This window comes from Tachypleus tridentatus, chromosome 10 (assembly GCF_004210375.1).
Source record: "Tachypleus tridentatus isolate NWPU-2018 chromosome 10, ASM421037v1, whole genome shotgun sequence".
In the NCBI taxonomy this organism is placed as follows: Eukaryota; Metazoa; Arthropoda; class Merostomata; order Xiphosura; family Limulidae; genus Tachypleus; species Tachypleus tridentatus.
The window spans coordinates 76,691,311-76,979,668 of NC_134834.1; the positions used below are offsets into that span (position 1 = coordinate 76,691,311).

The 288,358-nt window shown below is 33.9% G+C and overlaps 2 protein-coding genes across 10 annotated transcripts; one reads left to right on the forward strand and one right to left on the reverse strand.

Annotated features, from left to right (window-relative positions):
- Window positions 1-31,865: 31,865 nt before the first annotated feature.
- Window positions 31,866-70,788, reverse strand: LOC143229630 (ras-related protein Rab-32B-like). 6 transcript variants are annotated; one of them, XR_013015966.1, is made up of 10 exons: window positions 70,548-70,781; window positions 67,005-67,153; window positions 58,614-58,646; window positions 52,702-52,798; window positions 50,244-50,300; window positions 48,138-48,170; window positions 45,837-45,864; window positions 39,727-39,801; window positions 37,514-37,636; window positions 31,866-35,598 (listed from the first exon to the last, which is right to left on the reverse strand). XR_013015966.1 is itself a non-coding variant. In XM_076462220.1 (10 exons), exons 2-10 carry the CDS (start codon window positions 67,084-67,086, stop codon window positions 35,468-35,470), a joined length of 669 nt encoding a protein of 222 aa, XP_076318335.1. In that variant the 5' UTR covers window positions 67,087-67,153; window positions 70,548-70,788; the 3' UTR covers window positions 31,866-35,467. The 6 variants fall into 6 exon arrangements, 4 of the variants coding, with proteins under 4 accessions (XP_076318335.1, XP_076318336.1, XP_076318337.1 ...); XM_076462220.1 differs by having other exon boundaries at window positions 31,866-35,622; window positions 37,514-37,622; window positions 70,548-70,788; XM_076462221.1 differs by having other exon boundaries at window positions 37,514-37,622; window positions 70,548-70,782.
- A 48,507-nt stretch (window positions 70,789-119,295) lies between these two features.
- On the forward strand, window positions 119,296-213,389 carry LOC143229631 (Kv channel-interacting protein 4-like). Of its 4 annotated transcripts, XM_076462225.1 has the most exons (9): window positions 161,109-161,648; window positions 162,128-162,233; window positions 169,467-169,710; window positions 195,253-195,377; window positions 197,106-197,175; window positions 198,796-198,866; window positions 204,056-204,268; window positions 207,009-207,071; window positions 212,887-213,389. In XM_076462225.1, exons 3-9 carry the CDS (start codon window positions 169,536-169,538, stop codon window positions 212,932-212,934), a joined length of 765 nt encoding a protein of 254 aa, XP_076318340.1. In that variant the 5' UTR covers window positions 161,109-161,648; window positions 162,128-162,233; window positions 169,467-169,535; the 3' UTR covers window positions 212,935-213,389. The 4 variants fall into 4 exon arrangements, with proteins under 4 accessions (XP_076318341.1, XP_076318342.1, XP_076318340.1 ...); XM_076462226.1 differs by lacking the exons at window positions 161,109-161,648; window positions 162,128-162,233 and adding an exon at window positions 119,296-119,659; XM_076462224.1 differs by lacking the exon at window positions 162,128-162,233 and having other exon boundaries at window positions 161,112-161,648.
- The last annotated feature ends 74,969 nt before the right edge of the window (window positions 213,390-288,358 follow it).

Below are 288,358 nucleotides of genomic sequence, written 5' to 3' on the forward strand. Positions count from 1 at the left end.
TTCTTTCCTTCTTTCGAAGTTCGCGCAAAGCTACGCGAGGGCTATCTGCGCTAGCCGTTCCTAATTTAGCAATGTAAGACTAGAGGGAAGACATCTAGTCATCACCACCCATCGTCAACTTTTGGGCTACTCTTTTACCAACGAATAGTGGGATTAACAGTCACGTTATAACGCCCTTACGGCTGAAAGGGCGAGCATATTTGGTGTGACAGAGATTCAACTTACGTGTCGAGTGCCTTATCCACGTGGTCATGCTGGGCCAATTCGTACAGAGTTGCGTAACAAAACATTGTTGCAACTAACACTTTTAAAACGATTAATCTTTAACACTGCTGTCATAAACTAAACAATCATAAATTATTAACTCAGAAAATAAAGTAAATAATAACAATTACACTAACAGTCTTCTCTATATACAGCACGTAGTAGTAAAGTAAATAATAACAATTACACTAACAGTCTTCTATATATACAGCACGTAGTAGTAAAGTAAATAATAACAATTACACTAACAGTCTTCTATATATACAGCACGTAGTAGTAAAGTAAATAATAACAATTACACTAACAGTCTTCTATATATACAGCACGTAGTAGTAAAGTAAATAATAACAATTACACTAACAGTTTTCTATATATACAGCACGTAGTAGACTTTTGTAAACAATGACATTTCTTAATTGATCCATTTTATACAAACTTGTCAGTTTTATTTTACAAATATATAAAACATTATTTTAGAGATAGCCAATGAAAGTTATATGCCGTAGGAAGTAAGAACACCGGCTATATAATATTGTATTTTCGTAAAATTATTAATTCATCGGTATATGCCGTGCAAAACCGTTGTGATTCCCCCACTTGCAATAGTTTTTAAAGCATAAGAATAGTCCAAAGGAGAAATATCGTCCATATGTATGTATATATGTAGGACTAAAGCATTACATGTATTGATTTGTTTTATTACTTATTGGTGAATCAATTTTAACAAAGCCTGTGTGATGTTTCAAACTGTGCATATTGTTAAGTTTCTGAAACGTAGAAGATTATATATTTTAATCCACAAAATATTATTCAGTTATTCAGAAAGCACATATTATGTACATATGATTTGCTATCAACTGTCCCTGATAATTACATGCAAGGAAAGTTCAACAGGAAGCTCGATTTGACGTTTGGTTTTCATACATCATAAAGTCAATAATACACGTGCCACTTTTTAAATATTTTTGGGTTGCACATTTGCAAAAAAATGTGCTTTGTATAGGCTGCTTTAAAGTAAACAGAAAACTGTGTTTGTTTGTTTGTTTTGTTTTTTGAGTTTCGCACAAAGCTATACAATGGGCTATTTGTGCTCTGCCCACCACGGGTATCAAAACCCAGTTTTTAGCATTGTCAGTCCGCAGACATACCGCTGAGCCACTTGGGGGCGAAAGGCTATTTGTGGTCTGCCCACCACGGCTATCAAAACCCAGTTTCTAGCATATAAGTCTGCAAACATATCTCTATGTCACTGTGGGGCTGGAAAATGAGTCAAACATAAACTAATCATAACGTTTATCCACGTTCGCGATTCACACATAGGCCTGTTCCTGAAGTTAGAGAATAAAGAAGAAGAATATAGATTTTTACCATTTTTTCTGTGAAGAAACAAATCTTTTAGGTCATAAAACTGTTAGTTTTAAATACAGTGAAACTACTTAGATTACGATCTTTAAATGGTGTAGCAGCAACTGAATACAAACTACTCATAACGAATCAATTTCTCCGAGAAACGTTTTAACTGAATAATCTTTATAGCCCGAAGTACGCTTCTCACAATAATTAATTGGTAATCGGAATTTTTAATATTATAGCTATGAAAAGGCAATACTTTTACGATAAATAAATCACCCCCTTAGTTAATTTTTATGCAAATCAGGAATCTGATTACGTATGTAATTACGTAATTCCAGATGATTGGTCGTTCAATCTACTCTCGTAATTGCCTTCTTACAGCTTGACTGGTTGCTTAGCCTACGCTCATAAATAAAGGATTGATAGATGTAGATTTGCTTTTTTACAGTTTGATTTTTACTTTCATATAAAGTATGATCATCATGAACAGTAAAGACGGCCCCACACTGATACTGAATGCTTGAAATCAGAGTTATCCTGTGATATGTTTGTTTTAAGGCACCTGTTGGAGTCTGTATTCATACAACATAATAAGATTATCTTCTAAGAACATTCCATACATGGAACTGAAGTCCGTGAAGTACAAATATCGCTACGTACTAACTCTTTAAGGAATATGTCAACTAGTTGAGAAGTGTGGAGGATAATGGATTTTAACTCACTAGGTCAAAACCAATATCAACAGCAGTATCACAAATAAGCATAGGATGTGATCGCTATAATGTAATGCTACCATTTTGTTAGGTGTAGAGGGGTTAGATATAGCTCGGTGATTAGGGCGCTCGACTCGTACATTGTAATCAAAGGATCACGAATTACAATTGCCGTCATCGAACATGCACGTTCTCCATAAATGCTAATTAGGCCAATCACCCGGGTGTAAAAATACCTGGCGTACAAAAATGCCGATCGATTACAAACTAATTGGAACTAAGTTCGTGAAATAAAATCCGTAAAATGTAGGAGGCCATTCCATGATTAAACATCACCACACGTCTCATGCTCTTTTGTAAAAAAATATGTCGAATAAAGGTTTCATATTTTCTACAAACGAGTCTTGCTGCTAGGTGATGCACTGTCTGTCCGAAAACAACAAGAACAAATAAATCTCCGCATTCTGATGACTCTGTTCATGACACTGATATGACATCCACATTTAGTATCAATGTATGTTTCATACGATTGTGGAGAACCAAAACTGACAGATAGTGAGCTTCTGTTTTTACTGTATTTTTTTATGGGTTTCAAGCTCTTTTCCGTCAAGATAGTTCTGGAAACTTCGGAATAGATGATAATCAGATGGAGCAAGGTTTGGTTAATAAGAACGCTGTATCGGGCCGTCCATTGTCCTGGTGTAACACAACACTTTTATAATTGATCAAAACAGGCCTCTTTTCTTTCACTGCAACATTCAAGCAATCTAACTGTTGACAATAGAAGTCTGATGTAATCGTTACATTGAGGGGCAGAAACTCAAAGTTGCCACCAAATGCTTAACAAGACTTTTCTAGGGTGGAGGTTTATTTTGGGCTGTGCTTTACCTGCACTGAGCCATTGTCTGTAGCGCTTAACATTTTTCATCTTCAGTCACTAACCTGTCCAAAAAAGGTGAGTTACATTCACGAGAGTGCAAATGTCCACTCTTGCTCTCAGGTTGGCTTTTGTCAAATCACGCAGAACCCATTTTCCAAGTTTTGACGCCTTTCCAAGTTGTTGCAAATGGCGGTGAACTGTTGAATGGGTTGAATTAAGCTTTTGTGCTAGCTCTTTAACTGTTACAGCACAATCTTCACCAAGTGCAGCCAGCAGCAAGTCATCATTAAACTCAGTAAGACGACCTGAACGTTGTCATCACTTAAGCTGTAGTCACCTGATCTGAACTTCTGAAACCACCTTCGACATTTTCTTTCATTGAGAGACTCCGCATCATCAACAACTTGAATATTTCGTGTAGTTTCTGCTGCACTATTGCCTTTTTCAAACTCGTAAAGCATTATAAGTTTAATGTGCTCCTCAAACACATCCATCTTCATAATGGTTTATTTGATTAATGATCAGAAAAAGTAGACTTGGATTAGTTTCTTTCATTTGTCTGAACATTTTTATACATGTCCTACGATATATTTTAGTCATTAAAGCCTTCTACAAAAACAGAAATGATGATGCATTTTCTGTATTAAATTTTCGGACATTACTTATGGGATAACCTGACACTATAGTAGAAATAAGCAACCCTAAAGTTTTGCAAAACTCTCAGCCTCCACAGTTTTACTTTGTCCACAGGTTTACCCCTGACGCTGAACGGTGTCATTGGCGATGGTGACATTGTCCACTTTACAAATGCTTTTAGTTTTTATAGGGCCATTGGCCTTTTTAACGCTATTTAAGTTTTTAATTCAAAAATTGGATTTTGTTTTGTGTTAACATGATTCCTTTTTACGAATTCTAATAATTCTATTTTGTTTTTAATTTTTTACCAGTTGTTTGGCGCAGAGAGCCAAGTTGCTTTGCTCCATAAAACGCCAAACAACCAAACCAACCACACTTTTATTTAATAATTACTGATGTTAAATGAACCAAAAACCCTTACCGTTGAAACATAGTCTGGGTGAGTTCAGACTTAAGGTTGACAACAAAGAATTACAAAGGAGGTATATGTGGTGTGCATCTATATATACATATATATATATATATGGATAATTTACCCTTCACACGTCATACACCCATTGTGAAATATTCCGCTTATGTCAAAGCACCAGAAAGACGCAGGGTTAGTGCTAGCCCACTGGGAGCTCTAAGCCCTCACCCGTTTCCTAAAATACTAATTGCAGTATTTACACAAACGAAAGATCTTGTAAACAAGTACGTTTTGTATGAGTGTAATTTATAATTGCAACTAACAACGCTGAGTCAATACCCATCTCCAGATCATGCACTCTATCTCTCTTTGTACTGCATTTAGCAATCAATCAACGCAGGCACACAGCACGTGTGCTTGACTGAAAAGTATGTGATGCTGCAATTTGTAAAACGTCAATCTCTTACTGAGTGATGAAATTTTGTTTTCCAATTGAGTACGTACTATATTAAAACAAGTAAGAATTAAGTTTTAATGGAGAAACTCTTGTGAAGCAGAAACCTTTGGCTCTAAACACCTGCTTATTGTGATTATTCTTAGCACCGCCATTTATCAGCCGCCTGATTTTCATGTCAATTAAATGAGGAAGGTATTGATATTAATTTATAAAAAATATTTTGCTTTTTCAAGGCTATAATGTCATAAGAGATAAGTATATAATTGTTTTTACCAATCTAAAGTGAAATATGTTAATTTCTGCACTTAACAATGTGATTGTATTTCTCTCCATATTACAATGGAATAATAAAATAATTTTATTCAGTTTCAGGACTTAAAACAATAATATTGGTAATAGTGTAGTGTTTTAAAACGTACTTGAGTTTCAAGTACATTATAAGAATGCGACAAACGGAGAATCTGAACTTGCTTGGTAGAATGTTCCTAAGTTTGAATAAACAAGGTAGACACGATCTAACCCAGGCATATATATGCAAAGAGACAAATCTTGAAGTATAGTTAGTGTAATTTAACGTTGTGTATGTTATATTTGTCTGGAACTTGTAAATAGATAATACAGAAACCCTTATGGAAGTCTCCAAGTTTTTTTATGTATAAATACAGATAGTTTCATATTGTGAGATGTGAAGAAGCTCAGTGCTCACATAATAAGGTGTATTTTTCTCCTTATTAAGGATTTATAACTTTCAGATGATATATCACTATCAGGACACTTAACTCGCAATCTTCAGGTCATGGGATAGAAACCCGTCTTTTAAGCAGTGAGGGGCGTTAAGATGTAATGGTCAATATTTCTTCTCTGATAAAGTTGGCGGTAGGAGCTGATGGCTGGTTGCCTTCCCTCTAGTAGGCAGTTGAGAATTAGGGATAGTGGCACACAGTCTCAATGGCTCAACCGTAATAAAAACAAAGAAAAAAAAACCTTGAAATATTAAAGCTTGTAATGTGTAATTTTTTTTGTCCGTTGATATTTAGATGGTATATTTGTTACAGTAAGGAACTGGCTATGCAAATTCAGGCTTTTATAACGGCTAGGTAGATCAGTTTTAGGCTGTCGTTTATCAAGCAGTAGAAAACCAACCTAACTTTCATTTGACTTGAAATGAGAGATTTGATAATAATGTGATACCGGTTTCGTTGGCCAACTTTTTTTATAAAACAGCTCTTGGTTTCACTACATAGCTGGAAGCTCATGAACATGAACTGTTGCTTTTTAAGTCTCTATCAGTTTCAAATCCTTATTTGTTATATTGTAAATGTTTCTGAAATATGCTCAACTTCATCAAAACTGCTTTTCGGGTCAGAGAGATTTTATTCGTAACTTTAACTTTTTCTTTTCTATTGGAGACGTTGCTTCAGGTTAGCTTGAAGTGGGAGAGGGTTGAAATCAGTTGTTATTTTAAAATTTTACTGTGAGATTATTTTCCACTTTTGTAAGGAACACTTAAATATCCCTCCTTGGATTGTTGTGACCTTGGGTTCTACACTATTTAATAATTGTACATACAAATGATCTTCCAGAGGAAAAAGCTGCATATGATACTCTAGTCACAAGACTATTTTGGCTGTATTGTATTGTTGGAACAGTTAGAAATTCGATGTATATCAAATACATAAGAAGTACAATTCAAGTATGGCGCCTGTGGTACTACAGCAAGATGCCACTATGTATTATCGAGTATAAATTGCCCCTCTAAAATGTGACTAACTTTTTATTTTAATACCAACCACTTGTTGTACCTTCAACAAAATAATACTAATATTTTACCTTTATATGTATCTTTTGAAATGTTTCTTATCACATTAAATAAAGTTAATGATTGTGGCTTTTTAAAACATAATTTTAAGCCAAGTAATTGAAATAAATTAACAAGTAATAATTTACTAATATACTTTATTTTAATTTTTGATATGTAATGTATTTGTAGGTTTTCTTCTAATTACGACTATAAACGGTTTTGACAATATGCACATAAACTGTGTCAACGAACGGTATCATTAAGGAACTGAGATGGCTCACTGCACTGCAAAACAGTACAATAGGATATACATGTAACCTAAACAGCTGCAACTGTAGACGATTTTAAACACACCATCAGTATAAACAATTCCCTCGAGGTGGATTTCTGTACGTTGTGAGAGGACCTCTCAGAGAAAATTCTGTTCTCTCAGTTTATCTCTTCTGGGATCTAAACATCCACCCACGTGTTTGCTGCGCGTTGCGACCCGTGAACTGGAGAAGAGGATCCAACTCTAACATACTATTTTGGCCCGAAATTTCTGTAGACGGGCAACCTACGGGTTGCCCCCAGGGTCAATCGCTGATCCACTTGGGCCAGGATCAACCAAACACCAGTGTTAGACGTTCTCCATGAGTGTTGTGAACATTGTGTTTAATGCTCCTGAAGTTGCTGCAATGTTCTTGATTGGCACTGAAGCGCGTCTCCTCGTCGGGCTCAATGATGGGTGAGGTCAGTGGACACTGAAATGTACTCCCCTCATTATGGATACCCCCATACTTGAAAAAATAAAAATGAAAAAATTGAGAAAAAAAAGATTATTGTAAAACGACCACAGGAAGACTGTCGCACAATCAACGTCACAGTCAGATTATGTATCTCGATTTCTAATTACCCATTCCTTATCAGCGAAATCCTTAAGGAAAATGTTTCCCTTTTTTTCTTTAAAAGGGATAAGAGGGGGTTGTTGGCTCCCCCAAGTCAGTAATAAAGTAACGACCTGGAGGCATTTTGACAGAAACATCCTCATCACAACATACTAAACTTCTCCTGAATTCAAAGAGCATCGGAGATATGCTCATGGAGGTTACTCCATGGAACATTGAATTCTCCCAGAGGAGTTATAGTTGAGAGGTATTTATAGTACATTCCCGAGTCGGAGATCCTCGCTGGTTTCTCCAGCCAAGGCGTTTCTGCGGCATACCGAATTTCCACTCGTAAAGGCAGAATAATGCTACTTACAAATGTAATTATTTTGACGTTCACATCGCGACATTCACCTGCCACTATCAAAGCAGGATACTTAAATTGTAAGATTAGACCAGATATACTAAACCCTCCTCTGATGATTTAAGTGCCAGAGATTCGGACATTTAAAGACCTTTAATGTGTGATCGATGTGATGGCAAAGATCACAACACCTACGAATTCAAACTAGAACCACACTATGTCAACTGTAATGGCTCAAACCCCTCCTATTTTCGTTTTTTTCTCTAAGTGAGTGGTAGAGAAAGAGGTACAAATTTAAAGAATATAAATAACATATCTTATCCAGAGGCTCGGAAGTTAATGCTCCTCACTCCATCTCAGACATATGCTGCTGTACTCCATTCTACTGCTAAAGAGGGAATGCAGGTATACTTCTTTGTGCCTCCAACAGAGTCATTTTCAAATCATCTTAAGCATCTTTTGCCCTCCGTGATTAAAAGAGTAGACGAGTCAACGTCTACTCCATTTCTGTCCCCATCACTTCTTCCAGTGTAATATTGTAATAGGTTTATTTTATTTATTTTAATTTGTTTAATTAACAAGTCGTATTCTTGTTCGTTAAATGTTGGAATGTCGTACACAATCTAAGATACTGTGTATATATCCTGTACTTTGTTCCTTATCAACTTTCTTTCAGACTCCTGAACTTGGAAAGTGGTCTGAAAAATTTGTTTAACTGGGAAGGATATACCTAAAAAGAACTTTGATTTCAACACAGCTTGCACTGTAGTGTACATTTTGAAGGCATTCATAATAAATGTTTAAAACATTTTGGAAAAATATCATGAAATTAAAGAATTACCTTTGCATAGTTGTTTGCTTTTGAATATCGCGCGAAGCTACTCTAGGGCTCTCTGCGTTAGCCGTCAATAATTTAGCAATGTAAACCAGAGTAAAGGCAGCTAGTCATCACCACCCACAACCAACTCTTGGGATACTCTTTTACTAACGAATAGTGGGATTGATTGTGACATTATAACGCCCCTACGGCTGAAAGGGCAAGCATGTTTGATGTCAAAGGGATTCGAATCCGCAGCTTGCGAGCCAAACCATCTGGCCATGCTGGGTCTCATACAGTTGTATCACAAGAATAATATATGTTACTATAGCTCTGTAACTGCTGTTTAAAGTGGTCCATCTTATGCTAGTTAACGCTAAGATCAATTGTTCACCATGCGGATGATTTGTATTTGATTTTCTGGGATGAAAGTTTGGTATGCTCTCTTTCTATCTTCAGACGCAAATACAAACTTACTGATATTTTAAGAAAACTCCAAAATGCGACGCCCAAAACTTTAAGTATTTTTGAGGAGCAATCCCCTTTTTCATCAGGAGTAAAAATATTTTCACTTTCATTTGACCTTTAATGATCATTTACGAAAGGTCTATGCGTACGAGAGTGGTTTTTGTAGGTTAATGTGTGTCGTCACTTTAACGATATTTGTCAGTATGATCTATCTATGTGCTTCTCAAGTAAGGTTTATCACCTAAGTTTCCTGAAGTCAAAGGCAACTATATAGTAAACTAGTTTCACATTCTCTTCTCCAGATCAGTAGAAATGGAGAGATATAAGACCTCACGATAAGAACATTCCATGTGCATATATAAATGTGTGTGTATATGGTCTAATTAGCAAGTGTAGCACAATCTTCCACTGAAAGGTGAGAGTAGAAACAAAACTTTCTCTGAATTCTAAAAATAAACATAAAACGTTTCAATCACGCTAGATCTTGTGTAATTTAGGTTGTTTCTAATAAAACCAGCGTCGTAGTTAAAGAAAGAATAGTGTAGCTTAGTTGATACCTGTATATGGCAAGGAATATCTTCTTGCAACGGACAGTTTTGCTAAGTTTATACAGAAAGAAGAAGAAAAAACGACAAGAAAGACGTTGTTTCTTAGATTCTAACTGATAAAAAATCTGTAAACGGTAAAACCTAGATACCCGAGACGGTAAATTTAGATTTAGTTTGTGTGTGTATTTTATTATGGCAAAGCCACATCGGGCTATCTGCTGAGCCCACCAAGAGGAATCAAACCCCTGATTTTAGCGTTGTAAATCCGGAGACATACCGCTCTACTAGTGGGGGGCAAATTCAATTTGAAAAGAACAATTAAAAGTTACTCGTACCAATTTTAAACCTTTTTTTCATGTTTAATTTTAAAAGGTAGACTATCCATTATCCGTGTTGAACACATATTTATATCTACAGGGTATTAATAAAATCACCTATATTTAAAATGATTAAATCTTTAAAAAATGTTCTAGACAAACGTAATTTTAGATGCTCATTGAAAATGCCTTTGGGGCAGGGAGTGACTTAGTAGTTTGCGTGCCCGTCTGTAGAATGGTCCAAGTCTAGAGTTATGATACCCTTGAACACTCCGTATTTTGAACTATAAAAAACATTAAAAAGTGAGTCAGCTTTTTTACTCGGTTCTGAAAGGCCGGAAATAATTCCAGTGACAGAATTTACTGCCGGCTGCCTTTTCTTCTGGTTAGAACTTCAGGTATGGACACAACTAAACTTGAATCCTGTGGTTCTACGACTTGAGGCCCACCATGGCCAAGCGTGTTAAGGCTTTCGACTCGTAATCCGAGGGTCGTGGCTTCGAATCCCGGTCGCACCAACATGCTCGCCCTCCCAGCCGTGGGGGCGTTATAATGTGACGGTCAATCCCACTATTCGTTGTTAAAGAGTAGCCCAAATGTTGGCATTGGGTGGTGATGATTAGCTGCCTTCCCTCTAGTCTTACACTGCTAAATTAGGGACAACTAGTGCAGATAGCCCTCGAGTAGCTTTGCGCGAAATTCAAAACCAAAACAAACAAATCTTCGACCTGAGTGTTTAGCCTATACATGCTTACTTGCTGTTTAGGTTGGAACTTCCTGTTCAAATACCGTTTTTGTTTATGTTGTGATGAAATGTAATACACGCCACTTGATTGATTCATTGATCGCTTATGTTTGTGTACAACAATCGTCACATAACAAAAGTACAGTAACATAATAGATAGATATTGTAAATATTGCAAGAACCAATACAAGGGCAAAACGTTTTTTTGGTGCGTGATATTTTCTTTAGAAAATTAAAAATATAATTAGCCCAAGGTCATTGATGAAAAGTTTAAAGAAATTTAGATCATCAGTCAAGGTCATCTTCAATAGGTTAATGTCGATTTAGACTCTTAATCTAATTATTAATGTAATTATTTTAATGATCAAACAATTAATTTAGTATGTTAATTATTAAATGCAATTCTTATTTATATTTATAGAATACGAAAGAAGTTACCTGAAACGGTACAAGATTATAAATCATAAGTCATCACTAGGTGGTTCAGGCACTCAGCTCATAATCCGAGGGTCGTGGATTCGAATCCCCGTCGCACCAAACATGCTCGCCTTTTAACCATGGGGGCGTTATAATGTGATGGTCAATCCCACTATTCGCTTGTAAAAGAGTAGCCCAAGGGTTGGCGGTGGGTAAGGTTGACTAGTTGCCTTCCCTCTAGTCTTACACTGCAAAATTAGGGACGGCTAGTGCAGATAGCCCTCGAATAGTTTTGCACGAAATTAAAAAAAAAATCATAATTTAAACTTATTCTGACTCCTCTCCCGTCAAAACACACACAGATCAACAAAAGCAGCCGATCACATTAAAAAAAATAATAATTTATAGATATATGAAGTTTTGTTCTAATAAAAACTTGGTTTCAAATATCTAATTAGCATAGTGTTCTTTATCTGCAAGTTTTTATCTCATTCTGTGCTGAGTAGATATTGATAAAGTTTTTATCGCAAATTGTCCTATTACACATGCCATTGAAGTGTAGGTAATTAAATAGTAGTGTATTTTCTTAGTTTGGGCTGAGATATTGATTTGAGCAGCTAGGTCGAGTGCCGTGAAACCAATATAAACCTGTTTACAAAGGCATATTTTAATTTCTAAACAACATTTGACCACCATTAAAGATATATGTAAGTATTCCAGGCTCAGCCGGGAAGGAAAACGTTGATAGTAGAGAAGATTCTAAACATTTGGAACCCAGCTTAAATTTTGCTTCACTATTTTGTCTGATAGGTTTAAAACTGTAGGTATTTTTTAAACTTCAGTCAAGTAAAAGATTCCAGTGGAACATTTTAGTGTGCGTGTGTGTATAAGAGTGACATAATATTTTTATATCTATGTGTCACATGTATGTTAAATATGATTAAATTGTAAGTTATTCTTGGGTATTAAAACTCACTAAAAATAGTGTTTCGGTCAAGAACTTGATCCCTGTTAAGTTTTAAATGCAAATATCCCTCTGTCTGAGAAGTAAACTATCTAAAGAAAGTCTTTTACGTTCAGAAAAAAAATAACATGTTTGAAATTGAGGAACTAACAAAGATTTGAACTTCGTGAAAATATTAAATTAGTAACATTTTCATTCCATTAAGTATTGGGTCCTTCCATGGCTCAGCGGTATACTTAAGGGCACATCATATTATAGTTCGCGACTTCGCTTTTCTGCGGTACACACAGCACAGATGTGTAGCTAAATATTAAAAAAAAAAAAACAAACAGAAACACATAAAACAAAACAATAAATATTTGCTTTTGGAGACCATTTTGAGGACAGAAACACGTAGCGTGAGTATGTAGAAACAAAAACAAGATGTATGATCTGTTAGGGTATTTTACAGAACACCAACGCTTGTCGAAAGAGCGGTGTGAAGAGTTAGTGGAACTTTAAGTGTCGTTTTACTATTATCTTGCTTTTATGAATTTCTTTATTGAAATTGATCTAACAAGCCTTAAATAGAATAATGCTTCAGTGGTTATCCCCTCGGTGTGGATTTCTGTACGTGGTGAGGGGACCTCCCAGAAAAGGTTCTGTTCTTTCAGTTGACCTACTCTGGGATATAAACATCCACTCACGTGTTTGCCGTGGTGACATGTGAAGAGGAGGAGAGAATCCTAGTGGTTGAGGAGCTCAACCCTAACACACCTCTTTGGCCTTGAATTCCTGTAGACGGGCAGGTTGGGTGATTCCCCAGGGTCAATCAGTTGTCCCACTTGGACTAGGACTAACCAACTACTGGTGTTGAACGTTCTTAACGGGTAGTGTGAACATTGTGTCTGATGTTGGTGTTTGGGTATAGTGCTCACGAAACACTGGCGTTGTTGCAATGTCCTTAGTTGATACTGTGGTGCGTCCTCTTGGAGGGTTCCATGGTGGATGGGGTCAGTAGGCACTGAAACACTCTTTTTTTAGAATGGATCACCCTAATCAAATTTGGAAAGAAAAGAAAAACAGACCATAGGTAAACGACCACATCTTGAAGATTCTGAACAGCAATCTTAAGCTTCTTCAACATCTGTACCTTGTTTTCTGGTATTACACTTTTTATCAGACAAATCGTTAGGACAAATGTCTTCCTTTTTTATTCAGAAGGGAAGAGAGGGAATTGTGAATCCCTCTTATATTAGAAGACCATTGGGGATATATCCATTGAGGTTACTCCCCATGCTACTTTGAATTCGTCACGAGGAGTTATTGTTGAGAGGGATTTGAAGAACATCCCCAAGTCGGCGATCTTCGCTGGTTTCTCCACCCAAGGAGTTTTGCAGTGAGGCGTATTCCCACTCTCAAAGATGGGATTATGAAACTGACCAATGTCCTAATTTTGACATTTCCATCATCACGTCCACCACCAAGACAGGTTGTCTTAGTTGCAAAGTACGGCTATATATTCCAAATTATCTCAGATGTTTCCAGTGTCAGCAGTTCGGTCACTCAAAAGACATCTTGTGGTTTCTTGACGTGTGTTCGCTGTGGCAGCAAGGACCGTGATGACTATGAATGTAAAATAGACCCTCATTGTGTTAATTGTAGTGGCTCTCACCCATCTTACTTTCCTTTATGCCCTGAATAGGTGGAAGAAAAAGAGATACAGCGTTTGAAAACGGTTCACAACATTTCTTATCCCGAGCCTCGAAAGTTACTGTCCACCACTCCCTTTCGGAGATGTGCTGCTGTACTTCATTCCACTGTTACAGTGGGAGTGCAGACAGATCTCTTCGTGCTTCTGAAAGAATCGTTTTCAAACTATGTGAAAAGTCTTTTGTCCTCCATGGTTATGAAAGTTGATGAATCAACATCAACACCCATCTTTGTCCAACCATTCTTTCCAGCAGATCTCCAGATCTAATTCCTTTGGTTCCAGGTATGGGCGTTTCTCGGGTCCATCTTCTTCTCCGGGCCCGAGATGCATAATGATCATTCGTTCATGTCCTCAGTCGCTGGAATCTTCTTCCAACGACAGAGACCTGTCCAATCGACTCAGGACAGAATCCCTGGAGGTCGATAGACCTTCTTCAAATGAAGAAAAAGGCGTGATTAAAAACAGCAGGGCTTTCTACCCAATTCGCCAACACATAAGTAAAAATGTTCGTATTGATGATACATTGGAACTGTTGTGGTTTAATTTTAATCTGGATGATATCAAAGCACTGATTGCTTCCTACCTTCGTGTGTGTCTTTTCTTACACGAAACATTTCTGAAACCTGCTGATACAGTTATCTTTCAGCAGTTTTCATTGTACAGAAATGACAGGTTGTATGTTGGACGAGTGCATGGAGGGGTAGCATTGCTGGTCGATCAGCATGTGCCCACTTTATCTTTACCACTCTACACACACTTGGAGGCCGTAGCCATCCGCGTTTCCTTGGGTCGTACCATTACTGTATGGTCTCTCTACCTGTCTCCTGGAAAGACCTATGATCAATCAGATCTTGATGCTCTCGTTGAACAGTTGCCGTCTCTATTTTTAATTCTGGGGGATTTTAATGGACATAGTTTCCATTGAGGAGGTGCTGATATTGATGGGAGAGATCGCTTAATAGAGCGTATGCTCTCTGATCACAAACTTTCTCTCTTCAGTTCTGGAGTTTATACTTATTTGTCATGCATCTAGTCGGTTTTGTGTTGCTTAGTCTGCTCCCCCTCACTATTATCCCGCCAATCCCACCGACCCGTGTGTCAAGGTGGAAGCTGGACCAAACTAACTGTTCCTCTTTCACTGCTTTCTCAGAACATGATCCTGCCGTTGTGTGTAAGCCATCAATAAACAACTCTGTTGGCAGCAGTAACTGACTGTATTATGCAGGCAGCTGCTGAAAGTATTCCTAAAACCTTGACACGTTTCCATGATATCCTCGCCCGTGGTGAAATCCTACATGCCACATAGAACAGAAGGCTCAAAAACGGGCCTGGGATACCTTTTTAGGTATTCCACACTTTCATATTGCATCGTTTCTCTGCGGGTCCGTTCACATGCTCTGCAGGTAAGATGTCAAAGACAAAAGGAATATTGGTTTACATTCACGGTAGTGAAACTCAAGCTGGGTCTTCATCAGGCCAGACCAATGTACTGCCAGACTGATGAAGAGTCAGCTTGAGTTTCACCATCTTCCTCTTGCTTCTTTTCTTTTTTCTGGTTGTTTTTAACCAGATCTTGCAGGAGAATGTTCCTCCTGATGCATGACATTAGGCTATTTTCCTATCTTTCTACAGTCCAATTGCTTTGACGAGTTGTCTCTGTAAGACTTTAGAGAGGGTAGTTAATGCTCGTCTTGTTTGGTTCCTCGAATCAAACAACCTCCTCTCGCCTACTTAGTGTGGGTTTTGACGACAGTGCATTATCGTGAACCACCCGATTTGACTTTAAACGTCGATCAAAGAAGCCTTTCTCACGTGACAACCTATTGTGTCACTAATCTTTGACTCTGAGAAGACTTAAGATACTATGTGGAGGTATGGTATTTTGCGAGAGCTCCACTTATATGGGTTGCATGACTATTTGCTCATTTTTATTAAAACATTTTAATGGGCAGACGATTCCAAGTTAGTGTGGGTTTACCCCTTTCCTGTTCATTCCTACAGGAACTTGGACTACCTCAGGGTTGTTTCTTGAGTGTCACAGTTTTCAGTATAAAGATTAATGCCATTACTGGACATTTCCCTCTTACTGTTGCAAATCGGCTCTATGTCGACGACTTCCACATTTCGCGTTGTTAATTGAACATGAGTTTTATTTAGCAGCAGCTACAGACTGCCTTCAATCGTTTACTGAAGTGTACCATAGCAAACAGTTTTAACTTTTCTCTCTCTAACATTTGCTGGGTATTGACCCAGACATAAACTCTGTGTCAGTGAAGTTGTGCTTCCTGTGATCCCTGAGGCAAAGTTTCTGGGCTTATCTTTGACCACAAGCTGACCTTTATACTGCACATCAAGCAGCTACAAGTCAAGTGTACAATGACACTGAATATACTCCATGTCCTCTCTTCCACCTCTTGGGGAGCCGATCAGTGTTCTATGCTAAAGATCTATTTCGCTCTCATTCGATCGAAACTAGACTATGGTCTGTGGTCTACGACTCTGCGAGGAACTCGGCCTTGAAGATGCTGGACCCTATACATCATCAGGTACTTTTCACACTTCTTCAATCTAGAATTTGTACACAGTGTGTTATGAACTTCTTCTACACATCCGTTGTTTGCAACTGCTTTTACTGTATGCTTCAAAACTTCGATCCTTACCACGGCATCTCACCCGGGCTTGCGTTTTCTTCGTCAGTGGGTTCTCTCAGTTTGGATTCCCGTATGTGGTGAAGATATTTCCAAAGGTAGGTTCTGTTCTTTCCGTTTACTTCCTCTGGGATCTAAACATCCACCCACGTGTATACTGTGTGTAGCAATACATGAAAGAGAGGAGAAGATTCTGGTGGTTGAGGGGTCCAACCCTAACATATCACTTTGGCCTTGAATTCCTGTAGACAGGCAGCCTTAAGGTGGCCTCCCACAGGATCAATCTGCTGATCCACTTGTGCTAGGGTCAAACAAGTACCAGTGTTGGATATCCTCAATGGGTGTTGTGGACATTGTGTCTGATGCTGGTGTTTAGGTATAGAGCTCACAAAACCCTGGCATTGCTGCAGTGTCCTTGTTTGGCACTGTAGTGCATTCCCTCGTAGGGCTCCATGATGGGTTGGGTCAGTGAGTACTGAAATGTAGCTTTTATTATGGATACCCCTCTTTCTAACAAAATAAATAAAAATAAAAAATGAAAAAGGAATAATGGAAAACGGTCACGCATGGACGACTCTGTTGTACAGTCAATATTACAGCCAGATTCTACACCTCAATTTCTGATTCTCCATTCTTTATTTGAGAAATACTTGTGGCAGATATCTCCATTTTTCATTCAGAAGGGATTAGAGAAACTTGCTGGCTCCCCAAAGTCAGTAAAAAAGTTGTGCTCTGGAGACATTTTGATGGAAACATCTTCACTACAGCATACCAAACTCCTCTTTAAATCAAAAGCCATTGGGAATATACCCATTGATGTTACTCTCCACCTCATGCAACTTTGAATTCTTCCAGAGGAGTTATAGTTGAAAGTGATTTAAAAAACATTCTCAAGTCGGAAATCCTCACTAGTTTCTCCAGCCAAGGCGTTACTACACTACCCCGAATCTTCACCTGTAAAGACGGAATTAGTTACTCTACCAATGTTCTAATATTAATGTTTACATCGCCTCGTCCTCCTGGTACAGTAAAAGCAAGTTATCTGAACTGTAAGATACAGCCTTACATTTCTAACACTCTCAGGTGTTTCCAGTGTCAGCAATTTGGTCACTCAAAAACATCATATCGCGGTTTTTTGATATATACTCATTGTGGTGGTAAAGGCCACGATGTTTGCAAGTGCAACCTGGAACCACATTGTATTAATTGTAGTAGCCCACACCCTTCCTACTCTATTTTTTGCCCTAAATGGGTAGAAGAGAAAGAGGTGCAATGCTTAGAGATTGTTAATAATATCACCTATTCAGACGCTCAGAAATATTGTCCTCAACTCTATCTCAGACATATGCTACTGCTCTCCATTCCACTACCACAGTTGGGATGCAGATAAATCTTTTCGTGTCTCCAACAGAGTCGTTTGCAAAACTTTCTTAAAAATCTTGTGCCCTCCATAATTAAAAAAAGTTAACGCATGTATGTCTACTTACATCTCTGTTCAACCACTCCTTCCAGTGACTACCCAGTTTCACTTCTTCCAGGTTCAAATATTTCCTCGGGTTCATCCTCTTCTGCAGCCCCAAAAAGTAAATCAACCATTCATTCAAGCCCTCAGTCATTGGAACCTTTTTTCACAGACAAAGACCTACCGACCCAACCCAGGGCAGGATCCATGGAGGTTGATAGATCTTTGTCCAGTAAAGAAGAAAAAGGTGGTCGGAAACAGATCTCCCCGCCACATTTTCCTCCACATAAATAACAATGACCACTCAGATCAATTGGAACTGTCGAGATTTTCAATCAAATTTAAATGACATTAAGAATTTGATTGATTCTTACCATCCTGTGTGCCTCTCCTAACAGAAAACGTTTCTGAAACTTGCTGATTCAGTCACTCTTTGGCAATTTTTTAGTATAGAAACGACAGGTTATGTGATGGACGAGTGCATGGTGGGGTAACATTGGTGGCTGATCAGCGTGTGCCCATCCTGTCTTTGTCACTGGATACGCCCTTGGAGATTGTAGCCATCCATGTTTCCTTGGGCCATACCATCACTATTTGTTCTCTCTACTTGCCTCCTGAAGAGATTTATAATCAGTCAGACCTTGATGCCCTCATTGAGCAGTTATCATCCACCTTTTTACTATTGGGGATTTTAATGGACACAGTCACCTCAGGATTGGTGCTAGTATTGATGGAAGGGGTCGTGCTATAGAGCATATGCTCTTGAACCACAATCTGTCTCTCCTCAATACTAGTTCTTATATCTATTTTCTGCACCTAGTATTTTACTGCTATAGATCTTTCTTTCTGATCCCCTTCACTTTTCTTCGAATCCCCGTCACACCAAACATGCTCCCCATTTTAGCCGTGAGGGCGTTATAATGTTATGGTCAATCCTACTATTCATTGGTAAAAGAGTAGCCCAAAAGTTGGCAGTAGGTGGTGATGACTAGCTGCCGTCCCTCTAATCTTACACTGCTAAATTAGGGACGGCTTGCGCAAATAGTCCTTGTATAATTTTGCGCGAAATTAAAAATAAACTAAACCAAACCCCTTCACTTTTCACTTACTTTTCTTGGAGGGTCTAGAGTAATCTATGGCACAGTGATAATTTTCCTATCATTTTGAGAGAGACTGGGCGTGGTCGATGCCTCGATGGAATTTGAACCACATCTAATTGGTCTTCTTTCACCACTCTCTCAGAACTTGATCCTGCTATCATGTGTAAGGCATGGATAGATGATTGTATGGCAGCAGTAACTGTCTGTATTGTCCAGGCGGATACTCATTGTATTTCTAAATCCTCGACACGTTTCCCACAATATTCTTGTCCTTGGTGGAATCCTGCCTGCCACATGACAAGAAAAGCTCAAAAACGGGCTTGGGATACATTTCGTATGTTACCACACTTTTAAATCACATTGCATTTCAGCAATCTCGTGCACAAGTCAGACGTCAAAGCCAGAAGGAATCTTGGATTAAATACACCTCTAGTATTTCTTCTACCACAAATTCCAAAGTCATATGGGACAAAATTCGAAAGGTTAGTGGGAAGTATACTTCTTCCTCTTTCAATCTTGTTCTCTGATGGCCAGGAAGCTGCTAATACCCATGGTATCGTCAGTACTCTCGGCTAAAACTTTTCTCATGCATTTAGCACTTCTTTATTCCCCATCTTCTTAACCATCAAAACACGGGAAGAACGATCTCCTTTTTCCTTTCAGGCTGATTGTCTCCATGACTGTAATCGCCCCCTTACACTAGTGGAACTTAAACTTGCTCTTCTTTGGTCTGGCAGTACATGTGTCGGACCTGATGATATTCATTACGAGATGGTGCGCCATCGCTCTCCTGCCCCTCTTTCAACTGTTCTGATTGTTTTAACCAGATCGGGCAGGATAATGTTTTCCCGATGCTTGGTGTCATGCTATTGTACTCCCTTTTCCTAAACCTGGGAAGGATTACACGATTCCTCTGAACTATCATCCAATTGCTTTGACGAGCTGTCTCTATAAGATCTTAGAGAGGATAGTTAATGCTCATCTTGTCTGGTTCATCGAATCAAACAACCTCCTCTCACCCACTCAGTATTGGTTCTGAACAAAGCAATCCAGTTGCAATAGTTCTCTTTCTCGACAACTTCCACATCTTATGTCAGTCATCAAATATGAGGTATATTTAGCAGTAGCTATAGACTGCCTTCAATCATTTACTGATGTGGACCACAGCAAACGGTTTCAACCTTTCTCTCTCCTAAACTGTTTGCATGCATTTTTGCCTTAAATGGGTAGTCACCCTAATCTTGAACTCCATATTGGTGAAGTTTTGCTTCCCGTGGACCCTGAGGCAAAGTTCTTGGGGCTTATGTTTGACTGTAAGCTGACCTTTATTCCACACATCAAAGAGCTATGTGTCAAGTGTACAGAATATCCTCTGTCCCCTCTCCCACCTCTTAGGGTCTAATAGATGTTCCATGCTAAAAATCTATCGTGCCCTTATTTGATCAAAACTAGACTATGGGTATCTGGTCTATGGGTCTGCCAGGACACCAGCCTTGAAAATGTTGAATGCTGTTCACCATCAGGAACTTCGGCTCTGCACTTCATTGTTTGCAACTGTCTTTAAAGTATGCTTCAAAACTTCGATATTTACAATAGCGTCCCACATGGGATTATGTTTTCCTTCCTCAGTGGGCCACACCTTTTCATAATAGACGGTTTGCCACTGTTCCTTTTAGCCTTTGTCTCCAGGTGCAGTTATATGAATTGGATATATCTTTGGATGACATAGCAGTATCCACAGATCAGCTTATCCCACCATTGCTAATTATCAACCCCAAATGTGACCTTTCTTTGAGTCATCTGAAGAAGGCAGACACTCCTGATTGGAAGTACTACCTTCTATTTGCCGAACATCTTTCGAACCATCCTTCCATTTCCATTTATACAGATGATTCGAAATCAGATGACTCTGTGAGCTCTGCTATTGTTTGCCGTGATTTGGTTGTTGCACACAGAACTCTATCTACAGTTTCTATATTCATTGGCGAATTGTACGCAATTTCTCTTACCCTGGATCACATAGAAGCTGTGCAGTACACGAACTGTACTATTTATACCGATTCACTTAGTTCTCTGTTAACCCTGTAATCGTTCACGTCAATTCTCATCCTGTTCTTGCTGATATGCAAAACCGACTGGCCCACTTTTGTTTAACATCTACTTCTATCCAGAAAGTCTGCTCTGGCAGTATCACTGCTGTGCCTGTTCTATACATGGACTATGGTCCTGTATTTAAGGCTCGACTACGCACCATTTGACAGTCGTCTTGGAGTGAACAACGTGATAACAAGTTTTCCAAACAAAACCATCTGTTGGACTTTAGCCGTTTTGTTTCCGTAAAGACCGGAAAAAAGTTGCTCTACTAGACTAAGCATTGGTCACAGTTTTTTAATTCATCGTTTTCTTTTATCTGGAACTGATGCACAAATGTGTTGTCTGTGTGACACTCAGGTCACAATAGTCCACATTTTACTGTTATGCCTTCGTTACGACTCTCAACGACGGTACCATTTTAAACATGTTTTGTCCCAAGGTTTATCTCTGATGCTGAATGGTGTCATTGGCGATGGTGACATTGGCCACTTTACATATTATTTCAGTTTTTAAAGGGCCATTGGCCTTTCTAACGCCATTTTAGTTTTGAATTAAAAAATATACTTTATTTTGTTTTAACATGATTCATTTTAAGAATTTTACTTTATGTTTAAGTTGCTTTTCGTCATGAAATGCCCAACCAACCAATAATCAACCTGTCCACCTCAGTTGAGTGTTTAAATTTTAATTTCTATTGGCCTTTAAAATTCTATTTAATATTTTATCCAAGATTTGGCCATTGTTTTGTTTTATACATTTTAAAGGAATTTTAATTTTAAGTTTTTTAGCGGCTATTTGGCGCAGATAGCACAGTTGCTTTGCCCTAGTGGATGCCAACCAACCAACAGCTTTTCAAGACAACAGTTCATCAAAATGGGTCGGTTATAAAGCAGAGTTTAAGTTGTTTTTTAGTCGTTTACAATCGACAGAGTTTAATTCGAAAGCTTTCGACCTAATGCTATTCTTCAGTTAAAGGAAATATATACAACTCATTTTATAACTTGTATGCTTCTTACTTTCTTACGAAGGCAACTAGTTTTCTATTCTATTGTCTCATGAGATCAGGTTCTTAATAATTTTCAATTGAACTGGTTTCTTGCTATCTTGCCTTAATCTAATTTCACCTTTTGTTTATTAAGCCTCTAATATAAATGAAAGAAGTTCGATTCTCATTCAAGGACTTTCCTCTCTTTGCTTTTAATGTGAGTCTCGTTTTTGGTTTCCTTTTGTTCGTTTCAGTCTTTATTCAGTTATTCGCACCTGATCAATATTTTGTCTTTTTCGTTCTAGTAAACAGGACACAACCTTTCTCTTTTTTTGAACTTTCACTCTCTGGAAAACAAATAAACGTACAATCAAACAAGTAAGTATCTTAAAGAAAAATCCTATCATCACAAACAGTTTCTGGATACAAATCTGGCATGATTTATTTAGTTATATATTAAATCTTTAAGAAGTTATGCTACTGATTATAAAACACTAAAGACATTTGGCATATATCGTCCAGTGAGCTACATAATAAATCTCAACACTGAAAATCTGCCAGTGAGGTATGTTTCTTCAGATATTATAATAAAGAGAAGAATGTGATGAAATCAATTAATTTGGAAGTTATTTTATTTTTTTATGACAAACATTTAATAAAAATACATCACATCAAAGTCCGCAGTAGTCAATCAAAATCTCCATGATGTTTTCCAAAGGTCATTTCATTTTGTACACAGTTTTAAAACATCTAGTCAACCAATTCGGTTTTCGAGTTACTCGAAAATGCTTTTAGAAATAACTCGTTATAAGTGGTTTACGAATCTGTAAAACTTTCAGAAAGGAGTAAAATACTTATCTAAAAATTTGAGCAATGATTTATCTTTATAGGATATCTCTTCATAAACAGTAATCTATCATGTAAGATATTAAAGAAAGAAATGTGGGTTTAAGGAATAACTTCAAAACAATTCATAAAAAGTGCAAACAAACTTCGACAATACAAGACTTTGTGATACGATACATGCGTGCAGTTGGTTTCACTTTTTTTAAAATCACAAACGACTGTTACGTATCACATTAAATAGCTTGCAGGTACATTGTATTTCCAGCCCCACATTATAGCGTGCTAAATCCACGTGTTACATATTCCCAATTAAACATGCGATGACGCAACAGAATACAGAATACTGACTAAACCATACACTCGTTTTTCTCTCCACATGTGCGTTTTATCGAATCTCTTTCAGATGAAACTTGTGATCAATTTCACTGTGAAACCGTGTTCCTGATACGATTGAATAAAACAAAGAACGAATTGCACGCACGTGTCATCATGTTGGAGCTCAAGTATGTTCATTGGATAAATCATATTCTATACATTTGTATTCTCGTGATAGGGCAGAATGACTGGGTGGAGAACAGGTACACATTAGATGCACATAAGAGAAAAAAAGAATGAATTTGAAATTTTGCAATATATCAACGTTCCTTTTATAAACGAACACACACACGCATATAGTAATAATAAATACAGTTGTAAATTTGCAGCTTTTAAAATAAACTTCTCGGAAACTGATAAAAACAGATGTATTCTTTTTTGCCAGTTAAGAACTTTTAACAACAGTTACTTTCTTTTTGGCCAGTTTAAAACTTACTGTAGAATAAGGGTCTGCTTCTTATTAGTTAACTACTTCTAACAGTAGATTTATTATCGATAATTAAAAACTTCTAGTACTTCACTTGCAACTATGGACTTTTAACAATAAGTGTATCTTGCCAGCGGAGAAGTTATTAGCAAAACGCTTACAATAAATTGGTTTGTTTTGAATTTCGCGCAGAGCTACACCAGGGCTATCTGCGCTAGCCGTCCCTAATTTTGCAGTGTAAGACCAGAGGGAAGGCACCACCCACTGCCAACTCTTAGGCTACTCTTTTGCAAACAAATACTGGGATTGACTGCACATTGTAACGCCCCCACGGTTGAAAGAGCGAGCATGTTTGGTGTGACGGGGATTCGAACCCGCGACACTAATATTACGAGTCGAGCTCCTTAACCACCTGGTCATGCCGGCCATTTTACAACAGAATGTTACTTCTTGGCAGCAAATAACATTTCTAACAGTTAGTGTCTTTGTTAACTAAAATACTCTCATATCCCTTAATAATTAATATACAAAATTACACGATGGTGTGTTGTTAAATCATATTTTTTTAATTATATACCCACTTCTTTCCGACACATTTATTAGAGCTGACATGAATGTCAAGCCAGTTGCACTTTTGGTCTTTGACTGATCTTCTCAGTGGGATTCAAAACTAACAGTAATGTATGGAGAAAACAAAGAAATAGAATAATCTTCAAACATATTTAATTCTGCTGCTTCGCCATGTTATTTAAACATAATGAGATACCGCAGGTGCATTTTTTAAAAATAAAAAAATAAAAGTAAAACGCCCGTTAGAGAGTTAAAGATAACCAGTAAGTAAAATAATGGACTACCAGCTTATACAAAGCAGCACGTTGTTGATTATCTTCATCATGAAAAAAATTATTTGCTTTTGATGAACCTTTGTTTGTAAATAGAAGTAAGTTAACCAACAAAACAAGATTCGATAATCTACAATGACCTGTATGCTTCTAAGTTTCCCGTGGTTATTTATCGAAGAATATCCAATTCTGAAGTTCTTGTAACTAGGTAGCATAGAGCAAACATCATAAATGACAATGATGTATTAAAGTATACTGATATCTAACAAGCAGTCAAAAGTAGCAGCAGGAATATATTTTCAAAACTGTTCCGAAAAGAATAAATTGAGCACAGACATCAAACGAAGACAAATATACAAATTAAAAAGATAAAACAATCTGTATTAATACAGTAATATATAAATGTTCATTTCACTTAAAGAGTAATTTTGATGATAGAGGAGGAAAATGATTTCTTAAGATGTTTGCATAAAATAAGAACATTAGGAAGAATCCTTTAATTACTGCAATTTTTAAGTAAGCCAAAAGGGGGTCCTGATGTGGAATCTTACATTTCTTTGATTACATACGCTAACGACTATTCCAAATAACATATTTAAGGGAGAAAACCTCTAATTTGTACAAACATTTATTTTTACCCATTGGGAGAATCAATTAAAATAGGAGTTTCGATTCCATTCGGTTGACACAGCAAATAAGCAGATGTAGCTTTACTATAAGAAAACACACACACATTGAGATGGTCGTAGAGTCAAATTGACAAAATATTTCATGAGATAGCTGTTGCCTTTTGTAAACACAACTTGATTGTTTGTTTGTTTTGAATTTCGCGCAAAGCTACTCTAGGGCTATCTGCGCTAGCCGTCCTTAATTTAGCAGTGTAATCCGAGGGTCGCGAGTTCGAATCCCCGTCACACCACACATGCTCGTTCTTTCAGCCGTAAGGGTGTTATAATGTGACGGTCAATCCCACTATTCGTTGGTAAAAGAGAAGCCCAAGAGTTGGTGGAGGGTGATGATGACTTGCTGCCTTTTCTCTAGTCTTATGCTGCTAAATTAGGGATGGCTAGCGCAGATAACCCTCGAGTAACTTTGCGTGAAATTGAAAACAAACGACATACGCTTTTTCAAGGGTGAAAATATTTTAAAGTGTCATTCAAAAGGAAATATACATTCAACTCTTCATTCTACATTAGTGTTCATTTCGTTGTAATAATAATTTTTTTACTAGGTCCATCTGAACTAGCCGTCCATAATTTAGCAGTGTAAGACTAAAGGGAAGGCAACTAGCAATCACCACCCATTGCCAGCTCTTGGTCTAATCTTTTACCAATGCATAGTGGGATTAACCGTCTCCTATAACGCCCCAACAATTGTAAGGGCGAGCATGTTTGGTGGGGTGGAATTCGAACCAGCTACCCTCAGAATGAGAGTCGAGCGCCGTAACTAACTGGTCATAACAAGTATTTGATAATAAACAACCGGTTACATTTAGAATCAGTCAATGAGACGACAGTTTCGTGATTATTCGCGAGGCTTAGCCAATGAAATTTCCAAATAGTAACAGAATGCCGTTTTTCTTTGTATAAATAGGGTCAAATGTAGAATAGAGCAACATGTAATTGTATTGATACCCATAGAATGATTTACGCAAAGGCTATTTGAATTTTAGATCAGATGTTTGATTTTTTTTATAAGTCAGTTTATGTGTAATTTTATATTTTTCTGGCAATTAGCTTTTGAAAGAACCTTATTATATCAGGGTTCCAGTGTGTATCAAACCCCGCCTTTCTAACTTGTAGAACTTCGACTGATGTTGTTTTTCCATATACTGACCTCATTTATGGTCTCGGCCTTTGACCAATGTTCAAACAAACTTACTGATATTCTACACTATATGTTGTAACTTAAAAGAACTAATCCCAAACGGAAACATTACGAAGTATTTTATTACTTTAATATGCCGTATGTAAACCTAGAAACACTCTTAAAAAGAAAACAAACTTCTAAAAGTAGTCGTTTTGTTTAACACTAATGCCTCCGTAAATAAATTAAAAACATAAATAATAAATATGGCCGGTATGACCAGGTGGTTAAGGTACTCGACTCGTAATTTGAGAGTCGCGGGTTCGAATCCCCGTTCCACCAAACATGCATGCTTGTTCACCCATGGGGGCGTTATAATGTGACGGACAGCCCCACTATTCGTTGGTAAACAGTGAGTACCCAAAGAGATGGCGGTGGGTGATATGACTAACTGCCTTCCTTCTACTCTTTCACTGCTAAATTATGACTTGCTAACACAAATAGTCTTTTGCGCGAAATTCACAAACAAAATAACCATTTCTAAACTTTTCAATACAAAATTTTCCTGAATTACAATGTTCTGAATTTTCTTTTACTTCGAATAATAAAACACGAATACTTCAAAGAGTTATGATTAATTCATAATTCTGACATTCGTTTTCGATAAATCAAGGCAATCAGTATAGATCGTAAACAAAGTTTTATTTTTGTTGTCTTGCCACCTCATTTATAAACGGTTCCTTAATGTTTGAACTTGTTTGTTTTTGAATTTCGCACAAAGCTACTCGAGGGCTATCTGTGCTAGCCGTCCCTAATTTAGCAGTGTAAGACTAGAGGGAGGGAAGCTAGTCATCACCACCCACCGTCAACTCTTGGTCTACTCTTTTACCAACGAATAGTGGGATTGACCGTCACATTATAATGCCCCCACGGCTGAAAGGGCGAGCATGTTTAGCGCGAAGGGGATGCGAACCCGCGACACTCAGATTACCAGTCGCACGCCTTAACACGCTTGGCCATGCCGGGCCTGATGTTTAACTACTTTATGGCTTTATAACTTGTGTATCAGTTTCACAAAACAAGTATGAATTTGAATGGAAAGTTCACCACAGTTTAATTCACACTTTCAATTATACTAATGTAATTAAATCAAAACCACTTTCCCCCATCTGTTTTAATGCCCTGACGGTATATCTGCAGACTTAGTGCTAGAAATCGGGTTTCGATAATCGCGGTGGGCAGAGCACAGATAGCCCAGTGTGTAACTTTGTACTTAATTACAAACGATTCTTATTCGTTTACTTAGTACACGTTTCTCTTTCAAAATTTACTTACCCGAGACCCGTACAGCATTTCCCCAACTCTTAACGCAACGAGTCGAATGTACGGTGAGCTAAATTTTTGTAGTGAACGCTAAACACGATGTTGATTATTGTGTTACTTTCAGTGTTTGTGTTGAGCAAATTTTTTCGCCTCCTGAGACAAACAATCTATTCCGTTGGGTCGAATCTAAAGAGTGGATTATCTATACTGCCAGATGCAGTGCACGTCGGTTGTTTCGTAGGTTCTGAACGTGATCAGTTTGTAGTTGGACATTGGGGGAATATTCATACCTCTCTTCTTTCGTTACACGACGAAACGTTGTTAGTCCAATGGAGGTGTCCTTGACGAGATCAGAATGATAAACATTCATTCTGCAGCAGTAAGAACGTCGTTATACGAGACGTACGTAACAATCATAACATCTAATGAACGTTGTACTTAAATAGCAGATACATTGATTATTAAACATTTTTATCTCGTAATCGGCGCATATATCTATCGAGATAAAATAATATAAATAAATATACAAAAACAACAACAACGTTTACGCAATACAAGATAATGATTTGTATATGTACAGGTAAAAACAAAACAAAATACAACAATTTTTACTTTAAATTTCGAACAAAGCTACTCGTGGGCTATCTGTGCTAGCCGTCCCTAATTTAGCAGTGTAAGACTAGAGGGAAGGCAGCTAGTCATCACCACCCACTCTTGGGCTACTCTTTTACCAACGAATAGTGGGACTGACCGTCACATTATAACGCCCCCACGGCTGAAAGGGCGAGCATGTTTGGCGCGAAGGGGATGCGTACCCGCGACCCTCAGATTACGAGTCGCACGCCTTAACACGCTTGGCCATGCCAGGCCCAAATGCAACAATCATCTGATTAATGTTGGGTACTTTTTTATCACGTCTGTAGAGGGAGCTGTGTTTTTTGTAGTTGCTGCTGTTGGTTTTGTTCACTGTTCTAACATTCTTGATTCTGCCGTGTGACAATTTTCGTCTTATTGTACTAAACTTCAGAGAAGTCACATTTCTAATGAAGTTAACACAATAGTTATATTAATCTCAACATTTAAACAAAGGAGAAGGGGGATAAACCAACAGCATTTTCATATCTAGGAAACAAACTACACTATGGGAATAGTAAAATTGATCCCAGTACCAGAAACAGCTGTTGAAATAGGATCTACACAAAAGCGAGGGTTCCCCTCCAATCGGGTTCAGACTATTAGCAAGTCTCACGAGAGAAATGAAATTAAAGCTACACACAAATGCGAACGCGCGCGCGCGCACGCACACACACACATATATATATATATATATTACAGGGGCATACGTAGAAGTTATAAATGGAATGCTATAGTTGGTTTGTTGTTAAGTGCAAAGTAACAAAATGGACTATATGTGCTCTGCTCACCACGGTTTTTAGCGTTATACGCCTTCGGACTTGCCAACAAGCCACTATGAAGGAGAGGGCACTAGGTAAAAAAAGTGGTTACAAGAAATAAAAAGAAAAACACGTTGGGTTACGAGTATTTTACTAGAATTTTTATGGCAAACGTAAATTATTCTTATAACTTTAGTATTTACTGATCCATATCTCTGTTTCATTATCTTAAATGTACAAATAATTAACTAGCTCATGGCGACAACTTTAGGAAACGAGATTTTCAACACGAGCAGAACATTAAAGAAACGTGGGTTAAATGGCCACATCAGAGAACTCTAGGATTCGGATATATCAGTCTAACTTTTGAACTACTTAACAGAGAGAAGATGACCAACCAGCAATAAGAATTTATATTAAGATTGGAAAGAAACGACAGCATTTACCAACATGCGCTCACAGATGAATGTGTGTGGAGAATTTTAATTGGAATAGGATCTCAAAACGAGAACTTGTTCATATATAGCTCGACTCTAGGTTCAGCCCAAGTAACAAGCTCGACACTAGGTTCTGCCCAAGTAACAAGCTCGACTCTAGGCTCAGCCCAAGTAATAAGCTCGACTCTAGGTTCTGCCCAAGTAACAAGCTCGACTCTAGGTTCTGCCCAAGTAACAAGCTCGACACTAGGTTCTGCCCAAGTAACAAGCTCGACTCTAGGTTCTGCCCAAGTAACAAGCTCGACACTATGTTCTGCCCAAGTAACAAGCTCGACACTAGGTTCTGCCCAAGTAACAAGCTCGACTCTAGGCTCAGCCCAAGTAATAAGCTCGACTCTAGGTTCTGCCCAAGTAACAAGCTCGACTCTAGGCTCAGCCCAAGTAATAAGCTCGACTCTAGGTTCTGCCCAAGTAACAAGCTCGACTCTAGGCTCAGCCCAAGTAACAAGCTCGACTCTAGGCTCAGCCCAAGTAACAAGCTCGACTCTAGGCTCAGCCCAAGTAATAAGCTCGACTCTAGGTTCTGCCCAAGTAACAAGCTCGACTCTAGGTTCTGCCCAAGTAATAAGCTCGACTCTAGGTTCTGCCCAAGTAACAAGCTCGACACTAGGTTCTGCCCAAGTAACAAGCTCGACACTAGGTTCTGCCCAAGTAACAAGCTCGACTCTAGGTTCTGCCCAAGTAACAAGCTCGACACTATGTTCTGCCCAAGTAACAAGCTCGACACTAGGTTCTGCCCAAGTAACAAGCTCGACTCTAGGCTCAGCCCAAGTAATAAGCTCGACTCTAGGTTCTGCCCAAGTAACAAGCTCGACTCTAGGTTCTGCCCAAGTAACAAGCTCGACTCTAGGTTCTGCCCAAGTAACAAGCTCGACTCTAGGTTCTGCCCAAGTAACAAGCTCGACTCTAGGTTCTGCCCAAGTAACAAGCTCGACTCTAGGTTCTGCCCAAGTAACAAGCTCGACACTAGGTTCTGCCCAAGTAACAAGCTCGACTGAAAGGTTTCCAGCGGTTCGTTTCGAATATTTTTTTTCTCTCTTCTTTTTTTGCTTACCGATTCTTCCGGTAATTTGGTGCAGATGAACGATATGCTTCGGTATAATACATGCTTTGCTTGTTCACCCACATCCACTCTTAACTTTAGTTTTATTTAACACTTTCGCTGCGTAGTTCGAATATCTCTGAATAAACATTTACCCCACAGCTACCAAAAAAAGCCCCCTTCTACTTCGACGTGCAGAAATATCCCCCTGTACTTGAAACAATCGTCAAACCTGCTTGCGTGCGTGCTGCTATCTGTGTTCTACGCTGCTAACCTGAATGTTCATATGCTTCTTTATAATATTGCCATCTTTGTAGGAACACACATAGAATCTACACAAGCTTCTTTATATTTTTAATGATTTTGGACTCTTATTGGCCTAGTTTTAACTATATTTATGCTATTTAATGGAGAACACTTCTAGCTTTTCTCATTTTTTTGTTTAAATTATTATTTTTCATTATCCAATACGGTTTTCAATGAGTATCTCTTTTAGATGTAGAAAGTACAGTTTCTTTTAATATTAAAAAAATACAAAAATTCATACTTTTATTTTTTGGTGTATAATTGACACTTATTGGGAATCACTATGAAAATTAATTGCAAAGTGAAAGGTTAAAATCTGACAGCAAGTGTATCCCTCCACCCAGGTACAAAAATGTTCCCATATTTTAATTTGTAGTACCGACTGTCTATTTTCTTTTTAGTTGTTCCTTTACGTGATAGGTTCTTAATGATTTGGTTCATGGCCTAAAAATTATACACTTATATTTTCTGGCTGCAAATATTTCGAGATTATGCAAATTCAGTTATGCCAACTAGATGTTATTTTATTAACACTTATCCATCAACAAGTTAGGAAAGTATCTGCATTGGAAATTCATGCAAAGCCACATACGAGCTATCTGCGCTAGGCATACCTAATTTCACCTTACAAACTAGAGGTCATAATCACCCATTGTCAACTACTGGATTACTGATATTTGACTGAATATTGAGGTTTTATTATCATCCTCATAAAGCAACTACGGGAGGCCCCGAAATGCAGAGCACGATTTTACAGCGACGGGACACAAGACATAGAAACCCAAAAGCATTTCATGATCAACTGTGGGAAATCTTAAAGTATTATATAAAAAAAATGAGCAGAAACATAGGTATCTTTAATTCGTTAATACTTAACAAAAATATAAAGGATTAAATTGTCTTGTACAACCAAAGAAATATAACTTTTTATTTAATTAAGGAATTTGCAACAGCAAAGTTCTTGAGCAAAATTAATGATGAATTTCCATAACTGGGTAAACATATATTTAATACATTCTAAGTAATATTTTTATTATCTAAAACATTCATAATACAACGGAAGTGCTAATGAAAAAATAGGAAGGCACATTATATGATTTCAAAATGTTAGGAAAAGATCTTAACTAAGTTATCTGAAAGACACTGATTTATAAAATCTAATCACATTTTTCTTGTCAGGCATGTTTACGTTCCAATGACAATATGCATAATGCAAAGACAAGAATATTCTTATACATAAATCTTTTACTTTTGTTTTTGAAATACAAGATTTATTTGTCAAAATACATCTAAATCTAGTGTATCTAAAGATGTATTACTGATTAACTTTAGAGCAGAAATTATTTAGCATATGTTGCTCAATGCACAATGAAACTTGTTTAAAATGGAACTGCTAAAATTAAAAATTACAAATAATCTGAACAGTTAGCTATACTTTCATTTTTGAAATTGTGATTTAAATGCTCAAAATTATTACAAAAGCAAACAATTAAATGGTGCTCTTTGCTAAACAGGATTGACAATGATCTGGAAAGTTGACAATAAAAATTACCAATACAATGGAATGGGAAAAGTATTTACATTTTGGTAAAGATAAAACTATGTTAGTTATATTTCACAAAATTACAGAAAATGGTTCCTTTTCTTCCTCAGAAGTTGTATAAATGAACTATTTACTTAATTTGGCAATCATTACAAGCAGTTTCTAATTTGAATGACAGACTACACTGAAAGCAGCTAGTCAACACAACCCACCACAAACTCTTTGGCTACTCTAACTAAATGATGGAATTTGACTGTCAAATAAATATAACCACTAACACTTTGATTCTCATGTTTGGACCATCAAAGTGTAAAGAAAAGTGCAAGTTACATTAAAATAGTTTATTAATAAAGCCACACAATAAAAAATAAAGAGTTGGTACATAAAAGCTAAACAATACTTAAGTTTAATAACAATGATAGTGTCCAGTAACACAAAAAGTAACCAGTTGAACTGAACTTGATTATCAAGTAAATTATTAAACCAGCATGGATACATTAATATTAATTATCAGTTTCTTAACTTAGTCTACTGCAGTCATTTAAATAATACAAGTTATATACAATGCAACTAAATTTTTCCATATATTTTAGTAGATTGAGCTCTTAGAAAGGCTTTTACAAGTTACTAATTTTAAGTTGTATTACTTTGAAAAAATATAGTAGTAATATCTCTGTATCAATTGTAAATTTATAAGCTAAAATACGATTAAGAACAGATCAATATATAAGAATATTATACACACACACAAGTGCATCATTACAGCTCTTCTTTTTATGCCTTTAGAAAGTAAACAAAATGCACATTTGAAACTGTAAAATATTTTAAAAGGACCTCAAATATTAATTACGGATCTTCCAATTTTAAAGATTAATTTACAAAGAGCTACAATATACAGAATACAATGTTCCATTAAAAACAAGCAACATTAACCAATTAACTAATAAAATAAGCTGCTTTATCTTGTAAAGATAGAAGCTAATTAAATAAATATTTCATATGAAAATCTGAATTTCAGTAATAATTTAAAATTCAGACTTATATTCAAGTTTAAATTTTTATTCTGCATATGGTATATACCTATCATTTGGTCTTTCTTTCAGTGAAGTTTTTAATTCAGATTCAAAATTTCATTTAAAAACTGTTTTTTCTGATTGGGTAAAATCATTAAACTTTAAAGATGAATTATTAATGATAACTTTGTTGGTGATTAGATAACTTAATTAGCTTTTTTCTTTTTCCAAAAGCTGCTACAAACTCAACTGTACTGTATAAAAAGGTACTTGGATCTTTACTGCATGTCAAATAAACATGTAAAGGCATTGAAGAACAAAGTTGTTTTTGAAAACAATTAATTAAAAATATTACGTTTATATGGAGCATCTTTGGAAGAAAAAACAAAAGGGTGGATATTTAAATTTTCTGTACATTTCATCTACCATATTTGGTAGAGTTGTTAGTTTAGTATTTACATATATATCTGAAATAATACTGCTACTAAAAGCTGTATGTTAGAATCAAAGAATGTAAAATTATATTAACTTGTTAATAAAGATTAAAATTAGATGTTCTGTCTAAAACAAACATAACAAAGAAAAAACCAACAATGAAAAGGAAGAATGTGTTCTTTTCATATAGAATGAAATATCAAGAACTAGTACATTCAATGTGTTTATAAATATTTAATGATGTTTTATACTATCTCAAATTTACATATTAGATTATTAGGGAACATTTCACATTAGTTCTGCCAACTGTGAGAAGAAATTCCATTATTTTGAACTTAATTTATATATGATAGAAAATTCATTTAAAGCTTAAAAATACAAGCAGAACAGTCTCTAACCTTTACAGCTCTTCATTAATAAAAATAAAATTCTAGGAACCTTATGATAAATATAGTAATATGACACTTAAGCATGCCAGCATGCTTTAGGCTTCTGTACATTCATAGAAGGCACAGTAATACTATATGATTTGTTTTAAAGTGTACACAACAAGAAATTAAGTACATACAAAATAAATTCAACATGTTTCTGTTGATACATACATTTGAACTTCATTTATATTAAAACTAGGTGCTATTAAAAAACAACAGATAATAATCTAAGTAAAAATAGCATAAAAATATTTCTATGAAAGTACCGTGAGCAATGAAAGTATTTTTGTAAAAGCACTTTGTGCATTAAAATATCTTACCAGTGCCTACAGTGTTACTGTAGAGGCTTTAAAATATAAAAGTACACTGTAACTTCCAGAGAAGTTAACTATATAAAGGTACATTGACATGAACTTGTATATAGTGTAGTCAGAAAATGTTTTAGTATAGTATCTTTCAAGACTAGACTGCAGTTTACAAAGAAATAAAAACTCAAAACTATATATTTTTAGTTTTACATTTATTACACATGCAAAACCTCAAGCCACCATGCTTAACTTCTTTGTAATTAGTATTTATTAACTAAAATAAATATATTATTAAAACCGACAAAAAGTTCTAAAACAAACTATACAGTTTTGGACCAGCTGTAAAGAAACAGGCTAACATTTTAAATTTTGGAATCACACTGAGTTTTTCATAATCTAAGAAAGGGAATTTACTGATCATAATAACTGTAATAATCAAGTAACTTGCATATTGAATTGATCCAAGTTTTATGAGGTCTATCAACATTCTCAATATAATAATAAAATCTTATTATATTTATAGCATGGAAACTTGCTTTAATTCACATTCAGTTTTAAAGTCTTGAGACAATATCTAACAGTAGTAGTTTAAAAAAAACACACACAAAAGTTATCTGTTTCACCAAAATTAATTCCAATCTTCATGAATACATATGAAAGATAATTATCAACCATTATATACACATTTGAAATCTTTAAGATAGATATGTATTTCAAGTTAGCAAACAGCTCTTGAACTTTACAACCAACAACCTATTAGGTATGAATCTAACAGAGAATCTTGTGAGCAGCTTTCAGTAAAGTCTACAAACTTGTTGACAATCATTATACAGCTTTCCATCTCTGAAGACAGTCAAATACACAAGAAATGATTTTTTTCAAGTCCCACAACATTTCAACTTTTTATAATTGGGTTTATAAGCAAGACTAATGAGATTATCTCTGTTTGGTTTGTTGTGATCAGATCTCTGAGAAACGATCTTTTCGACGAGATACTCAATAGCTTGATCTGCAATAGACAAAAGTTTCACTACTAATGAGTGAAAAAACAAATTAGTAAGAGATCACTTAAAACCATTTGCCAAAAAAGTGAAGTCAATAAGAAACATGTTACAGCAACTTTTAAAAGAAAAAAGTTCAGACAACAGTATGACTAGCCAACAAAAATATTTATTTTTTTAAAATGTAAATTATTTTTGTTAATAAAAATTGTCTGACAAGATGCTGAAAATTCTAAGAGAAATGAAATATTACATATTTTCAATATAATAAACATAAATGTTTATGCATAATAAATAGATGCAACAATTAACTTTCAAAGAATACACTTCAACAAATACAGTAAATAAAAACTAAGCATGAATTTCTTTTTCTCAAATGTGAAAACTCAGAATAATCCAGAAGAAACAGTTTGGTTGTTAACTTTAAATTGAAATTGGTAAAAAACCTGTTATTCAAGATAAAACAGTTTAGTTGAAAAGATTACAATGATACAATCATGCAATAATGGAAGATATAAACCTATAGACAAATTAGTTACAGTGCTATAAGAACTCTAACTCAAATGAGAGGATTGAGAAATGCACTATGTAAAGAACAGTACATAAAACATCACTAATCAAACTGGAATGCTGTTGGCAACATATGCAAATATAATATACAATAAACAGTGTGGTTGAAACACGTTTATTAATTTTTCCTTTCTTGAACAGTTATACTAAAAAAGTTATTAAATGAATGAGAAATGCAATCAGCTGATAATGTAGGTAAGCATGCACAAAAAGTGACAGTGACATCATTTTTATGTTTAGAATACAAAACTTCAAACGTTTTTCTGTTAATGCATTGAATCATCTTGGAAGTGAAAGCTTAAAAATCCATGAAAATGTGTTTTGTTTAAAAATATTCTCTCGTCAAAAAATAAAGACATTTTTATATTTTGTGCCTATGTAACTGACACTTTACATTTTTTTATTAAACAAAAAGCTAGCTACACAATTAGCTATCTTTGTTGTATCTGTTGCAAGTATCAAACCTATTTTCAGAATTCTAAGCCTTCAGACATAGAGCTGAGTCATTTGGAACACAATTTAAAACACAATCAACATACATAGTTTTTGTGCGACTCACATCTGATAACATATTCATTTTTTGTTAAAAGATAAACAATTCTTTTATGGCAGTACTGTTTGTCTTCTTTCTAACAGATATTTCCAAATATAAATTTAAAATTATGTTAAAGAGAAAAGTCCAAATATTAACATGGTTGACTTACTTACAACTTGAATTATTACTCACTCAAATATACTCATGGCAATGAAAACTATTACAACTGAACACAGACTATTTGAAAACTATTATAAAGCCATTTTATATCACAACACTAATTTATTGATTTTTATTCTTATGGTTTGAATCATTCCAATTTACTTTTTCTTTAATTTATATCAAATTTACGGTCAGTGTGTGTCAAATCACATAAGAGTTTAGTTTTTTTTCAATCACTGTTAGCATGTTAGGAAAATATAGTTTTATCAAATAAATCCAAATTGCCAAAGTTACTTATGAAATATTATATTATTGTAAGAAAAGCAGTTGAAGTTCAAATCTTGTGATAAGTTTGTGTTAAGAAAATATGAAGCCATCAGACAAGTATATGAGAGTTCAGGTCACAGTATTCTGAATACAAATATGTTTCATGTACCAATTCATAGGTTCTCAATGAGTTTGCAAAGAGCTTAGAAATAACTTACAGTACTGCAAAAAAAAAAGTTTTAAAAATTAAAAGAATATCATGAAAGTTAAATGTAACAATAATAATGGCACACCTGAATATCTAAAAAGCTATTACAATAATATTATAAGTTGTGAATTAATTAAGTTAAACAAGAAATAGTTACCACATTCAGTTTAATAACACTTACCAATATTAATATTTTCTTTGGCTGATGTAAAAAACCAGGCTAAAATGTTGTGTTGTTTACAAAATGTTTTCAGCACTTCAGAATTGATTGAAACACCTTCAATATCACACTAAAGCAAAGAAACTTAGCAAGTGCCAATTACATACAACTCTAAATGAATTAATAGCATTCCACTTATCAGGACACGATAATGATCATGAAAGTGGTTATATATAAATTTATAAACGTAATACTTCATAACAGTTAAAATAATGTTACCATCATAGTATTTTCATATGTTATACCTTAACCATATTTTCAACTTACAATGTATTATAAAATTGCAAAAAAATTAAAAACATATAAAACTAATTACAGTGAACTGACATCCATCATATAGTTGTCAATGGTTTAAAAGGCATTCACAATACAAGGAACTTACTGGCAAAGATAAAGTTCTACAAATAACATTATCATAACCTATGACAAGTACAGTTATGACAGAAAGTGTTTCTACCCCTGCATCTCGAGTAGTTTCTTGATCATAACTTAAAATGTATCACAAGCAAGCTAACAATTATAATATATTATAAATATTATACTAAAACACATCCACATAAATTTTTATGTAAATTAAACAACAAATAAACTGTTTATAAACAAATAACCAAAAATAGGAGGAGCAGAAAGTGTTCGTACAGTTCAGAACGTGTGAAAAACTGATATTCCTGTAAAAGTTTTGTGTAGTTTGGCAAATAAACTACAATATACCATTCCAGAACTAGATACTTGGTTCATTATTGTTGGAATTTAGCCAGCAAAAAATGTACTTCCGGCAATTTAGTGCCGTTTCTGTCATTATCTGCTTGGTCATCATGGTGAACATGAAACAACTGTCCAGTGATTTAAAAAACCTAATTATTGTAAAATACAAGTCTCGTGTGTCTCTTTCCAGTATTGCTACACAACTTAATGTGCAGAAATCTACTGTTCAAAGCATAATTGCCAAGTTTAAGCTTACAGTATCAACTGCTAACTTCCCTTGTTCTGGACGCCCCACCAAAATTCCAGAGAGGTACTAAGAGAAAGATTCTCAGAGAAGATAGTAGGAACCCTCGTTTAACATGTAATGACATACAGAAACTGGTAAGGGAAACTGGGGTTGAAGTAAGAACCTTTACAGTTACGAACATGTTACGCTCTTCTGGGTTCAGAGCATGCCGTCCTCGTAGAACTCCATATTTAAAGTCTGTTCATTTAGAAGCACGATTGAGGTATGCAAGAAAGCATGGAGATAAACCCTTTACCTATTGGAAGAGTATTCTTTGGTCAGACGAGACTAAAATTGAGCTTTTCGGCCACAATGATTTCGCTATATTTTCCGTAAGGGGGAACGAAATCTTCCAAAGAACACCGTCCCCACAATTAAACACGGAGGTGGCTCGATCATGCTATAGGGTTCCTTCAGCTCCTCTGGTGTATGCAGCCTTCACCGCGTCAACGGAATCATGAAAAAAGAAGAGAACGTTGACATATAAGGCACTTATTTCAAGAATGATGCTCAGAACTTGCGACTTGGGCATCGTTGAATCTTCCAGTATGACAATGACCCTAAGCACACATCGAAATATGTGCAATCCTGGTTGCAGAGGAATCATATAAGCCTTCTGGAGTGGCCATCGCTGTCACCCAATCTCAACCCAATTGAAAATGTTTGGCATGAGTTAAAGACCAGGGTACATCAGCCTGCAAAGAGTTGGAGGCCTGTAAATAAAAATGGAAGAAAATACCAGTCGAGTATAATCAAACAATCATGGAGGGCCATGAGGAGAGATTGTGCCAAGTAATTCACCTGATAGGCTATACAACTGACCATTAAAGTAAATGCACAAACACTTTCTGCCCCTCCTATGTTTGGTTATTTGCTTATAAACAGTTTATTTGTTGTTCAATTTACATAAAAATTTATGTAGATGTGTGTTAGTATAATATGTATAATATACTATACTTTCATTATCCTTATTGTGATACTTTTTAAGTTATAGTGAAAAAAACTACTCACAACGCAGGGGTACAAATACTTTCTGTCGTAACTAACACTATAAATGTTACTAACTGTCAATCAAAATGGTACATTATTGTTGGCTAAAGTTGCAGGTAATGGTCAGATTACAAGGACTTTGTCATTAAATTTATTCTAAAATTTCCCATTATAACATGCCTTACTTTCTTACCTTGTTTGCTAACAAAATTATTGGAATTGGCTGTCCATTCTGTAGAGTGACCTTGTTTTTAACATCATTCTGCCACTAAGAAAAAAAAAATCATTCTAAATGTACTCAAACAGCAAAATCAATCTACATAAACAAGATCTATTAAATGGCACATTAAGAGCCACTCATTATGAAATTCTTTAAAAAACACTCTACATAAACAGTTAATTACCTTCACAGTTATTACTCAGATGTTCATCTTTAACTATTTCAGTTGGGAACAAGAAAAGTCAAAGTAACCACCAAATTTCCTATTTAAAATTAGTAACTTAGTTTTACGGAATGATAAGAATAAAGAACTAAAATAAAAAGATTTTAAAAGAAAAATAAAACTATTGATTTCTGTTTCCTAACTCAAACAGCTGCAAGTACATGGTTTTGAAAGTTGTATTCAAATATCTTTATCTTTTTCTATAACAATTTTACTTGGATGCCTGAAACAGAGAATAATAGAAGTTCATGGCCAGTAAGTTGAATTTGTTTGTTTCTTAGTTGTAAGCACAAAGTCACCCAGTGAACTATCTGTATTGTGCTTACCACAAGAGTAAAAACCCAGTTTTTAGGATTACAAGCCTTGAGACTTACCACTGAGCTGCTGGGTGGAAGAAATTTTAAACTTATAGAAACAAAATGAGGTAATACCAATAGAAATATGATTCTGGCCTCATTAAAATCAACTGAATTAGACTTGGTGCTTTTTATCTTATCAGCTATGAGTTTTTGGATTTAACAATAAAAACACAGACAACTTTAGAGTATTATGAAATCAAGCAAAGGAATTTGTTGCATGAAGTACACACTCAAACAGATCATACAGATGAAGCAATAACATAAAAAGACCAAATCATTTAATTAAAAAAAATACAAAACTATACAAACACAAAATATACACACCACACACACACAAACAAACAAAAAAATTGAAAACTCTCTTTACATCATTACAGACTGCATTTTAATATTGAAACAAATAAAGTTTCTTAACCAAAAGCCTTTGACACTTTCTACATAAAGATTTATTAAAAGTTGAGATTTTTGTTATTGTTGTATATAAACAAATTTAACCTTTAATAATAAAGACCAACATTTTAATAAGGTTTCTTTTCTTACAGGTTCTAAACACATTTGTCTCACTCCCCTCCATGTGGATTCCTTTAAGTGGTGAGGGGGGCCCCCCAGAGAAGTTTCCGTTCTTTCAGTTTACCTCCTCTTGGATCTAAACATCCACCCATATCTTTGCTGTGCATGGCAACACGTGAAGAGGAGAAGAGGATCCTGGTGGTTGAGCCTCTCAAGTAGGCCAGTATTAACCAAGTACCAGTGTTGAATGTTCTTAACGGGTGTTGTGGACAGTGTGTCTGATGTTGGTGTTCGGGTATAGTGCTCACAAAACCCTGGTATTACTGCAGTGTTCTTGTTTGGCACTATGGTGCATCCACTTGTAGGGTTCCATAGAGGATTGAGTCAGTGGGCACCGAAACACACTTTCTTTATTATGGATCACCTAATTAAATTTGAAAAAAATAATAAAAAAACAGATCATAGATAAAGGAAAACAACTTGTAGATTCTGAACAGTAATCTTTAACTTCCTGAGCACCTGTACCTCATTTTCTGATATTACATTCTTTATCAGACAAATCTTTAGGGCAAATGTCTTTCTTTTTTTTTAATCAGAATGGACAAGAGTGACTTGCTGGCTCTCCTAGAGCTCCTAAAGTAAATTAAAAAGCTTCATTCTGGTTACCCACCTGATTCACCTTGAAACATCAATCAGAGAAGCCTTTCTCAAACAACAACATCTTGTGTCACTATTTTTTGATCTTGAGAAGACTTAAGATACTACTTGGAGGTGTGGCATTTTGTGAGAGTTCCACTTATATGTGTTGCATGGTAATTTGCCCATTTTCATTAAAACCTTTTTAATGGGCAAGCAATTTCAATTTCTTGTGGGTTTGACACTTTCCCTTTCTTTCTTACAGGAACTTGGAGTCCCTCAGTCTTGAGTGCCACACTTTTCAGCATAAAGATTAATGCCTTCACTGGACAACTCCCTTCTACTGTTGCAAACAGACTTTAAGTCAGCAACTTCCACTTTTCATAGTAATTTAACATGATGTTCAGACTGGCCTCAAACATTTACTGAAGTGGACCATAACAAACAGTTTTAACTTTTCTCTCTTCAAAACTATTTGCATGCACTTTTGCCTGTAATGGGGTATTTAGTGTGATCCTAAGCTCTGTGTTGTTGAAGTTGTGCTTTCTGTGGTTCCTAAGGCAAAGTTCTTGGGGCTTTTTTTTCACCACAAACTGAACTTTATACCACACATCAAACAGCTATGAGTCAAGTGTACAAGGGCACAGAACATCCTCAGTGTCCTCTCTTCCACCTCTTGGGGAGTGGATTGATGTTCTATGTTAAAGATTATTTGCAACTTCAGCCTTAAAGATGCTGGAGTCCATTCATCATCAGTGGCTTTGGCTCTGCACAGAGCGTTTTCTGCACTTCCCCAGTTTAGAGTTCATACACAGAGTCATATGAACCTCTGCCATTTGCAACTGTCTTTATCTTGTGCTTCAAAGTTTCAATCCTTACTACAGCATCTCACCATGGATTATTACCATCTCCAAGTGTGACCTTTCTTTGAGTCATTTGAGAAGGGCAGATAATCCCAGTTGGATGTACTGTCTTCTATTTACCAAACATCTTTCGAACCATCCTTCCATTCCCATTTATGTGGATGGTTCGAAATCAGATGGCTCTGTGGGCTCTACCATGATTTATTGTAATTTGATGGCTGCACACAGAATCCTCTCTGCAGTTTCTGTGTTCAATGCCAGATTGTATGCTATTTCTCTTCCCTGGATTATATAGAAGCTAAGCAGTACTTGAATTGCACTATTTATACCAACTTGCTTAGCTCTTTACTGGCCCTGGAATACCTTCACGTTAGTTCTCACCATGTTTTCACCGATATTTAAAACCGACTGACCCATTTATCTTTAACATATACTTTTATACAGTTCTTCTGGATACCAGGCCACTTTTATATTTGCAGGAGCGAGCTCTCTAACACTGTAGCTAAATCAGTGTGCTCTGGTGCTATTACTGCTGTGTCTGTTCCATACATTGATTATGATCCTGTATTCAAGGCTTGGTTCTGTACCAGATGGTAGTTGACATGGAGTGAGCAAAGTGTTAACAAGACTTTCCAGATAAAACTCTATTGTTCTTTGGCTATTTTGTTTCAATGAGGATCAAAAGAAGGAAGTTATTCTAACTATACTATGCACTAGTCACAGTTTTGTAAATCATCATTTTATTTCATCTGGGACTGATGCACCAACATGTTGTCTGTGTAACACTCAGATCACAATAAGCAACATTTTACTGTCTTGCCTTCATTAGAACTCTGAATGACAGTAATATTTTAGATAAGTTTTACCCACAGGTTTACTTCTAACAATGGACAGTGTCACTGGAGATGGGAACACCATCCACCTTAGAAATGTTTTTAATTTTTTGAGGGCCATTAGCCTTTTTAATGTTATTTAAGTTTTTAAATCAAAAATTGAACTTTGTTTTAATATGATTTATTTTTACAAACTTTAACAATTATACTATATTTTTAATTTTTTACTGGTTGATTGGTGCAAACAGCCTAGTTGCTTTGCACCATAAAATGCCAAAACAAGCAATCTTAAACTGTGACACTGATGTTTCAAACATTATGTCACCAGTATATATACTTTGATAATTAGCTGAGCATACCGAAATCCACCTAACACGATACAGACTTTTGATGTTTTTGTTTTACATATGTATGAAAATAAATAACTACATAAAACTTGATAGTCTAGAGCAATACCTGTAATTAGGTCAACAAGTTCTATCCTTTTATACCTTATGCAAGTTTTTGATTTTGTAAGATCCTAAGGATTAATACAAACAGGAAATGTTACATAAGTGCAAGCTTTAAGCATTTTTCTTGAAAAGTCACATAAATATAGTGTTTTTCCATAAACTACCTGTATATCATGAACTCATAACAGATTTATGCATGTTTCAAGATTTATAAAGAGAAATTCAAGTGACAGACCAGTTTATATTTTTCTTCAGAATTCCTAAAAACCTCACTCTTTCTTTCACCATTCAAACATTATGCATATCTTACACCCACAAGTTTTACAGCACCAGAAGATTTTTTGGTACTATAGCTTGTTGTATTTATTACATCAGCTTTACTGCAGATATTAACAATTATTAAAAAAATCTGTTAAAATCATTTTCTGTTTATACTTATGTTATATTAACCTTTTTCTTCTACTCCTTTGCCTTATCTTCAAAATATTATCAAACACTCACAACTATAATTCCTTTAAAAGCATTACAGTTTGCACTAGTCCTAGTCATTATGCTAATACATGTATTACATGTTTGTGAGCCAAGGCTTACTTTGACTTACTATTCTAATTACATTAAATAACTGCAGTATCGATACAGGATTTTGGAGCTGCTAAATGAAGAAAGGATAAATGTAATGATATAAACCCACCAAAACTAAGTTTTTAAAAAGTACAGGGGTTGCATGGAAAAATGGAAACAGATCACCTATTTTAATGTTAACATTAAAATATTATTCATTGTCATTGTCCAGGAGAAGAAAACTTAGCCATGAAGTAATCTAACTGTGTAATAAATTATTCTGCTCTACTTAACCTGTCTCTATATATGCAGTATATTGTAGTTTTTTTTTAAATAAAGAAAGATTCTAAAAATGATACGTTAGAAGTATTTATGTCAGGTTTGAAAGAGGCACAATTGTAAGTATAGGTATAGCTGGATCCTCAATGACAGGAACATCAAAAAACTATACTCTAAGGAACAGTGGCAACAGTAATGTTAGCATGAGTATCATACAATAAAATCATGTCAGAGAAACAGAACAGTGATCAAGAAAGATTGTGACAGAAGTATTAACACTAGTTGCAAAATGAAAACAAAAGACTACAGTATCAAAAGTGGGTAAAAAACTTAAAATTAGCCAATAATAAACAATCTCAGTTAAAAACCTTAATGGAAACTGCATAAGACAGTTTATTATGGCAGGCCTGCCAATAAGAAACTTCTGATAATACCAAAACTTTAAAGCCTCAGTAATATGATAAAACAAAAGTTGGACTGAAGATCAATGAAATGATGTGGTTTAATCAGATGAATCATCTTCTACACAATGGACAAATTTAAGTGAGGAAACAACCAAAAGAAACTTACAATCATGGTCATCTTATGCCATCAATTACGTATGGTGGATGTTCTGTAATGATAAGAGTAGATTTTCATTGGCATAGACCAGAGGTTATGACCTTACTGAAAGGATTTCTTAAATCTCATTACAGACCAACTTCACTCAGGGATGAACAATGTATTCCCAAATGAAGATGGTCTGTTTCACTAAGTCAATGTCCAATTAACACTGCTAAAATAATGAAGAACTGGTTCAAAAATATGAGTACATGAGTAATAAGATTTAAAACCATCAAAGGCATGTAAGGTCAGTTATTGAAACCAATTTACCAAAGAGATTACCACCAGGAACACCACTTCAAATATTACCAGCTGTTATTGATACAAGTCTGTATTGTCTGCACATGAAGAACCAATTCCATATTAATAAATACAAAGTAGAAACAGTTGTTTCATTTATTTTGTCTAGCCTTGTAGGTCTCACAAATTGATCCTGAAAGAAACATTTATATTCAACAAATACAAAACAGAAACAGGCATTTCATTTATTTTGTCCAGCCCTGTAGGTCTCACAGAAATGGTCCTGAAAGAAACAGTGCTTATACTCAACAGCCAATCCTCCTCGACTTGGATGTTTTCAATGCATATGAGCTAATAAAATTTTTGTTTTCAATGTCTTGTGGACATTGATATTCTATAGTTTTTTACATCAGTATAAGAGTTTTTGTGTTTATGCATTATCTATGCACAAACCTGCTTCTATTTTAATAAACATGTTTTATTTTATATACTTATCTTAAAATAGTTAAAGTAGAACTACTTACCTTTACAACTGATTCAAGAGTTGTTGGCCTGTAAAGAATAAAATTATAAATGTTCATACAGTCTGGTGGCATTTACAACAATGATGATGGTTAAAAGGTAAAACAATCATCTGATGTGGGAGTTCACAAACAGTTCTTCAATTACCTTCTTCATTTCAAACATTTCAAATTTAATTTCTGGTACAGGGTGTTATGTACATCTGAAAAACTACAAAATTAACTATCTGAGCTTCACTTTTCCTAACATAAAGATAAACAAAAAAAGTATTTAAATTCTTAAAAATTGTTTGATACAATTTTTGTATTTCCTTAGTTAAATGCTATGAATTCACCACTCATATAATTAAGTTACTTGTCATTAGAAAAGAAAAAACCTTAACTACAAAGATGATGAAACTAATAATAACAATTACAATTACTTTTTATAGAAAGCATTATTCAACTTGCATTTTTATGGAATTTACAAACATGAGATAGTTTTCATTTGTACTTGGTTGTAAAAAACAGTATAACTTCAAAATAGAACAAAATCTATGCTTAAAGCTATTCTCAATACAAATGTCATGATAAAAGTAAAAATATCAGTAACCAGTACACTTCATATTTTATGTCTAACCTTATAAATAGGTCATCTTATACATTATATCACTGCAGGCATCATATCCATGATCAATATTTTGTACCTCCTAGATTTTGGCTCAGATTCAGCTAAATATCTTGTATTTAAAAACATCAACCTAAGATTAAGCAATGAATTTTATGTTCATGAGAATGTTCTCAAAATACATCTTAACAGTATAAAATGAATGCTGTTTAATAACAAGATGAAAGTGAAGCAAAAAAAGAAAGAAAACTATTAAAATTATATTATTAAATTCTGTTTAATGACAAGATGAAAGCGAAGCAAAACGAAAAAGAGCTATATTCATATCTTTGAGTCCTCTAGATGTAGCTTTACTATAAGAAAATCAGGGTTCAATTCCCCTCACTCAGCACCAGATGTGGCTCATATATTTCAAATAAGTAAAGGAACTGATTGTCACTTTTATAATGCTCCCACATCTAAACCTGAAATGTGTTCAGTGGCATCACATTTTGAGCCCCACCCTTTTGATCCACAGCATGGAATATTAGCCATTAGACTATTCTCATCTCAAGTATATATAAAACAGTTTAATGTATGTGCATCTTATAAAGCAAAACTACAGAATTAATTATTTGCATATTATTTACTGTGAAGAATCAAAATCCAAATTTTGGAGTTGTAAATCTATAAAATTACTGCCGGTCATCCATAAGACAGCATAATGGTCTAATTAAGCATAAATTAACATTACATTATTTAAGAAATCTGGTTGCAAAAAGATGACTGATACTTATGGCAAAAAAAAAACAACCTATCAGAGTTGAAAATGGAATGGGGGTACCAGACTATATAACCATAATCCAATAACATAATATAAAAAAATGTTTTTCTTCTGATTCAAAAAATATATATATAATCATAAGTGAAATCTGTAAAATGCCTTGTGAAGAATATAAATACACAAAGAGAGGAGACTGCTTTATTTGTGGAATTTGTAGATGCTGCTTGCTTACAGATTTATGCTTGAATAAAGGAAATCATATTAACTGGAAGTGATTAAACAATGCCAAATGTGGAGAAAGAATATTAATTAGAAGGGCAAGTGATTTGAGAGGTTAAAACTGAATTACAAGATAGCATGATGTTGATACTGATTCTGGAGAAGATGGAAACTATGAAGCCTCTAAAACCATTACTAATACGTATAGCAGTATCTTTTTTAATACTTCATGAATTTTAAATCGAAAAAGAGATACTGAATACTAGAATCAAGTAGTTTATTTCTACCAATCATTGCCTTCTGGGATAAAATTTGGCACAATGCCAAGAGACGTCAGTTTTTTTGTGACTGGGGGTCTTAATCTAAATAGAAATACCCATTTTAGCATTTTAAGTGAAAAGTGAAATATAAATCTTTGGCCTCTAGGAATAATAGAATAATTATTTAACAACTTTTCAAAATTACAAAACAAATAAAACACTTACTAATGCAGTTTTCTTAAGTATTTTATGTTACAAGAAAACTAATTAGAACTAACAAGTGACTATTGGGGCAATAGCAAATAATTAGATGTTTTCTAATCATATTACTAAGTTAATGCTAAGACCAGGTATTTCCATGTAGATGAAGTATCTACATTAAAATAACATTTAATGTTGGTTTTCAACAAATTCAAAGCTTCAAATAATATATTAACTAAAATTCTTAATCTTACCTTGACAAGTCATAAACAATAATAGCAGCAGTTCTGAAAAAACAGAAACATGGTATTAAATTGAACAAAACTATGATAAAAGAAACAAATGTTTTAATTTTGGTAAAAGGAAAAAAGCCCTGTAAAATATTTTTCTGGCATTTATTTTACAGTTAATTAAATTTCATAGCAAAAAAAAAATGCTAAGAAACAAAAGGATTATTTAGATACTTGTTAGAATTACTGATCTGAAAAAAATTACATACAGAAATAGAAATATAATTGATTTCAAAATAAAATCATATAAAGATAAAAGTCGAACTACATCCAATGCTACAAAAAACTTGTAATTTTTGTTGATATTATAATGTGCCAGTAACTATTTTAAGCCACTTAAACAAGGTATTACTGTGATATTTATTTTAAAGCATACATACTAATGTATCATTCGTAACTGGTCAAATAGTTTTAACTTTATTTTGTTTTTTACTGCCTGTTCCCAGATAAGTAGAGTATTTTGGCTTCTGTACTTAAACCTTGTTCAGGTTGAATGCCAAAGTTGTTAATTATGTATTTCTATTGGTTAGCACAGCACTGTGACAGAGCTCCTTTCAGTGTGTATGTTTTTCTATGTGATTGTGTATATCAGGAAGTGTTATAATTGATGTCATTATTCAATATATATAGTTTAATTAGTAAGAAAACTGTTGTTCAGAGGTTGCTGAAGTAGCCATGGTCTCAACAAAGTGCAGAATGCTGCAATTTCAGTTAAAGGGATTTCTCCATTGTCCTGAAGTGCTGATGGTGAATAGTGAAGTATGTATAGATTTTGATGTTATACTTTGTCTGTGATATGATCTATTTTGTAATTATTTTCTGCCAATGGTGAATCTTTCCAATGAGTTAGTTAGTCTTTTCGTATTTTTAGTCTTTGTTTAATGATTTATCTTGTTTCTCCAACATGTGCATTTCTACAAAAATATGGTATTTTGTAGAGGAATTCCCACTTGTTCATGGGTTGTTCCAGTTTCATTAGGCTCTTTAACTTTTAATCTACTTTTAATTTTTTTACTCCTTGCTCCACTCTCATTAAAAACTTAACCTACAATCCACAACTATTCAAAATAATATATATTTTCATAATAACTTAAGAATATCTGTGAATTTACACTATAAAAATTCACAATCCACATAACCCAGACATTAACTATCATATGAAACTGAACAAAAATTATTTTAAATTCACCTAAAAGCTTTATATATCACTTTTATGTTGGTTTCGTATAAAGCTGCCAATATCCTAAAGAAGCTTATTTTTACAAAATTTTATTTTTATTTATCAAGATAATATTTGTAAAACCTTAATCACATTGTTATTTAATTTAGTTTTAATAATGTTTGTTTGTTTTTTGAATTTCGCACAAAGCTACACAAGGGCTATTTGAGATAGTCATCCCTAATTTAGTAGTGTAAGACTAAAGGGACAGCAGCTAGTTATCATTGCTAACTGCCAACTCTTGGGCTATGCTTCTACCAACAACCTCCATGGCTGAAAGGGCAAGCACATTTGGCAAGATGGGAATTTGAACCCGAAATCTTAGATTATGAGTTGAGTGCCGTAACCACCTGGCCATGCCAGGCCTTTAATAATGTTATAGTTTATGAACAATTATTATAATTTTATGACACATGACTACCTATTCCTGTATATAATAAAGTATGCATATTTTGCTTTACTTTTCTAGTAGTAAACCCACATTTATACATAACAAAACCAGAAAATGTTTAATATTATTCAAGTGAATGCATCAAACAATAGGTAAAACACATTATACAACAATTAGTTGCTTCTTTCAAAACAAGGTTTTAGTTTAAACGAACAGAAGTAACAACTGTAATTTCACAAGTACAGAATGGCTATAAGCCATTAATATAATATGCATGCTCCACTGCTGTAACCAAACAGTCAAAAAATCTATTGAAGCAACATCTGTTTTTATGGTGGTCTTTCTTCCAAACCAAAGCTAGCTGAGGAATTTAAAAAAATTTAAATATAAAATGTAATATTTACAAGTAAAAAAGAACTTAAAAATTAATAAGTATTTATAAAAGAACCATTCTACTTACGCATACTTATAATACACATGGGTCATGTACCCAAAACGTTCATGGCCTGCAATATCCCTGAAGAAGCACAGAAGAAGATATAGTTTATTAAGTTAAATTTAAAAAAAAAAATTGGAATGTAAAGAAGTTATAAAGCCTATGTACTGAAAATTTTCAAAAGATAGATCAAGAAACCCAATAACCCAAGAGTTTTCAGAAAATAATTTCTCTTTATCTTGGTTCAACATTACAAAAGAAATAAAATCTACTTTCCAGAAGTCAAAATAGGTCATCTGCATTTTGTTGGTTTTCTTTTATTTATTTTTTATTTTTTTTCTGAGTGTCTTAAATAAACAAAAAATACACTGACTTTTGTTCCCAAGTATTACCTATCATTATTTTGTGTGTTTACAGAGATCTATTTGTGCCACTTTTAAAATGAGGTGTGGAGCTTTCTGAATTGTGAATTTTATGGTATTTTGCTGGTAGTTGTAAACTCTGGCAGAAATAAAATTAAACCTTATAAAACACTGTACTGCATCATCAACACTGATTAATATCTCTTTTTGACTATGACAGACTTCCAACCTGAAAGTTTAGATTATTTGAAGAGTTCATACTTTCTGTCACTAAATCTTTATTGCTTAAAAGTCAAGAAAATTGTAGTTCTATTGAGCCCAAGATGCAGGCAAGCATGAAAGTATTATGCCAATACTGTCAACAATAATGCTACAAGTGCTGACCCTCACTCATTTTCTCAATCAGAAGGTGTGTAGTGCTTTTCTTCATCTTTATTTAGTATTTTCTTCAATTAATGGTTGCTGTTAGAGACATTTTATCATATGCTGTAAAATGGTATAATGCCACAAAAACAAAATCAAATACTATGAGAGATGTTTAATGTAAAACATATTTTTATAGTTAAATAAAGACTTTAGTAAAGTTAAATATATTTATTTTAGTGGCAGTGCACTTGAGAATGTTTCCTTATACATTTGGAAAAATGAAGGTTTGTTTTTTTTTCACTGGGAACAAAGCCAATATTCAGCCTTAAACTGACACTAGAAAAAAACCTGACTGTAAGCCAAATAACACCTACTTTTATTGCAAAATGTTTCTTAGAGAAAGTTTTTAAGAGTGCCCGTATAGTAGTGTCTTCTAACCAATGCATCACATTTATATAAATGTTAATTAATTTTATGGATAACACAGTTATCTTAATGCAATATATAAAGATGAAAAAAGGAAACAAAAGTAAGACCAAAATAATTAAATTTGGTGCAAGGTAAGGAAAAATTTGTCTGTGGAATAAATGTATAGATATTTAGAGGAAAGTAGATTGATCAGTTAGAGGCACATACACATAAAAAACTTACAGTCATGATAACAAAACCAATTATTCTTGACAGCTCAAAACATAAGTTGATGCCTGACTTATATTTAAAATTACTGCAAGAAGTAACATAAGCAGCATGCAGTCACTGTCAAAGGTGTTAGTATATGGTATCTAATGTTTAAAGATATTGTGATAAAAATTTGATGAAATGTTCTTGTATTATTAGTAGCACAAATTGTTATTAACAAAATGAATTGATTTCACAAAACACAGAAAATTTGTGCACATAAAACATTTTACATTCTTTTAGCAAATATAAACTATTGCACATATTCTAAGCATGCAGAATTCACAATAAATTGTTTTAAATTTTTAAAGGTTAATCTGAGTTTTTTTGATGCTTTATTATAAGAAAACAATAAAACTGCTCAAGTGACTAAATTTATTTATTTTTCTTGAGCTATTCATATCTATTTTTATATTAAATAGAGCTAAGAAGCATTTGTTCAAAATTTTTTCCAGATATAATAAGTATGGAAAACTCACTCAATTATGGTAACTATTTCTTTCAATAATTTCAAAAACTTAAGTGACACGGCCAATCGGGTAACCATTTTGAGAAATAGTTATTTTTTCGCTTGCATGGTCACAAGAGATGATACAAAAATGTGCTACTGGTGAATGAGGTTCTTCAAATTTTACATTCCATTGTACAATATTAAACAGCTAACATTTCTTAATAAGTTATCTAAATTTTAAGTAACTGGCAAGAAGACTACAATGAGCATTTTATTAATCAGTATGTTTACAATTACAACAGTTACTCTATAATACAGTCTTGTAAAAATTACAATTTTAAAAGATGATCTATTTTATAATCAAAATATTGATCAGAAGATCACAAAAACATTACACACTTTAGGAAAGAAAAACAGGTTTAAATAATGTCAATTTGATACCACTGAATGTTGACATAATATACGAGGAATTGAAACTGCATAAGTATGCAGTACTTATCAGCTAAGCTTAAACACAAAAATGACAACAAAATATTTAATATAAATCCTTCTTACATAGATTTTTGTATTTAGAAAAGCACTTCATTAAATTTATTTTGCATATATTGTACAACTGAGAACTTACCACAACTGTAATGTTACATGCATCTTGGGATTCCAAAATATGGACTTCAAAGCAAAATCTACACCAATGGTGATTTTATAATACTGATAAAATACTCCTACAAATGTATAAAAGAAAAATCTTCAGCATAAAACAATCTGACAGAATAAAATACTAAAAAATATTGTAGAGCTTACTTGTCATTTATGTAAAATTCAAATGCAACATTTTATTTTCCACTTAACCATATCATATACGAAGTACTTAAGTCTCACATATAGATAAACATAAATGTATTCATATTCTCTGGATAGTAAGTACATATTAGGCTTACTTAACCCTCACAGAATGTAGATCATTAGTGAAAAATGTTCTTGATTGTCACCCAATGTGGATAGTAAATACATACAAAAGATCTATCTAATTTTCATACATTGTGCATAATAAATAAGGTCTGCTTAAGTTTTCATATCTGTATGATAAATTAGGTTTATACGTTCCTTACCTGAACATGTATTTCTGACATGTTCTTACCTCTCCACACACAGTAGTCATTCTTCGTGCATTTGACTTTGCATGCCACTATCTTGAGTTATCACCCACCTAAGACATTATAACACAAATGGAGCTAGTTCATGATGTAATCAACATGCAACATTAACCATCCAAGAAAATGAAGACAAGATATCTTCCATCCAAAGTAGATCCCCATAATCACTTGTACATGCAATTAACTTAATTCTTTGGTGAGGCAAGAATAATGTGTATGTGCACCATTAGTGGAAAAGAATGGTAGGATAAAGTGTAGAGAGATATGCATCTATTAAGAACACATTTTGAGGTAAGGAAAATGCTATTGTTCTGCATATAGTAGATAGAATCCCAGATTGATGGGGTAGAGGGAGTTGGTGTAATTGTAAAAAACTTAAATGACCCTATATTGTGACACTCTATAGGGGGGACTTAATAGATGGGTAACATCTGTGGGAGACAGTATCCATCTCATGTAAGATGCAGGGTGTATTTTTTTTTATCAATATGAAAGTATCAAATGAAGGCAAAATTGGTTCATGTGTTGCACGAATAGATAAAGACATAACAAGCCAAGTATTTGTGTACAAATGTCAGTTAGACACAATGAGTAGTGTGACTGTGGAAATAACTAGATCTTACAGTTTGGTATACCTTCTGTTGCACAACACTCACCTTACATACAGGAAGAGGAACTAAGTCTATTCTCACCATACAAGAACACTTTGCCTCATCAGTCTGGCCAAATTACCTAGAAACTTACACATACAATAAGGGGTGACCTGCACAACATTGACATGAACACCTCTGCTCTACTTCTCACCATATTGTGCTGGCCACTCAGACTCTCTCCAAATGGACTGCACAACTGGAGAGAAACTCTCCATGTTCATTACCCCAATAGCTAAAAATTGGTAGTGATAAAGATCACCCATGCTCCACTTGATGAAAGGGGAAGGAAGGGGAGAGATTCATGTTGGTGAGATGCCTAGACCCAATACAACTTAATCACAACACACCTTTGACTGGAGAAAATTCATTGAGTTATCATGAAATCCAATTTGAAAATATGGCATTGAAATGGGTACACATTCTCCTTTGCTGGAATGGACAATGAATTATACACACACACGTTATGGAAAACCCCATTTTAAAAGTGGACACATCAGGAACCAGAGCAGATGTGTTTAACACTTTCTTCTACCCTTGAGTTGACATGAGTTTTGGGAAGTATATCATGTGAAACACACTGTCCACCAGGTGAATTCTCAGAAATGAATGGGAGTATGCTACAAATGGATAAAGAAATGAGGCACTCATTCAAGACAGTAAGTAGACTGGAGGGAAGAAGTATCATAAGGGAGAAGAAACTCCCAGGTAGTGAAGAGAAAGGAAGTATGTGTGTTCCAAGTAATACCTGTCTAAACTGTACATAAAAAGGCAATCACAGGCAGTACAATTATAAAGGGTCAAGACTGATAGAATAAACATAGGAGGAAAGGTACAATCTTCCTTGTGAATTGCTAAAGACATATAAAAAACAAACAGTTAGGAAATAGAACAACAAATCTGCAAAACAAAGACAGAGAAATACAGTATAAGAAGAATGTGGTTAAAGGTTCAAACAGAGTCTGGGAAACAGAATGCAGAACCACATGAAGGTCCCAGTCAGGCAAAGAAACCAGACAATTAATTAAAAAATACCACAACAAAGTGGAAAGAATAGGGGAGGAAAAGTCATAACCATTGTGAAAGAGGTGAACGTTTTTTGATATAGCCACCTGATAGTCTAACAATTCTTGATTAGAAACCAAGTAAAGTAAGCCAAAATGTTGGCAACAGTTGGATGGTTTTGTGGTAGTAGGTGGTTGAAGGATCAACTACCACATAACCATCCAACTGGACCCATAATGAAAATGCAACATATTCATTGATAGGTGGAGAGAGTAGCACAGCAACAACAGGATAACAGAAGTGCTGTATAATCAGAAAAACTTGAACATACAAATCCCACTCATGAAGATACTCCCAAGTTAAAGAGAGACATGAAGTTATGGCAAGAGTGAATGAGATCAAAGCAAAAGAAGTGTCTTGTATATCAACTGCTGACAAAGAGAAAACTCAGACTGAGCTGGCTAAAAAGATACTACCAACAGGACCAAAGAACACATGTCAAGAATCAATACCAAGATGCAGAGGAGTGTACCTATAAAGAAACAGATGAGACCAGTCCTGGCTGAGGGCATTCATTGAGTGAGGTACCAGGGACCAGAAGAGGGAGAGTTTGGTATTGAGAGGAATGGCAAAGATACCAACTAATGACATGCACAATTAGAAACAAATCCAATTAAATTCCAGAGGATTGAGTAACTGCTATGTGGGAAGAATCCAATCTGGTCAAGACTCAATCTGCCAAGTTCAAACCTCCTAGGACATTGTAGGCTGTACACAAACCCAAATAGAACTGAAAGTCACTGGAGCATGTCCCATCTTGCAAGTGATATGGGAAATGAATACAGAATTGTTGGAGTGGATCATAATCAAGTGATCCCCAAAGCAAGGTAGGAAATAGGAACAAGCCCAATGGATGACCAAGAAATCCAGAAGAGTGATGAGAAAGGTATGTTCCATAAGATACCAAACCCCTGAAGCAATAGAGTTATCCATAGATGTGCCTAATCACTAAGATAAACATCGGTGAAGAGATGGAAGTTCATAGGAGGAGGAGGAGAGAGGTGACAATAGGATGCTGATCATAATATAGGTATGATATAGTTATCAAAATAAGTCCTTGAGAGAGAAGGTGACAGTTTAATAAGAGAGCACAAAGAATCATAAAAGCTTTTCTAGTGGCCCCTCAAAGCCTATTGAAGAAACCATGAGTGAGCCTAGTATGGAGGGGCAAGAAATTCCAGGGATGCAAGAGTCTGCACAAAAGATAGAACTTGTTGCTCAAGAGTATAAGAGAGGCAAGAATCCAGATGACTAGATGCTTTATATCTTGTAAACAAACTGAGTTGAGAATTGAAAAAAAACTTTCTAAGGTGACCAAGTACTGAATTGGAATCAGAAAGGATTTAGGAAACTGATTGGCCAACCTAAATGAGGTGTCTCTTGGAGAAAAAGTGATGTGGCTGAGATGGAAGCTTCTTGAGATTAAGTGAGGAGAAGCCAGTCATCCATGTAATAATGAAAACAAAATCCAAGACTGTGTGGATAAGGTGAGTAAATGCTCTCATGACTCTGTTGAGAACATAAGGTACCAAAGCAATGCCAAAGTGAAAAGTTTAAAACTGGTACACCTGATCCCAGTAAATGAAATAAAGGTAGAGAGTTCATGGGGTTTGAGAACAGTAATGGATTATTAAGACTGTGAGAGATGAGAAATCAAGACAAAAATGGAGGGCTAGTAACAGGGAAGCCTTGAACTAAACCTTGAAGGCATTAGAAACACTCTTGAAAGACTTCAGGAAAAAATAAAGCCAGGGGTAAATATTAGGATAGAGAATGGTAGAGAGAAGACAGTCACAGGAGATTCCAACTACATATGAACTAAGTGTGAAAAAACAAAGATGATGAAGCCCTGGCCAGGGTACTGAAAAGGAATCATTAAAAACTCTCAAAGAAACTATTGGAATCATGATGTATGGCTTCAGATTAGGAGATGAAGAAATTACAGCTAAAGGAGATGGTTACAGCAAAAGTAAAGACAAGAAACTAACCACTAGACAGTGCTACTGGAGACAGGGGGTTAGTCTGTCAAGCAGGTATGACAGACTCCGAGAACTGAAAAAGGAAATTTTCATAATTTATGATGAAAAATCCCAAAGATAAAGCATTTGAAAATTGAAACAAAGCTGATCCACAAATGAGATAACTTGGATTTGTATGACTAGAAAATGAGAAAAACCAAATAACCCTTAGTGTGTCATATAGCAAGGAAAGAGAAGAACCAAAAGACGTAATTGAAAATTAAAGAGAAAAAAAATATTAACTAACCAAATCCACAGAGAAATTTGGAAGAAAAACACTGTCCCTAACAGGTAGATAAAAGCAAGAAGGCATCAAATAACCAATATGATGAACTATGGCAGGAAATACTTCCATAGTCAAAGAACCTTCACTGGCTACAGAGAAAGTAAGGGTAGTTTTAGAATCATTGTCAGAACCTTAAAAAAAGATTGTAGTCTCCATCAATTGAGAATTTGTGGTCATTGTAGCAATTCTCTACATACAAAAACAAAACATTTCAGAAGTTATTTAATGGGAATGTAGTTTGAAAATGAAGTTAAAACAAACTAAAAGGAAATAAAACAAAGTTAACACTGTAAAAAGGCAATACAAATGTCATACTTTATTAACTTTAAAGATAAATGTTTGTGAAAGACAATTACAAGGATAAAAAGAAAATTAATTTTAAGTCCAAGTGCTTATGGGGATTTACTGCTTACAGAGGGTATGGCACCCTATTATTGATGGAGGGCTATTGTCTCATGACTATACCATGCACAAGCATAGTTCACATGAAAATGTATGGCTTAGGTGGGAGATAGTTTAAGAGTAATGGCATGTGCAAAATCTCAAATGTATATATATACACAAGAAATAGCTACTGTAGAGGGCCAACCATTTTTGAGTTAGCTGATTTTAAAAGCCATAGTATTGGTAAGCATGAAATATATCTCATTCACTATGCCTTTACATGTATATGAGCATCATACATTATAATGCATATACTATTTTAAACACCACTAATCTTTTACACATCGTATACAACAGATCAAATATTGTGAATATTGAATTTAGTTTCCCCTCAAATGTGTACTTTAAAAATTTACTTATTTCAATAAAAATTAGTTCTGCAAGGAAATTACATCTAAATTTCAATTAGTTACAGCTACATGAAGAGAACTTACTTGACAACTTGTAATTTCATGTTAAACTCGTCAATTTATCTTAGTAATCAGTGATCATTATTATAGTTAAGTTTCTTTTTAGTTGTACCTAAAATATTAATATACAAGGAATGGAAGAAACTCTTGTAATAAACAGAAACAGTTAATAGGAAAACACATCCTGAAAAACCTTGAAAGTAAGACAACTAACCTATTCTTTTGATAAGTTGATTATACCAAGAAATATTTATACAATATTACAACAGAATGAAGAATATAAAACATGCAGATATGATCAATTAACCCTAACAATATGAACTGTATATACATATGTATTGCTCACAACCTTGTGAGAAATGTTTATTGCAATAAGTCATAGCATACTAATATGCTATAGAATGTACACCTCTAACTACTTTTCCTCTTCACTCAACTTTCAACGTATTATTCAAACACTTAAGTGTTCAACTATAATAAGAATCCACAAATTACTATTGTAACACATACCTTCTGTGTATCTTCTGATAATCGCTGTTTTTCCTGAAATAAAAGTAATACTGAAGTTTTTTTTTAGAAATGTAATTTTATTAGTATTATCATGAAGTGAGGACATTCTATGCAATTGTCCATACACTGTAAATATTTATTCACATTTTCAAATATTTGGGAGTTTCATATAGCATCTATGTGTAAAGTACTAATACTGTTTTACCAAATTACGGATACCAAGATAAATTCTCCAATACTTTAATTTTCAAACACAAGATTACTTTTGTGTTCCATACAATATTATAACTTATACAGACAGTAATAGTAATGTTACTTGGAAAATATTTGACTATGATGGCATGCGTGTAATTTTTAAATTATGATACATACTTCAATTGACCAATTTAATCCAGTAACATTAACAATATCAAAATAACATGATTCTTTCACAAGTTTTCTAGGATGAAAGAAATACTGGCCATAGTCTTATGTAGATATAGTGAGCAACAATCAAACTTAAAAACCTTGATATAAATTACAATTGCTTTTAATATCTACACAATCTACCTTAATAGGTACACAAATACTTTAAGGATTCACGGAAAGAAAATGCTCCTTCTATAAGCCATCACTTTCCCTAAATAGTAGAAACATTCCATGTTATAAAAGACACTTTTTTTCAGTACTGTAGCTGACCAACTCATGAACTATAAAAGAAAGCATGTACTGTTTGTTTGTTTTTGAATTTTGCACAAAGCTACACGAGGGCTATCTGTGCTAACCATCACTAATTTAACAGTGTAAAACTAAAGGGAAGGCAGCTAGGCATCATCACCTGCTGCCAACTCTTGGGCTACCCTTTTACCAACGAATAGTTGGATTGCCTGTAACATTATAACACCCCCATGTCTGAAAGGGCAAGCATGTTTGGTGTGACCAGGATTTGAACCTGTGACCCTCAGATTTCGATTCAAATGCCTTAACCCAGCTGGCCATGCTGGGCCTAAAGCACGTATAAACAATGGATATTCCACATTCCATCAACGTACTGTCCAACAGGAGAAATGTTTAAGATGAAACACTACTCAATGAAATGTCAAGGTAAGTGAGAGATTAACTCTAGAAATTAGCATTGTATATGTAGGCAATAATAAACAAATATAAATTCATTGTATCCATCAAAGGAAAGAAAAAACTTTTCTTTCTCAATAAAGTGTCAACATTTTGTTACACGCATTTTATGAAATCATATTTTTTATATATCAATAAGTTTACAGTACTTTAAGTTTCATTAACATACAAAAATGATTATGTAATTACATAAAACCATTTTTAGCAAGTGATAACCTTCATATACACATGTACCAAATGTTAAGGGAAACTGCCATATAATATCACAAGAATAATGTTAAACCATCAAAAATGTTACAACACTGCTCCTATTAACAATTTAATAGCCAAAATTGGTAATTTCAGTGACAACGTTTTGGGACAACATGGCATTTGTTGGTTCATCTCAACTGTTTTATTCTTTAAACTAACTTAACATAAATAAAAAGTAATCATCTTAAAGCCAATCCTTATCATTCACATACTTAAGTTTTTTTCTTAAACTCACTCAAAAGTTACTACCTCTACATCATCTGAAAGAAATCCATTCCAAAGGCCAACCATCCTTTTCAAAGAATAAAACTGTCTTAGCAGAAGATAATTTCCACCATGCCAAAATTTATATTTGTATCCCCTAGTCCTACTACTGTCACTGTTAAGTATGAAAAAAGATAATGCACTGACAATATTAATTCTCTTTACAATATTAAACACCTCAATTATATCCCCCCCCCAATTCTTCTTTTTTTAAGATAAAACAATACAAAATATTTCAGGGTTAACAATCTCTGGACTCATCTTTGATATTTCTGTAGATTCAATGTAAAATCTTATTTGTCCTCTAGTTAGCAACACAACACTGCTTGGATGACTTTACTGGGACAATTTTTATCTCCTTCCTTGAACAGAAAAGTTAAATAGCTATTTTTCAATCCTCTGGTACCTGCTCACTATTTAAAGACTGACAAAAAACAGTAGTAAGTAGCTCACATATACAATCTTTAACCACCTTCAAAATCCTTAAGGAAATATTATACAGCCAGGACCATTATTTTTTTAAACTTCCCTTTTTTTCTCAATCAGCTCAGAATCAATGCTGTCACCATGTTTGATCTTGTTTTCATTAATCAATTGTTCAAGATGAAGAATATTCCTTACACTTATTTGTAAAAACCAAAGAAAAAATGGAAAACTTGATAATCCAGGCATCTCACAATCATAAGATACTAGCCTTTCTTTATCATCCCTCAAGGGTCCTGCCCCCATACTAACATTTTGTTTACCCTTAATATATTTAAAAGAAATCCTTACTGCTAATTTTTACATTTTCAACCAATCTTTTCTCATACATCCTTTTGTATGTCCTAATTTCCTGTTCAACCAATTTTCCTGATCATGTGTAATTTTCTAAATCTCCTGTCATACTTGTCAATTTAAATTTCTTAAATTTATTATGCTTTTCTTTAATTCATTATGAGGTACCTTTTTCTTTCCATAAGGAATATATTAATCTTGAATATTTAAAAATTTATCTTTAAATATTTTCCACATATGATCAGTGTCTCCCAATAACTTAGTTGCTCAATTCACAACAGATAATTGTTGCATCCTTTAAAATTTATTTTTCTTGAAATTTATAACCAAAATATTATTTCTTTCATTTACATGCAGTAAAACATTTAATTTAGCAATGATCACTTGCACCCAGATGTTTCCAAATTGCCACTACTCAATCACATATGGTAAAGTGAAGTGTGTTCTTATTTTTAAAAAATAATCTTTAGACATAGAAATTGTTTAATATGTACATTAAAAATAATGTAGGTTTTGAATAAGTTGCACATTTTTCTATTATCTAACTCATCTCAAAAGTTCACTCAAACTATGCATTACATTTATAACAACAGTCATAATTATCTATTACTATATTTGCATGCTAATTATTTTTCAATAAATTGTTTTTTTCAGTTGTGTGTGATTAGCCAAGATTCTCCATATATCTCAGGTTCTTAAACAGAAAAAATGTAACTTTGAAAGTTGTATTTTTATTTCACTTTAAGAAACATTTACTGAATGAAATATACAGATTGTAAGCATAGCAACAATGTAAATACAATCTCTAAGATTTCAATCTTCAGAATGTTGTTAGTTATTATGAGCTACAATAAATTCTACTTTTCTTCCTAATAAATCACTTAAAAATAGTGAAAGAGAATGGATACAAATATACAATGGTGTTTACCCTTTCTTATGGTAATGTAACATATGTTAACATGTGTTAGTACATGTGTATGTAATCAAAGTTCCTGCACCATTTACTGAATTGCACCACAAACAAAAATTAGAAAAATAAATTAGGTATGTGCAATAACCAATTCTTTATAACAAAAGCTAATTTTAAATAAAAGTACTATTTTTGCAACAAGAACACAACTTGCACTAGGACTATATGTGAATGTTTGATTTGATCTTTACTGATGTAATTTCTAAATACAGTACCGAGAAACTGGAGTTCTTAAAATACAACAACTAATTTTTCGAATAAACTCTATCACCTTTAATATCTAAAAACACTGCAGTTTATACCAATTAAAATATATGGACATTTTGGGTTTCATACAATGAATCATTTTGATGTAATTTGTTGTGTATGACTAAAGAGCACAATCTAAACAGTTTCTCATGCAGTATTTCCAGAAAAAATACTTTTTTTTTAAAGAAAATATTCACTTTTTCTAATTTCTTTTTCAACAAGATATAAATACTACAATTACTAATCACTAATCTATAGGGTAGCATTTCTACTAGTTTATAAAATGTTACATGTCAGTTAACTGTGCATAATTTTAATCTGTTCACTGAACATTTTTGATAGATGGTTCAAGAGTACTTTTACTTCAGTCCTTCATAAACCATCTTCATTTATTGTTTTATTTACTATTATTATTCCATTAAAAAAACTCTTCTAAAATAAGTTAAGGAACAAATATTTTTCCTTTGTCAAATTCCTGGTATCTAAAGAGATTAGAATAATGGATTATCATTGCTGGAAAACATGCTGGACAAACAAAAAATCAAAGAAAAAGAAATTATTATGAAAATTATTTCATCTGTATGGAAACTACAATATGATATATTTGGAAGAATAAAAATGTCTGTTGCTATATCCTTACTTTATTCCATTTAGATACAAAATGATGTAAATCCATTTGCACAAGTTTGTTGAGTTTAAGGCCATTTTTCTATTTCATTTCTTAAATGTCAATTCTATCTTTGAATAAATGCACACTTCAGTACATCATTTATAATTACGAGATAATACTAAAATGATAAAACTGTTCAAAGATGACTCTTGCTATTTAATAAAAAAATTGATATTTATGTTAAAATGTTAAGATCCAACTTTTATTATATTTTACACATTTTATTTAATAACAGAAATGTAAAATATGTACAAGGTAACCAATGAATAAATTCACCCCAAACATATATATATATATATATATATATCCACATATCACTCAAACAAATTGTAACTTGTTCTTCTGAGTTAAATTACATTACCTACTGAAATTGGCACACGTTTAGCTAAGCAATCAACAATTTTTGTTGCATTTTTCACTGAATGGTTTATAAGGATTATACTTAAGTAATGTTAGCAGTAGAGAAGAGCCACATCAATGAAAAATAGATGTGTCTTACAGTATATCATGAATTAAGGACCTGAAGGGGTAGGTTATTATCAGAACCACATAACAGTGATCTGAGTAGGTGCCTTTAAAACAAGAAAAATTTCAAAAAAAGTGGCATTTGTAGGAAATGCCATCAACAGAACAATTGTTCTAGATGATGTGCACCTGATGATCTTCTTCCATGTGACAGTGAAATTGATAGATTGATTCAAACAACTTATTTCCTGATACTACTTTGAGCAAGTCAGACTGTAAAAAAATGCAACTGTTTAACCCTGGAGATCATATCAACAGACAACAATCATTCTAAAATATTCTCAACTGATTTGACTACCACATGAAGCATAAATCCAAGTAACTGTTATGCATGGTACTCCTGCTAGAACTTAGTGTTACAAACATCACAAAAACAGAAAATAGTTTACATCCAACTCATGCCAAGTGTCAGATGCAAAAATGAAAAAATCATATAAAATGTAACAGAATAGACATGATCTGTCCGAGAAAAAAATCATGTGGAAGAAACTGTTTGGTTTCACAAGTTACCTTATAGGCCTGAGCAAGTCCTAGTTTAATAAACTGTTTTCCAGAATTCCATTCCACCTTTGAGGAATATCTGTACAAAATTATTTGGAAGGTCTCCTCATTAAACTCCACACTGAATAATCCAATAAAATTCTGTCTACAATTCTGAGTTTGGAAAAGAGTTTTGCTATATGAAAAGGTCAATACAATTAGTTTATTCTGCTTGGTTGAGTAATATTCTTCCTGTATGTCTTGGATTTGATCATACCAGTTGCTGAGAATTCATACCTAAAAATATGCATCTTCTTGCATAGGACCTTCTATCTTAGGGATGTATCAGGTCTCCTTCATGAAGTAGTTATGAAAACCCAGATGCCATTCTTTCTGTAAGTGATATATTGAGCACCATACAGAGAAATCCAATCTTGTAATGGTATTCAGAGAAATGTATTAAGTATTTTCATATCCACTGTTGAGAAATGGCAGCTAACAAAAACAATCTTCTTACTTACCTTGCAATGTTGGGTGATAAGAGCAAAAAATGGTCACATACAATAGTCAAAGGTATTGAACATGGTTATATTTATTAACATGCAACTTTGTTTTATATGAGAGCATCTAAAACTCAAAGATCTTTGCAACTGTTATCAGCCTGTGTTCATATAAAACACAAAATCTGATTTGATTAGAATATTTTGGTTTCTTAAACTGGTGATATAACCCAATATACTCCAACAGACTGTACAATCCTAAAGTTGTCTTAAAGAAGTCAATGTTGAAAAAAAAAAAAATTGAAAAAGAAAGCAATGTAATTTTGGATTCATCAGAGTTGTCTAAAGTGTATCTGCAATCACTAACAGGTTTAATTTGGTACATACCAGCTGAAGCAAATGGTATTATATACAACAAGTTCTTCTATGATTCTACTATATGATATATGGGTCAATAGTAAAAGGAATAGCTTTTTTGCATGTAAATGTTAAATCCCACAATATATCAAGCAAAGAATACTCTCTTTGAATTCATTGGGAGAATTAGGCTGACCTATCAATACAAGGCTGCTATTGTACTAGAAAGTGCAGGTACAAGAACAGTGGAGTGCATTGCACATGCAAGCAATAAGGTTACTTCACAAGCTCATAAGAGCAGCTTCTGTGTCTGAAGAAATTCAGGATATTAAAACAACCAGAATCAGGTAATGACTAAGGGCAGAAAGAAAGCAATCAGTACCCACAGTAAATGGAATGTGACATTTTTATTGGTGGATCACAGAGATAATTCAAAATGATTTCCTGGCTATTTTTGCAACTTTCAACATTTATTGAATATGATGAATACAAATTCAAAGAACAAAGAAAAATTCTTAGAGACTAATGTACAAATATTTTAAATAATAAACATTTCATAACAGATGTGACAGAATTCATTAAATATATGTAGTTTTATTAATTTGCTCTATATCAATCAAGTGATATATTTTCTAAAAATGTGCAAGTTTAGTTGAAGAAAAACCTTTAGTTAAAACTTTAACATATCTGAAATGCCAAGTGATTGGTATATATTTTTTACTGAAGTCTTTGAGAGTGTATTTAATTTGTGTTTAACATTTCATTTAATCAGTGTATTTAAATCCAACAATGACCTTTGAAAAAAATTATCTAGAAATATAGGCTTTGGATCACAAGACTGTACCTGTATGGCAAATTTAGCTATTTTTACATCGGGCCTGGAGAAAACATAGCTCGAAACTGGTATGTGACAAACTTATCAAATTAAAGGGTGAGTTTGATCCTGGAAATATGTAAGTGATTTTTATTGTTAATATCATACACTTCTTTTATTTAAAGTTCTGTGCTATTGTTTTTTTATTACATGAATGACTAACTTCCCAATGTATTACCAAATTACATGGTTTATTGACTGAAAACTATTTATTTCAAAATTTATAAGCAAGACTGATAAATATCCCTATACAAGTTTTATATATATTTTAAATCAGGCTCTAAACTGTGTGTTACCTTTAACTGGTATGAATCATGTGCTATTGTGTTACAAACAATCAGGGGTAAGAACAATCATTGAAAATTGTTGAGTCCAACAGTCAAAAAGCATTGAAATAAATGATTTTTGCTGTACACACTGCAAGGAATTAAGTTAGCACTTTATTACTTCAGATGTCTGTTGGTATATAATAATTACACACTTATTACATTATCCTAGAAGCTGATAAATTAAAGTGAAGGAGAACATTACAACTATTCAAATACAACTTCTCTTTATGATACTTACACTTAAACTTTCCTACTTGCATTTTCTGAAATCATCTTGTTTAAACTTAAACTACAGTGTGTAATGTAACTAAACAGTTACATGATATTGGATTTATTAGAGTTTATTGCTAGTTTATGATGTAGATTATGTCAATTATTGTAAACACATGAAACCCATGCAAATTGAGCCATGCTATATAAATACTTAACTTCAAAGTTAAGAGGGAAGTTTCCTATTAGTACTACTCACATAGCCATTAGCACAAAAGTTTAATTCTACTAGGACTTGACTAGATTCTCCACTCAGTATGAATTTTCCTGTGTGATTCCTCTTTATGCATTAATAAATTTTTTCCAGGTCCAGGCTTAACTAAACATCAAATCTGATGAATTTTTAAAAGCTTGCCTAATTAATTAATGTTGATTTAATTAAGATATTAGAGAAAAAATCTGATAAAGTGAATAAACAGTGCACCTTTTGTCACACACCATAGCATGTGTTCATTTTAAAATTTGTTTGATTTGGATATCTGCATAAAGCTATCTAAGGTCTGTATACATTAGTCATGTCTAATTTTGAACTGTACAAAGCACAGATTGCTTGTAGTGCAATTTTGGACAGAATTGTTTTTCATTGAGAATCCAAATTCTATTAAGCATTACTCTCATCTTAAAAATATCAAAACAAAGTTTAGTCTTAACTTTCTAAAAGAGCTTGTGACCTTATAAAACCTGGTTCTATAAAAGGTACAAGGCAAATTTCTAGCTTTAATTTATAAGATATTCAAAATCAAAAACTGTGAGAAACTTACCAACACCAAAGTCTCCTATGACAAGAACCTTGAAAAGTAACTCCTCAGCCTCATTATTAGCAACAAAGTTCTTCATGTCCATATTTTCACTTTGAACTGGTACTACTGCAGTCTAAAGTCACATCCAAGTTTCATACACTTATGCAAGTCTATTCAGAAGAGTAACAAATAAATCAACTACTGTAAAAAAAACATTTTATCAAGAAAAAATTAACCTTTAATGAAATGAATAGATGAAAATATATTAATGCCACAGTGCTAACCCAAAGTATATAATAATTCAAATCACTAGGTGTACAATACAGGTAAAAAATGTAAAAGTATCTTTTAAATATTTTTCTCAAGATATTAAAATAATAGTGAACAAGTTTATTGCAAAAAGAAAGAAAATTAATTAGAAAAGTGACTTAGCTAGCTTATTTGAATAAGTCCTTTTATACAGTGTTTTCCATTTAGCTGTACAAAAGTAACAAAATCCATGATTTTTAAAATAAGCAAAAATTAACTTATCAAAATTTTGAAATTTTATATACATACAAGTAAATTTTAAGCCTGTTTGTGAAGAGTATTTGTCATTGTAGACATTTTAATTAATCAACAAACTACAACAGAGTAGCCCTAATTTATCCCAATACAATCAGTCTAAAAAAATAAAAACATTTAAGTCAAATTCATGACTTCAAACACATAGGTCATGTTGCACTCATTACAAAAGAAAGATAACCAACTTAAAGCTGTATAAAATGTCATTCAGTACAATAACATCAATTAAAACTATACATAGCTTTTCATATACATCTAAGTACTATTTCATTAAACTAAATAGTATGGATTAATTTTTTCTTATTGTTAAACACAAAGCTACACAATGGGTTGTTTGTGCTTTGCCACTGGAGATATTTAAATTTGATCTTTAGCTTTATACATTGTTTGTTAATTAACCATATTATATAATATAATGGATTATTTTGGTTTTTTTTACATTAGCCACCTTGTCAGAATAAACATTTAGTTAAAACTACTTAATTGAGCAAATTTTCTAATTATCCCACTGCCTCCTTGAAGTGGATTCCTGTACATGGTGAGGGGACCTCCCAGAGAATGTTCTGTACTTTACCTTCTCTGGGATTTGAACATCCACTCATGTATTTGCTGTGTATGGCAACCTGTGAAGGAGAGGAGAGGGTCTAACCTTAACACACCACTCTCACCTTGAATTCTTGTAGATGGGCAGCCTTGAGGTGACACCCCCAGAGTCATTTGGGTGGTCCACTTGGACAAGAGTCAATTGAGTATCAGTGTTGAATGTTCTTAACAGGTGTTGTAGACACTGTCTGATGCTGGTGTTTGGGTATAGTGCTCACAAAACCCTGACATTGCTGCAATGTACTTGTTTGGTACTGTAGTTTGTTCCCTCGTAGGGCTCTGTGGTAGGTGGCGACAGTGGGTACTGAAATGTATTCCCTTTATTATGGATACCCCTATCCATGAAAAGTATTGAGAGAAAAACAGATTACTGGAAAACAACTACACATGGACGACTGTTGTACAGTCACCATCACAGTCAGATTCTGTACCTAGATTTCTAATCATGCATTCCTTACTGAAAAATCCTTTGGGCAATTGTCTTTTTTTTTTTATTCAGAAAGGATCAGAGGACTTTTTGACTCCCTCAAGTCAGTAACAAAGTTACATTCCAGAGATATTTTGGTGGAAACATCTTCACCACAACACACTAATCTTCTCATGAATTCAAAGAGCATTGGGTATATACCCATCAAGGTTACTCCCCATGCAATTTTGAATTTTTCCAGAGGAGTTACAGCTGAGAGGGATTTAAAGAACATTACTGAGTCAGAGATCATCACTGGTTTCTCCAGTTGAGGCGTTTCTAGGGTGCATGAAATCTCCACTTGTAAAGATGGAATAATGCCATGTACAAATGTAATTATTTTAATGTTCACATTGTCGCATCCACCTTCCACTATTAAAGATGGATACTTAAATTGTAAGGTTAGACCATACATTCCAAATTTTCTTTGATGTTTTAAGTGCCAGAGATTCAAACATTCAATGATCTTTTGTTATGAATCTTTAACATGTGCTCATTGTGGTGGCAAGGACCATGATGCCTACAAATGTAAACTTGAACCACACTATGTCAACTGTAGTGGTTCACACCCCTTGTACTTTCATTCTTGTCCTAAATGAGTAGAAGACAGAGGTACAATGTTTGAAGACTGTTGATAATATCTCTTATCCAGAGCTCAGAAATTAATGTTCCTCACTCCATTCCACTGCTACAGTGGGAATGCAGACAGATTTCTATATGCCTCCAACAGAGTAATTTCCAAATCACCTCAAGAGTCTCGTGAACCTTCTCTACACCTCTACTGTTTGGAACTGTCCCTCCTGAATGCTTCAAAACTTCAATCCTTACCACAGAATCCTGCCTGATGTTATTTTTTCCTTTCTTGGTCAGTTAGACATGTTTTTTCAGAACAGATGATCCGCCATTGTTCCTATTGGTCTTCGTATAAAGGAGCAATTGGATCACCTGGATCTGTCCTTGGATGACAGTGTTGTATCCACTGGTCAGCCTATCCCACCATGGCTTATTACTACCCCAAGTGTTACCTTTCTTTGAGTCATCTGAGAAAGTCAGATACTTCTGATTGGAAGTACTGTCTTGCATTTGCCAAACATCTTTTGAACCATCCTTCCATTCACTTATATGGATGGTTCAAAATCAGGTGACTCTCTTGGCTCTGCCATGGTTTGGTGGTTGCACACAGAATCCCCTCTACAGTTTTTGTGTTCATTGCCAAATTGCATGCTATTTCTCATGCCCTGAATTAAATAAATGCTAAGAAGTACTCAAATTGTACTATTTATACAAATAGGCTTTCCACTCTACAGCCCTAGAATCACTTCACGTTAGTTTTCACGATGTCCAAAACTGATTGGCCTGTTTATCTTTAACATCTACTTTTATCCAGTTCTTTTGGATACTGGGCCATGTTGGTTTTCATGCGAAGGAGCTTGCTGACACTGTTGCTAAGTCCGTCTTCTCTAATGCTATCACTGCCATGGTTGTTCCATACTATGGTCCTGAATTCAAGGCTTGGCTCCACACCAGTTGACAGTCGACTTTGATTAAGCAATGTGATAACAAGCTTTTTCAGATAAAACCCTCTATTGGACTTTGGCTGCCTTGTTTCCATAACGATAGGAAGTTGTCCTAACTAGCCTACACATTGTTGTCAGTTTTTTAACTCATCGTTTTATTTTATCTGGGACTGATGCACCAATGTGTGACACTCAATCGATGATTAACATTAATAACATGAAAAAGGATTACCAGGTCTTCACACGCATTTTTAGCAATTCAGTAACTTGTACTATTCAGTTTTTCGTTATAAGGCAAACGAACTGACCAAGAACCAACGAATGAACGCCAAATTACCCATTATTAGCAAACTCTAGTCTAAATTCTAACCTAAGAGAACACAGTTATTTAAACTCTGATCAGATTGTACTTACTCAGTTGCTAATTCCAACAAGTACTAGAACCACAAGTAATTATAATAAGTTATGAAGCCAGTAAAATTGTGTGAACATAAATTATGTTTCCGCATAAGCCTGAAATCAAAATATCAATATAAATTTACAAAAAGAACGCCCATACTCATCCTATTCTTTCACTACTATCACTAAATTATTCATTTCAAGGTAAACGTTTTATCTCACGGAAGTTCCAGTACTCTAGATCTTTTAAATACATAAATAAAATGTCATAAATATTATAAAACACTACGATAACCATTTTGTGTCAACGTATTGTAAAATCAGAAATGTTTAGAGTTCTTTCATATATTAAGCTAATAATTTCATATTTCTTGAGTTAAATATTATAATACTTTACAGGCTCATTTATAACAAAAGTTATAGATTTATAGGGGACAGATAAAAAGCAGTTTTCCTTGAAAATGTTAATTTGTTATACCTTTTATTAGATGACAGTTTGTTTGTTTGTTTTCGAATTTTGCGCAAAAATACACGAGGGCTATCTGCGCTAGCCGTCCCTAATTTAGCATTGGAAAACTAGAGGGAAGGCAGCTAGTTCTCACCACTCACTGCCAACTCTTGGCCTACTCTTTTACCAACGAATAGTGGGATTGACCGTCACATTATAATGGTTGCAAGGCTGAAAGGGCAAGCATGTTTGGTGCGACGGGTATTCAAACCCGCGATCCTCAGATTACGAGTCGAGTGCCTTATCCACTTGGCCATAACGGACCATTCAAATGTGATTCCAAATCCTAATTTTAATACTAGTTTTTGTAAATACCTGAATTTTTCATGAATTTAGTTGCAAAAAGTATTGAACACCTGCTGTAGTTTCTTAGATCTTCTTGTTACAATTAACCTACAAAATGAGCAAATAAGTTTCTCAGCAGAGGACAAACAGTACTAAATAAGTAAACAGCAGAGATGCAAACTATTTCAAATAGCTGAGCGTAATGATTGTAGACAAAGCCCTTTATCATTTGCGGCTACTAGGCCTGACCAATGTCTCCAAGCTGTTTATTATTATTATAACTATTATTATTTATTACTGTTATAGATTGCTCATTGTGATTGTGTTTTGTGTATTTAATAAATAAAATAAAAAATTATTTTGAAATTATGTCTTTTATTTAGTTCAGAGTAACAAACATACTGGTAAAACAACATTGAACATGCATAAACAGTAAGCAGAAAAAGCCTTTGTGTAAGGACTAGTTTATATCATGTTTATAAGACTTATTGTAATAGTTTTGTAGCTGTTGCAGCCTTTTCTTTCATGAGAATATCTCTGGATGGTTGGGAGTTATAACAACACTGTCCATTTGACTGCACACATCTTGTGTGTTATAATACTGCTCAAAAGTGAGGAGCTCAAGTTTGGTCCGAACTTGCTTTTGTTTTTAGACACTAAACTAAATATCCTTTCACTGTCAGCATTAGAATGGAAGATTATAAGAATTCCAAGCATAATCTTTCACGGAATGTCATACTTCTGGTTGCCATTTCCATCTTTAACTGTAGACAGCTGAACCCAAAACTTGTCAACATTCAACTGAAGGACAGTTTCTGAAAAAGTATCAATTTGATAGTTCAAATATTGCCCTTCCAACATGCCAATAGTGTCGTGCTCATGTGTATTGACAAGGACAGGATATCTGTCCGTGAAAAAGCGTAGAGAAGAGAAATCTTTGCTGACTTTCAGTTTTGGATCAGCAACCTCTGTGTGAATCAAAAGTTCATCATTTAGAGGGAAATGTTCATCATGTAATTTGTAGCTGCAGTATAGTGTTTCTCAACACTGGTGTAGAAGCCGATCAGGTCCAGGTCCTTTTCATATTTAACAATGTATTCCTTGGCAGCATTTCCAATAGAAACTGCCTCATCAGATTTGTGTAAGGATTCATTGTTGTAGTCAAGTTCAGTGATGTTACCTTCAAGATATTCTGGCTTGATGTATCTGACAAGTATATTTTTAACTTGTGTAATCAGAGTTCTATGCATAATGTGTATGCAAGGTTCTTCTCTTTGCAATATCAAATTGGCTTACTCAAATAGAGGAATTGCAGACTGAAGAAAAGACAAAATAACAAGTTCATTTTGTTGTCCATGAAAACTGTTAACTTATCTAACTTGCTCTACGCATAACTTTTCTTGGTTACTTTCTTGCTAGCTTTCGTTTTCTTCTCCTTTTTCATTGATTGTCTTTTCTTTAGTTCAAGGTCAGACAGCCTAAACATGTATTGAGTTATATTAAATGTTTCTTTATCTGCTTTTGGAGCCTGTTGTCTTGTGTCCCTATGTGGCTGAGAGGATATTTTGACTGTGTCCCTGTGTGGCTGAGAGGGTGTCTTGACTGTTAAAGTCTTGCTGCCTCACTGAGCTGCACGTTTAGATCCTTTCGAATCTAGTTTTTCTTTTCACAGTGAAAATACTTCTTTAATGGCTTCCACATGTCCAATATTCTGTTGAGGCACACCCCAAGTGATAGCCATCTGTGTTAACAAGTTGTAGAATTTTTCTTGTTTCTTTGTCATACAATCCTTGAAACTCTTTTAAATGTTGTTTTCTGCTAGCACTTTTGTCCAGAAAATAGTAGATATCTATCAATATATCAGAAACTGGGCAGGGCAGTTCTCTGAAAGCTTTCTGGGCAGCAATATTCATGAGGTGACAGGCACAACTCATGATGTAAATGCTAGACTATCGTCTTGAGATGTGTCCCATCACACCTTTACCAATACCAGAAATAACTGAGGCATTATCTGAAGAAAAAACTAAGACAGTTTTCCCATGGAATTTTCCTCATTGTCAGTTTGTGGTCCAAAAACTTGAAAATATTCTCTCCTGTTGAAGCTTCTTTCCATTCCACCATTGTCAAAATCGTAATGATTACGCTCAAGTCGTAATGGTTGGCATATCTGATACAGGAAATGGTAAGTCATGATTGTCGAATATATTATCAACTTGTAACTTCAAACATTTATTTACGTACCACTAATATCCCTCTAATGTTAATGGTGCATTTTTATTTCTTGTTTGAAATATAAAACAACAATTTTAAAAACCAACTTAGAATTATAATAAAAGGTAAAAACAAACAAATGAAAAACCAATGCTCACTTATTTCTATGTGGAATAATATAGATTACTAACACAAATGTTTTATACTGTTTAGGCTTGCACACTTCATCTTACACTCATTTAGGTCAACAGTGTAAATGTAAAATTAACGCAGCGATTTAACATTTTATTCTACCAGTGACTGCTTAACAAAGCATAATCGTCTTGGATAAATTGCTTAATAAAATAATAACTATACCTGAGCATTCAATGAATGTTTATGTTCAAACCAAATTTATCAGCGATCCAGACAACCTTCTTAAAGCCTTTGGCCCTGGTGATATAAAGTCAAAGGTATAATTTGACCATTTGTGTCAAGTCTTGCTGTTCAAGAGTTTTGTCCATTTCGTGGATAATTTCAATTTTGCAAACATTATAGATACTTTATAGTTCATACGGACTATTGGTACCATTTGCTATCTTATTTATCTTCACACATGACACATGTTCCTGTGGTGTATATTACCGTCCAACTTTAATGTCCAAAATTTGGTGAGAAAAGACAGTGGTAGTATCATATTCAAGATGTTGGTCGCACAATGTTAGTAATATGGAACGTGTAATATGAGTTTTTTACTTGATCATAATTGAGGTCAGTCTTTCTCACTGTGAATATTTTAGCTAGGTCCGTGAAACTTCACATTTCTGTGCACATGAGTGAGCATTTTCCTGGCTTTATTTTCAAATATGCTTTATTAAGCTACTTGTTACCTTTCAAAATTTCTTAGGCATAGACTTGAATATATAACCAAAAACCAAAAGGTCATTAAGTTAAACCACTCATCTCATTTATTGCAGCCCCTTCAGTGTATACCGTCATACATTAGTCTCTTAAAAGTGATGGATGTGTTACACCAGTCAAATGGCATGATGGGTGATTTATACTAGATATTTTTTTTAGCTATATGTAATCCCAGCACTGCCCTTTTCGTCCAACTTAACTTGCAAGTAGCCAGTATTGAACCAATGGAAGTATTCTAATACATTCAGAAATATATCTGTTTGAAGTAAGAAAAGGTACAGAAATAAGCTATCGCATTTTTCTGTTTCAAATTAACACAGAATCTTGGCATACATTCTTTCTTCCACAGGAGGCAACTAGACATTATTTCAGTCTGTATGACCATTTTCTTCAAAATCTGCTGTATTTAAATTCTTGCAATGTCCGTTCAGCGTAAGGGAAGTCAACGTGAAAGCTGGTTTATTGGAGTTGAGCAATACAGTCAACTATCTATACCATATAGACGTATTTAAACTAACAAGTTGCTAAGACGTTTTTGCTGCATTGAGTCTAGGTTGTTTACATAATAATCATTCAATGATCTCAAACTTGCTGATAGTTGTATACATACATTTGGCCATCGCACAATTAATGCGACCCAAGCATTACCACTAACCTTTTTTATTTTGTATTTTGCTTGCCACACCAATAATCATTCCTGCATAAAGTTAGATAGCCAACTGCTCATAATTGCGTAATAACACTAGCTACATTACCTCTGTTGTCATGTAAAGTACGGAAAGTTTCTTTTTCAGTGTCCCACTAGACCACAATAACAGCAGATGCTTTACCTCTTCCATCTTGCAAATTGTCCATAAGCATCGTCATCATTGTTTGTGACATACACTCCATGGGCAGATTTAGGTAGCTTTTGTCCATTAACAGAAATATAGTGTGGTTACATTACAGTGTTAGATTGTGTAGAAATCCGGTTAATCCTTCGTATGACTTCTACCTCAATATGATTAAAGTGTCTGAATAGATTGGTCTGTCTGTGTTAAAGCCATTTTAGGTGTTTCCACAGCCTTTTTCCTGTCTGATGACTATTTCTAAGTTCCTGCTTTCTTAAGATGAGGATACTCTTCACACTCAAGTTGTGCCTCATGGCTTTTCTTGAAAATTCTTTGGTGAACTTGTTCACAAATATATCTTCTTAATCTGCTGTTGGTATTGCAGGTAGACATTGAAAAGGCATTGGTTATCCACGTAAATGGCCAGACTCTTGCCTGGTATTGCCTTGAACTTAGACCAACAGATCGCTTGATTCTCTACTGAGTTGTTGAACTGGCATTACAACTCAAATAGCATTGTGTCTCAATTATCCTATTGTTTCTTGTTTATTTGCTTGATGGAGCCCAAGGCTGATCCATCCAGACTCACAATTAGGTGTTAGACTACTTGCTTCTGAATCTTGCCATTCCAGGTAATTGTCTGTTTGAAACACTGTAAAGCATGTTCTAAGTCTTCTTTTTCTGCTCCTTTAAGCCATTAGATTGAAATATTCTTTGTTCTAATAATAAAATCTCTGTTGTGGGCCAAAGCTTCTATCTTGCATGTTCTGAGGAACTGTTTGGCTGAGATGCAGCTAATTTAATTCGTGGTAGATGTATTAAAGGATCTTGATATTCGGGCGTTTCACAACAGCATGGTGAAGAGTTGTTCATACGGCTCTGCATCAAGTTTTGACACGAGTACAGTATTCATAATTGCAGGATACTTCTATTTCAGATAAGCCCACTACTGCTCTTTGGTTCACTCAAAGATACTCTTGTCTCACCTAAATTGGAAACAACCCTTGGCTAATGGATTTTTTCTGCCAGAAATATTTTTAGTCATTCTTGGTTTTGGGAGGTCTTGTTCAGAGACAGAGCTGTGGTACTCTAGCTAAAAATAACCTAAGCGTCTTTTAGAGACACTCCAAAGTAGTTTTAAAATTTTCAAACACCATTTATTTGTTCCAACATTGAGTTTTTACAGCAAGGTTTGATCAAATAGACTGGTTGCATTAGATATTGGCTGATCGTTTGGAGTCTTCTGCTGTATGTTGATCATATCAGAAATCTTTGCAGCATCATATTGAACTTCTCCTGGACTTAATTCTTTTCTCACACAATTAATTATCTTTCTATAACAGTAAATTTTCCTTCTTGGTGTAGAATACTTTAAATTCGTTTAAACTCAAGAAATCAAGCAAGAGTCGATACGAAAGTTAGCAAAGTAACAAAGCTTCACAACAAATTCTATGGTTACATTTTTTCTACTTCCTTTGTAGCATTTTCAGATGAAACTGATTTCTACATAAGTAAATGATAGATATTGTTTATAATAGGAAGATAATTTAGGAACATTGCAAAATAAATCTCAATTTAGTTAAATGATTAAGTTTTAACCTAAGAAAATAAACAGAATTGATACACGATGTAAAGCGAAACACAATATTTATTTATCAAATTCGCATCTGATCTCGAAGAAAATAATCTTTACCGTTTGTAGACGTCAGGATTACCAAATGAGGTAAATATTTTCTTTCGCTGAGTACCATAAAAGGACTTTTACTGGCCTCTATACCAATTTCAATATTTTTATCTCTAACTTCTTCAAACGTAATCTGGTTATATTATTATTAAACATAATTTTAAATATTTGTTTTAATTATTTATTTTACAGGAAGAAAATATCCTTCTATATTAACATGTGTTAAATAATGGCTATCAAACTGATTTTCTAACGAAGACTGCACGCAATTTCTTAAACAACAAATTTCAGCCACCAGTCAATGTACACCTTATCCTTTAATCTCACCTTATTTTATCCCTTCCTTTTATGAGCTCAGAATCCCTGTCAATTAAAAACAGCTCTCTTGCCTAATTAAAACCTTTGGCCCTCAAATTCAGTTTAGACTAACATAAAGATTGATTTAATTGAATACCTATTTCATTACAAAGAACAAGTACCTAAACTTCTATGTTTATGACTCTTGTATAAAGATACGTGTAGTGACTGTAAGGTCACGTACATTGGCAAATTGAAATGTCACTTAAAGCTAGAATTTGTGAACATTTAGGAGTACCTAACAGAACCAATGTTCCATTCATCTATTTCTATACATTTTGAAATCACAGGTAAAAATATCTCATTTAACGATTTCTCTATCATTATCACAGGATCTTTAGACCTTGAACTCTACATTAAAGAAAGTATTTTCATCGCCAAATCTCTTTAGAGCGAAAATTATTCTAAACTTTCATACTAATTCAGTCACTGCGTAATATATATATAAACATTGTTATATTCATTCACGTTCACTTTTCCTAACAACTAAATAAACTAATGATTATGCCACTTTATATTATAATTGTACTAATACTCATCTTTGTAACACAATTTCCAAATTTCGCTGATGATGGAATAATTTAATTCGAAACGTTCAAACATGTAAGTAGAATGTTTTATGTTTTGTCAACTGTCTTCATCTTCATTATTAAACAATATTTATCTTCACTGCAAAGCAAAAAAAAACATAGTGTATACTTCTTTGGATACTGAGGAGCCATCTTTGACTGAGTTAATAAATCAATCAGTATATTTTGTATTTTTCAAAACATAGTAGAACTTATAGTAATCCAAAACTTCGTACTAATAGGAAACAGTAAATTAACCAATAATTACTAACGCTACTTATGTGACTGGTTGTTCACATAGAACACATAGTTAAGACTGCAACCTCTAGATATCATCAGCTCGTTCAGTCAAAGACATTGATGTTATTTACCTGTTTTTTGCTAAATTAGGGATGGCTAGCGCACAAAGCTCTCGAGTGGCTTTGCGCAAAATTCAAAACAAGTCAAACTATTTAACAGATTACAACATTATTTATTATTTTATTTCTGTATAAGTAAGCTACGTGGCCGAATGAAACCTAGCATAGTGATATATATTTATAAAACTATTTTATTCCAAGTAATTCTGAATAATTGTGTGAGTTAAGACCCGTCGTAAGATATTTGATCGAGACACCCATTCTTTAGCAAATATTATACATTTGGAAAATTATAACGTCTTCAAAATTCCTCTTGTTTCCAGCAGAAATTAGTTAATTCTTCTGAAAAACAAAGTGGGTAAAGATGAGTCATACGGATCTTGTGTAAGTTCATCAACACTTGCTGATGAAACCTGTGACCTTCAAACTATGGTCTTTGGCATTCACCTCCAATAAAATACCAGGCTTCTGTGAGAAAGTTACTCTTTATAACTGTTTGTTTGTTTGTTTGTTTTGAATTTCGCGCAAAGCTACTCCAGGGATATCTGCGTTATCCATCCCTAATTTAGCAGTGTAAGACTAGAGAAAAGGCAGCTAGTCATCACCATCCCCCACCAACTCTTGGGCTACTCTTTTACCAACGAATAGTGGGATTGACCGTCACATTATAACGCACCCAAGACTGAAAGGGCGAGTATGTTTGGTGTGGCGGGGATTCGAATTCTCAGCCCTCAGATTACGAGTCGAGTGTCTTAACCACTTGGCCATGCCGGGCCTTTTATAATTGATTTACAAAACTTTGTAAAGCTGAACGGGTCTGTAATTATCTGCTACTCCTAAAATATTCTGAAAAACCACTATATAAATATATCTATTGTAAAAACTGTTTATATGGCGATTAACAAAAAGCATATACTTTGAAATTTATTTATTTACTTTTTTATCACAATTAATATTAAATACAGTGAATTGTTCATGAGGATTTATGACTGAATTGATCTTTATTGTAGATTAAACGATGTTAAATGTCTTAGATAAACAATGAAACAGAAATAACTTCAAATAATTTTTATTCTCATCATAGTCAAGTAAAAATACCGAAATCTTTGAAAAATATATTATATTCGCTAATGTACCGACGCCTTCCCTCAAATTTATAAGGTTGAGTACAAGCGGATAGCGTGTGCTTGTGTCTGTTGTTCGCTAAGTGAGCGCTCAGCAGAAAGGAGCATGGCACTTATGGATTAGACACGAGTTTCGTTTGGTTTTTGTTTCACATTGTAACAGTTTGAATGGCAGCCAAATTCAATCCATTCATTCAATCGCCTATCTATTTAAATACGATCTCCAAGTTGTCTGTGCTCGTGTGTCTCTAGTTTCTTACAGTAAAGCCACATTGGAATATCTGCTGAGTCTACTGAGGAAAATCGAACCCTTGATTTTAGCGTTGTAAGTCCGCAAATTTACCAACAGTGGACACTCCGAGTTGTCAAGCTATGCTCTTCCACCGAATTTAATCGAACTTGTTTTAGCCTCACAATTTGTGACTTTATATGTTCAAATGTAAATCAATGTCAAATTTGTGGCCCGCTTTCCGGTAAACCTCGTAAAAGTGTTTTCGCGAAATACCAGGGTCCCCTAAGAGGTTATGTGAAACATTCTCGGAACCAATCCGATTCGTTGGGTACCGTTTAAATGTGTACATGTTTACTTATAGCAAAGCCACATTAGGCTATCTACTATATCCACTGAGGGGGATTCGAACCCTTGATTTTAGCGTTGTAAATCCGAAGAAGTACTGCTGTTACATCGGGAAACCCATCTAGAAGTCGGTGCGACCAGGGGTTTAAAAGTTACGTGACATACAGGCACTGAATCTTATTACATAGATATTTTTTAGAATTATTTATTGCTTAAAGGAGACTCTTAAGTTATTATTAACGTAATATAAATAGATACATTTCACTTACGCTAAATATTTCATATCAGTTATACATTAACTATAGTCACATGTCAGTTCTGTTAGCACAATCATGTCATAAGTTAATTCAAAAACTGAGAACAGGTCACAAGCTGGTTGTAAGAATTAAACCAGTTTACGAGATGAAAAAATTACGAGTATAAGAAGAAGAAAACACATGTCGAAATGAAGGATTTTTTATATACTGTCTCTGTAGATACGTGATGATTTATATACTGTCTCTGTAGATACGTGATGATTTATATACTGTCTCTGTAGATACGTGATGATTTATATACTGTCTCTGTAGATACGTGATGATTTATATACTGTCTCTGTAGATACGTGATGATTTATTTACTGTCTCTGTAGATACGTGATGATTTATTTACTGTCTCTGTAGATACGTGATGATTTATTTACTGTCTCTGTAGATACGTGATGATTTCAAACACTGGCTTCTCATTAGATACACACCTGCTTATCACGAACATCATATCTGAAATATTATTGTTGAATTCTATGTTTTTAAACAAGAAGATAATTCTAGATATTTGTCATATTGCTAACGTATAAGGAAGTTTCAGATTACGTTATCATTGTTGTCCTAAAGCATGGAACTTTCTCCAAAGTTTCTACAACTGTTTGAACCATATATGAAAAGCGAGTTTGGTTAGAGTGATTTAATGAGATATGATTTAGTCTTACTGTCAGCCAGTTAGTCAGATAACTTAGGACTGAAAATACTGAGTTCGTGTTTTGACGAATAAATAGTAAGTGAGAGAATTATTTGTTTAGCAGCTATAGTCAAGTTAGGCATTACGGTGATTATTATTTAATCCATGGACTTTGAAATAGAGGAGTTAAACGTTTATTTTTACCTAATAATCCAAAACAGCTCGACCAGCAATAGAAATCATTATAACCCTTTGCATCATTTGACTAGAGAGTTGAAATAGACCTGCTATACATTACAACCTTACATAAAATATAGCAGGAAAACTTCTGACACTCAAAGATATTTTTAATATTCATAATGCTAATAAAATATAAAAATGAGTTAAATATAAATATATCGTACACTGAACAAGCTGAAAATATCGAACATGTAAATAATGAAACAGTGAAAAAAAAAGTGAAAAGAAAATTGAAACATCTTTGTTAACACTGACTATATGGAGTAAGTTTGACCATAAAATGGATAAAATTGACCCCTACAATGACAATATTAGTGTTTGCGTGACTTCGCAGTGCTTACTGGAGACAAAGTATAGCGGAGGGATACATCACACCGACAGAGCGCTGTCTTTCAGATGTTGTTCAATTATGAAGAAAACGAACCTAAGTTGGTGTTAAAAAATGGATTACATTGAGCTAGGAGAGATACCCTTTTCAGTCTTCTGGCAGAGTTTTGAATCTCATAACATATAAGATGACATTTGGCTAAAATCCAATATATCAATTTCAGATCATATTTGAATACACTGAAAACATTATTAGATTTCACAAATTTTAAGGTCCAAATCGCTACAAATAGATTTTCTCAAGATGGACCACTTAAAAAAAAAAGAGAGAGAAAGAATATCAAACAGAAGATCGAGAACCTCTGGAGCTACAACAATAAGTGACTTCTTCAAGAAAGGAAGTGCACTCAGTTTAACTAGAAACCCAACAATGATGAAGATAAAAAAATGTTTTATTTTTAACAGATTAAATATTATATATGTATTTTAATATCTATGTTTGTTACAATTTAATATATATTTAGAAGTTCGTGTAACGTATATTGTTAAATGTGTGTTGCGAAAGTACCTTCCATTCTCTAAATTTGTAGAAGATTCTCGAGCGTAAGAATCAACAAAGTACGATTGGTGTATTTAAAACACTAGTGATTGCCAGTATTATTACCAGCTAGATTTTTGAGACTATCGTGGGGAAAAAGTTTAATTTTGTTGGTTTGCTACACTTAGTATACTATAGGCCTTGCATGGTCAGGTGGATAAGGCATTCGACTCGCAATTTGAGAGTCGCGGGTTCGACTACCCGTCACACCAAACATGTGCGCCATTTCAGCCATAGGGTCATTATAATGTTACGGTCAAACCCACTAATCGTTTGTAAAAGAGTAACATAAGATTTGGCGGTGTGTGGTGATGATTAGTTACCTTCCCTCTAGTCTTACACCGCTAAATTAGGGACGGCTAGCGCAGACAGCTCTCGTGTAGCTTTGCACGAAATTAAAAATTCAAAACAAACGGTACGCTGTGAAGCTATAATTGAGACAAACGCTTATTAATTGGAAAATTACAGATATATTACTAGGAACGTTTATAGCTTTCGAACATTATAAACCGTTCAACTTCAGTTAATCAAGTTAGGACGTTAGTATTTCTACGAGGATGTTAGGTACCTACCTAGCTGAAAAATGAGCTTCTGAACCGCACGAAGCCAACCAAGGATAGAATTAACTAGTCTTCCTATTAATGGAAGTGCAACGATATCAACTCAGAATTAATTCGGTCATTGTGGAGGTGGACCGTCAATAAAATATTCAGTTCCAGACCAGATAGAAGACTCAAACTTTCATATATAAATCATTATTTGTAATAACCGTTATTATAAATTTTATTGCTATTTGTATATTTAAATATATTTGTGTTAAGAAAGTGAATTGTGTGTATCAATCTTGTTGGCAAATATCATAAAGTTGACACATGTTAACATTCAATCAAATTGAAATTTCTGGCTATTTGAAATCGTAATACGTAACGTACGTTACATAAATCTGAGACTCGTCCGAGATAAATTATAATACGTAGCACGTTAGAAAGTTAAATTACTCACACATTAAAGAAAAATAAAACACTAACCGTGTTTTTTTTTCTTATGTCAAATGTTCCCATGCTGGGAAATTATTACAAAAATGTTGACAAAATATTGTCCGTTAACAAATAAATATTCATTATTCACAAAGCGTTCCATGGTCAGGTGGTTAGGGGGGCGTGACTCACAGTCTGAGATTCGTGGGTTTGATTCCCCGTCCCACTAAACATGCCCGCCCTTTCATTCGTTGGGGTGTTCCAGTGTGTCGATCAATTCTACTACTCTTTGTTATAAGAGTAGTCCAAGAGTTTACGGTGGGTGGAGCCTTCCCCTACTTTTTCACTGCTAAATTAGGGAAGAGATAACACCGATAGCCTTCGTGTAGCTTTGCGCGAAATTATAAAAACAATCCAAACCGAAGGAAAAGTAAGACATTCCATCCACTATTGGTAAGTTTGTTTTTATAATTTCATATAAAATATTACCTGCTCTTACAAAGTTTTAACAGAAATAGAACCATGTTTTGTATTTGTTATTACTCTAATAACAGAAAGTAGTGTGCAGAGAATGCATGTATAATATATCAGTACACTCATTAAAGCATTGAAATTGACAACTTTGAAAGAAGTTGATTTTAAGGTTTTTATTTTTATGTAAAAAACCTCGAAAAACACGTCTTCTATGATATTTAAATAAAGCTATACGACAGCTTAAAATGAATATCGACTTTTTTGAATAAATACTGAAAGAAACAGAAAATCTCATGCATTCTATGTCTAAAAGAACTTGATGTTGAGTATTGAAGATAATTAATTTAGCGTAGTTGCAACTCAAAGATAAATTACATTGAGCTCTGAAAGCTAGACCAATTGATCAAATGATTTGAAAAATATATTAACTCACGCATTTCAGACTGACTTATTATGATAACAGTAATGATATCAAATGAAAGGCGGCGTAAGACTGAAGCTACAGTGTTTTATAGGGTGTTATTAAAGGAAAACACTGCTAGTGAAGCTTAACTTGTCACGTTAAAAAAACAAACTACATTGAAATAACTAGAGTTTCAGTGTTAAGATAAACATTTAGCATTTTAAATTTTGGAAGTGATTTGTTAAATACATTAACAATAGCATGCTAATAATTAACAAATCACAAAGAGTGAACATAAGCTAATAAGGTGTAATGTAGTTAACTGATATCCGTTTCTTTTTGTTTTCACGACTGGGATTTCTGACAACGAGTGACGTGTAAAGGAATGACAGGAAATATGTATTATGTATTTCTGTTAATTTCCAACGTGTATATGGTTCCAATCTGTCATAGACTGTGCTATCTGTCACGAATGACGTGAGAAAATATTTCTGTACGGAGGAAAAAAGATGTGAAACTTTAATTTTAAAAAATTGCATTTTATGGTGGCCAATAAATGAATGTGGCTTAGCTTGTTTTGTTTGTTTTCTCATAGCAAAGCTACATTAAGCTATCTGCTGAGCCCTCCGAGGAGAATCGAACCGCTGATTTTAGCGTTGTAAATCCGGAGACATACCGCTGTACCAGCGGGGTACGTGGTTTAGCACCCAATATACAAAACGACACATTTCTAAATATGAAGCGTCACATTAAGCGATAGAGCTGGACTTAACTATTATTATTTTTTTTATCAATGTCACGTTTGCTTCGTGTTATTTATCTGCTTCTGTGTTAGAAAAATGCTACTTTCTTCACAGCGTTATTTATATGTGTAAATAATACGACCAGCTACTTCATTCCTTCCTTTGAAAGATGATAGCAAAATACAGCAATACGAAACAAAACAATGTTACAATAAATATCTTTTTTTTTTCCAATACTTTTCGTAGCATCTTCATCACAAACATTGGTGACTATAGAATACTTAGAGTGAATGGTACGATGAACAACAGTGCATTTTTACTCAATATTGTGAGAATGCGTTTTAAAATTGATTCTTTTTTTAACTACTTTTAAGTAATATATTTAATAGCTAATAAGTCATTTATGATAGACTTCTGTCTTAGAAAATTGTTAGAGTATTTCTTTTTACGTTAATTCCACATGAGAATAAGTCTAAATGAATAAATTAATTCTCATATGAAATGACTTATAGCTTTTATAACGTTTTGCAATGGTTTCCGTATTAATGTCACTAAATACCACTTAAAACAGACGGCGACACGCCGCGACTAAAACTTTCTTTAATGGAAATAGTGTCAGTTTATTTATTTTTTTACTTTATATTTTTTATACCTACTAAAATAATATATTTTTGTAAAAACTATATGGATTCCTGAAGCTTGGAAATCCATGTTTGTTTACTTAGTGATCAGCTGGAACATTGTTGTTGTTGGGTCAAGTTTCTTGACTGCCTTGACATGTTCCCTGATGCTGCTATGTAAAGGTTGTTCTGTTTTTCTCGCGTAAGTTCCTCTTGGCTCTAACGTCAGAACTAGTTAATACATAAAATTAGGTTCGACATTAATCCTCAAGTCAGACACTAACAGTCTCCTTTCTAACTGTTGTTCACTAATGCAAAAGTATCTGTCAAGTATGTCATTAATTAATGAAGCACCCGGTGGCTCAGAAGTTAGTATAATGGCTTATAACGCAAACATTTGGGTTTCAATACTCGTGTTGTGAAAGGCACAGGAAGTCGGCTGTGTAGGTTCGCGTGTAACAAAAAAATAAAATAAGTAAGAAGCTGGTTTATTATAGTGTCTAACACTTACTTACACTTTACTCTCAACCAAATTCGATTTATTGTAAATTGTGATATTAAAGTGTTAGTTTATTTCAATGTAATGGTAAAAGAAGATACACCTGGTATTAGTTTTTAATTGTGGCTGTTTTAAAACATACGTTATTATTAATATAATTTTGTATATAAAAATATTAAATTTTCTAATATCTGTTTGGCTAACCCAACCATTTCATTGTGCTGTACCAACATAGTATTTCGAAGCCGTTAACTCAGTTTTCAAGTAATTGTTATTATTATTCTTTCATGTTAAATTATACTGGAGACTTCGAGAGATTACTTTCACATATTACGACTGTAATTTGCTACCCCTGTTGTTATACTTTTGACAATGTTTATCATTACAATCTTCCAAAAATTTGTTTTACATATTATTCCGAGATAATAATTATATTTCTGAAGTAAGACATAACGAAATTGATAAAATAATCATCTGATATTTCACATATATTCTTTATTTGCATTTTTTACCAACAACATCAACGTGCTTATTTTTAATCAATATTTTGAGACAAAACTGTATTTTATTTAACGAAACAATTCAATACTATAAGTGAATTTTTGTAGTAATATTATTATGATTCATTCGACAATAGAGTTTAATATTTATGCCCCAGAAAATGCTATAAACTAATAAAATTTTACCGAAAAAGTCAAACTTCTTGTTTTGAAATTTTTAAGACTGATTTCTGGTTGAAAGTTAATATAAATGAAAGTAGCTAATAATCATAGATCGGCATGGCCAGGTGGGTTAAGGCGTTTGACTCCTAATCTGAGGGTCGCGGATTCGAATCCCAGTCGCACCGAACATGCTCGCTCTTTCAGACGTGGGGCGTTATAATGTGACGGTCAATCCCACTATTCGTTGGTAAAATAGTAGCCCAATAGTTGGTAGTTCCCTCTGGTCTTTCAATGCTAAATTACGGACGGCTAGCGCAGTAAGCCCTCGAGTAGCTTCGCGCGAAATTAAAAAACAAACGAACAAAACAAACTACTATAATATGTGTGGAAAAATCATTTAGCTGTGTTTTTTTCACATGCTTCCATTTTAGTCTTGCCGGTGGGACAGCGATAAGTCTGTATGTACTCTTTACTCTAAAAAATTCAACAGCGAACAAACAAAATCATCCATTTTGAAATACGATTTACGAGGTTATACGAGTAAGATTTATGTGTTCTATTTCCCACAAGCTACTATCTGGATAGTCTGTTGTATCCTGACACTTCTTGAGATCTTGACGTTTAAATCATAACTTTTAATAATATAAATAATAGCAAAACAGTTAAACGTTTTTTTCAGATTGAAGGCTTAATTAAAATGGAGAAAACTAAATTAAAGTATTGACTTAACTTACAAGAATGCAAACACCCACATATATTTAACTTCATGGAGATTTGAATACTATGTTTTATTCTTCTTACAAGCTTTATCATGAATTCTACTCATATGAAAGATAAAATATAATTTTTCATCTTAGAGAAGCCTGGATCAGTTAAAGGCTTACAACGCTAAAATTCGGGGTTCAGTTCTCCGAGGTGGAGAGTATGAAATTTGTCAGTTTTGTAGCTTTGTGCTAAAACAGCAACAATTAACTGAGAGAAGATGTCCGAGGACTTCAGTGATACTTTTTCACATTAACTACCTATGTTATCTTCATTTCTATGTGAAACAGATTCTGTACAAACAGCCCTGTAAGAAAACAAGTACTTTTAAAAGACTTCGCATGCTAGAAATAGTGATATTTTTATACTAATTAAGACATTTTGAACGAAGAGATTGTAATGTGAGTGATATTTTACCGTGAAGTTTTTCGTTTAACTTAGTTGTAATCAAATCAAGTACAGCCTCATACTCTCTCTGTTTTCAGGATTGAAAGGCTTGGTAAGGAAAGTTAGCGGCCTGTTTATCTTGTGCACGATCCATTAGGGACGTCAAGAAAGAGAGTGACACGAACATCTTGGGAAAAATAAATCCGTTACACGTGCATGTTAGTTCTCGTGATCACATCCTAAGTGTTAAATATTTGTCTTTCCTGTTGCAGAAATATTTACTTAGAGTTAATAAAATATACTACACAGTTTTTCGTTAAACAGGGAAGAGGGAAAAGTCATTCATGTATTAAATTACTCATTAGTTGTAAGTTCCACAAACAATGCATGAACACAAAATTCATGGACTTTTTCGTTCGTTTTAGTTGGTTACTCATGCAGGTTATCCCAGCTATGGTTTTCTTGTTTTAAATATTATTCTGAAGTGTTTCTTTCTACAACATAAGACGATTTATAAAACTGATAAAATATCAAATATCTCCTTTTCTAAACAGTAGATGAATCAATGCAACTAAAAAGGAAAAACACCAAGGATTGTTCTAATGAACGTATAATTATCAATTAATATCAATATTATGTAACCACGTTTACAGTTTCATTTTATCTTCATTTAAAACAAGAACTTTCCAAGTCATCTTAGAACGTATTTTGTGAACTCTTAGTTATGGAAATCTGTATGTCACGCTGTGATGAAATTCGTAGTTACGGATAATTTTATATATCTTGTAATAAGACTCGTAGCTATGGATAGCTTGATGTTACTTTGTAATCAGACTCGCAGTTATGAATAATTTGACCTCACTCTGTGATGAGACTCGTAGCTATAGATAATTTGACGTCACTCTGTGATGAGAGACTCGTTGTCATGTATAACGTGACGTCACGCGATGGTGAAAACACTTTCTCAATAAATTTTTACAACCTACAGTTGTTATAATAGCCTTCAGTATAAGCCTTATATTAAATGAAAAATTTATTAAAAATTGTCTGTGAATGTTTTGCACATATAAAGTAAAAACTGGGCTGATATTTGCATGTAAGGTAACTTGTTTTCCTGAATGCCTTGGAAAACTTTTAACAGATATCTATACAAAAGGTATTAAAATATAACTATCAAAACGAAGATTTGAAATAGTGTTTATATGAAGTTATTCTTCCTGTTTTATTCATTAATGCAAAAAACAGACAAACAAAAATAATTTTGCTCCAGTAGTTAACTTTTAAAGACATAAAAAATTGGATAAAGAATAATTTAAATCTATTCAAAACGTAAAAACAACAGTTGTCTGTATATCTTTGCAGCTTTATGTTACCAGATTAGTAAAACAACAGTTGTCTGTATATTTTGCAGCTTTATGTTACCAGAATAGTAAAACAACAGTTGTCTGTATATCTTTGGAGTTTTATGTTACCAGATTAGTAAAACAACAGTTGTATGTATATCTTTGGAGTTTTATGTTACCAGATTAGTAAAACAACAGTTGTATGTATATCTTTGGAATTTTATGTTACCAGATTAGTAAAACAACAGTTATCTGTATATATTTGATGTGGTGAACCATTTTACGTAAACCGAAAAGACCAACAAGACAACAGAAAACAACCTCCAGAAAGAAGATAACTTCGACAAAATTTCATCGACAACCAACAGCCCATCTCTTCAGGTAGAACAGAAAACATCTATTTCTCCCAAACCAGTATCTTAAAGAACTTTTTCAAATAATTTTCATGCAAACCCATCAATACTATTTCACAGAAAAGAAAACTAAAAGAACAACCTCAACGAAAATATATTAATTTTATAAACGACCTAAAACAACATCAAAATTCTAAAATCAGATGAAGAAAATGCTACAGTTATAATGAACGCAAAGGAGTACATTCAAAAAATGAATATCTTACCGGATACAAACATATTTACACCAATACATACAAATCCAAGAAAAAAAACACAAGAAAATCAATTAAACAAAATACTACTAAGAATGAAAAAACAAACAACAAAATATCAGAAAATATTTATTCTGACTCAAGATTGTCTCGCCCATACCACAACTATACGGCACCACAAACTTCACAAACCCGATTGTCCACTACGAACCATAAAGTTAACTTATGAATCATTCTTCAACAGCCTTGATAAATACCGAGTTTGGGCATTTTCTAAATATGTAACATCAGCCGGGTCCTTTTTCAAAGACTCTTTTAACTTGAAATCTATTCTTGACCAACTTAAGCATAAAGTCTTAATGGCCAGTTTCGATGTAGTCTCCCTCTTCATTGAAGTCCCAACTACAGAAGATTGCCAGGACCTAGCACAAGAAATAAAACAAAAACTAAACATATTAATAAACCAAATAAACACAGCCACAACACTTTGCTCGCTCGATAAAATTAACAGTGAAATCAACAAAATAAAACAACACTTCATCAGCATCAACAACTTTTCTTCAAAAACTGTTGAAAAATTATAAATACACAGCTAGATCAACAACACGGTCAACAACAAACAAACGATAATAAACATCAAAGTACAACAAACTACAAAATTTTACTTTGCTACATACAATATATTCCCGATATCAGCGAAAAATAACCAACATTTGAAAAGTTTTCTGACTCACCGACGGTTTAACCGTGTAACATAAACGTTAACTAAATGAAACAGAAATGTCGCAATGGTTTTATTCCGTTCCCGTTAGTAACATGCAGATAATTCTAAGAATAGAGGGAAAAAACCGAAATCACTAAGAACGTCCCTTCATTAAATGCCACTAGACTGGTGTGAAAACTATGTGACCACTGGTGTTTATACATGCTATGCTTCAGTAAACAGGAGCCAGGTGTGACCTGCTGAATAACGTGTCAAGCTACAGATCATAGGGTCCAGGGTTCGAGACGTGATGCCAATGAATACGCTCCGTTCTTCCAGTTGTGGGCGCGTTATAAAAGTAACAACCAAGCTGTTTATTCGCTTTCATTAGACAGTTAGAGCCTTTGTAGTTGGCGTTATAAAGGTTACAGTAAATCTCATTATTCGGTTTCAGGAAATGGACAAAGCCTGGGTAGTTACAGGTTCTGTTGGCTATTCGCCTTTCTCTGTTCAGTAGTTAATGTTTTTAATATGTATTTTCTCACTTTCAGTTGTGGGCGCGTTAAAAAAGTAACAGTTAATACCGTCATTCCGTTCTAGAAACCTCAATAAACCGGGTTCTGCTGGCTGCTTTCTCGCCCTGCCCTGGTTAATAGTTCAATCTATATAAATATAATACTACTGTCTGTTGTATGTCCATGTAACAACTTATCTATATAAATATAATAGTACTGTCTGTTGTATGTCCATGTAACTACTTATCTGTATAAATATAATAGTACTGTCTGTTGTATGTCCATGTCTCCATACAGGTGATTCAAAATAATTAATATTTAAATGAAAAGGTAACTACTTATCTGTATAAATATAATAGTACTGTCTGTTGTATGTCCATGTAACAACTTTTCTTTATAAATATAATAGTACTGTCTGTTGTATGTCCATGTAACTACTTATCTGTATAAATATAATAGTACTGTCTGTTGTATGTCCATGTAACTACTTCACAAGGCTTGGATGGATCTTCGTGAAATGAGAGTGGAGGTTCATCAGATCCATGTGTCAGGGGAACATACACATTTTCAATTTTGCGTTTTGCGGATTTTATGTACGTTTTTTATCCCTACTTGTGGATGGATCTTTACCAAATTTTCCATGGAGGTTCGTTGGATGCACCGAAAGATACATACGAATTTTGCGGGTTTTATGGGCGATTTTACCACTACTTCATTCACTGTTGATAGATTTTCACCAAGCTTGGAATGAAGGATTATCGGATCAGTGCGGAGATATATTGAAACTTACTGTTTCACATTTATGGATTTTGCAGTTTTTATGGGCATTTTTATGTTTCTTTCATTAAATATTTGGGAAGCAACTTTGAATGTTCTAAGATAACCTTTTATTAATCATGAATTTACATAATTTCCGTCTAATGCTAAAACATTAATTAAATATAGAACACATGGCTAATTCTCGACTTTATTTACCAGTGTATAATTATTATTCTCTACCTGGTATTCTTAATTATTGTTATTTTATAACTGAACTTTCATCTCTCATTGAAGGTAAAGTCCCATATCTTCAATAAAAAGATTTGAAATGGTTTGGGGTCATTTTGTTTCAATGTGTGAGCCAAAGCAATTAAACAAATCGCATACAAAAGTATCTAGGATAAGGCGTCGTTATCGAAGGTTAAATCATACTGTACTGAGAATCTAATCCATACAGGTTATTTATTTATGAGCAATAGCGATGCTTCCTGGGTCGAATGCGGTCCAGTGGTTGGCGTGTCGGGCTGTGTTTCGTGCCCTCTAAACCGAAAGAACATGAATCGCTCTATGAATTTTAGAAACGTGGGTGCGTTACAGGAATGACGGTCAAACCTCACTAATCAATCACAGTCCAAAAGATGGTACTGTTGATTAGTTGCCTTGTTTGTTTTGAATTTCGCGCAAAGCTATTCGAGGGCTATCTCCGATAGCCATCATTAATTTAGGAGTGTAAGACTAGAAGCGAAGGCAGCTAGTCATCACCATCCACCGCCAACTCTTGGGCTATTCTTTTACTAACGAATAATGGGATTGACTGTAACCTTATAACGCCCCCACGGCTGAAAGGGCGAGCATGTTTGGTGCAACGGGGATTTGAACCCGCGACCTTCGGATTACGAGTCGAGCACCTTAACCACCTGGCCTAAATTCAAAACAACAACCAACATATATACTTTTATAAAGCGACCTGATTTTACTATTGTTGCTAAACTAGTATTTCTCAGTCTTAATAATAACAAAAGTTGTCGTCATGGTGATTCAAAATAATTGATATTTAAATGAAAAGGTAATCATACGTATCTTTCAAATACTTCAAAAGTATGACCAATGGCTTGTAGAACCAGCATGTATAGTTTTTATATTTCTCGTTAAATAGGCATGAGTTCAAATAGAATTCACTGATTCGTACGTAATATTTGATAAAAATAAAATATGTTTCATAATAAATCGATATGTCTTAGTGATAACATGTGACATCTAAAATAGACGCGACCTGGCCAGGTGGTTAGAGCGCTTGACTCGCAATCTCAGGGTCGCTGGAACGAGTCCCTGTCACACCAAACATGCTCGCCCTTTCAGCTGTGGCGGTGTTATATAGTGACAATCAATCCAACTACTCATTAGATTAAGAGTATCCCAAGAGTTGGCGGTGGGCGGTCTCCCCTCTAGTCTTACACTACTAAATTAGGGACAGCTGGCACAGGTAGCCCTCGTGTAACTTTGTACGAAATTAAAAAAAAAAAACATCAAATAATTATTTCAAACATTGCATTCTTGCAAGGCGTGGTATCACAGCAGAGGATACGACCAATTGAGGAATAGAGTTGGCCTTTACGTCACAGATTGACCCGGCATGGCCAGGTGGGTTAAGGCGTACGACTCGTAATCTGAGGGTTGCGGGTTCGCATCCCCGTCGCACCAAACATGCTCGCCTTTTCAGCCGTGGGGGCGTTATAATGTGACAGTCAATCCCACTATTTGTTGGTAAAAGAGTAGCCTAAGAGTTTGCGGTGGGTGGTGATGGCTAGCTGCCTTCCCTCTAGTCTGACACTACTAAATTAAGGATGGTTAATGCAGATAGCCCTCGTGTAACTTTGCGCGAAATTCAAAAAACAAAACAAACGTCACAGATTCTCTTTTCAATTTCATTTCTGGTGATCTAACAAAAGAAAGTTTTAACACATATATACACTCATTAAACAGTTGGTCCCGCTGTATGATACTGAATAATAAATTCGACGAAATGTCAAACAATTATTGATGTACTATATATTTATATATATATATATATTTATAAATTGATTTTGGTTACTTTAAGGTACTGAAAAACGTAATCAAAACCCATAAATAAAATTTACTATATACATATAATTACATTAAGGTACATACATATACACAGTAGATTAAGTGTTGCATTTTTATCCTTATAGTAACGTTTGCTGTACAGAAGTCATTGATATGGTGTTGATACGATACTAAGTTTTTCAGTCAGTTTTTGTATTCATACAGTTGTACACTTACGACAGCCATTTCAAACATTAAAAACAAAATCCACATCAGGGTAGCTGCTGAGCTCACCGCGGGGAATCGAATCCTTCATGTTAGATTGGTAAATCTGTAGACTTACCGCTGTACTAACGGGGGCATATCAAATGTAACTAATTATATGCAATATATATATATATATCTTTTTTTTGTTTTAAAATTCTAAAAACCAAAATAAGTTGATAGTCCATTGACTCGTGTGGTTTGTGGAAACGTCTCACGCACTCTGAGGCATACTAAGGCACTTCTGCAGTTATGACGTGTCGCATAGCAAATTTACATTTGGTTTGTTTTGAATTTCGTGCAAAGCTACACGAGGGCTACCTGCGATAGCTGTCCCTAATTTAGCAGTGTAAGACTAGAAGGGAACCGCCCACCGCCAACTCTTGGGATACTATTTTACTAACGAATAGTAGGATTGATCGTAACATCATAACGTCACCACAGCTAAAAGAGCGACCATGTTTGGTGCGACTGGGATTCGAACCCGCGACCCTCAGATTACGAGTTAGAAATAATAATAAACGTACTGGATCGCTGAGGAGGAATGGAGGATTTTGAATTCTGAAACATAAATGTTATTGAGGCTATTACTTGGGTTGGGATTAGAGGTGAGTAATATACTTACTAAGTTTATCAAAAGTCAGTTCGTAATGTAATTAATTATAGTGTTTCCACTTTTAGAGTGAATATGTATGCATCCAAAGTAGATTTCGGATCTCAGAAGCGACAAAAATTAAACACTGATTTTCTATTTTGAAAAGTGAAGTTGTAAAGTCGATTTCACGATTTTACCGTTCAATAAAAAACTTCAAAGAAAATAAATAAATAGTCTTAAATCTGGATTAGAAGTTGTACATACATACCAAAGCCTAACGAAGCACATAAAATTAAGTGATGTTTCGAACTATATTCCATTTTACATTCTCAAGTAAGTGAATGGGATATTAGCATTACGCATAAATTTTGTTCTACCGTGAGAGGGCATCCACCTTTTCGCACAAATCTAACGGAATTTTCTAAAAACACTTTTTATTTGGTAGAATATCCAGAAGTACATGCCTAAATATTATGGTAAGGATTCAGGTTTAATTGTTAAACCGACTTAACATTGCATTTGTATTTTAAAAAAATGTTATACTTATTAAAGTTTTGATCCCCAAAACAGTTAAAGTCTCGGTAAAATAATTTTATAGAATCTCAACGTATAAGTATTTTCTTTTATTGATTTATTAACGTTTTCTTGAAACCACTGGGTAGAAATTTAAAAATCACTAACCACAATACTGACAGGGTGCGAATATGATTATTTCTTCATTCTATATCTTTAATACTTCGCCTTATGACTAACTGACAAACGGATAATTCCCTAATTTTTAGACGTAATCACCGAAAATTCTCTTTTCGGTAAACTTTATGACAATTAAGACAAAAGGCTTAGTTTCTTATGCCAATAAAGAAAGATGGTTTGGTAAAACTATTAGCTGTAAGTTGTAAGTTAAAAACAAAAATGCAGCAATAGGACGAAAAAGGAGTGGTTATTTATCAATTATATTTTGTTTATTGCTATAAATATTACATATCATAACACTAAACAACTCAAATTGAAATGCAGTTTACCTCCAACATGAAAGAATATTCTTCCGTTAAGCGCTCGTTCTCTTTGCTAAGTTCATCATTTTTCTCTAATAAAGCTTTCCCTAACTGAGCAGCAAGAATCAAATCATTATCTTTTTGAGATAACTCCGCATGCATATCATAATTTTGGCCGTCGAATTTCGTTCTTGTACTTTCTGAATTTTCCAAATATGTTCCCAAGTTGCCTCTGATATTATTGTCGATAGATGTTTGCTGCATTTCTTGTTGTCGTCAAGTGCACATTCTCCGTTTCAGTTATTTAGGCGTAAGTCCAAAGTATTTATTAGACCTATGATTATTGCTTGTTTTAAGGAAGGTGGACATACATATGTTAAGTTACTAGATTAAACGATTGGATTCACGTTTGAGTTAGGCCTTGTATAACACAGTGCTAGTTAGTAATACAGAACAGTAAGGTATCTAACTGCAAAATCAAGGATAAAAAATATATATAATTTCAAGTATGTATGTCACAAACAAATATTAAGGTAGGTAAATATATATTTCTTAAACTGAGTTAGAGGCACACACATTTTGAATGGTGTTTATTCTTTCCCTAATTTCCCACAGCTTCACACTAGCTAACATCTCCACTGGACTATCGGTTATCTTCGATCTAATACAGTCGCACCTGAGCATGAATCTCCTATGGAATTCTGGGTAACTCACTTTCTGGGAAACTGTTGAAACGTACTGAGCGCTAAGTGTTACTTTATAAAATCGACTTGCTTCATTATTTACTTACGTAAGGCTGCATTTATTACAGTATGCACAAATGACAAGCCTAAAGTTTTTATTGTGAAGGTAATATTAAATTATATGTACTTCACTTCTTACAATGTTTATTAAAATAAGTATGTTATTATGTTACTTAAAAGGTCTGAGAAATTACTAAAACTGTGTGAAAAAAAGTCGTATTTATGTTCATTTCAACACTACAAACAGACATGACAGCTTGCAAATTTAGATTACTACATTAAATAAAAAGAAGCAAAGAAAAAATACCAAAAAACAAACAAACGATACCAGTTAAGAAGTCAGATCTGGGAAAAGGCCGATAAACTATAATGTATGAAATTAGTAATTGGACAAGTCAGGAAAATATTCAAATTATAGGGAAAAAGCATAATAGTGAGGAAAAAAACCGATTGACAGTTGCGGCGCCAAGGAGGGGCTTTAGTCCCCCCAAATGAGCCAAGCCCCCTTCAGCCCACCAATATTGTTAACTACATATATTCATAAAATATGAAAAACACAATCGTCATTATTGCTTAACAGTTAACATCAAAGAGACATAGATCTGTAGAACTCAACGTCTTCATTAAGACGGAAGTATGTGTCATGCGTCCCATAGTAATGTACTGAAACTCATACACTGTTTGCCGTTCCCTGTGTAATGCCATTCTATCTTGAGCTTTGACGAAGATTAGACAACCACATCTTCAGGGATTTTACTTGATAAACCAAAGGTTTCACAGGTATTTACCCATTAATTTCATTTATCTTTTATTGAAAAGTAAAACATAGCATGCATGTATAAGTGTATTGTGTATAGGTCAAAACTATGAAACATTTAGCCGGTGTTTTGTCCTCTGTGAGATAATTTTGCATTGTTTATCAGCCATCCAAAATTGTACTGATGATTGTGGCATACACTTAAAATTGTGACTTACAATCCAATTAATGTTATACTTATGATTAGATAATAACCTTACATGCTAACCGACCAAATAATATTTCTAAACAATTCTAGAATGAATTTTGAAATTGTCATTGGGCTATTTAAAAGTGCTTAATTTAATGTAATAGTTACATTATCGTAACAGGTGCTTGTCACACTTATGATAATAAGAACAATATCACAATCACAGTTTGGCCTGTATGAATAATGTGAACTTATGAAGAAACCAGCCTTTCTGTGAAGGCCAACTGCAATTTAGACATTTTGTTTTGGTGCTACTATGACCATTCAATATCTAGGCCGCGGGTTTGCTTTGTTCGAGCGCGCGATTCCCGCCTCGAACGCCTTAAGCGTATGATCACCGAGCCGCTGACCATGGTGTACGCTCTGCATACGGCTAACGATTGGCTCAGCCCAATCGAGATCCAGATGCCAGCCGCATATCTTTATGTCTTTATGTTATATTTCTTTTGGTTTGTAGCTTTACTCTTAATGGTATATTAAATGTTTAATCTAAGCTAATCTTGATTTTCTTTATTTGAAAATTTGAATGATTCCCTCTTTTAACTCGTCGACACTAAAAATGTAACTTTTCTTTGAAAGCATTTAACTTTTCGCAGCATTTCAATATGTTTATGTTTTTCCCTTGAAGAGATACACTCAGGTCATTCATACGAGTGAAAATATCACTCAAATAGGCTAGCATTTGGTCGAATTCTTGTGATTCTATTTCTCCGGGCAGATCATAGTGACGTTCCTTCAGAAAAGTTTTGACTTCTTCTCGCAGTTCAAAGAAGCGCGTTAAAGCTCTCCCACGTGACAGCTGTCGGTCTTCTGTGTGAAAAAGCAAAACTGAATGCTTACTTCCAAAATCTTCACAAAGCGACTTGAAGAGACGGTGGTTCAGAGCGCGACCCCTAATCCAGTTGATGGTCTTCACAGAAGTATCAAGGACTTTTTTCAACTTTGGAGGCAATGTTTTTGATGCCAAAGCATGTCAATTAAGAAAACAGTGAGTGCCTTGCAAGTGCGGAATCTCTTGTTTCATCAGTCCAAAATATCCTGATTTATTTCCTAGCATAGCAGGGGCACCGTTGGTACACACAGAACCAAATAATTTGGATATCTGAATCGTATTTCGCATAGAAGTCCTTCACACACTGGAAGACATCTTTCCCTTTTGTGGTTGTTTTCAGATCTTCACAGAACAGGAAATCTTCCATTATGGCACCATCATGGACATATCTCACTAGTGCGATGAGTTGACTGCAACTTGCAACATCAGTTGTTTCGTCCAGTTGGAGAGAGATTTTCTAGGGACTCGCCCTGATATCTGCGATAACTTGGTCTAAAATGTCCGAACTCAAATCACTAATTTGGTTTTGAATAACATTATTTGATAACGGCACTAATTTAAGCTTGTTTGAGGCTTCTTTTCCCAGAACAATTGTTGCTATTTCTAATGCACACGGTTTTATCATCTCTTCTGCAGTTGTATGAGGCTTCTTTGATTTGGCTACTTTATACGTCACGTGGTATTACGCCATCAGCTGTGGTTTGTCAGTAGATATAAAACCTAATTTTCGAAGGGTTGCTCAAGGATCAAAACGGGATCTTCAACCTTTTAATGATTCAACATCATGGCCTGCAACAGCTGCTCCACTATGCCAGTTGTTGAAGTGTTCCTGCAGCCTAGATGGCTTCAAACTTGCGTTAGAAAGGACAGCGTCACAAAGCATGCACTGGGGTTTTTGCAGATCCTCAGTTGTTTCGATGCAAGTGAAACCAAACTTCACATAATCATCATTCCATTTCCTTTTCTTTGACATCATGAAGTACTTTTGCACGAACACAGAATCAACAATGCACTGACTACCATAGCATCACGCATAGGTCTATATACTCTGCGAAACTTTCTAGAACATTCTCGAATATACGTCACATGACGTCATCGATTAATTCTGGATACTTTTGGAAGCTTTTCGAGTCACGATCACGTGAATACATAACATAAATAAATAATAGACACTTTAAGACGGCGTTCACAAACGTAACCTAATTAGTTGTGCCGAGTATTTAGATCACATTTCCGTTTCCTGTATTGTTTGTTTACAGTTGTACATTAAGATTTCGGTTTGCGCCAGTGACGGTGGAAAAGATTGTTTATCGTAACAAGGTAAAAAGCTATGTCTGTAACAAGAAAAATAAGAAATAAAAATCGAACGTAATTTTTGAATATGTAGGACAGTACCCTTAATATAAACAAGAAAAAAACAACTGAAATGTTATCTCGCAACCCCAAGGAGTGCGAGCACCCCTGGTTGGGAATCACTGCTCTAGATAATGGAATTATACAACGTATAAAATTGAAGTACAGAAAATTGATGTTTTTGCATACTATTGCAACATAAACATAAAGATTGACGTGTTAGATGTAATTGCATTTTTAAGTCATTCAATCAAATGTATAAAATATGAATGCGCAATAAAGTGCTTTCGAACTGTGGATTTATTTTTGATAATGGCGGAAATTGTGGAGAAGTTGTTTGTTATGACGATTCTAGTGAAATCCAAACTCTGGCTGAGAAGACTGAAGCAGATGATTCTGAGAACGCGGAAAGTTTCGTGAATGTTGACAAGAATGTTTTAACAGAAATTGATGAAACTGATTTAAAATCTATAATAGAATCACAAGATGGTAACAGTGTGAGAGATTCAGAAGATGAACAAAATGTAAAAGATAGTGAAGAAATAGAAATTCCTACTTCATCGCAAGCGTTAGGTTACATTAACGCTGTCAAATTGTATGTAAAAATGAAGGGGAAAATGAACTTCATGAAAAGGCCGTACTGACTTAATCAAATAAATTTGATTAAGATTTTGTGTACTTTTGTATATTTTGAATATCTATTTTTGTTATTATTCTAATAAATATAGCATAAACAGTATAATAACTTTATTCACAAACGTCTTACTTCTCTTCAGTCAACGAAGTACAACATTCTGCTCAAAAATTATATATAATTAAGGAAGTGCATGTTCACTGTCTAAACCGGAAGTTTTACTCGGTCCCGTGCGATTCCGCCTTATACAGGTTTTACTGTATTTATATTGACGTCTATAAAAACACACACTGAGAACCTGGGATATAATATAATTGCATAATCTGAGCTCAGAATTTGTTATACCAAGGTACATCACTACTCAATGATCAAATGTAAATGACAGTTTTTATATACCCATTGAGTTACCGATGTAAAACTTAGGTGGGTTACGCTTTCGTTATGTTTCAGTATACAGATAACCAAGATTAAATATTTGTACTTGATTATATAATTTTATTTTTGTAAAATATATCAAGGGACCACATCCTTTTACATTAATATTTTTAAAGAGTATTTATGGTAAATTTCCATAAATGTTGAAACATTTCTCGCGTTACAGACATAAATATGTTTAGGCTTTGGTTTTTCCACAGTTCGGCATTAGTGAATAAATTAAAGCCATTTGTATTTGTATTTTGAATTTCGCGCAAAGCTACTCGAGGTCTATCTGTGTTAGCCGTTCCTAATTTAGCAGTGTAAGACTAGAGGAAAGGCAGCTAGTCATCACCACCCACCGCCAACTCTTGGGCTACTCTTTTACCAACGAATAGTGGGATTGACCGTTACATTATAACGCCCCCACGGCTGAAAGGGCGAGCATGTTTGGCGCGACGGGAATGCGAACCCGCGACCCTCAGATTACGAGTCGCACGCCTTAATCCGCTTGGCCATGCCGGGCCTTTGGCCGTGTAAGACTAGAGGGAAGGCAGCTAGTCATCACCACCCACCGCCAACTCTTGGGCTACTTTTTTACCAATGAATAGTGGGATTGACCGTCAAGTTATAACGCCCCCACGGCTGAAAGGGCGAGCATGTTTGGCGCGGCGGGGACTCGAACCCGCGACCCTCATATTACGAGTCGAACGCCTTAACTCACCTGGCTAATATTAAAGCCAAAGTAGTTTTTTAGAGCAATGCTGCTGGATTTATGCATGACCTTCTAAGATTTTTGAATTGTAATACTGGGAAGTGTTTCGAGAATGGATGCACTAGTTATAAATTTTCAGAGAGTAAAATAATAACAGAGTTCTGACATAACTATGAAAATAATAACAAAGTTACGACGATGTATTGGATACAAAACAAGAACTTACTATTACAGACAAAGACTCTGTTATTCCTCTTTTGTTATTCAATAAACAAGAAACAACTCAATGGTTTTGCTCTGACAATTTAAATATATTATTACAAGTTTAAGAAGTAATTCAAAAAGAACAAATCTATGTTTCAGACGTAATTTAAACAGATCAACTAAATGTTTTAGATGTAGTTTATACAGATCAGCTTTATATTTCAGACGTAATTTAAACAGAACAACTAGTTGTTTCAGACAAGGTTTAAACAGAATAAATGAATGTCTCAGACGTAATACAAATAGATTAACTGTATATTTAAGACGTAATTTAAACAGAAAAACTATATATTTCAGACATAATTTACATAGAAGAACTGTATGGTTTTTCCACGTAACTTAAACAGAACGACAGTACTGTGGACTATTCCTATTGGTAACAGCCTCATGGTTTATTTATAAAATAAACTATTGCAGTTACGCCTCGTTTTTCGTTCTACCTATATGTCAGTGTAGTTAACCTGTCTTCAATGGTACAGTATATATATATTTTTTCAAATGGAACCAAAAGAGCTAGTGGGCTAGCTGGTTGAGTTATATCACTTCTACATAGATAAATCAAGTACTGACTGGTTCGTTAATATGAGGGACTGCTGCTTCTGAGTCATGCGGACTTGACTTTTTTAGTAAAGTTATAAAAATAAATTCGATGTAATTAATACCTTTCGATGATTTTTTTGTCTATTTATTTATGACTTATATTCAAAATACACGTCAGGTATAGGTATGATAAATATCTCTTTAGAGCCTATTTTATAATCAAGACGTGCTGTAGTGTGTCGTGCACTGTGTTACTAACCGGAGCTATTTCGTTTGGTTTGTTTTGAATTTCGCGCAAAGCTACACGAGGGCTATCTGCGCTAGCCGTCCCTAATTTACCAATGTAAGATTAGAGGAAAGACAGCTAGTCATCACCACTCATCGCCAACTCTTGGACCACTCTTTTAACAAAGAATAGTGGGAGTGACCGTCACATTATAACGCACCATGACCGAAAGGGCGAGTATGTTTGGTGCGACGGAAATTCGAACTCGAGACCCTCAGATATACGTGTCAAGTGCCTAGCCAACAGGAGCTATAGTTTAGCAATATACTATTTTATGTAGCTCGGACTACTACAAACTACTAACTACTACACATTTGTAGTGAATGTTCCCTACTAGACTTTTACTTCACAGATTAAGAATTGTTACAATAATTTAAGAACTACACGAAATATAAAATCTCCAGTTTTGATTAAATTTATTCATATTTTTTCGTTCGCTCCAAAAGTACGTAAAATTTATTTAATAGAGAAACATAGACAACTTTCATGAATATTTATTTCAAATTTGATACTGTGATAAAACATTACAGTCTCTAATTATGCTTAAAGTTTGGTCTAAATATAAGCCAAATGTACAAAATTATTCAACAAAAATCGTTCAATTTCAATAAAACGTTTTCGCACGCCTATGCTAAATGTTATATAAGCTAACAGTCTGAAGTTTTTCATATGATTTCATCCAAAAGTAAATGTGGACCGTTGTTAATCTTTTGTCATTCGATTTGAAGATGTCTGATTTACAGCAGTTAAACTATAGAGTGAAAGCCCACACAGATTCACAAGTATTGATTAGACCAAGCAAACTAGATTAGCAGTTTCTAACAAAAATTTTCAAAAGAATCAAATGGGTTAATGGTTATTATTGACAAGCGAAAGTATTCGGCTTCGCTCGGATTATTAGGTTGGTGGTATATTTATTCTGAACCCATTTCAGCATAAAAGTATAACCTCCCTAATTTTGTTGCCAAGCAATATGTCATTAAAACTACTGTTGGAACACATACATACAAAAATGTACTGACTTTTCTATATATTAGAAGTTATTATATAAGAAATCACATTTTTTTGTGGTTTTTCATTAGCTCGCTTCATTAAAAAGATGGATAAGTAATACCCAGGTGCACACCCTAAAGATACATTTAGAATGAGTGCAAAGTGTCTGATTTCTAGGTTCTTTTTTCTTGGAGCTTTACCAATTACACACATACAATCTGCTTGTGTACAATTTACACCATTGTGCAAATTAATTGAAACAAATGGTCATTTTACAATATTTTCAGCATGGGTGCCGTTGTAGGCTCGCTGGACCCGCTGATTTCCTTTAACAGTCATTTTTTCACACAGACGGCGTCATTAGCTGTGTTTTGCAGTACGGTCGATCTATTTTTGAGATATATAACGAAATTTTGAGAAATATTATGTCATTCGAAATTGCGTTAGAAGGGCAAGGAGACCAGTCAAAAACAACTTCTTACCAACTCAATGAAGAAAAAACGGTATCAATGGGATCTGAAATACAAGAACTGGACGCAAGAACAATGGGGGAAGGTGTTATTCAGTGACGAGACTTATTTCTTCATACAGGGTCAAAGAAGTCTGCATGTTTGCAGATCTCCAGGTGAGAAACTTCAAGAATCTCACATCAATCAGTTCGTAAAACATCCCTTGAAGAAGATGTTTTGGGGCTTTTTCAGCTACTATGGCGTCGGAGGCTAACATATCGTAGAAGGTATGATGCGAGGACCACAGTACATCGAAGTTTTGCAGAGAAGAGTCGTTCCATAATTAAGAAAAGAGATTTCCAGATGGATCTGGCATTTTTCAGCAAGACCTGGCTCCGTGCCACACATCGAAACTTGTGAAGAATTTTATGACTACAACGTGAATAAAGGTGCTGGACTGGCCTGGAAACTCTCCGGACGTAAATCCTATTGAAAATCTTTGGGCGATTTGTAAAGAAAGACTTTGAGGAAAAGACTGTACTACGAAAGATAAGCTGATTGAGGCCATAATTACGGTGTGGTATTGCGATCCAAAAATTAGTAAATATTGCAGTCAACTCGTGGACTGGATGCCAAATCAGATTAATGATCTTCTGAAAAATAAAGGCGGTCATATCATGTATTAATTTGTGAGTAATTTTTGGATTCTCGGAAATAAAACGCAAAAAATTGAAAAAATCGCAGTTTTCCGTCTTGTTTCAATTAATTTGCACAAGGGTGTATATTTGTAATACGAGGAACGTATTTTCTGTGTGGAAATTTGCTGGACTGCTTCATCAAAAAAATGTGTAGTTGGTTCTGTAATAAATGAATATTTGCTATAAAATTCGTATCAATGCTATAAGTGTAGCTACCAGTTTGGCCACCAATTTTGATTTCATTCCTTTAAGTCGCCTTTTGATTCCCTCACTGACTTTTAAATAGTTAAGATGTGTATCTATTCTTTTTCTCTAAGTGTTGACTTGTTCTTCTCAAAAACCCTAATTCGGGCCTAATCGTCATTGCAACAGACGATTAGGGTCAGGCCTACAACTACATCGTGAAACACCGGCTGCGATTGGTAACCTGTTTCTATCAGAAGAGTCTACATGTAATTCAGATTAACTTATCTCATTGATCTGTTGTTAACACCTTTAAATAACATGCCTCAACAAAATTCAACACTTATGTTTCGTTGTCGGGCATGCCTCGACACTAAAGATGATTACAACAGCCAGGTCTTTGAGTGACTTAAACAAGCTGTCGAGCTCTTCCTATTTACATTAGTCAAGTGTGGGTGGCACTAATGTTTCGAACATCGCTACTTAATAGACCTGGGTAAAGTAATAAAAAAAACACGAAAAAGGGCTAGACATTCTGCGGAAAGTCAAAGCTCTATCGAAACTGTTTGAAGTGATGAAGAATCGATCATTGTAACTACAAAATCGAAAGTACAAGTAAAATGAAAATGAAGCTACTTGGATAAACACACATTGGACACAAACTCTAAACTACATAATGGAGAAAGATTCATCGTTATTTAAAAGAAAACAAAAAAGAACGACAACATATGCAACAGAAACTAAACAGGAACCACCGAAACATACCATTATAACATACCCGGTTCATACAGGAACCACAATTAGCTAAAGGAATAAGGAAGCACAAATCAAAAGCAAATATAACTACCATCAAACATTTAACTAAGAAATTTATTGCTCTCAATCTAAAACACTGATATCCAATTTCGATATAATTGAATAGAGTATAATAAAAAAAATGATAATAGTAGGTAATCTTAATAGTAAACAAAAAATTTGGTTGTAATACAACACCACCAAATAGAATACTGTTGTTAACCGTTTTAAACGATTCTGGTTGTGTTTTGTTGAATAACAACACTTCTACTCTAACCAGTGGTGGATACCACAGTGATATACTGAATCTGTGTATTTGTACCATAGAACTAGCAAAACATTACGTTGACAATGATCACCTACCAATAACAGGTGTCTTAGGTTTCGCACCACATCAAAAACAACCAATAATAAAAACTTACATTTGATTTTTTGGAAAGCTGATTACTAAACATGCAAATGAATTAGATAAATTACTACGAATATTAATAGTTGAAATTGTACAAGAACCATCAGAAATTGACGCATACTATTAAACAATCTCTGAGCGTTTGATGAATGCCGCTGAAAACACAATACCAGAACAACAATCATACACATATCTTACACAAACTGGAAACCATATATACATATGATAACATGACTAAAAGATGGTGATTATCCAGAAAACAATACATGGATACAGCAGGTCAAAATATTTAAAAACAGATCAACTTTGTAAGAAATGAAATTAAACAGTTGACCCAAGACACTTTTTGTTTGTTTTTTGAATTCCGCGCAAAGCTAAACGAGAGCTATTTGCGCTAACCGTCCCTAATTTAGCAGTGAAAGACTAGAGGGAAGACAGCTAATCATCACCACCAACCGCCAACTCTTGGGCTACTCTTTACCAACGAATAGTGGGAACGACCGTCACATTATAACACCACCACGGCTGAAAGGTCGAGCATGTTTGGCGCGTTTCTGTAATTCTGATTTGTTCCTAGCTTCTTCTCACCGTATGTTACCTCATAACTTGGTGAGTACGTCTATCTCTTTCTTTCTGTAATTTGTATCCAGACGTTTCATTTTACTTATCAGAGTTGCACAGTTTCGATTTTTTTCATCACCTTATACTGATATAAAATCGTATTCGTGTAATTTCTGCAAACCTGTGTGTGAATTTTTCTTATAGCAAAGCTACATGAGGCTATCTGCTGAGCCCATCGAGGGGAATCGAACCCTTGATTTTAGCGTGGTAAATCCGTAGACTTACTGCTATAATAGGGGGGCAACAAATTTGTATGCAAACTTTGTGAGAAGGATTTACGAATCCTTCGGTCGCAGAACAATTAAATTCACAGAGTACAAAAAGTCACTTTCTTTCTGAAATATCACAATGATTCTCCACTATGGAGATTCACTCAGACGTTTTATGTTAAACTAACTTTACCACAAATATAAAAGTTTTATTAAAATTAATTTCGTTGATAACAATAAATATACAAAATTCACGTGCATCGTTAAAAAAGAAAGAAGAGCTACTTCTCTATTAAGAAAGGGCCCGGCATGGTCAGGTGGTTAATACACTTGACTCATAATCTAGGGCCGCAGGTTCGAATCCCTGTCACACCAAACATGCTCGCCCTTTCAACCGTGGGGGCGTTATAATGTTACGGTCAATCCCACTTTTCGTTGGTTAAAGAGTAGCCCAAGAGTTGGTGGTGGGTGGTGATGTCTAACTACCTTTCCTATAGTCTTACACTACAAAATTAGGGACAGCTAACGCGGATAGCCCTCGTGTAGCTTTCCGCGAAATTCAAAAGAAACCAAACCAAACTATTAAAAAAATGGTTTAATGATTAATGTTATAAAATAGGGTTCTTTGTTTATATTACAGTATTTTTCATTTTGGTGGGACGTAAAGCTGTTATTGATTTCTTTCTTTAAAACATGGATATATCAACTTACTAGACTCTTTATAAAAGACCCATTTGTAATAAAACTTTGTTAGAAATTTCCCATTATGACGCTTAAAAGTCGCACAAATTTTCATTAATATCGGGTTTAAACTGAGGAAGGATTTTTCTGAACAGACAAACAGACGTATTGTCTGATAATTTTCAAAACATTAATTTTGATCACAAAACAAATACGTATCAGAAATATTGATTTGTAGATAGATACGTTTATAATTTTGACACTTTTAATAGCAACCTTAGCGTATACGCGTTTAATGACATAGCCCAAAACTTTGCGGTCATTGCTAATGAGCACCTACATGTACTACAATTATACTTTTTGTGTGGAAAGAAAAATTTTCTATAAATACGTTTGAATATACTCTGATATTCTGTGGAAACTTTTTTATGAACATTTAAGTTTATGAATACTTATGTAATTGAGTAATGTGTAGTACACATTTTATTTATCAGTGGAAGCTAGTTTATAAGGACGTGCATGAAGTTCGTTTTATTCAGTAGAAGTGTTGTTTTTAGGGAAGGAAACATCTTACTTTGTTAGGAGTCTTATTAAGATAGATATATGAGAAACAATCTTTTACAAGGATTCCCAGAAGAACGCTTTGATGTATAGGTGATGCAAAATCTTGTTTATTAATCCAAAGGTTTATTAAAAATAACAAAACAACAACAAATAAAATGGTTTTAGAGTGTCTAAGAAAAACAATCTCTTACATACCGCACTGAATTTCTGTTAGAAAAAATGTTTAAAATATATATGAAAGGATAACATTCTCCATACCCGCCGAGGTCTGAGAGAAATGATCTCTTACATACCACACTGAAGATTTATTGAAAGCAAGTTGTAGGGGTATGAGTGAAACAGGTTTCTACTATTACTTTTAGGGTTCTTTAGAAGCAAGTTGTAGAGGTATGAGTGAAGCAGGTTTCTGCATATTACTTTTAGGGCTTATTAGAAGTAAGATAAGTTAACTAGTCTTCTGCATGCCGTTCTGACGGATCTGAAGTATTATTGTCTTCAAGATATACAGATATTTAACTGAAAAGAGGTTACAGTATCTTATGAACCAGCTTGAAAATTGATCAGAAACAATATTATTTTGCGTAAAGGAAAACATTTCATATGCATACTATTCTGAAAGTTTTGGGGAAATAAGTTTAGAATATAGGGGTCATTTATTTAAGTTATATACAGAAGATTTGCCAAAAGCAAGGTTAGAATGTTCACTTAGTAGCATAATATTAATTTGTACAGCACCCGAAATGTTGTTCCTCGGTATGGTTTCCTGTATGTTGTGAGGGGACCTCCTAGAGAAGGTTCTGTTATTTCTCTCTACCCCTTCTGGTATCTAAACATCCACCCACGTCTTTTCCGTGAGTGGATCCTGGGGGTTTAGAGGTCCAACCCTAACACACCATTTTGGTCTTGAATTCTTGTAAATGAGCAGCCTTGCTGGCCAACTTGGGCTAGGATCAACCGAGTACCAGTGTTGGATGTTCTCAACGGATGTTGTGGATATTGTGTCTGATACTGGAGTTTGAGTATAGTGCTCACGAAACCATGTTGTTATTCCAATGTATTTGTTTTGCATTGTAGTTCGTCCCCTCGTAGGACTCCATGGTGGGTGGGGTCAGTGGGCACTGAAATGTATTCCCTTTGTTATGGATATTCCTATCCGTGAAAAAAATAAAAATAAAAATGAAAAATTGAGGATAACAGATTATCAGCAAGCTACCACGCATGGACGACTCTGTTGCACAGTCGCCGTCACAGTCAGATTCTGTACCTTGATTTCTAATCATCTATATTCCTCATCCAAGAAATATTTAGGGTAAATATTTCCCTTTTTTGTTCAAAAGGGATAGAGGAAATTTTTGGCTTCCTCAAGTCAATAAGGAAGTTACAATATGGAGATATTTTGGTGGAAACATTTTCATCACAACATACTAAACTTCTCCTGGATGCGAAGAGCACCGGACATATACCAATTGCATTCTTCCAGAACAGTAAGAGTTGAGAGTGATTTAAGGAAATTTTCGAGTCGAAGATCTTCGCTGATTTCTCCAGCCAAGGCGTTTCGGGGGTGCACAGAATCTCCACTCGCAAAGACAGAATAATGCTACCCACAAATGTAATTATTTTGATGTTCAGATCGCCACGTCCATCTGCCACTACCAAAGAAGAATACTTAAATTGTAGATTAGGCCACATATTCCAAACTATCTCCGATGTTGTCAGTCCCAGAGATTCAGATATTCAAAGACCTCTTGTTATGGATCTTTAACGTACGCTCGTTGTGATGGCAAAGACCACGATGCGAACTTGAACCAGACCGTGTCAACTGTAGTGGTTCACACTCCTCGTAGTTTTGTTCTTGCCCTAAGTGGGTGGAAGAGAAAGACATACAACAATTGGAGACTAAAAATAATATCTCTTATCCAGAGGCTCGGAGATTAATGTCACCCACTCCATCTCTTATATATGCTGCTGTATTCCGTTCCTCTGCTACAATGGGAGTGCAGACAGATCTCTCGGTACCTCCAACAGAATCATTTTCAAATCACCTCAAAAATATTTTGCCCTCCATGATTAAGAGAGATGACGAGTTCCCATCACTCCTATTTCTGTGTCCATCACTCTTTCCTGTGGCTCCCTGGATTCATTTCATTTAGCTACGGATTCTGGCGTTTCCTCGTGTCCATCTTCTTCTCTGGCTCCGAGATACAGAATGATTATTCGTTCACGTTCTCAGTCACTGGAATCTTCTTCCAACGATAGAGAACTGCCTACTCGACCAAGGGCAGGATTCATGGAGCTCGATAGACCTTTATCTAATAAAGAAAATAAAGAAAAAAGACGTGTTTGAAAACAAAAGGGCTCTCCACCCAGTTCGCCTATGCATAAGTAAAAATGACCATTTTGATACAGTGGTTTGCGTTCTAGTATGGAGTACATCAAAACGCTGATTGATTTTTACCATCCTACGTGTCTTTTCTCACAGGAAACATTTCTGAAACCTGCTGATACAGTCACTATTTGGTATTTTTTATACTGAAATGACAGGTTGTGTGATAAATGAGTGCATGGAGATGTGGCACTGCTGGTTGACAAGCACGTTTCTGGAATTCGACACATTCTGGGATGCTGCAGCCATACGTGTTTTCTTGGGTCATACCATCACCGTTTGTCCTCTCTCTCTGTCTCCTGGAGAGACCTATGATCAATCAGACTTTAATGGTCTCATTAAACAGTTGCCGTCTCCCTTTTCAATCCTGGGATTAATGGACATAATCCCCTCTGGGGAGGTGCTGATATTGATAGAGGGGCCGTTCCGTAGAGTGTATCTTCTCGGATCACAAAATTCCTATCTTCAGTACAGGTGTTTATACTTATTTTCATAGTTAGTCTTTTACTGCTATTGATCTCTCAGTTTGCTCCAGTTCACTTTTCTCTCACTTTTCTTGGAATCTTGAGAGTAACGCACTGGACTGTGATCATTTTCTTATCATTTTAAGAGAGACTGACTGCGGTCGATGCCACCCGACCTGCGTGCCCTGGTGAAAGCTGGACCAAACCAACTGTCCTTCTTTCACTGCTCTTTTGAAACTTGATCCTGCTGTCGTTTGTAAGCCATCCATAGGCAACTGTGTGACAGCAGTGACCGACTGTATTATCGAGGCAACAGCTTAATTTATTTCTAAAACCTTGAAATTTTGTCCATGGTATCCTCGTCCATGGTGAATTCCTGCCCGCAACTTGATTGGAAGGCTCAGAAACGTGCCTGGGATCTCTTTTGTAGATATCCCACACTTTCGAACTGCATCGCTTTTCTGCAGGCCCGTGCACATGCTCAGCAAGTAAGACGTCAAATCGAGAAGAAATCTTGGATTAATTTCACAACCAGCATCTCTTCTACCACCAGTTACAAAGTCATATAGGACAAGAATCGGAAGGTTTGTGGGAAGTATACGTCTGTCCTCTTTTTGAACTTTTGATAGCCAGAAAATTACTTATGCCCAGAGCATCCCCAATAATCTCGGCGAAAGCTTTTACTTTTGCTTCATCCCCCACATTTTTAGCCATCAAGATTGGGGCAGAACGAATGCTTCTTTCCTTTCAGGCTAATCATCTCTTTGACTGTAATCATCTCTTTATACTTGTGGAACTCAAGCTTGCTCTTCAGTGGTCTGGTAGTACATCTGTTGGACCTGATGATACACACTACGAGATGCTACACCATCTCTCTCCTGCTTTTTTTGCTAATCTTTTGGTTGTTTAAAACCAGAACTGGCAGGAGAATGCTTTTACTGATGCTTGGCGCCAGGATATTGTCCTACCTTTTCTAAGCCTGGGAAGGATTCCAAGATTCCTTGAAACTTCTGTCGAATTGCTTTGACAAAATGTCTCTGCAAGACCTTAGAGAGAATGGTTAATGTTCGTTTTGTTTGGTTACTCTAATCAAACAATCTCCCAGTGTGTGTTTCGAAGATATCATTCCACCGTGGACTACATGATTCAACTTTAAATGTGAATCATAGAAGCATTTCTCAAGCAGAAATGTCTTGTGTCAGTATTCTTTGACCTCCAGAAGGCTTAAGATACCACGTGGCGGTACGGCATTTTGCGAACTCTCCACGAACATGAGTTGCGTGGCAATTTCCCCATTTTTATTAATTTTTTATGGGCCAACGATTCCAAGTTCGTGTGGGGTTTACACGTTTCCGTTGTTTCCTACAGGGATTTGGAGTTCTTCAGGGCTGTGTTTTAAGTGTCACACTTTTCTTTATAAAGATTAATGCCGTCACTGGACAACTCCCTCCTACCATTCCAAAAGAGCTCTATACCGACGACTTCAACATTTCGTGTCAGTCGTCGAACATTAGGTTTATTGAGCGGAAGCTACAGACTGTCCTAAATCATTTACTGAAGTTGATCACAGCAAAAAATTTTAACATTTCTCTCTCTAAAACCGTTTGCGTGGACTTTTGCCGCCAATGGGGTTTCACCCTGATTGTAAACTTTGTGTCCGTGAAGTTGTGATTCTTGTAGTTCCTGCAACAAAGCTCTTGGGGCTTATCTTTGACTGCAAGCTGGCCTTTATACCACACATCAAGCAGCTACAAGTCAAGTTTACAAAGGCACTAAACATTTCCGTGTCCTCTCTTCCACCTCTTGGAGAGCGGATCGATGTTCTATGCTAAAGATTTATCTTGTCCTCATTTGATGACATTGGACTATGGGTCTCTAGTCTATGGCTCTGCCAGGATCTCAGCCTTAAAGATGCTGGAGTCTATTCATCGGTGGCTTTGGCTCTGCATAGGGGTTTTCTACACTTCCTCAGTCCAGAGTTTGTACACAGAGTCTCATAAACTTCCTCTTTACCTACGTCTTTACTATATGCTTCAAAACTTCGGTCCTTACCACAGCATCCCATTTGGTGTTGCCATTTCCTTCTTCACTGGGCCATATATTTTCAGAACAGATGATCTACCATTGTTTCTTTTGGCCTTCATATCCAGGCAGAGTTGGATAAATTGGGTCTGTAATTAGATAACATTACTGTATCCACTGATATTCGCGGGAACGAGCTCGCTGACACTGAGCTAAGTCTGCCTGCTCTGGCGCTATTACTGCCATGCCTGTTCCATGCATGGGCTACGGCCCTGTTTTCAAGGCTTGGGTTCGCACCAATTGGCAGTTGACTTGGCATGAGCAAGGTGTCAACAAGCTTTTCCAGATAAAACCCTCTGTTAGTCTTTGACCATCTTGCGAGGATCAGAAGAAGGAAGTTGTCCTAACATGACTACGCATTGATCACAGTTTTAACTCATCGTTTTCTTTTATCAGGGACTGATGCCCTAGTGTGTAGCCTGTGTGACACTGAAGTCAGAATAGTTCACATTTTACTGTCGTGCTGTCGTTACGACTCTGAAAGATGGCACCATTTTGTGCCCATTGATATTGAAGAATGTCATTGGCGGTGGTGACACTGTCTACAAATGTTTTTTTTAAGGGCTATTTAACGCCATTTAAGTTTTTTAATTAAAAATGAACTTTTAAAAAACAGGATTCCTTTACACGAATTTTGATAATTTTACTTTATTTTTAATTTTTTACCAGTTGTTTGGCGCAGATAGCCTAGTTGTTTTGCGCCATAAAATAACAACCAACCAACCGAAATGTTGTTAGTGAGTATAAATGAAGGTATGACAAGTTTTGATGTAAGTTTCTTTTCTACTATGTTTCATCCTTTTCTTATGAATTATTAGTAATGATTAAAGATCCTGAGCTGCCAACATTCTTATGTTTTCATGTGATGAGGCAGACACTTTCACTAAGATAGTTATTTCTTTATACCACACTTTAGTAGACAGATCTTTATTTTTGTAAAGAAAGTTTAATGAACATATTTTTATAATTATGTCATTGCTGAATAACTTTTACTAAAACATAAGTATGCCATCGATCAGAAGCAGAAACACTTTATCTAAATATGTTTGGTCATTTCTCAGAACTTAATGTTTCAAAGTGCAGACGAAATTATCGATTTACAATACTTATAAATTTATTTAACAGTAATTTATAATCTTTTACACCAGATTTTAACATATTGCATAGTTAAGGGGTTAATACTCTTTTTAAAAATGTATGATACTTGAGTCATTGGTCAAACATTAACAAAATGCTGGTATGAATGAAGTTAAACATGTGTCAGTTAATCACTTCAGGATACGTAAGCAATAGAGAAAACAAGACAAAGAACAATATATATGTAGAAACGGCTCGTTTGGGTTGAGAAACATTTTTTACGTAAAGGAGCGAACAACGTTTCGACCTTCTTCGGTCATCGTCAGCTTCACAAAGAGAGAAAGAGGTAACTGACCGGAAGCTGACCACATGTTTGAAAGGGGTTGTGTAACTGAGTGTCGGGATGTAGAGGGCGTGCTTAGATGTTTGAATATATAATTTTATATTATTTATTTTATTATTATTATTTATTATATTAATTTTAATATAGGTATAAAGGTGTTCCTTTGTGTTGGTTCATTTTGGGCTTGAGTTGTTGTATAAGTAAGGCTTCTTTAATTTTGCGTTTGTTTATGTTTGTTTCTTTATTTAGTATTTGAGTGTTTTCTATGGTTATGTTGTGTTTATTTGACTTGCAGTGTTCGAAAACGTGTGAAGGTGACTTTTTATGTTCTTTGAATCTGGTTTCCATTTTTCTACTTGTTTCTCCAATATAGAAGTCGTGGCAGTTATTACATTGTATTTTATAAATAATGTTGGTATAGTATTTGTCAGTGTAGTTTTTACATAGTATAGACTTCAGTTTTGTGCCTGGTTTTTGAATAAATTTGGTATTAACTGGAATGTTATATTTTGTTACTAGTTTTTGCCAAATGTTGGTTATTTTTCTGCTGATGTCGGGAATATATGGTATGCAACAATATATGGTTTCGTGATTTTTTGATTCGTGAGATATATTTACTTTTGTTAGTTGATTTTGCTTTCTGTCTAGGTGTGTGCGTATAATGTTTTCTACTGTTTGTGGAGGAAACTTATTGACGTTGACGAAGTATTGTTTTATTTTGTCTAATTCATCGTTAATTTTATCTGGTGAGCATAGTTTTATGGCTGTGTTTATTTGGTTTCTTAGTATGTTGAGTTTTTGTTTTGTTTCATGTGCTGAGTCCCAAGGAATGTACAGTTCAGTATGGGTGATTTTTCGGTGGATTACAACAACTTAAACCCAAAATAAACCAATACAAAGAAACACTTTTATACCTATATTTAAAAAAATAATATAACAAATAATATATAATTATATATTCAAACATCTAACACGGTTCTCTGCATTCCGACACTTAGTTACACAATCCCTTTCAAACATGTGGTCAGCTTCCGGTCAGTTACCTCTTTCTTTCTTTGTGAACCTGACGATGACCGAAGAAGGTCGAAACGTTGTTCGCTCTACGTGAAAAATGTTCTCAACCCAAAAGAGCCATTCCTACATATATATTTTTCTCTACAAGTGGGTTTTCTCGACATCACTGAGGACAAAGAACAGTTGACCTGAAGAAGAACAGACAAAAACAATAAAAAACAGCCAAATTTAAAATATTCATAACACATTCATTACTTCATGTTATTGTTATGTAAGATAAACTACACTTTACATTTCATAATATGGGAAATACGCGAAGTTCTTGGATAATTCCAAAAGAAGAAAATCACTTTGAGGATTATCTTATCTCGTCTGTCCCATAGGATCCATATAAATATATCTGGATTGTACGTTAAAATATTATTACCAGAAGAAAATGATAAAGACCAAAATCTGTAATCATAATAAAAAAATAGTAACTTCACAACAGTATAGTGGAGAGTAAAATTTCGATTTCTTAAGAAATGTATTCTGATATAAAACAGCGCGGGAAACCAATGAAGACCAAACGTAGAAGTTTAAAAATATAATGAAATAAGCATAAAATATCCGGTATAATTTTATGATGTCGCATCTATAGAAATGAAATATTTTTATTCAGACCACGAGGTCATAGTGAATTGAATTGAAACATAAGTTTACTTTATTCACTTTTACACCAGGATTTCTCATTGTGGTCATGTTAAATATATAACGGTCTAAGGTGTTAAACAATTTGTAGACTTGGTAATTTATGGTACTGTTGCTATGAAGACTGAGATTTATTTCTAACCTGGTATTTAGCCTCCATGTGGTCTCATTTATATGAAATGTTTGACATTTAATTGCAACATATGATATATTCTGAGATAAAAGTGAATTGATACTTTTAAGACCAAACACTTGTCATGGAATGGTGGGCACACTTCACATCACTCATAATACTGAAGTGGTCTACCTTTCATGTTGATAATAACACAAAGTCAGCTTTTTACCGAAACCTCAATGGTTCTTTTTTATTATTATTTTTCTGTTGTAGCTTCTTCGTCGAGACGTATGATCTCTAATCGATTCACAATATGACTCTCAATCTCATCAAATAATTGATCAGTTTGATTAAGATAACAAAAAAAAAACATCAGTATTTTTGTGATATGGTCAATGAGCTTTGGAAAAACAAACGGTGTTAAGTTTTAGCTAACTAAATTAAACTCAGTGACTGCATAAAACATGAGATGTATCTGTTATGTTTAGACAATCCCAACATCGAAAAAAAAAAACACCCAAAACAAAACAAAACAAATTTTATTTTAATATTGTAAAAAATAATTTTTTGTTTATTTAAAATCACACGATAATGTCGCTAGATTATTGGACTCGTTACTTACATCTTGTGACTGATTTTTATCTTGGTCATTATCAGTGCAGTCTAATGTTATGCGTATAGAATAATTTTCGGCGTGTATTAAAAATCCAATAAAGAAATTATACGGAAATAGACGTTTTTAAAATGACGCTTTAGAAATCAGCAGTTCTCATAAACTGTAAAATTTTATAAAACACTCTTATTGAATTAAAGTTGACGTTATTGTAAGCTCATTAAATAAATATACCCTGCTTAACAAGAGTATAATAATCTAACGTTAATGAAAGGTGACAAATGGGACTTCTTAAAAGCTAGAAATACAATGCAAGCTTGCATATCATTGATTTCACAACTTAAAAAAGTACACGTACAAAACGTATCTCATATATGAAATTCCATCTTGCACGCCATTGCTGATATGTTAAAAAAATGTTAACAAGTTTTAAATTATTCGACCAATAGAGGGCAAAAAAGCAGACTAAAATCGTTTGTATTTTAAGAAAGTAAACCTGACTTTGAAAACGTTTATAGCCAGATTTGCTTTCTTTGCTTAAATTATTGTGTTTTGTATGTATGCATGGCTTAAATTCAAGTTTACAAATACAATAAATCAATAAGACCTTCAGTTTAAATATGAATACTTTTATCATAAATCTACATTTTAGAAATACAGACATTATAAACATTTTGATGTCGCGAACAGTTTCAAAACATGAAATTATAGCGTTTTAAATTTTGATATTGAATCGTTATACACCTATTCTATGCTTTAAAAGAAGTAATTGAACGTTGTATTAGCTTACACCTTCAGTATGCACTGGACTAACCAAATATGATTTCTTTAAACCTAACTAATATTTTCACAAACGGTTGCATTTAATTTTGTATAATACCATTTTTATCCAACGAGTTCTGTAGCTCAACATTATCTATCGACTTTAGTTTTTCTATTTTTATATTTGAAACGTAGAACCATCTACTTTAAGGATGCCATCATAATTCACCCTTAAAAAAAAGGAAGGCGAATCTTTTAATATCTCTTGCTGCTAGTTATTTTGTTTTGTAACTTATATTCTGTTAATCTATCATAAGTTTCAGTATTTTTAATTTATTGGTTTTTTATAGACTTCGATTAAAGAAGAGAAACTGATATAAAACTTGTATCACGTATTTTGGCAGACATGTTTGTTTTTGTCTTAGAACACATGTTCAACTCTGTGGTTAATTTGTTTGTTGCATGAATACATATCTTAAAGTCCAGTGTTTATATAATGTTTTACTCACTGTGTTGTAATTATAATCTACAGTTTATTATTTATCCAAACGTATAGAGAAGCATTTGATTTTTGTGAATAATTCAGAGGGACTGTTTTCAACATTTCAAGAGCCAATGAGACGTCGAATCGATTAGCGCTAATTTTGAAATTATATGTAATTCTAACGGTTTAAAGCTGTCACAAGTTAGGTATAAATAATTTACTAACTTGAACGTAACTAATGACAGCCTTATTAAAATTGTCAAATTAATACTTTAATTATTTGAATTTTCCATGTAATGTTATATCGTATCTTCACTTTTTCTAGTTCCCCGTTGGCACAACAAGTCTATGGAGGCCCGGCATGGCCAGGTAGTTAAGGTGCTCAATTCGCCTACGGAGGCCCGGTATGGCCAGGTGGTTAAGGTGCTCGATTCGTAATCTGAAAGTTGTGGGTTCGAATTCCTGTCATATCAAACATGCTCGCCCTTTAGTGATGAGGTCGTTATAATGTGGCGGTCAATCCCACTATTCGTTGGTAAAAGAGTAGCCCAAGAGTTGGCGGTGGGTGGTGATGACTACCTGCCTTCTCTCTAGTCTTACACTGCTAAAATAGGGATAGCTAATGCAGAAAGCCCTTGTCTAGCTTTGCACGAAACTCAACAAAAAACAAAAAGTCTACGGATTTACAACGCTAAAATCAAGGGTTCGATTAGCCTCAGTAGACACAACAGATAGCCCGACGTGGCTTTGCTATAAGAAAAACACACAAACACATACTTTTTCTAGGGTCTTAGATCATGTTTGGTCAATAAATATATAAATAAATATAATTCTTCTTTTTTCCAAAATCGATGAAATTGAAGTAAATTTTCTTTAGATCTGGTTTTAAGCGAAGTTAAAATGTTTTGCTTTGTTTTAATAATGGTTCTGATATATTTCATACTTAAGTATGTCGAGAAGATATTTTTATGTGACGGTATTCGCTAAAATTATTTTGGGAATCTTCTTTTTAACAGTAAAAGCTAAACCGTTCGGGCAAAACTAGAGGAACAGAAATAAAATTTGTAATGATGTAATTTCAGATAAAATATTAAAACTTGAAACAACAACAAAAACTTTCAATCAAGTTCTGTTAACATGTTCCGAGTTTTGCACAATTATTTAACACTTTCAAACAGAGAGTTTAAGGTGTTTATTGTTCAGTTTGCTTTCAGGAACTTATAAACACGAGTGCTTTAAACTGGGTGTTCACACCTACTTTGTTTCAGGCAAGACAGCTTACGAGAATGCTGACGCATTGTGTTTAAAATATCATTTGTTTAATTATTTTCTTGTGTTTTTTTTTTTACAATTTCAGCCCCATCCACTACCGCTTGAGTCAGGGAAGTTGAGTTGCACATAGACTGCTACAGGCGTGTCACTGAAGAATACCCAAGTTTTCGAACTATTTCTTTCTCTTAACTTCTATTTTCAGGATTTACTTCATTAAACAGCTTTGAGCACTCTTTCTACAAATCTGGTGTTTATACCCAGACATAGTTATATCGTGATATATGCACTAAGATATGAATAGCCTTTGTATTTTATGGTATGTTTTTCTGCTACTTTATTTTGACAAGTGTTTTTACCTAGTGCCAACGTTCCTTAGAGCTTTAGCACGGCTTCACACACACTCTGCATGGTAAACTGGCGACGCTATTACCACACCATTGACGTAAAGGGCGAATAGATTATACCCGATTTTCGTCAAAACAGATGTAATCAAAGTGGACTAGATTCTGGGTTGATTTTATAATCAAGTACTAGGGAGTGTAATTAGCTGAAGAGGTAATGGTAGGTTTCTTCTCTTCGTCTATGTTTATGTTTTTTCCTTAAAGATTTTGTTAAAAATCAATTAGACAAAATGTAAGACGTAGTTACGTTTTGTTTTTGTAAACATTGTTTCTCGTATTTTCTAGAATTAGGTTTACGTGGTTAAAAAAACACTGACATTTTCCCGTAGACGATTAATTACCGTCAACGTTACTTTGTTTCCTACATCATAAACAATAATAAATTATTCAAGCAGTGACGTAGCATGAAGGTCTGCTTCAATTTTCCACCCATTAGTTCCCTGGTGGGACAGCGGTACTTTCAAGGAATTACAACTTTAAAATCCGGGAATCGATTCCCGATGGTAGGAACAGCAGATAGATCATTGTGGTGTTGCTTTAAAACAAACAATTTTTATATCACAACCACATCTATAACATAATTTATTTTCCTTTACCTACTACCTAATCATATAGCATAGGTTTAAACAATAAAGCGTATTAAATTTTGTGAATGGTTGCAATAACTAGCGTAAATCAACGATAAAAGATAATAATAAGATAAAACTTCTGAACGCAATATTTGTGGAACTGTTATTATAAACGTTTGTCAACTATTGAAAAACATACGAAACTATATAACTCGAAAGAAGGACCTTTCTTCATTAGCAGCAAACTAATGAAAAAGTTCCAATTTCCAAAAGTGTTAGAGTTATACAGTTTTATGTTTTTGTTTTAAATTATGTTGTTGGATCTACGTGTTTTCTTAACGTCATTAATTTTATCAGTTATTGTAAAATTCCATATATTCCACTCTGTCTCACGAGTGTATAATGACAGAAGGCGTATTATTATATCTAATAAATCCATCATTTACACGCATTTACCTTAGTAAGGTCCGGTGTGACCAGCTTTTTATCCCACCGCCTCGCGTTCGAATCCAAGTCGTACTAAACATACTTGCCCTTTCTGTTGAAAACGACAAATCGTATTTTACAGTTTTCTCTTCTTGTCGTCATGTATAATTTTCGTGAACATTTTGACTTCCCGTACACCGAAATCATCATGGTTAATTTCCCTATTTGCCCTGCATACGCCAGTATATTTAAGGTTTAAGAGCGTGAAATACAAAAAAGTACTAATATTCTATTTCATCATAAAATACAATTTCTATTAGTTCTGTATGACTTCAGTCGACTTTAGAAGTATTAATGTTGATTATTTGAGTACAAGCTGTATAATGTGTACCCTTTTAATCAACAAATCAGATACAACATGTGAAAAAACAGATATTTACCCGAAATGCCATGAACAAGAACAACAAACCATGTGAGCAGTGCCAAAATGTTGGCTTGTTGCTTTTTTCAAAGTACTGCAGCAACTTAGGCTGAACCTTTCACAGTGAACGTTTCAGAAGTCCAGAGCAGCATAGACTGTTTCCATAAAACATTCAGGCAAGCTGAAAGTAAAAACTTGAATTTTCAATGAATTGTAAAGTTTATATTTAGAATTGAATGTAAAACTCATCAGATTCTTAAATTCGTTTCAAAACTGAGCAGAAATATAAAAGTATTTTAATAGCAAATTGAACAACAACGATTTATAAGCACGTACAAAAGTTAGGTGCTGCTTATGTTTTGATTTAACATTATCTTAAATAAAAAATAATAACGTAATAAACGTTTTACACAAAATATTATCCTACATTTAACATCAATAAAATATTTAAAATGTTTTTTGATGAACTTATCAAATACGATGAAATAACAGTGGACATTTGTGATTCTTTTTATATGTTTTGAATAGTAATGCTTAACTACAACATTGTGTTTTTATGGCAAATACAATACGTCGTGCATGATAATGCTCAGTTATAACATTTTTATTATGGCAGATACAATTCATACTGAAATAACAATGCTCAACTACAGCTTTGTCATTACGGCAAATGCCATACATTCTGAATAACAATGTTGTAGTTGAGCATTGTCATTATGGCAAGTACTATATGTTTTCTGAGCAGTAAATAATTTCTAACATGTCGGATTACAAAGGATGTTCGATTTCACTAAAATTAGAACCTAAAGTATTTTATATCAAATAAATGTATCCCTAAAGGCTGAAAACTTGTTGAAGTTTCAAAACTAGCACGCCAGCATCCCATTTAAAAAGAAATGCTATTGAACTACGCCCTTAGTGATTTTTCTATAAGGCATTATTTTAGTGACATTAAAACCATTTAGTATAATTTTAATCTAAATATTTTCCAAAACTACAGTATGCTTTCATATTTGCTAGATATAGACTAAAAACGGATTTTCACACTCAATATTATTATCTTTGTTACCTACAGATGTTAAACGGATAAGTACAAAATATAAAACCCATTCAGAAAGAAATTTAAAAACAAAAAAAAAGGTCAAAATAGTCAAGCCCTAAAATGTCAGTTGTAAGAATCAAACCTTATAGTTTAGTGACACTACGGTCACAAGTATGCTGGTTTTATTACATGTGAGAGAGAGAAAGGACCAGTTACATTCAGGTTAACCTGAAGATGACCCAAGAAGGTAGAAACATTGTTTTGTACTTTATTTTAATTAAAGTAGGTTTCTCGTCATCACGTATTCTTCCATATTTCTGTGTTATGTCCTTTTCTACCCTTTTAAAAGTTAATGTGTAATTTCAATTCAGATTATCCATAAAAACGACTTGCCTAGATTTATATTACAGATTCCCTATTTGAAGAAATCTTCAAGGTATATTTTGTTTAGTCGACAAATGTGCGTGCATCAAACAGCTTCATTAATGCCTAGGTATAACTTCCAACCGTTTTGTATTCTTGATTTAAAGATTGAAATGGTACACCGATGTTAACATCAGTTTATGGGCACGGCGTATTATCAGTGGTTGTTGTTAAACGTATATGAATGTTCTTGAAAATAATATGAGAAACATACTTAGTCAAACGTTTTATGATATACATTTTTCGTACCGAATTAGAAACTTGGAGAAATCAAATGTATCAGACTGGGCTCATTTTAACACTCGAAGTGAATTTGTGGTGGCTAGACTATGCCTATCACATTTTGTCGAATAGACTTTATTACCACTGAATCTATTGGATATATATGTTCCATACCGCACGTGTCACGAGGCTCTGTTGTTGTTCTTCACGCGCATGAGAAGGATGTTGCTACGAAATATTGTAAAAGTGGTTGCCTAGTACGAAAAGAATGATAATCGCGTCTATTTGAGCCCAGATATTTCGACAACTGCATACAAAAATAAATCAGTCCTCTGTTAAAGTCAGTCACTAACTCAACCATGTTGCCTTAGTAAATCAAGTGTACAAAATAACAGCTTTGAAACAACGCAATTTAGAGCACAAAAAAGAGCGACTGCTGTATTTAATACAACTACTTCGTAAATACGTATTGGCCACAAAAAAAGATGCGGTTTACATTTATTATTCCGCAAAGTGGTGGTTTAATGAGGCATCGGCAATTAAAATGTCTCAACGATCGTAAACAACCTTAAGACTTAAAAAAAGTAATGGTAAAACAGATACCTCTAAATATCAAGGTAAAAAACATGACACTTATGCATGCAGAACCTTCTACACTCGTTATTTCATTAGATATTGATAATCGGGTTAGACCCTTTCACAACGACCAACTGGGGGGATTTCGCAGGAAGAATAGAACATTAATTATTAATAATTTCTTTAAACATTGATAGAAGAACTTACTATTGTATAATTCGCAATATGAAGGGTTTGGTAGAAAAAACTCCGTATATATACTGTTGTATTGGATATACATAATCAGAATATAGAACAACCGGTAATTGCAATGTATATAATACATTAGAAAAGGTAAATGTGTAAATCTATTTTCCTATACGGTTAGGCAGGATATACGGCAACCTACACATTTTGGGTTCGGCAAATATCGAATTATCTCCTCTTATTGCTGTGTTGCAAATTGATAAACCGATTTCATTTTAGATCCAGTGATTTAGAGGTTTTGGTAAAATTTCGGAGTAGCAGTTTTTGAACTCAGTGTTTTTCATATTAGTAAATAGAACAAAATCTACGAGCCTGTGTATTTTAAATTATGGTTACAAATGTTACTTGTAAGATACATTGTACATTTAGCCAGAGCTTAAGAGGCTACCAGTGTAAGCAAAAGTTAAAATTAACCCTTATTATATTAGAGGTGTTAAAATGAAACATAATGTTTTATATATTTTCTGAGAAATCACAAACAATTATATTTAAGGTCCAGTGTTTCAAAAAGTATTCATAATCAACGAAGAACTTTATAATTTCTTGAGAAAAAAAATATGATTAATAATGTAGAACATTAGTCATTTAGACAGAATTTATTTTACAAATTCACGAACACTAGTCATTTAGAGAATATTTACTGTAGAAATTCATAAACAATAGTAATTTAAAGAGTGTTTATTGTAGAAATTTAAGCACGTTAGGCATTTAGAGTATTTATTTTAGAAATCGAAGATCAGACATTTAGAGAATTTATTGTAGAAATTCAAGAACATTAGTCAGTTAAACAGTTTTCATTGTAGAAATTTAAGCACGTTAGCCATTTAGAGAGTATTTATTGTAGAAATTTAAGAACGTTAGTCATTTATAATATTTATTGTAGAAATCCAATAACATTAGACATTTAAAAGTATTTATTGCAGAACTTCAAGAATATTAGTCATTTGAAGAGTATTTATTGTAGAATTTCAATAACATTAGTCATTTGGAGAATATTTATTGTAGAAATTCAAGAATATTAGTCATTAAAAGTATTTATTATAGAAATTGAAGAAATACTTAGTGTATTTCACAATTCTTGAATTTTATTCTTTTCACATCAAAGGTCAATTACACGAAAGTTTAAAGATTTCCCTAACAGTGTGATTATGGAACAGGTAATTTGGGATTATCATTTGCTACTGGGACACGTTAGGCCTGCTTATAACATGATGAATTGTTTTGAGAAACTAAAATACTTTAACCATACTCGCGTCTCCTGTAAGTGTTATGATCACGTTATTTTAGGTATTCGAGAGTATATCTGGGATTGTTTTGGGTTTATCATATTGTATGTTATCCAGATACCATAAGGTACTAATAAATTACTTTATTGTTTTAGATATGATATTAATACACTACAGTCATGCTAGCAAGTAAGGCTTTCAATTAATTATACCAAGAAAATGGGTGTTTACCTGCTATATTAAGACCTTATATAAGACATTAATTCATTATTTCAAGTAAGAATTTTATAGGTTTCAAGATGTTGATGATGCAATTTGTAGAAAACAGTTTTGTCGGAATAACAACTAAGAATTTTTTCATTTTTTTATTCATATGCCTACAAAAGTTGTTTCAAACTTCGTCTCATATAAAAGGCATTTTTCAACATGCAACTAGCACATACTAAGTACTTGTATTTTCAACAAAATATGGGATAACTCGCTAAGCACCCCGCTAGTATAGTGGTATGTCTCCGGATTTACAACACTAAAATCAGGGGTTCGATTTTCTTCGGTGGCTCAGCAAATAGCCCGATGTGACTTGGCTATAAAAAACAAATATACACACACTTACTGGCTAGGCCAGACTCCTGTTGTTCAGGTTTATTATTTCTAATTTTAAACTATTCATTGTAGGAAAAAATATTCTGTTGTACCGGCTGCTTATTATTTGGTTACTATTAACTGAGAACTAGTATATCGCAACTTGAACGCTATATGTACTATTTGATACAATTACTAAGCCACATATGGATCTACATAATTAAACAATTTCAAATGACATAATTGTTACATAAATGTGCAACTGGATTAATTTTTTGAGTGGCAAATTGCACATGCAGCTCTGCCTTTGGTGATAGCCTAACAGATCCAATGAAAGTCTGTAAATAATAATAAATTCTCAGTCCATAATGGTATTTCCTTTTGAAGCTTTTAAAATACATTTTAAATGCCTTACCTCTAAACTTTTGCAGTTTGACTTGGAGAGACAGTGCTCCTTTAGTTTTCTTCCTTATGAAGATACGGAAAACACATATATCTGTTAATTACAAAAAATATTTGCGAGGATTTCAGTAGCTTTCATTTTCGTAAAATAATTCTTAAAGCAAGAAAAAACGATCGGAAATGAGGAGTTGTGGCAGCTGAGTCGAGGAACTGAGCAGAAATAGACAAGCAGTTGCGTCAGTTTTTGTTCAACATTTCATTGTGGAGATGTGGTTAAGATTTCTACTGTCTGAATTGGGTACATTTAATGAATTAAATGTAGCAATAATCTTGAATTTTTCTTCTACGGAAATCTGTATTCTACATAAAGAATCAAGAAATATCTTTAAAATATTTTAATTATAAAATATATCTCTAATTTAGGCTTAAGGTTTATTCTTATCTTAATATAAAGTGGAAGTTAAATGGAATGAATCTGAAAAGAACAGGTAACTTAAACAGCAGCAATATATTTATTTTCTGCATTATAGCTGAATATTTTATTACTGTATATTTTGGTTATTTTGGAAGACAAGACAAAATGCTGAAAATTTTATTTACATTTCACGACTTGTAGAATTTTGTTGAGGTGTGAGTTTTGTTCAAGCTCAACTATTTACAATAGCTACTGCAGTAACAGTATAGGGGCTGTTCTATAAAATATTTTTATTTTTCAATACATGGGGGAGGCTAAGTAAGAATGATAGTTTAGTGGATGGTTGTCTATATATAAATTGGATAAAAGCGTGTTGTGGAAGTTCGTATACACATAAGCCAGATGTAAGTTGAGACTGATCCATCGCTGTATTGTGAATATCTAGACAATGTTGCGTGTTTTCATTTGTTTCTGGTTGCTAATTCGTTTTAATTATACCTATATTTTAATCTAATTAAAGCGTGGTTTATAATTAAAACTTTAATGGTACAGAGTAAACCCTTGCATATCACTCTATGAATTTTATCTGTATGATATAAAAATATTAACATATTGATGAGCAAACAACGAGTGATAATTATACCATTTTGAAAACAATTTTAGTAAAATATTGTATTTCCATAGCTGTTTCGTATACTTTTTGTATTTTTGTTTGAAGTTACTAAAATGTACAATTTTTGATATAACTCTTGGAGTTCACTTTCTTATGTCTACCTGAATATACTAAGCCTAACTGTTTCAGAGTGTAAACATCAAATACCTTTAGGTTGTTGCGTCATACTGGAGAATATTTCAAACTAAGTTTAAAAAAACGTTACATTTAATACGGTGAGATTTACATCTGGAATTGCGTAAGGGGTGGGATTGCCAGTGAGGGCTTTCCGCAAAGGGTGTTGCAAATTTAAAATATGTAAGTTGGCTGTAGCTTCAACAAGAAGAGCAGCACTGTAAGACAGCTGAGCGACGAATTTATCCACAGATACGATCAACAACCCCAGCATGTTGACACCCACTCTGTAATACGACCGCGCTAGTTCACACACTCAGACATAACAGATAATAGATTGACTTTCTTGGTACTTCAAGAACTTTCTCGTGCTGTTCTTGTTTAAACATCAAACTCTGAGGGTCTTTCTGTTTATATATTCTTTAGACAATGAGAAATAAAGACAGTTTTTATGCTCCTTTGTTAAGCCAATGTATCCTTTATACATTGATAACTAAGGTTAAATCATTAAATACTTTCTTTATTATAACATATATTTTGGGCAAAGACAACTGAGGGTAGTTTGATAAAACTTTTCTTATAACAATGCTTAAACTAAATGCTGCGAACTGACGGTACCTCCTTACCAGCTTTTCTTAATAAAACGTGTACTTTTGATATAGAGGACTGACTTAAAGCACAATGTTATACATATTTTTTAACACAAATACTATGGGCATAGAGAACCTACTTAAGATTCTTCTGTACGTTCTTACTTAAGGCACTTTCTACTTTAATTTCTGAAGAGAACCCGGGCATGTGATCAAGACACTGAACTACTATATTACTGTAAGCCCTTTTTTTGCAACACGACATGTTTTTGTGAACATTAGGAACAGAAAGTGCTTATCGAATAAAGCCGTGAAATTCCGAATTTAAGAACTGAAGGTGTTTTTGTATACACTCTTCTAAAGATGATTAATCTGGTAATTAGAAATCAAATACCCTTTAGTACTCGCTTTCTTTAACACAGAATGTACTGAAGATTGAGGGGAGTGAAAGCTTTCTTATAAGTTCTTCCTTAAAAATGCATTTTGATTTAGGAATATTTAGGACTGAATATGTTTTAGCAATCATTTCAAAACACGATACGTTCTTTGGATGCTGGGAACATATGAAGGTTCTGCGCATGACGTCACAAAACTTGTTTCTTTCAATGATGCCGCCGTATTAAACGTCTACCAATCAACAGCAGTTTGTTGCCAAAACTCTATCGTTTTCTATTTTTCGAAATATCCTTTCTTATATATATATATATCCGAGATGACCTAAAATATCAAGTAACATGAAATTAGAAGATAAACGTTTGCACTTGATGACCAATATGGTGGAGTAAACTGGATAGCATATAATACACATGTTTTGGTTTCCTGTACTCAGATATCTCTAGCAGTTTTATACCTGACTACTGCGGTAAATAAGAGAAGTTCTATATAATTAAACATTGGAAAACCAAGTCTTCTTTCTATTTTGTGGATCTGTGTACCGAACATGTTTGTATGCTTATAAATATTCCATAATACAATTAAATAAGACGATTTAACTTCATTGGTGACAGAAATATTTTAATGATATATATCTAGATCTGGTCAGTTTATATTTCTTCATACACTATTAACATATGCGCTATACACAGAGCTCACACGTGTAAAGACATCGATTTTTCTGAAAGAACCATCATAGAGAAACTTTCGACATGTAACAGTAACAGTATATTTACATTCATATTAGTAAAGTTTCGGTTTTCATACAGTTTTACAATATTCTCTTATTTGTAGATACTTTTCGTTCCACTTTCCCTAAAAATAAAGAAATTGTTTCAGGTAAATTAAATCTACACAGAACATATGCTCTTGTTTGGGATGAGGGATGCGTAGGATGAGAAACGGACTTCAGAATTGAAGATAAGTGTAACTGAGAGTCTTGTGGAAAATCTCGTGGAGAAATGATAGGAAGGTTCTTTAAATGCTTGTTTATCTGAAGAGCTGTTCATAAGACAGTAACAACATCTCCATTTTATCCTTTTCGACATCTGTTGTGTAGTAGCTTCAAGTCTTTTCCACATCTTATTAACGTTGGAAGTGTTTTCCTTTTTACCTTTATTGCCATTAAATATAAATATATATGTTGTATAGCAACGGTTGCGTTTATTATTAAGAAATGAAAATATAATTAATATCTTTCACAACATGAAACTCTTCCTTTCATGTAAAACCAGACAGCGAATTAAACTTTAACTTTCATAGAAATATTTTTGAAAACAAAAACACAGGTTTGGTTAAAATTACCTTTCAATCTTCACTTTTAAAGTATGGTATCTTTAAGACATGAGTATGCAAGGTTGCTTTCTTATAACATTTTTTAATCAGAGCTGTTAGCATAACGACGTAAGCTTAATCTTAGGAAGCTTTGAAATTATTTCGTGTTAACCTATTTCGTTGTTTTCAAACTGTTTTGACAACTATGTATACAGGTTATAAAACACATATTATGGAAATTAACAGCAATGATTATTTTACGAAAAAGTTGTCAACTAAAATTATATCAACACTTTACAAAAAATAGTTTTCTTTCAAAATGCAGATGTGTGAAAACGATATTTTAATAAAAATGCTAGCGGTTTGAAATATTGCTTATTTCACCCGACAGAGATTAAATAATTTAAACATGATATTCCTTATCACAGAAAACTATAGCTTCCTACAGTAAATATAGATGGTTTTAGTGATCTAGAATGTTTATTTTTTGTTTTGAATTTCGCGCAAAGCTACACGAGGGCTATCTACGCTAGCCGTACTTAATTTTGCAGTGTAAGACTAGAGGGAAGGCAACTAGTCGTCACCACCCGCTGCCAATTCTTGGACTACTCTTTTACCAACGAATAGTGGGATTGATCGTCACATTATAACGCCCCCACGACTGAAAGGGCTAGCATGTTTGACGAGATCTAGAAAGTATCGGCCTGCTTTCAGTCCAGTTCAGAAACTGTAGATAGCAAATAACAAATCTGCATTTATTAGAATCCGGATGAAGAATTGAAAATAAATCAATTTTTTATTTTGTTCACGAAAAGTGAAATTTGTATGTTATTTGTTTTAGCTGTAAACGTTTAAATGAATATTTTAGTTGGGGCACAATAAGTTAGCAATGAAAAATAAAAAAAAACAAACAGCCGCCTTTTATTAATTCTAAAACTCTTTACTTGTTTGCCGACGGCTAGAAGAAGAAAAATTTAATATTGATGTTTGTCGCTAGGTTGAAGATTGCGCCTATTTTGAATATCTGCTTTCTGTCATTATCATAGTAGTATCAAGATGGATATTATATAATTTAGTCTTGTCTTTTTTGTTATTTTGTTTTAATAACCTCTGCTCATGTCAGACATTTAATTCTGCTACAAAATCTATTGATGGAGTAACAAAGGGAAACAACTGTTGTGTTTTTACAACAATTGTTATGGCGTGAACGCCTTATTACAAGGTGGTAAAGCATAATTATAATTATATTTGTTGTAAAGAATTACTATTAGGCTTATTATATATTTAATCACTACAATATTTACAAAGTCCGTTGGTAATTTTGAAGAATTAGAAGAGCCTATGGACCGTTAAATATTTAAAAAGATAGACTAGTCGTGAAAAGATAACCTTAAAAATTATAAAATATTGACGTGAATCAAACTACTTCATATAATTTTTGCGGTTTTCCTTTGGCTGTTTTGTTGATGGTCAGTTCCTTATGTTGTCCTATTTTTAGTAAACATTCTTAAAACCTTGTTGTGGCTTGTTCACTATTTTCACTCAGCAAGCTTAAGCTCACTTATTTGTGCGTTTTATTGCCCGGCATGGCCAAGCGTGTTAAGGCATGCGACTCGTAATCTGAGTGTCGCGGGTTCGCATCCCCGTCGCGACAAACATGCTCGCCCTTTCAGCCGTGGGAGCGTTATAATGTGACGCTCAATCTCACTATTCGTTGGTAAAACAGTAGCCCGAGAGTTGGCGGTGGGTGGTGATGACTAGCTTGCCTTCCCTCTAGTCTTACACTGCTAAATTAGGGACGGCTAGCACAGATAGCCCTTGGGTAGCTTTGTGCGAAATTCAAAAACAAACAAACAATTGTTCGTTTTATTTAAATTCTGTGCATAAAATTATGGTATAAGTGTACACAAATTAAGAACATTACACTAAAACTACCTTGGAGCCTCTCCTTGTCTTTACACTCCAGGACGTCACATCTTATCATTCACTCATGTGGCGACCGTGCATTTCGATAATAGCCCTTTTAAGTAGTTTTCATTTCAAAAGACTTCGTCGTAAAGTTGTCGTATTCAAATCTCACCTTTCTTCTTTGCATGCTTCCATAATCCATCTAATGTACTAGTAAGATGGTTTCTCTGTGCTCGTTTCTTTAACATCCCTGTGCGTACGGCGTATTGTCTAGTATGTCTTTGTATGGAAGAGCATGAATAGCCGTTTCATTTTCATCCGATTGAGGTATGTGACAATTCAATGTATATTTTGTGGAAGTAACTTGCGTACACGTAACATGCACTGCTTTTCCATACGGAGATCCTTCTTGGTTCGGTTGCGTACTTTTGCTTGGGATACGTGAATAGCTTTACCCACTAATCTTTGTTTCCATGGATTCTCATCCATTAAAATACGCTTGTTTTTACTATGGTTGGAGTACGACTTTGATGGCTCCGGGGCCCGAACCTGATCGATATTCCTTCTTTTCCAATTCCATTACGTCTGAAGGATATCATTCATTTGGAAATTCTAAATTTCCGGCTTAAGCACATTTTTATGCTGTGAATGTGTGAACATTTTGCTTTGGAAATAATTGTTACATACCACTCCTAAAATTGATCATCTTTATGGCAGCATCACACTATCTATGAACACCGAATAATGACAAAAAGCGGTTCCGATATATTCTATTCTACAGCGACTTCGTATCGACTGTGATGGTCATATGTCCTTGCGATAAGAAAATTTCAATATTTTTTTCAATATAACGTATATTTTAAAAGTTACTTGTATGTGCTTATCTAGTGATTTTGGACAGTGTTAAACTTGAAGTTTGGTTTTATACACGAGAATACTTGTTTTTAAACAAACATTAGTGACGTTCTAATTTCATACGAGCCGTCCTGAGGGATGACCTCTTATGTAGAAATATCAACTTTGAAGTCAATATGGTTTCAGTTTTGGAATTTTTAATACATGCATGTCTATTCTCTCCTGTATTATTCCTATCTAATTCTACTTATCCGTGAATGCTTGTATTCTTTTCCTTCAAACCTATACAATGTGGACGGATCAAATACGAAAATGACGACCTCACATAAGTCTCAAATTTAAAGTTCCCGTTTCGATTGTCCTTGTTCATGACATTCATCGAAATCTGTGTGGTGAGCGTTGTTGGTTATTAGTTTACTTAAAATGACGTTTTGCCTTAAAAACTGGAGACACTCAGCAAAGCGCATACTGCTGTCATGCAGCGTGGTCATATTCGACCTTCAAAGAGTACTGAAATGTGTCTCATGTTCATAAATATCAACAGACACAGAGCAACTGTGACAGGACAATTGAGAATAACTTTCCACGTATGTCCATCAAGTTTCATCACAATCCGATGATTTTTGATTGAGTTATAAAGCAAAAATAGTGCGAAAAATCTGTCCCCTTGTCAACACATAGGGATGTTTTGGATTTCAGTGATCTGTCTGTGACCTTGACCCTCCAAAAACTAACCACTTATAAACTGTGCTGTAGTCCAAATGTATACCAGCTTTCATCTAAATCGATTTAGCCGTTTTTGAGAAATTTTCTTGAAAAACACACATACACACAGAGGTGTAAACATACACACACACGTACAGAGGTGTAAACATATACACACACACACACACACACACACACAGGTGTAAACATACACACACATACACACCGGTGTAAACATACATACACACAGGTGTAAACATAACCTCCGTCATCTTCGGTCACGGAAGTAATTAATAATTTATTTGTGACATGTTTAATTTGATAATCGAATACAATTTTTAGGATCAAACTGTAGACGTTCAGATACTTGACATAAGTAAATATGCAATCACGTTTGACAGATCGCTAGCTTATGCTGGAATCATACATAGCACTAGCGAGAATTATGGGACACAAATAAAGATTTAGGCAAGGAACAAGCCATCTTCAGCTAAGACAATTTTATTTTTCAAACAGCGTGTCTGGTCTATGGAATGGTTGTTTTGGGATGTTGTGGAGGCAGTAATTTTGAGTGAATTTAAATAAAAGCTTGAAAGATATATGAATGATAAGGGCTGGCTTTAATTTTTTTAAAGTTTAATTTAGAGGATTGGACAGCCGAAATGGAGCAACAGGTCACTTGTTGCCACTGTACATTATGTTATGTTATGCTAAAATATAAGTAGGTTTTAATACCCTGCTTTATGAAGGAAAACGTTTAGCTCACACTGACGTGGACGAGCTCAACTTTCCTAGCATAGGTTATTTATTAGTTAGTCCAGGGAGGTGGTTAAGGATTGATCAATAAGGCTCATGTTCAGGCCAAGGCAAATTTGTGATGCCCTTAGTTTGTTGTTTCTTTACCTTAGGTGGTGTCTAGTTCCTTATATCAAGTATCTGTGACTAAAATCAAATTACATAAAACAATCTTATTTTTATTGTATTAAATTTTCTCGTCTAGACACAACAGCTTTAGATATTCGACGTTAGGGATAGAGTTTTCTTATAAGTGTTAATGTGATCACAGGAACATGTTACACGTTCTTCGAGAGAGAAACTCAGATCGACTCTCGTCGGTGAAGTGGCTTGGCCTTTTCTTACTTTAGCTTCATATGCGATATCAGATAAACTTTACAGATACCGGAAATTATAATCACAATGAAAAAAGCTGGTAGTTATATACACTTTGCCTATGTTCACAGTGTCGTGGTCTCTTGTAAGCATTAACTGTATCTATCTCTTTCTTAGACGATCATTGTGAATTTAACGTGATTTATTCGTCTCTATGTGTGTATAAATCAGTTTGAATTTCCTTGTAAGGATAAACAGTAAATAATTATACCTCTTCCTAACATCTATAAATATACTGTTATGATTCTTGAATTTTAATGTATTTGGAATATCTTTCTCGGAAAAATATTTTTTCTTCAGAAATTTATAAAATGTGCATATGATATAAACGGATCTTTGTTGAAAATGTCGTAAGAGTTTCATTTTTCTTATCCGACGGCTAGATACTTTACCATATTGCAGGATATATTGGTTCACAGGAGCGACAGTAATTCAAGTACCAGTTAACCATTAATACTCCTAACTGAAAACTGTTTCGTAAAACTTAGAAATATTTTTATCTCGACCCTTGAGCAAGAAAACAAAAACACTTTGAGTTCGGCTCGCTGCTCTGTATAAGTTCGTTTATAAACTGTCATTTTAATTCTTTCTTCAAACTGAAGCTCACGAGAGCAGTTCTTGTAGACAACAATATTTGTTTAAGAATTTAATTGCTATTTCGTAGCAGTTTCCGCTTCTTGTTCTGATTCACGCACCATAAACGGGTACATAGCGACGAGAAAACGAAACAGAAAGACTACTGGTGTTAATGAAATTCCACTACTTAGGAAAGGCTTAACCTTTATAATTTGCTCTCACCTACATCAATTCAGGGTAACAGAAATGGGGTGTCTTCCAAAAAAAAAAAAAATTCACTTATTCCAGAGAAATGAGCTAAAACAAAAGATAAATCAACTTTTTAACAATTGTATTATATTCAACAAAAATCCAGTTTTATACACATTACTATATATGACATTAAAGGTGAATTTTCAACAAATTTAATAATTGCCTTAGAAACTGTACATTGGTTAGGTGTAAATCCTGAGTGGTTGCCATATTTTTAAACACTTTAGTTTTTGAGTAAAAAATGAAACAAAATATGAGGGCCCTCGAACTTCAATTCCTCTTGGTCGTTCGGCTGTTTCCGTGACGTTTTACAACTATGACGTAATAGTTGCCAAACACGCTTCGTTGCGCGCCGACCATTTTGTTCCTTTCAGTGCCGGTGTTTTATGTAAATATATCGGTGATTTTTTTCGGATTACATACTTTGTGAGACTATTTTTTGTCTTGATATTGCTACTTTATGTTTGTTTTATGATAACATGGTTTACTGCGTTGCTTATGTTTGTAAAAACGCTTCGGCATCGGGCAAAAGTTCTTTTCGTTTCCGTGCAAGTTGAAGGTACCGGCAAGATGGCGACAGTGGGTGCGGATGGTCAATAGGAAAAACTGGACTCATTCACACCATGCAAAGCTTTGTCAAGATCACTTTGAACGCTCATGTTTTGTGTCGAATCCCACTGTTTTGGATTCCGTGGGTTTCAAGTAGAATCATAGTTTTGGATAAACAATATCTTTAATTGTAGGTTAATCTCAAATATACTATTTTAGGTTTAACTGCATCTTGAAAAATACACACCCGTGACTTGGCTCCTCATCATTCAAGTCAACAAATTCATAGTATGATGCTTCCAAGACATCGATATTCAGGTAATTTTCATTAAAGCCTTGAGTCTGGGTAATGCACTCTTCATCTGTTAATCGGTTTGACACCTTGTCGTATGAGCGACAACAAACGCACTCTTTCCTGGTTGGCATCTGCTCGCATAAACCACACCTTCACCTTGCACAAATATACGGAATATGTCATATACATTATACATTTATGGTTAATATTAAATTAACTATTCAGGCTGCTACATCTAGGTTGATTTTATAAAGAGAATTATGACGTATAATTGAAATTCATTTTGTTACGAGTCATAAATACCCGGTACAATGATTGTGGAAAGGCCGAGTATTAGTTACCATAGTCGGCAAAGTATAAACAAATAAAACCCAGTCTGTGATACCAATAATTTATAAACACCAGACAAGATTCGAGATGCTTAAAATTGCACGTGAAATAATACAGACCATATTTGTTGTCATGACTTAGGCTTACCATTCTTCCACTGGAGGTATGACCGACTCGCAACCGGCCTGGGCGCTATCAGTATCACTCACAGTTCCGCTACTCTCGCTCGTAGATCTGTCCTCATCACTAGAACTTGTCAGATCTGTGTCAAAAGTAACTGTTCTAGGTTAGTCCAGAGCATGTTCGAATTGATATGTTTCTCCTATGCACTGGCCATATTTATTTACATTCAACGCGCTGGCGTTGGCGGTTTGTTTGGCAATTATTACGTCACAGTACTTTTCCTGGCAGCAAACGTAAAAACTAAAACGTTCGGATTGACGCTCGGAAAGGACTCTTTCTGTACCAAGTTCTACGTTTCATTTATTAGCAAATATTTTTTATAAAAAACGTGAACCTGCAAAATTAATCAGTATGAGTAGTTCTTTTGATTGCAAAGTTTTATTTTTTCTGTAAAATTCACCTTTAAAAGCTTTGAGCAAGTAATCTTTTGTTATTTCTACTCACTTAAATGCATCCTTAAGGCTTTATATGGACAAGAAACTATTAAAAAGTTAGTTCTAATTGTATCAAGTATGAATTGTGTTAATGTTATTTAAACAATCAAGCCGAACATATTAAATAATTTTAAACTCAGTTGATGATTAGAAAATGTTTTAGTTGAACTTTAAAAAGAGAATGTTATCATCAAAGAAGAAACTATCTGTGAATGGGTTTATATCCTTTTTTACCCCTAAACCCATGTTAAAACGCAGAAATACAAGTGACATCGTTACAAACTAGACTATTCCAGTTCTGGGTGAATGGAAATAATAAGTTATCTCCCAACAGCGATCTGACTCAGGGGTTAGATATATTAAAAAAGTTTCAATTTTTGTTCATTGTTAAAAAAAATCTTTTGATGCTTTTTCATATTTTTAATAACTCCCTGTAAATGCATATATTTTTTTACTTGAATACTCTTTGTAATATAGAGGTAATTACTTTATCTACTTGGAGGAAAATGCGTTTGAAAAGTACAGCTCATTCGCATCTGATATCATAAAACACAATGTGTATTTTGGACACAAATTTGATATTTCAGTGTAAACGCTAGATTATATAACTCCAAGTAGTTATTGTTTTACATGCCTTCAAATAGATCACAAAATTTAGTTTAGACTTTAAAATATGTTGAAAAATTGCGATCAAAACGTATCATTCTGAGTAGCAATATCGATTTTTAAGAGTAAAGATAACAAAAACCGAGAAGTTTTAGCATAATGAGAGGTAAAATGTTTATTATTAGTTACAGCCAACCAGGTTTGGCAACACAGTGTAGTGTAGACACTACCCTGAGGATGACAATTGTGTTCTAACCAAAAATACTGGGCAGATGTACGCATCAGTTGAGGTATCTGTGGCTCGAACACTTTCTGTTCAGCAGAATTATGGATTCGGATTCCGCTTTGTCAAAGTTTTCATTTCTTTAGCTCTTAAGATGTGTTGCTGCGCCAGTATTAAATCATAAGTTTTCAATAATTTGGATTAAAGTTGAACAACCAACAATAACTACATCCTTAGAGAAATAACGTTTCTCCAGAAACACAACACGTGTTTAGGACACATTGGTTGTTCTGAAACAGTATTCTGTTATGATTAATTTCCTAGCTCATGCAGTATCAGAATGATGCTATACGGAGCATATTTTCTACTGTCGTTGTTCTAGGCATAAATGTGTTCCTGTGGATATATATGAATATGTTTACAGAGCCTGCTAGTTATATAAGGCATTGTACAAGTATGTTCATATCAACAACACAGTTCTAACATGAAACGATCAGGTGCTTTTTATCAGCGATTAAGGGTTTTGACTTTCACGGATAATTTACCGGAACTAAATGTTATTTAATTAGCTGTGACTTTAAAGTGTTACACACATTACTACGATTGAAAGTACTCTGAACAACTAAAGTTTTATTATTTCGACTTATTTAAATATATCCTTGAAGTTCAAGATGGACAATGAAAGCAGTAACAACTAGTCCTAATTATACTAAGTTAGGTTTGATCTCTGCGGTGCTGCTCTGAGCTTAACGACAAATACGTTCGACATACGTCATGTGTATAATCTATCCGATTGTTTTGTGATGTAGAAAGGTGTAAAAAAAAACTTATGATTTACTACTTAAGTATTAACTTCCCGCCACCCGCTAGTATAGCACTAAGTCTACAGATTTACAATGCTAAAATTAGGGGTTCAATTCCCCTTGGTGGGCTCTGGAGATAGGACGATGTGGCTTTGCTAAAATAAAACACACACATTAACTTCCTAACATAGTATTTTGATTTTATAGGATCAAACGTATTTCTTTCAAAACTACTGGATGTATTAAAATATTGTTATGTAACACGGGCATGCGATGGTTTTATTGCTTTGAAATATTTCCATGTTTTACATGTTCCTGTACGCTGAATCCAAGAAAGATATGCATTTTTATCCATCACGTACAGAATTTCTACACAATGCTATACATACTTTCACGTAGGTGAACCATTTTCATTGAACTCGTGTTATGTTTAAAATGTTGACAACCACTGGCTATAAATGTCTCTAGACCAATCGCGACGTAAGAGTGTTATTGTTCGTTCTAGAACTCACGAGAAATACACGTAATAATAAAAAAAACATGTTTATTGTGGTAAAAAAATAATAATGTGATCTAAGTAAAAGTTTCGTCATCGCGATTTGAAAAAAAAAAAGAACAATTGCGGAGCTAAATTATAGAAAATCCGTTATTAAAATCTGGCCTGTGGAATATTTAAGAATATTTAAGAAAAGAAATAGAATAAAACGATGTAATTATTTTAGTCAGTAAAATAGAGAATTTGTTCATAATCAAACTGTGTGTTCCGGTATTTCAACTGATAGTTAGTTGCCTGGTTAACCAGTTATGCACTTCATCGTATAATATAACGAAATGCGGAAGACTATAAACTATTCAGAAAAAAAAAATTATAAATTTGATTTTATAAATACGTCGCTGTTCAACCAGTGGAATAACATGGCTAATATTAGCAAACATTTTAGAAGTGTTATTTCTTCTAAAGGTGCTGTTATTTAAGCAATTTCTTTGAGAATATAACGATTGTTACAAATCCCGTAATTACAGAATGTAAATATTCTTAAATTCCGAATAGTCATTTTAAGTCCCGTTTCAACTTGTTTGAAACAACTGTATTTGGAAAAGATGCTTTATAAAGAGTATGACGTCGCCCTGGTTTGTATTTGACCTTCTATGACCATACCAGCCTGTCTAATAACACCAGATGGAGTTGCAGTGATATTCTCAGTAACAGTTGAGAGTAGTAACCTCTCATGTTAAAGGTTCAGTAATGTATCTATTAAGAAGGTAAATCTGTATGTTTATTGTAGTTATGTGTAAGGAACATCGGTTGGAGTTGAGAGGGACGAGAAAGCACCCATCTTTTGGTCAATACGTAAGGAATTAGTGGATTACAGTCATTAAAAGTTATTATAGGGTGCAGCAGTCTTTATAATTTCAGATGGATTTCGAAGCTAAAAGAACTTCTACGATTACGAGATGATACAATTCCGTATAAGGCTAAAAGTTATGTTAAGCGTGGTTTTTGAAAAAAAAAAAAAAGACAAGAAAGACTGGAAAATTGATTAAATGAGAGAAGTAAAGAAAGTAAATATGCTACCAGTGAGAACCAAAACCTATTTATAAACCAATGTTATTTATTAAAGTATTAAATATAAATTTATGTTTAAATTAGCATGAGTCGATTCTTGATAGAAATGACTTCAATCTTAATAAAGTTGAAGGGAAAGTAAAGTGTCAGTATAGAACGATTACAATATAATAGTATAAGTAGTGTGACTTACAATAATTATGTGAGAAGTGTAATTCATTAATTCACGAGGAATCGAAACGCAGTGAGGAAAAGAAGGGTTCGTATTGGAACCAAATGAGCAAAACCCAAGGGGGAAAATGAATTTGTTGGAGCAATGAATTTAGGCGAGACAAAAACGAAACTTTGTTTATTTGTAAGTTAGCACAAACCTAAACAATGGGCCATCTTCGCTCTGCCCATCATGGGGATCGAAATTCAGTTTCTAGCCTTGAAAGTCCGGAAACATATCGCTGTGCCACTAAGGGGAAGTAATATTTCTCTCTTTTCTAAAGTTTAAATTAAGGTAGGAGTCACAATAGATGGTTCTAATTTTGAACTTGGTGAAAATATGTGAGCTGTGAGTGGTGTTCAAGAACGTTATCATCGTAATGAAATAAAACTTATTGGATTAGAATGAGAAATGAAATGCTTAAAAGTAGAGGCTGAAAATAAACGTTGTAAGTGGAAGCGGATATTAAACGCTTGGAAATAGATGACGAGAGAAAAACGTTTAGACCTAGAGTTAGAAGACTGGTATGAGCAGAAAAAATTCAAGTTGATTATGAGACGAAATAAAGGTTACTCTGATGAGAGGACTGGCGTACAAAAAAAACATCAATGTGCAGTTGCATATACTTAGCAAAAGTGTCTTTGAAAAAAATAGAGAATAAAAATGTTTGTTTTGAACTGCGCGAAAATCTACACGACGGTACCTGCATAAGCAGTCCATAATTTACCAGTGAAAGACTAGAAGATATGTAGCTAGTCATGTTTGGTGGAACGGGATTTGTCAATTTCTTATAATTAAATGTGTTGCTAAAGAGACATGCGAGATAAATATAGAGAAATAGCGGGACAAGCGAATCATGCAAATATGCTTTAGCCATTATTTGTTTGTTTAGAATTAAGCAGAAAGTGCACAATTGGCTATCTTTGCTCTGCCTACCACGGGTATCGAAGCCCGGTTTTTAGCAGTATGAGTCCACAAACATACTACTGTGCCACTAGGAGGCTTATCGATGGTACACTAGAGTCACACCTGAAACTTGTGTGATGATATCTTTAGAAGCTAGCAGCAACGAGAATGAACAAAGAATTATCTTAGATTCTTAATAAGAAAATGAGGGTAGACAGAGAATTATCATAGATTCTTATCATAAAACGGGAGTTAAAAGAGAATTATCTTAGATTCTTACCAGAAAACTAGAGTGAACACAGAGAATTATTCTAGATTCTTATGAGCAGACAGGAAATGTTAAATTTTTTTCAAGGATTAGCTTTTAAGCAGTGTCAACTAGGAGGAAGTACGTGAGATTATCAGAGTGTATTGGATGCTACGACGAGACAGACTTGGCTGGTTAAATGTACGAGAGATTATCAGAGTGTATTGGAAGCTACGACGAGACAGACTTGGCTGGTTAAATGTACGTGAGATTATCAGAGTGTATTGGATGCTACGACGAGACAGACTTGGCTGGTTAAATGCACGATAGATTATCAGAGTGTATTGGATGCTACGACGAGACAGACTTGGCTGGTTAAATGTACGAGAGATTATCAGAGTGTATTGGATGCTACGACGAGACAGACTTGGCTGGTTAAATGCACGAGAGATTATCAGAGTGTATTGGATGCTACGACGAGACAGACTTGGCTGGTTAAATGCACGTGAGATTATCAGAGTGTATTGGATGCTACGACGAGACAGACTTGGCTGGTTAAATGCACGTGAGATTATCAGAGTGTATTGGATGCTACGACGAGACAGACTTGGCTGGTTAAATGCACGATAGATTATCAGAGTGTATTGGATGCTACGACGAGACAGACTTAACTGGTTAAATGCACGAGAGATTATCAGAGTGTATTGGATGCTACGACGAGACAGACTTGGCTGGTTAAATGCACGAGAGATTATCAGAGTGTATTGGATGCTACGACGAGACAGACTTGGCTGGTTAAATGCACGATAGATTATCAGAGTGTATTGGATGCTACGACGAGACAGACTTGGCTGGTTAAATGCACGATAGATTATCAGAGTGTATTGGATGCTACGACGAGACAGACTTAACTGGTTAAATGCACGAGAGATTATCAGAGTGTATTGGATGCTACGACGAGACAGACTTGGCTGGTTAAATGCACGTGAGATTATCAGAGTGTATTAGATGCTACGACGAGACAGACTTGGCTGGTTAAATGCACGATAGATTATCAGAGTGTATTGGATGCTACGACGAGACAGACTTGGCTGGTTAAATGTACGAGAGATTATCAGAGTGTATTGGATGCTACGACGAGATAGACTTGGCTGGTTAAATGCACGAGAGATTATCAGAGTGTATTGGATGCTACGACGAGACAGACTTGGCTGGTTAAATGCACGATAGAAGTAACCTTTAATTCTGCATTAAAGAAACCCAAAAAAAGAATGCCATACTATTTAAGACCTAAAAGAGGAGTTAGAGGAGCTGTTAAAATATGAAAATATCAAGACATCTTCTATTGCTTATATATCTGATGTAGAGTCAGTACTTAAGTATGATGGGTCAGGTTATGTATTTACCTGAGGAGGTTAAACGAAGCTACCATCGTGGTTTTTATTGATTACCTAACACGGAAGACACGATACTCACGGTACATGAGTAAAATGTATATGTCAAAAGCTTATTTCCAAGTCGTGTAACAGGAAACAACGTTTTCTACCCCTTATTGATTATTCGAGTTTAATGTAACACCCATGAAAGCAAATAATTCTCCAGCAATACTTCAAAGGTTAACAGATAACGTCTTACGGGTCTTAAAGAGTCGGTCAGATCTTATAAAGGTGACATTGGTATACACACTAATAGAGATTCAGTCACAGCTTACAAGATGACATTGGCATGCATAATAACTGAGAGTGAGTTACAGCATACAAAGATAACACTGGCGTACACACTTATAGAGTCAGTCAAAGCTCATAAATGACACTGGTATACATACTAATAGAATCCACCACAGCTTACAAAGATGACATTGGCATACACACTAATAGAGAGTCAGTTACAGCTTACAAAAAATGACATTGGCATACGCACCGATAGAATCAGTCAGGTTAAAAAATGACACTAGTATACACACTAATAAAGAATCAGTCAGATGAGCACCTGCGAGTGTTTGGGGAAGTACTTGATAGGTTGAGTGAAGTAGGCTTAACATCAAAAAAGAAAAAAAAGGAGATGCGTGCATGAAATAGACTGGCTAGACCGCTAGAGTATCTAAGTCACGTGATGGTGGGTAAAGAAATGACTGGTCAATTAGAGGTAAAGGCAAAAGCTATTAGCGATTGGAAACAATCTGCGAAAAGGATCAAAACGTGTTGTATGGGATGAGATCAGTAAGAGGGCTTTTAGGAAGTTGAAAAGGCACAGTGTCAAAAACGAAAATAATTTTACGTAGCTATAAGAAGGTATTAGCCACCACTGTATAAGCTGATGATTTCGATATAGCGGAAACAGCGGTAAGTATATTAACTTACAACGATGAAATCCAAGGCTTCATTCCCCCGGGGGTACAAAGCAGGTAACCCAGGCTAGTTTTGCTCTATAAATTACAAGGCTAATATAATACAGATGTAAAATTAGTGTTGAGTCAAACACTCGAGGATGGCATGGAATACCCAGTGATGTATTTAAACTGAAGATTACCAGTATACGAGAAAGATTTAGCTACTACTGGAAAAGGGCGCTTGGCAATGTTGTAGCTCATGTAAAGTACTTGTCCTTGAAACAGACTTTAACCCTTTAACCTGGTTTCACAGAGTGAAGAATGAAAAAAAGGATACTTCCAATGAAGTTTGTTGAGAAGTTTAATTTTACAATACACTATAGACTAGCGAGTCGACATTGTAATGTGGAGGCTCTTAAGTTATTACGATCCACCCATGACCTCACTCTGATTAAAACTGCTATATATTGTATAGAGATTGGACCTATCTAGCTAGGGTTAAAACTAATGTGTGTGAGTGAATATTTGGTTATGTAAATGAATGAAGTTTAAGAATGTGTGAACGTATTGGTTGTAACCCTAGTTAATAAAGATGGAATGGAAAAATTGGATGTTTTTTCTGATTAATTGTATTTGGATACTTATAATTTTTTTGTATATATGTATATGGCCCAGCATGGCCAGGTGAACTACTCTCTCAGTGAAGAGTGAACTGTATGAACTACTCTCTCAGTGAAGAGTGAACTGTATAAACTACTCTCTCAGTGAAGAATGAACTGTATAAACTACTCTCTCAGTGAAGAGTGAACTGTATAAACTACTCTCTCAGTGAAGAGTGAACTGTATAAACTACTCTCTCAGTGAAGAGTGAACTGTATAAACTACTCTCTCAGTGAAGAGTGAACTGTATGAACTACTCTCTCAGTGAAGAGTGAACTGTATGAACTACTCTCTCAGTGAAGAGTGAACTGTATAAACTACTCTCTCAGTGAAGAGTGAACTGTATAAACTACTCTCTCAGTGAAGAGTGAACTGTATAAACTACTCTCTCAGTGAAGAGTGAACTGTATAAACTACTCTCTCAGTGAAGAGTGAACTGTATGAACTACTCTCTCAGTGAAGAATGAACTGTATAAACTACTCTCTCAGTGAAGAGTGAACTGTATGAACTACTCTCTCAGTGAAGAGTGAACTGTATAAACTACTCTCTCAGTGAAGAGTGAACTGTATAAACTACTCTCTCAGTGAAGAGTGAACTGTATGAGGCAAAAATGAGAATAAAGATGAGATACTTTTTCGAACACAGTCAACACTTCTAGAGTATATGAATCATTTACGACAATATTTAATAATGTTTGAGTAATGTTACTTCATCCCAAAGTCGGAAACTAGCACATTATTTAACATACATGTGAGTCAAACGCGTATAACTGGGAACATTTTTTTTTTAAATTTTAGCGCTCATGGAATATTGACCCTTCTAATTGAAAGTGAAACAACATGATATAGACAATCCTGAACGTATTGCTCATGACAATGCAATTTTCAAACAAGATTGTTGGACTAGATTTGCTTTTTACACCTTGGTTTGGCGGTTTGGATCAATACAGAACTAAAAATATTTGTTCATTAGCTAAATGATGTTGAATTCTTTAAAAATATCTCGTTTGCATATGGAGTTGATCAAGATAATTGTTTACCCTTGTTAGACCTTCTTGCAAAAACATATAATAATGGAACTATTTTTACAACTGTTTACCGAAAACCTTACTCGGTTTCTATGCCGCCACATCAAATATCACATTACCCGTCTTCTGAAACGTTAGCAGATTTTCACACTTATATAAACAGAGCATTTAAGATTTGTTTTGATTCTACTGATTTAAAAAACTGAACAAATATAAAAGTCGTTGCTAATGATAGAACCTATACTGTTGATATGATCAGACGCTTAATACAAAGAAATTACTATTCAAATTTAATCAAAGAGATCACTTGTTTAAAGTGTTTATAATAAGAAACGACAGTGATATTAAGATAGTAAGAGGTATAACTAGTCTTAATATTATTAAAACAACACCTTTTAACACTAAATATTAAAATGATATAATAAAAGAAAGGTATATATCAAATTAAAAGTTAAAGTAAAGAAAAATACATTAACCAAACTTAACGTAACTTGAAATACCGATTAATGAAGGCAAAGGTTATGTGTACAACAACATGTTAATATCTTCGCTGGCCGAACACGTTGAATACAATGGTATGAAACAGTAGTTTTAAATGATCCCAGTGCAGTAAAGGAAGTTGATATGTAAATTAAATAATCAATTGTTAAACAAAGGTAAAAGGTTGGCTGGCGAAAGATTTGAATTTTGTATTTAAAACTGCTCTTATTAAACTAGAAAACATTTAATAAAAGTTTTAATACCCGTATCAGCCGTCTTGAGATACATTTTTACTTCATGTAGGTTTCTCGTCGTCACGAAGTGCTGAATTTTGGAGGGAAATATTGACTTAATAGGTGCAGTATTCATGTTATTCCGGTGAATTACAGAGTCCAAACTATTCTGTTATAAAATTTTTCTGTTCGTGTAGATTTATATTTCTTATGATGGTAGAAGAAGCCACTGAAATATATAGACATTTTAATTTTTTAAAAACTTTATTGTGTGGCGTAAACGTTGTGTTACTTATATTTTTAAATACTTTTGTTTGTTTTGGACTTCGCGTAAAGTTTGTTTGTTTGTTTGGGAATTTCGCACAAAGCTACTCGAGGGCTATCTGGCTATCTGTGCTAGCCGTCCCTAATTTAGCAGTGTAAGACTAGAGGGAAGGCAGCTAGTCATCACCACCCACCGCCAAGTCTTGGGCTACTCTTTTACCAACGAATAGTGGGATTGACTGCACGTTATAACGCCCCCACGGCTGAAAGGGCGAGCATGTTTGGTGCGACGGGGATGCGAAACTGCGACCCTCAGATTACGAGTCGCACGCCTTAACCCACCTGACCATGCCGGGCCAAGGTAGCAGTCAGGGTAGTTGTTTTATAATGCGAGATAGCAGTCAGGATAATTGTTTTATAATGTAAAGTAACAAAAGTATTGGCCCGGCATGACCAGGTGGGTTAAAACAAATTCTAATTTATAGCTCAAGATTCTTTTCTATCTGAAATGTTAATTAGCAGCTTTGAAAAAAACATCCTCTAATGCTAACAAAAATTACTGTTATCAGTATTATTAGAACATCTCGTTTCTAAATCAGAACTGTGTTCAACTAAAGTTACAGTACATACATGTCCAAAATTAAATAACATTGACGGGATGTAAGTTAAAATAATTTTTGAAGTGCTTGGAAAATATGTTGAGACAACCTTTTTTGAAGGACTTAAGGACACTGAGAATTATTAGAAAATAGAGTAAACCTCTGTGTTGCAGAATAAAGATGCCTTTTATGTGAGTGTTTCTCAGCATCAGAAAATATATAATAAGAGGTTGTAATCAAAACAATTTGCATGTAAGGTACTTGTTTAAATAATTTGTACGTAAGGTACTTATTTAAATAATTTGTATGTAGGGAACTTGTTTAAACATTTTGTACTTAGGGTACTTGTTTAAACAATTTGTATGTAGGATACTTGTTTAAACAATTGTATGTGGGATACTTGTTTTGCTTATTACACCGCCAATATGAGTTATTATAGCTTTGGTTTATTTTGCTGTGTTTATATTATTAACTGATGTTTTTGTTTAGTTACAGGGTAGGTTTTATCATTTATCGGAATTCTTATTAAAGAAAATTTGATCAGTGATTTAATTCAATTCGTTTATAGACAAATGATTTGGACCTACAAGCGAAGTTCTGGAAGAGAACCTCTTATTGTCTTCTTTACCATTAGTAATTGTTTTCCACGTTATTATTAGTTATTTACTAAAAAATAGACGGTTTTAACCATTGTAAAGAAAACTTTACTAAGCTTAATATATCCATGGTTTTAGGGAAAGTTGTTTGCTGATAGTATTAAAAGACGTATATGAGATACATTTTTATTTTAAGTGGGTTTCTCGTCATCAAGTATTAAAAGACGTTGACGTAAGAGTTGTTTTCTCGCAAAATTCATCGGTGTTAAAAATTTGGACGTTCATAATGTTCAGAAATAAACCAAGCTAAGCTTAAATCTCTGCGACATCGTAGCTCCGCACTTTAAAATGAGATTTATATTTTACAACACTGAATGTGTAGTCTTGTAATTGGCTCTTTGATTTGTTATTTACTGCATTTATGCAAAATTAATAGTTTAGAAAACATTGAGCATCGCTGTGTAGATAAAAAGGAAAGAAAACAGTTGATATTCCTGAAGATATAAAATAAGTAAGAAATCGATTGTTTGGGTAATTTTATTATAGTACTGAATAAACTGAAACAAACGAACTGCAAACTTCAAAGCTTAATTTATTATTTTAATACTAAATAGAGATTAAATGAACTGACTATTATGCAAGTTTCTAATTTCATCTGTGCGTTTTACTGGAAGCACAAATAGCTTTGTTATGTTTTAAGATATTAAGAGACGTTCAGTTGCACAATAGTGTTTATTATGTGTGATGCTAATATATCTAAATATATATAAATGGGTTACTAAATTCAAGAAGAAAAATTAAATATTATAGTTTTATTTCATAAATATCATTAACCATAATAAACTTAGAAAGGTATAAAAAACACAATGAACTTTCTTCCATTACTTACAATGCTTTATTGTGATAAATTCAAACTAGTCAGCTGTGCAAACCTACAGCGTGATGGAACAATAGTGAGATATAGTAGAAATATGTGTCAGTATCTGAAGACATTTTAACAAAGACTTGCAACACTTAACTTAAAATAGTAGTTGTGCCAGATCGAGCTACATGCTGAGTATACCGAAGGGAATCCAATCCTCTAGATTTAGTGTTGTAGGTCTGAAGACTTGCCGCTTACCCACCGGGGTTACTGTCTTAGAAATAACATAGTTTAAAGAATACCATTAAATGGCCAAATTGAAATGAAAATGTCAAAAGCAGTGAGCGCTAATTCAAAAATATTTATGGACAATGTTTTCGACTGACTTCAATACAGAACTGTTTCCTGAATATTGGACTCAAATATGTAGACTAGTAAAAGAGTTGAACGGGAGTTAGATGCATGTTCTAAAAAAAATACTAAAAATCAAACCCTAAAAGAAGCAAAAATTGTAAGTATAAATTCTAAGCTACTGTTTTGCATTCTGACATAATTGTGATTGGAAGTACTGTTTATCACTTAACAGAAAGTAGTGGTATCACATATCCAATTAAAAAAACAACTCATTTATATTCATTAACCTGTTTAGTTTTATTAGGTGAAACCATGTTGACGAGTGTGTGTGTATGTGTATATATAAATGTGTGTGTATATATATATGTAAATATATGTGTGTTTGTATACATCTGTATATGTGTGTGTGTGTGTGTGTGTATCTATATATATGTGTATGTATATATATGCGTGTGTGTATATCTATATTTGTGTATGTATATATATCTATATATATGTCTGTGTGTGTTTGTGTATATGACCTTTATACATTTTTTCCTTGATATAAACAAGTTTATACTGCTTGAAAATATAAACACCTGTGGATAGCCATACAGGTTATGCTAGACTATGTATTAATAATGCGTTTACAGAATTTACATACAGTAAGTTTTCAGACTGTCTTTCCTACAAACATCAAACTGCTTATAAAACGTTTACAGCTGGGAACGTCATTCTTACGCTTTTCTTTTTGGTCACCAAAGGAACGACTTATGAATAAGGTTCTTCAGTCTGACACCAAAGTTAGATATCTTACTAGCAGGCTTGCTATGCTTTAAGTAGCTTGTTTCTCTAACACTGAAAAACGTTTAAAAAGTGATTTTAAATTATTTTTGTTTAATTGTGGTTGTTATATAGAGGTAAATCTTTATCATAGCAGAATAACTTGAAAGAACAGACAACCAGTTGTGTAAAAATAGAGATCATTTGAATTTCAGTATTTATACAAGGTTTCATCTAAAGCTTGTATGAAACATACTATAACTGCTTTATTCAAATATTTGTTTGAGCTCGAAAATCCAACTAGTTTTATAAGTCCTTCAAATAACTGGAGTTATTGCACTAATGTAGTGTTTTAGTATTATAAAGTTTAGCTCCTGCAGTCAGATGTGGAATGTTCGAGTTTTATACCAGATTATTTTATTTTGAAAATAATGTCTTTCCATACTCACAGTCCTTCGCTGGTACAGCGGTAAGTCTACGGATTTACAGTGCTAAAATCAGGGTTTTCATTCCCCTCGGTAAACACAGCAGATAGCCCGATGTGGTATTGCTATAAAGAAAATACACACAGACAAACTCCACACTCACATTTATGCAAGTTAATTAAAAATTTCAACAAGTGATTGCGTAAAATAAAATTCTCATCTGTTGTAAGTATTTCCTTATCTATGTGCAAGCTTTTAAAAGTCTATGTCGAGTGTTGCTGGCTAATTGCCTTACCTCTGGTGAGTAATTAAATTTGCAAGCATATATTCAAACCACTGAAGTTTCTGACTTGTCCGTTTAGCTTAGGGGGGAATTAGATGCCTTTGAATTCCATTTACGAAGACAATAAACGTACGTGATTACTTTCATAAAAATATATTTTTTAATAATCTCAATAAAAGTAAATTAATACCAAATTATGTGAGACATTCTCTACCTGGAAGGAAATGCAAACCTATCTAGGCGTAAATGATAAACTATTTTTTGTTAAGTGTATGTGTATGTGTTTCTTATAGTAAAGCCTCATCGAACTATCTGCTGTATACACCGAGGAGAATCGAATCCCTGATTTAAGCGTTGTACATCCGTAGACATACGCTGTCCCAGCGGGAGACCTTTTGCTAAGTACCAAAACATCAGTATTAAAGTTTCCTTCCTACTTAGTTATCAACCCAAAGTGTTTTGTGTGGTTTTGTTATATTGACATTATTTGTCCACCTAAAATAACGTGTCAAAACATTCCGAATAAGGATAAACATGAAACTTTATAAATTCTCTCCTGTGATGTTCAAGTGTTAGCTGATTATCAAAATAAATAATTACTTGGCTACTGAAAGATATTGTTAAAGTACAAGGATCAGTGCAGCACGTTACACTCGAAATATTGCATTTACGTCTGACCGACGAGAAGAGTAAAAGGACAACCTATGGTGTTAGACCTCACTGATAGGAAAGAAAAGCAATGTTTCATGTAGTGTCTTTCAATATTGAAACATTTACAGACACTTGGTTAAAAGTAATTTAATGTATTTCAATCTTGTTGAGTCGTACAGCATTAAGATGTTTCAGATATGTGGTTAAAACTAATTAAAGCTAGTGTAATTATATCTTACTTTTTCACTGATGAATTGAGACTTAACGCACTAATTAGCACAGTCATTTAGCTTGTACAGGTAGTCGTAGTTTTTATTTTAATATAAGGTATTTTAGTTTTCAAATTAGGACTAACGTGTACCTGCTGTATAGTTTTATTCATTTAGGTTTTTCAGCTTTTCACATTGATTAATGTTGTAGTGGGTTTGGAGCATATATCATATCAGGCACTGAAGTTAAAAAGTTCTATTTATTCTTATATACAGATAAAAACAACAGTCAAGAATTTAGGGCTAAATATCATACAAACCATTATTAAAATAATGAAGTTTACAATACAATCAAGAAAGTTATTTGTATTATAGGGGAATGTTGGGTAACGCCTTGAAATACCATTTTGTATAAAAAAGGTTTGTGTCACAGAAAAAATACCTCTCTGTTCACTTATAAAATGAAAAAAGATGAAATTTGACAAACAAACAAAACTATAATCTAGACTGTTATTAGACGTACGTAAAACGACTAGATTGAAATTTCGCCAACATCTCATTCCGTTTATAAATATTGAACATATAACAACTTTGTTGTTCACATAAAGTGTAAATAAGAGACTGGAAACGTAAAGTTTTCAACTTCACATGTTGCCAAAAAATCAATGTTCAACGATACTGAAACGAAAACATATACAAGGGTTTAATAGGCGAATCTCAGCTTAAAAATAATTTAAACATTTCTTCGACCATGTGGTTTCGATAATTCAATGATGAATGTATGTAAGACGCTATAGTTTATAGCTTGTTAAGATGTGGTATGTCGTGTGAGATTATCTCTTACTTGTTATAAGTGCTTTTATCTAACACAATATATTTAGAAAGATTGTACTTTCCTTTTCGAGACTTGGACTGAACGCGGAACGTAAATACTTGTACTAAATTAATTTCGTAAAATATAAATCACTCATTTTCGTAGCTCATATATTTATGGTTAAATGAGTTGAATCACCACAGAACTGAAACATGCTTAATAATATCAATATGAAGGCTCCTTGGAGAGGTCTAATGAATAATTACATCTTTCAACCCTTGGTTGAGTATTGAAAACTTTCGTAAATAATACACATACCAAACATTACTATACTTAATTCTGGTAGACTCACAGACTCATTGTGATATCACCATATAGTATCTATGATTAAATGTCATTAAATAAAATATTTATGCTACTTTCATATTATTTTTGCTAAATATGTCCCATTCCTAAAATTCTAGGATAAGGCAAACCTATTGGCCATAGCTTTGTCCTAGTTAAGAAAGTAAAGGTAACTCTGTTCAGAGGAAGTTGTAATGCACAGTTGTGCCTTTTCTTTAAGTTAGTGCAATAAATTATATACAGAAACAGTTACAGTGCAGAGCTGAGCCGTTCTTTATTTTCGTACAGTAAATTCCATATAAAAACAGCTTCAGTGCAGACTGTCTTTTATTTATGTAAGCACACTAAATCCTATAGCGAAACAGTTACAGTACAGAATTTTTTGTTTTTGTAACTACACATGGTTGTTGCAAATAAGGAACAGCTGCAATTTACGTAAATGCAGTTATATATATTTCATTTTTCTAGAAAGGCTCTGAAAAACCGATGATGTCTTGCATCTTTTCTTCGTTTTATTATAACGTCAAGCCACTTTTCTTATTGTCCTGTGTGTTGCTTAGTTCAGAAAAGAGATTATTACTATTCATAAACTGTTTAAGAAAAATAGAAAGAATTATGAAAATATCCAGTGGCGTTTTCTGTAAAGAAGTAAAAGTATGTGAAAAATGTTTGAAGTACAATTAAACAAAGAGCTGTTTTGCGCGTGACTTACAGCTAAGTCAATTGAGATGTTAATAATGAAATATTTCTCACAAACAAAACATGTTTTTTAAATTTTCAACTTAAGGTTACACACACATATATATATTTATAAGAAATAACTTCTAAAATATTATATAGTTGTAAGTTTGGTTTGATTTTTGCACAATGCTACACGAAGGCTATCTACGCAAGCCGTGCCTAATTTAACAGTGTAAGACCAGAGGAAAACCAGCTAGTCATCACCACGCACTGCAAACCTTTAAGCTACTCTTTTACCTTTTATCAACGAATAGTGGGATTGATTGTCACATTATAACGCCCTCACGGCTGGAAGGGCGAACATGTTTGGTGCGACAGAGATTCGTACCCGCGACCCTTGGATTACGAGTCGAGTGCCTTAACCACCTGGCCATGCCGGAGCTTTAGTTTTAAGTCTTTTTCAGTTAAAAATATGGCAATATAACGGAATCTATCGTTATTTTTTCATGGAAGCTATACTGTATGATTTATACAGTATTAAAACAGTTCGGATATGGGGTTAAAACTAATTGTATATCATTAGTTAGTAGGAGTTAGGATCTTTGTCAAACTAGAAGAACAAAAAATTATATTAGTAATTTAAATAAACAGCGAGAAACAAATACACACAAAGATCCTCTCAAAAAATCAGTTTCTTTGAGTCCTGGCCCAGCATGGCCAAGTGTGTTAAGGCGTTGGACTCGTAATTTGAGGATCGCGGGTTCGAATACCCGTCACACCAAACAGGCTCGCTCTTTCAGCTGTAGGGCGTTATAATATGATGGTCAATCCCACTATTGATAAAAGAGTAGCTCAAGAGTTGGCGGTGGGTGGTGATGACTAGCTGCCTTCACTCTAGTCTTACACTGCTAAATTAGGGACGGCTAGCACAGATAGTCCCTCGAGTAGCGTTGCTCGAAATTCTAAACAAACAAACTTTGAGTCCTAATTAAGAAGACAGTACATGATAACAAGGGACAGAAAAACCAAAACGCAAATAAACAACATTAGAAATCACATCAGAACACAAATAAAACAACAAAAACAAGATAAACGGGACAACTACTGCTCAAAGCTAAATGATAAAACTGACCCGAAAAAATTCTGGTCACATCTTAAAAGACTCACCAATGAAAATACAGTCACAAAGAAATATCCTGCACTCGAACATAATAATACTATAGCACACACAAATAAAGAAATAGCCAAAGCTTTCAAAGATCAACTTCAAAATACTTTTAAAACTCACACTGATCCAGATATGGATACATATTTCTACAATAAAGTCACTAATCACATATTAAACAATAAACATCAATTTGAACCAATTTTTCCAATAAACATAACTGATACAAATACAAGTTCCAACACAGATTATGCAAGCACGTTACTAACAAATGAAATATACCTTCAAGAACTACTCGAAGCAATAAAAAACACAAAAAACAAACACCAGGTGAAGATGAAATACAAGTTATCCTTTTAAAAAGGGCACTCCGAAATTGTTTGACCACCTAAATTCACTTTTTAACCTATCTCTATCCTCAGGATACATCCCATTTTCTTGGAAGTTTGCTAATATATTATTGTTCCATAAGGAAGGAAAGCCAGCAAATAAACCTAATAGCTACCGACCAATCAGCCTGACCAGCTGTGTAGGCAAAATTCTTGAAAAAATAATCAGTAATAGACTCTCCACATTCTTGGAGATAACATCAAAATTACCAAAAGAACAAAATGGATTCAGAAAATTTAGACAAACAACAGACCACCTAATCAGATTAACCGAAACCATAATAAATAGCTTCAATAAAAAAGAATGTACTGTCGCTTGCTTCCTTGATATCGAGAAAACATTCGACACTGTATGGCACGATGGTTTAAGGTTCCGAATGAATGAAATGGAACTACCGCGAGGAATTATTCGCTGGTTATCTGACTTTTTGGAAAATAGAAAGTGTAGAGAAAATGTTGAAGGAACATTTTCTGAGTACTTTACTCCTGAAGCTGGTGTCCCTCAGGGAGGGGTGGTTAGCCCTATACTCTTCATCATGTATGTAAACAATATGCCACTGAAGGATCCAAATCATGGATTCTCTTCACAGTTCGCAGATGATGTGGCAGTCTGGAAAAGTGCCGCAACACCCACGACAGCAGCCACTAACATACAACCGCAACTAAATAGAATAAGTGAATACTCTCAAAAATATAGAATAAAAATAAACACAGCAAAAACACAACTCGTAGTCTTTACGAAATTGACAAAACACAAACAACAACAGCCAGAATTATATATAAATGGCACACTACTCCAGATTGCCCCATCGGCAAAATTTTTAGGTCTGACCTATGATTCAAAACTAACTTGGATCAATCATGTTAACGAAATTAAAAATAAAGTCTGGCGAAGAACTAACTATGCTAGGAGTCTAACTGGTAAAAACAGTGGAGCATCTATAGATAACATACTAAAAATCTATAAAACATATATTAGACATGTAATAGATTATGCAGCTCCAGCATGGATAACTGTAAGCAATAAAATAATTAAAACCAAACTACAAACAATCCAAAACACATTCCTCACAACTGCATACAAAGTTTCAAGAACTATATCATCTCAGTTCATTCACAAATGCTCGAACATACCAACCATACCAGATAGAATCCTACATTGTACAATAATGTACTTTAATAAGAATTGGATGAAAAACGAATTACTATGCGAACTAGACAGGTACCTCATACATGATGAAGCTAGTCCTAAATATCTCTCCCCAGTTAACTTATATTTTAAATATAAAAATAAATAAAAATATATATATATTAAATAATAAAAATAATAATAATAATAATAAATAATAAAAATATATATACATATGTATATATATATATGTATTAAACAATAAAAAAATGCCACCAACAAACTTGACATTCTGCTGATAGAATAAAATAATTGTCCTGAAAAGGATAAAAAATAATTCAGTTCTACAATTACAAATACCAATCCGCCAAGAACATAAGTACGGGGAGGAAGAAGAGGTCATAGAGAACCTGACCCTCCAGGGTATGAACTTTTCTTACCCAAACACCAACAGAGATTCGATAAAAAAGGAACTCATGACAGAAAGCTGTATTCAACTTAGCACATCCTTTCTCTTTTTTTATTGCATTAATTAACATTTTAGGTTCAGTGCCCTATTTCATTTAATCGATGATGACTTTCAGAACTGTTTTACGGTATTCGCATTTTACAAGCACGTGTTTGTTTCGTAACTTGAGCGAATAGCTGCTTTAATTTACATCTAATAGATTAGAAGGAAAGCGGCGATGTTCAACAACACGTATAGCAAAATCTGGGGATTCTATTGTGTAATGGGTTAATGGGATTTGAACTACGCTCTTGTAACGCACTCGTGCTTCTCACTAAACTTCGGGACATTGTTTTCGTGGCACGAGCCTAAGTACAATGGGTACTAAACCACGTGCGACCCTATGCGATTTATTATTGTACTGATTATATTGTTTAGGAGAGGTTATAGGTATGTCATGTTTAATTTTTCCCTCTCAGTTCACTCACCTCAGGAACCGAACGTGCAGGTAGGCTATTGCACAGGTTCTTGCTTAATCCGTCCATCCATTCACACAATCAAACTGGTTCTTAATTTTTTTCTTTGCATACATTCAACATTTTATTTTAAATCAGTGTTTAATATTCTTTGACAGTAAAGAACTTTCTCGATGTTTCTTTACAAAGCACATAAGGTGAATTTTTGTGGAAGTGGAAAGTTAGACAAACTGCGAAAGCAGTGCCTACGTTCGTTTTAATTGTAAATATCTTTCTTCAACCTTCTAAGTCGATAGAAGTCAAGAATCGAAGAAATACATAGTATATTCTTTATTAACTATTAACATGAAGCTGTTGTTTTGTTGTTCTAAACAGTTTAACTTATTGCAGAGTATTTCCTAGTTAATTTTAGCTAGGTTCTAATCTTACACAAGTTTTATAGTAATTTAAAGCTTTCTTTAATAAAAATATATTTAGTGTAGAAACAACACAAACTAATAGAGAGCATGATTGTACATGTAGAATACAAGAGTCTATCTCTTATCGTTAACATGAATGATTGTACATATAGAATACAGGAGTCTCTCTCTTACCGCTAACCTGAATGATTGTACATATAGAATACAAGAGTCTTTCTCTTATCGCTAACCTGAATGAAGTATCGAGTCAACTAAATTTAGTAAACGTAATTTAATTACTAATTTTTATTGTTTATCATTCATTAAGCTGGGAAGTTTGTAAGATAGGCATTTTGTATTGTAAAGAAACTGGCGTTTTATGTTATTTCAAGGAACGAGAAATCCTTGGTAAAGTATTTGGTTTGAAAATTTAAAGATAAACTTACATAGTTTGTACGTTTAATCTTAGGGCATGATAAAGACGTGATAATAAAACAAACTTCTAGGTTTTAAGACATTCTTTCTATTAGCAATTTCAATGTGCTACTTTTCCTCAAAATAAAAAGTTTTATTTTTTAAGGTGCCGAATAAGACTCATAAAATACAAACTTACAAATAACACTACTTTCTTAAATTTCAGAACGTAAAACTGAATTAGCTACCTAATAGAAAGATTACATACATTAGTTATTTATGAGTCTTCTTGCATTTTAGTAGTTTACTACTAACATTACTAACACTTGGGAAATGAATCTGTCAATAGTTTTGGTATGAACATCAGTGTTCTAACACTTAATTATTTTTATCTCATAAATAATCTAACTTAAACTTACTACACCGAATAAACTTGTGCATAAGTTATAAGAAGAATGATTATTTACTTTCAAAAAGTTGGTTAACTTCATGTGTTCTAAAAATACTTTTTGCTAACCAAGCCGTTTGTTAACTTAACGTTTCAGAAGCGTACTAACATATGACCCACATAGTAAATTGAAAATTTTATTCAGGAAGCTTAGGGAAATTGCTTCATTAAGCACATGAAAAATTACCCGTGAGCTTAGCATTAAAATAATTGGTAATTTTTTAAATGTAACTTTATAACATCATTTACACAATAAGAATTCTACACTCCCCCTTTTTTTTTTGTAAAACACGTTATTGTATACTTGTTGTATATTTATTGTATATTTATTCTGGGAGTTGCCACTAAGTGATACAAATAGAAACCACAGTACTAACAACAATTACATAAATAACGTTTAATATTTCTTATTCAAAGATTACTCACTGGGTTTAGATATCCGTGGTGAGCAGAATACAGGTAGCTCAGTGTGCACTTTGTGCTTATGTACAAACAAACATCTTTTAGAGGTCCATAACTTTTATAATTAATGATACTAGAAAACACACTATTCTATATTGAAGTACAAAAAAACGTCTTTATAGATATCTATACTGAATTCTAGTGAAATTATCTTCAAAATCAATGCTATTCATGAAGTGTTGTTGTTGTTTTGAAATAAGCACAAAGCTACTCAATGGGCTATCTATGCTCTGCCCACCACGGGTAGCAAAACCTGATTTGTAGCGTTGTAAGTCTGCAGACATACCGCTGAGCCAATGGGGGGCATTCATTAAGAGAGAGCATTCAAAACTTTTACGTAAATATTTTTGTTTACACTAAAACTGTATAGATTCTGTAATTAAATGTTTCAATTTCTAGAAGGCCCGGCATGACCAGGTGATTAAGGCACTTAACTCTTAATCTGAGGATCGCAGGTTCGAATCCCCTTCACACCAAACATGCTCGCCCTTTCTGTCGTGGGAGCGTTATAATGTGGCGATCAATCCCACTATTCGTTGGTAAAAGAGTAGACCAAGCGTTGACGGTGGGTGGTGATGACCAGTTGCCTTCCCTCTAGTCTTATACTGCTAAATTAGGGATTGCCTGCGCAGATAGCCCTCGTGTAGCTTTGCAAAATTCAAACCAAACCAATTTCTAGATGTCTCTTCAAGACTAAAACACATTGCATCAGGGATGAGTTCCAATGCTGTGTAAACAGAAGAGATACTATAAATTATGTGTAATTCTTTATGTGATTGTCTTCTCAACTCTAAAAATCATCGCAACAGCGCTGGATTTGGATGCTGTATACAAACAAGAAATGCTTTAAAAGATTCATAGTTCTTGATCTAATTGCATCCTTTTCACAGCAGGGTAGAATTTATATACTCTAAACGAACAACAGATATTTTAAAATACTTGTAGTTCACTATTTAGTTGTTTCTTCAAGCCTAAAAATCATCGTGTGAAGGCTGAATTAGGATATTGTATAAGCAAAAAAAGGCTTATAGTTTTTTATGAAACATTTTAAAATTAAATGTTAACATTTTTGGTGAAATCAACCACGCTTTTATTTCATACTTAAATGCATTTTACCTTAGTATCCCATTGCTAAACACTTATGACGGCAATGCGATTGTTGTAAGATTATATACTTTTTAAAGAAAACATATTAAATACCTATTGAAGCGTATATAACATAGAACAAAATGCGATGTAACCTCTATAAAGTACTAATTTGAAAGCATAAATTATTTTAGGATATAATAATAGCTTTATTAATTTAAAATGCGAGACTGGAAAAGCCAAGTAACTTGATAAACCTCAAAGTGGCACGTCTTTACAAAATTCTGATTAATTCTTGATGACGAGAAACCACTTGAAATGAAAATATATATCAGAAAGGTTGATATGGGTATTAACACTTTCACTGATAAGGAGAGAACAACGTTTCGACCTACCTAGGTCATCTTTAGGTTAAGAAAGAGAGAGTGTTTGAATGTGACCGTTGACGGACACTTGTCTTAGAAACGAGAATATAAACGGATACCGGATTGTAGGGGGCGTTGCAGGTGGATTTTAGGTTATTAATTAGTATTGGTGTAAAGGTGTTCTTTTATATTTGTTTAATTTTAGTTTGAGTTGTTGTACAAGTAGTGCTTCTTTGATTTTGCGTCTGTTTATATTTGTTTCCCTACTTAATATCTGGGTGTTTTTTTTATGGTTATGTTGTATTTATTTGATTTACAGTGGCAACTAAAACAAAAATTAAACCAACATAAAGGAACACTTTTATACCTATACTAATTAATAATCTAACATTCACCTGCAACGCCCCCTACAATCCGGTATCCGTTTATACTCTCGTTCCTAAGACATGTGTCTGTCAAAGATCACCTTCAAACAGTCTCTCTTTCTTAACTTGAAGATGACCTAGGAAGGTCGAAATGTTATTCTCTTCTTATCAGTAAAAGTGTTAATACCCATACCAATCGTTCTGAGATATATTAAAATTCTGATTAGTTTCAGGCCCGGCATGGCCAGCTGATTAGGGCGCTTTACTCGTAATCTGAGGGTCGCGGACTAGAATTTCTGTCATCCCAAACACGCTCGTCCTTTCAATCGTGGGGACGTTATAATGTTACGACCAATCACCAAATTTGTTGGTAAAAAAGTAGTCAAAGAGTTGACGGTAGGTGGTGATAACTATCTGCCTTCCCTCTCGTCCTTACTAAATTAAGGACTGCTAGCGCAGATAGCCCTCGTGTAGCTTTGCGTTGTTGTTGTTGTTTTTCTATTTTTTTTGTCAAACATTTTAACAAGTTGTTATTTTGTTATTCACAGCAAAAGTAGTACTCATTTGTATTATGAATAAAAAATGTATCATTTGTTTCTGTTGTGGTGAGTGAGAGACAGGGTAATAGCCACAGATGTACTACACAAACTATATTAGCGAAAGGGAAAATACTTCTAGGGAAAGAACATGATGAAAACCTTCGTTCTTAAATAATATTAACACTTATACATGAAACACTATAAACTAAATAAACCCAAATGAATGACGGAACCGACATTAGTATGAATCGCTGCGGCGCGAATATTATGTAAGTTAATGTTTATACCTGTTGGAATATCTAGTTGTAACTTATTACGCACACGAATGTTCCACCACTTTATCAGATAATTTATTTGTAGCTCATTCCCAAGGGATTTTTCAACATACAAAATTCTTATGATAGCAATCTAGTTTTAATGTTATTGTTTTTATAGACTAAGTGTGGCAGATTGCTCTACATGAATATTTCTTCCCGTCATTTGAATGGATGGAAAAACTCATAAAAGTACTTGCAGTAATTTACATTGCTGCAAATAGTTGCTATTTAGGTGTACAAGTCTTATCTTAGAGGGTTCTTCCTTATGATAACTTTCAGAATACATTTATGAAAATCTCTTCGAATGTTCTCGGGTGAAGTAGTTTTATTACCTTTGCGTATTAGCACTAATAAAGTATACTCAGAGCCTACTTTCTTTTAAAGGTCTAACTTTAATCTGGGCTTTATCGTAGAAATGATGCACCTTAGATATCGTGTGGCACCTAGTAACATTTTCATGTGTATAGCTTTACGTCACAGCACTTCAAAGTTTAATAATAGCTACCTGGTTGTATTAGTAGGTTAGCCTAGTAGTGGCGAAGTGACAGCAGTTTATTATCGGTGTTAAAAGATCGTCATACCAACCCAACGTGCGACTTGTTTGCTAGCTAGGGAAAGTTTATATACATTTAAAGCAAAACTTATTGATTGGTGCATATGAAAATCCTCCGGCACGTGGCGCACGAACAGCCACCTATTTTCCTTCAGCTGTTGTGCTCACCGACCCGGTTGTTAGCAGTCATGTCAACAGCACAGGAAGAAGTTGGTAGTTCTACGTTTGTATCCGTCAAGATAACAAGTTTAACCGAAAAAGAAAGCCGTCGTTTTTTTCTCAACACAGAATATTCACCCCAATCGAAACGTCACTGTTTATGTAAACATGTGAAGTCTGTTAGGTGTTATTGATTTTTGTGACTAATATTTGATGATTTACAGATATTTAGTTAACGGACTTGATTTTTAGAAGAATGACAAATCGTTCTACATAAAAGGATAGTTAGCTTCTGATGTGTTTGAGTCAGTTCTTGTTTTAACCTTATACTTTCGAACTTTAAGAATTCACGATTGTAAAAAACAGAATTGAAGAAATAACGGCTTGAAGACAAGTACACTTTCCAGGTAAGTCTGTTGAATGAATAAGTAAAACTTCGCTTTCCAAAATTAAATTCGTAATTGTTTAAAATGACAATAATTTGAACTGATTTTTGATAAGTTTTTCACTACTGAAAGAAATATATATATAAAAATACCCTCGCACGAACTTAACCAAGTATTAAACACATTTTAATTGAATGCCATTGTGTTCACGACCAGAAAACAAAACAAAACATATGCTAATTAATGGTAAACAATTTCTTTTTTTTTTAAAACTATAACTAACTAGCGAACTGTGGTAAAACAGGTTACAACTAACGTTCCACTTTTATTGTAATCAGTAGAACACACCATGCCGAAATAAATGCAACGCATATCTTCCTGCTTTTAAGATTTGTAGATACTTTTCCACACGGAATAATATAAATTCAATATATAAAAATAAAGGAAAAATCTCTTAGTCGGTTCATCGATTTTTTATCATTCTTTATGTGATACTTGAGACCTGAAACAGATGATCCACCAAAACAGATGGCATAAGGAGGGGAACATCCACTCACAGAGCCATTAAACAGGGTAAATTAACAAGATTTGAATACCGAAGAATTGGTAAGTAAGGAGGTATAAAGATCTATGTACGCTCACAAAGATATGAAATGGGAAAACATGCTCTAGGGGATATATATAGTAGAGAAATATGCACTCAGATATTTATGCGATTGAGAAAACCTACACTGGCAAATAAGTGTCACGTGTTTACATTCTTTGTGAAGAATTCTAGTTGTTTAAATACAGGACCTGAAAACATTTTGCTTGAGCTACGAATAGTTTATTTGCTCAATATATTACTAGCTGATATGACTGATTGATAAATCAAACGACAATAAGAATAAAAACAATATAAGTTTTCGTTCAGATGTAGCTAAGTATTATCACTTAATAATAAGCTAGAAAGAAATATTGTTACTTCAAACAATAAACTATAGAGATTATTTGTTGGTCGACCTGAATTTTATTGAACAATCTAAAAACTAAGTGTTTTTTTTATCAATTTCTAATTTAAACCAAACTGATGACAAACTGAAGATCGTATTGTTTGATGATGTAAAAATCAAGTTTTAGATCAATCTTTAAGCCAACTGTCAAACTGAACTCAGGTTGTTGGTTAACGTAAAAATCAACCTACACATTTGATATACTTTAATTTAATGATTTACGAGCATTTGTAAACACATGGTAAAGTGATATAAGAAAAAAAATTAACAGATAGTAGGTTACGAATGTCACATGTTCAACTGTACCTTGCTTTCAGTAACGTTTTTTTTCTATATCTTATTCCGTATAGAATATGGCCTGGTGGTTAGGGTGCTCGGTTTGTAACTTACAGAACGCGCATTGCCCGATCTTTCAACTTAGAGGATCAGTCCTACTTTTTGTTGATAAAGATGAACTCTACAATGGCGGTGGATGGTGTTGACTAGCCACCTTCCCTTTACTATTACACTTCAATATTATGGACGGCTAGAAGAGTTAATCCTGAATTAGCTAATTATACGCGAACTGAAATTAACAAAGAAACAGACATAACGTAAATTAATTAAAAACGTGAAACACTGTGGAAGAACATTAAGGTGTGGGTGTTAAATGTTTGTAACAGAAAGCACCCTTACTGTCTAACTGTCTTTTTGCTACCTCTTCCTACAAAGTTACCCTGACATTCGCAACAGTGTAAGACATTTTTCAGGTATATACATTGTGAGGTCTTAAAACTTATAAATAATTTTTGGTGAAGACTTTAATGAATACTGTAATAATATGTTATGTTATAAATAAACAGTGTGAAAGTTGGGATTTTTATGTTATTGATCATAGTACAGGGTGTTCGGAAAGCCACTGTGCAGTTTTGTAGTCATATTTTATTCAGCCTATTTCAAGCCAGCAACTGATAGCGGTGTTTAAAAACAAAATAAGAAGGATCCAGACCTGTATTGATGCCAACGGGGGTCATTTTCAACATTGTTTGTAATTGTCATTTATATTTACCTCCTGTATTCTATATTGAAACATGTCTGTTAATAAATATATAAGTGCACAGTGACATTCCGAACACCCTGTATCTACCCCCATATATTATCAAGTTCATAATCCGCTAGTATCTTGGTTTAAATGTTTAATAAAATTTGGAAAATTTCTAAAGAACGTTTTAAGTGCCACGAATTAAGTAAGAGAACAAAGTAAATGGAATTTTGAAGTTACTTGATTTACTACACTGAATACATAGATAAAACAATCGTTAATTACTTTAATTAACAACAAATATCACTTTAGTTACAACTGTGATTATTTTAAACAGTTAAATATATTAGATACAGAAGTGGTCCATGAATAAGGTGTTATATTACTTTCTTGTCTTGGACTGAGTTTATTTAATAAGATGATTTTCACTCCAACTTCATCACTTTCAGATTTCCCAATCATAATTTTTCATTTCTTATCAACACATATTTATACTCTTTTATTTTTAAAAGTGCAAACACTTAGCAAAAAATACACTCTTAGGCTTAGTTTATGTACGTAATTTGTTTTGTTTTTTTATAATTTTAGAACCGCAGATTCGCTGTTAAGTGATAATTATTTCTTTTCTGTACATGAAACATCATATCTGATTAGAAAGTTAAAAATGTTGTGTAGGCGGTTTATTAGGTTTGTATTATTGCAGTTCACGTACAAAACAAATATTTTCCAACTTAAATGTAAAGCCACTTCCATCACATTCATTTTTTACGCTTCTCTTATAATAACACCTGATATTTCTGTTTAATCAGTTATTTTAGTTGTAAAATCGATGTTTTTGCGTTTAAAGTACATATTTTTTAACATTTTATTGTATTTCTCCAATGCGTGAAGTTTCCATTAGTATGTACAGTTAGATTTCAATTCACTCCATTTTTTTACACAAAAATTTATGATTTTTTAAAATTTCATCAAGATTTGACTTCAATGAAATTAATTTATTGAAAACTATAGTAGAAATGCCAGTTTTATTTCTTATTTTCCATCCGATAAAGAATTCATAAGTTTTTCTTCCATTTCATATATCATATCAATAATGATTCAGTGCCTCATGTTTCTTGAACAGAGCTATATGCTATCTATTTACTTGAGGCTTAAGAATATACTTTCTTTTCGAGGGTTCAATATGGCCGAGTTATTGGACTTCAACCCACCCTAGTATTACTCTTACTTTTGAATACTTTAAGAGAGTTGAGCTAGAGAGTAAAACATTATTAACAATGCAGTAAAATTCGTAAAATATCACTCCATATTTTTGGTTTGGATTATATTTCTGGTCTCATTATATGCTTAAAATGTGTATTTTCATTACCATTTCTTTAAATAGTAATTCAAGCACAATCTTAAGGTAAAATCGCATGGAGAGGTTGGGTACATAACCTCAAAATACATGAGTTGCAATCTTTCTACACACATGTAACACATGTTTCACTAACTTTAATTTTAACATCTAGTAGTAGATTCTGTAATAAATAATTTTAATACATAATAAATAGTGTTAATCATTACTATAGAAGAACAACACCATTTTTCACAAATCATTGAGGACTGATCTTTCTTGATCGACAACGTGTATATAATACTGTATACACACACACATTCATAGACTATTACAGTCCTTGTAGTATTTTTTGTTGGTGTAAGATTGTGTTCGACAGTTCTTTTCGATAGTTTTATTATCCTAATGGATTAAACTAGTTTCCTCTTTCATCTCTTCTATGTAAATACAAACCCAGTAACTACCAGTAGTTGCCTCCATTATTATATTTAATGTAGCGTATAAATATTCGAAATTATTTGTTTGTTATAAAGCACAAAGTTACACAAAAGGTTATTTATGATCCGCCCACGACGGGTATCGAAACCCGGATTCTAGTGTTATAAGGCCGCAGACATACCGCTGTGCCATATTCGAAATATAATATCACAATTAAATCTCGTAACACACAGTTTTAAATAAGTGTAACTATTCTAGGTACAATATTATACTAGAACCTCTCAATATTTATTTATAACAGTACTGAGAGGTTGTAATATACAGTGGAGCGCCGTTAAGCCGCGGTATTTGGGGGGTCAACCTGCTTAACCGCGGCTTAAACCTTTGGACTGAAAAGCCGAAGTCGCCAACAGCTCCGCCGAGGAGCCTCATCCGGGCCATTGCGTGATCATTATAATGTTAATGTATAGACTATTCAGGTACAATTGACAAGTGCCGTTTTAACACAAACGACCAATGCATTGCGATGGTTCGCTTTTCCCTGTAAAATTTCGTCTTCCCGTGTTACATGCGGGCCGCCATTTTAAATCTCGTGGTAGCAATATTGCGCAGTTGCATAAATTATTAAATTTTTAATACCGAATTTATTAACTGACATAGAGAGCAGATAAGGTAGATTAACGGTCGATTTCTATTGTAATATATTTTATTTATTTCCCAAATTAAAGCAAATCCTTTTTAAATATCCCCTTGAAGTTATAAAGACAAGGAGAGTGTGAGAAACTATAAAAACCCAGGTAGTAGATTTAATACATCAAAATGTTGGGACAAGACTTGCTACAGCGGTTTAAGCGATTTCGCGGTTTACTGGTCCGCGGCTTAATGGCGCTCCACTGTAATATAGTACCAAGAATTTTGATTACACTGTCAAACAGAAGTCTTATAATGCTATTTCAAGTAAGTATAAATCATGCAACTACAATACCATACTGAAGCTCTATAACATTGAATGTGTGAGAATGTTTGAATTACAATAACACAGTGAAGTCCTATAATGTTATTTTTTACAAGTATAATTATTGTAACTACAGTATTACTCATTATTTATTGTTGCATTTTAAACAATCTTTTGTAAAAACCTCTCATGGTTAAAATTTTGGTTTTGCTTGTAAGAAAAACTTATCATTACATTTCTTTCTTAAACATATTTATTTGAAAGTAACACGTCTTCATAAATGTACTTTTCTGACACGTTAACAACTAAATTTTAAGATATGTGCAAAATTTCATTTAACTATTCAAAGCCTATGCTTAACGCACAAATAATATGATAAAATAGGCTTGATTTGAAACAGTTACGGCTGGCCTTAATTGGCTGTATATTTACTACCACGTGCAGCGCTCTGTCTTTGCTACAATGAAATCGTTGGCTATTTTTCATTAGAAAAGTTCCATCGACGAACAAGCCACTTTTGTCAGTAATCTCTATATGTGCGCGTAAATCGAATGGAAAGATGGAAATTCGATAAAGGAGGAAACGTGAAAATGAGAAAATAAGGGGAGATATGCTTAAGGTCGGGTTTGGGGTTTTATTAATTCCAGACATTTCAATAGGACAGACTTCATGTTCAGTCATGTTTAGAATGCAATGAAACTAAGTAACCAATAACAAAAGTAATTGATCTCCTCGTGCTTTCTAAAGCCTTTCTTAATGTGTAGTAAAACATTAGTAAGAACAAAATAATTTAGATTTCTTGTATAATATACAGTGATATAACATGGTTTACCGTAGGAAGAAAGATTTAATACAAACATGTTTACTTCTAGAAATATGGTTAACTTTAGGTAATTACTAACACAGCCAATATACGTCATCGGAAAATCTTCGTCATGTTTATCAGTGGTGGAGCTTGCTGGTAATATAAGTTAGTTAAACTAGTAATTGAAAACAAAATTATTCACATATGTTGTGGTTTACGTAGCTAAAATGTTTATAGAAACGGCCTTCAAGTAACGATGCGTGACTTAATATATTGTCTATTTCCCAAGGTAGCTTTAACTTAATCATTGTATAAAAGCCCCCCTCCTCTCAGTGGTGGCTCTACGGTAAGTTTGAGGGCTTATAATGCTGAAAACTGGGTTTCAATACCCGTGGTGGAAACAGCACCGATAGCTCATTATGCAGTTTTATGCTTATCAATGCTTATTTGTTTGTTTCTTAATTTCGCACAAAGCTACTCTAGGGCTATCTGTGCTAGCCGTCTCTCATTCAGTAGTGTAAGCGAAGGCAGCTAGTCATCATCACGCACCGCCAACTCTTGGGCTACTCTTTTACCAACGAATAGTGGGATTGACAGTTAAATTATAACGCCCCCACGGCTGAAAGGCAAGCATGTTTGGCGCAACGGGGATGCAAACCCTCGACCCTCAGATTACGAGTCGCACGCTTGGCCCTATGAAAGAAAGATTAAAATATCGTTTATTTATGTAATTTCATCCAAATAACGTATCCCGAGTGATATAAAAACAGAACACATGGTAGAAACTAGTTGAAGTACTTAACGTAAACACTCGTTCTTACTGATTATAGAAATAGTAGTTTTAATTCTTAGTCTCCGTATTGATTATTAACTCCAAATCTCGGTACTAGTTGTTAACACTACGCAGTAACTGGTTACAAAATTCATCGCTTTATTCATTACAAATGATCCAGTAAATGAATCGTTGCCATAATTTTTGAGTTTACCGAAAACTAAATATTAATTGCATATTTTTACTTTTTTGATTTGGATTATTTTTTACGATTTCTTGTCATGAATGAGATCCCGTTAAAATGCTCAAGAATGATTAATTTTTGAACATAAAAAGAGTGTATGTGTTTTCTCATAGAACAGCCACATCTGGCTATCAGCTGAGTTCACATAAAAAGAACATACATGATTCATTTTTTGATAATTTTTGTTCATCCTACATTATTGTTAAAGTGTGATAAGTGACAAAAGAACGTCGAAAGAAGATAGTTCTATAAAAATACAGATTAAATTGAATAAGTTGAGATAACTTTGAATAATAAGGGTATTCGTTTAGATATGGAAACATTTATTTTCTTTAGATTGCATGTGAAAATATTGGACATTTTTGTGAAACAAAAAAATCATTCACATAAAGCCAAACTTTTCACGGATAGAAACCATAGCTCAGCCGGTGTTACACTTGCTAGTATTTTGTTTAGTTAGACAAGCTAGATTATTTTTTTGAAAAATGATTTACACAAAACCAAATATTTTTCCCCTATAGAATGCCATTGCTCAGCTGGTGTTACATAAGTTCGTGTATTTTATTTTTTATATTAAATATTCATTATGGTCTTTAAGGGATTTTTCTAACTAAAGGTAAGTTTTTCATCAAAGTATAAATATACTGTTTTAGAGAACTATGAATAATTTCAGGGAAATCTTCGAAGGAAACATAAGGAGTAGAAATTGTTGTTTATCGTACCTTTGTGTTTAACAAATATTCAAATATAATTTTCATTATCATTAGGTAAATATGGCTTTTGTGTATGTTCGTTCAGAGATCTGGTTCAGATTCAAAAAGCAGTATTCACTGACTTTATTATTGTTTAGGCTAAGTAAGACTAGTTAGCATTTTGTAAATTTTGCTCTTTATTAGTACTTCATTGTGTTCAGAATTACTACAATAGTTTTGATATAAAAGTTTTGGAACAAAATAAAATAGTATTTATAATTTTCTTAATTTTATTTCTATTTTATATATGTGTATAATACACACACATACAATACTCCATTTTTCATTTTGTTCCTGATAAAAGTAGTTCTTTAAACAACGTTTGACTCTTTATTATAATTTTTAGTATTGTTATATTTATTCATTAAACAACAAACAACAGCATATTTGTTATAATCGAATGCCCATTATTCTCATTAAGAGTTTAACAATGCTGAACATGTTTTCATTAAATCATAAGAAATGTTATGTAAAAAAAACAAACAAATACAGATTTCTTTTTCAAATGATGGATTTTCACGTAGCTCTAATCCCGCCCGACAATTGTTGGTGGGATTCAACACGACATTCTCAAGTGGCAGATCCATAACTAGATGACTGAGGTGGATCAGAGAGACAAGCATGGTTTCTGTAATCCTAAGAACACGTTAAACGAGTTCCAAGACGACCAGCTTCTCGTCTGGTGTCCGATGGGGGCGATATTTTCAATCTTTTCCTTTTACCAACGGCTACTGCGGTTCATTCGTCAAACCTGGGCTGGGAACACGCGTAAGTGACTCTAAAATGTACTACAATATATTTTTTAATTTTCTCTTCTGTTGTACCAGATTGTTACAAATCCAGTAGTTTGACGTTAAATTCTGCTTTACTTGTTCCATTGACGTTGGTTTTTCCACTTACCTGAGATTCCTCCACCTTTTAACGCTAAAAACATAATTTTGATTCTCGTGGTGAGCATATTGCAAATAGACTATTATGTAACTTTGTGGCAAACATTAAATCAAGAAAAAACAAACTAAATGTTCTCTTGAAATTTTCTAAAACTGGATCTGTATTACATTCGTAAAATTATATCAGTGGTTTATATCTTAATACATAATAGAATAACTTGTTTATGTCTCATTACATAATAGAATAACTTGTTTATGTCTAATTACATAATAGAACAACTTGTTTATATATCATTACATAATAGAACAACTTGTTTATATATCATTACGTAAGAGAACAGTTTGTTTATACTTCAGTACATAATAGAACAACTTTTTATATATCATTGCATAGTAGAACAACTTTTTTATATATCATTGCATAGTAGAACAACTTGTTTATATCTCATTATTTAATACAAAAACTATTTTGGATCAAATTCTATAAAATGATAAAATCTATCCCATATCACTGCTGGCCAAAATCTTAAGGCCAATGAACATAAAAAAATTTGCATTTTGTGTTGTTGGACTCAACCACTTATTTGAGTAGAGCTTTGAAAGATGAAAATAAAAAAATAAAAAAAAGCTTTTAACACTTAATAAAGAATATGTGAACACCATGAAATTAGCCTAAATACTAGCTGGTCAAACGTTTAAGACTACACCAAAAAGAAGTTCTAAACAGGGTACGAAATGCCCAGCAAGAGGTCTCAGCAGTGAGTTCCACGGCCGTCATTGCGAATAACTGCAAACATTCGCTTTGGCATGGTCGATATAAGAGTTTGAAGAAGGCTGGCTGAATGTTATTTTAAGTGGTGACGATGGCTTCACGAAGATCATGCACTCTTTTGAATTGAGGTCCATTTTTATAGACTTCCCTTGCTATCCACCCCGAAACATTTTCAATGGGGCTCAGTTCGGGCGAACACGGTAGATGGTCCAAAAGGATAACGTTATTCGCCATAAAAAGTCCTTTGTTCTACGAGCATTGTGGATTGCAGCATGTACTGCTGAAAGATACAGTTATTTCCACACAAGCGAGAACCCTCAGTCAATAAGGATGCTTTCTCCAACATGCCAATGTAGCCAGCTGCTGTTTGACGCCCCTATATAACCTGAAGCTCCATTGTTCCATGGAAGGAGAAAGCACCCCAGATCATGATAGAACCTCCTCAACTGTATCGTGTAGAAAATGTCTCCGGTGGGATATCCCTATCGTGCCAGTAGCGTTGGAAGCCATCTGGACCATCCAAGTTAAATGTTTTCTCATCAGAGAACAAAACCTTCATCCACTTTTCTACGTTCCATGTTTGGTGCTTCTCAGCAATGTTTAAGCAAGGTGTTTCGTGGTGTGGAAGGAGGCGTGGCTTTGAAGACGCTTACGGTTTTTAAAGCTTTTCTCTCATAGATGCCGTCTTATTGTTCTTGAGCTGCATTCTGCGTCCGTAGGGGCCTTAATCTGGTTCGACGATCGGCTGGTGTTTTGTCGGACAACCCATCAAATCCTCCTGCTCAACGCCGGCGATATTTTCTTGGGTCAACCACTTGAAATTCTCGTTCCGTATCCTTCAGGGTCTTTTAAGAAATTTGCAACAGCAGTTTTCCTACGCCCAATCCCACCAGCGATGGCACGTTGAGAGAGACCTTGCTTTTGCAGCTCGACAATTCTGCCACGTTCAAACTCCGTCACCCTTTTAGCCTTTGCCCAATGTAACACAGGAGATGTCAGTGGGAGAAGTTAACAACGCTAACGCTTGAACACAAATAACTGAATTTCGTTATGTGTTTACCGATTAACGCTTCGTTTCAGTATGGTCTTAACCTTTTGACCAGTTAATATTTAGGCTAATTTCATAGTGTTCACATTTTCCTTATTAAATGCCTAAAAAGATTTTATTTTTATTTTCCCTTTTCTTATTTTCATCTTTAGAAGCTCTACTCAAATAAGTGGTTGAGTTTGGCAACGCAAAATGCATATTTTTTCTTTATGTTCATTTTTCTTAAGATTTTGGCCAGCAGTGTATGTATGAATAATTTGCTTCATTTTCCTTATACGAAAACGCGGTATTTTGGTAACAAATAAGTATTTTTCGTAGAGATTGACATATGATTATTTTCTCTTAATGTTAAATCTTCAGAGAACTTAGTTATTTCAGAAATATTTCGTAATGCAGGGGTTTCGACAGCTGTAGGTGGATTATGGAGCGCAAACGACCAAAAGTAAACGTAATTTCAACAAATTGTCGTATCTACTTGCAAGTTAAAAGTAACAGCATACAATCATACGACTTAATACAACCATAATGCATTAAAACGTACTGAACAGCCAGCAGTTCAGTTTGGATAAACAAGTACAGCACCGTTCTGGACCACACTGGTCATGCTGTAAAATCACGTTCTGGTCATGATAAATCCTTTGTTTTTTTTTTGCAATGCGCATGAGAAAAACTGTGGCCGTTTATTCCTTTCTATGTACTCGTACATAGTTCCATACAGTTGAAGTATTTAAAATGACAGAATGCATACCTTATATTACAAAATGTACAAGACAGTTATTCGAAAGAGAATTATATAATTATAATTGCGACATAAACCTAAACTTCAGTTAAGGAACAACAGAAAAATTATTCAACCTACTATTTAAAACTGCATGAATATCTATCCCAACGTAACATGCATCATCGATTTCTAATCATAACACGTGCAGTTGTACTTATAAAAATGTATATATATACACACACACAAACACATATCTAAGAAAGATGCCCCAGAAACAGAAACGAAATATCCTTAAGAAAATCTTAGCGACGTCCATTAACCGATTGTGCAGATGTTTAGAGTCAATATATATATTTAATTTCCCATTCTTATGGATGACTTTGCAATAATAATACAACACAAAATAACGAAACAGGAAATTGTCAAATCTTACAAGAAAGTTCTGATAATTCAGTTTCTGCTAGAACACGAAAACTGTGTAATACAATCACGTTAGGTTTGAGAGTAGTTTGACAAGAGGGGAGGTAGAAGTGGTTTCATAGGCACACATATATAAACTGAACACAAACTTTTACAACGTTGCTGTTTTCATATACTTTTTGTAACTGATAAAATACGTTTTTTTACGAGAATAAACGCCAAGAAATATATCACAATAAATTCATCAAAATTTCTTGTTTTCATCTTTCACTACCATTTGGTCGTCATATTTGTTCGAAATACAAACAACTAAAATGTAATAGTTTCCCTAGAGGCTTGCTATGAACGGATTGATTTATTTAGATCCTTTTGGATTATGTTTATTTTTTTTAATGTGATTGGTTTGTTTTGTTTTGAATTTCGCGCAAAGGTACACAAGGGCTATCTGCGCTAGCCATCATTAATTTAGCAGTGTAAGACTAGAGGGAAGGCAACTAGTCATCACCGCCCACCGCTAACTTTTGAGCAACTCCTTGAACAACGAATAAAGGGATTAACCGTTACATTATAGATCACCCTGACTGAAAGAACGAGCATATTTGGTGTGAGGGGGACTCGAAACCGCAATCCTTAGATTACAAGTCGAGTGCTTTAACCACCTGGCCATGCCAAGCCTATTAATGTGAAAGTTTTTCATTTACTTTAAGAAAATACACATTAATGAGTTACTTTCCTAAAAGGTTAATACGCCACCCGCCCGTCACACTAAACATGCTCTCCCTTTCAGCTGTGGGGGCATTATAATGTGACGATCAATCCCATTATTCGTTGGTAAAAGAGTAGCCCAAGAGTTGGCGGTGGGTGGTGATGATTAGCTGCCTTCCCTTTAGTCTTACACTGCTATATTAGGGACGGCTAGCCTATATACTCCTCGTGTAGCTTCCCCCATAAAACCAAAACAAACAAACAAACATTGCTAACTTAGGGACTGCTAGAACAGATAGCTCTTGTGTAGCTTTGCGCGAAATAAAAAAACAAACAAACAATCGTGTGTCACTTTTGATAATTTTTATCTTACAGAGAATAATTTCGAGAAATATAATCTGACGATAGATGTAAAAGCTTGACTGAGTTTGATGTAATGAGAGAAAGTGTTATGTCATTACTGTTCGTATACACAGAAAATACTATTTGTGTGTGTATTAAAATTCAAAGAGATCTTGTAAGCCCAAAATCAAGTACTTTCGGCAAAGTTGTGGCAATCGGATCTCAATAATTGTCATCATTAGTAGCATGCGGTATAACCAATTGCTAATTATTGATTTTATAATTTTACTCATTAATTATTAGACTTAGATAATCGCATAGACTCGTAATCATGGCAACGATTGAGCCTGAAATTTGATATAATAATGTTTTTTAATCTTTTAGAAGAAAAGAAACGAAAAAAGAAATGCAGTAATTTTAGCTGAAAGATATCTAATCAAATACTTTGATTAAAAGACAAACACGTATAATAAATGGTTAATAAATCTCTATTTACTATGTAATTTTAATATGAAAATTAGATTTTTTCGTATTTGTTTCTTACACAGTTATACTATAAGCCAATAAGCAGCCTTTTGTATTTAATACACGGGCACTCGTACCATAAGTAATCTGTTTAGGTCTTGTTATTGTTGTGAATAACAATAGTGAAATATTGTACTAGAAGTAATCTGTTTAGATCTTATTATTATTGTATATAACAATAGTGAATTATTGTACCAGAAGTAATATGTTTAGATCTTGTTACTGTTGTGAATAACAGTAGTAACACATCGTACCAGAAGTAATCTGTTTAGATCTTATTGTTGTTGTATATAACAATAGTGAATTATTGTACCAGAATTAATCTGTTTAGATCTTGCTATTGTTGTGAATAACAATAGTAATACATCGTACCAGAAGTAACCTGTTTAGATAACAACAGTGAAATATTGTACCAGAATTAATGTGTTTAGATCTTGTTACTGTTGTGAATAACAGTAGTAACACATCGTAACAGAAGTAATCGGTTTAGATATTATTATTATTGTATATAACAATAGTAAAATACTGTACCAAAATTAATCTGTTTGAATCTTATTATTGTTGTGAATAACAATAGTAACACATCGTACCAAAAGTAATCTATTTAGATTTTGTTCCTAACGGCTATTGTTGTGAATAACGATGGTAACTATTATTGTAAGGAGGTTAATTATGTGTAACGCAATCAAATTATCTTTTCTAGATTGTTTGTTTGTTTGTTTGGGAATTTCGCACAAAGCTACTCGAGGGCTATCTGTGCTAGCCGTCCCTAATTTAGCAGTGTAAGACTAGAGGGAAGGCAGCTAGTCATCACCACCCACCGCCAACTCTTGGGCTACTCTTTTACCAACGAATAGTGGGATTGACCGTCACATTATACACCCCCACGGCTGGGAGGGTGAGCATGTTTAGCGCGACGCGGGCGCGAACCCGCGACCCTCGGATTACGAGTCGCACGCCTTACGCTTCTAGATTGTTATCACATCAGAATAGTGTTGTTCATAGTTCGTTTTTCATTTCCGTTTTTGTTATTTCATAAATTCAAACAATTTTTCAAGTGAACCACAACAATAATAAGATTTCTTTTATCAACCAATATTATAGTTGTCTTATTAGATCCATATAGGAAAGATGGCAAGTGATTCGAATAAGACATTTTAATGATACGTCTTATATATATATATATCATTATTTCATACAATAAAGTTTTAGGTCTTCTCATGTTAACTAAAGCAGTACATTTCTCATTAATATGTGTAAGCAGTAGGAAGCTGTCTTTATTTCGTATTGGAAAAAGAAAACATTTATGTAAATATATATACGTACTTCAGCTAACGAATTGAAACGACGAAAACAAAGACTAAAATGATAAATAACATCGTGTGATCATTGTACAATCAATACAAGTTTTTTAAACTTACTTGGAAGGGTCAAATTCCTACGGGATTTTCTGAAGTGAAAATATAATACTATGTCTCCCAGGATTGGATTACCCTGTAAACGGACAGCATGTACAGTAAAAGGGTAGAAAATATATTTTTGTCAGGTTCCTCTAAACGTTTTGTCCCACTCCCATACCAATTCACCCAGTAGCACATCAGCATGTCTGTGGACAACAGAGCACAGGTTGTGTAGCTTGATGCTTAATTCCAAATAAACATATAAACATAATCTAACCCTTCTTGGGAGTAAATTAGCCCATCTGTCCCCTCCACAGCTGGTATGACATAACTATCCCAATTCTAAATACTTTTGTCTGCATGCCCGGCATAGCCAGATGGGTTGAGGCATTCGACTCGTTATTTGAGGGTCTCACGTTCGAATCCCGGTCGCATCAAACATGCTCGCTCTTTCAGCTGTGGAGGCGTTATAATGTGACAGTCAGTCCCACTATTTGTTGGTAAAAGTAGTCCAAGAGTTGGCGGTGGATGGTCTAGCCTTTTCTCTAGTCTTACAGTGCTAAATTAGGGATGGCTAGCACAGATAGCTTTCGTGTAACATTGCGAGATGTTCAAAAATAAACAATCTTTTGTCTTCCACTTTTACAAACAAACTAAAGTTAAACGTGATTGTATTTTAGAATTAGGATCATCTCTACATTATTTCTGAATGCAAATAAAAAAATATTGATATTTTGAAAAAACAGATTTCTATCCTTAGGAAAAGTATGTTAAAATGCTTTATATTTGTACCCGATGAAAACATGATATTTGTTCATACTGTTTGACAACACATACATCTACAACGAAGTACAACTAACAAGCTAGCGTGTTGAACACATTTCTTCGTATTTTTGCCTCGAGCCACTTGCTTACGCATGAGCTAGCGAGCGCAAACTTGCTCGTGTGGTTTTGATACCCAGTGCAGTACGGTTAAAAATATTCAAATGATTTCAATCAAAGTTAACACGTTTGGATTACACTATCGACTTCTGCTATGCGAAGTGTTTTCAAGTTTTGATTAGCAGTTGTATGTTAAAAAACAAGAGTTAAACATGACAAATTAAATAAGTACTTCACGAACAGTTTAGCACGTATGTAATATTTAGCTCATGAAGTCATCCCTTAGAATTACAAGCCAGCTGACATCAGTACTGTTGGAAGTGGGCGTCATGTTTTGTTACACTCTTTCTTGCACATTCAGGTTAAGTAATTACAACATAGGAACACCTACAAAAGTTGTAACATTTTCAAAACGAGACTCAAAACTCGAGCACTTTAAAACACTTGGATATTCAGAAGAAGAAGAACAGCCAACTTTGAAAGTGCTCGAGCTTTGAGTCTTGTTTTGAAAATGTTACAGACCATATAAACATACAGAATTAGACTGTACAAAATGCTGTAGAGAGTATACGACAAGGCTTTATCTTATTCCTAACTATGCGTGTGTATTGTATAGACAATTTGTCACACTAGTACGAGCTATGATTGTGTATAAGAAAGTGTGTTGTTCGGTGATAGTAAAATCACATTTTTGATCTCCTTAGTATATTGATAGACGTCGCTTTAAGTTAAGAACAGTTTTATTTAATATCAATTGTTTTAAACACTGATTAAATTATCTGCATTTATCTCTGTACATGTATACATATGGAACTTTCACATTAATGAAAGCTAACTATCAACAAACATAAACCACTTCATTATGCTTAGAAGTCTTAGGTTGCCTTATCATTATATTAGCATAATGTGCTTCCATAGAAAAATATACTGTTATATATTTATACATTAAAAACTGGTGAATAAAGAATTAGAAAAGCTGAAGAGAGAACATGCAAGCAGAAGCTCATTAAACTTGTAAACTGAAAATTGGGATGAAACAAAGAAAGGTGAGTCGCATAACAAATGATGGATTACGTTCATCATTGTAAATAACCTCTTCAAATACGTTGTTGTGTTAATGAATTACGTTCATCATTGTAAACAACCTCTTCAAATGTGTTGTTGTCTTAATGAATTACGTTCATCATTGTAAACAACCTCTTCAAATGTGTTGTTGTCTTAATGAATTACGTTCATCATTGTAAACAACCTCTTCAAATGTGTTGTTGTCTTAATGAATTACGTTCATCATTGTAAACAACCTCTTCAAGTACGTTGTTGTCTTGACGTATTACGTTCATCAGTGTAAACAATCTTCTCAAATGTGTTGTTTGGTCTGTAACTAATCCTAAATATCATTATTTTCTTCATGCGAATTTGTTTAGTCAGTTAGAATTGACTATTAGTTATCGTCATCAGGTCTTAAAAAGCTTTTAAAGGACGCTAGGTACAAGTGGTTTAAGAGGACCCTAAATATACTTTAATTTTTTACAATTCTTACAAGTTTTAGCCTATTTACAAAACGTTTTTACTGTATAGAATGAACAATTTTCAATAGATTCCCTTTCGTTTATCTTCCAGTATATATCACATTGAACTGTTTGTTTGTTTATTTTTGAATTTCGCACAAAGCTACACGAGGGCTATCTGTGCTAGCCGTCCCTAATTTTGCAGTGTAAGACTAGAGGGAAGGTAGTTAGTCATCACCATCCACCGCCAACTCTTGGGCTACTCTTTTACCAACGAAAAGTGGGATTGACCGTAACATTATAATGCCCCCACGGCTGAAATAACGAGCATGTTTGGTGCGACCGGGATTCGAACCCGCGACTCTCATATTACGAGTCGAATGCCTTAACCCACTTGGCATTGAACTGAAAATCAGCAACTGTTGAAAGCATCATTTTTGTGTGATTTTTTGTTACCAAAAAATCCCCTATAAAACAGACACTGTACTATTTGTTACATAGAAATTATTTCAAGTTTAATGTAATCAGTAAGTTATAAATGAAACACTAACTAAGCCTTATAGCCTGGTTTATATTTTCCTAATACAAGGTCAAACCTAAGCAGCGATTATTAGATAAAAATTAGTGTGTAAAACGTACATGAAAATAGATTTTTTTTTGAGCCGTTTGTTTTGTTTCTGTTTTCAGATGCACGGTTGATACCGCATTTACTATTGTTGCGTCAGTTATGTGAAAAAGAAATTCATAGAAGAACATAAGTGAATTTAATTAGAAACTAAGAATGCCTGAACTTCATTAGTATTGTAATGCACATTTGAGCTCCATCTTTAAAGTTTTTGTCTTCGTTGTGTAGAATTTCATTTCTACTTATATTCTACTCTACCAGTTTCGTAACTGAATTTAATCATTTTAACTATAAAAATTCGTGTAAGTTAGTAAACATAACCTGGATGAGCCACAACAATTTGTGCTCCTCTATAGATAACACAAGTTAAATCTTTCTACTGTTGTTGTTATTTTATACGTCCGCAGACATACCGCTGACCCACTGGGGGGCCAAATCTTTCTATTATATATAACAACAGGAAAGAATAGTTCTCTTGAATTTCATGATGCCAGGTTAACGTGGTGAACGTCATAACCATGGATATTCTGTATATCTGGCAACAAATAAGTTTAAAACTTTTCATAATAGGATACTTTCTTTGATTATTTAGGAAACTGTGTCGATTAAGCTATTTAAAAACTACAATAAATAACATGTTAAAAGGGTACGTTTGTACAGTAGTTATAATTAAGAATGTTTTGTTAAATCTATTTGAGATCAACTTCAACTTCTAACTCTTTTTAACTTTAGACCAAAAACAGTGTCCATTCGATAAACTCGCTAAGTGAAGCATCACATTATACACATTATTCAAGATAGTCATAACGGTTTCTAAATTCGTATTCACTCTAACAACATTAAACGTTTTAATACTCGTACCGCTCTTTTGTTTTAAAAATACCTTTGTTATCATTATTTTTCGACATTCGTCTACAAGAATGGTTAAAAAAGCAAATCGGATGTCATGGGTGAGGATTAATGAATTTAATAATTCGTCACCGGATTTGTGTAAAAATATTAGACGCCGAGGACTAGCTTTGTTGGTTATTTGAACATTGTTTACAGAAAATGAATTCGTTCATGTTGACCAGAAAAACTTCAATTAACTTTACACTGTCAGATGTAAGGATTCTTGAGGATATTCTATTAAATAATTGATTTGAATATCCATCAACTTGTTTTCCAAAATATTAAGTAGCTTCTGAAATTCATAATTAAAACATTCTTGTTGTTGCAATAAATCCACTGTGTTTTTCTTGTTGTATAATAGAAGAAACGGAACATTAACTAGCGATTATTTTCAAAATATCCTGCTTATTGGATAGACTACATCTTCATCTTTCAGAATTCAGTTTGAACTTTCTTAAATGATTTTCTAATGTTCGCATGACAGAAATCGTTCTCGAGATATCACACTCTCTCGCGCGCGCGTGATTCGAATTTCGATAAAAGTACCAAATGCAGACGTAACAAAACTTTCAACAAAATTTTCTTGAAAAAGAATAAATCGAGACACAACAAACGATATATTTTCGCGACTCTGTCGAGAAATTCACAGCAGTGATCAATGAAAACTATCCAAAAACAATAGATTATGAAGTTTGATGTGCAGAAAACTAAACTGCTTTTGTTGTATACGCCAAAGTTTAGTAAATATATTACTTTTTCACAAATTTTCTGTCAAGACCACCTGGAAAAGCAAAATTAGAAAAAAATAAGTCTTGTTGTTCTCCGGTTAGAGTCCAAGAGCCTTTCCTAAAATATCTTGTTAATTTATTTGTAGTTTAAAGCAAAGTAAAAACAATGCCCTTTTCATGGGCTCCCTAAAATTAATTTAAAATTTAGAATAATCGTTTTACTTTTGCTATCGATTTTTCGTTCGAAAAGAAACTCGTTACATACGTTCAGTTCACACTGAGCATTGATTAGTTACAAGATGTATACTAATTCTTTTGGTTAGCGTGTTTGGCTGCGGATCGAAGAATAAGGGCTTCGAGAAGTCATGTTAAACACTCTCTGCACTCTCACCAACTGGCAGTCATTACTCTGTTCAAAGACTTGGACATATAAAACGTTTTTGGTGGCGGGTACTGCTAATTGGTGCCTTTTTCCTGAACAATAATTTGAAATTAAAGATGACTATGTGTGAATACTAGGAGTCTCCATGACTTTGCTCTTCAATTCCAAGGGCACATAAATGCTGCTTCAGTTAAAATAAAGTTTAATTCGGATGATTTTCGTTTAAGATAATGTTTGAGGAACAATTATTTCTTTTTCTCTATTTCTACCTTGCAGTCGGGACCTAAGTATTAATAATTAGATAAATACATGTAGAGGTAGATGGATACCAACATGAAGAGAATAAGCAATTAAAATATGCCAGAAAAAACCGCACGCAGACAAACCCAAAATTAATTACATCTTAAATTCGTACAAATTGCCTCCAAAGGTAAAATATAAACTTTATTGTATATATTCTTCAGAAGGTCAGTTATACATTATTGAATAGTTACTTCAGAAAGAAACACGTCTTTGCACAATTCCCACTGGTAAGTTTTATATTTTACTACAGACTATTAACCTCATTAAGTGAGTTATAAATTTTTACATAGACTGTTAACCTCCTCAGATAAACTGTACATTGTCATAAAGTATCTCAGAAGGTAAATTTTACAATTTTTTACAAACTGTTAACCTGAACAAGAAAGTTATACATTTTTCCATAGACTGTTAACCTCATTTTTGCCCAAATTTTTATAGTAGATAAGTTAGTTACACGTTCTTCAATAAAATGTTAATCTCATTAAATAAGTTATACATTTTTGTACAGATTGTTAATGTCATCAAATAAGTCACTCATTTTTTGCATAAATTCCTCGAAAGAAAATCTCTATATTATTGCATAAACATTTCTTTCTCAGTTTTCTCGTACAAATTACGTAATGTATTGTTTCACTGAAGAATTATTTTATCTCTAATTCTGCAACATATTGTTGCTTAATTTTACAAACACAGGTAAAGTACACATTATTCTACAAATTCCTTAAGATTGTAAATTAAACAGGAGATTTCTAGTCTTCCTTACATCCATAAAGAAGGATGATTCTAACGTTGGAAGCTACAACTACGCTTTTGCTGCTTTCTAAAGTTCTAGTTTTAAAGACGTTTCCTTCCAATGAATGAACAATGAACGACAGCTTTGATTTATCTAGTAAAACACAATACTCATAATATGAGTATTCGAAAATCAGTGTTTCGAAGTTCATGAACTTTTCCACAGAGGAATGTTAGTTTATTATTAAAGACGATCTTTGTCATCAAATTGATGGTATCGCTAATGGTTTCTAGATAGCGTTCTCTTTGACCAATCTTTTTTTCCTGTGCTATCAAGAGAAACAAACTGTCCGCAATTTTTAAAACGTTCTACTACTGTAAATATGTGGTTCATACATTTAGCATTCTTATGAAGTAGGGCCAAACTTTTTGTTTTGTTGAATAAGTAAAAAACATACATAGGACTACAAAATAATAATCTCATAAAGTCATAATGGCACAACGGAATATCTGTCACCTCATAACACAGCAATCCAGCTTTCGATACCCAAGATGAACAATGCAGAGACACACTGATTTATAATAATAATTACTTCAATGTGAAGTATGGCATAATAAACTTTTCTGTTTAATTTCTTAAACAAAATTCAATCACAAGTAAGGAAAATATTTCTTTATTCATATTATTGATGAAATACTACATAAGTATCTCACTAAGAGAAGATTCAGCAAATCATCTATATTAAAAGTTTCGAAATATTCTGTTGGTATTACCTTGCCATACATGAATAAATAGTCTTTCGTTATTAAAATTTAGTTCAGAAATATTATTTTTAGGATCCTTCTTCAAACACAGCCATAATGTATTTTTAAACCTACTTACTTGTCACCTATAGAATTTTTTTAAGGTTTGAATACTTTATTCCAGCATTAAAGTCAATAAAAGTAATTTACATATTTATTTGTTCCTGTTGTCAACAAGGTAATCTCTGGTCTGCTAAAAGAAAATTGTTAACTCGTAAGAAAGAACATACAAAGTTGAAATCAATAACTGGATTGAGAATACTCAGGCATACACTAGGTAAACCTATGTTGCTTCATTTGAATTATTTTTCGATCTTAGCAAGGGTCAATGATGAAAAGAGCCTCGAATAAAAGAAAGCTTGATTATACACAAACTGAGTTCAGATAATACCTAAATAGGCTTAGCAGGTTGGTCGCTCTTAGTGTAACATCCAACATTCATTTTTTAGTGCCAGACAAGGTTTTTGGTTCATTAAAGTTTTGTTTCAACTTTAATTGTGCAGGACATTTCGTGTTAGTTGTTTTTAGTTTTTGAACTATTCATTCCGGTATCGGTTATTTAGCGACGAGACATGTAATTCATAAATTGGAAAAAAAACACACATCACAAACATGATCAAACTCGATGCTTAAAGTAAGACTGGATAAATTATTTTTTATCGTTGTTGTTTGACCGCCCCCTCAGTGGTACAACATTATGTCTGTGAACTTATAATGTTAAAAACCGGGTTTCGATCTCTGTAATGAACAGATCGCAGACAACTTATCGTTAGTTTTTTCTTAATTCCAAACAAATAAAAATATTTTCCTTCGTCAAAAATAGGTAGAGTAAAATATTCAGCCCTACTAATAATTGGTTTCTAAATAATTTTTTTTTACTGGACGTTTAGCTGTAATAAATAAATGAATGAATAAAACTTTTACTGATATTAAATGAGCATGTACAAAGATAAAATAACGTACAATATTAGTTAATATAAAACGTTGAGTGGGTTGTTCAACCGTTTTGTGGCATTTTTGGACGATACAAAATGTACTAGATCGATATCTCTTTTAAAATATTGCACAGAATTCGAGCTCTTGCTTCGAGACAAACAAAGAAAATTTATAAATGCTGTTTTGGTGTTGATGAAAACTCTTTTCAAAAGCAAGTTTATTTTTACTGCTCTATTTTGATTTCACTTTGCACTCTAAGAACGACTTTCAACATGTTCATGACATCTAGGACGCACTACCCAATAATAAATGTTCTGTAATGTTTTGCAGCTATTTCTTATGGTTTTCATTGGTTGATGCCTGGTCAGTCATCCCTACCACTGAAAGATTTAAGACTTTGAAAATGGTTACAATGAGAAGACAAAGTATATCAATCTATGATTTCTCCTGCTTCACAATATTTCTCATGTTCTGATTGGCTTCTAACGTATTTTACTAATCACATGTATCTTCAAAGATGTGTCATTCTTATTTCATGAATAATGTTTGAATTTCATGCTTACATCAAACCTCCCAACCTTGCTATGCAACTGAGACTCATAGGATAAACATGACTTTTAGAAATCCTTCTAGTGTATATTAGACATTTTATCTCTTAAAATAGGTCTTCCATAAGGGCAATTAATTTTCAACAAAATCTTGACAAACAAATAATTCATTTTGAAATAAAGATTTCTCTGTTAGAAATGTGTCGATGAGAACACAGAAGTCTTATTGTTCGAAAAATTCAATACTCTGTTATCGTTGAAAGGAAATTTTAGTGCTTTTGACTGTTTATCAGATATTGTGATGAGTGATATAGACACTAATTTCAGTACGATCAACTCCACACTTTAAGAGTTAAAACTTATTAACGTCTCCTCAAGTCTACTTCATGAAAAATGTATATAGTCTGCGTATTGAGTGGAATAACTTAATGCTTTCCACAAATAGAAACGTCTAAATATTTTTGCTGTGGTCTGGGGATTATTAACTATTATTGTTCAAGCTGTTATCTGAGAACACACTACATTTGTAAGGACAAGAAACGCCACTAAAAATCATATTGATAAACATAAAAACAAACTCAGAGTGCTACTGATGTTATTCAGTAATTAGTTGTGTTTTGTCATATAATATCGGAATTATTATTTTTTAATTTGTGTGATCAGTATAGTCATGCAAGGAACAAGATTATAAAGGAAACAACAGAATATGTTTTTAAAATGATTTTATAGGATTTGTTTAATAGCAGAACACATTACGATACGTCTAGTTCAAAACACACTACGATATGTGTATTTCAGAACACATTACGATATGTTTAGTTCAGAACACATTACGATATGTGTAATTCAGAACACATTACGATATTCTAGTTCAGAACATATTATAATATATTTGATTAATTTTTGACAACACTGTACACAGGGAGAACGAAAAAACAGAAGACTAGTGGAGACCTAATTAGTCGCACTAGCGAAACGATTTATAATAGCTAAGTGAGAATAAAATATCGCTATTTTGATTTAGTTAGTAATATTTATAAGTAGATTTTATAAGAAGCACAAAATAACAGAAAGTGCGTAACAAGATCGTATCGGAAGAATTATTTGATGGTGCAAAGTTATGGTATAATTAGTTATCAACAAGTTTCAGTGTGTGAAATACGTTGTTACAGACGACTGAAGAAGACCAGTTACATATAAGTAAAACTAAAGGGGAAGTTTTCTGACGTGAAGTGACAGAGAGACAACTGTTTGGCACGTGTAAGAAACGGGAATATGAAATTTAAAATAATGGAACTGACTTTAGTATGTAATTATCGTAGCACTCGTACCAAGATTTGTCTGGAACGATAAAGTTATAGTACACGGACAATGATGTTACTAACATTACGTGTGACAAGACTGTATAAACCAACGTGAGACATGCTTTGATCTGAATAGTTATTCCAAAAATTAGATTTTTTTTGTAGGTAAAGTAAATTAAGGGAACTTACGCTATGACGTGACTAGTTCCCCCTAGATACGAGGAAACTTCCATTTTTATTCATGTGATACAAACACGGAAAGACGAAGAAAATCTTGAGTGAAGAGAAAAAGCTAGTTATACATGTCAAAATAAATTTATACATATATTTTTTCAAATTACTTTATGCGTTTTGTTGAAGTTGTGTCAAAAAATAGAATTAATCATAGATGCACTTGAAGTTCACGTAAATCTTGTGAAAGGGTATTACTTTATGGAGTCGTAAAATGCATGGAAACTTTTTTTCCCAGATAACAACCATTTGTTTGTTTGATTTCTCCTCTCTACTCTCCTTAGATACGGAGTATTGCAGAATTTTAAGATGTGAAATATATCCTGCTCTGGTGGCTGAACAGTAGAAAGAATCTTATAAATTAACTATATGCTCGTTTATATGACGAGGAGATGAGTTAGCTGCTTCTAAAAAAATACAAGATTTTTCCCTGTTGGTTATATTTATGTTTACTTAAATCAACGTACTTGCTCGTGAAGTTTGCTGTAATAACAGCAAGTAATTCATATCGCACGATACTGTGACGGTGGACATTACTGGAGTTACTTTGAGGATGTCGTGAGAAATATCTATAAGTTCGTAACAAATAAATCAGAGTTGATGTTATTCATGTACGTTATACATAAGTTGCTCAGCTGTGGTTAAATTCTGAATTCTGATTGCTTAATTTATATACAAAAAAAATATTGTCGTAAAATCGATTAAATGGAAAAGAGAAAACAACAATATTGGAAGATGAATTTATTAAGTATATATATATATATAAAAGGAAAAAAAAACAGTCTTGAATATATAATATATAAATATAAAAGAAAGAAAGAAACAGTCTGCAGTACGCTTTACTGTACAGATAAAAAACAACAACAATTAAACAACAACAACTTGACGTTAAAATTGCTATGTTGAAAAATGGAGAAGCAAGAACGTCTTTCAAGTTATTATTAATAACAATGGTATTCAACTGATGCATGCTAATTATTATAACATTTGTTTTCTCGTGTATCGATTTCTGAATGTAATTATGCATTACACGTTATATTCTAACATATAATTACATTAATTAATTTGCCAGTTAATTTCTAGTTTTGAAGAGCATAGCTAACGGTGAGATAACAATAAGTTTACAGTACTATATTCAGGGGTTCTATACCCTGCCGTAGACACAGGAGATGAAAACTAATACTTCATTTTATAACTGCACAGTCATAAATAAAATCTTGTAATCTTACTTTTATTAATTAGTTTTCTTTGTGTTTCTGGTTTCTACGAGGAAAAGGTGTCACTCATTGATACTTTTTATGTGTTTGACTGTGTGCTTCCTCTCTTGGAAAGAGTGCTTTCAGTGTTTACGAATCATTCAACTAATTTATTGGCTTTTAATGTTTTAAACTTTCACTAGCATAGTGGAACGAAGTTTTAATACAGTTTTCAACTTCATAAGACTAGCTTATTGACTCACCAGTTCTTCTGCTTGAAGAATGAAAGTTAATTAAAGTAATATAAATAAATAAATAGTATTAGTAATATACAAGTTAGTTTAACAAATAAATATATAGCTTGATGTTAATAAAAACCATAAATGTAGTTCTGATTCATAATGACTTATATAATTAACAACATATTTTAACTCGCCAATTTAATCTAGTTCACACCCGTTTAATTATTGTTCAAGCAACTGGTTATATAAGTACCGTTATAACAACTGTTGTTTCAATTTTGAGATATTCCCCACCCAAAAAGTCAAGAATAATAACGATAATTAATTTATTAAAATAATAATAATAAAAAAAAACCACCACTTAATCCTAATAACAATCCACGAAAGGGGACGAAGAGGAACTACAAAGTTCCTGAACACCCCAGTTGGAGAGAGAACTCTTCGGATTTCTCTCTCTCTAAACTGAACCCCTGCCACGTTAGTTTAGTTTAGTTTAGTTGTTTCAAACACAAGCAACCACGTTTTTCAGGAAACTAAAAAAAAACAAAGAAAAAATCTAGAAAAAGTAAAATTATCACTCGGAAATACGCCTATTAACATGAGCAAAAACATCACATTCCTTGGCATCATTTTCGACACAAAACTAACACGGAAAAAACATGTTAACAGCATACACTCATCAATTGGAAAACGTATTTCACACTTAATGACTCTAACCAGCCAACACTCGAAATGCTCCTCAACAACCATTATCCAAATATACAAGGCTTACATTCGTCCACTAATAGAGTATACGTGATGTCAAGTCACATATAATATGTCAAATAACACACTCCAGAAAATCCAAGTCCAACAGAACAGAATACTAAGATCTGCATTCAGTCTACCGTCATTCACGCCAGTAAAGTATATACATCAAATCAGCAACTTACCAACACTAAGAAATAGATTAACAGAAATATCACACAAATACAGAAACAAACTAACGGCATCACTACAAATTAACTAGTGCACCAACCAAATTTATTTCACCATACAACGTATTTCAAGAATCACACAACAAAATACTTAAAGGGCAAAATTCATGTATTTTCTTTTTCAGGTTTCGGGCACAGGACAGGTAAAACTTTCGGCGCCTGTCCTGTGAAAGTGGGTTTTTTCTCGGGACGCTCCCGTTTCCCCCCACAGCAAAAACTTAGGCATTGGATCTTTAGATCCCAGCCTAGGCAACTTTATTGCCATGCCCTGAATCGGGTCGTTTAGGTTTATGTTCACATTTACTATGCCATCTGACTTTCGGGACGGGATCTGGCCGTTTTCTCCGGTGCTACCTTTGCCTCGTTCATGAATAATATTAAGTATGACCAACTTTACTTCTTCACCCCCCAAAAAAAAAAGTTTAAAAATTATAAAGAAAGAAAAAAAAAGCTAAATTCAATATCCTTCCACGAAAGGGGACAAAGAGGAACCACAACGTTCCTGAACACCCCAGTTGGAGAGAGAATTCTTCTGATTTCTCTCTCTAAACTAAACCCCTGCCACATTAGTTTGCGTTTACTGTTATTTCAATTGTCTTGATGAATTATGGTACACGACGAGAATTCTCCTCATCAGTGGATATATCAGATATAGTGTGGTTCATATGTTATTACATAAGTTTCATATAACTAACATAGATGGAATCCTTTATTAACTTTCTGTAATGACCGATAAAACAACAACTATATATTATGAGAAGAGACAATAAATCTGATCGCAATATATCAGCATTCATGTCAATCTTTAATAAATAGTGAAAAGCCAATTTTGTTTTAGCATATCAGATGGAGTTGAATCTTGACAAACTGGTATAGAGGTAGTTCTTTACTTATGATTAGGCCTGCTCAAGTGAGTTTCATTGCTAATCTACTTCTGTAATCGTCGTTCAAAAATTAGTTTAGGTTAAACTTTCTCGTATACTTTCAAGAATATGAGTAATAATGGTAGAAAAACTAATTTAAACGACTTACTGAGCTATGAACTGTTTACGAGCTACTCTGATTTTAAAAGTTACTGTTTTAACTAACACGTTTTTAAATAAGTAAACCTACTGTTGATATCAGGCCTGTGCAGTGAGTTCTCCATTGTACTATACTGTCATCCTTGACTTTGAGGTAACGATTCGGCCTCCATCAGATTTTATGCAAGATTGGGCATGCAGCCCGACATTTCTTCTCTGAATCAAGAAGAAACATGTTGAATGCATTGTCTAAATCTAGTTTAAAAAATTAACCATTTGGTTAAGGCGTTTCACTCGTAATCTGAGGGTCGCTGATTCGAATCTTTGTCACACCAAACATGCTTGCCCTTTTAGCCATGGGGTCGTCATAAAGTGACAGTCAATCCTATTATTCGTTGTTAAAAGAGTGGCCCAAGAGTTGACGGTGATTGGAGATAAATAACTCTTTTCTCTCTAATCTTACACAACCAATTAGGAACGGCTATCGTAGAGCCCTCATGTAGGTTTTCGCAAAATTTTTAACAAACATTAAAAAGACCTGAATCGAGGGCTCAAATCGCCGTCACATCAAACTTGCTCAATCTTTCAGCCATGGGATCGTTTAATGTCACGATCAATCCAATTATTCGTTGGTAAAAGAGTAGCCCAAGAGTTGGCGGTGGATGATGATGACTAGCTGGCTTCCCTCTAGTCTTACACTGCTAACCTAGGGACGGCTAGTGCAGATTGATCTCATTTAGATCTCTACGCCACTCATCCATCCTTTCATTTGTCCTTAGTCTCTTAAGTTAAAAATTCTAACTCAGTGGCTGTGAAAAGCAATTCACCATTAAAATTATTAAAGAAAAGATTGTAAGGCAAATATTAATGTGTTGGCTATAGTTGTCAAGTCCTAGTTCATATCAATAACCATCAGTAAATGTTGTTTCCTGTTGTGCATCTCTTGTTTATTATATGTTCTGCCTTTTCAGAAAGGTGAAGTAAAATAAATATTTTACTGTTTCGTTGAGTGATTGTTTCCCTTAATTCAAAACATATATAAAGCTTTCATATTTAATGTGATGTTAGAGTGTTTGTACCGGTAAAAATGTATTAAACGTAGCATTCTAGCGTTTAGAACAGCTGTAGAAGTAACCCAAATTTGGACAAGGTTCAATATTATAGATATTATAGATTCATTACAGGTCACTATGCGCTTTTAATTTGGCTGAAATCGCTATCACGCCTTTACATAGTTCAATACATGGAAAATTTAGGTAACATTTTTCCGTTAAAACGTTAATATTTGTCTTTTTTCATGGAACAGTTTAGCTTAACAAAATTATTATATTAAGTACATGTTATGAAACTTTATATGGAATGGATCGTCTTAGAAGTATTTGTAACCTTTTTAATACAAAGTTATGTTTTATTTTGTTTAATGTTACATCATGTTTCAATGTAACTTTCTAAACCACTTTTACAGTGTTAATAAAAAAATAGTTGATTTCGCTCTCACTTCTTCTACACGTTTCCATTTTTAGTGTTCATTGAACTTAAAGCCGGTGACATCGTTTTGTATTCGAAATATATCACAACTTCTAATATCATCCATGTAATGAAAATACTTATATATGAACAAAAATTAACTTTTCATGAGATAAAACTCAGTTTCATAGCGTTATTGCTTTTGTCACTTTTATTTGTTTTTGAATTTTACGCAAAGCTACACGAGGGTTATCTGCGCTAGCCGTCCCTAATCTAGCAGTGTAAGACTAGAGGGAAGGCAGCTAGTCATCACCACCCACCGCCAACTCTTGGGCTACTCTTTTACCAACGAATAGTGGGGCTGACCGTCACATTATAACACCCCCACGTCTGAAAGGGTAAGCATGTTTGATACAACAGGGATTCAAACCCGCGACCCTCAGATTACGAATCAAACGCCTTAACTCATCTGGCCATGCCGGGACATTTTTGTCGCGTAGTGTAGGAATATTTGTTGACTTCAGTGGTGAAATAACATTTGAAAAAGTAAACATTAAGAGACTGAAATGAAAAACGCTTTAAGGTTTTCTGTTAATAACTCTTCGCTGACAAATTTATTTCACCAAATTATTTATTACAAAGAGTATCAGATTTTCTTATACTATAATTTGTTACTGATATTATATATAAATAATATTGAATGTTTTTTTTTGTTAAAATACGCACTTAATCTTTGAATTCATTTTACTACTTCTGTTTATGCCTGAAGGTAATTACGAGCTTTGAACATATTATTTGTCTAATTCCATGACTAAATAACGTGAATATTTAAAAAGAAACAAACTAAAATACTAATAACCAGATATTTTAACTACATTATACATGTTTACTAGTTCTCCACTGATTTAAGTTCGTCATACATCTCTCAACCGGCTGAATATCTAACATTACTCCAAAGCTTATTAAGTTTTATTTGATTAGTTAAGCTAATTTATGTATTCGTTTTGGATTTATATGCACTTGGAAATGACTTGTAGTGTAACTATTAACTCTGAATAAATATATGTATCAAGATTTGATTTTATTTTAAAATTATCTCTGATAAAACTTGATTTATCTTACATCTAGAATTTATCGTTAATTTGTTTTCGTCTAAATCACGATGTACAGATAAGTATATAATTAAGGTAGGGCCAAGTTAATGGAGTTATGAATGTTCTATATGGAAAATTTTCAAATTCAAATGTTCAGTGAAACATGGGTTAGCGGTGGGTGATCTTGTTTTTCATGTCGTATATCAGTAAAAACTTGGAAACCATTATCGTGGATAGTTTTACTTTACCTGTGCGCGAAAATCCAAATCCAAACAAACGAACAGAATAGAAAGCTTTGTTTTTTAGATAAAAAGTTCCCCAAACAGGGTCAAAGGTCACTTGTTTTAAGCACTCATACCTCTGAACGTAGCGTGTTTTCTGTTAGTCAGTCTGTAGACACTAAAATGATATCGGTAAAATGACGGGAATAATTACACATTCTGTAGGTTACAACACAACAACACATGTGAACTTCAATAGCAAGAAGTAAAAATAGTTGTTACTCTTATTTTCAGTTTTATTTACTCTTTCGGAGATTCTGTGCAAGTGTTTCCAGCATATACGCTTATGTATATTATTGTTGTTTCCATAGTGCACGGCTAAACAATAAGGTGTCTGCACTCCGTTCATATCGGAGAAACGAACCCCGAGTTTTAACATCGTATGTTCGTAAGTTTACCGCTGTTTCACTGGAGAACATTATATATGTTAGAAACTTTGTCATACTTCTGACACAACGACTCTATTAGTATACTTCTATATAGAAATTGTTGTTTGAAGTTAAACACAATGAATTATCAGTGCTTTCCCCACCAGGGGTATCGAATACCGGTTTTTAGTGTTGTAATTCTGCAGACATACTTTTGTGCCACTGGGGTGTGTGTAGAGAACTTCATGTAGGAAATTCACCCGTGTTTCAAATGTTATTTTTAATTTTTTGTATTAGGCAATTTATACAATTTTCCATCAACAATATAGCGTTTCTTCTTTAAGATATCCAACATTCTACCATGCTTTATCTTAACGTAGTTGTCTTTAATTTAAAATAAAAGATGACCGATTATTTAAAACTACAAACTCTCCTTAAAGACCAAGATAACCAAATTAAAACAATATTGCGTTTTTCGTCACTGTCAAGCAAGATGTAATCGTTATGCAAACTTTGTTGTAGTTTTATATTTTGAGTCTGTATGGGTACACCTTTCAATACGTCAACATGACATTACAAAACACAGAAACATATGAAGTTTAAATAATTCGATTCGGGCTGAATTCCGAAAAGAAACAAACTGGTCTGTTATAACTATTTAATGAACACTGTTAACACTCATTTGAATTTCTTATTTTTTGTACGTAATCAAATGCACAAATGAGTTCAGTAGCTGTTATAAAGGATAAACAATTCATATGTTAAAACATTATTTAAATTAAAATAAATTATCTACCGAAATTAAGAAAATTGATTTCAATCTGTTTGTTTTTTTGAATTTCGCGCAAAGCTACTCGAGGGCTATCTGCGCTAGCCGTCCATAATTGAGCAGTGTAAGACGAGAGGGAAGGCAGCTAGTCATCACCACCCACCGCCAACTCTTGGTCTACTCTTTTACCAACGAATAGTGGGGATTAACCGTCACATTATAACGCCCCCACGGCTGGGAGGGCACACATGTTTGGTGCGACCGGGATTCGAACCCGCGTCCCTCAGATTACGCGTCGAACGCCTTAACACGCTTGGCCATGCCGGGCCTGATTTCAACCATTGAACCAACAACCACTTAACTAATCCTTACATTTGATAAAGTAACATAATTACATTTAAAAAGACACACGGTGTATATTAAATCATGACGATGGTGTAGTCTGTTTATTCCATTCAGCTCTAACTTGAAATATTTGTTTGTTTTGTTGTTAGGCGCAAAGCCACATGGGTATCGAAACCAAATTTTTAGTATTATAAGCCTTCTGACATCCGCTGAGCCACTAAAGGGGGAGGGCCATGTGAAGAAAAAAATGATATAGAAACTTTTCTTTACTGTTTCATTGAGGTCCGTGGTGACGAGAAAACTCACTTGTAGAGAAAATTATATATTTAAAAACGGCTGGTATGGGTAGATGACCAAAGAAGGTCGAAACGTTGTTCGCTCCTCTACATAGTGCTTTCTCTATCCATACCACCAGTTTTTACATATATAATTTTCATTAAGGTATAACACGGCATTGGTTGGGTAGGACACTTAGATTACAGGGCTAGCACACCATGGACTAGTTTAGCTCACTTCATAGAAGGAACGCTTAGATTATGGGAATAACACATCATGGGCTGTGTGAGTTCACTGCACAGAAGGTAACTTGGGCTACGGATATAAACACATCATGGGCTAAATTAGTTCAATGAATAGAAGGAATGATTGAATTACAGAGATGACGCACCGAGGACTGGATTAGTTCCTTGTATAGAAGAAACGTTTAAATTACATAGATAGTATACCAAGAGTTAGGTTAGTTGGCCACATGAAAGAAATATTTAGATTACAAGCATAACACACCATGAATGTTTTTTTTTTTTTAATTTCGCGAAAAGCTACACGCAGGTTATCTGCCCTAGCCGTCCGTAATTTAGCAGTATAAGACTAAATGGAAGGCAGCTAGTTATCATCACCCACCACCAACTAGTAGACTACTTTTTTACCAACGAATAGTGGGATTTACCGCAACATTATAACGCCCCCACGGCTGAAAGGGGGCAAGCATTTTTGGTGGGATGGGGATTCGAACCCGCGACCCTCATATTACGAGCCGAACGCCTTAACTTACCTGGCCATGCCGGGCCGCACCATGGATGTGGATAGTTCATTTTATAGAAAGATTGATTAGATTACACAACTACACGAAATTTAATTTTAATAAGTAGACATCCTATAAAATGAACGATATTTATTAGAGGATGTTTCATAAGCTCCATAAAACAATAGGAATAAATCATAAAGCTAGAAATGCCTTTTTCACCGGTAAACTTTAATTTATCGTTAACGTATTGTCTTTGTGACAAATAAAACTATAACAAGTATTGACTACGAATCTTCCATGCTATTTGTGTATAAGTGAGTTTTCATTGAGATTTAATCGGCTTCTTATACGTATACAAACCACTTTCTATGTTTTTGCTACTTTTACGCACTCTAGCCATTGGCAACTGCACAAACGTATGAGTAACTATTGCTTTCGTGTAAAAATGTGTTATTTTTATATTGGTATTTTTGTATTTTTGGCAAAGGTACTTGGGCTGTTTACTCTAATTTTATATTACTGGCCAGCGAGAAGCTAGCCAGTTAATAACACCCCTATACTATCCCTTCTGAAGAATTAACTACCTCTCTTGTAACCTATCCATACTTTATATCCACGCAGTTATTTTTTTTATCATAACCTTATCGATTCCTCTATCAGCCACTCAGGTTTTTTTTAATCATAAGTATTGTCTAGGTCTTTCGCCAAATTGTTCTCACTTTTATATCTTGTGCATCTTTATATTTTGTGTACGGTTTTAAGTTTTCTAAATATAATTCTACGCAATGATGTTATATGAGTCAATAACTTCCATTTTGTATTTCCTAGAAATTCCTGTGGAGGACTTGGAAATGACTGTGATACGTTGTAAGCCTGACGGAATTGAGACGTTATGCAGGACGACAAAATTTACAAAGAAAGAACTGAAATTAATGTACCAAGGATTTAAACAGGTGAGATATGGTGAAAAAAACTAAACTTATTTCTGGGTTTGTAGACAAACTTTGGTGTATATTAACAATGTAAGGAAGATTCTTACACCAGCCACGTTGAAATGATTTGAATTACGAATGTTAATAAACCTTAGTCAACGAAAGAAATACAGGTAGTTAATTGTTACAGTTTAGGCCTAAGCTAAATAATTCTTTTATTTCCTTAGAAATGATTATTTTTACTTCCAGCCTTCGCTAGGACAGTTATGTGTTGAGCTTGTAAATTTACTCTTAGGATGGTTGTCGTCTGAAGTGCCCCCCAGTGGCACAGTGGTATGTCTGCGGACTCACACTGCTAGCAACTGGGATTCGATACCCGTGGCGGATAGCGTACAGATAACCCATTGTGTTCTTTGTACTGAATTTCAAACAGGCGTTTTGAAATCTCAAGCTAAAAATATAAAATAAATAGTGCGTCATAGCTATTCTTTGTAAAGAGGGTAAGGTTTTTGGTTTTTTTCTGCAACTTTGTAAATAAATAAAGAAACCTCTGTTAAAATACTTGTGCATTTATGTGGTATAATATGTGGGGGTTTTTCTGTTACCACCAACTGTAAATGAAAATTTTTCGTCTTTTTCTTAGTGTAGGCCTTAACAAAGAAGTGTGAGGTTAAATATTTAATAAACTAATACTATTTTAGTGTTGACTTTAAAAGAAAATTATTAGTTTAAGATTTAATTAACTATTATCGTTTAACATTTGATCTTAAGAGAAAAATATCACTTTAAAGATTTAGTTAACTAATATAATTTGTTTTTGGTCTTAACAGAAAATTATCAAGTTATATATTTAATTAGCTAATACTGTTTTAGTTTTGGCCTTAACAGAAAATTATCAGTTAAAGATTTAATTAGCTGTTATCGTTTTAATTTTGACATTAATATAAAAGTATCAGGTTAAAGATTTGAATAACTAATACCCAAACAACTCTCATTGTCATTTTCCCACTAGACATTTGGAGAGTAAATGGTTTGTTTCTTTGTTTACGGATATTCGTGTAAAGCAACTCACAGGTAATCTGCGATAATCGTCCGTTATTTAGAAGTGATGGACTGGAGTGAGGGTAGTTCATGGCTGCTGTTGTCTGACTAAATTAGATTTTACCTTCATAGAACATGGCGTTTTCTGTTTTGCTTTCATTATGGTAATGGGACCCGAATGTTCGAATCACCAATCATTACTCCTGCATTTTAACCACCGGGCCGTTTTTGATGATATCGGTTAATTAAAATCTATAAAATAATTTGATACTTTCATTTTAAATATGTATTACCTTTATTATAATTCTAAAACTTTAATAAACCACAAAGATAATTGGAAATTTTAATTTTAAATATTTTATACTCTTGTTTTTATTATTTTTGAAATAATATTTTCGGATTTAATAGAACTTAGACGCAATGATTAATCTAACTCGGTAATTAAAGTATTTGGCAAATACTCTATGTTTAGACGATCACTCAATAACAGGTGATTTCATGCTTCCTAAAGGAAAATTATATTATCGAAGTAAAATGTTACGAAAAGCAAAGCTATGTTTTTAATAGTTGTTTAACAGAACACATACTCTTAATAACAACTGAAATAATAAATACGAATTCACACTGCTGTTTTGAACTTTTATTTTACTCTAATTCTTTGGATATTTACTTTAATAGATACTTTTCTAAATTATGTTTTTTTTAAAGGCTTGTCCAACAGGAATTGTAAATGAGAACACCTTTAAAGACATATACGCCCAGTTCTTTCCACATGGAGGTGAGTTGTTTTATAAATCTAGTTGTTATAAACGGATTACATTATGGTGGATCGATGACATAGATGTTGTCTAATGTCGAGAGTCGTTATTAGTGAAAAGATTTTTCTCTTTTAACTGGTGAATCTCAAATCAAACATAGACTAAAATGTGTAATAAAAACAGGAATCGTACAACGGATTATACCATCTCTGTTAACTATACCTGCTCTCTTAACTTCAATTTGAACCTGTTTGACATACTGGATTGTCAATAATAATATGTCTGTAGTACTTTACGATCAAATGCTGTATATGTATTCCTGTGAAATTATTTCGTAATAAAAGTTTGAAAACAGTGAAATTGTGGTTATCATACAACAGATTGTTCCTTGTTATTGTCTTGACGAATTAAGCAGATGTAAAGTGAGAATTTTATTACGTTAATTTTGTTTTTCTTTGTCGTTTCCTAAACTTAAAATAATCTCTTGACCTTTCAGCACAGTTAAGTCAAAAGTTATTTATCATCATTAAATATGAGCATCTTGGCCATCTTATCGCCAAATTTAAAAGTCTATTTTTAAGGATTATAACACATCGTAAAATCTTGAAGGCTTTACAATTATGTCCAGTTTGACTCATGTAAACTAATGACTTCATCAACAATGTGATAACACACTTGCTCTTTTTTTGTAATCAGGTATAACGTTCTCAACTTTCTTTCATATTCGTCTCGTGAAATAGGCAAGTGCTTCTTAACTAATCTAAAAGGTAGAATGCCATTAATTATCAGTTAGCATTTAAACTAAACTAGAAGAAGGCAGAACGCAATTAATTATCAGTTAGCTTCTTAATTAAGCAAGAAGAAAGTAGAATACCAACAATTATCAGAAATTACCATTTATGTGAGTTTAGTATAGCTTCTTCTTTCGTAGGTATATTGTATACAAAATCAGTTTAACAGACCAAAACAATTATATTCGTTTTTGTTCATCGATTTATTTCTAGTTTTCTTCGATGCTAACTTATGCTTCATTTCCACCTATTGCAAATGACATTATAATCAATTAATTTTAATAAGGGTACAGATAAGAAACCTTAAAATTACCTACCCGAGTTTAATTTATGTCTCGTAAGTGGCATTGCCTCTCACTTCTAGCTCTTATTTCATGAAATACCGGTACAATAATTAGCGTTACTAGATGTTATTGCGTAAATCGCGTTTAGTAAGTTATATCTGTTTTGTGAAAAATGTTTTGTTTTTTTTCTACTAAAATCATAACACGTTTTCATTTAAATTCATTTCTTCTCTCAGTAGTCATTTATCAGAGTTAACCCAATTTCTCAGATTAATAGGAAAGAAAGCGCATACAAATTAAATATATCTCATACAATAGTGTAACCAGTTAAATCTAAGAAACACTAAATAAAAAGAATAATCTGTATTTGGGAGAACTCATTTTTAGTGTTCAGATAAGGGTTTACATTCAAATGTTTCATTTGAACAGAACGCTGCTTTCAGTTTTTTTTAAGTATTCTAAGCAATTCTATTATTTTCAGTACAATTTGAAACAGCTGGTTATTCGTTTCAACACTTCATAACTATGCTTACGATTACAGTTTTTTTCACTGTGTTTGTTCCAGAAACTGGTCCATATGCTCATTATGTGTTCAAGGCCTTCGATCGAGACCGAAATGGTACTATCAGCTTCCAGGTTAATATGTTTCTTTTAATCATAACAATAAATTTTGAAGTTAATTATACTTGTTATAAGACGGTAATCTAATAGGCCAATTACATTTTCTAACATTACGTTATTTCTATAGTTACTTAAGGATTTTTAAGAATTAGAAGAGTGTGTAATAACAGCATTTCAACCACATTACATTCGCCATATTTATTACCAACGCGAGACCCGGCATGGCCAGGTGGGTTAAGGCGTTCGACTCCTAATATGAGAGTCGCGGATTCGAATCCCGGTCGCACCAAACATGCTCGCCCTTTCAGCCGTGGGGGCGTTGTAATGTGTCGGTGAATCCTACTATTCGTTGGTAAAAGAGTAGCCCAAGAGCTTGCGGTGGGTGGTGATGACTAACTGCCTTTCTTCTAGTCTTACACTGCTAAATTAGGGATGGTTAGTGAGATAGCCCTCGTGTAGCTTTGCGCGAAATTCAAAATACAAATGGCTTTAATAAATACATTACCGGTGCGGGCCCAGCATGGCTAGGTGAATTAAGGCGTTCGACTTATAATCTGAAGGTCTCGGTGGTTGGGGATGAGTCTTACACTACTATATTAGGGACGGCTAAGCGTATAGCCCTCATGTAGCTGTGCGCGAAATTCAAAACAAACATTATCGACGACGCATTTTATTTATTCCAGAGATCTTCATTACACAAATTCATTAGTGGTAGAAACACTATTTATACAAGTAATAAAAATCGAATTCGCAAATATTACGTTTGATGTAATAATCTCAATACTGAAAAAGTACAGAAGCAAAGTAGAGATGAATGCATAAAAAATATACAAAAACTCTACATAAGTAGTCTGTAAATATTGATCAAATTTTACAAGTTTCTACGTTAGTAGCCTGTAAATACTGATCCAGTTTAACAAGTTTATTGTTTTTAGTCGCCATAAGACTATACAGCATTACTGAATTTGAATACTTTTATTGAAACAATGAATTCATACAACTTACAGGAATTCAAAATCATTGAAAATGTAAGGCTACATATGTTTGTTTTGAATTAATACAAAGATACACAAGGGGCGGTCTTTGCTCTGTCCACCACGGGTATCGAAACCTGGCTTTTAGCGCTGTGAGTCCGCAAACATACCGCTGTAGCACTGGATGGCGGCTACATATGTAGTGATTTTTGTATGGTTTTGTGTATTTATTCCTATCTTGTTTCTGCATTTTTATTTGACATTGTCTTCCTCACATCATAATTATTTTTCCACAATATTTTGTTAATTGTTCACTCTCTTTAATTTTCTAAATAGTTCATTAAAATAGGTTGATAAGTGAACATTCATTTATTTCTATAATTTATTGGTAACATACATTATTAATATCATATAAGATTTGTGAGTTTCTTCATTGTACTTGTAGAATGATCTCAGATATTGGTATTATACTATACAATTGTTACAATGGATTATTAATCATCATTGGTCATAATCTTGACTTCTTAGGACTTAATGTTGAGGAAACTACAATGAGGAAAGAACACACAAAATATATATATGCATGATCCCGTGATTCATGTTCACATTTTCTATAGCACTGACCGTGTGTCTTTTTACGTTTAAAAATGTTTTAATTATGTTATTATTTTTTACGTTTTCTTCTCCTGATCGAAAGTTAGTGTATTATGTAAATATAATATAATATTTGTTCACTGAATATTTTTTACTGCTTTACTTCATACATAATATAACGGTTGGCTCCTTAAGAACACCAATTTTATAATAACGGTTGGCTCCTTAAGAACACCAATTTTATAAATCATTGAGTATTCTAGATATTACATTCATCTGTAATTGGCTGGTAATTTCTTTTTCACTCTCTACTTAAGTACTTCCCAGTGGCACAGCGATACGTCTGCTCAAAAGATATGTCCCTGTAGTCCCTTCTTTATTAATTATTAATTTAACAAATTTTTAGAAGCGAGATAAATAGTTTTATCTTGTTTCGAAGCTTAATAACTCATTTTATATTACGAAGCCATGTAGATATGTACCCGAGAAATATGAAAAGAAAACAAAATTACTGGATAACAAATAGAAAAGTTTACAGAAAGACGTATAACTAACCGATAAGTTTATTCAGTTTTGTCTTTCAGCTGTTTTTATTTGTTTGTTTAATTACTTCTATAGCATTGGAAGTGCAAGTAAAGTATGGACAATTTTTATAAGTGAATGGCTTTGAATAGAGTTTGGTGTTGACACTCCGTTTGAGAAGATTCAAAGGACAGAAACGGTGCTCGAATACTATAGAATTACAAGAAATGTGCATAAAAATGATAATTGAAAGGATTTGGTCCAAAGCTACAAACTCTGAGTCAAATATACTAACTAGTTAAAATCACTTGTTTCACAAACAGTGCGATTTAAAAGCCTGAATATAAGTAACGTTTCGTAGAATATTGTACAAAAATTATGCAAATGTTTGTTTGATGTACTTTCAGTTAACAAAGAATTTTAAAATTTCTTTAAAACATTTATTTAACTATGGATAACAGATAGTAAAATAGATTGATGGATAGTCGGAAAGATGGCAAGTGGATGGAAGGATGGTTTGAAAAATGGACGCCTAAAAGGCATTTTTTAAAAATAAGATACAGACAGACCGAATTTTGTATAGCTCCAGATCAAGTGAGAAATATATTTGCTTCAAAATATTAAGAAGTTTACGAATCAATATAAGATTGAGTATAAGCAATTATCTTCAAGATATTTGCATAATCTACCTGAAAAAAACAAGGCGAGAATCATGGCTATTTTATTAAAAATATATCACAACTGTTCCTATCAGTCAGTGGTGTCTTAATAAATGTCATATTATGGTGCCATAATAAATGTCTTATTAATTAGCAGAAACCGATTTATTTAACTCAAACGAACACCTTTTTGGATTAAAGTTAGAAATTACTATTGAATATTCATTTAAAAAAACATAACAGGTTAATTAACATATAGTTAATTTAAAGACAAATATACAGAGATAGCTATCACATTTTTCATAATAAGAAGCTACAGAAGTTTTAGGTGAATTTGGACGAAGGTTATTAATAGAGAACTTAATAAGAGTGCTGGTTGAATTATTTCATTGGTCGTTCTTCATATTAAGTTAATAAATAACATATTCAAGGTCTATGTGCTTAGAGATAATCAAATGCTTAATAAGAAAAGTAATTTGTATATTAAAGTAACATTTGTATTTCATATCGTTGTCAATGCAGGAAGGCGTGTACAATTTCTCAAGCCAATTGTATTATAAATTTTAATATTTAAAACCTTCATAAATCCTTGTTTTTAACGGCTATGGCCAGGTGGGTTAAGGCGTGTGACTCGTAATCTGAGGATCGCGGGTTCGAATCCCCGTCGTACCAAACATGCTCGCTTTTTCAGCCGTGGGGGCGTTATAATGTGACGGTCAATCCCACTATTCGTTGGTAAAAGAGTAGCCCAAGAGTTGGCGGTGGGTGGTGATGACTAACTGCCTTTCCTCTAGTCTTACACTGCTAAATTGGAGACGGCTAGCGCAGATAGCTCTCGAGTAGCTTTGCGCGAAATACAAAAACATTTCTAACGGGTTTATGCCTTATTCAAACTTGCAATTTATTTACTCATGTCTTGACTTAAATAATTGCAGTTTAAAGAATATGAATTTTAAGAAAACTTTTCTGTGATTGAAGTAAAACAAATATATTTTTATGACAGTTTTTTCAAATTTCGGTTTAAATAAAATGTTTAGCTCGTATAAGTGATTTTTTAAAATTGAATGTGTCACATCTATTAATAAGACAATCTTAAGTATTAGTTAAATAAAGTAAAGTAATTTCCCAGGTTCCATCACGATTAATTAGCATTAATGCTGATGCATTACAATTATACGTATCTTCACCAAAATGTATAAATTGGTCACAAAAAACGACAGGTATTGAATAATTTAGGGTATTTAATAATCCCTGCTTATCGTGCTAGTTATTAGTATCAGAAAATATTTTTTTTATTTCATTAGTCTCTAAATCCACCTTTATCACAGTTAGGATGAAACTAAATATCACTTAGAACAGGCTTATTATCAGCCAAGAGACGCGAGAAGTATACCAGATAAGTAATTCATCCCCAGGACCTTGCCAGAGTAAGGCTTGAAGATGCGGTATGCTCCTGGTCGTTAATGTCTTATCAAGCTTTATGAATCTCAAGGAAAGGCGTATTGATTAATAGAGGGTGTTGCATTACTCGAATTCGATAAAAATATAACATTCTGTAAGTTTGAATGTACAATTTAATATACTCTCTGTGATTGATTTAGTGATCAAAGACGTTCTTTAAAGCCTTATATGAATCTTGGAAGTACTTGAATCACTTTTTTTTTCTATATGATACTTCATGCTAAGTAAGCGGAATACAAACGTGGTGCATTATGTAACCCCTTTGATTACCAGCTTAGATACATGTGGAACTTTCACAGAGGGTAAGTGAGTTATAATTCTTACAACAGACTAAAAACTTAAAGACAAAGTGGTCGAAAGCCAGTTAGTAAGAGAGTTAGCTGAAGTTCTTGTAAACTCATTAGAAAGAATAATAATTATAGACCCATAATGGACTGGCTCTAAAGAAGGAAAGAAACAACAGGTAAGATACGCTAGTTTCTGTTTGGAGTATTTCCACCGGGTTTTTGCACTTAAGCATTCACTTAGTAGACTCAAATACGAATAACACGTTATTTTTGTAAAGAAAGTACTTAGTTAGAACGAAGAGCTGAAATGTTGCTCTACACTGGGAACACTCATCTGTTTCACCACAATATCTCATTGTAATTGCAAATTAGCCCCTCGTATTCCAGATTCTGATTATATTACGTAACCTGCTATAAGGTAACAAAATTAGTGTATCACAGATAATTAAACATCGGCTGTTTCAGAACAATATTATACCTTCAATGTTTCATAACACTGGTGATTAGGGTTAGAAAATATTTTTGAAATTTTGCAACAGTTACGACAGTACGTTATTTATTATTATATTACACTCATTGTGAATAAAAGGCAGGATGAGAAACACGTGAGACAATACAGAGACGTATTTTACAGATATTTTATATCAAGAATTTTGTTTTTTATTCTGACTGTGGTCATTTATTGACGATAAACTTTTTATTTCAAGGATTTTGTTGTAGGACTATCTGCACTAACACGAGGCACAACCTTGGAAAAGTTACAATGGACGTTTAATCTATACGATATCAACGGAGACGGCTGTATAAGTAGAGAAGAAATGTGTGAAATTATTATGGCTGTTTATAGCTTGATGGGAAATTTCGCAGAACCCTCTGTTGACAAGACTTCCGCACGAGAACACTCCGAAAGAGTGTTTCAGGTACTTAAATACTTTTTTGTTTTTATTTTTACACTTCTGTCTTTACAATTCTGGTTTGCAAGCTTTGTTCATTAAAAGGAAGGCAAAAAAATGAAAAAATAACAACTTTGGATTGATTCTGATTGAGAATTTATAAAAAATATCAAAATATTTTCAGCACCATATAAATTCTCCACAGTCGTGTTGATAATAATACATCCTTCACAGGAGTGTTGGTAGCATTACAGTCTCCACATGGGTATTGGTAGCATTACAGCCTTCACACGAGTGTCTATGGCATTACGGCTCCCATAGGAGTGTTGGTAGCATTACAGTCTCCACATGGGTATTGGTAGTATTACAGTTTCCACTGGATTGTTGGCACCATTATAGCCTCCACACAAATGTTGATAGTATTACAATCTCCACTCTAGTGTTGGTACATATTACAGCCTCCAAAGGAATATTTCAGTCGATTCAGAGTGTTTGTAAGTTAAAAAATATGAAATAATTTAGGAAAGGATGTTCAGAAATTTATCAAGTATAAGATAAATGTAAACTGTGTTCACTTTCTTTGCCTAAGAATACAGTAACATTACCGATGATACTACAGCAGGTACATTACAATTTATTTCAGACGGTTACAAATATATTTAAAACGTTATTAAATGGTCACATTAATAATGGTTATTAAAATTTATATGAAAGATTTAAGATAGCGCATATTTTTGTTTCTACTTTTTAAAATTAAATTCAGAATTAGTTACTAGGTGACAGACAGTATATTAGTTAATTAATATTACAGTCCTAAATGAAACCTATCTCGAGAAATATGCTCAGTTCTAGATATAAAGAAACAAAAATATTTCACATTTCAGAATAACTATTACAAATGTATACCATTTAGCTTCTAACATGAATCTTTAAAGAAAACATCTTTCAGTTTCTCAGTAAAGGTATCTTTAATTTTATAAGTGATTCATTTCTTGATTTTGCTTATCATGGTCATTTTAAGGGTTTTTTTTATTTTGTTGTTAATTTTTAAACGAGTAACATATTTTGAAATCAATCAGCAAAAGGCTCGACATGGCCAGGTGGTTAAGGCACTCAACTTGTAATCCGAGGGTCTTTGGTTCAAACCCCCATCACACCAAACATGCTCTCCCTTTCAGTCGTTCTAATGTTACAGTCAATCCCACTATTCTTTGGTAAAAGAGTAGCCCGAAAGTTGGCGGTGGGTGGTGATGACTAGCTGCCCTCCCTTCAGTCTTACACTGCTAAATTATGGACGGCTAGCACAGATAGCCCTTGAGTAGCTTTGCGCGAAATCCAAAACAAACAAACAAACTTAATGTTCAACAATTCCAGTATCCACGCTACCTAACAATTCCAGCACTCTAGCTGTCTAACATTTCCAGCAGTCTTGCTGTCTAACATTTCTAGCAGTCTTGCTGTCTAACAATTCTAGCAGTCTTGCTGTCTAACAATTCTAGCAGTCTTGTTCTCTAACAATTCCAGCAGTCTTGCTGTCTAACAATTCCAGCAGTCTTGCTGTCTAACAATTCCAGCAGTCTTGCTGTCTAACAATTCCAGCACTCTTGCTGTCTAACAATTCCAGCAGTCTTGCTGTTTAACAATTCCAGCACTCTTGCTGTCTAACAATTCCAGCAGTCTTGCTGTCTAACAATTCTAGCAGTCTTGCTGTCTAACAATTCCAGTAGTCTCGCTATCTAGGAATTCCAGCACTCTTGCTGTCTAACAATTCTTAGCAGTCTTGCTTGTCAACAATTCTAGCAGTCTTGCTGTCTTACCATTCTAGCAGTCTTGCTGTCTTACCATTCTAGCAGTCTTGCTGTCTTACAATTCTAGCAGTCTTGCTGTCTAACAATTCTAGCAGTCTTGCTGTCTAACAATTCTAGCAGTCTTGCTGTCTAACAATTCTAGCAGTCTTGCTGTCTTACCATTCTAGCAGTCTTGCTGTCTTACAATTCCAGTAGTCTTGCTGTCTAACAATTCCAGCAGTCTTGCTGTCTAACAATTCCAGCAGTCTCGCTATCTAGGAATTCCAGCACTCTTGCTGTCTAACAATTCTAGCAGTCTTGCTCTCTAACAATTCTAGCAGTCTTGCTGTCTTACAATTCTAGCAGTCTTGCTGTCTCACAATTCTAGCAGTCTTGCATGTCTAACAATTCTAGCACTCTTGCTGTCTCACAATTCTAGCAGTCCTGTCTAACAATTCCAGCAGTCTCACTGTTTAACAATTCTAGAAGTCTTGCTCTCTAACAATTCTAGCAGTCTTGCTGTCTAACAATTCTAGCAGTCTTGCTGTTTAACAATTCTAGACGTCTTGCTGTCTAACAATTTTAGCAGTCTTACTGTTTAACAATTCTAGCAGTCTTACTGTTTAACAATTCTAGCAGTCTCACTGTTTAACAATTCTAGCGGTCTTGCTGTTTAACAATTCTGATGCCTCACCATTAAAAACTTCTAGCAACCGTGTGGGTGATAAAATGTTACAATCAATCCAACTTTTCTTATGTAAAGTGTAGCCTAAGAGTTGGTATTGAGTGGTATTAACTAGCTATCTTCCTTCTAGTCTATTACATCTAATTAGGGGCGATTAGTGCAAATAACTCTCGGCTAGCTGTGTGTGAGATTCAACAAACGAAACAATTAAACTTATTTTTATTTACATGTTAATACAAAATGAAGTTAGTAAGTACTTATATAATTAACTAAACATTAGTTTTAACTTTTTCAGCGATTAGATAAAAACAAGGACGGTGTGGTGACCTTCGACGAGTTTGTGGACACCTGTGTCAAGGTTAGGATAATTTATTTTGATGCAAGTACTTACAGAGCAACATTAATAGACTTATATCATTATTTAATAAAACTAGAAATTTCTACTGTTATCAATTTATATTTCAATTAGAACTAACTCTTCTAGTTCGAAAAAAGAAAAACTACAGTTAAAGCAGATTTTTCTAACAATGTTACGTCACCATTTCCTGATACGTCTTTGTCCATTATTTTAAATATTAGTGTTACTCAAAAGACCAGATGTAGAATGTTTTTAATTCATAGCATTCTCAGTGTATAGAAAACATAGTGGTGGTATTTTTTTAAACATAAAGTATCGAGTCAGATTATCTGAGGCTCTTCGTTTTCACTGATAAGTCATTCGTACTTTAGGAAGATAGGACAAAATAACTTTGTATAACTAATGTCATGAGTACAGAAGATACGACGGATATTTACTACACGTATTCACAGATACAGTGAGGTTGAGTTCATTGACATAAACAAATAGTTGGTTGATGTATATTTCATTTTAATGTAAAAGTTACTTATAATTATTTTTCACTTTTTCTTATCTTTCAGGATACACATATAGCATTTAAATCTTACAAATCACTACTTACACTGATCTTACTAAGGCCTGGGCACACTGAGAGATACAAAACTTCTACATGGAACTTATTCAATTACTGATTGTACAAGATGCTTAATCAAGCACCTCTATGTAAAAAAAAAAAAAAAACCAGTGAAAAAGATACACTCATTGTGTCTGTTTTAATATTTAGTTACATTTAGTATTACTTACAAATTTAAACAAAGTACAGATTATAGCAAACCGAATGGTGTTACGTAAATGCTAGTGAGAGGAACCATCTATATATATAACATTTACGTTGTTATAATAAAGCAGGTGATAAACATAATCTATTAAACAGTTATATTATAATTAACGCTTTATTAATGTGCACACTCAGAATCACGTACAGAAAAGCCTGGCATGGCCAAACGCGTAAGGCGTGCGATTCGTAATCCGAGGGTCGCGGGTTCGCGCCCGCGTCGCGCCAAACATCCTCGCCCTCCCAGCCGTGGGGGCGTTATAATGTGACGGTCAATCCCACTATTCGTTGGTAAAAGAGTAGCCGAAGAGTTGGCGGTGGGTAATGATGACTAGCTGCCTTCCCTCTAGTCTTACACTACTAAATTAGGGACGGCTCGGTGCAGTGGGCTAACAACCTACTCACTTAAATACCTGTTGAAGAATCCTCAAGCGATTGCGGCCCTATGTTCCTTGATGGAATCTGATGGTGATAACTAACTAACTAACTAACGTACAGAAAAAGAGCAAATCACTTATATAAAATAAAACTAAAGAGAATTATTGTTTTAGGTGAAGAGTAATATGTTGAAGTGGCTGATGTTAAAGAAAAATTCTATATAAATATTTATTTCTAATTTATCAGCCTGTCAAAAAACGAAAATTTAATAACTGTCAAACATGAACAACATTTTATGTTCATTTTACTTGTAAAAAATACGTACTTTATAATGTGAAATTAATACACTTACTAATCTATTTATTGGTCACTAAGTAAAAAAAAATAGTAGCTTAGAAATATTTGAAAGTGTTATTTTAATATTAAAACAAAACAGACATAGTGAGTTTTTTAATACTTTCAAGTATAGTTGTATTTGTCACATTGTCGTCGTTGTCTTTTTGTCTTTATTTGTTCAAACTTGTAGGTCCGGCATGGCCAGGTGGTTAAGGTACTCCAATCGTAATCCGATGGTCGCGGGTTCCAATCGCCGTCACACCAAACATGCTCGCCCTTTCAACCGTGGTGGCATTGTAATGTTTCGATCAATCCCACTACTTGTTGGTAAAAGAATAGCCCAAGAGTTGGCGGTGGGCGGTGATGACTAGTTGCCTTCCCTCTAGTCTTACACTGCTAAATTAGGGACGGCTAGCGCAGATAGCACTCGAGTAGCTTTGCGCGAAATTCAGAAAAACGAAAACAAAGAAACAGTTCAATCTTGTATCTTGTTATGCCCTTATTACCCAGACTTTGTATGTTGTTTTTACCATACACTATTATTTTGTTTTTACAGTCTACAATATTAGGCTCTGTATGTTGTATTCATTTAGCTTTTAGCGTTTCAAGTTTTTGAGGACCGAGAATGGAACATTCTGGTTTATGGATGTAGGGGTCATTATTCGCGTCCTGTTTCACAAAAACAGATCTCTCTATTTATTGTGGGTTATTGGTACATTGTAAGGGTTACTGTCAAATCTGATTACTCAGGCAGGCAAAAGTTGGCAGTGGGTACTGTTGACTAGCTGCCTTCTCTCTAGCTGATGCAGTTTAAAATTTCTAGAGTTGACTGTGTGACGAAGTTAAAGCTTTGTCTATGACGTCTTTTACATAAGCCACTAATGTGCTGTGTGACACTGCAGTGTATTGTTAATGGTTTGACTTTACCATCCTTTTTATTATACATATTTACAGAATTATTTGATTTTTTTCTCTCTGTTAACATATGGGTTATATCGGCTTTTCAATAATAACTATCTCCAATTAGAGTTTGGAAGTGGACACTATATTATTTTACAGAATGTTGTATTATTGTTTAACACTGGTACTCCTAGGTAGAATTGTTAGAGCGTTATATTTCTTTACGTCCCTGAAGGGTAGATTCTATGTTCGATGCCATAATATTTGATTCTACACTTCATAGCTTTCTGTGGTGCTAACTTAATTTTGAATTTTTTTCGTTTTCGCTTTATATATGATATAGTTTTTCATCACCTGTGGTCAAAGCTATATCTGTAGCAGTTATTTTGACACGTGTTAGTCCTATACTTAGTTCCCTCTCTTCTGGTTTTGTTAATGGTTATTTATTTTAAAGTTATTACTGTGTACGTAGTTGTTCCTGTAGTGTAAGGCTCTTCTTAACACTGACCATAAGTTCGTTAGAGATTAGATTATTCTCTCTAGATTTGTGAAGAAGGGTGCAATAGTTAGTTATTTTAACTAACTTGCTAACAAGATCAAGAAGGTTTAGCTTTGGTCGTACTCAAATCACTGGTGGTTATTAACTTGCATGAAACATTTGGAAGATAACGCTTCCAGTAAGACCGAGAAATCGACTAAGATGTGATAATGATACATTAGCTCTGTGATTGACAGGCAAGACTCCCAGATTCATGAGCCATTTCACAAGAGAAACAGAAAAAGAGTAACAAACTCTCATTTCCAGGTGTTATGTTTAATGTTTACAAAGACATATCTTATTGGAGTCTACAGAAACCTCTATCTTAATCAAACCACCTGCAACCGTATGAAGACGAGTGGTGTGGATTGTAGAATGAACAAGATTTGTAATATTGAATGTGTTAATAAGAAGGATAAAATACCATAATCTCATCACTCCTTGATAATGGGTACCATGATAAATGGTTAATGGACTAACTGCGCTCTGTTAGGCATGAGAATTTAAAATCCTGATTTAGCTTTGTAGGTTCATAATACTTGTGAAACATAAATACCAGGAATTATGAGAAAGAAAAACTGTGCTTCTACCTGTGCCAAAGGCCTCTCTGAAAACATAGAGGATATGGTATGCTTGTACATGTGTCAAAGGCCTCTCTGAAAACATAGAGGATATGGTATGCTTGTACATGTGTCAAAGGCCTCTCTGAAAACATAGATGATATGGTATGCTTGTACCTGTGTCAAAGGTCTCTCTGAAAACATAGAGGATATGGTATGCTTGTACCTGTGTCAAAGGTCTCTCTGAAAACATAGAGGATATGGAAACACAATAACGTCAGAACACTATTCAGAAGACACAATACACGTCAAACTGATATTCGCTGGAAAGCAAAAACCCGTGTGAATGTGGACTCTAACACATTGGATGAAAGAAAAGAAGAATGAGGGTAGGAATCCAAAAGCATGATAGCCAATCAAGAGTTTGTAATACCAAACTATCTGTAATACTAAACTATCTGTAATACTAAACTACCTGTAATACTAAACTACCTGTAATACTAAACTATCTCTAATACTAAACTACCTCTAATACTAAACTATCCGATATACCAAACTATCTGTAATACTAAACTATCTGTAACATCAAACTATTTGTAATACTAAACTACCTGTAATACTAAACTATCTGTAATACTAAACTACCTCTAATACTAAACTATCCGACATACCAAACTATCTGTAATACCAAACTATCTGTAATACTAAACTATCTGTAACACCAAACTATTTGTAATACTAAACTATCTGTAATACTAAACTATCTGTAATACTAAACTATCTGATATACCAAACTATCTGTAATACTAAACTACCTGTAATACTAAACTACCCGATATACCAAACTATCTGTAATACTAAACTATCTGTAATACTAAACTACCTGTAATACCAAAGTATCTGTAATACCTAACTACCTGTAATACCAAACTATCTGTAATACCAAACTACTTGTAATACTAAACTATCTGTAATACCAAACTATTTGTAAGACTAAACTACCTATAATACTGAACTATTTGTAAGACTAAACTACCTATAATACTGAACTATTTGTAATACTAATCTATCTGTAAGACTAAACTATTTGTAATACTAAACTGTCTGTAATACCAAACTGTCTGTAATACCAAACTGTGTGTAATACCAAACTACCTGTAATACCAAACTATCTGTAATATTCCAACATTTCAGAGATGAAAGTCATAAAGTAAAATTTAAAGATACTAAAATAATAAGATATAAAAAAACACACCCAGTCAACACGATAGAGAAGCCCTGGCTGTCCATCCAGAAACCGTTCTAGTAGTTCGTTAATTAAAATCCAATCGGGTGAGTCGACAGTGAACCTCTGATTTTAACAAGGAAGCGAAGAGAAAGTCTCAGCTCTTGGTACTAGTTTCAGTTGTTCTCAAGACTTCCCTGTAGCCAACAGCAGACTAATAGTTGCAAATTAACTAGTGAAAGAAAAACAGTAACTAATTACTAATAAGGCTTAGGTGTTATATATGCTTCAAACTATAATAAAGAATGATGTGCATTTGCCTCACGGTTACTGTAAGTACTTCCTATTTAATGTTATGTGATTAACACTCTCTAATCTAAATGGTACAATTCTCTCTGTTTTTAATTTTCCATTTTCTATGTAACTAATGGACAACTTAGAATTCGATTCACTAGTTTTATGTTGTCCACAGTGTAAGATAGATACGGATTAGGATTTGATATCCACAAATAAGTTTCTTAAAATGCTTATTTTAGAGTTAAATCTGACGCAAGTACTTTCTCATGATGCTTGCAAAACCGCATTTATTTTAATTTTAACACCTACAACAGTTTCGGTATCACCCGTTTCTTCCACCAGGGCAAATTATTTCCTATATCCAGATTAAAATATTTTATATTTTCTTTTTCTACTGATGGATTAATCATAGATAGTACTGTTTTTAGAAGAGTTTTTAAACTTCATGCTATGTAGTAACACAAGTGCTCTGTTTTTTTTATTAAGACGACACTTTTGATCTGACACACAAGACTTAAATAACAGAGTTAATGAGTTGATTTGTTCACTAATAATGCTTGCTACTCAACAGAAACTGTGACTGCGGCTCAAGTGCACAACGAAACAAGTTCTGCATTGTTTGACACTAAATTCTTAGAAACTGTGATCTCTGTTTAACATTTCTTGATGATTATTACATAATGATAATCGAGGACTGTCCTCAGTTATATATATCTATATACAAGCTTTCTCCTAGAAAAGGGAATAATTGAACGGTTTTTTTTCAGGACGAGAATATGATGAAGTCCATTAACCTGCTGGACACCATTCTATGAATGTTAAAACGTGAGTGGTTTGAAAGAAAAGTATAACCCTTTTGGAAATAAACGAACAACTAGATCTATCAGAATGCATGGTCAGATATGAGAAAACAATGTGCCAAACTGATATTACAAAATCTTCTTCCATGTATCTTCTTTCCTACGATGAAATCGCATAAAACTTAGAAACTTCTGCTGTTAATAATTATGTGCTGAGATACAACACTATCGTGTAGCAGTTTTGTGAAAGAAAATTTTCAAACTATTTTGCATTAAGTCTTTAGATATACTAATCTGATATTTTTTCACTAATTTCCTTCTCAAAGCCATATACTGCTGTTTTAACTTAAATGTTTTTCATACACAGAAGCAAAACTTTTTGGGTGTTAATTTTGTTTTGAAAACTATACTGAGATATCTGTTTATAAACAACCAATGATATGTATCGCTAAACTTAAATAAAACAGTGACTGATTAAAACCAGTATTATTTTACTAATCATTTCGATTAATCAACTGTGGAACTATTAAAGGCCAACGCTACGATGTTTACTTTATTAAGTCTGTTGGTTTGCACAAAGAAAATGATGATAAATGACTAGTGATTTCTAACAGGGATCTGATATTCCTTTCACTCCGATATGATGATGTCATAATTCATTGATAAAGTTTCCTGTACTTTATCTGAATATTATACTGATTCAAGCTCCATCACCAAATGAACACCTTTCTTTAAAAATGTATATTAATTTTGTGTTATGCTAATTTGCATATCCTTATTCACTATGGCATCAATAAATATGTCACGTGTCAACATATCCATCATTTCTTGTGGGGCTGTTACGTATTATTATTTATTTTGGACAAGTATCCGATTTATTATGTTCCGTATGTTAACGTATTACTTAATTACTATCTCAAATAACTGGATGTTCGAATTTGAACTAAGTAGTTAATTAAATGTCAATATGTATCAGGTTTAAGCTATTTGTGTTATTTATATATATATACACCAACAACGCGAGACCAGGATTTTCAAGAATGTTCTAGCGCGCTTTCGCAAACAAATATTAATTGCCACTGTTAAGAATCCTCTATATGTTTTGAGAACAGGCGGGATTTGTGCAATAGATAGTAAACAATATATGTTAAAAGCAAAACAAAAAACTATACAGAAACAAGTATAGGCACTAAAATAAATATATAACAGTAAATTCGTTACAGGGCATGTTCATATGATAACTAGATAACCTTTCCACTCTTTCGGTAAGTTCGGTTAAGGGCTCATCTTTTTTTTTAAATTTTACTCCTAATATTTGCTTTGGAATCTTCCTTCTAAGTGAAATCCCAAATTAGTTTTAAAAGGCGGTCCCTAATGCCCGTTAGCTATTACTGCCCTCTGTTGGAAAGTTACTTAACATTGTTATGGCTTGTTCTTTTAATTATGTAGTGAGGTGAATAGTCTGATATTCAATTGTCCATCCATTCACCTTGGAAGTAAATTCAAACAGTGACCAATACTCCTCTCATGGAAACTTTTCCCTCAGAAACTGTTGGTGTCCTAATATTCAGTATAATCGAACTAGTCTAGTAATGTTCACAATTTGATGAAGCAGCAGCATAGCTGGAGTAGTTAAGGAAGTTCCTGAAATTGTGATCAGTAAAACAATGGAGGTAAGAAGAGTAGATTACGAGGGTACCCTGTTCTATTGCATTTTACATAACTAATGGTGTTTCTAGTTTAAATTCATGAATGGGGTGCACAAAGCGAGGTACTTGGTTTGATCCCAGTGTTTGGTAATTTAATTTCTATGTTTTATTCTAGTTTGATTTTTATTTTTTGTTTTGTTGTTTCTCTCTATTATTGTTTCCTCGATCTTTTTATATTTCTTTGTTCTTTGTTCTTGTTGCTAACATTGAACACATCTTCAATTTCAACCAGTTCATTTTCTATGGCTTATTCAATTTTACTTGGCATATCTCCTGCCTCTTTCTGGTAATTTTCTACTTCTTTCTTCTTGACCATTTCCCCGCTGTTTCACTACTTTCAATAAATTTTTAATCTTTGCTTCAAGTACGTAAGGTTATCTTTATGTTGGGTTTTTATTTTTGCCAGAATAATCCCATTCTTGCAATGGTTTTTATTATTCAACATGTTTCTTTATATATATGAGATTACTGAGTAAAGAGAGAAACTTAAAGTCCAGTTCATGTAGTGATAAGGGAAGTGTTTTATATCTTATGTTACAAGTTCTACAACTTGTACAAGTGCTAAATAACAAAATATATTTTTTAACTTCACAAATAAATAACATATCAACAAAACTTTCACTAATTTTCTAGCGTTTGTACGTTTCGTTAAAATCCCTCACCATTGAAATGTTCATCAAGCTTTCCTTTAAAATCCCTTAAATTAACTGCTTGCACTGAATTTGAAGACATCCCATTTCAAAGATAAATTATCTTGCTAGAAAAATAAATATATCTCAGCTAAGTTAACTACTATTATGTCAAAATTTATATTCGTGTCCAACAGTTCTACCATTATCGTTATTTATATTTGTGCCCAATAGTCCTACCACTGTCATTACTTATATTTGTGTCCAATAGTCCTACCACTGTCATTACTTATATTTGTGTCCAATAGTCCTTCCATTGTAATTATTTATATTTATGTCCAGTAGTCCTACCATTGTTACTATTACGTACGAAATAACATGAAGATACATCAATAATTAATTACCATTGCAACAGGTAAGATAATGACCCAAACTGTATACAGAAATATGGTAGAACAATATTTTAACGATGAAGAGGCCTATGAAACATTCAAAAATATGACCTTTTTAGCATAAGGTCCTGATATGAGCATTTTTGAAGCTGTGCGACCTGAGAGGGTTAAATAGGAACCAAACTCTTTAGATAATTATTTATGCCACTTTAGGTAATAATTATTAATACATAATTTATGTGTAAGTTTTCCAAGTTCTAGTTTACAAACACAGTGTATCTGGAGTATGTTTAATTGATAATAATACTGTGTGCCTTGACTCTAAAAATATTCAAAATTCTAAAATATGTGCAAAGTATACAGTTGTATTATAGATTCAGCGTATATAATATATATGGTTTATCAAATATCCATCTCTATATACTAAATTGAATATAAGGATAAATCATAACGCAGCAAACTAATAAAAATAAACATTCTCATCAACATGATGTCTAATACGAACATTCTGAAGACTCTCTGGACTTATTTATGTAAAAACTGAAGTCAAAGGTGACCAAACTGCTTTGCTTAATTGTAGTGAGACACATGGAAGATTATTCCACTATCTTACATTGACAAACTGAATGTGAGCATGGAAATGAGATGTAATGGTTTGTGTAAAGAGCTCACGTACAATATACAAGAACATTGTAAAATGTATTTAATTTTCTTTTGTATTCGATGTTAGAATGTTTTGTGCTATTTATGTACCACCTAGTATCGTTACCTATCGTTTCCTGATGACGAGAAACTTAGTCGAAATAAAAATGTATCTCAGAATGGCTGGTATGGGTATTAACACTTTTATTGAGAAGCAGAGAACAAACAACATTTTGACTTTCCAAATTCATCTTCAGATTAACAGGTTTTCTTTGTTAACCTGAAGATGACCTAGGAAGGTCGAAACATTGTTCTCTGCCAGTACCAGCCGTTCTGAGATACATTTTTATTTCAAGTGGATTTCTCGTCATCAAGAATTACTTCACCACGGCGATTATACGAAAAGTGTGTTTTGTGTTTCTTTCTGTACTGTGTTATCTGTTTAAAACTTCATTATTCCTGAACTTACCTACCTTACACCATTGTTAACCTATTGTTGGTGACCTCTGTATGGTATCGCTTGTGTGTTTCTATAACTACATCCATAATTGTTTATATACATATGTATTTTTATTTCTGTTCTACGTCTTGTAAAGATAACAACAAGTACGTTGGATTGAAGATTTATATACATGAACACTGACATTTAGTTTATTTTCGTCTGATATCTGTCCAGATACATTCCATAGAAGTTGACTTAAACAATAGATGTGATCAGTATATAATTAATCTGATATTAATTTTAAGTTATTATTTAGCGATAAATGCTGGTATGAACAAAACAACTATCGAATAAAAAATATAGTAATGTGGAAAACTCGTCAAATTAAAATAATTTTTTTAGTAAACACGAGTTGAAAACATGATGAAGGGCTATTGTTTAAAACATTATTTTCATGTTTTTTAATACAAATTGTTTTATTTGGCGAGTTTTTAACCATTAGTATTTTTGTATTTTATAGTTTTCTCACCAACGCGATTCCTTTACTATCTGAAATGAATGTCGGTTTATCTTCATGTTATTTCCTGTCTAATATTTTCTATTATCTGTTACCACTTCAAACTCGTATTGTTTTTGGAATTACATTGGAAAGAGTATGATAATTCGTTTCGAATATCATGAAATAACATTATTTGAAGCTTATATATAGGGTATAGTTCCATTTCTCAGTATATAAACGCCAATATTCCAGAGTATTTCTTACTATACAAAAAGACAGTGAATGAAGTCTTGTTTACGTGTGTACGTCAGAAGGACCCTCGTCTACTAAACGTGTAAAATGTAATGCAAGTCTCTTTAGTACAAAGATGCATCGTAATTTTATGACACGAAAACTATATAAGACGATTGGAAACTGTGATGTAAAGTTCAGAAATGTTTAAGTTTGTCATAGTTTTAAGAAAGCGTTTATGTAAAGGACTAACATTATGTTAGAGAAGAAAAATAACCTGAATGGCTGAACACTAGAAATATTCATTCACCACTTATTAACAATTCACAGGAAAATATTGAGCGATTCGGTTTTAACAGATAATAAATAGCACTGAATACTGTCTAGACGTTAGGAATAGAAATCCTAAAAGGTTTCTGAACGCCTTTGTTAAGAGATTTTTTTTAGAAACTAAAAGTTCAAGCGTATTAGATCTTGAATATTTACACGTAAAAATCTTTCTTTATCATGTGGTGAACTTAGTTCTATTAAAGAAGTTCTAACTAATTACATTGAATACACGTTGTTAATAGGAAATCCCCTTCTGGTATTATTTATGTATGTTGACTCTGGAGAAGATATATTTCTGATCACAACAGATGTGCTGTTAACACACATAATTACTTTAATTTCAGTCATATATGTCTCACAATTGTTATTAATACAAGTATCTGCTTTTTTTCATCACACTACAAAATAACTGTAATTTATAAAGAATACCTGAATCCCTCCCGATGACTCCGCGGTAAACCTGTGGGCTTACAACACTAAAAATCGGGTTTTGATATTAATGGTGGGCACAGCGCACATAGCCCGTTGTGAAGCTTTGTGCATAACAAGCAAGCATAATAACAAATTTCTGCTTCTGTTTTAGTCGTATTTACAACAGAACTGTTATTGGTACTAAAAGTGGCTATAGTTTTAGTTCATGTTCACATATAGTGTAGACTGTTTATTTAGTTGTGCAAGAAATCTAAATTATGATATTATTGATTCAACTACCGAGAACTACTGTGCACGTATTTAGTTTTTTAGTTAAGTTTAATTTTAACGTAATTTGAAACACATTTCAAAATTATATTATAAGAAAATGTAAAATAGAAGCATTATAATAAGCTGGATATTCATCAGTGTTGTTACTTAGACATTCAGTCAAGCAGTGTTGTTACTTAGACATTAATTTTTATTTCGCGTGTTATTAATGAAGTTAAAATTGTATAAAGATGTCCTAAAAATTAATTCGATTACTAGTGTACCGAATGTGAGGCAGAGGTTTTTTCTTTCGTGTCCTATTTATATCAAACAAAAATCACACTCCGCCCTGTGGGGCTGTAGGTGCTTTATAAGAATGACAGTGGAAGGTGTTAATTAATGTTCTTTTATTTTGTCTGTCACTTCAACAAATCAACAGAAAAATTCACTTTAAAACCTAAATTTTCGAATAAGAGCCTTCTGAAACACCGACTGAAATTATTGTTACCGAAAAAAACACCTCAACCAGGAGTATAAATGGAACAACCATCGCGTCTGGCTCCTTTTCATGAACTTTGAAGATAAACAATATTTGTGCCAAAGACAGCCCACGCTGCCTAAAGAAATTAAATCAGTTGAATATGTGTGTATCACTAACTGTTGTATTTAAACCTGTTCTTAAGTTTAATTGTTACATTTCTAAAGTCTGACTAAAAAACGTCGAAAGCAGATTTACAAAATTCAGCAGAATATGAAATAGCAAGTTTATGTTGAAATAACACAACCTGGAATATTCGACAGAACATTAGACTAATGATAAAAATGTCGTGATAAAATTCAAAAACAACAAAATCACTGAAAAAGTTAAACAATAAAATAAGTTTATAAAGTTAATCTAGAAAACACACAGTTACATAAGGCAAAATATGTGCATAAGACGGTAAACTCTTATGAGTGTGTTGCAGAATTAGCTAAGAAACAAAACTTCGTTGAATAAACTGCAATGAATGAAACGATTATAAAAGTGATACATATTATCTTCAATCACGTAGAAGGCTGTGAGTTAAGTTGGTTCTCTATATAAAAGTGATAAGAAATTGATATATATTATATGTTTTTTTATTGAACATAAATAACCTGATAAGTATTTTGAAATTTCCTAAATTACAAAGTCGCCCATAAAGTAAGATATATTTGTTATTAACCTGGGATTTCATCAAAGCATGTACGTTTTAAACTTAATTTTTCACACTAAGAAATCGTAATTAATAATATAAAGAACATATTTAAATAAAACATTTGTATCTTGAAACTTTCGCGGGACTATAACGAATGTACTTAATATTCCTTTTATGTTTATCAAATAAATCACAGAAAATATCCTGTTTTTTCAGTCGCGGCATAACGGCTCATAGAATGGCTCTGAGTTGTTTTTTCAAATATAAACATTTAGCTTATAACTCAGTTATCTCTTAACTGATTTCAGATCTAATTAAAGATTTGGACTGAGAAGCTCAAATCCTTTCGAATGATGTATTTGGACATGCCAACGGTTTCAAAATTAATTTGTTATAATCCTACCTAAAATAATTTCAAGAGATCTTAATGACTAATAAAAGGCCCGGCATGGCCAGGTGGTTAAGGCACTCGACTTGTAATATGAGGGTCGCGGGTTTGAATCCTCGTCGCATCAAACATGCTCGCCCTTTAGCCATGGGAACGTTATATTATGTGACGTTCAATCCCACTATTCCTTGGTAAAAGAGTAGCCCAAGAGTTGGCAGTGAGTGGTGATGACTAGCTACCTTCCCTTTAGTCTTACACTGCGAAATTATGGACGGCTAGCGCAGATAACCCTCGTGTAGCATTGCACGAAATTCAAAAACAAACAAACTAATAAAATCGAATTAGTTATACGCGCGCACCACGCGCAGTTTTGCTGGCGAACGAAAAATATCTAATAAAAAAGGAAAGAGCAAAGGTTCGTAGATTAATTTACTCTAATCCTGCCTAAAAGAGATTCAAGTGTTGTCGCTACTGAGGATTCTCTGCTGTTTACCTTCGTTTGAATTTATTTCGAATTTACATGTAAATGTATGTTCTCAGAGCAAAATATTTTGATTAAGAAAACTCTTTGAAAATTAATGGTTTGCATATTCACAGCTTGAATTGTATTAACAATACCTTCTGAAGTATTGACAAAGAATGATAATACATCTTTGCTAAAAGAGACAATTCTGTTTTTATATTTTTCAAAGTAAACTAAACAAACATATGGTAACATGTGGTTATTTGTCGTTATGTTAGACATTTTTTTGGTTTAATCTACTTTAATGATTTCGTTTGTTGGTCTCTATTAATTAGCGGTATTGAAATTAGGAAAATAAAACGAGATGATCTACGTTTCCAGCTTAAAATGTAGTTGAAACATATGAACGTGCACCTGCAGAACATTAACTCTCTGAAAGTAAATTGCTTGCTATGGAATCTTGTTTCATTACCTAAGCGAAATTACTTGTCCTCAGTTGGATCTATTACAATGGTAATGAAATCACTTCTCGGTGTTAAACCTAATTACATAGGTTTTCATGCTATTTGGTTGAAATGAGTCTTCATTTTCTAAATACGAAATAGAACTTGTATGCTCGTTTCTAGACTTTCTATAATTCGACTAATATAAGTACAGACCTGCTTTCATGCATCGTAGCAATTCTTTGTGATACTACTAACCGAACAGAATTATAACTTGTCACGTTTATACCAGGAGAATGGACCTGATCATATGAAACGAAGATTGCGTTTAACGATTTCTGTTCTTAGCCTTGGCAATGTTACTTAGTACACTTAAGATCCTGAAACTCAACTTCAAACAGTAAAATATATTTTGATGTAAAAGAGCTGGTAAAATACAGTCAAGAAAGCTTCCAACCACAAGCTCCACAGCTCGTGGGTAAAGAGACTTTGGAAAATCTCGCCAAAACTAATCAACCAAGAAAAATTTGAGTAGCCGTAAAACAATAACTCCATTTGAAAAAAAAAATGCTGTCTTCACCAAGTAAAAGAAGAACATGAGAAAAACACACGAATATTAAGAAACTATTGATGGTGGACAACCATTAAACTGCACTGGATAAAATATATGATAAGTGTAGCCCAAGAGTTGGCGGTGAGTGGTGATGACTAGCTGCCTTCTCTCTAGTCTTACACTGCTGAATTAGGGATGGCTAACGCAGATAGCGCTCATGTAGCTTTGCGTGAAATTAAAAAAGATATCAAACTATTGCTGTATTCTTTATTATTTTCCGTTTCTAAACAATGTTCAGTATTTAAAAGTAGATTAGAGGTTTTTTTGACGAATTACACAACATGGAACAAAACAACATATTTACTTATATATGTTTATGATATTAATTTGAACATGAACGAAAAGTTTAAGAATGAAATAGTTGAATTCCGAAAAAAATTGATTATCGATATATTTGATAATTTGGTAAATATTTTATTACATAAATACTTTAATAGTACAACAAACTTTGAAAGTCCTGTTTTTTATTGTGTTTTTATGTAATTGAAAACAATATTAAATAATTCCATATTTTAACAGAAAATTTAAAGTTAAATATATGTATATATAATATATAATATAGTTTAAAATATTTATAATACATGGCGCCACCTTAGCTATAAGCCAAAAATACACAGATTGAAAAAAAAGTGACAGTGTGTGACACTACCGTGTCAGACTTTCATATTAGTAAAACGTGACATTAAAGACATCTTGGTGAATACAATGAGTGAAGTTACAGCAGACAAAGAGAAAGTAGTTATGGATTTTTGGTTTTTCTCATAATTTAGTCTGCTATCTGCCTTCATTGTTATTAATTGATAAAGTGTGTTTTAATGTATTTCAAGATGGCTTATATGGGCATTGAAACTTTATTTAAAATAAAATAGAGAACAACGTTTCGACCTTCTTAGGTCATATTCAGGTTAACAAGTAGTTTGCAACTGACTGTAGAGAAGCAAAAAAAAAACAAACAAACGCAAAATGAAAGAAGCCCTACTTATACAACAACTAAAACCAAAATTAAACCAAATAAAGGAACACCTTTATACCTATACCAATTAATAACCTAACATATACTCCAACGCCCCCTATAATTCCGCACCTGTTTACACTCTCGTCTCTAAGACACGTGCAAAGGTAAGTTTCAAAATCTCTTTGCTAACGTGAAGGTGACCTAAGAAGGTCGAAATGTTGTTCTCTACTTTATTTTAATAAAAGTGTTAATACCCATACCAGTCGTCTTGAGATACATTTTTACTTCAAATGGGTGTTTCGTCATCACGAAAGTGCGTTTGTTTTAAATGTGTAATGAAAACATTTATCACGTTACATTCTTCAAAGCTTTAACTGAAAATATACATAAAGACGTTCTTATGGCTCATGTGTATTGTTTTATATCTGTTAGAGATACCGAAGCTCACATACTTTTATATATATACACAAACGTAAGAACAAGAACCACATTAGTAAGACACAAAATTGTATTCCTTACTTCTGGTTAAAATGTTAAACTGTTGGATATTGTTAAAATATTTAATCTTTGTTAAAACAACATATCAAGGAGTTTTATCTTAGTGATCGAGTGAAGGATGGACACACTTTATATTGTAAATTATTGGTAATTTTTTTTTTTTTACACAATTTACGACTAGTGAGGACCATATTTTATATGATACTGAGTTTGTACCCTTATGGTTTTGACTGTTACGACATAATATCAAAAAAATGCTGTTGTTGTTGTTTTGAATTAAGCACAAAGCTACACAATGGGCTATTTGTGCTCTACCCACCACTGGTATCAAAACCCGGATTTTAGCGTTGTAAGTTCCGCAGACATACCGCTGAACTACTGGGGGGCAAAAAATATGCTGAAAAATGTTGGTGTAATAACATACTTTTTATGTAAAAATATATGAGGTAACAACAATCAACGATTTTTATTCGTGTGCGAATAGGACTAAATCGGTAATTGTATGGTTAATAAGCAAAGATTTGTTACTGGCAGTGTTTTTAAAATATGTAGAGAAATCAGGCAGTAAAACAAACGTATATAAATTATTGAAAGTAATTCTATTGGTTTTCGTTATCGTAAGAAACAAGTCTGATATTTTCAACTTTTGTTGCGGGATACCGAGAATAAATATCTAATACATTAATACATCCATTAAGACCATATCATTATTTGAGTTACTCATTCATCAGTAAGAAGTACATAAACAAAACGTAAATTAAAATATGTGGTATAATATATGATATATAAACGTAGTGCCTGTATTTCGGGATATGATAGTTCCTGCTATTCAAACAAGCTTTCCAGAATTCATAGTCCACATATATTGACCAAATGTGAGCTATTGTTCACTCAATGAAATACAATTTCTGAAAAATGGAACATACTTCTGTATCAATTATTTATTAGATCTTTTTTACTTAACTAAAATTATTTATTTTTTTTAAGCATACTTCCCTGAATTGACGAACCTCAGTGGCTCAGCGGTAAGTCTGATGGCTTATAACGCTAATCATCAGGTTTTGATACCTGCCGTGGGCAGAGCACAGATAACTAGCTACGTGTGAATCTTTGTACTTAAAAATAATCAAAGTCTTAAACATAAGTTGTAGTGAGTTTTCTTTCTTTCAAATAGCATGCGTGAATAAAACAGTTTTAAGGGTCTAAGTTCACACTAGGTGCAAATGATAGAAAGGTTACTTACATACCTACATGAGCGTTCTTTTTTTAACGTATTATTTGATGCAAAACTGTTAAGACCATAATATTAACACGTTAGGTCACATGCTGTTATAATTTTAATGACATATAAACCACACATTTCTCGTTTCTTTACCAGACTCACCATGTGACAGAAAACTCACTGTAAAAGTTTTAAATTGGACAACTTCATGTTTAATGCCAATATAATTCTAGAACATTTTTTTTTAAATCTACACTAACTTAAAAATATGTAATTTATTGACACATACAATAATGATACGTATGAATAACAAGTGCTAAGATATAAGATCGGACATTTCCTCATCCATATTAAACATAAGTACTTAAGTGAGCTGTGTGCTGAATTTATATATCTCTTGTATACAGATGTTTATTTAACATGACCTTTAGTATCATTTTCCCAAAATGAATAGTCATAGGACAAATATCAACAAAAAGTGTCGTCTCAAAAAAGAAAGCTTCCAGTACATTTTCCCGTTATAAGCCCGTTTTTACCTTAGAGTATCCGTGTAAATACATTTTTTCTCACTGAAGTGCTTAACACTCGTCTAACTAATGCATTATGGGCATTAATATAACCTATTTTATTAAACTTAGTTACACACTTTGATTTTTGAATACAAACACTTGATAACATCCTGTCCATTTTGGTGACAGTAACCTTACACATAAGATATTAAATAAGATCAGAGTTTAAAGGATGTTTAGTTTTTATGAGCGATTTAGGGATACTGAAACAAATCAATCACTGCAGGTAATTATAATTGGTTACGGGTAGTTCAAAGTATCTTTAAAATCAAGTAGATTTGTTTGTTTCTTTATTAATTTCGTGCAAAGCTACTCGAGGGCTTTCTGCGCTAGCCGTTACTAATTTAGATTAGAGGGAAGGCAGCTAGTCATCACCACCCACCGCCAACGCTTGGGCTACTCTTTTACCAACGAAAAGTGGGAATAAACGTCACGTTATAACGCCCTCACGGCTGAAAAGGCGAGCATGTTTGGTGCGATTGGGATGCGAACCCGCAACCCTCAGATTACGAGTCACACGCCTTAATCAACCTGGCCATGCCGCACCCAAACCGAGTAGAAATCAATGTTATATTTACTCCGACTAAATAAGGTAAGCCATTATTCACAATAAAACAGAGAATAGTTATTTCCTAATTTTGACGCACTGCAATTGAAGGGTACCTTATCAGAGACTGAATCAGATGTTCGCACCTGCAACGATGTTAGTGCAAGTATGTTTAAAAACAAATTTCACAAGCCGACCTGCATGTTAGACACCAGGAGTAACGCATTCCGCTCAGATCGTGACATGAAAGTATTATTTTGCAATGATGTTAATGACGCGTCCAACCTTTCATCCGACTACCAAGTATATATTCATTTGTAGATAAGTTGGAACTAGGTTCACCCCATTTTCATTTAAAAACTTACTGTAAATAGCAGGGTTGAAGTACTGTTCCGGTAACAATGAACATTAGTGAGCTTGCTAATCTTTACAGTATGCAGAAAGTACCAATATTAATGTTACATATTAGTGGAACCACATCTTAATTAAACAGGCCAAAGTGGTCGACACGTTCCTTGAAATAGAGGGAAATTACCATATGGAGCAACACGAATTTTTGTCAGACTTCAGTCCCATTGATCGAGTATAAGGTGCTCTTGGGAGAGACTTACATCCATTAAGTGACTAAAGACACTGCAGATCTCCTGAAAATAGCTTTTTCAGAAACGTGGGCGATTATGTCTCAGCATATTGAAGACACTGATCGAAAACATACTGTGCTTACGTCAGGAAGAACTTTTACCTCATGGTGAAAATGCTTCAAATTGAAATGAAATACATATATATATATATAAGTACTTCTAACACATTCTCATTTGCATATGTGTTTAGATCACATGACTTATCATCAAATATTTAAATTTCCCTAACAATGAATTAAGATGTAAATTACTTTATAATAGTGGCTATGCCTCGTTATAATCACATTTCAAATTTCAATTGAAATATTACTGTTTTTATAGCGTACTTATAAAGGCTACCAAAGACGATGGCCCGGAATGGCCAGGTGGTTAAGGCACTCGACTCGTAATCCGAGGGTCACGGATTCGAATACTCTTCACCCCAAACACGCTCGCCCTTTCATCCGTGGGTGCGTTATAATGTTACAGTCTGTCCCACTATTCGTTGGTAAAAGAAATTTGTAAAATGATCACATTTGCAGATGACGAGATTGTTATTATATTAAGTACGATTGTTAAATAATAATCCATTTAATTATTTTATAAAGTAAACATTTAATCATGTTACGTTTTACTTTAATTACTCTCGAAAGTCTTTACACTTTGTTAATTAAAATCATAAATATAAATTATTTATTGTTTATAATTTAACCCTTAAATGGTGGCTATCATCACTTGATATTGCTACCTACGACATTCCCGCTGTTTAAAGGTTCGGATTATATAAGGCTGAACTTTTAAGTAATTATCACGAGTACCTACAAAACAGTTTCCCGTAATGTTGCAACAGATGTCCATCTTACAGGTTCTTCAGAGTGCCAACTACTTCAGTAACAACATTAGTTGCTTAAGTTTTACATCCGCTACGGAACCAAATACTTTTAGCTGATATTTCAAACATTTTTGTGCCATTTTTGTTCGTTGTTCTTAGCAGTTCTACAACATTTCACATACTGTAAATATATGTCACCGATAAACTAATTAAAGCAGTTGTTAAAGTTGTTGTTTTATGTTAGAATTCTAACATAAAATGTGTAGAGTATCAGTTGTTTTACTGATAATTCAACTGATTTACTTAAACATCAAAATGTCAGAATTTCACTTATATTTTATTTTTACAAGGTAGCGATTTCAAAAAGTAAATTTCAAAGTTAAGAACGATCAATTACATAAGATTATGAAAAAAGGTAATTCTTTAATCTTTTATCCATTACTAATGCCCAGCATGGCCAGGTGAGTTAAGGCGTTTAACTCATAATCCGAGGGTCGCGGGTTCGAATCCCCGTCGCACCAAAAATGCTCTCCTGGAGGCGTTATTATGTGACGGTTAATCCCACTATTCGTTGGTAAAAGAGTAGCCCAAGAGTTGGCGGTGGGTGGTGATGACTAGCTGCCTTCCTTCTAGCCTTACACTGCTAAATTAGGGACGGCTAGCGCAGATAGCCCTCGAGTGACTTTGCGCGAAATTAAAACAAACAAACAAACCATTATTAATGTTGTCTAGTTTGAGATAACATAATTGCGAGTAATACATTTAATAAATACAAATATTTATTTCCCTATATTTACATCTTCTCCCATCGTTCTTAACCTAGCTTTAAAGCTCAAGGTACCATTGGAGCCCACTGTGACAGCCAGCTTGAGGGCTGTAGCACACCTGTGAAAACTCGTGATAAGGAGCTTCCTGAGTTCAGTTGTGACTAGTATTCTCAAACTGTTATTAAAGTATTGAGTGATGTATTTAACTCCACATATATGGTCCCATTTTACAACACATTTCAAAAGTTCCATCTTCCAAGACGTCACTAATACTGGTCTGCCATAAGTAAAGTATTTCACGTACAACAAATGTGATATGAGAAGGCTGGATGAAATTTGTTGGACACTGATGTTATCATTAATGCTACGTTCAATGAACATTTTTCTTTAAGAACCCATAAGTTTCTTTTCTTCTAGCAATTTAGTTCCAACTTCTCTCTGTATGCCATATTCATAGATCATTTGTAACAGTGCACCATGAAATTCGTTTGGAATAATCCCGTTGATAGTTGTAAATTTGCTTTCTAGCACTAATTACCCATTAGTTTCAATTAACGTATTAAAAATAGTACACCAACAGTAATCCAATATTTATTTGAAGTTTATAAAATATGACACAAGCATATATTAGTAATAAAATGATAATGTACTCACTTCATAACAATGTGATTATTTAATACGTCAAATACACGTTTTTGCTGGTAGTATTTAAAACTATTTGCTGTTCTAATTTTCTGGTGCCATTCTATTTAAACTTTAAAACGTTCACACATATATATATATAATTTGTGTTGGAATTTCCCACAAAGCTACTCGAGGGCTATCTGTGCTAGCCGTCCCTAATTTAGCAATGTAAGACTAGAGGGAAGGCAGCTAGTCATCACCCCCCACCGCCACCTCTTGGGCTACTCTTTTACCAACGAAAAGTGGGATTGACCGTAACATTATAACGCCCCACGGCTGAAAGGGCGAGCATGTTTGGTGCGACTCGGGCGCGAACCCGCGACCCTCAGATTACGAAGCGCACACCTTAACGCGCTAGGCCATGCCAGGCCCATATATATAAAAAACATTTCACATTCTTACCTGAATAACTAACTTATTAATTAAAATAATACTACAAAAACATTATTGCTGAAAATATTTCTCGTTTTAATACAAACTTCGGTGACTGTAAATAAAGCCAATGCAATTCTGTATCGCCAACTGGATTTAAATAACGTAAATTATATTTGTTTGATTCCCGCTACTTATAAAAACTTGTAAGAGAGGAAATAATCACTATTGTATTTCGAATATCTTAAAGTATACTTAATATTAAATGAAATTAATCAATTTCTATCCCATATCTGATGTCTCTCTACTATAATACAAATAGTTTTAAAAAGCAATTTCGAAATTATATGTCACAAAGCGTACATATATTTTTTATTACAGTACATGCTCAGTTTTAAAGACTTTTAGGGTTATCTTAATATGATGATGATTTGATTATTTATATGACTATTTCGTACTGCAATGCTCTATAAACAAATAAATAAACAACATATAGATATGTATATTTTTCAGTTAAAATATTTATAGAAAGTACCCGAGCGATATGACCCCAAAGGGCGCCACAAGTATGTTCACTTCGGTGAATGGTGGAACAATAATGTCACCAGAAGCGATGTCAGTATAGTACCATGAAAAAGCACCAGATGGCACTAGCGCGATGTGATGGTGTCGACAGAAACAATGACGTCGTAAGTTTCACTATCACCAGAAGGCGCGATGCTAGGTTGCCATAACAAGTGGACATTGACAACAGAAGTTGTCCAGAGATCGTGTTGGTATTGGAATCAGAGGGCATAATAGTATGATGTGAATCAACCCAGGGGCTAATAAATTTTGTGGGTCATACATTCCATGTAATTTTACATAGAATAAAATTATTAATAAGCCTCCCATTAATATCATGGGTCTTGGGGTTTATCCCCCTCATGCCTCCACCTAATACTAAATGTAATATATACACTTTAATTTATGTAGAGTATCATTCAGCTGAAAATTTAGTAAACGTAGTGATTTCACTTTGCATAGTGACACAAAATACCAAATGTGTATTCACGATTTTCTCTTTCTTAATATTTGTTGGGACATTTCAAGCTTGTTTGTTTGTTTGTTTTTCGCACAAAGCTACTCGAGGGCTATCTGTGCTAGTCGTCCCTAATTTAGTAGTGTAAGACTAGAGGGAAGGCAGCTAGTCATCACCACCCACCGCCAACTCTTGGGCTACTATTTTACCAACGAATAGTGGGATTGACTGTCACGTTATAACGCCCCCACGGCTGAAAGGGCGAGCATGTTTGGCGCGACGGGGATGCGAACCCGCGACCCTCAGATTAGAAGTCGCACGCCTTAACACGCTTGGTCATGCCGTGCCGACATTTCAGGCAATGTATGACTCTTGTATGCTTTCTACTCTATACTGTGCTTGACATACAACCATTGGTAAAAAGTTTAGACTGTGTCAGGTGGCTTAGAAAATTCTAAAATAAAAGACTGTTTCAACTGTACTTTTAATATTTATGATCACTTAGACTTACAACGTACACCAACATGTGAAATGTACGAGATTTACGATTTCTCTTGTTATGTATTAAAATTTCAAATAGTCTGAAACTGAGCTAAATAGTAATTTAAATTTAGAAGTGAAATAAATGTCAATATATATCCAACTTATGATACTTGCCAACACGACTATTACCCAGTTTTTCTTTTTATAAAAATATTTTAATATGCAAACAGTAACATAACTAACAATTACGATCTCCGTAAAAAGGTTTTACAAACTTATAAACAATAATGAGTCTTCTATCTTGTTTGGTACTGGATATATTAGTAAGGGTTCATGATAAGTGAATTAATTTTGAGTGGATATAGGTACAATTCACTTAATGTAGAGAGATAACTATCTCCGTGTTCTTTCTTTCCGCCAGTCATACGACGGGTTTTTCTACTGATAAAGCTGTGTGTGTGTTTTCTTATAACAAAGCCACATCGGGCTACCTGCTGTGTCCACCGAGGGGAATAGAACCTCTGATTTTAGTGTTGTAAATCCGTAGACTTATTGCTGACCCAGCGGGGGACCTGATGAAGTTATAAACTGTTTTCGTAAGCTCAGTAATATCCGAAGTGAATCCACTGAAGTAAAACAGTTTGCAGTATTCGATATTTATAAACGTTCCTGGTCAAACACATGAAGTTCTCAATCAATAAGCGTTTATCACAGTTATTGCTTCTGAGTATTATTATAGTAGGCAAACCAATAATATAAATTGTATCTTGGCGTTGTATGAGAAGCGAGTTTTTAGAATTTTCTGCCTGACCAACAATGTACACAATACACTAGTATTTATGTACAACACACATATTGTTAATTCTTATACTCGAGAATCTTTTACAATTTTAGTGAATAGGCAAGAATTTCACAATTCAGATTTCACAGTAGAAGTTATGTATATTTCTAAATATAAATTTAATTTAGACATCGATATTAAAAAAAGATATGTGATAGTAATTATGTCACACCTATTTATGATAGTAATTATGTCACACCTATTTATGATAGTAATTATGTCACACCTATTTCCCTGAAGAATTAAAAATTGCCTATCGCCAGTTTTTAACTAAGATATTTTACATACATACACATTGCAAACAATACAAGAAATACTATACATTGTCAAAATATAACTAAACTTCAGTGACCAAGAGAGTATATCACACGATCAATACAAATAAACTTATGATCATAAAATGTCATTGCACATGAACGTGCATCAGCGTAGGTGTTATCAACCCCTTTGACGTGGATTATCTTCACATCATATTACTGTAATGATAAGCTGCAATTTAATAATCTTGTTTTCCCTTCATTTTGTGCAAAAACATCAACTGGTTACGGTCAGTGTAAACGATAACAGTTAGTTGTAATGCAGATACACACACATTGAAATGTTCTAAAGCTAACGCTTCTTTTTTACACAGCAGAATAATTCTTTTGCTGACAATTACACTTTTTAGAAAAATAGCAAACAGGGTGTTCAAAGGTCTGATTGTAATAGACAAGCACCAACACTACAATCGCTGACATCATCAGCTAATGCGAAAGACTTATCAAAGCCAGATGCCTTCAATTGACCTTTTCAAAAGTTGGTTTACAAGTTTCAGACCACTTGATCTTTTTATTTTCTTTAACACGTTTGTCAGAATTTTTTCCCAACTCTTCATGTAATCAATCATTCTAAAAAAATCTCAACAAACGTTTCTTGTTGATAGGAGTTAGATAATTCACAATACAATAAATACACTTTGGCTTGAATTGGAAATACATGACCTAAGTAAATAACTTTAGCTTTAGAAAAGTCACTTTTTGACAAATTTGCAGTGAGATTGGCTCTCGTAAGCCTCTCAAAAACATAACTTAATACACATAAGTGTCACTATAAATTACAATATCATCAACATAAATTCCAACATCTAACAGATTGCTGACACATTGTTTCATCATTCGCTGAAAAGTTGTCTTAGAATTTTACATTCCAAACATTATTACATTGTACTGACATCATCCAACAGGAGTAACAATATTTCTTCTGCAGCTTCATAAAACCATACACTTAATGGCCAAATATTAACTCAAATGGGATAAATCTTAACGACTCCTGAATTGACTCATAAACATCAAACAATAATAAATTAATTCTTTCATCTCAATTCTTCTTGTTATCAAGAGGGTAAGTCCACATCATATTTTACAAAACAGAATGGAATCTCTCAATAGCAAGTTGCGATTCGAGATGATACGCTCTAGATTTGATCTATTTAACACAAAACTGAAAAACAACTTGTTGAAATTTTTTTCATAACATCTGATCCATGGTTAAACTGAATTTCCTTGGATAAGCCAACAAAACTAAAGAAATTAATCAAAGCTTTAGAAATTTTTTGGGTTGAATTGTTTCTGAAAAGAATCAAGTGGATATGTACGTGATAGTCAACAAATACTGGTTCTCTGGTCGACTTTTTGGTAAAGGCCAAATACAATCAATACTCACACGACTGAAGGTTTCTTTGAAAGTTGGGATGAATTTCAAAGGAGCAACAGGAAATTTCTGTCTGTTTTCCAACCAATTGACAGATATATGACACGTGTTACAAAACTGAAAACATTTTGCCTAAGTTTTGACCAAAATAAGTGTCTCGTAATTTTGCTATATGTCTTGTTAACACCTGAATTACCTCTCACGGGGAACTCTTGGGCAAATCTCAATATTTCAAAATGATACACTTTCAGAACAATGATTTTATAAACTGTATCCTAGTCCTCTGAAGCTGGCACATCTGGTGGTCTACATTTCCTCATAATCACACCATTCTGGAAAAAAATAGCAATTTGAAACTTTCTCCAATCCATCTTTTGGAAGTGCATGTTTACATAGTGTAGAGATCTGTGAATCTTTTTCTTTCTCTGCGATCAGTTTACTTTTAGCAATCGAATTTTCACCAAGTAAACCACATCCTTTATGTCCAACATTGTAACTTATCGAGGAATCGTTGGGTAGGACAATTATCCACAAGATCTCCATCATATTCAAATTGTACATATCGTCATCCCAATACGTGCCTATCATTTGTTTTTGGCTTAATTTCTCAGCGTAACCTCGATTCACAGCACACGAGATAAATATATCGGGATTCTCCTCAAATGACGACATCGGTGATAATGTGAAACCCACTTGAAATAAAAATGAATCTCAGGACGACTGGTGTGGGTATTAACACTTTTACTAATAAAGCAGAGAACAACGTTTGGATCTTCTGAGGTCAGGTTAACTTGAAGATGACCTAAGAAAGTCGAAATATTGTCATCTACTTTATTAATAAAAGTGTTAATACCTATACCAGCCTATCTGAGATACAAATGACATCATTCTTAGAAGAAACAAAAACACAACTGGTCCCGAAACTAGGTCTAATGCCAAACAAATGTTATGAAGAGAAACATTAACAAAGCTACCCTCAATACTCCGAGGAATAACAGACACACCTTTGGCAGAATTCGAATCCAAAGGCAATATAGGTCTGGCATAGCCAGGTGGTTAGGGTGCTGGACTCGTAATCTTAGGGTTACGGGTTCCAATGCTTGTCACACCAAACACGCTCGCCATTTCAACCGTAGAGGGGTTATAAAGCCGCGATAAATCCCACTATTCATTCGTAAAAGAGTAGCTCAAGAGTTGGCGGTGGGTGATGATGACTAGCTGCCATCCATCTAGTCTTATCCTGCTAAATTAGGGACGGCTAGTGCAGATAGCCCTCGAGTAGCTTTGGGCTAAATTCGAAAATGACACAAACTTTTGCTTCTGCATAAACAAGCAAAGAAATGGAAGGTAATGCGACAACAAAAATGTTTGTTGTGTAAACTTCCTGACATCAGTAATAATTTAAATGTAGTAATAGCTATACATGCTTGTAAAGGTCGTTATTTTGATCGCACACACATTAAATTTTACATATAAACTTCTATTTGTTCAATAATGATACTGATGTGGTTACACGTTTATGATACTATTTACAAGACCATACTTTAGTTTCTAAATCTCAAATCTGAGCACGTGAAAACTACAAAATAAAAATAAAAACGTAAGTAGAAGAAACAAATAAGAATAAAAAGAAAATAAAGGATACGAAACTAGGGAGTGTTTTTAATAAATAAGTCTGAAAATTTATATTGTAAACGAAAGCCTCTGAGGTATATGAAAGTGATTTATTGATTTTATTACATAAAGCACACTGGCCTAGCATGGCCAGGTGGTTAAGGCACTCGACTTGTATTCTGAGGGTCGTGGGTTCGAATCCCCGTCACACCAAACATGTTTGCCCTTTCAGCCGTGGGGGCATTATAAAGTGGCGGTCAATCTCGCTATTCGTTGGTAAAATAATAGTCCAAGAGTTGGCGGTGAGTGGTGATGACTAGCTGCCTTCTCTCTAGTCTTACACTGAACGTCTAGCACTGATAGCCTTAGTGTAGCTTTGCACGAAGTTCAAATCAAACCTAAAGCACAAATTGCAAGAATTTTCGAATGTCGTTACAACTAACTAAAAGAAAAACTTCTTCCTTGCAAACTAATTCATAGGTAAACGTGTTGACTTTATCTAACCATAGAAACTTCTTTCATTTTTGTTTAAGTGCTACATTTCACGTTATCGTGATCTCGGACCTGCCTTGGGAAAAATATAATGCGTTCTTAAAAACAACATATCGGTGTCTTCTAAACTAAGAAAATTGCTGAACTCCTTTAGTTGTCTTGAAACTGAGAAAAAGTGATCCATCAATGTCGTGATGTCATAAAATTTCCTTAGATCTTTTGTATTCCAAGCTGAGTAATTGTTTTGACTAGAAATATCCTTTCCATTGGAACAATGATGGATAGCTAAGTATTGAAGGGTTACTCAAATATCCCAATTTTCTCAATGTGGAAAGAATATTTTTAGCTTGTTTTTCTTTTTGTGTAAGCAGGGATCTTTATATTTCTATTTTTCTCCATTATTTTCTTTGAAAATCAGAGAACTTCTAATACTAAACTAAACTTTTCCCTGCCTTCTGTATTTAGAAATATCCGTGATGGAAATAAATAACATTGGTTTCTTTCTTTCTTTCTTCAAATATACATTTTCTACAATTTTTGCTTTCGTTTTGTTTGTTTGTTTTGGAATTTCGCACACAGCTACTCGAGAACTATCTGTGCTAGCCGTCCCTAATTTAGCAGTGTAAGACTAGAGGGAAGGCAGCTAGTCATCACCACCCACAGCCAACTCTTGGGCTACTCTTTTACCAACGAATAGTGGGCTTGACCGTCACAGTATAACGCTCCCACGGCTGAAAGGCTGAGCATGTTTGGTGCGACGGGATTCGAACCCGTGACCCTCAGATTACGAGTCAAACGCCTTAACCCACCTGGCCATGCCGGGTCTACAATCAGTAGAGATGGAGGTAACCAATTTCTTATACGTAACATTTACTAAAAAGACCTATTGCAAAAATATTTTAAAATCCAGTACACTGGTTTCATTTTTATTTTATTTTCCTTAAATGCAATTAGGATTTTTTAACAAACCAACATATGTCCTAACGTGTGCTTTTTTCTTGTAGCAAAGCCACCTCGGGCTATCTGCTGAGCCCACCGAGAGGAATCGAACCCCTCATTTTAGCGTTGTAAATTCAGAGATTTAGCACTGTACTAGCGAGGGGCGATGTCCTAACAAACACAATGAAATTCAAGGATGTGAATCCAAATTAGGTGCTTGTTTTGATCAATTATTGTCTACAAATGAATTATAAAATATTTTATTAGTTATATTTTAGTTAGCAACTGTTTATAGCGTTGTAAGTCCACAGACATACCGTTGTACCATTTGAGGCACACTCAAACGAATAAATATATTCCCATTAACAATTACAGTATCCATTTTTACCAAATCACAGAGTAAGGAAAACTCATTTCTCTAAAGGCAGCATAACAAAACAAAACCATTAATTCCTTAACTTATTCCACTTGACATAAAACAACGTTTTTTGTTTCAGTACCTCTTAAAAATCATAAATAAGAAACGATTGAGATGCATATTTGTTTTGTACATAATTCAGTTTTGCATAAAGATTAGTTACCAAAAATTCAAGCAGAATTTCATTTCATTTATTTTATTTCATTTGTTCATTATCCAATCGATTCGTTTGTAGCGCATACAAGTAATCAACTAATGATTTTAAGTTGTTTAAAACATTTTCTGGTAATTAAACCAAAATAAATTATTAGATTAAGATATATATTTATGTTTTGTTTTTTTAAAAAGACAAGTTATTCAGAACTGAAATTGGTCTGGCAGTTTTCTACTTTTAATTATTTTTATTTTATTTTAATGTTCCTTTACATACACCTGGTAAAATTGAGAACTTGAATTTATTATTATTCCAATCTATTTATTTTGAGTTTCGATCGAAATACATTCATTAAGACTTTGATTAAATTTTGTATGTGAAAAACATCGCAATGACTGTTTTTATACGCCTGTGAAAGACTATATTCAAAGATGAATACCCAAAATCTTTGAAAATTATGCAGTTTAATGTATATAAATTAAAATATTATGAAATATAAGAGCAATAAACACAGATCAACATCGTAATTATTTAAAAGTATTTTGCAAAAATAAGCCACAATGGATAAATGACCACAAATATATACACAGTTTAAATATTGAAAGAAAAATACCGTTCTATTTAACATAAATAAATATAAAACAACGAACAAAAACAAATATACCTCTAACCTTTTCGATATTGATATCAGGAGATTAGGGTTAGGAGAGATAATAAAATCGAAAGATGATCAAATTGAGGTGTTATTGGCCGATATTAAAGACAATAGTGAAGTAAGACAAAGTGTACAGAGATCTCAAGACAACAATGAAGATAGATTATGTTTGCTGAGATATCAAGACGATAACGAAAAAAAAATTATAGTATTGAGATATTACAACGACAATGGAGATAGATTATTTGTGATGAGAGTTGACCATCAATGTACTTAGATGGTTTCTTCAACCGTGAGTATCATATCTGACTGTAGCCAGATAAAGTACAACTAGCAGTCAGGTTTAAGTAGTAGTGTATCTAAATGATGTTTGTAGAAGTATTGGAATCTGCTAATAGTGTAATTTGATTGTATTTACTGATTTAATAATATTAGGCCGTGGTGAAGTATTAACCTGTAAATACATTGTGCATGTCGAGATGTTAACGTTTGCTTGTTTCTGAATTTCGCCCCCCCAGTGGCTCAGCGGTATGTCTGCGGACTTACAATGCTAAAAACCGGGTTTCGATACCCGTGGTGAACAGAGCACAGATAGCCAATTGAGTACCTTTGTGCTTAATTCAAAATAACAAATAACTGAATTTCGCGCAAAGCTGGACGAGGGCTATCTGCACTAGCCGTCCATAATTTATCAGCGTAAGTCTTGGGCTACTCCTTTGCTAACAAATAATGGGATTGGCCATGAGTTTATAACGGCTGAAAAGGGGAGCATGTTTGGTGCGACGGGGATTCGAACCTTAGCCCCTCCCCCACATTACGATTCGAGCGCCTTAACCACCTGGCCATGCTGGGCCATGTTACCATGAGGAAGAATGTAGTAAGACTCCGCCAGGTGTAGTAGACGATATTTCCGATTGGTAGTTAACTAGTAATGTAATTATATGACGTTACATGCTGGTTAGTAGCATAGTTAGCTGAAGTTTGTCGAATTGACAAAGTCAACCAGTAGTCTATAGCTAAAGGTGTTCTAAGCTATTAATACCACAACGTAACAACTGGTGATGTTTACTCAGATATTAAAACTACCCCTGGTGGTAGTTAGATGATACTTGCCTGTATTTAGTGAGAACCAGTAATTTGGTAAAATATATTCCAAGCCTTTTATATTAGTCAATAAAGTTGGTAGAATTCAGGGTTCCTTGCCCAGCACCACGACACTGTTCTTAAACGTCCACTAACTTCTTATTCTAAAAAATAAACTCTCACCTTTCACGTAAACCACTTAAATTCTTTACGCAAAAGAAACGGCTATTTTCTTATTTCTAAAAATATCCCTTCCAACTCTGTAATGATGGCTCCCCCTCTTAGTGATTGTGGAGTTCTACGTTAGTGAAGGATCATTAACTTTACAGCTGTGTTCTACCATATATAGTCATGTTATTTCAATACTTTCTGTTTATAAATATTTATAAATACGTAGCAACACTTTCTTCTGTATAATATTATATATAGTTAAAGGTGAGCTGAAAGCACAATTAATGTGTTTTTGTATCGTTGTATAAAATACCTAAATATTATTTTAGTGTCACAAGCTTGCTCAAGATAATTTACCAACGTTAACGTCTTCTAATAACAAAACATCTTTAATCATTTCTACAACTCAATTCCGAGGTTCCAAAGCGCTAATTTAAACAACAAATTAATTCTTTGTTATGAATAAGTTTTATCAAACTCCTTGTTTGTTGCAGCAAGCTGCTTAAATAAATTAGGTTTCTTTATCTCATGCTTACCGTAAAACTGATGATTTCTTTATGCACAGAAACATTCTTCAAGTATTTGTAATCCTTTAATACTTGTGCCTCAAACAGCAGATAAAGAATAATTCACTTAATTAACTATGGTTAACGTTTTCAGAAAATATGTCGAGAACCTAGAGTGGTCAGATATGTTGTGCGGTAATAATGATTATTTGATACGTTTGCAAACTCTTTGTTAACCTAAAGATGACCTAAGAAAGTCAAAACGTTGTTCTGTACTTTGTTTTAATTAAAGTTTTAATATCCATACCACCCATCTTTAGAACACATTTGTCATCCATGGTTTCAGTTGTTTTCTCCATGTACTTTGTAAATGTTTTGTAGATAATTTAACTATATTGTCTAACATTATAATAACATTTTATACAAGTCACGTGTGATTTAATTATTCATTAATACTACCCAAATGAGTTTGTCTTATTACTACAAATACTTTTTTGGAATTTCGCGCAAAGCTACACGAGGGCTATCTGCGCTAGCCGTCCCTAATTTAGCAGTGTGAGACTAGAGGGAAAACAACTAGTCATCACCATCCACCGCCAACTCTTGAGCTACTCTTTTACCAACGAATAGTGGGCTTGACCGTCATATTATAACGCCCCCATGGCTGAAAGGCGAGCATGTTTGGTGCGACGGGGATTCGAACCCGCGACCCTCAGATGATGAGTCGAACGCCTTCACCCCCCCCTGGCCATGCCGGGCCAGTTATTACATACAACAGTATGCTCAGATTAATTTTTATTTGTAATTAGCTGTTATCTTGAATCTGTGTTGTCTGTTTTAAAAAGCACAATAACGACCTGAATTTGAAAATTCCATGGTCGTAGAGTGTATTCAAGAATAAAACTAGAAGCAGTTAAGATATTCATGTGTTATTCTATAATACAACTTCCTTTTTTTAACATGATAATATTCAGGTTACTTTACCTGGTTTTTTTTTTTAGAATTTTCAGTGCAGAAATCTGGGTCAGACGCGGTCGTTTGGTTATTTCATACGCGCTATGAAATCAAGATCCGAATACTTTTCTTTGGCACTCGACTCCTGTTGCTGCAAAAACACGCTCCGCACTTTGAGACAGTAAATATGAGACAGTCGATCAAATCCTACTATTCAGCCATACAAGAGTAGCGTCAGAGCTGTTGAATAGATACCTGCCCTCTAGTCTATTAGTTGAACTTTGGTATGATGGTGGGTAAAACAAAATACGCGAACTAGATAACTAATGAATGAATATTTGCTGTAAAAAATCTTATCGATGTCATAAGTGTAGCTGCCAGTTCAGCCGCCAATTTTGACTTCCTTCTTTCAGTCGTGGCCCGGCATGGCCAAGCGTGTTAAGGCGTGTGACTCTGAGGGTCGCGGGTTCGCATCCCGATCGCGCCAAACATGCTCGCCCTCCCAGCCGTGGGGGCGTTATAATGTGACAGTCAATCCCACTATTCGTTGGTAAAAGAGTAGCCCAAGAGTTGGCGGTGGGTGGTGATGACTAGCTGCCTTCCCTCTAGTCTTACACTGTTAAATTAGGGACGGCTAGCACAGATAGCCCTCGAGTAGCTTTGTGCGAAATTAAAAAAAAATCTTTCAGTTGCAGGCTCAATCATTTTGTGTCCGCATCTTTTCTCATACCCAAGGTATGATCAGATATCATGGGTTTTCGTCAATCCTGGCCAATAAACAACACCAAACAAGAAAGTTCTATTCGATAGTAACCAACATTAGCTTTAAGATCGCAACCCTATTATTATAAGGAACAGGTTTTTACTTTGCAGAACTAATCAGATTCTTTAAAATATACGATGGTAGTTTTCCTCTCTAAAACAGTGTTTACAGCGTCCTTTATACTAATACCACGGAATTGAGACTGACAATTTCTTGTTATTGTTCCCATGTAATCGGTACTGCTATATCAAACATTATTACTTACGTTAACTGTTTAAGTTAATAACAACTTACGCTAAAGTCTCTTTAATTGGTATAATCTCAAAATATTTAGTAGATTTATACTAAAAAGGTTGGCAGTGAATAATCAGTAATAACCTTTCACCAATATGATTCTTCTGAAAACTTGAGCTAGAAACTGCTTATCTAGTTTGCTTGGCCTAATCAACATTTATGTATCTGCAAATCTTTTGACCTTATAGTTTTGCTGCCCTAAATTAGTTGTCTTTGATCCAAATATTTGTTTGCTTGTTTTAGAATTTCGCCCCAAGCTACTCGAGGGCTATCTGTGCTAGCTGTCCCTAATTTTGCAGTGTAAGACTAGAGGGAAGGCAGCTAGTCATCACCACCCATCGCCAACTCTTGAACTACTCTTTTACCAACGAATAGTGGGATTGACCGTCACATTATAACGCCCCCACGGCTGAAAGGGCGAGCATGTTTGGCGCGACGGGGATGCGAACCCGCGACCCTCGGATTACGAGTCGCACGCCTTAACGCGCTTGGCCATGCCGGGCCTGATCCGAATAACATAAAACTAAAAGTTCGCTTTAACTCTTTAAGTGAAACTGTAATACGAATGTTCGACCGATATCTCACGTGACTTTTTACGTAGATGTGATTTGTTTTTTGAGCAGATTTTGTTGAACGACTTTGCACGTGTAGCCTGTATTTATTCTAAATGAGACCCCGAAATGTAGGTTGTAAATATCAATTAATGTATTAAATTTGAAAGAACAAATCTACAAAAACTAATTATTTTTATCCATCAAATAAAGTATTCTGGTGCGAAGGAAAAAAGAAATACTGCAGATGTTACATCACAAGTATCTCTTAATGTATTTCTTTGTAATTGTGTACGTGACGTAAAGGTCCACAAAAGTACACTGAAAATATGTGATAGTCTGAGCTACAGAAGGTGGGAAATTACTGTTACTTCTGTTAAGAACACAATGTGTTTTGCAGGTTGTTTTTGTCCCTGATATGGCCAGGAGGTTAAGGCGCTTGACTCGTAATATGAGGGTCGCAGGTTCGAATCTTCATCACACCAAACATGCCTGCCCTTTCAGCCGTGGAGGCGTTATAATGTGACGGTCAATCCCACTATTCGTTGGTAAAGGAGTAGCCCAAGAGTTGGCGGTGGGTGGTGATAACAACCTGCCTTCCCTCTAGTCTCACACTGCAAAATAATGGACGGCCAGTGCAGATAGTCCTCATGTAGCTTTGCGCGAAATTTAAAAACAAACAGGTTGTTTTTTGGTCGTAATACACATATTTAAATGTTATTGGGCTCTATATCTTAAGTCAAATCGATAATATGCAATGGTTTAAAAACAAAATATCGCGAAAAGAAAAACAAGCTATCAACATTGTAACAACAAAAATGGGTTCAAAGACGAGTTGTTCAGTTGTCATAGGAATTACAATTTTCATCGCTAAATAAAACGATCCTGCTACTAAAGTAATTTTGTCATTTTTTTTTTTTTTACTGAGCGTCTCATTATTATAAACTTTATTACTTTGTGTTTGTTACCAATGTTTGTAGGAAGAATAAACTACGACAAACGCCTCCTGTAGGAATGTAATGTGATCTTCGCTCTACTACAAAATGCGGATTAACCCTACGAAATACAGTGGACCTCACCTTCCTCCATCAGAAACTGATCTGTGCACGAGGCTACATTATTTTAACCTTCTACGTGCACTGTAACTTGAAAAATTATAGCAAAAATATTATCTAACCAGAACGTGCTTGGGTTTCGAAGAATTACAACAATAAAATAAATACATGATAGAAACCTATATTCAAGTACTTTTTCTGTTACATCAAACGCGTCTACGAGAGACGATAAACCAACTAACTAATTAGGTTATAAGACTGCAATATTAAGAAATATAAAACATTTTATAAAGAAGTTGTCGAGATTATAATATATATATATTGAATATATATACAAATCATTTGTTCATTTATAATTAAGCACAAAGCTACACAACGATTTTTTTTATGCTGTGCCAACCACAGGTATCGAAACCAGGTTTTAACAGTGTAAGTCTGCAGACTTACCCTTGTGCCACTGGGGGACTATACACATCCTTACAAACCCTAAAATAAAGCTTATTTAGATTATATACAAAACTATAAAATATGATTGTCGTCAATTCAGTTTTCGATAATATATGACTAGTATTTGTAAAACATGTTTTACTCATTTTATCTATTACTTTTTTGACGCTAAGTATCTGTTATCACTGATACATTTCATAAAAGAATTATGTTTGTAACCAAATTGTAGTGTATCACGTACAACACGGTTGATAAATTGGAACTGCACATCAAAACATAAAATAGATCGCACCGATTCGTTTAAATTATTTTTAAACGAAAATTCTGAATTTTAAGTATTTTGCGTTTAACCACTTTACAAAAATGTCACGACCCTTAATATTAAAAAGAAGGTATTTTGAGCACTTCAGAAATAGAAAACTCTGTCATCGATCATCGAGATGTGAAGTGTTTGGTTGGTATCAACCTTACTGATGTTGGTTAAAATCTCGTCACTGCACAGTATCTGAGCTGGAAAATGCTTGAGCCAAACAAAAATTAGCGGTCGTTGAGACCATCAGTGAGTCAGTGGTAAGTGATTCTCTGTGGGGGACAGAGCATGGACAATATATTGTGAAGTTTTGCCATTATCTATTCACTACTACACAGGGATAAAGTACTTTGGAGCTTCCTACTACAGACATGAACTAATTTTAATACGGTTAATTAGCTATATACTAAAACACAATTGTATATTGTTTGAACAATAGTAGTTAGCCACAAGATGTGTACTGCTTAATAACAAATAATAGTTAGTTACATAGTGGTTTATGTTACTTGATCATGGCCATCAGAGGAACAGCAGTTTGTCTGCGGACTTACAACGCTGAAAACTGGGTTTCGATACCCGTTTCGGGCTGAGTACAGATAGCCCATTGTTTAACTTTGTGCTTAGCTACAAACAAACAAATACTCAAGCATAATTATTAGCCACACCCGGAGTTATGTACCCTATTCAAAGAATAACGATCAGCAAAAACTGTATGTTTCTTTGATTCATCGCTGAGCTATATAATGGAAACACGTATTTTGACATCGCAAGTCAGTAAACTTACAGTGGCCGACATTATATTTTAAAAAATGTCCACTAATTTGTTTACTAACTGGTTTCATGAGAGAGATCTAAGATCAAAACATCATGAAATATATTTTAGAAATAGTTATATGGGACAAATTTTATTTTAAGTATCAATAAAAAACAACAGTTTGTAAGACTAAAACTTAGAACTAGAACAAAAGAAGGGATCTAAGTTGGAATTATTTCCAGTTCTGTTTCCACAGGACAATCTTAATCGTTTCTTACTACAATAAAAATATCAGACTCCGCATTGAAAGTCAAAGTTCTCTTCATAGTTCATAGAGGTCGCGGTGTGGCATCAAGCTCCTCTACTGTCACTATTCACTTCGATAACCTAGCCCAAGAGAGAGGGAATTCTCAGTAGCCACTGCACTTGAAATTATTTTAGGTAAGATTAGAGTAAATTAATCTATGATACCTTCTTACTAGCTAAATTGTTGTGCGCCAGCAATATCAAATGTGGAGCGCACGTATATCCAATTCGATTTTATTACCCAACAGAATCTCTACCATTCCACCTTTAAATTGGAATTAAAATTAACTTTTGAGTGTGTGCTTGAGGGGGAACTATGAATGAACCTTCCAACATGATGCCTCTGTACCATGAGAAAAACCAGTAACACAGAATCCGAGGGCAGATTGTGGTTTAGCGATCCTATAAACATACCATACAACTGTCATTATGGCTGTAACGGATTTACTGTCATACATTTATTTTAATATTTGTGTTTGTTTCAGTTTGACGTATGAGATGTATATTGTCGGATGTGTATTGCGAAAGTCCCTCCTGTTCTCTAAATTTGTAGTAGATTCACAAGAGTAAGAAATAACAATATATGTTTTATGTTTGTTTGTTTTTTGAATTTCGCACAAAGCTATTCGAGGGCTATCTGTGCTAGCCGTCCCTAATTTAGCAGTGTAAGACTAGAGGGAAGGCAGCTAGCTAGTCATCACCACCCACCGCCAACTCTTGGGCTACTCTTTTACCAACGAATAGTGGGATTGACCGCACATTATAACGCCCCCACGGCTGGGAGGGCGAGCATGTTTGTGCGACTCGGGCGCGAACCCGCGACCCTCAGATTACGAAGCGCACGCCTTAACGCGCTAGGCCATGCCAGGCCCATAATATCAGACTTTTTTTTTTTTTTGTTCGTCGATATTGATTGAATCATCAGAGTGTTGTTTTGAATTAAGCACAAAGCTACACAATGGGCTATCTGTGCTCTGCCCACTACGGGTATCGAAACCCGGTTTCTAGTGTTGTAAGTCCGCAGACATACCGCTGAGCCACTGGGGGGGCTATATGTTTTATGAAAACGCTACCGTATCTTTGAATAATGTTGAATGTTCGAGAATTTCGTCTGAGTATAAAAGCTACCTATGGCAAGAAGCGGAGACAGTAATAGAATATTGTTTGTTAGTCAACTACAGTCAGTACATTATAAGCCTCTGAAGCTATAATTGTGATTAACGTTTATTAATCGCAAAACTACAGATATTTGACCAGAAACGCTTATAGATCTGGAACATTATGAACCGTTCATCTTCAGAGAATTAACTTTGGATGTTAGTATTTCTACGAAGCCATCGTATAACTTCAGGAGAAAAAAAAACCTCACGTGTGAGGAATAGAGCTAGTTAGCATTCTCGTCAAGTGTATCTGTGTATCAACATAAAAGTAATTTGCGCTTCGTGGACCTGGACCGTTTATAAACTATTCAGTTCCAGACCAGATAGAAGCCTGAATATTGTTTGTGAGTTTGTAAAATGTTTTTACATAAATAACTATTTGTAATAACTGTTATTACAAATTGTGTTGTTGTTTGTATATTACAATATATTTGTATTAAGAAACAGAATTGTGTGTATCAATCATACATTTGATACGTATTAACATTTAATTAACATCTAAATTAAAATTACAATTTCCGACTATTTGAAATCGTAATATATTCGTAACATAATAAATCGGAGAAATGTCCGAGATGTTCCTCACTGAAACAGCGGTATATCTGTGGAATTCGACAATCATAAGCCGGGTATCAATACCTCTGGTGGGAAGAGCACAGCTAGTCCACTGTGTAGCTTTGTGCCTTATTACAAACTAGCAAACAAACTTGTCCGAAATAAATTATAATATGTAACAACGCCTAATAGGCCTTCAGAGCGCATCTTGTTATCCGTTAGCATGAGAGCTACGCTATGTAGCTAAGGTCACCTCACAGGCCACCCTAAATATGCCTGCTAAATATAGCCCTACTAGCACCAGAACTATGAAAGTAGTTAGTTAGACAAAGATACAGAGATACTAAGTTAAATACAGCGTCCACAAGACCCCGAAAAGTTACTTATGGGAGGGGTCCCATGAATGGCATATCGTTCGAGCTTAGGCAGTCCTTGGTAAGGGGCTATGCCAGCCAGATAAATAAATAAACCGCAGTTTATCCAGAGTATTCTTGTCAAGTTTGGTTTTTCTAGCACCAGAACTGTAAGAGAATTAGCTGTAAACACATGTATACATGCATACGGTGCTTCAAGCTGAATTGATGTAAGATAAAATAGCCAAGTGTAATTTTAGTGAGTCCTCGGTAGTTCAACGATAATTTTGAGCACTTATAACTCTAAAAATTGGATTTTCACACCTGCAGTGGGCTAAACACAGGTAACCCATTGTGTACCTTCATGCGTAACAACAAATATGATATAATGGCACAGAGTGTTTTTAGTGTATTATTACTAAATTATAAAAAATGCATTCCTATCATTACATTATAAACATTCATTGATATATCATACCGATTATCAACATGTTGAACGAACTAATACTTAGTTTTATTTTTCAGAAACTTTCAAAAACATTTTAATTCAATTATAGGAACAGTGTCGGTAAAGAAAAACAGGCTTTAAATATGCCGATCTAATTCTAATTTATTATAGAAATACTATCGATTCCACATAACTTTCCCTAGATAATACCTTAATAAACAGATTAGACTTGTATTCTAGCTTAACTAAGCTTCAAACTGAAAGTAAGAGAATAATATCCAGTCTATATGTTGCAAGTTTCATTCAATTGAATAAGCTTCAAATTTAATTAAAGAGAATAATATTTAGTCTATATCATGTAAGTTTCATTGTAATTGAATAAGCTTCAAATTGAAACTAAAAGAGTAATATCCATATAGGTTTCACTGTGATTGATAAGCTTTAACTTGAAAATAATCGAATAATATCCAGTCTATATTACGTAAGTTTGATTGTAACTGAAAGAACATTTGTTTCTGTTGTGTTTAACAACGTGAATGAAAATTAAACTTATTTGTATTCTTCAGACCCTTCTTAAATAAACTGGATAAAGAAAGAGGTTACAACGCTGATCTGTATAACAGTTCGTTGTAAAGATTTGTTCTTGTATTGTTTACCAAGCATTTCAATCAAAGAGCAATTGTTGTTTCTTAAAGTAATCGAAACAATATTATTCGTTTCGCTGAAGAATCGCACGACCAGGCACCAAATTAAGTGTTGCATGACGTGCCAATAAGACTTTCTCTGTTCATAGCAATCGCCCCATGCGACTTGAAATAACTTTTATTTAAATAAGTGTCTATTTGTTAGAAAACATTAACAGTTATAAAAACATAATGCGATTTGGTATTTAAACATTTTATGTGTTATATCAAACTGAAGACTATCGATATACTAGGGACACCCAGTAGCAGAAGGTATGACTGCGGACTTACAACGATAGAAATTGGGTTTCAATACTGTTGATTGGAAGAGCACAGTTAGCCCACTGTATACCTTTTCGTGTACAAACTACAAGAAAATAAATGAACTATTGACACATATCAATGTATTTTACAAGCTACTTTCTGTGAGTTTGCATGTAAATTTTGGACAGTTAAAGTTGTTTAAATGAGGTATATCCTGCTTACAAGGACACAAAAACCAGGTATTGACTTCATAGAATACAACTAATTCATTGTCAGTAAAATTGGGCACGGAACCAGAGTTTCTTGCTTATTTGGCCTAATCTTGTAAATAACACATTTATGACACGAAACGTTTCTGATCAGTTTGTTATAGTATTGGCTCCACTAATTAATAAGTTGAGTTTTTATTATCGTCTATATAGCTAGTTTATGTTTTTATTAGAATTCGTTAATAGCTCTACTGCATAGATTCTCCAACTGCAATAGATCGTTCCAGAATTTGTGAGATTTTTGTACTCTTCCAAACGCTTCGTCTCTACCGAATATTCTTAAGTACTGCGGTCAAACCCATCTGCCCTAAAAACAGCACATGAGGGTTACAATGAAAACAAGTGAAGAAACTCCTAGTGGTTAACATTATTTAGATCACATCACAATGCATTTCTTTGATGAGATTCGTATCAAGAACTCAAAGAAAAAAAACAGTGTAATACAACACTGCACTTCAATATGTGAAGTCTGCCTTTTTTACTTGCGTGTTTTGTTAAACTCAGTTTCAAATTTTAATTATCTATCAACTAGTCTGCGGTGGGTCCCAAACTGTTTGTGCTCACGATACACTAGGAAAATAATGTTAACTTCGTGGCACATTCGTCTAACCTCTCATCAGAAAAGATAACAGAAAATCATGAATTATTTTAAATAGGACTAGAGTAAGTTAATTTATGAGACCTGGCTTAACCTTTTGAGTCCAAACTGTAATTAGATTTCCAATCAGTCAAGAGATAACGGAGCTATGAGCTAAACGTTTGCACTTCAAAAACTCAGAGCCATTCTAGAACCGCTATGCAATGGTTATAAAAAAAAAGCGTGTAATGAGGCCTGACTTTATGTTTATAATTAGGTACAAAAAGTGACAGATTTATTATTATATGTTTATTTTAGTATGGATGTTTGTTTCAGTTAAGATATATATTTAGAAATGTAGTAATTTATATTGTTAAATGTGTATCGAGAAATTCCCCCATATTCAGTAAAACTGCAGGAGATTCTCGAGTGTAAGAATCAACAATGTGTACGTGTATATAAATAATGATGATTTCCAGTATTGTTGAGCCTTAACTGAAACTTTTAGAAACTCTCCTCTCAAGTTTTAAAAGGTAACCAGCGCGGAGAGACAATATATGTTGTTGGTTTCATACAATTGGTGCACTATAAACCTCGGAAGCTGTAACTGCAATCAAAATTTCTTAATCGGGAAACTACAAGAACGTCTATAAACACCAAGGAAATTCACGATCGGATAAAAGCCTCAATATTGTTTGTAAAACATTTGTATTTGTTTGTTTGTTTTTTTAATTTCGCGCAAAGCTACTCGAGGACTATCTGCGCTAGCCGTCCCTAATTTGGCAGTGTAAGATTAGAGGGAAGGCAGCTAGTCATCACCACCCACCGCCAACTCTTGGGCTACTCTTTTTACCAACGAATAGTGGGATTGACCGTCACATTATAACGCCCCCACGGCTGAAAAGGCAAGCATGTTTAGTGTGACGGGGATGCGAATCCGCGACCCTCAGATTACGAGTCGCACGCCTAAGCCCACCTTTGTACAATAAAATATATTTATATAAAGAAAAAATTCTGTATATCAATCCTGCTGGCAAACATCATAAAGTTAATACATAACGACATTTAATTAACTTCTAAATCAAAATTACAATTTGACTCAACTTTAGGCTATTTCCAGTCGTAACATGTAACATAATAAACTGAAGGTTCATCTGGGGTAAATCGTAATATGCAACAGAAGCTACACAATAAACCATCTCTGCTTTACCCAAAACGACTATCAAAACCTGCATTCTAACATTGTATGTCCACAGACATACCTTTGTACCACTGATGGGGTATAGTGTACATGTAAGGGATTGATCTTCTTACGTTTATTTTAATACCTAAGCTTGTTTCAATTTGATGGATGTGATTTATGTTGTTAGATGTGTATTGTGTAAGTCCCGCCTACTCTCTAATTTTATAGAAGATTCTGACGAGTAAGAATCAACAATACTTGTTTTACGTAAACGCCCGAGTCTTTCAGAACATTGTTGAATATTCTTGAATATTGCGTGATTGGTATAAATCGAAACGCCGAGAGACAGATATTATTCGTTGTAAGCTACAGTCAGTATACTATAAGCTTCTGAAGTTCTAATTGTGATTAACGCTTATTAACCGGAAAACTACAGAATCTGACCAGGATCTTTTATAAATTTCGAACATTTTAAACCGTTTAACTTCAGTGAAATCCTACGGGTGCTTCAAGCTAATTAGCAGCTAAAAGAAGTGAACTTGTAGCCGGTGAGAGGTGTAACAATACCATCTCAGAATTAATTTGCTCGTCGTGAACGTGGACCATCGATAAAATATTCAGTTCTAGACCAGGCAGAAGACTCAGTATAGTTTGTAAGCTTGTAAAACTCTTGTATAAAAAACAAATATTTGTTAAAACTACTTGTAATAACCATTATTATGCATTGCATTGTTGTTTGTATATTAAAATATATTTGTGTTAGTAAAGTAAATTGTGTATATCAATGTTATTGGCAACTATCATAATATTAATGCATATTAACATTTAATTAGCTTCTAAATTCAAATTTCCGGCTACTTGAAACCGTAATACGTCATGTACGTAACATATTAAATCGGAGATTCGTCCGGGATAAATATTAATACGTAACATACAGAACTTATCACTAACGGTTTTACTGATAGCACGTCAAATCAAAGGTTTATATAATCGTTGGACTTGTTTGTGTAATATTTTCTTTCACCGAAATTTCCTTTTTCTTTGAAGTCCGTATTTCATATTTAACTAGATTTATCTTAAAACCTTAAACTGCGAAGTCTTTTCATATTATTTCGGCCATTTACAAAATACTAAATATTCTGTACAAGTTGGCTAAAAATATGAACAGTAAATAGATCATTAAATACTAGTTGTTTAAGTTAATCACACTGTGTGAAAGAAATAATAAATAATGACACAATTCATAGCAGGTCCGGCATGACCAGGTGGGTTAAGGCTTTCGACTCGTCAGCTGACGGTCGCGGGTTCAAAACCCAGTCGCATCACACATGTTCGTCCTTTCAGCCGTAGGAGTGTTATAATGTTACGGTCAATCCCACTATTCGTTGGTAAAAGAATAGCTCAAGAGTTGGCGGTGTGGGGTGATAACTAACTGCCTTCCCTCTAGTCTTACACTGCTAAATTAGGGACGGCTAGCGCAGATAGCCCTTGAGTAGCTTTGCGCGAAATTCAAAAAACAAATAAACAAACAATTCCTAGTATGAAAATCCTACACTGAGATAGTATGATGAGCCGATAATTTTCTATATATGGTGCATTAAATAAAAGTGACTTAATATGTTTGCTCTGGTATAAAATAAATGTATATTGTCTATAAGGACCAAAACCAAGAATGAATGTATGTAGTCTCTTCCTTCAAGTGACGTTAAGTGGAAATAAAAATAATATTTTAAACTAGGAAAAAACAGTACGTTCGCAAAATATTCCCTTTTCAGTAATCGCACTTGAAATGAAAATTAATGTTTTTCTTTTAAAAGTAAATTTGTAAATAAAATAATAATGAATTACTTAAAGCTTTTCTAAACAACATTACGACCGATTTGAGATGTTCACAACAATATTTTTAAATGGCCCCTTTGAACCTTTTGGTAAAACACATGAAATCTTGAAAAAACACCATTTTGTAACCTACTTTACCCAGTTTATTACCATGTCATATACAAATATTTTATAACTAGATATTTCATAATAAAGTCTAAAATAGCGCGTTACCTTTGAATATGGTTGTTGTACACTGATTTTGGCTATAAAAATAAAGTTTTAGTGTTAATTTTTGTCTATTATGGATTTCCTATAAAAATCTACATCTTAGAATTTTTATTTTTGGTTAGTTCCTTGAAAAAACCTAGCAATAAGAATAAGTTTTATATCGAATCAAATGATTGAGAGACGCAGAAATAATATTTATTTTTTATCAATAAATTGCGTACGACTTCTAAAAAATAGTTCAGTCAGACTTGTCTAAAAGTATTCAAAGCTATTTTGTTTGAAATATATTTTCTAACACATTACACTAATAAACTCAAAAGAAAGACAGATTTTGAGTTGTGTTGTCTGATAGCCAAGCCACATCACATTATGTGCTAATTCTAGGCAGGTGAATCGAACCCGATGATAAGAGCTTATAAATCCATGGACTTACCGTTGTACCAGCGGGAAGCGTAACGTTCGAAACTGTTATTTCAACAGATATAAATGTCATAAAGTTTTTTCTATTACAGTGAATAAAATAACGACCTATACCTCCAGAACTTAGCTTTAAAAAGATATAATTCGTTAATAGAAATTTTCGCAATAAACTGCAGTCAAAAATAATAGTTTAAGCTTAGTTATTTTATAGTATTGTGATTAATCTTATTTTGCTGTTATCGAACCGTTGTGATTTACCCTTAATTGACAAGAGGAAACAGTGCTGTCATTTGAGAATATTAAATAACCCTAATTACATGTGTCATAAAGTTTACATTATCAACTTTTACTGTGGGTCAGAGATAACTACACGCACCCACCTGGGGATTGTATATTTCCTAAGGAAAAATGTTTGTAACTGGTCATACAGGTTTTATATTCTTTAGTGACCGTTATTTTACAAGAGAAACATGGATATAGATTCTGGAGAAATTATTTCAAATACATTGCTAAATAAACTATTTGGAATGAAAATAAATATACTTCATCTGCTAGTTTAAAGTAAACATGTGTTAATTTTGTCAATAAAGAAGGTTTATGCGAATTCTTAATACAGAGTTGTCACTTTAATTCAGACCGAACGTTCCAGAGATAAAGTCAGCACAACTGAGTGGTGATATATGATCACGACTTTTTATAGATAAATTTTCAGAATGTTCAGCAGAAAACAATGTTAAACAAGTAAACTGAATTACAAACAAAGTAACCAGACTACTGCAGTTAAACTTGAGAGATTTTCGTATTAGTCTAACGTCACTGATAGATTGTTTTTACATTATTTTACCGTATTTGAAACTACTTTAATTCTTTAACAAAAATCATCATCACGTAAATTTTAGATCTTTCACACTTTACATGTAAAGTTCACACCTTTCATTTAGACCATTCGAATTTACGTTATAGCGCATTAATTTGAAGAACAGACTAGAATGAAACCACCATTTGCCCTTTTTTACGTGTTTCTCTCACTCAACTTGGGCAACATACTCGGTTTCTGTCTATTATAAGAAAGTAAGAAAACCTTTCTCTGATTTGCTTATTCTCTGTAAGAAAATCACTCCAATCCAACATACGAAGTGTAATCCTGGAACACCTGATATTTGCAGTTTTCAACTGAACGAAATTCCTTATTTTTGAACACTATAAATCTATGTAATTTCTTTTTCGGTTTATTTACATTTATAATAGCTTCCATATAAACTTAATTTATTGAGTATGCATATCGATAAAGATAAAGAAATTTCTTTCAAAACTGGTCATCTGCGATTCACGAATTACTTTCTTACAATAGAATATACATTTTTTTATATATTTTTTCTAATTTAAACAGAATTTAAATATATAACATTTTATTCGATTTTTTTCAAGCTAGTTGTGGAATAAGCCTATTTAAATGAGAAAAGGAACAAAAAGTAAAGATTTCTCTTTGAAGAAAAACCGTGTGTAAAATAGGCAGCCGCTGCTTAGTTTAGAGAGACAACTGTAGAGATAGTCTTGGAAAACTACTCTATAATCTTATATCAGGTAAAAGGAGTGACTTTCGAAAGCTTTCCGTTTCTCGTCGTCAGATCGATCTTAAGGTGTTTCGAAACGCTCTTTCTTTCTGTCTGAGCTGCTTTAGTAGATTAGTATGCTCAAGATTTTCTCATAATTTTCGTTCCGAAATAGAAATTTTTACCTATTTCATATACGTTTATTTAACACGTATACTCTGTCTAATTCCGTTAATTATATTTATTATTTTTCTTACCAAGACTTGATTTTCGTCTACTAAATCTTTTAAGCCTTAATGACATTTCTTATAGAAAACAATCAAACGTTTTCTACATTAATTTTTCGAATTACTTCAATGATTAGGTAACTGAAACACAGTCCTATAAATCATACGTAAAATGAAAGCAAACCTTTGAAATGGAACACCCATTGAAACGAAGATTTTACCATACTTTCTCTTCTTTCTTTAGATACTTTACCTAAAACTCATAATATGTATCATTTGTGGGCCTTACCTTTTGCTTACCGGATGGATATAAGTGTTGATAGATTGATAGATAGAGCTAAATCTATAAAGGGAACTGCAAGACGACCAAGCTTACAGCTGGTACACGTGATATTGTCTCATCTATCAAAGTTAACGTCACTAGTAAATGGCAGTAAGAGCTGGACCCACAAGTTAGCGATTTTTCTGTTGATAGAAGAGGCCGAAATTACAAATGGAATCAGTTGAATCTTTCTCGCTGATGATGAAAGAAAAAAAATCGTAGGAAATGTGAATCCTGGCGGTAGAATAAAATTTAATTTACAATTGCTCTTCCAACGTTTCTCCCGCCAGAATGAACAATAAAACTTGATTCCAACTTTACATAGTTTATACTTATATGTTTTACATTACTCTAATCAAACACTTCTAGGAATTTAAAGATTATGTTCTAATAATTCTTAATAAAAATTTAAAAGTTGCATAGTTTCTTCTCGCTACCTGTTATTTGGTTTTAAAACTGTCCGTTGGACACATCCGTGTCAGAATTATCTACAGAATGAACCAAATCTCATCAGTAAACATGTACTTAGTTGAAGATGGTATTCTATTGTACAATCTCAGCAAGAATCTTCCTGGGCTCAGCTATTATCTTTCTTTAAAATACGATGTGAATAGAAGCAACAAATGCATGTTAAAAACTATTGTTTATCTGCTATTGATTATGTCATTATTCATCTTTTTCACTTGCTGTATTTTTCGATTAAAACGATAACTTGATTTCTATATTTTAAAGGTAAATTATCCTGGTAAACTTAACGGCTTAAAGTTATTCATATTACTACACAAGTTTTGTAGTTTGTGATGTTATCATAATGATGTTAATGCATCATCCCTTCCCCCGAGGTTGTTTCTTCTGGATTATCATTCTGAAATTAACATTTTAATCTACCGAATCGAAGTTTATCCGATTATCCCACTGGCATTATCCATTAATTCTCTGCTGCGAAATTCATCATATTACTAGACTGACATTAAACTTTCACTCATTAACCACAGTGATTGTACTAACTTGTATAATGTTGTGTTAGATAATTACGCCCAAGTGCACTCACTTGTATCAATTCGTGTTGAATAATTACGGCCAAGTGTGTTTACTTGTATCATGTTATGTTGGATAATCACAGCTATGTGCACTTAATTGTATCATGTTGTTTTGGATAATTACGGCTGTCCTCAAGCTCGAAATGATGTCAGAGTGATAGGAATATCATCATAATTATTAAATAATGTTACCTAGGATTGATGGCATATTGTATTCATATTGTTTGTTACCTGTCCCCTGCTGCTACAGCAGTAAGTCTAAGGATTTATAACGCTAAAATCAGGGGCTCGATTCTCTTCGGTGGACTTAGCAGATAGGCTGATGTGGCTGTGCTATAAGATAAACACACACAAATACACTTGTTTGTTGTCTTATAAAATATGGTATGGAACAATGCGAATAAATGTAATATTTTTTTAAATATCTTATTAAAAATGTTCATGTTTGTAAAACAATCCACGAATTAATGCGCATTACGCATGTAAATATTTTGGAGATTTAGAATCAAAATTTCTCGTAATATCCTGTAAAGTGTCCAAAAAGAGAAGATAACACAAGGGTTATTGATTTAGAAAAATGTTGTACGGAAATTTAAAGTTGTGTGAAATATTATACAATCCAAGTGCTATAAAGTACTCCTAAATAAAACGCAATACGACAAAACAGAGAAAAAATACCATTATACTGTCTGGTCTGCTTGTTATTTGTTAGGCACATTTTCAAAGGATCGAAAGATTCTGCTTTCTAAAAGTATATAAAACGTCGATAAATCAAACACGAATGTGCACGAGATCGTTTTTTTGTTTGTTTCTTTAATTCGTCTTAGAACTTTAATCTCATTTAGCAAAATTACTAAAACTGAAATAACACATTAAGTTTGCTATGTTTGAAGAATAAACGCATGAAAAGAAACAAAAATTGTATAGCTTCGTATCTTTTAAAGAAACATCAGTGGAGTTCGGTGTAAATCGAGAACTTTTAAGAATTCTGATGCTATTCAACATACCAACATGCCAAACAATTGTATAGGCATTCTTGGACATTGAATACGTTCTTGAATAAAATCAAAGCATGAATAAATTAATCAAAATGGTTTATTGATTTTACTTTCTCTTATTACTCCATTGTTTATTAACAATGTCACTGTCAAATCTTGTTGCAAAAAAATTTGAAGGTTCGAATGTTCCAGTAATTTTGCTTGTTGTCTACACTGTTGATGTTTATTCATCCAGATAATGGGTTCATAATTATCAGCTTATAACATGACATATTTATATAGCAGAAAAGGAATAATATATCAAAAATGTTTTACATAAAACTAGATCGTAAAAAATGAGAAAAACAAACAAACCTAGTCTTCTTAACGTCAACGTGGATTCAGGTATAGATAAACTCAAGACATCCGACACTAAGGTTGAGCTAAAATCAGGGGTTCGATTCCTCTTACTGAACTCAGCAGATATCCCGATGTATCTTTGCAATAAGAAAACACGTACACACACTAAGGTTGAAAAGGTTTTTCTGAAATTCTTATGAATGCACGAGATACAGTAGTAGCTTGTTAGAAGTTATTTAATAAAAATGTTTATATCACGCTTCGTTTCCAGGATCTAATGTACTGCTGAGTAAGAAAAAAGAAGTTAATTCCAAAAATCAAACCAATGGATAATGAAATTTCGCAAAGCATGACAGAGCAAAAACCTAATCGATACCCGTTAATTTTTCACGTTTCTTAAACGTGAAAAATATGTCCTGTTAATTTAGGGTAGCATTAGGATAAAAACAGTTATTAACCTAAATTCCAAGTATAAACTTCCATTTATAAGAATGAAAGAAACTGTGAACATTCATGAGAAGTTGTCTATTTTTTATTTTTTGAAAAAATACCAAAGTTAAATATATATTTCTATTTTGAAAATGAATAGAACTGTTGCATTAGAAATAATTCTTAAATTTTACTATTATGAGTTTTTTTTTCATGAAAACTTCAATTTAAGTTGAGAGTGTTTTTTTTATAGCAATGCCACATTGGGTTATCTGCTGCGTCTACCTAGATGAATCGAAATTATAATTTTAGCGTTGTAAATGCGTAGACTACTGCTCTCCCACCAGGGGACCGATTAAAGTTTAGAAACTGAATACTAACTTATTTTACAGCCCCAGTAATTATTCAAACAAAATCAAATCTTTCCACAATCTAAGCCTTTTATTCTAAATGTTACGATGCATTTATACGTAAGCTTGAATTATTGTCGATATACAAAAAAGAGTTGAACTAATATCAATACATTGTACATTTAACTGTTCGACATTTGTACTTAGCTGAGCTGTTGTCAGTATATAGGTTGAGATATTATTAATACTGTTACAAATGCATGAAAAGAAGTTTTAAAAATAAAATATATACTACACGTAACATCAGGTTCTTAACTTTGAAACTACAAATTAATAATTATGGCAAATGTAAACAGCACTATGTTTACTTATAGTTCGTATTATTAAAAAACAAGAACACAAAGAAGAACTGGACATACTTCTGTATGAGAAAAGTCATAATTAGCTACAATCGTTAAAGTACTTGTACTTCTAATTTTCACATGAATCCAAAGTTAAATGTTGGCATGTTTGTGTTATTGAATTTCAAATATTCTTATTACTATAAGTTAATGCAAGTTTAACGTGTATTGCGTGACATAAAGAAGAGTTTTGTAGTTTATTTAAACATACCTAACACACAAAGAACCAAATGGACTTTTTACTAACCTTACAAGGAACAGCATTGAGAACTGAGAGGTCATAACAAAATTAGACTTTGGACGTGCCCATAGAATGATGAAAGGTAAATTGAATTTGGACAAGGGTTTGTTACGTGTAAAGAGAATCCAGAGTAGCAAATCTTTAAAAGTAAATATACAAATGATAGAGAGAAGCAGGGTACAACTACAAGTGAAAAACAGACTTGAAGTGTTTAGTGAGGTACATCCAACATCAGAAACTATGACTATAATCCTGCAGCACGAAATAAGGACTGTACAAGATAATGTGACGAATTTCAGGGAAGATAGATCAGATACAAACAAGAGCATTGAGAAACTAGACACTAAAAGGAAAGAATTAAAAAGAGTAGAGAACAAAACAGCAAGAGTTAGGATAAACTATTCCAAACTGAACAAAACAGCAAGAGTTAGGTTAAACTATTCTAAACTGAACAAAACAGCAAGAGTTAGGATAAACTATTCTAAACTGAACAAAACAGCAAGAGTTAGGGTAAACTATTTTAAACTGAACAAAACAGCAAGAGTTAGGCTAAACTATTCCAAACTGAACAAAACAGCAAGAGTTAGGCTAAACTATTCCAAACTGAACAAAACTGTCAAATAGGAAAGACATAAAAGAAAAGAAATTATTGCAGATTTTAAAAAAATCACAAAAATGAAGAAGTCATCAAGGGAGATCACATGAGAAATAACAGAAGTGTCAACAGTCACCAACTGTCAGTGGCAGATTTAAGGTTGTGTAGGTCCAAGGCCTAATAATTTATGTGGGCCCTACATCCGATGTAATTTTACATAGAATAAAATTATCAATGGGCCCCCATTAAGACCATGCCAACTGTCATCCTCACGTGGAATGAAGAAAGGGCAAAATTGGCCTTAAAATCATAAGTGGAAAACAAAGTATTAGAGAAAACTTAGATTACAACCATGAAATTAAATTAGAAAAAATGAAATTCTGGAAAAAGCGAACAATTACAAATACCACGGACAAATAACCTACACGAGAAATACAACAAAAAAAAAAATAAATATGAGAATAAGAGCTGGATGGGAAATACAATGAGATTATTCAAGGTAAAAAACTATCAATAAACCTTAAGTATTTGACCAATGTTTAACCAGCCTTAATATATGGATGTCAAACTTGAGCTCTGACTAAACAGCTTAACTCAAGACTGCAGGCAACTCAAAAATCAATGAAAAAAAATAATCTAGAAATCAAGTCAAGAGCCAGGATAGAATATTTTACTTATAGATCAAAAGAAATATCAGGGTAAGAGACATTTCCAAACATATTGAAGAATCAGTACGGAAATGGGCCAGACACATTGCTATATTAAAATACGACAGATGAATGAAAAGAATCACAGAATGTTATCCCCGTAGAAGAAAGACATTAAAAGGTAGACCACACAGAAAATGACATGATGATATCATAGAGAAAGAGGGCGTCACATGGCCGAGGAAAGCAGCAGGTAGACAGACTTGGATGTCTTTAGCAGAGTGCTAGTCCTTGCAGTAGTAGGTCACAGCCTGAAATGAATAAATGAAATAAGTTAGTTTGACTAAAGATGGCATTTTAATCCATAACTCCATATTATGTGACACATGATCTACACCAAAGTCCAGAGGCCACTAAGTGTAGACATAGTCATTTTGAATGTAGAACCACTGACGATAGGAGGGGTCAACCAGTCAATAGCTTCTACTTCCTACGTGGACACTTTTCACCAACTCTCAGGATTGACTGTTACAACTGTAACTATTCACAATTAAATATTTCACAATAAGTCTCTTCTAAAACTTGTATTATAGATAAAAAAACCTCAAAAGCTGATCTGATATATCTGGTTTAAAAAACTAAAAATGGTTACAAGCAATAACTTTAGGTAACTACAAAATTATGATATTTTTTTAACAAAAGTAAATCTATGTTGTGAGGGACTTATAAATATTAAACACGTGTTTCTTTTAATTTCCATATAATAGACATGTTACATTAAAATAGCTTCTTTCCTCGTTATCTATTTTAGAATATGAAGTTATAAAAAATAATTTCATTTATTAGTATGGCCAGTCTGGAAGATGCTTATTACTATGTGCTCTGTCTTTTGAATAAAAGGATTTTTAAACATTGTGATATCTTGTTTCAAAGTTTCCAATTATTAAATGTATTAGAAAAGTTTGGATATCTAAAATATCTGATTTCTTCTGGAAATACACTCAAAACTACATAGGGGCTAGTTTTGTTAGTTTTTCCTAATTTTAAACTGACAGACTAGAAGAACAGCAGCTTGCTAACAACATTCGCAGATAATTGTTAGACTACATTAATCAAACAGTGAGATTTTTACCATCACTCTTGTAATTCAGTCAAGATTCCAAAGTGCAGAGTGTATTTTTGTGGCAACGGACCAAGAACCGTTGACCATTGGATTTACAGTGCAGCACAATAAATGTTAAGTCACGTTCAACACACCTAAAATTAATAGGCAGTAGGATAAAGGAAGATTCATTATGTGTTCACCTTAATCATTTCATTGTGTTTAACTGGAGCAGTCGTACCTTAAAAAGCACGGTACTGATAAGGCTTACATGGGTCGAATACAAACCAGTGTTTAATGTTAGTTTTCTGCATTCAGGAAAAACTCTGAATGCACGAAGGTACGTAATGATGTAGTTGATATGTTAGCGTTAGCTATTGAATTACTGTTGGTATTGTGTTACTCTAAATAACCTATACTTTACTAAAGTGAGGATATTGGCACAGGTCCAAAACTGATTAAAGTTTTTTTACAATCTTTTTTGGGGGATTACTCACAGAAAAATTAGAAATTCAACTTTACTGCAATTAAGAAAATGTGGATCGTCACTTAAGTCAGTCCTAAAAATACTTAAAAGTTGAACTATCACATTTAAAGTTTTCTAAAGTTGTGCATTTAAGAACTGTAAAATGGAAAGATATTATGTAAGACAAAAGAACTAACTTAAATAAATGTTCATAATGTAATTTGTTTCCCTGGTTCCACTTTAAAAAATGTAACTATGATAGACAAGTGTGCTTGCCAAATTGAACATTAGATAGGTTGTAGGAAAAATTACCTTGAAACAATAATTATATACATTTTGTTTAAAAAAAATGTTAATCAGTCAATACTCACATAATTCTTATTTGATATTTACTGCACAAATAATATACATATGTTAAAGTAAAATCAATAAGTTTTTGTTAAAAGAAGTGTGATTGGATTTTTTTGAAATTACTTCATTTACGTGCTGTTTCTATATGAGTAGCCATTAAAATAGAATGAAACAATACAAGACTCACTGTCGTTATTAGATCCTTATAGCATAAGTTACCATTTAGAAACAATAAATAAATGAATATTAAAGACATAGCAATAGCTACCGATGCACATGTAAACTAGATGTGATGTACTTGTCCTTATTACCCTTCCACATTAGCCTGAATATTTATAACTATAACATTCGGATTTTTATACACACTGTGTGCAGCTCATTGTTTAATTGTTTAGTTAAACAAAAAAACACAAAACACAAACTTGTTCCTCAACCAATATGAAATCATCTGACAATTAGTTAATCAGTTAGTTATCACCATTAGATTCCATCTAGGAACATAGGGCCGCAATCGCTTGCGGATTCTTCAACAAGTATTTAAGTGAGTAGGTTGTTAGCCCACTGCACCGAGCCGTCCCTAATTTAGCAGTGTAAGACTAGAGGGAAGGCAGCTAGTCATCACCACCCACCGCCAACTCTTGGGCTACTCTTTTACCAAAGAATAGTGGGATTGACCGTCACATTATAACGCCCCCACGGCTGGGAGGGCGAGCATGTTTGGCGTGACGCGGGCGCGATCCCGCAACCCTCGGATTACGAGTTGCATGCCTTAAGCGCTTGGCCATGCCAGGCCTATCTGACAATTAAGTAACAGTAATAACTGAATTTCACCAATAGTTCACGCCCGCTACAATGATTAGTGATAATGCTAAGTACATGCCTGTTCGATTCACAGTGTGGTCCATAGGATTTCATGAAAAGCATGTAATGTAATTTTGATTTCTATCTTGAAACCTTTAATGTAATGCAAATTAATCCACTAAAGGCTCTGGCCATACAAACGAAACTATTATAAAAACAATCGTAGGTTATGTTAACTACATATTCGTACCTTCCATTTTGTAAGAAAATATTCAATATTACCAGCATTTTTTCAGAACTGCTTTAATTCTTATTACCTTGTCATTCTTCACGTCTCTTGTTAGCATATAAACTAATATCATATTAACTAATAGTCAGTAGTTTCTTGTGTTTAACTCATTTTTGTAACACTAAACCACAACTTTCTAAAAACAAATTCAATCTTGTTTGTTTATTTGTTTTGAGATTTCGCGCAAAGCTACACGAGGGTTACTCTGCTAGCTGTCCTTAATCTAGCAGAGTAAGACTAGAGAGAAAGCAGTTACTCATCACCACCCACCGCCAACTCTTGGGCTACTCTTTTACCAACGAATAGTGGGATTAACCATAACATTATACCGCCCTTACAGCTGAAAGGGCGAACATGTATGGTGCGACTAGGATCCATCTTGTTATCGACCATTACTATTCTTATAGTTTTCAACCCTTAAGCGATTGTGACCTGGTTGTATAAAACGTGTTTAGAAAAACAGATAAAAATGAAAATGGTTTAATGCACTAAATGGTGATATGTTTTGCTCACTTAATAGTAATTTGAATTGGAAAACCAAAGAATATTTTGTACTCTTATCATAAGTTCGTACTTTTCAAAACTGAATTAGTGCTTAGATAACGTTTAAAGCACTCTGACATTTCTGATACTAGACAACACATTTAAGTTATTTCTACTAGTCAGATCAGCTATAAATGCAGACCTGAATTTTGTTAAAATTGCAATTAAAATTCTGATAATAACCAGCTAATCTGAAGATGCTGTACCTGCTTACTTAACATTCTACTTGTAAAAACTACAGAAAGAATTTTAGAGTATATTTTCTGTTTTAGCACCTACTATATCAGTCAGGTCGGCGAAAGACAAAAAAACAAAACAAACTGTCATCTGGAAAAGTTTGGATTGTTTTCATTTGCACAAAGAAGATGTTTGGCACCGTTTTCGAGGTCTAAGTTGCTGGACCAGACCCGTGACCTGACCTGGGACCATGAGAGCTACTTAAAGAAGTAAACTTGTAAATGTATAGTATGAAGATGTAGCAACGAAACAAGCTTGAAATGTTCTAGATGTGGTTGTGAATGTGATGGTTTAGGTGTAGCAACCCAGCTAAACCATTTAATTCCCTCAACAACCTTCTGTTGTCCTTACTTATTACTTTGTACTTCTGTTACAGAGGTTGTAATGACATCTCTGCGCTACCCATCCCTAATTTAGCAGTGTAAGACTAGATAGAAGGCAGCTAGTCATCACCTCCCACCGTCAACTCTTGGGTTACTGTTTTACCAACGAATAGTAGGACTGACCATCACTTTATAACGCCCTCACGGCTGAAAGGGCGACCATGTTTGGTGTGACAGAGAGTCGAATTCGTGACTAACAGATTACGAGTCAAGCGCCCTGCACATTTGTTATTATTGTCTTGAATGAATTCGTCGTTATCTCTTATTGTTAATCACACTAAATTATTTCTATCAGTACCAGCCAGTATCGTCAACCAGTCTGATTTCCAGTCTCAATAGCACATTTATTTATTTATAGCTCTATGAGTACCGTCTTTACCAGTATGTTTTGTAGACGTATTAGTTAGTTACTTGTAAAAGAGAATCATGAACTTCCCTAAAGAAAACAATTTGTAACGTTGCTTTATAAGCACCATTAAGAAGCCCCAATAACTACAATTAAACTCACGTTTCCTCTACTTTTATGCCTCAAATGTCTTTTTATATGTTTACATTATCAACTAATGATTTTAGTGCCCCTGAAAAATGTAGTAACCTCACAACTTAAATACTAATTTATTTTTACTCTACCACTCTAGTGCTGGTCGTTTCCAACATAATAGGCAGATATCATAGACTGAGCTTTCTATAAAACAATACAAATATGCATGTGTCTGAAAGGGTGTTTTTTATACGGTTTTCAACATTTTAGTAAAAGTTCCTTTCTTAGATACAAGTTCCAGAAGAGTATCCCCGTCACACCAAACATGCTCGTCCTTTCAGCCGTGGAAGCGTTACCAACGTACAGTCAATCCCACTGTTCATTGGTAAAAGAGTAGTCCAAGAGCTGGAGGTGGATGGTGATGATTAGCTGCCTTCCCTCTAGTGAAATATATATGCAAAAACGGCTCGTTTGGGTTGAGAAAATATTTTACATTGAAGAGCGAACAACGTTTCGACTTTCTTTGGTCAGCGTCAGGTTCACAAAGAAAGAGATAACTGACCGGAAGCTGACCACATGTTTGGAAGGGGTCGTGTAACTGAGTGTCGGAATGTAGAGGGTGGTGTTAGATGTCTGAATATATAATTTATTTATTTTATTATATTAATATAGGTATAAAGGCGTTCCTTTATATTGGTTTATATTGGGTTTAAGTTGTATTAGTAAGGTTTCTTTAATTTTGCGTTTGTTTATGTCTGTTTCTTTATTTAGTATTTGAGTGTTTTCTATGGTTATGTTGTGTTTATTTGACTTGCAGTGTTCGAAGACGTGTGAAGGTGACTTTTTATGTTCTTTGAATTTGGTTTCCATTTTTCTACTTGTTTCTCCAATATAGAAGTCGTGGCAGTTATCACATTGTATTTTATAAATAATGTTGGTGTGGTGTTCGTCAGTGTAGTTTTTACATAATATAGACCTCAGTTTTGTGCCTGGTTTATGAATATATTTGGTGTTAACTGGAATGTCATATTTTGTTACTAGTTTTTGCCAAATGTTGGTTATTTGTCTGCTGATGTCAGAAATATACTTATACAACAACCTAAACCCAAAATAAACCAATATAAAGGAACGCCTTTATACCAATATTAATATAATAAAATAAATAAAATATATATTCAAACATCTAACACCGCCCTCTATATTCTGACACTCAGTTACACGACCCCTTTAAAACATGTGGTCAGCTTCCGGTCAGTTACTTCTTTCTTTGTGAACCTGACGATGACGAAAGAAGGTCAAAACGTTGTTCGCTCTTCTATGTAAAATATTTTCTCAACTCAAACGAGCCGTTTCTGCATATATATTTCTCTACAAGTTGGTTTTCTCGACATCACTGAACTTCCCTCTAGTGTTACACTGCTAAATTAGGGACGGCTAGCACAGATAGCCCTCGTGCAGCTTTGCTCGAATTCTAAAACCAACCAAACAAAGAAATCAACTTGTACTTGGAGACGATCTTCCATGTTTATAATCTTAAGACTAAGGCCTTATATATTTTTTCATATCAGGCTTGTAATATGCATTGAATGGACTTCAATGAGTTTCTGACATGTTGATAATAGACAGGAAAAGAGAAGTCGGACATTTTGGGTTCCATTTTCTGTTAATATTTTTCTTAACATGACATTCTTAGAAATTCTGACGGACTTTAGATTTATAAAATAATTTTAAGTGCGATTCGTTTTGGCTTAGCATTTTTCCTGGTATTTGTTAGATTTTGCTTTTAATCTCCTCTGTTGTAAGAGACTGCTTCTTATCTAAGCCTTAAGCAAAAATACTATTTGAAAGTAGAAGAATATAAATAATTGTTTCATTGTTTCAGTTTCTTTATTTCCGACCTAATATGACTTATTCAAAACTACACAGTACAGATCTCGCGGATCTCCTGTTTTTGTTTTCAATTTTACTATCTTGTTTGTTGATTTGAAGAATACCTCAGAATACCACGCCCCAAATTTCATGCACATGCACAATTTATTTTTACTGACCACAAAGCTCTCTTACGGTTAGTTGAATTACACTGGTCCCGAGCTGACATGTTGACCTGTTCTATCCTCCTTATCATCAACTGCCTTCCGTCTTTTCTGCCATTTAGATGTACCTCACAGTTTATTCTAAAACAGCATACTTTACTTATAAGTAAAACATTTTATAGAAAGGTGACTGATCGTTTACACTGTACTACTAACCAACTATCTCAGATATGTGTCATTTCAGCCCAACCTAACACAACGTTTAAACTTTATATTCCTCTTAGATTCTGTTATTAAGATGCTTGTCAAGCGTTTGTATGCAGAACCAGTTTAGAAGATTTCTTTTGGTATAACTTATTATTCAATACATTTTGGATTATTGTAGCATTAATAGGTTTTTATTTCACTTCAATAGAGTATTTTTTAAACTAAATAAATGACATCGATTATTCGATCCTTTCTTACTTGCTGCTGTATTAATTGCGCCATTACTGATTTGTTTTATAGTAAACTCACAACGGGGTATCTGCTGTGTCCACCGAGAGGTATCGAGCCCCGTATCTTGCCGTTGTAAGTCCATTAACTTACCGCAGCTCAACCAGAGTCTCTATGTCACAAAAACATTCTGTTTGTTTGATGTTAAGCACAAAACTATTTAATGGGTTACTTGTACTATACCCACAGCGGGCATCGAAACCCGGTGTTTAGTGGTGTGAACTCTCAGATTTACCGCTGAGCCACTTGATAGAGATGTTTTTTTCGATATAAAATCACCTTTCAACACACGAATTGAAGCACATTATGTGATTTTGATCGCCAATTCGTTCTTCATAATTTATATTACTTGAAATAACAGTAATAAATACTTCATGTACAAAACGTACATATTAAAATAAGTAACTTTTGAAAAACAACAACAGTGTAATATCAATCTAAACAAATGATTGATTTGTTGCTGTTAAGTGGAATCCAGGAAACCACTTCAGTTATTGAAAATGTTATTAAACGAAACATTATTAATGGAAAGCATAAATTAAAAAAAAATAGACGCATAATTTTGAGTAAGATTTGACTTATTAAAACACCCGTACAGTTATTTTACGTGAGTAGTTTTGTATTAAAAAGTATATGTTCTTCCACGTATAATGTTTTTGAACGAGAAGGAACAATGTTTGAAATTGTGTTAATACTAATCTGTGCTAACTTACATATGAACATAAAATAATAGTTCCCGTATGACACGTTTATCCGAGAAATATCTCTCAAAACTTCCAAATTATAACATCTTGTTTGGAATAGTTTGCAAAATAAATATCTTAACAAAAAATACAGTAATGAAAGCGTAGCAAATTAGACAGCACAGTTTTACATATGAATAGATAAACGAAAACGTTATAATGTAAATCGTACACGTTTACAAACATGTAGGGTCAATATATATATTCTACTTCATACCTAGTTTTCTAAAATATGACTTCGTATCACAAGTTTTATGTGTGGTGTGTGTATATATATCACGTTTAAACACACGCGACATTTACACGCATAAATGATAGTGCGAAGGGCGAATTTACATTAAGCTATCAATTTATAATGCGTAACACGTTTTTGTATACGTAAGAAATTTCCGTAAACACTTTGATACTATTATACAAACGTTACAACGAGTGTGCGTGTTTTCTTATAGCAAAGCCACATCGGGCTATCTGCTGATGTTACAACGAAGCAACTAATCAAAGCAGAATTTAAAACAAGTGCTAGTTTAAATCTACTATTAGAAATTATATTCGAACATGTAATTGCAATTTTATGTCAAGAACAAAGATTAATAATAACTTTATTTACGTGACAGCATGAATTTTACTTACATTCTATGAAGATTCCATAAATTCTGTTCAAAGTAAAACTTCCTCTTTACTTAGTTAACTGTCTAGAATAACCATTAATTCCGCTAAGAAGAAAATAAAAAAGCTAAGTTAGGAAAACTTCTATTTTCATCGCCATATCTATTTTTTTAAATGCTTATTTCCATCGTTGAAATTGCTTAAGTTTTTGTGCCTTAAACAATCATTGTGGAAAAAGAAATATATATAATAGGATTGCAAACTGTTCATGGACGTTTCAGTTTAGTGTTCTCAGTCGGTTCTCATGTTTATTTTTATCATAATATTTTAAAGTTTGTATTTGTATTCTCACTACTTCAATTATTGTTTTTCTGTTGATGAACATTCTAGTTTGTAATTTTTATTTACTTAACTTCCTTACTGTTTCTTTTTTAGTTTCGAACTTTACTTTACTTCCACAATAATTACATTACTAACAAACTGAGGTACTTTATTCACGCTTTTATGTCAGAATGCTTTACACGGTTTAAGTACTGGTTTTGTTGTAATCTGAGTTCTGGGTGTAGTTCAGCGTTATGAGATCCATCTCCTTAATATGATTGTTTGTTTGTTTTTTAATTTCGCACAAAGCTACTCGAGGGCTACCTGTGCTAGCCGTCCCTAATTTAGCAGTGTAAGACTAGAGGGAAGGCAGCTAGTCATCACTACCCACCGCCAACTCTTTGGCTACTCTTTTACCAACGAATAGTGGGATTGACCGTCACATTATAGCGCCCTCACGGCTGAAAGGGCGAGCATGTTTGGCGCGATGGGGAAGCGAACCCGCGATGCTCAGTTTACGAGTCGCACGCCTTAATATGATCAACTGCTCTTATTAACAGAGAAGATTATACAATATCAGTCTCCTCATCTCATTAGAATAAAATCGATAAAAAGAAGGAATTACGATTCTTTATTAGTGTTTTATATTTGGCACTCGGTAACTTCAAAATGGACGTTAAAAATGGTATTTAATTTTTTTGGGGGTTTATCGAAAAATGTTTGTTTTGTTCAATCTTATGCCGATCTTCGTAGTTTTTTCTTTCTGTGGACCAGTTGAAACTGGTTTCAGACAACGAAGTCAATGTTTTATCATTAATTTACAATGTAATATAGAAAATGAAGCTAATTTGTTGTCTGGCCTTATGTGACCACTGCGAGTTTTTCATAATATAAAAATCAAACTCTACGAAGTCCACAGCGAAGCAAAAGTGAACAGTGTTTACACCCAGAAGAACGTATGGCAGAGGTTACGCGAGTTGAAATTCGCGTAATTTATTATTAAAATGCTAGGAAAGCATAATCACAAATATACTCTAAAACGATTCATTTGCGTGTTTTCTCTTGTTTGACCGAAACAGACGACGTTTAATCACCAATAAACTGCCAGTTTTTGTTGTATATTTTTAGTTAGTTTGTTTGTTTGTTTTGGAATTTCGCACAAAGCTACTCGAGGGCTATCTGTGCTAGCCCTCCTTAATTTAGCAGTGTAAGACTAGAGGGAAGGCAGCTAGTCATCACCACCCACCGCCAACTCTTGGGCTACTCTTTTACCAACGAATAGTGGGATTGACCGTCACATTATACACCCCCACGGCTGGGAGGGCGAGCATGTTTAGCGCGACGCGGGCTCGAACCCGCGACCCTCGGATTACGAGTCGCACGCCTTACGCGCTTGGCCATGCCAGGCCCATATTTTTAGTATGACCACAATAGATTCTAAATCCTACGAAATCGGCAGCGAGTAAAATATTCCTCTCACAACTGTTAGTGAATGATACACACACTCACTCTGTCCCACCAGCTCCGTGAAGTCAACATGAATGACACACACACTCTGTCCCACCAGCTCTGTGAAGTCAACGTGAATGACACACACACTCTGTCTCACCAGCTCTGTGAAGTCAACGTGAATGACACACACACTCTGTCCCACCAGCTCTGTGAAGTCAACGTGAATGACACACACACTCACTTTGTCCCACCAGCTCTGTGAAGTCAACGTGAATGACATACACACTCTGTCTCACCAGCTCTGTGAAGTCAACGTGAATGACACACACACTCACTTTGTCCCACCAGCTCTGTGAAGTCAACGTGAATGACATACACACTCTGTCTCACCAGCTCTGTGAAGTCAACGTGAATGACACACACACTCACTTTGTCCCACCAGCTCTGTGAAGTCAACGTGAATGACACACACACTCTGTCTCACCAGCTCTGTGAAGTCAACGTGAATGACACACACACTCTGTCTCACCAGCTCTGTGAAGTCAACGTGAATGACACACACACTCACTCTGTCCCACCAGCTCTGTGAAGTCAACGTGAATGACACACACACTCACTTTGTCCCACCAGCTCTGTGAAGTCAACGTGAATGACACACACACTCTGTCCCACCAGCTCTGTGAAGTCAACGTGAATGACACACACACTCACTTTGTCCCACCAGCTCTGTGAACTCAACGTGAATGACACACACACTCACTCTGTCCCACCAGCTCTGTGAAGTCAACGTGAATGACACACACACTCACTTTGTCCCACCAGCTCTGTGAAGTCAACGTGAATGACACACACACTCACTCTGTCCCACCAGCTCTGTGAAGTCAACGTGAATGACACACACACTCACTTTGTCCCACCAGCTCTGTGAAGTCAACGTGAATGACACACACACTCTGTCTCACCAGCTCTGTGAAGTCAACGTGAATGACACACACACTCACTTTGTCCCACCAGCTCTGTGAAGTCAACGTGAATGACACACACACTCTGTCCCACCAGCTCTGTGAAGTCAACGTGAATGACACACACACTCACTTTGTCCCACCAGCTCTGTGAAGTCAACGTGAATGACACACACACTCACTCTGTCCCACCAGCTCTGTGAAGTCAACGTGAATGACACACACACTCACTTTGTCCCACCAGCTCTGTGAAGTCAACGTGAATGACACACACTCTGTCCCACCAGCTCTGTGAAGTCAACGTGAATGACACACACACTCACTTTGTCCCACCAGCTCTGTGAACTCAACGTGAATGACACACACACTCACTCTGTCCCACCAGCTCTGTGAAGTCAACGTGAATGACACACACACTCACTCTGTCCCACCAGCTCTGTGAAGTCAACGTGAATGACACACACACTCTGTCTCACCAGCTCTGTGAAGTCAACGTGAATGACACACACACTCACTTTGTCCCACCAGCTCTGTGAAGTCAACGTGAATGACACACACACTCTGTCCCACCAGCTCTGTGAAGTCAACGTGAATGACACACACACTCTGTCCCACCAGCTCTGTGAAGTCGACGTCAAGGTAAAGCACCCAGTTACACATCTAACTTTAAAGAAATATTTTAGGTGCCATAAAGTCATCTAAACACACACCCATGAATCTTTATGCATTTAGTTAATTTAAAAGAACTTTTGGAAACTACTTCAACGTACGTAGAGGGCGTTTTGGAATTCTGTCAAGATAAGTGGTTTATGATTACTCTTGCTGTAGTTTCAGGCATTGGTAAAAGACGTTGGAGAAAAAAGTTTCAAATGCAACAGGACACCTGGAAATAAAAGTCCTTATAAAGTGAGATTACCTCTATGTATGAGTCACTGTACTTAAACGAGTACGAAATATTGTTATAGTTTATAAATGACAATGTATATGTGTGTGTGTGTGTGTGTGTATTTTCTATAGCAAAGCCACATCGGTCTATCTGCTGAGTCCACCGAGGGATAAATGCGAGAAACTCAGTTAATGTCTTACATTTTGCCCACGATAAGTTAAACCATAAAAATGTTTTGTTTTTAAGTTTAGTGTTTTATTGAACCTTATAATATCCAAAATTACACAAAGAATGCCACTAGCATACTTAGAAATTAAACTTTTTCTTGAAGCTGAACACGATTATATTTTTATAAAAGAACTTATTACAGCCTCTAGACAATTTAATGACCTAGCTATTTGAATGTTTCTTAAATATAAGGAGAAAATTTTCACATGTTTAGAAATTCAACATTTTAAGTTGGCATAAATGTGATTATTTTGGGTAATTTTTTCCGTTTGCGATTACTTATAAATATTATATTGTGAAAAGCTGTATGTATTGTGCTGTACAGTTACACTACGAAGACAACGACAATAGATTATTGTTCTACCTTCAAAGTTTTTGTACAACTTCTTCATAACCGACCTTCCACTTCAACAGATTAGCTTCCACTGGCTTTAACAAGCAGAATATTCTTCCTAAAGAAAGCGTATTTCTGGATATTTATGGCCGTGTTCTTTATAGTATAATATGTAAGAATAAGCTAACAACTAATTCATGGTTTTATTGCAAACATGAGGCACCATTGTTATATTTCAAAATGGTAATGACATTATTTGACATTAATACCGATGAATCTTTGTAATTTTTATTGTTTTGACATCTTACACATTCATACTGAAATATTTTCATACTTTATTAGGTAGCTTAAGGAAATAAAACTTGTCGAGGTTGAATACTCCCCATACATATACGTTTTATTTATTAATATTTCTAGATCAAAATTACAAGCTTAATTTCCTGAATTATTTCAATCTAGGTATCATTTCTTTTTTATGTAGTCGCAGATGTGTTTACTGTCTTGTTATAAATAATGTTCGAAGGGTTACAAATGGGAAACTAGCCACTTTAATAGTAAGTACTATAACAAACTGTCACTTGTCTGAATGGATATTCTGCTAACATTATATTGAATGAGCATACCTAAGCTTTGTAAATTACCTCAATGTATATATCCAAATGAAATACCGCAACAGTAAAAGTAAATTATATAAATGAATTTGTAAGTTCATTATAATTATACAAATAATATATATGCTTAACACTGAGTATGGCTCCTGAACCTCATAAAATAATATTAAACCATTCTGAACTGTGTAATATAACAACTTTTTATTATATAAAAAGCAAAAGTAGATTAATGTGTGTTTTACTTCTTATTAGAACTTTTCACAAATAATTGCTCTGAAAAATCACTGCAGGTTAAATTAATAAACAGTGACTTTACTAATAAATAATATGAAACTTATTTTAAGACAATACAAAAAGAAGTATCTCACCAGAAGTTTTATTGGTGAACCTTTGTTGGAAGTAAAAACATTCAGAGTGAAATTAAAATATTATAATAAATTTAAATAATATATTCATGAAATGACAAAAACACTTCGAATTTTAGAATGCACCATTTCCTTCAGCCATGTCGTTTCCTCACTAGGTACCGACTAGATCAAAGAAAGCTTTAATCAGTGATGTCAAGAAACCCACTTGTTGAAAAATTTATATGCAAAAACGGTTCGTTTGGGTTGAGAAAATATTTTACGTAGAAGATCGAACAACGTTTCGACGTTTCTTCGGTCGAAACGTTGTTCGCTCTTCTACGTAAAATATTTTCTCAACCCAAACGAGTCGTTTTTGCATATAAACAAAGAAAGCTTTGTAGTGAAGTCACAAAGAACCATCTTAACCGGTACATTTCACCATTTTCTTTCAGTAGTGTAATTCTCTGACCAGTTTAAAGAACAAAATTTTATAGTAATGTCACAAAGAATAACCTCAACTGGTAGAACTGACCACTTTCCCTCAGTAACATAATTTCTCAACATTAGACCACAGCACAGTTTTGTAGTGAGATGACAAAGAACCACCTCAACTAGTAGAATCAACTTTTTCTTTCACCATTATAACTTTCTGACTAGTTAACCATTAGACTAAACCTTAGCAAAGGAGTTACAAAGAAAAGTTACTTTAACTGTAGAACTCAGCCTGTCTTTATAAAATATAATTTTATAACAAATTAACCACTGAAACAAATTGGAAAAGTGACAACAAAAAAACACCTTCGATCGGTAGAATTAAGTAATATTAATTTCTGACAGAAGACCAGTATAAACTAAGACTTCGTCAGAGCAGTGCTATGGAACTGTTTGCTTTTTTTTTTTCAGTAATACATTTGTGTAGTTTTATAATATAACACAGTCTGCCAAAGTCGTTATACTATATGTGTGCGTTTTCTACAGATAACGAAATTGTAAAGAATGTTTTTAGGTACGTATTCATACATTAATTTATGTTCTTACAGTTTAAAGACAATATAAGAATTTGTGGTGTTTTGTTATTCTCTTAGTATCTGGAAGAACAACGAATGAAAGACCTCAAATTTTATGAAATAAAAAATAGCTGATCATTTAATGTCTTTTTATTATTTATGTATACATAATTCATAATGTTATCTGATGTTATGCACAATTTCTATGTTATTCAAGAACAGAAGGATTCTAGCCTCTTTCAATTTATTTAAGAATGGTTCTCTTAGAATGGCCATTATCTTGCGTATTTATATTGAATAAGAATATAACAAAACAATTAAAGATGATATTGCTAACACTTTAGTTTATACAGAATTATACATGTATATACTATTATGCTGTTGATCACGACTTTAGCTTTAACAGTGATAAACGTAAAAAACAACTTGAAAACCCTCTTAAAAACCGAACTTGGTGATTTTTTATTAAATCATCAGTATAAAACTGAATTCCTTATGTTATTGTGTTATAAACACAAACGATGCAAAGAATTTGCTATTACAGATGGTAGGTAGTTTCAGTGCCATGAAAGATATGCCATCAGTCTAAACAGCTCACATTTTGCAAATGGTAAAAAAAGAATTAATCATGTAATTCTGAATCAATGAACATTCGACTGAGTGTCTATATTCTTACTTTATGATAAGTTTTACATGTTTACTAATTATTTATGGATTGATAAGTAAAGCCCTTTCAGCCGTGGGGGCGTTATAAAGTGACGGTCAATCCCACTATTCGTTGGTAAAAGAGTAGCCCAAGAGTTGGCGGTGGGTGATGATGACTAGCTGCCTTCCCTTTAGTCTTACACTGCTAAATTAGGGACGGCGAGCACAGATAGCCCTCGAGTAGCTTTGTGCGAAATTCAAAAACAAACAAACAAACAATCTAACCGATTGACCACACTTGATTGGCCGCATTATAAGAAATTAGAAAATTCGACTTATAAAGAAGTTTTTTTTAAAAGAGGGTGAAATATTGGAACTAAATTATAGTAAATCATTTTGTTCCGAATGTTATATCATGAAGTTTGCCAAAGTTGTTTTTGTTTTATTTTCTAAATAGATATTTGTTTCATAGTAACTGGATCTCTGAGTGACAGAACTATAAAACGATAATGTTGATTTCGAAGAAAGAAAGAGTCACTACATTAATTCAGCTAACTATTCCAGAGAATGTTGTAACAGTTAGGACCATTTGAATGTGGTGTACAAAATTGCATGTTCTTAACTTGTAGGTATAATAATAATAACTTTGCGAATCACTAAAGTTAACATGCGTCAAAAGTCTATTCATTCAGCAATCTGTAAATTATGATGTGGTCGTACATTTTCAACTAAACCTAATTTCCTTGGGCTGATCAACAGAAAATTAGGGACTTTCAGCGTTACAGTATTTGTCTCGATTCACCCTTGGTGAATGTAGCGCAGACATCTCGTTGTGAAGTAGAACGGCAGGTGATAACAACAATGTGTATGTATGTTTGTTTGTATTTTGTTTTTAAATTTCGCGCAAAGCTACTAGAGGGCTATCTGCGCTAGCCGTCCCTAATTTAGCAGTGTAAGACTAGAGGGAAGGCAGCTAGTCATCACCACCCACCGCCAACTCTTGGGTTACTCTTTTACCAACGAATAGTGGGATTGACCGTCACTTTATAACGCCCCCACAGCTGAGAGGGCGAGCATGTTTGGGTGTATGTATGTATATATACCTATATACACGTGTATGTGTGTGCAACTTAGATAAGACGGTGGTGCTGCCCTCTAGGAAGAGGAGCCCCTTGTATATTCGTCGCGACGTTTCGAAAGTTCTTAGACACGAAAACTTTGTTTTAATTCATCGCACGACTCAGTTATTGCAATACAAAGATATAAATAAATCTAGCTTCACAAAAATTAATTAACGAAGAAAAAATATTTGTGGCTGAATTTTTATCTCTGTAAGATATGATTTTAAACTATGAAATAGTCTTTGTAAGATCTTGATTATAACCCCCTTTTATGTTATGATATGACGTATGGAACTCGATTTCACTCTCTTGAATCGTAATCAAGTTTATTTGTCTTTAAAAGTGTTTAGTTTTCAAGACATTTCCAGATATCAGGTGCCAGTGTAGATCACTTTAAGTGATCAAACCATTTGCAATGTTTATGAAAAGCTTTTAAAATAAAAAAGCGTGATTTAGGGATGAAACTCAATATTATAAAATGAAATATAGTGTAGACTTGTTTCTAATAGAAAGAGCACGCTAATATTTTGTAAAAGCAGAAATGAAACATTTATAGAGATAAAGAGGGTACAATCAATCAGAGATTTTCTATTTAAAAATTTATGTTAAGAGATATTCTTGAAAGGTTATGATGAGATGAGTTAGTAGTTAGTAATTAGGTAGAGTGTAGGCTACTAGCTATGAGAGTCACCTATGAGCTGACTGTTAGACCATTACTTAATAATGAATAATGTTGTTTCTACTATTCCAGTCCTTCGCTTTATCCACACTTATCATTACTATTATTATTATATCCCAAATAAGTAAACTCCTCTACTTCTTCCATGTCTCTACTTTTTTCTTTCATCCGTATATGGGAAACTTCCTCAGGTAATGAAGTTGCCACTGTTTTAGTTTTGTTGGAGATTATTTTCATGTCATCGTCTTTAAATTATCAACATGCTGGGCTCAGCATGGTCAGATGATTAGGGACACGCGACTCGTAATCTGAGGGCCGCGGGTTCGAATCCACCTTACATAAAATGTGCTTGCCCCTTGATCCATGAGAGCGTTATAATGGCACGAACAATTCCACTATTCGTTGATAAAAGAGTAACCCAAGAGTTGGCGGTGGGTGGTGATGACTAGCTGCCTTCCTTCTAGTCTTCCACTGCTGAGTTAGAAACGGCTAGCGCAGACAGACCTTATGTAGCTCTGTGCGTAATTCAAACAAACAAAGACTCAACAAGTTAAAGTAACCGCTGTATCTCATCCTCAGATCATGAAATTATCCCTTTTTTAGTTTTGTTGATGGTTTTTCTGACTTCATAGTCTTTCCCTTTATTAACGAGCTGTAAAGTAACCGTTATATCTTTTCCTCAGGTTTTTTCATAAGTAGGATATCATAAGCATACCAATTATAACAGACTCTATTTTATTTAACTTTGGTTGGCCCTTCTCTATCAGAAGTTATTTCTCTTCAACCATTCTGCTTAAATAATTATATAATGTTGGTGGCAGCTCAATTCCTTATCTCACTACTGATTCTCTTATCTGCAAAAAAGTGGTTAGTTCTCTATCAATTTGAACTGCTATTTACTGACTCCATTATAAATTATTCAAAATGTTAATATCTGGTTGATCTGTTTCACTTTCCTCTGCTGCATAATCTCATTTAACTCCTCGTTATTTCTTTAAGAAGCTATTCAGAGTATATGAAGCATACTTAAAGGTTTTTTTGCACCTTTATGGTTTTTCCCTAACATCTTATAGCCTAAATTACTATCTCGCGTACCCTGACCGTTACTAATAAAATTTTGGTTTTCGAACAGCTTAACCACAACTTTATGTTCACTTCTATAAAACGTTTACCAATAATTTTGTGGTTTGACTTATCAAGCTGACACTTGTATCTTAAAACGGCTGGTGTGTGTATTAAAACTTTTATTAAGAAGATCGAAACGTTGTTCTTTACTTTATTTTAATAAGTATTTTAATACCCACACCAGCCCTCTTAAGATACGTTTTTACTTCAAGTGGGTTTCTCATCATCACAAGCTGACACTTGCCACAGCCATAGTCCGCAATGATTGAAAATTAATATCAATTTCTTGGAGATTAGCACCAAAACAGACCTTTTACAGTCTGTTGGCATTGTTCCAATTCCATCCATTGAGTTGCAAACTGTAATCAGATTTCAAATCTATAAAGTATCAATTTCCTTTAAAGCTTCTGCTCGAATCTCATCGACATTGAAAGTTTTCTGGTTTTTAAACACCTAAAATAATGACCAGCTTGTCTCCTCTCCATAATTTTTGAGACATCGCTAATTGGTTTTACCATGCCTATGAGTCATTCCTCTTTATTATTATATAATTCTGTCACATACGTTACCTGTCACACTTTAAGATTGTATTATATTATATTATATTATATTATATTATATTATATTATATTATATTATATTATATTATATTATATTATATTATATTATATTATATTATATTATATTATATTATATTATATGTTGCCTTGCATTCTTCAAATTCTGCACATTCCTTGTTCGATATTCATTCTTTGCTTGTTTACATACGTGCCTTATTTTGTTATATAATTTCCTATATATCTGTCACTCTCTTGCTGTTTGTCTTTTTATTTAGAATCTCAACATTCATTCAGTTAGGTTTATAACCTCTTTTTTTGCTCACAATCGTCTTTCCTGATTCCTGTAACACCTCTTTGAACTTAACCCACTTATACACTTTGTGCTAAATCTGTTATACGCAGAGATAGAAAATATATTTAATTAAAATTATTTAGATAATATTGATAAAATGTAAAATTAGAGCTCATTTGTTTTTAGAATTTGGAGCAAATCTTAGATAGTTTGTTATTGTTTGAAGATAAAACGACATTGGATTATCCACCGTGGTGAGTTTATTTTTGGATTTTAGCGTTGTTTATCCGTAAACTTATGGCCAATCTGTTAAGACTACCCTTCTTTTCTATAATTTCTAGTTACTGAATATAAAATTGGCCGCTAATCAGTTAAATATTAACACCCACGTTAATGAAACAATTGTCACTTTTATAGTCATTAAAGTGATAAGCAAATTTTGTAATATCACATAGATTTAAACTCGGCTAGCCACCTTTGACATCAGACCTCTACCGCAAAGATAACATACACCTCGGAATAAACTCTCTCTTTCTATCAATTTATCACATACACATGAAAATTGTTATACAGCACCCATCCACGTATATTTTGTATATATATATGCTTATTTTGAAACTATAACTTATTTCGACATAAATTAAAAAACACAGAAATATTTTATGTTAAAAATAATGTAACAAAGCATAAGAACAAAAACATTGAAAATCAGTATAGTAAGTTACCATTCTCGAAATATTTCTGTCTTCTGACTTTAAAGTATCCAAAAGTTCTGGAATTGTAAAGAAAAAAAAAATATGTTCTTCTGTGCTTATGTTGAGGAAACAGCGGTAAGTCTTCGGATTTAGAATCCTATAATCAGGGATTCTATTCCCTCGGCAGACACAACAAATAACAGTAGCTTTGCTATAAGAAAAAACAAAACAAAAACAGGCATTATGTCATACATATATAAAAATAGCGTTAAAGTAGGTAATGCAGCAATAAAAACATAGATTTTTATATGGGAAATTATTAGTTAAGATCGCATGGAATATTTTGGTTAATCCAACTACTTTATTTTTACATTGAAAAAGTCTACTCATGAAGTATCGAAACTAACAAAATTTATTAAATTTACGGAGCACTTTTGTTTCTGATTTAGATTTTACATTTTTATTAAATATATTTTTACTTCTAAAAATGATAAGTCTATTTATATATATTTAAGTTCTATTTATTTATTTTTCCATTTACTGCAAAATTAATCATCCTAAGTACCTACAAGAATGTAAGTGATATCTGGACTTGTCATATCTTGCATCTATATAAATTAACAATGTTATTTTTCTCTCTTGTTTTGAAACAAATAAGTCTAGTTTTGCCATCTTTGTATGAAACGTATTTTATACAATATAATTGCAATTAACAACCACAATTAGGTAATTTAAACAAACCTAGATAAATGTAATCTGAATTATATTGAAATGGATCTGTTTATCTACCTGCTTATATATCTGCTTATATATATCTAAGCCTTTTCTGATTATGAATTTAAAACTATGTAGCCTGTAGTTTAATTTAAAATGATTTAAATATATATATATATCTCATAATATGCACATTTTCTATTTAAGTAACAATAAAACGGATATGTTGGACAACAGTTACAAAGGCCTGATTTTCAAGCTCATAAATCTTTTTTAAATTCAGCAATATCTTAAACATTTTCCGCGACATGAAATGTAATAGGTACAAAAGTAAATGAACATATTTTGTAACAGATTTACTACTATATACTTATTTTAATATTGATGTTTGTTTCAGTTAAATATATATTTAAAAATCCAAGTAACTTGTATTTTTCAGTGTATATTGCCAAAGTCCCGCCTATTCTCTAAATTTGTAGAAGATTCTCGAGCGTAAGAACCAACAATGTACGATGTGTACATGCTAAATAAAAGTATTGTTGCCTTAGATGAAATTTCTAGAAAATCTATTATCAAGCTTATAACAGGTAACCTACACAATGCGAAGAGACAGTTTAATGTTGCTAGTTTGCTATAATTAATATACTATAAACCTCGGAACCTATAACCGTGATAAAAGCTTATTAATCGGAAAACTACAAATATCTGACAAGAAAAAATTATAGAATTCTAACATTACAAACTGTTTGATTTAAGTGAATTAAATTCGCACGTTAGCATTTCTATGAAAACGTTAGATATTTTCGTCGGTGATAAAGCTTACGTGAAAAGAAGCAAGCTGGCTTCCCGTCAGCTGAAGTATACTGCGTACTAGCACAGAATTAATTCGCTTCTCGTGAATCATCAATAAACTGTTTAGTTTCAGAAGAGACAGAAGACTCTGTATTGTTTGTAGCTTCGTAAAACTTTTGCATATAAATCATTATTTGTAATAATCATTATAATAAATTGTATTATTGTTTGTATATTAAAATATACTCGTGATAAGAAAGAATACTATGTGTATCAATCTTGTTGGCAAATATCATAAGTGTGATATATATTAATATTAAATTAACTACAAAATTTAAATTAAATTTTAAATCGTAATACGTTACGCACACAACATTATAAATTGGAGACTCGTTGGAGATAAATTATAACACGTAACAATTTTCATGTTTGGAATCTGTACAGGGTAGTTAACTGGTTTTTATTCTGATATTTAGGGCATTAAACCTTGTAACTTAAGGTAAGTTTGATTAATTCTTAAGTTACCAGGGCAAATGACACCCACCCTCTATCACACACTCCCTATTTCCAAACATGCGATTAAACGTTTTAATCAAAACTAAGTAAAAGCGAGAATAGAAATAATTAAATTTAATTTAAATAAAACTTTTATCACTGATTAATTTGAGACTATTGGGTATCTAATAGTAAAATCGATTGAAATTTCACCGAAAGAATCAAAAACAATGAATGCTGTGAAAACTAAAAACTAAAAATTGAATCAGATATTTCGATGTTTTCTTCAATTTCAATTACTAACATTTTGTACAAACTACAATCGTTTCTAACATACACTGGGTAAGTCAACAAATGGTTCTGATAGAAATACAAAAAAAAAAAAATTGGCTGACTTACTTAAGTAATAGTCCAAATAGAAACACACAAAAATATGTTAAATGGGATGCGTAACAGTTAATGTAAATATTCATTCAAACAGTGCAAATAGAAATACAAGGGGCAGTACGTTAATTAGATCAGGCAAAAGTCCTGATGGAAATCCATTATCGTAATGTTTATATACATAAATGTACATATACAAAAACAGACCTTATGCGCGTAATGTCACGCAATGTTACCGGCAAGAACAGAAGTAAACACCACTATTTAGGACGTAGTAGTAATCATAATATAGTTACTAGTATTGGAATTTGTGAACAAGTACTTGAAACAACAATCAGCTGTGAAGCAGTTAGTTGCACAAACAACCAGACAAAGAATTCTGAGTTACTGATTTATAGCCTTCCAAATGATACTGTATGTGGGTTAAATGGACAGGGGAAGTAAAAGGTGCAAATTCAAATAACACTGGCAAAGCATGGTAACCATCGTCGTGCCGTAGGCTATGTAGTTGCCATTTTATATCTCGTTAGTACTACATGTATATACAACGTACCTTGTTCCAACTGGGCAGATCTTGAAAAATCTGTAGCTTGTAAATATTTGGAGCTTCCCTTAATCGAAATATCATAATATAAGTCCATATAAGTAGTGCTAGGTGGAAGATCTCTGTGGGTGGTAAAGTTTTATCAACAATGTGGCTTGTGAAGACAGGTACTCATAAAATACGGGACTTATTTCTGTAAAACATACGGTAATGTGAAATGAAGAAACCATTTACCACTGACAGAACATAAACAATAAGCCTAGTCACTAAAATAACTTCAATTTACTCTCAAGGGAGGCCCGGCATGGCCTAGCGCGTAGGGCGTGCGACTCGTAATCTGAGGGTCGCGGGTTCGCCCCCGCGTCGCGCTAAACATGCTCGCCCTCCCAGCCGTGGGGGTGTATAATGTGACGGTCAATCCCACTATTCGTTGGTAAAAGAGTAGCCCAAGAGTTGGCGGTGGGTGGTGATGACTAGCTGCCTTCCCTCTAGTCTTACACTGCTAAATTAGGGACGGCTAGCACAGATAGCCCTCGAGTAGCTTTGTGCGAAATTCCCAAAACAAACAAACAAATACTCTCGAGTACGCTTTGTAGTTGGACGTCTTCTACACTTTCAGTAGTTTGATGTCATACATCCAACCGGCCACAAAATACTTGTAAGCATCAAAACTTTTATACGTCTTAAACTGCTTTCCGATGTAAAAAGAAGTCGTCAGGACCAAATAATCTACGATATTTATATTCATAACCTGTGGGACTTCAGCGTTGGTTTGTAGGCCTAACTCGGGTTTGTAATGTCGATTTAACTTAATCTGATCTATCGCGATTGCCATTGCTGACGGAATGGTATGAGAATCTGTCGTGTCAAGACTGACTTTTCCTTACTTTCATTCATATTTTTTATTTGCATATATTTCGTAATTTGCCAGTAAATTCGTGAAAAATTTATAACTAGCTTATTCTGTAGCGGAAGCCATGTATACATGAATAATATTTGCGTCCAATATGGTCGCTAATACTGTCGTGTTTTCTTTGGTTACATGGCTGCATAACCTCCAAACAAATGCTAATTAGATCATGCAATAATTTAGACATAAATGTATAAAGAAAATATACAAATTTCGTTGGTACGTAAATATATATGACAGAATATATAAAAGTCTACTGTTAATAAGTTATGTCTAGCAAAAAATAAGTATCTGTTTAATTTCACTTAAAACAGGGTACAACCAACGTTGAAAATAACTGCACAATTTATCATAAAGCTAAGCAAATTGTTGCCAGTTTATAACTAACATGTAAATCTGTTATGAGATACCTAAGTAATCACGAACCATTTTTAGCTTTTCCATTTTTCATGCATTCTACTTTTCTAAATTACATAGTACAAAACCTATCTTTAAATTAACGCAATGCATATTCATTAGTAGTTAGTGAAACCATTCACTGTTTTTAGTGAATATTTAACCATCACCTGGCATGAATCATTGTTTCTAGTGAATAACACACAGACATTTCAAGTTTAAGCCAAGGTCCAGTTTCTAGGTTGTTTCTTTAGCTCCTTTCGTTAATTCAGCGATAAGCTTGAACGACTTAACAACAAAAAGCAAGCCAAAGTTTTGTCAAAAACTGTTTTGGTACAATACTTATTGATAAAATGTAATTTCGTTCCATCATGTGATAGATTACTCAAATATCACAAACGTTTCATTAATAAATGTGTCTAATATTGTAATACAACATAGATAATACCAATACCAGGCGTTCTGAGATACGTAACATAGATAATTGAATCATGTCATTCTTTTTAAGGCAAAACAGGTGTCCCCCACACTGACTTAGTGGCATCTACGAAAGCTCATTTCGCCAATAATCTAATTTTGATACCCCAAGTCCCTCAGTGGCACAGTGGTATGTCTGCGGAGTTATACTTTTAGAAACCGGGTTTCGATACCTGTGGTATGCAAATCACAAATAGGGTTGTGTAACTTTGTATTTAATAATAACAAACAACAACCTTACCCCCCGTAGGGAGAACACAGACTGTTGTTCGTGTAGTTTCACACTTAACAACAAAATAAACAAACACGGGTTTCCAGCGAAACGAGTGTAAAAACAACACTTCGTACCTTATTGGCCCGGCATGGCCAAGCGTTTTAGGCGTGCGACTCGTAATCTGAAGGTCGCGGATTCGAATCCCCATCGCGCCAAACATGCTCGCCCTTTCAGCCGTGGGGGCTTTATAATGTGACGGTCAATCCCACTATTCGTTGGTAAAAGAGTAGCCCAAGAGTTGGCGGTGGGTGGTGATGACTAGTTGCCTTCCCTCTAGTCTTACACTACTAAATTAGGGACGGCTAGCACAGATAGCCCTCGAGTAGCTTTGTGCGAAATTAAAAATAAAACGAACAAAATCTATACCCGTGGTAGGCAGAGCACAGATAGCCCATTGTGTAGCTTTGTGCGAAATTAAAAAAAACACAAAAAACAAACAATCGTACCTTATTTCCTGTACACCGCTGTTTACGATGTCTTTATCGTGATACCCGAGCTCGTCAGACTGTCTGGATTACAGCAAATAACGGTAGCTGACAAGTTATTAGTGGCTATCACTCTGGTAAGTTCTGGTACTGAATGGAAAACCTTTCTCACCAGCAACATACAAATGAAACGCATTGTAAATATTCACTTTACTAGATTTGTTTGTTGAATTTCGCCCAAAGTTAAACGAGGACTATCGGCGCCAGCCATCCCTAATTTAGCAGTGAAAGACTAGAGGGAAGGCAACTAGTCATCACCACCTACCGCTAACTCTTGGGTTACTATTTTACACACGAATAGTGGAAAATGCCTAAAATTCATTTGTAGTGCGATTACAGTATATAACCTGTATAAGGAACGATAGCTTTTAATTTTCGAAATGTCGTATATCATCAGACAGCAGTCAACTAAACAGAATCATATTCTAAGACTTGAAACATATCATATGTTCAACAGTTGTTAAATCACCCTTTATCTTAGCTTGTTGAATAATTATCATTTTTTTTATGTTCTCCACTTACATGACTGCGGTAATTTAATATTTTAGTTCTAGAACATTATTTACTTTAGCCTTTTAAATAAAAATATGCAGAAAATATTTGAACCCATGATATTATCTTAAATAATTATTTAAAATTCATGTAGGGATTATCTGGAAAAGCTTACTTGAATAAGATTCTTTGTCAACTGCGGTAGGTTTATTATTTTTTGAGGAAAAAAGACATCTTAAAATCCACAATAAACAGCATCTCCTTCGCTGACTCAAAGGTAAGCCAAAATGCTTATAATCCTCAAAATCCAGTTTTAATAATGTAAGGGATTTACCGTTATACGTTTATTTTAATGTATATTCTTGTTTCAGTGTAGTTTTCTTTATCTACGTGTGGCGTATATTGTTGTTTCAGTATAGTTTTCTTTATCTACGTGTGACGTATATTGTTGGATGTGTGTTGCACAGGTGAAGCTTCTTCTCTAAATTTGTGGAAGAATTTTTAGAGTAAGAACCAATAATATTTGTTGTACGAAAACGCTAGCGATTTCGAACTTTGTTGAACATTCTAGAAATTTGCCTTAAATTACATAAGCTAGCGCGCCAAAAGAAAGAAGATTATTATAACGCTATGTAGCACAAATTTTGTTCCTGGATAGTGTGTGTTATTTTTTAATTGCTTATGTTGTAAAAGTACAGAAAATGGCCATTATTCCCTTCAAACTTTGCTTTTGTGACCTCGATAATGAAATTTAAAAATTAACGTATTTTCTATGCAAAAACGGACAAATTTGCACATTTCATTTACATAAAGTCTGAATAAAACAACATACAAATCAAGATTTACATGTATTTATACTAAAGTTATACAGAAATGTTTAAAATTGAGTAGTTTTTCAAGATTTGCGACTGTAATGTAACTCACTTTCACGTATCAGTCCCCAAATTATCGTCTCCCATCATGTGTTCGTTATACGCTCCTAGGTCAGAAAAGCAAAGTTTGAAGAGAAAAAACAGGTCTTTTTTCCATTTACTTTAGGCATAAGCAATTGGGAAATAACACTTTCTGCACAGGAACAAGAAAAAGTAAAAATTTTGTTACATAGCGTTATTCATCAGACACAGACAGTGTGTTATTGGCCTTGGAAGCTACAACTGTGATTAACGCTTATGAATCGGAAAACTACAGAATTTGACCATCCAGAAATGTTAACAGATTTCGAACATTATAAATCGTGTAAATTTAGTGAAATAACTTCGGACATTAGTACTTATACGAGAACATTAGATACTGTGGCCAGTAAAACTTACGGGTGTCCACGCTTAGCCAACCGTTAAAAGAAAAGTACAAGGGTATTAACAACGAATTAATCTGGTTTTCCTGAGCGTCGAAAAGAGATTTAGTCCCAGAGTGTAGGTTTGTAAAACACGTTAAAATAATCCATCATTTGTAACAACTATTAGCAGTAACCGTTATTGTTTGTATATTAATATACATTTATGTTAAAAAAGATAATTATGCGTATCAATACTGTTGGAAATCCTTTGACACATATTAACATTTAATTAGCTTCTAAATTAAAATAGAAATTTCCGGTTATTTGAAATAATAATACGTAACATACGTAACATAATAAATCGGAGACTCGTCCGAAATAAATTATAATACTTAACAATAGCGGCAGAGGTGAGACACAGATAACCGACTGCGAAGCTTTGCCTTTAGAACATGTGAACAATAGATCTTAAGATTACATTGCACCTTACTACAAAGATATATCTATAAATTACGCCTCTTAATTGGAAGCTTCAGTAGAGAATGGTTCAAATTTAACAATAAGGTTAATAAACATTGTGAAGGTAACTGTAAAGAAAATGTGTTATTTTGAAAAATATTGATGAAGGAAACTTAGGTTGATAAAAAGTGAAAGTACAAAAACGAATAATAAAAAAATCAATTTATTACACTAAAGTCGAAACAGTTAAAGTGTCGACTTTTAAGAAGGTAGGAAACACATTCTATAAAGTATGTAAAGAGTCTTCATCAGGTTAACTTAAATGATTTAAGTGCCTTACTATATCACCACGTTAGGTCGTGCTTTATATGATGGCCGAAGGATGATCGTTTTCCAACGATTGTTTCAACAACTAGATCATATAAGAATTCATAGGCACTACTTGTTTTGCTCTCCAGCTGTTTTAGGTATACGGCCGTTTATTAAAAATTACGTAGAAGCAGGTTGTGTATATATGGCATATTTTACTTGTTTATATGTGACATATTTTACTTCTCCAAATAGAGATCCTTCTTAGTTATATTATATTGCGCACTGTTACCTGGAGCATTATTTACTGTTTATTTCTAAATTTCGCCCACAACTACACGAGGGCTAACTGCACTAGCCGTCCCTAATTTAGCAATGTAAGACTAGAGGGAAGGCAGCTAGCCATCACCACCCACGTCCAACTCTTGGGATACTCTTTTATTAACGAATAGTCGAATTGACCGTCACACTATAACGTCCCCACGACTGAAACGGTGAGCATGATTGGTGTGAAGGGAAATCGAACTCGCGACCCTCAAATTTCGAGCCTAGTGCCCTAACCACCTGGCCATGGTGGGCCTGCATGGAGGAAGTGGATTGATCTTGTCTCTAATTTTTTTGTGTTCGTGGATTCTCACCAGTTACAACACGCCGCACTTTGCTTACTATGGTTGAGATAAGGAAAGTGCAGGCCTCTTTCTGAGTGGTCCTGATTTCCTAAGATGATCCTTATTTCTTTGTTTTGTAATGTAGTTAAAGTACATAGAATATATATTCTCGAAATTTCTAAATTTCCCACGCGCACACGTCTTCTTGATCTAAGTGTATGAATATTTTGTGTTAGCAGGGCTGTTACATACATACCTTTCCTAAAATGTCATTAGTTTTTGCTCGTATGACACAACCTACGAAACACCAGACAATACCAAAATGTAACTCTAATACATGCCGTTTCACTATAACTTTATATTGGTAATAGTTATAACATGACATGCTATTTTGCACATTTAAAATGGTTTTAAAGCAACTTATTCAACTCCTGTGAAGATGAAAAGTTAACTTAATTACTAAATAAAACAATATCATGTATTTCTGTCTATATAAAAAGTAAAATCGATATTTTCATTGGAAACATAAACGAAGTTTAGTCTTGTTTTAGTTTCCTTGTTAGAGAACTAAAACATTTTTATTTTTCAACTTATTTTAATTTTAAAATATTTAAAAATATAAATGTACACATTTCCAACACTCGGGCGTGTCATGGCCAGGTGGATAAAGTACTCTACTCGTAATTCGATGGTCGTGGGTTCGAATTCCCGTCACACCAA

Bases quoted from the DNA above. Each gene is read 5' to 3' on its own strand.
- LOC143229630 (XM_076462220.1), bottom strand. From the start codon at position 67,086: ATGGACATGAAGAACTTTGTTGCTAATAATGAGGCTGAGGAGTTACTT. The intron at 50,301-52,701 runs GTAAGTTCTCAG...GTGCTTCTTCAG, and splicing joins CATGTAACATTACAGTTGTG to GGATATTGCAGGCCATGAAC. The intron at 39,802-45,836 runs GTAAGTAGTTCT...TTTTTTTCTTAG, and splicing joins CTCTTGAATCAGTTGTAAAG to TGGCAGAATGATGTTAAAAA.
- LOC143229631 (XM_076462226.1), top strand. From the start codon at position 169,536: ATGACTGAGGTGGATCAGAGAGACAAGCATGGTTTCTGTAATCCTAAG. The intron at 198,867-204,055 runs GTTAATATGTTT...TTTTATTTCAAG, and splicing joins ATGGTACTATCAGCTTCCAG to GATTTTGTTGTAGGACTATC. The intron at 204,269-207,008 runs GTACTTAAATAC...TAACTTTTTCAG, and splicing joins ACTCCGAAAGAGTGTTTCAG to CGATTAGATAAAAACAAGGA.